This window comes from Ranitomeya imitator, chromosome 9, assembly GCF_032444005.1.
Source record: "Ranitomeya imitator isolate aRanImi1 chromosome 9, aRanImi1.pri, whole genome shotgun sequence".
Classification (NCBI taxonomy): domain Eukaryota; kingdom Metazoa; phylum Chordata; class Amphibia; order Anura; family Dendrobatidae; genus Ranitomeya; species Ranitomeya imitator.
The window spans coordinates 129499807-129788164 of NC_091290.1; the positions used below are offsets into that span (position 1 = coordinate 129499807).

The following is a 288358-nucleotide window of genomic DNA, read 5'->3' on the forward strand; positions in this document are numbered from 1 at the left end:
CATGTTTTCTCTGCCTGGTTTCTCAGGAATTGTTGTTTCAATACTTAGCATAGTAGGAATAGAGTAAAGAGGTCAAAGCATGATGTAGGAAGACACCAAGATTAGTGATGAGTGTGCATGCTCGGATACGGTGCTATCTGAGCACTCTCGTGTGCTGAGTGTCTACGGTGCGCCCAAAAAATATGTTCTAGTTCCCGCAGCTACTTGTCTCACGGCTGTTCGACACATGCATGGATTGTCTGTTAAGCAATCCTTTCATCTGTTGTGGCTGTCGAACAGAAGCGGGGACTCGAGCATATTTTTTCAGCATGCCGAAGACACTCAGCATGGTCGTATAAACGCCTTATCCGAGCACGTTTACTCATCACTGGACAAGATGCTTTCAAGGATGTCTGGGACTTTTTTTACTGATGAACTAACAATTTGGATATATCATCAATACCAGGTCGATAGGTGCGTGACATCCACCACCCCTGCGGATCAGCTGTTCCCAGTGTCGACAGGATGCGATCAGCTGGGGAACTTCACAGCATACCTCCATCAATTGTACAGTATTCACAGCTGGATATTGCACATTTGCCCCTATTAAAAGAAATATGTGGTGGATATGCAGTACCGGCTGTGGCCACTATGCACTTGATTAAGCTGCGCTTTTACGCTCTGCAACTGAGCACATCCAGTCACCGCCTGCAACAGGAACAGTTGATTGGTGGTTGTGCTGGGTATCACATCCTTACCGATATGTCTGAATTTATATGATTTACAGGAGGAGATACGGAGGCAGTGCTAATTACAACATCATTTATAGGAGGAGATAAGGAGGCAGTGCTAATTACGACATCATTTATAGGAGGAGATAAGGAGGTAGTGCTAATTACGACTTCATTTATAGGAGGAGATAAGGAGGCAGTGCTAATTACGACTTCATTTATAGGAGGAGATAAGGAGGTAGTGCTAATTACGACATCATTTATAGGAGGAGATAAGGAGGTAGTGCTAATTATGACATCAATTATTGGAGGAGATAGGGAGGCAGTGCTAATTATTACATCATTTATAGGAGGAGACAGGGAGGCAGTGCTAATTATTACATCATTTATAGGAGGAGACAGGGAGGCAGTGCTAATTATTACATCATTTATAGGAGGAGATAGGGAGGCAGTGCTAATTATTACATCATTTATAGGAGGAGATAGGGAGGCAGTGCTAATTATTACATCATTTATAGCAGGAGACAGGGAGGCAGTGCTAATTATTACATCATTTATAGGAGGAGACAGGGAGGCAGTGCTAATTATTACATCATTTATAGGAGGAGACAGGGAGGCAGTGCTAATTATTACATCATTTATAGGAGGAGACAGGGAGGCAGTGCTAATTATGACATCATTTATAGGAGGAGATAGGGAGGCAGTGCTAATTATTACATCATTTATAGCAGGAGACAGGGAGGCAGTGCTGATTATGACATCATTTATAGGAGGAGATAGGGAGGCAGTGCTAATTACGACATCATTTATAGGAGGAGACAGGGAGGCAGTGCTAATTATGACATCATTTATAGGAGGAGATAGGGAGGCAGTGCTAATTATGACATCATTTATAGGAGGAGATAGGGAGGCAGTGCTAATTACGACATCATTTATAGGAGGAGACAGGGAGGCAGTGCTAATTATGACATCATTTATAGGAGGAGATAGGGAGGCAGTGCTAATTATTACATCATTTATAGGAGGGGATAGGGAGGCAGTGCTAATTATTACATCATTTATAGGAGGAGACAGGGAGGCAGTGCTAATTATTACATCATTTATAGGAGGAGACAGGGAGGCAGTGCTAATTATTACATCATTTATAGGAGGAGACAGGGAGGCAGTGCTAATTATTACATCATTTATAGGAGGAGACAGGGAGGCAGTGCTAATTATGACATCATTTATAGGAGGAGATAGGGAGGCAGTGCTAATTATTACATCATTTATAGCAGGAGACAGGGAGGCAGTGCTAATTATGACATCATTTATAGGAGGAGATAGGGAGGCAGTGCTAATTACGACATCATTTATAGGAGGAGATAGGGAGGCAGTGCAAATTATGACATCATTTATAGGAGGAGATAGGGAGGCAGTGCTGATTATGACATCATTTATAGGAGGAGATAGGGAGGCAGTGCTAATTACGACATCATTTATAGGAGGAGATAGGGAGGTAGTGCTAATTATTACATCATTTATAGGAGGAGATAGGGAGGCAGTGCTAATTATGACATCATTTATAGGAGGAGATAGGGAGGCAGTGCTAATTATGACATCATTTATAGGAGGAGACAGGGAGGCAGTGCTAATTACGACATCATTTATAGGAGGAGATAGGGAGGCAGTGCTAATTATGACATCATTTATAGGAGGAGACAGGGAGGCAGTGCTAATTATTACATCATTTATAGGAGGAGATAGGGAGGCAGTGCTAATTATGACATCATTTATAGGAGGAGACAGGGAGGCAGTGCTAATTATTACATCATTTATAGGAGGAGATAGGGAGGCAGTGCTAATTATCACATCATTTATAGGAGGAGATAGGGAGGCAGTGCTAATTATCACATCATTTATAGGAGGAGATAGGGAGGCAGTGCTAATTATGACATCATTTATAGGAGGAGATAGGGAGGCAGTGCTAATTATTACATCATTTATAGGAGGAGATAAGGAGGTAGTGCTAATTACGACATCATTTATAGGAGGAGATAGGGAGGCAGTGCTAATTATGACATCATTTATAGGAGGAGATAGGGAGGCAGTGTTAATTACGACATCATTTATAGGAGGAGATAGGGAGGCAGTGCTAATTATGACATCATTTATAGGAGGAGATAGGGAGGCAGTGCTAATTACGACATCATTTATAGGAGGAGATAGGGAGGCAGTGCTAATTATGACATCATTTATAGGAGGAGACCGGGAGGCAGTGCTAATTATTACATCATTTATAGGAGGAGATACGGAGGCAGTGCTAATTACGACATCATTTTTAGGAGGAGATAGGGAGGTAGTGCTAATTATTACATCATTTATAGGAGGAGATAGGGAGGCAGTGCTAATTATTACATCATTTATAGCAGGAGACAGGGAGGCAGTGCTAATTATGACATCAATTATTGGAGGAGATAGGGAGGTAGTGCTAATTATTACATCATTTATAGGAGGAGATAGGGAGGCAGTGCTAATTATTACATCATTTATTGGAGGAGATAGGGAGGCAGTGCTAATTACGACATCATTTATAGGAGGGGATAGGGAGGCAGTGCTAATTAGGACATCATTTATAGGAGGAGACCGGGAGGCAGTGCTAATTATTACATCATTTATAGGAGGAGATACGGAGGCAATGCTAATTACGACATCATTTTTAGGAGGAGATAGGGAGGTAGTGCTAATTATTACATCATTTATAGGAGGAGATAGTGAGGCAGTGCTAATTATTACATCATTTATAGGAGGAGATAGGGAGGCAGTGCTAATTATTACATCATTTATAGCAGGAGACAGGGAGGCAGTGCTAATTATGACATCAATTATTGGAGGAGATAGGGAGGTAGTGCTAATTATTACATCATTTATAGGAGGAGATAGGGAGGCAGTGCTAATTATTACATCATTTATTGGAGGAGATAGGGAGGCAGTGCTAATTACGACATCATTAATAGGAGGAGATAAGGAGGCAGTGCTAATTAGGACATCATTTATAGGAGGAGATAGGGAGGCAGTGCTAATTAGGACATCATTTATAGGAGGAGATAGGGAGGCAGTACTAATTATGACATCATTTATAGGAGGAGATAGGGAGGCAGTGCTAATTACGGCATCATTTATAGGAGGAGATAGGGAGGCAGTGCTAATTAGGACATCATTTATAGGAGGAGATAGGGAGGCAGTGCTAATTAGGACATCATTTATAGGAGGAGATAGGGAGGCAGTACTAATTATGACATCATTTATAGGAGGAGATAGGGAGGCAGTGCTAATTACGGCATCATTTATAGGAGGAGATAGGGAGGCAGTGCTGATTATGACATCATTTATAGGAGGAGATAGGGAGGCAGTGCTAATTATGACATCATTTATAGAAGGAGATAGGGAGGCAGTGCTAATTACGACATAATTTATAGGAGGAGATAGGGAGGCAGTGCTAATTATGACATCATTTATAGAAGGAGATAGGGAGGCAGTGCTAATTATGACATCATTTATAGGAGGAGATAGGGAGGCAGTGCTAATTATTACATCATTTATAGGAGGAGATAGGGAGGCAGTGCTAATTAGGACATCATTCATAGGAGGAGATAGGGAGGCAGTGCTAATTAGGACATCATTTATAGGAGGAGATACGGAGGCAGTGCTAATTAGGACATCATTTATAGGAGGAGATGGGGAGGCAGTATTATTTAGGACATCATTTATAGGAGGAGATACGGAGGCAGTGCTAATTAGGACATCATTTATAGGAGGAGATGGGGAGGCAGTATTATTTAGGACATCATTTATAGGAGGAGATAGGGAGGCAGTGCTAATTAGGACATCATTTATAGGAGGAGATGGGGAGGCAGTATTATTTAGGACATCATTTATAGGAGGAGATAGGGAGGCGGTACTAATTATGACATCATTTATAGGAGGAGATAGGGAGGCAGTGCTAATTATGACATCATTTATAGGAGGAGATAGGGAGGCAGTGCTAATTATGACATCATTTATAGCAGGAGACAGGGAGGCAGTGCTAATTATTACATCATTTATAGGAGGAGATAGGGAGGCAGTGCTAATTACAACATCATTTATAGGAGGAGATAGGAAGGCAGTGCTAATTATGACATCATTTATAGCAGGAGACAGGGAGGCAGTGCTAATTATGACATCATTTATAGGAGGAGATATGGAGTCAGTGCTAATTACAACATCATTTATAGGAGGAGATAGGGAGGCATTGCTGTCTGCACATATATGATTTAAATGAGTAGATAAGGAAGCATTACCATCTGTACTTATATCATCTACAGGAGGAGATAGAGAGGCACTGCTATCTGTACTAGTATAATTTACAGGAGGACATATTGAGGCACTGCTATTTGAACTTTTATCTTTTACAGAGAGAAATAGTGAAGCAGTGCTATCTGTACTTATATCATTTACAGGAGGAGATAGGTAGGCAGTACAATCTGTACTTATATCATTTTTAGGAGATAAGGAGGCAGTACTATCTGTACTTATATCATACAGAGGAGTAGATAGGGAGGCAGTAATATCTGTGATTACATTATTTACAGGGGAGATAAGGAGGCAGTACTATCTGAATTTATATCATTTACAGGAGGAGAAAGGAAGCAGTACTATCTGTACTTATCATTTACAGGAGGAGATAGGGAGACAGTACTATCTGTGCTTACATCATTTACAGAAGGAGACAAGAAGGCAGTAGTATTTGTTTCATCATTTACAAGGAAACACTGGGAGGCAGTATTATGCGCATATACAAATTTTACAGGCAAGGACATGGAAGGCAGTACTAAGCGTTCCCACAATATTACAGGCAAAGACAGGGAAGCAGTACTATATGTTCCTACAAAATATACAGGAAAAGACAAGAAAGCAGTAATATCTGTTCCTATAGATTTACCAAAGTTTATCTTGAAAGATAAAGCACCATCATGATAGCTTGTCACAAAATGTTATCTTACTTAAGAGGATTGAGAAAACATTGCAAAAGCGATTGATCAATATTATATATGGTGTCAAATTGCAATTCGTTATGCAGTAATATCCCAGTGCTGTGTTAGCTGTGTTAAGGTAAACTTAGCGACATCTGCACAAAATGTACAAGAAAATACAGGAAAGCAGTACTATCTGTTCCTACAATATTTACAGTAAAAGACAGGGAACCAGTACTATCTGTACCTACAAAATTTGCTGGAAAAGACAATGAACCAATACAATCTGTAACTACTAGTGATGAGCGAGTATACTCGTTGCTCGGGTTTTCCTGAGCACGCTCGGGTGGTCTCCGAGTATTTGTTAGAGTTTGGAGATTTAGTTTTTGCCAACGCAGCTGCATGATTTACGGCTGCTAGACAGCTTGAATACATGTGGGAATTCCCTAGCAACCAGGCAACCCCCACATGTACTCAGGCTGGCTAGTAGCCGTAAATCATGCAGCTGTGTTGGCAAAAACTAAATCTCCGAGCACTAACAAATACTTGGAGACCACCCGAGCAACGAGTATTCTCGCTCTTCACTAGTACCTACAAAACTTACAGTAAAAGGCAGGGGACCAGTACTTTCTGTGCTTACAATATTTACAGGAAAGGTTGAGGCAGTAAAATCTGTACTTACAATTTTTACAGGAAAAGACTAGGAGGCAGTATTATCTGCACCTATAAAAATTAGAAAAAAAAGAAAAAGAGGCAGTGTTGTCTGTTGCTATATCATTTGCAAAGAGCGGGATCTAGTGCTTTCTGCGCCTACCTTATTTACAGGATGGAATGAGCAGTTAGTACTGTGCATTCCTTTATTATGTACAAGTAAAGACCAAGAGATAGTGCTATCTGCAAATATTTTATGGTTTAGGGAGAAACAAGGACCCAGTGCTGTATGTGCGTATACAATTATCTGATGTACAATGGTCTTTAGCCAATAAAGAGATTCTCAAATAATGTACTAAAATATCCCACCATCACAAAGTTCAAACGGCAGCCCATTCTAGTCATTTATCAGAACAGGCTGCAGTCTGAAGAAACACAGCTGCAGATACCTGTGTCTCAACTGACAGAGGATATGTATTATAAACACACATAAAAGAACTGCCACCGGAGAAATGTGTGACAAGAGACAATGTATATCTTCTCCTTAGCTAACTAAGCAAGGTGGATTGAGGCTGGGGAAAAAAATGTTTGTGCTATGTCTGCCTTGAGGAGAAAATATTTTACTTCTCCAGTCACAAACTTTTCCCAAAACTCCAGATATTTGTGCTAACAGCTTTTCTGTCATTTGAGACACAGGAGCTGTGTTTCTTCAAACTGCAATCCACCATGACAGCCTCGGACAGGCTGCCCTGTGAATTAAGTGATGGGGGTCATTTTATTACATTCTTGAAGAGCCCCTTTAAGAGTCTATTTTCAATAATCCAAAAATGACAAAATAGAAACTATAAAGATCAGGTTTAAATGATACAACAATACTTGTCAAAATACAGAACAAAAAGCACAAAAAGGACACAAACTTTTTAAAATAATAAAACATGATCTTTGTAGTTGAATTCAAATTCAAAAAGCATTGAATTTTTATAGGACTTTTTGAAGTTACTTGCAAATGTTAAAAATAAAAGCCAGAACATAAACCATCAGAATATGACTAAATCCAGCCATTTCTCATTATTATTACATTATTCTGACCACAAGACTTTATCTTTCATATTTTTTAACTGAAAGTTTCTTGAAGCAGTTATCGTTGTTGAATACTGATGTGGGTCACGCTGTACTTACTGACTTCCCGCGGTTTCTACTTCTTACAAGTCCAATTGACATTTGTAAGTTTTTTACTTTTGTTTAAAAAAAAATAACATTACTACCCACACTTCTCTTGTTTTTCTTACATAAATTGTAGGAACCGGACAACATTATTACATATTTCAGGCACATACTGTAAGGAATGAATACAGATTTTGCTACTGTGCTTGTTCAGTATTTTGCTAATCTGTTCAAGTTATCAAATATTTGAAAATTCATCTACTTTTGAAATTTATTTTGGCAATGTTAATTTGTCACTCCAAAGGGCCAGGGGCACCTCTGGTTGACCAAGACTTTCATCGTAACAGGTCCTGGCCAGCAGACAGTTTATGAGATGAAGAGAACACAATCTCAGATTGGCAATAGAAGGGATTTCTTTATAATGGAATCAGGACCGGACTGCCCATCCAGAAATTCTGGCAGATTCCATGTAGGCCAGTCAGGAAGTGAGATACTTAGGTCCACATCACTTGTAATTGAATTTGTGTCCTCAGGGTACACTAAGAGCAAACTAAAGGGCCAGGGGATCCTCTGGTCAACCAAGACTTTCATCGTAACAGATCCTGGGCAGCAGACAGTTTATGAGATGAAGACAACTCAATCTCAGACTGGCAATAGAAGGGATATCTTTATAATTGAATTAGGACCGGACTGCCCATCTGAAAATTCTTTCATATGCCACGTAGGCCAGTCAGGAAGTGAGACGATTGGGTCCACATCACTTGTAATTAAATTTATGTCCTTAGGGTACACTAAGGACTACCTAAAGGGCCAGGGGATCCTCTGGTCAACCAAGACTTTCATCGTAACAGGTCCTGGCCAGCAGACAGTTTATGAGATGGAAACAACTCAATCTCAGATTGGCAATAGAAGGGATTTCTTTATAATGGAATCAGGACCGGACTGCCCATCCAGAAATTCTGGCAGATTCCATGTAGGCCAGTCAGGAAGTGAGACACTTAGGTCCACATCACTTGTAATTGAATTTGTGTCCTCAGGGTACACTAAGGGCAAACTAAAGGGCCAGGGGATCCTCTGGTCAATCAAGACTTTCATTGCAACAGGTCCTGGCCAGCAGCCAGTTTATGAGATGAAGACAACTCAATCTCAGACTGGCTATAGAAAGGATTTCTTTATAATGGAATCAAGTCCGGACTGCCCATCTGGAAATTCTGGCAGATGCCACGTAGGCCAGTCACGAAGTGAGACGCTTAGGTCCACATCACTTGTAATTGAATTTGTCTCCTCAGTGTACACTAAGGACAACCTAAAGGTCCAGGGGATCCTCTGGTCGACCAAGACTTTCATCGTAACAGGTCCTGGCTAGCAGACAGTTTATGAGATGGAAACAACTCAATCTCAGATTGGCAATAGAAGTGATTTTTTGTAATGGAATCAGGTCCGGACTGACCATCTGGAAATTCTGGCAGATTCCATGCAGACCAGTCAGGAAGTGAGACGCTTGGGTCCACATCACTCGTAATTGAATTTGTGTACTTCAGGTATGTTATATACGATTAAAAATGAATGCAGACCAGAATGCCACCAGCTCACTACTCCTCCACTCTCTCTGGCAGGACATAGGCTCCTTCAAGCCTGTGGACGGCCTTAGGTCAGTTGTCACACTTGGGACATCAGGTAATGCAATGACATGACGTCATTTTGTTTTGCTAACTGGGCTGCAGAATGCAGAGGAGAAGGAGTAGGGTGAGGTGAGTTTTACTCTTTTTTATTGGGAGACACAGAGGAGGTGCTATTACTATATGGAGGCACAGAGAGAGGCATGCTACCGAGAAGAGCACTATTACACTATTACAATAAGGATGCACAGGATGGGTACTATTACTATATGGAGTCACAGTGGGGGTCACTATTAATACAGGAGGTACTAATACTATATGGAGGCACACAAGGAAACTACTACTTCATGGAGGGGGCTATTTTAATACATGGAGACAAAATAGGGGCACTATAGCTATATGGAGCCTCAGATGGGGCACTTAATACTATATGGAGGCACAGAAAAGGGCACTATGGGGTACTATTACTATATTGAGTCATTGAAGAACACTTATTATTATTATATAGAGACACAGAAGGGGCAATATTACTATATGGAGGCACATAAGGAAACACTACTACTTCATGGAGGAGGCTATTTTTAATATATGGAGATAATATAGGGGCACTGTTGCTATGAGCATCAGAGGAGGCACTTAATACTATATGGAGGCACAGAAGGGACAGTATTACTATATTGAGGCATAAAAGAGCACTATTATTATATAGAGACACAGACAGGGCAATATTACTATATGGAGGCACATAACGTGGGACTATTAGTAAATGGAGGTATAGAATGGGGCACTGTTTGATATGTACACCCACAGTAGGTGCATTTTCTCTCTATGAAGGGGGTACTATTACTATGTGCAGTCATAATGGGAGCTTATTACAATGTGAGAGCATAGAGGGATCACTATTACTATATGGGAAAAAGGGAGGGCACATTAACTATATGGAGGAATAGAAAGGGGCACGATTTCTGTGTGGAGCATAGCAGGGGGCACTATTCAACCCTAAGGTATCAAGAGGGGCATTTTTACTGTCAATTCTATAAATTTGATATGCACCACAATCAGATTTAGCAAACGAGGGCACACACATTATTCACATTCACAGCACTAAGGGACCTTTTCGTATTTTCATTTTCAGGCTGATTTTCATTCTCAGTGGTTGACATCGATCATATATCTAGTAATTTCACATTATGTATTATTACTGATCGGACATCTGGCCTTTATGTGTCATGATAAAAATATAAATCAGTATGTAATTAAAAACGGATATACATTGTGTTCCCATCCGGTCTTTGTAAAGGCTCTTGACGACAAAGTTGGCCAAACCTGGCAATATCGACAGGATCCAATGATAGTCAAACATGTTTTTGAGCTCTCCCAATTTTTGGCAGTGTCACTCTCAAGGGGAGCACAAGAACCCTCTGTCAAGCCAAGAATGTTTCTGCATGGGTGGGATTTTAGCCATTTCTAACCGATGTTACTCTCTGTTTTCCAATAGTGGCCACCGGTATCTGAGTCACCTGGAACAAAAAAATCGATCCAATTATGCTACCTGGTTGGTGGTACCACCGTGCCAAAATCAATATATTCAATTTGAAAAGTAGATTGAAACATCAAAGTTGGAATTTTTATCTTAAAAGTATGAAAAACTCGAAAAATGTATATTTCCGGGTAATGTTTTGGTTTTTGCTACAGTCGTCGCGCTCTACTAATCACTTGTAGTTCAAACAGTAAAAACTTTGTCCTTAAGGTAGATAACTCTATTATTTTCTTACACGGAGAAAGAAACTATATATCTTTGTTTTTTCTTCCAATTTCTTTTTCGTCTCTTGCTTTAAGACTCTAACCTCTCACTTAACTGGGATTTTAAACATCTCTTAAAGGATTTCAGAATATTTCACAACCAGTAATCCTTTGCCAAGTATCAAAATCATTTTTAATCCGCACTCAACAAAGGCTAGACGGGCTGACCTCTACTGATCCAAAACCACAGCGAGAGCATTTCTATTCCCCAGGATTTGGAAGTGTATGTGAGCGCCATGACATAAGCCAGTGGTGTTCTTTTTTTTCCATCCGATTTCCTTTATTCTTTGGGAAAAAAAATGTGAAAATCATTTATATTAACACGCTTATAAAAAATATCATAAACTATAGTTGAGTTGATATAATAAAAGTTAATTGTAAGTCTCTATATAAAATGTCCTATTACCTGCCGCATCCCCAAATGCATGGACGACCTCGCGGCGGGCTACCGGGGAGGCAGGAAGTAGTAGGAGGCTCGTAGGGTTCTGCTCCTGAGGCCACAGATGGCTGACATTTCTACTGGACCAGGGGTTTCAGTCTCAGTTCCCAATAACAGTTCCTTTAAGTTCCCAATAATGGAGCTGTCATTCAGATACTGTTCACATACACCGATGGCTGGGACTGGCAGATGTTGAGCTAAGGAAAGATTGGAGAGAAATTGGTATGAGATCTGTGTGTATATAGAGAGAAACAGTGAGAGAGAGATAGAGAGATAGTGATATAGGGAGATAAAGGGAGAGACAGTGATAGAGAGAGATAGAGAGATAGTGATAGAGAGAGATAGAGAGTGATATAAAGAGAGAGATAAAGAAAGTGATAGAGATATATATAGAGAGACAGTGATACAGATATATATAGAGAGACAGTGATAGAGAGCGATAAAGAGAGTGATATAAAGAGAGAAAGAGATAGTGATAGAGAGAGATAGAGAGCGATAGTGATAGAGAGAGAAAGAAAGTGATATAAAGATAGCGATAAAGAGAGTGATAGAGAGATATAGAGAGAGATAGTGATACAGATATATATATAGAGAGACAGTGATAGAGAGAGATAAAGAGAGTGATATAAAGAGAGAGATAGTGATAGATAGTGATAGAGAGAGATAGAGAGAGATAGAGATAGTGATAGAGAGAGAGAGATAGTGATAGAGATAATGATAGAGAGACATAGATAGAGAGAGATAGTGATAGAGATATAAAGAGAGAGATAGAGATAGTGATAGAGAGATATATAGAGAGATATTGATAGAGATATATATAGATAGTGATAGCGAGAGATAGAGAGCAATAGTGATAGAGTGATAGAGATATAGAGATAGTGATAGTGAGAGATATGGAGAGAAATACAGAGATAGAGAGACAGTGATAGATTATCTCCACCCACCATTCCCAGGAGTAAGCTGCATTTGACATGAGCTCCTGAAATTTAAGCAATTTATACCTTGTAATGGGCAACCTGTAAGACGAAACTTGGAAAATACGTGCTCCATGGAAGGCAAAAGCGAGCAGGACTAAAATACACCCAAGAAAGAAAAATATAAACCAGGATAAAAGAGGAATTTCGATGATAAGGAAGATCTACCCCCTGCACAGGATTCAAGCAGCAGAGCATATGAAAGCTGGAAGACCCCAGAGCTAAACACCAAGAGGTAAGGCCATCTCTCTGCATCTCAAACCCTTTAGCATTGAACTCTATAGAATCAAAACCTATAGAATCAAAACCTATAGAATCTCCCCAGAAAACAAGCACAATATAAAATAAGCAACATGGAAAGAAATAATATTTTGGATAATGAAAATCCCAGCACTATAGCTAAGCCCCCTATAGAGGTCAGTGCCTCAGCTCCAGCAGATGGCAGGGTCTCAGGCGTCAAGGAGATAACATATCCCAGAGATCACAGGAGCTTGAGAGAAAAAAAGGCCATAAAACATTCCATCATCAAAGAGGAACCAGAAACTCTCTTTGCAGACTTTACTAAGAAAGAGAATAGAAAAACAAATTATCTCTTCTATAGTGAGCAGCCTGAGGCATGGCACACAGCCTTGTGCAAATACTATAAAAACATTCTAAAAAATGGCATCAACAGGGGCCGACAAATCAGAGTAAAAGACCCACAAAACAAGGATATCTCACTCACCATCAATCTATACCACTCTGGCATAATAGTCATACAGGGCAATGAGGACAACCTCGAGGCATTTGAGGAAATCTTCCCTCATATCAAACTCAAGGCTCAAAAATATAAAATAGTAAAGCCAGCACGTAGAAAGAGTGATGGGCCCACACGTACAAAAAAGACCACCAGGGACCCCCCTGCAGCCCAAAGCCCTAATAATGCACTCCCCTCATTGGACACCCTCAGAGAATGCCTGTCCCAGCTGGAGAGGGACTTCACACTGCTTAAGGAACAGATCCAAAGACAGACAAATGACCCAACAGATGCAGAGATAACCAAACTGAGGTGTGTACTGGACTCAGCGGTGCAGGAAATCAAACATGAACTATATGAACTACGGCAAGAAAATGCTAAATTAAAAGGAGAAATAGAAAACCTAAAGAGCCAGACACCACCCCTACACAGGAGGGGGACCCAGGGAAGGAGACAGGTGAAGACACAATGAGAGCTAACAGCCAAACCACAACTAACTTAAATAACTGCCTAAATATTGAGGGCAAAAGAGAAAATAACCAAGAACCACAGGATGGGCCAGACCCAAGCACCAAACAAACCCCAAGTCTAGAACAAAAGCAGACCACAACAACAGGACAGAGCAACAAGAAGAACGTAAACAGAATCTCCCATAGGAGCAGCCAACCAACATGTCCTGATATAGTCCTGATTATAGACTCCAACGGAAAATACCTCAATACAAGGCGACTCTTCCCAGGAAAAAAGGTCTCCAAAATCCGCTGCTCAACTATAGAACAAGCAAAGGCCGTAATTGACAATCCATATTTCACCAACCCAAACCACATCGTCATACATACAGGCACCAACAATCTCCAGGACCAACACCAGCAGGTAGCAGGACAATTGTGTCAGCTGGCAGAGACCACACAACAGAAGTTCCCCAGCAGCAAGATCATCCTGTCATCTCTGCTGCCAAGAAAATATTCCTTCCAATACATCACCCAAGACGTCAACAGAGAACTAATAGCCAAGATCAATACGATGCTAGACATCACCCTGGCACAACATCCCATCATAAACCTCCACCACCTGTATGATGACAAACATCTTAACAACCAAGGAGTCAGCCTTCTTGCCAAAGAACTTAAAGACATTGTACTCAACAGAGTCCCTGGACCAAGAACCCATACAAACCGAAAACCTATAGGAAGAGCACCAACTAACAGACCTAATATGGAATATGCTCAACGAACTGAAAACTGCAACCTGTATGGAAAACCAGTCTATGAGAGACACAAACCATGGAAGACACCACCCTCCCCACACAGAGTGAAACAGAGCAGTGAGCTGGCAGAAATAAAGACCATGATCAGCTCCATATGCAAGAAACTCACGCGACTGGACCAATTGCCTACAACAAGTTCACCAGTCAGCAACCCAAGATGTCCTATGCAGGACAGCCCATTACAAGGTATACAGCTACACAATGTCAACTCTAATCATTAGTAGCTGGAACATCCAGGGCCTGAACACCTCAGCCTTTGGATACAAGACAAATGACCCAGACTTTAACCAAAGACTGAAAGACATTGATATACAGATCCTCCTTGAAACATGGACTAAGGCCAATAATGAATCCTATGTCCCCATCGGATACAGGGAATTCTCTGTCTCCGCCCTGAAAAACAAAAACATCAAACAGGGCCGGAGCTCAGGAGGAATATTAGTATGGTACAAAGAAGAGCTCCATGAACATATCAGAGCAGTGAAGAGAGGAGACAGCCATATCTGGATAAGAATAAGCCGCTCCATCCTCACATCCGTGGCCGACATCTACCTCTGTGCAGTGTACGTAGCTCCTCCAGAGTCTCCATACTTCAACCCAGACAGCTTTGAGACCCTAAAGACTGAAGCTGCCCATTTCCAGACTCTTGGGAACGTTCTCATCTACGGAGACCTCAACGCAAGAATGGGAAGAGAAAGAGACTACCTGACCACTGATGGAAACATCTATATACTTGGAGCAGATACCGACTGTGACAACCCAGTGCACACCGACAGGAACAGCTATGATTGCACAGTTAATAAAAGTGGCAGAAAGCTGTTGAACCTATGCCGAAGCCTTGGACTTCGTATCCTCAATGGCCGCACCAAGGGAGACTCACTGGGAAGACATACCCTAAACTCCCATGTGGGCAGCAGTGTGATATGCCATCACAGATATGGACCCTACAAATATTGGCGCCCTTATAGTCACCCCACAAACACATCTGTCAGACCATAACCAACTGCTCCTATACATCAAATCCACAAAGAAATCACCCTCACAAACCCCGCAAAAGACCGGCCTCTTTAGCCTGCCACCATCCTTCAAATGGTCCAAGATGTCGGCCCCAAAATACAAAGATGCCATCAACAGACCAGAGATCAAGGAGAAGCTCCAATGTTTCCATAATAACGTGTATGAACTCAACCCAGAAGGAGTACACCTAGCGGTAAGAGACCTTAACGACATTCTATATGCCATGGCAGAAATGTCTGACCTGAAAAGAATCATCAACAAGCGACCGAGTAAACAAAATCCCAACAACTGGTTTGACAAAGAATGCAAGACCATACGGAAGGCCCTAAGAATGGCCTCAAATAAAAAACACAGAGACCCCAATAACCCCACTCTGAGAGAAGCCTACCACACCGTACAACGAAATTACAAAGCCATCCTCAGAAAGAAAAAGCAAAACGACATCTCTACCAAACTCCTCCAACTCCAAGATGCCCTTGAAGACAACAAATTTTGGGAACTGTGGAATCACCTTGGATCCAACCAGAAAAGCAACAGCCTCCACATCCAGAGCGGCAACATCTGGCTCCAGTACTCCCAAGTGAAGACCTGAACCTGGCACAAAAAGAGCTTGTGAAAAAACTGAAAGATATGGAGGAAAAGTTCAAAGATTTCCAAAATCCTCTGGATACACCAATCACACTAACAGAAATAACAGAAAGGATCACACAGATAAAAGGTAAAAAAGCCAGTGGTCCAGATGGGATCCTCCCAGAAATGCTGAAATACAGCCCTCCAGACATCCAGGCTGCGATAACAAAACTATTTAATATTGTACTGCAGGCCGGCTGCTTCCCCAAAAACTGGAACCAAGGCCTCATAACCCCTATACACAAAAATGGGGACAAGTACGACCCAGCAAACTACCGAGGGATATGTGTCAGCAGCAACCTGGGTAAACTCTTCAACTGCATCCTGAACAAGAGGATCCTCACCTTCCTCACCGAGCACAACGTCCTCAGCAAGAGCCAAGCAGGGTTCATGCCAAACCACCGCACCACTGACCACATCTACACTCTGCACAGCCTCATCAAGAGCCACGTCCACAATACAAAGAACGGGAAGATATACGCTTGTTTTGTGGACTTCAAGAAGGCCTTCGACTCAGTGTGGCACCCACGACTATTCCTAAAATTGCTGGGGAGCGGAATAGGAGGCAAAACATATGATGTCATCCGAAGCTCCTACACAGAGAACAGTTGCAGTGTGAAGGTCAACGGAAGGAGGACAGCCTATTTCCAACAAAGTCGAGGAGTGAGACAGGGCTGCAGCCTCAGTCCAACGCTCTTTAACATCTACATCAACGAGCTGGCAGTGGCCCTAGAGTCCTCCTCAGCACCAGGACTCACCCTCCATGACACCCAGGTGAAATTTCTGCTGTATGCAGATGACCTCGTGCTGTTATCACCAACTGAGAAAGGCCTCCAAGATCATCTGAAAATCCTAGAGACCTTCAGCAGCACATGGGCACTGCCAATCAACGAGAAAAAAACTAATATCATGGTGTTCCAGAAAAGAAAGCAGAAACCCACTGGCAATCCTACCTTTATGATAGACAACCGTCCACTTACTGAAACCAACAGGTACACCTACCTGGGCCTAGAACTCAGCCAGTCAGGGAGCTTCAAGCTAGCCATAGAGTCACTAAAAGACAAGGCATCCAAAGCCTTCTATGCCATCAGAAGGCGTCTGTACCACCTCAAGGCACCAGTAACCGTATGGCTAAAAATTTTTGACTCCATCATTGCCCCAATTCTTCTATACGGTAGTGAGGTCTGGGGCCCAGTCTCATACCCAAACTGGTCAAAGTGGGACGCTGGGCCGACAGAAATATTCCACCTAGAGTTCTGCAAGCATCTTCTCCAAGTCCATCGGAGCACATCAAATAGCGCCTGCCGAGCAGAGCTGGGCAGATTCCCACTACACATCGCAATAAAGAAGAAGGCGCTGTCATTCAAGGCTCATCTACAAAGTAGCAGTCCCAGCTCCTACCAACACAAAGCCCTCCTACACCAGGAAGCCTCAGGAAGCCTCCCAAGGAAAAGTACCCAAAGCCAGTCTGACCAAGCCATCAACCTCCATGGCCTGACAAAAGGTGAAATCCAGAAAATGGTACACAAAGTCAAAGAGGAATATCTCAGCATCTGGAGGAACGACATAAACAAATCCCAGAAACTGACAATATACCGGAATCTACAGAGGGAGTACAAACTGGCCCCATATCTAGAGAAACTAGAAAACCCCAAAGATCGACAGATCCTGAGCCGGTACAGACTGAGCGCCCACAGCCTACTCATCGAATCCGGGCGGCACCGACAGAACTACAAGCCTCGAGAGAACAGACTCTGCCAGCAGTGCCCCCAGGAGGCCGTGGAGGATGAGGCCCACTTCCTGCTGAGGTGCCCCAAATACTCCGCAGTGAGGGACACTCACTTCAAGAGGCTGTCTGATCTCCTCCCAGATTTCACCTCCAAGGAGGAGGAAGAGAAACTGCTGATAATACTGGGGGAAGAGGAAAGTGCAGTGGCCGTAGCAGCGGAATATGTCAGTGCCTGCCACAGACTAAGAGGAGCCTGATATGTCATGGACTCCCGTACCCCAACACTGGACATATCCCTATCCCCCGACTAAAGAGCCCGATATGTCATGGACTCCTATACCCCACCCTGGAAACATCCCCTATCCTCTAAAAGGAATTTGATATTCCCTGGACCTCTATATGCCCCCCCTCCCCCACCCCCGTATTTTTACCATATGCTTTGGCAATGCTAACATGTACTTAGTCCTGCCAATAAAGCTCATTTGAATTTGAATTTGATAGAGAGATAGTGAGAGAGAGATAGAGAGAGCTAGTGATAGAGAGATAAAGAGTGATATAAAGAGAGAGATAAATAGATAGTGATTGAGAGATATAGAGAGAGATAATGATAGAGAGAGATAAAGAGTGATATAAAGAGAGAGATAAAGAGATAGTGATAGAGATATATATAGAGATATTGAGAGATATATAGAGAGATAGTGATAGCGAGAGATAGAGAGCAATAGTGATAGAGATATAGAGATAGAGAGTGATAGTGAGAGATATGGAGAGAAATACAGAGATAGAGAGATAGTGATAAAGATAGAGAGATAGTGATAGAGAGCGATAGTGAGAGATATAGAGAGAGATACAGAGTGATAGTGATAGATATAGAGAAATACAGAGAGATAGTGATAATGATAGACAGAGATATAGAGATAGAGAGCGATAATAGAGATCTAGAGAGATATAAAGAGAGATAGTGATAGAGATATAGAGAGACAGAGAGCGATAGTGATAGAGAGATAGAGAGAGATAGAGAGAGAAAGAAAAGAGAGGTAGTGATAGAGATACAGAGAGAGATGGAGAGAATTAATGATAGAGATATAGAGAGAGAACAATAGAGAGATAGAGAGAGCATGAAAAAGAGTGAGAGCGCACAAGAGAGCGGAGAGCGCATGAGGGAGGGATAGAGAATGAGAGAGATAGCGAGAGAGAGCACATGAGAGCGAGATATAGAGTGGGAAAGAATTAGAGATTGCGAGTGAGCTAATCTGAGAGATAGAGACTGAGAGAGTGCATTCGAGAGATAGCTAGAGAGCGCGAGAGAGCACGAGAGATAGAGAGTGAGAGAGATAGAGTGAGAGAGATAGAGAGTGAGAGAACGTGCGAGAGAGATACAGAGAGAGAGTGCACAAGATAGCTCAAGAGAGAGCTATAGAGTGCGAGAGAGAGGGATAGAGAGAGCAAGGGAGAAAAATAGAAAAATAGAGTGAGAGAGACAGAGAAAGCACACATGAGGAGAGAGCAAAAGAGTGTTACTATGATGTATGGTCCGGTAATATGACTTGGAGGTATATGGTAATTATGGTGAGGTTATAGGATACGGTACTATGTGTGTTTTATGGTAAGGTAGTGTGGCATTATATATTATGACTTGGAGGTATATGGTAATTATGGAGGGGTTATAGGATACGGTATTTTAGGATACGGTATTATATGGGATGTCTAGAGCTTGGTGTATAATGTAAATGTAGCAGTAGACCGGATTCATTTTCTGCTGACACATTACAAGCAGATTTGCCTTAAATGACTTTTTGGATATCATTCTTAGCACTGACATTTTGTCTCCTTTTTTTTTTTCTTATTATCGGCTTTATTTAGCTGCAATATTTTACACTTTATGACATGCTCTTCCTTAGTGTTATTTCAGGAACTGGACTGAAAATGACTCCCCGAGAGCTTGAATTTAATAGATCCCATGCCGATGAATGAAAAATCCCGTTGGAGGATGAGGAGGGAGGTTGCTTTTGTTATTTGCTTTTATTCTAATAAGTTTGCACAAATAATCCCTGCTAAAAGAAATTCTGTACAGAAATCTAAATATGCATTTCTACATTTTAATCCCTAAGGATAAATCTTCTTACAGGTGAAGATATTTCTAAATAAGATAATAAGCAAGTTTCAGTGCAGTCACCTATTAATTACCTCCAAATGAGATACGTCCCAGAGGGCTAATAATATAATTAGCGGCGGCCTTGACCATCAAGGCGTCTTTCATCTGTCCATAGCCTTTGTGTTTCAGGAATGAGTTCATTAAGAATCTATCAGCGAGCTCATTTTATTTATGTGATTGGGTTTCAAGAAAAAATTTGACACCTAATCCTGTTGTGATAATCTCCTGCTAATAAAACACTCATTTTATTAAAACAGCAACACACAGCCCAGTAAGTGACGCATCACAACTAGCTGCAGTGGTCACATGATGCAGATTATGATGCCGTGAGACTGTCAAGGATGCAGACTGTCAAGGATGTTTAGATTAGACTAAAGTCAGCTGAACCAACTGATATCCATAGGATTGGATGATGGTAAATGTGTATGACCATCTCCAAACTCTTCCCCAAAGATCATATGTCGGGAGACATAAGGATCAGGCAGACTGAACTTTAAAAAAAAAAAAATTGTTGGACTTTAAAGAAATAAGTCACTGACAAAGTTGTCTCTCCACAATTTCCTCCGATCTCCCCTTTTGAAATACACGAACACTCAGCTGAACCCAACAGTCATGTGTATGGGAGGGTCGGGAAAGATATCTTCTATCTAATGTATATCTAACCTATCTAATGTATAAAAACTTAATTCCAGCTCACCCAGTTGCTCCATGCTCATCCACCTGGGGCTCAGACACCGACCTTGCCCTCCCCTCACATCAAGGAAAATAGAAAAAATTGGGGTCCGGCTCAACAGGACTGGATTTTCCCTTTTCTTTTTCAAAAATATAGTGCATACAAAAGAAAAATTTACATGGTGGACATGACCCAGTCGCCACTTTTTGACTGCACTAGGCAGTTACTCGGTGCAGCCGAAACGCGTCGACTGGGTCAAGTAGACCATGTAAATTTTTCTTTTGTATGCACTATATTTTCTTTTAAAAAATAAAAAGAAAAGGAAAATCCAGTCCTGTTGAGCCAGATTCCAATGTTTTCTATTTTCCTATCTAATGTATATAGGGGCCTTACGGTTTTTGGTTGTTTTTTAATAACCCACCTTGGGCCTGTTAATGTTAACTTTTAAATAATGCAAACCCCTTTAACAAAAAAAAAATTTCTAAAAAATAAAGTAAAAAGAAACTCAAAATGAAACACGGAAAATGTAACTCAATACTACAAAACTGTGGAAAACACCTACAAATCACAAAGCAGAAATAAAAAAAAGTCAATTTTATTTCAAAGTTTGCTTCTTATATTGAAGCACATATTAAAGCAACAGTACGATGTTCATAAAATATAAGTGTGATGCCGTAACATGTCAGAATACTGATATTTTGTATGTATACTAAAATAAGAATTTTAAAATTGTACAAATAGATACATTAAAAATGACATAGAAATAGGGGTGCGATTCTGGCACGTATTAGTTCTTAAGACGGGATTATAAGCAAAAAAGATTTACAAGAATCAGCAGTAACAAGTCTGATGCTCAAGAGACATTATAATTGTACATTTTACTGTACATACATTATATGAGTTGAAGCTGGCTGAATATTATATTTTTTTTTGTATATTTTTTTTTTCTTTTCAAGTTTAAAAATGCACTACGTATAAAGTGTCCATAGTTTAAGGCGACGTTACAGCTCAAGACTGTTATCCTTTCTTATTGTGGAAGCTTTTTGTTGACGTAGGTCAGGATGGTTATGTTACATACTGTTAAAAATCTCCCCTTCGAATCAAGTGTTTCCTGCCTTTATACTTTCCCATATCGACTGCACTTTACAAGTGGTTTTGTCCCAGGTGACCGATAACTTGAACACAGGTTGTAGGGTTTTCACAGTATTCACCACCACTTCGAAGATCCTTGGAAGAATTTCCGTCTGTAAACCATGAGAGGTCGAAGAAGCCTTTTTTTTATATTTTTATTTATTCTTTCCTTTAAAAAAAATACCTGTTAATGTTTTCTCTGGATTTTTTGAGAACATTACGTAGTTCTTAAGGCCAAGTTTAGTATTTTATCGTTAAGAGTCGTCTTCGCAAGTGTCTTTGGAACCATATAAGTCTGCTAGTTTCTTAAATCGAGGTCCCCAGTTTTGTAGATAATCGTAGTCCAGATCTGAATCCGTAGAGACTGACTCTAAAGAGCTGAGAGACCCAGCTACGGAACCTCGCCCTTCGTACCCATAAATTTGAATGGAGTCATAAGGCGGGGCTGTCGGGTCATTGTCAGCTTCATGTATCCTTGTGTTTATGAAATCGTCCACATCGACACTGTTGGGAACTTGTCTTAAACCAAGATCTCGTGGAGAGTACTGGTACTCGGGTTTTATATCTTTACGTGGTATAAACCCATTAATCCCATCAGGATTTTGTAGAGTTGCGATGTCAAAGGCTTCAGTGTCCTCCTCTCCTCCACCTTCATCATCATAAGTGATTATGTTTTCGCGAATGTCTTCTTCTTCAAAGACGATGAGGGGCTCCTTCTTTTCTCTTCTCAAAGCTACGAACAGCACCACAATCACTGTAGGTAGAGAAGAAGGCATGTCATTTATATGATATATGTGTGCAATCTGAGTCAGTCTTAGTTTTCTCAAGGACTCACAGCAGAATCATGGGACGTAGGCTGTACTGGAGTGCCAACGCATGGTGGTATGTTGTATCATGGGGTTATTCTCTCCCTTTGCCCAGCATCCTAATTGCCCCTGCTGCTCTTTATGCCCTGCAATGTCGCGAGATAAGTTGTGATGCAAAGTGCAACTATGAAGACCGGCTGTAATGGAGGACAGAAGTAAACGCAAAGCACCGTAAATCAAATGGCTTGTCTCCAGTACTCCTAAGAAGCTTCACACCATCCCTGGACCTTCATGTGAGTGTTAGGTTTTCTTAGGGATGAAGTCCTTGAGGTCAAGTGGGGAAAGATGCATGTCATTAACATCAATGGAATATTTAGTCCATCACATGACCATGTAGATATCAGGGTCGAAGGACCCAAAGACCCTCATTGAGGACTGGGGACAATGAAGACCTGTAGTGATGGCATTGGTGGTGTATTGGCTGGTGAATGTAATGTGTTTTTATTTTTTTTTAACCTCTTTCTTCCCGTCAGTAATTATGATTTTGAGTTTGGAGAAGTCTCAGGGCATAATAAACAGCAATCGGAAAAGCTGATGTGGGAAGATGCTCCAAAAAAATTATGCGAGATTTGTTCATCTCTACAGTTGATCACGCTAACGCTCTACATTTGTATATGAAAAGAGAGACATATCAATAGGCAGTAGATCCCTCGTAGATGTTTATGCATACACTATTGCAGCCTTGTATATTTTCATGTACGTTCCCATCACCTTGTTCCCGTAAACTGACAGGTGTCTCAATATATGTAGTGTTTATAGGGAGAGACCTGTTAGTCTTGGGAAGCAGGTCCTGCCTTGCTTTCTGCAGCATTTCAGAATAAAATATACACAGCTGCAATAATTTGCAGGTGCCTGAATCATGCTGCTTGTAGTTCGGGCAACATAAATCTGCTGTTATGTTCCCTTTAAATGAGGTTGTGTTATCCTTTTCAAATATCGATTTCATGGGATTAAAGGGTTTTTCTAGCTTTATATAAAGTTTTGCTTAGAAACATTTTTACATACAGATATGCCTATTCTTACCTTTATTCTGAATTTCCTAAAGGACTTCAATTTTTCACCAAACTCAATATATTATTATGACAAGCTAGGAAAACTCTCAAGAGACGGCACTGTGCATTACAACCACCTCCAGGCAGAATATCGTAAAATCATGATTTTTTTTGTTGGTTTTTTTTCAACACTCAGGTAGAGTCAAGAAGAAAAGTAAGGCAGAGTGCATCTGTACATTCTGTCCAATTTATGTCCTACTGAATATTACCCCCGACAAATAGTGATGATTGGAAAAGGGATCTTGGAAATGGTGAAAAATTGTATAAAAGCAGAGGCAGGGAATGCAGCAGCTATTTTGTGGTAAAACTGGATAGTGAAAGCAGAACAGTTGGAGTACCTGGACTTCACAGAGCATCGATTTGCTATAAATTTCAGAATTAAATTTGGCAGATTTCAAAAGATTCTCTCATCTCTAAAAATGACCCAGCTTTTACTTACCTAATAATATGACGATGCAAGCAAGAATGGCAATCAGTGCCCCCGTGCTGAGCCCTGCATTGAGAGAGAGCGGTTCTTCATTGCAGGAGAGGATGGTTTCGTCACTACTACAGCTACATATGCGAACGGTGAGGGTATTAGTGCTGCTCATCTGAGGGACTCCACCATCCTTGATTACAATAGGTAGTAAGTGCATCTTTTGTTTCTGACGACTGAAGGATGCTGGTCCTGTGTAAATGTCCGCCGTGTTATCTGCACCAAGCAAAAAAACAGGAGACAATCACAATCACATATAGAAATCTCCTAATTCCAAAATTGGCATAAAGTGAAATATATCAAAGTGCATTGGCTGTATAATCACCAATACTAAAGATTGTGTCATGTACTTGTGGCGCCCGTGTCGGTAGTGCCACAAAATGTCTGCATGTGTCATATACCGTACTTATATATGTATTGCTATGGTGGGGTCTGGTTTCTCTGCTGGGAAAAACTGCATCCACACATTTTACCCAATCCTTAAATGGAAGATTGTGCACTTTTGCCTGAACCAGGAAGCGTGCACGATCCCTCAGGGGGGAGGAGGTGCTTCTGAGAGGTTGCAATGTGTTGAGCAGTGAAGATGTAGGAAGAGGTAGGAACATGTAGGTCCGCAGGCAGAGGAGAGGAGCATGCTCTCCTTGCCAGGACAAGCTGCACAAAGCAGGGTATCAGTCCCTAGAGCACAGAGACTTCCAGGGTCCGTGCTAAACTGAAAGACTCCTCGGGTTTTCACATAACTACCAGTAGTGTGCTTTTGCCAAGGAGCTCAGTAGCACATAGAATCCGGGACACTGCTGCAAGAGAGAGTGTTTGCCACAGGATTCGAGCTGCCTGCTCGCCGGAAGGGATCACGGATCCAGTAACCGTTTACCTTGGAACCCTGGGGGTCCAAGGAATCGTTTACCAGAGGTATAATTAGCAGTAGAGGAAGCCTACACTATGTCACAGCAGAGAAACTGAACTCTCACCTCTCAGGCCAGACCAAAATGCTGCATGGGAATTGTTATGGATATTTCTGGAACTTCAGTAAAAGGTATAATCTGATCATTACCCTGTCTAACGCTGATTATTCTCTGCTGCACCATTCCTGCTCAAACTTCCCTTGGAGTCAGCCCTAGTTGGGAAGGGGTTATTAATCATCTGACACTGTCCATCACCTCCTAACTCCCAGGGACCCTCATCGGTGCCCGGCCTTACCAGGTCGAACATCCCAACTGGCGTCACAAACCTTTTAATTCTTTTTATTATTAACCCCACAAGTGACAAAGACTGGCACACCCTAAGGTCGGACTCGACCAGCACTCGGAATCGCCGTGACCCAGTTCCGTTACAGCAGCGGCCCGGCCGGGGCGGCAAAGGCTCAACTAGACATTCATGCATAAGATTCATCCTGATGAACAGAGATATATATACATTTATCTATTATCTATCTGTTATCTATCTATCTATCATCTATCTGTTCTCTATCTATTATGTATCTATACATCTACCTATTATCTATCTTATCTATCTATACATCTACCTATCTACTGTATCTATCTATCTATTATCTATTATCAACAATCTATGTATCCTAATAGTATAAAGTTGTCTGTTTATCTTTTATATACAGTTTCAAATTGTATAACACAATATTAATAAAAACAATATATAGAAAACTTAGTGATACAGCTCCTGAGCGTCTGTCAAATCACTTCTGCTCTCTTTCTTTCAACTACAAAAGTACAATCTATCACGTACAACTTTTTCTTATTGCCATCAATTTAATTTATATAAGGCAGGAGCACCCGCGGCCCGGCTTTGTTTAATCTCATACATTTTGATAGCATGTTATTTTCTCCAATATGAATTCTGCCATCTATAAAAGGTCTATTGATGTACGTCTAAATAATGGAAAGTGCTGCACAAAAGAGACTTGGTGGAAAAAGGAAAAAAAAAAATCAATTTGAAAAGTAAAATATTTCTGAAGATGCGGTGTTTATTTACACGGCGATAGGTATGGCGGTAGAGAATGAAACACGGCACAATATTTCCAATTATCCCGTGTATTTTAGTATGCAAAATACGGTTTGTGATGTTAAACTTCCTACCGTAAGAGGCCACTAAACGAGGACGCGGGCTGTTATTGCCTCTTTTTTTGGTTACTGCATCATGTAATTACTTCTTAAACACAGTAAAAAGAACTCTATTAAAAGGGAAATTAGGGAAATATATTCACTTTAAAGGTCAATAATGGACTCACATATCATAGATTTTATACTTGTCTGCACTGTTTATGATGCCATTTTTCAAAACCGTGATTTGTCTGCAAAAAGCTTCCTAATCTCAAACTAAACCTGGCTGATACTTAAAGACAAGAATACGGAAAACCAACACATTTATTTACCCTTATTCACCTATCAATTGTCAACATTCATGTATATCAATAAAAATGTCCTACACTGTATAGTAGTTATGGCCATTATTGACAGAACTCGACGTCTTCCCCTACTTATACATGACTTTAATGCAGAGCTATTCCAAAAGCTCCCATCTGAGGGTGCCACAAAAAAGAGGGCAAGATGCCGAGTTCGGGAATATATAATTTTCTATGGATTTAATCAGTATTTTTATGTAAAAAGCTGTCTAAAGAGATAGACTAAGCATGAGTGTCCTGTTGCCACACCCACGCTGTCTGATTGGTGTTTACAGAGCAAGCTCACCAATCAACCTTTGTGGGTGGAGAGAGAATGACTCACAAGCTTATTCTTGTAATTCTGGATGGTCTTTTAGTACTTTTTATATAAAAATACTTAATTAAACCATAGAAAATTATATATTTCTAAGATCAGAATTCATTTCTCTATTACATGCTGTCCTGAGATGTAAGAAAAATGAATCCACTTTAATTTTCTTTCTACTTGTATCACCGAATCACTAGAAAAGAAAAATATATCATATGCCTATTTAGCATGATAAATGTATAGCTTTGTATAATCCAGTTTGATTAGAGAGAATTTCATAGTGAATCATACAGTAAAGTGTCAAGTCCTAAAGGGATGACTGTACGAGTTGTAAGTTGGTGTCAGCTGCAAAGGACAAATCGTTTCTTAAAGGTGACATTAGTAATAGTTGTAGTCATCTTTTAAAAGGGTTATATATTTTTTTTAATCAGATACATTTTTATTCAACATATCAAAATTGACAACCGCTCATATGACAATATTCATTTTGGTTTAACAAAAGAAATACCCCTTCCCGGAGACCAAATCCAGGGCATACAGTAATCTGTCTGTATTAACTAGTATTATATTCAAATAATCATTAATTATTCCCATCCAGCCATGGAAACATCCCAACCTGTTTCTCTTAGTGTATATACTTTTCTCAAGCTGGATTATATGGTTCGCTTGAGTGATGAAATCCCGTCTGGATGGAGGTTCCTCTCTGATCTAATACCTTGCAATCAGTTTCCTCGCAATAAACAGTCGTTCAATTGCAATTTTAGTCGGGTTGTCGGTTAGTATTTCCTCCACATACCCTAGTACGCATATCAACAAGTCTCTAGGAACTTTGCACCCATATATCACTTCAATTCGGTTCAGCACTTCAATCCAGTAGGAAGACAGTCTGGGGCAATGCCAGAGCATATGTAATATACCCGCCTGAGACTGTGAGTATCTAGGGCACTCAGAATTGGATCTCAACCCAGCTTTAAATAGCATGTCAGGTGTCCTATATACCCTATTTATTACATATAATTGTGACAATCTCCCGGGTTCACTCTTAGATATCTTGAGTACATACTCTAAAATAGACTCCCACCTATCATCCTCTATCTCACCCAAGTCAGCCTCCCACTTCCTTCTGGCCTTAATAGGGTGATCTACAAGAAAGGTGTGTAATAGATCTCCGTATACTTCAGATATTGTCCCCTTCGTTCCACTATTCTTAAGTATAAAATCCAATGTGAGATCTGTCTGTATCACTATAGACCCTCTTCTTCTTTGAAAAATATTTAGCCTTGGGAGCCTAAAAATTCTTCCTGCAACATTTCTTATGACTTGAGATCACCTCTGCAAATCAAATGGCCTATCAGCCCAATGCCCCTTTCCTTCCACTCGCCCATTCCCTCCATATTGTTAAACTCCTGAAAATATATATTATCCCAAATAGGTGAAAACTCTGTGAATCGAACTACCCCCCCTAATTTGTTTGATTGTCGGCCATAACTTGTGAATTAAATTTATGGTATGGTGTATAGACCCCAATTTCTTGAAAAGTCCCACTTCTAAACGCCTACTCAAAGGCCAAGTCTCAATTATGTACTCCAGACTATGAGCCTGTCCCTTCTCAGACATTTCCCCCCATCCCCGGAGATGTTGGCACTACGCAGACAAGAAATATATCCAGGGCTTAGGAAGGGCAAGCCCTCCCTCATCTTTAGGCCTCTGCAATATTTCTTGTTTAATTCTCGGACTCTTCCTACCCCACACTAACTCACTGAATAATGATTTTATCCTGCGGAATCTGCTCAATGGGAGCCAAACAGGAGAGTTATGCAAAACGTACAATGACTGCGGCATCGCATCCATCTTAAGGAGATTCACTCTACCCACCACCGATAAATGCAGCTTGTTCCAAGCTGAGTTTTAGTACGCAGTCTTTGTGTTAATGGCTCTAGATTAAGCTCCTCAAATCTTGTCAGTGGGAGAGCTATGTGAATTCCCAGATACTTAAATTTTTGAACCACCCTTAACTTGGTGCATTCCTCCACCTCCCCTGTACAATCATATTCTCTGTCTACCGGCAAAACACACAATTTATCCCAATTAATAATCAGCTCCGATATTCGCCCAAAACCTTCAATTAATGACACTGCAATTATTAAAGGCTCCCCAGGACCCTCCAGGAGAAGCAGGTTGTCGTCGGGTCGGCATATAGAGAAACATCTAGTATGGCAACTTGGCTTCCTTCATGTCACGATTCCGGCACTCACTTTCTTAAGAACGCAGTGAGTGACAGCTGAGTGGCCCTATAGATTTCAGGGGCGTGCTAGACTGTTAGTTTTGTGAATGGGATAGCTTGGCCGCTCAATCTAGGGCAGGGGAAAGCCGGGCTCTCAGGGGTAATCCAGTCTTAGGCTATGTGCACACGTCAGGATTTTCTGCAGAATTTTCCCGAACAAAACCGGACTTTTTCTGCAGGAAATCCACCTGCGTTTTTTTTCGCGATTTTTCTTGCGTTTTTTGCGTGCATTTTTTTTCCGGAGCTTCCCAATGCATTAAATAGCCGCAAAAAATCCGCAAAATTAATGAACATGCTGCGTTTTTTTACCGTGATGCATTTTTTTTCCGCAGGAAAAAAAATGCATCATGTGCACAAAAATTGCAGAATGCATTAAAAATGATGGGATGCTTATGTATGCGTTTTAAAGCGTTTTTTTTCCCCGAGAAAAACTGCAGAAAAAACGCGTAAAAAAACGCGAAAAATCCTGAACGTGTGCACATAGTCTTACCCTCATGCAAATTAAATATTGTCCAGCGGCTATATCAATCCGTGCCTGATGAGTTGTCTTTAGGTGTCACCCTTTCTGGGTGATGGTCTGGCTATTTGGCTTGTTGACAATGGTCAGACAATTGCCAGTCGTAGCCTTTGCTTGGTGCTGTGTGTTCCTTCTGTTCTGATCTTTATTGCCTGATCTTGGACTTTGCCATTTGACTATTCATTTGTCTTGCCTCCTTTGCCTTTGACATACTCTGATCTTTGTTGCCTGACCTTAGACTTTGTCATTTGACTATTCATTTGTCTTGCCTCCTTTGCTTTTGATGTCCTCTGGTCTTTGTTGCCTGCCTTTGGACTTTTCCATTTGACTATTTGTTTGCTTCCCCTTTGACGTACACTCCTTATATTTGACCCCGGACTTCTTGACTCCCCAGTCTCATGGCTGTGAAAAGTGACTAGCCAGCATCACAATTCACCTGAAAAGGGCTGAGATATAATACTGGGTACAGTACATTGACAAAAGTAGTGCTGTTCCTCAAAAAATGTACTTTTGTTTCAAATGCCCAATATCCCCTTTAAGGACCAATATAGTCCAGAGAGCAAAATTTGTTTTGAACATTTTTAGAAAGCGCTTTTTTGCCACAAAATATTTTTTGGGTGGGGGCAAAAGGGAGAGGTAAGCACTGCCCCTATCCACAAAGTCTGATAAGACAAGCACAGAGAGAATTTTATTGGACAAACCTTTCTGGTCTCTTATGGTAAAATTTGCATGCTGATGCATAATTTCTTTTGGAAAACTGAAAAAGAACCGGTGGCCGTTCGCGGTGTCATCTTTATCTACCGCTGTTACTGTGAAAAATTTCTGTGTGGGAAGAAAAATGAAAAATATTTTCAGTTCACTCAACAATACATAAAAGCTTTGCATCTCTTTACACATCGCATACCTTATTAATGGTATTATCCACCTATTCTTAAAGGGATTGTACGAGAGCCGATCCAGATATATAATATTTCACATATGACTTTGACGGGTGTTTTTACGACAACGTTTTTCTAATCTTTTACAATCCCTTCAAGCCAAACTCTGCTCTTTCTAATTACTCAGATTCTCGGAATACTCGAGCGTTTCCGTGTATACCCATGATCATTACTAACAAAGTCAGATGAGCAGACGGATCACAAAGTTCAACGCAATCATCGTCTGAAACAGTTTGGAGGTCACATAGCAAGATCGATAGAATAGTGCGCTGACCTTGTTAAAAATCAATACTATCTGACAACCTTTTAAAGCAGATATGCCACCAGATTTCACAATACAAAATGCATATATATTGAATACATCTTTCAAACCTGTTGGGACTGGTGTACTTCCAGTGAAAATCCATAATAGGATGTCCGTAAAATCTTCAAACTAAAAGGAGCATAGACATCACTCGCGAAAAATTCACAGGACCAATTTACTGGGTGGACAATAAATGGAAGCCCTGCAAATTGCCGCCTATCTTATGGTATCCTAGGTTCCTGTTTTGATTAGCCAGCCTGACATGACATTGAGAGTGTGTCATGCTGCAATAATGACCTTGTCATGGTCAGGCTAATCGATAGAGGACCTGGGGATGCAGGTAAACATGGCTCTCAAAGCTCCCATCCAATAACCATGGAATGCTGATGTGGCTGAATCATTTCACCCATCTCTAATTGCTTACTATGGATTCACTTGCCATTATTCAAGGACCTTCATTTATCCCTTTAGTCATTGAAGGTCTATTTAGGACCCTCCTCCATCATCCAAAGTGATCAGAGTTTCCAAAATTTGTCTCTCAATTTGGAGGACTTGGCCCATTAGTGCATCACCACAAGCTAGACTGAATTTAATGGGGCAAGGTGTAATTCTTTATTTTCCCTGCAGAGGCATTGCAGGATAACTGAACACTTGATGCCAAGTTCCTCTACAGATTACAGCTATTCACTAAGTTTCCTACCAGTGGACCTCCTATGATCCCAGTGGACCTACTACAATCCCAGTGGACCTCCTATGACCCCAGTGGATATCCTATGATCCCATTTGACCTCCTATGAACCCAGTGGACCTCCTATGATCCCAGTGGACTTCCTATGACCCCAGTGGATATGCTATGATCCCACTTGAACTCCTATAACCCCAGTGGACTTCCTATGACCCCATTGGATATCCTATGATCTCAGAGCACCTCCTATGATCTCAGAGCACCTTCTATGACCCCAGTGGATCTCCTATGACCCCAGTGGATCTCCTATGACCCCAGTGGACCTCCTATGACCCCAGTGGACCTTCTATGACCCCAGTGGACCTCCTATGATCTCAGAGCACCTCCTATGATCCCAGTGGACCTCCTATGACCCCAGTGGATATCATATGACCCCAGTGGACCTTCTATGACCCAATTGGATATCCTATGATCTCAGAGCACCTTCTATGACCCCAGTGGACCTCCTATGACCCCAGTGGACCTCCTATAATCCCAGTGGACCTCCTATGACCCCAGTGGGTATCCTATGATCCCAGTGGACCTCCTATGACCCCAGTGGATATCCTATGACCCCAGTGGACCTCCTATGACCCCAGTGGGTATCCTATGATCCCAGTGGACCTCCTATGACCCCAGTGGATATCCTATGACCCCAGTGGATATCCTATGATCCCAATGGATATCCTATGATCCCAGTGGACCTCCTATGATACCAATGAATCTCCTATGACCGCAGTGAATATCCTATGATCCCAGTGGATATCCAATGATCTCAGAGGAGCACCTCCTATGATCCCAGTGGACCTCCTATGTTTCCAGTGAATAATCTTTGATCCCAGTGGACCTCCTATGATTCCAGTGGATAAGCTTTGATACCAGTGGACCTCCTATGATTCCAGTGGACCTCCTATCATTCATTGATTTTCTGTAGAGATAACATTTTAACAAAAAATAGATTGTCAAGCCCTTTAAAGAAGCACTTCCATCCAAGTTTGTATCCTCTTAATATATTGCAGTCATAGTATACGGCACCATGTACTTACAATTGCTCATTTTTCCTTTCTACCCAGTTAATTCTTCTCTTTTCTGTGCTATATGTAGAAACAAGAATTCTCTTTTCTCTGCACGAGTCAACCCCCCTCTTCAACTCCTGACACAGCTGCTCCCCCTCCCCTTCTGCCAGGGACTTTGCATTGATGAAGAATTGTAGTTCCAACGATTACTCATGCAGGGAAAACAGACTTCCTGTGCCTACATAGAGCTTAGAAGGATTCAGCTAACCAGTTTTCATTCACGTGATGTCATAGACTTATTTAATAGAAAAGAGAATTCTTGCTTCTACATACAGCAGAGGAAATGAGAATTATCTGGGTAGAAAGGCAAAATGGGCAATTGTAAGTACACAGTGTTGTATAACATGAAGACACAAAAGAGAATAGTAAAACCAAAAACACTCAGTTTGAAAAAATGTTGCAGTAATCCGCAAGTGCTAGTAAAAGATGTAAAAAACAGGGTATTTGGTTGATACGTTTTTTGCAAAAAATGTATACTAAGCTGCTCTACCAATCTTCACGGTATACCCTTATCAGAGCAGTCCTAACTAATGTATGCAATCCCTATCTGATGTATTTAAAAACCTGATCATCTGTATATAACCTGTGTGAACAGGGTTCAGAGAGGAAAAATCCATGTGTTCCTGTTTCCATAATTGTTCTCTTGTGTCTACAAGACTGGGGAGTTCCACCACTCCTCTTGGGCTATCTGCACAAAAGCTGTTCTACCCTGTATGCACACATGGATTTTTCCTCTCTGAACCCTGTTCACACAGGTTATATACAGATGATCAGGTTTTTAAATACATCAGATAGGGATTGCATACATTAGTTAGGACTGCTCTGATAAGGGTATACCGTGAAGATTGGTAGAGCAGCTTAGTATACATTTTTTGCAAAAAACGTATCAACCAAATACCCTATTTTTTACATCTTTTACTAGCACTTGCGGATTACTGCAACATTTTTTCAAACTGAGTGTTTTTGGTTTTACTATTCTCTTTTGTGTCTTCAGGTTTCTTGGTGGTGTGTGAACATGATCATACAGACTTGTTCACTGTGCAAGTAGCCCATGTGTTCCTGTTCCCAGTGTTGTATAACATGATGATTGCAATATATTAGGATGATAAAAAATTTGATGGGGAGGAAGAGGAGGAGGAAGAGGAGAGAGAGGAGGAGGAGGAGGAGGAAGAGGAGGAGAGAGAAGAGGAGGAGTGGACCTCCTATGATCCCAGTGGACCTCCTATGACCCCAGTGGGTATCCTATGATCCCAGTGGACCTCCTATGACCCCAGTGGATATCCTATGATCCCAATGGATATCCTATGATCCCAGTGGACCTCCTATGACCCCAGTGGATATCCTATGATCCCAGAGGATATCCTATGATCCCAATGGATATCCTATGATCCCAGTGGACCTCCTATGATACCAATGAATCTCCTATGACCGCAGTGAATATCCTATGATCCCAGTGGATATCCAATGATCTCAGAGGAGCACCTCCTATGATCCCAGTGGACCTCCTATGTTTCCAGTGGATAATCTTTGATCCCAGTGGACCTCCTATGATTCCAGTGGATAATCTTTGATCCCAGTGGACCTCCTATGATTCCAGTGGATAAGCTTTGATCCCAGTGGACCTCCTATGATTCCAGTGGATAAGCTTTGATACCAGTGGACCTCCTATGATTCCAGTGGACCTCCTATCATTCATTGATTTTTTGTAGAGATAACATTTTAACAAAAAATAGATTGTCAAGCCCTTTAAAGAAGCACTTCCATCCAAGTTTGTATCCTCTTAATATATTGCAGTCATAGTATACGGCACCATGTACTTACAATTGCTCATTTTTCCTTTCTACCCAGTTAATTCTTCTCTTTTCTGTGCTCTATGTAGAAACAAGAATTCTCTTTTCTCTGCACGAGTCAACCCCCCTCTTCAACTCCTGACACAGCTGCTCCCCCTCCCCTTCTGCCAGGGACTTTGCATTGATGAAGAATTGTAGTTCCAACGATTACTCATGCAGGGAAAACAGACTTCCTGTGCCTACATAGAGCTTAGAAGGATTCAGCTAACCAGTTTTCATTCACGTGATGTCATAGACTTATTTAATAGAAAAGAGAATTCTTGCTTCTACATACAGCAGAGGAAATGAGAATTATCTGGGTAGAAAGGCAAAATGGGCAATTGTAAGTACACAGTGTTGTATAACATGATGATTGCAATATATTACGATGATAAAAATTTTGATGGGGAGGAAGAGGAGGAAGAGGAGAGAGAGGAGGAGGCGGAGGAGGAGGAAGAGGAGGAGGAGGAGAGAGAAGAGGAGGAGGGAGAGGAGGAGAGAGAGAGGAGGAGGGAGAGGAGGAGGGAGAGTAGGAGGAGGGGGAGAAGGAGGAGAAAGAGGAGGGAGAGGTGGAGGAGGGAGAGAAGGAGGAGTGCTTCTTAATGCTTATTTACCATTGAACCAATATTTTAAGGCTCCGGAGCCATCGGAAATTACCTTGTTTGCTTGTGCATTTTCACATACAGAGGCTTCATATGGCTTAGGAAATTCTGGAGCGTGGTCATTTATATCCAAAATTTTAATTGTCACGGGGACGCTTGTTGAATGACCAATATTTGCTGTGGATATAAAAAAAAATTAGTTTAAATGATGGAAAGTGAGTAATTAAAACATGTTTTTCCTGTAAAGACCAAAGGGGGTTAGTAATCAGAGTCTCGAAGGAAGCCTCATTAAGGAATAATTGCATTAGGTACAAACATTTCGTGTCCTGACGGGAATATTATTTTGCAAGAGGAGCCATACTCTTACACTTTTCAGCAAACTTTTATTGTTTACATAATATATAAAATGAGTTTACTGTATGAATACATTACATTATTTATCTCCTCTGACCTCGATCACTCTGGAGCTGCATTCACAATTCTGCTGATCGTTGCGTGAAGATCTTATGAAATTCATCACTTATTTTCTCCAGGAAATAATTACCGTATAAAGTCTGCATTTCAGCAAGCAATGCTGAGAGATTTCAGCTCTGAAGGCTCCAGAGCTGTAAATTCAGCTTCAGACTATTCTGGAAAAATGGTTGGTTTTGTATGAAACCTTTTGACTTGAGAACTAGACAAGAGGATGAACACTTGTCATATGTGCATGTTAATCTATTTGCTTGGCCATACATTGAGGGGTGAAACAGCTATCAAACAAGACTGTGCTACTCAGCAACAGTGAATATTAAAAGACGAAGAGACTATTTAAAGGGGTATTCCCATCTCCAAGATCTTATCCCAATATATAGTAGGTGTAATAATATTAGCAAATACCTCCAATTAGAAATGTAGTATAGTTCTTCTAATTAGCTATGTCGTTTACTCCATGTACAGGGCACTGCAGCAGCTTAGGTAACCATGGTTATGACCACTCATATAGTGACAGATAGTTGTTAGTGGTCGTAACTATGTGGATACCTAAGCTACTGCAATGCCCTGGGCATGGCGTAAGTGACATTATTTATTAATCCCTACCTAACTACCTGCCTGTTCTACCCAAAGAGGTCACTGGCTACTCCTGTCCACGATTTAGCTGTCCAAAGTCAACAGAGCACCTCTTCTTCTAGACCTCTCTATCAATGGGACAAGAATGGCAAAGTCATGCTGATTGAAAGTTGGCTCCCCGCAGTTAGACAGTGGGGAGCCAGCTGTCAATCAGCATGACATCAGCGGTCACACCCAGACAATAGAGCCGAGTGGAAGTGATCATGAAAAATAACTCAGAAAATACTTCCTTATTCCTTTCTATTGAAAAACTACTTTTTGTTCATATGTTCAGTTTGTTAATTTTTTTCAGCTTCAGATTTTGAAAAACACCCGGAGGGAGAAAAGAAAATGCATGTTCATTCTTTGAAGCAGATCCTAATTAAATCTGCTCCAAACAAGGCTGCAATAAAACAGAGTAAGATAAAATTCTAAAACGTGTAAAAAAAAAATTCAAAAATGCTCCAAGAAATTAAAAGTTCTTCCAAACACTCCCTAAAGATGGTGCATTTTCTGAAGTAGTTTCCATTACAAAATCTGTAATTTTTGACAGCCTCAAAACAAATGCACATACATTATATATGGATAAGGATATATATTTAGACTGTGGATTTTTTTTCAGACTTTTTTTAGTGGGTCCGCTCCAAAAAAAAACCTTCAAAAGCACTCCAAAAAAACTTGAAAAATTCTTTGTTAGGGTTGGTGGATCGCACTAAATATAAATAATGAGGAAGTGCGATCGCAATGCGGGGTCCACCGTGCAGAGATGGAAAACTGCAGCTAATGTGAATAATGGAGGAACACACGGCGAGCGATAGCTAGCTCGCAATGAAAAGTCACTCAGTGTATAGCACACAAGGCTGTGTCACTCGCACACAGTAACAGAAAAGATGCTCTGCAGTAGAGCTATGTCACTCGCACACAATAATGGAAAAGATGCTCTGCAGTACAGCTGTGTCACTTGCACACAGTAACAGAAAAGACGCTCTGTAGTAGAGCTCTGTCACTCGCACACAGTAACAGAAAAGATGCTCTGCAGTAGAGCTATGTCACTCCTACACAGTAACAGAAAATATGCTCTGCAGTACAGCTGTGTCACTCTCACACAGTAACAGAAAAGATGTTCTGCAGTACAGCTGTGTCACTCGCACACAGTAACAGAAAAGATGCTCTGCAGTAGAGCTCTGTCACTCGCACACAGTAACAGAAAAGATGCTCTGCAGTAGAGCTGTGTCACTCGCACACAGTAACAGAAAAGATGCTCTGCAGTAGAGCTGTGTCACTCCCACACAGTAACGGAAAAGATGCTCTACAGTAGAGCTATGTCACTCGCACAGTAACAGAAAATATGCTCTGCAGTACAGCTGTGTCACTCGCACACAGTAACAGAAAAGATGCTCTGCAGTAGAGCTGTGTCACTCGCACACAGTAACAGAAAAGATGCTCTGCAGTAGAGCTGTGTCACTCGCACACAGTAACAGAAAAGATGCTCTGCAGTAGAGATATGTCACTCGCACACAATAATGGAAAAGATGCTCTGCAGTAGAGCTGTGTCACTCGCACAAAGTAACAGAAAAGATGCTCTGCAGTAGAGCTATGTCACTCGCACACAATAATGGAACAGGTGCGGTGCAGTAGAGCTGTGTCACTTCCACATAGTAACGAAAAAGGTGCTCTTCAGTAGAGCTATGTCACTCGCACTTAGTAACGTAAAAGGTGCTCTTCAGTAGAGCTGAGTCACTCACACACAGTAACGGAAAAGGTGCTCTGCAGTAAAGCTGAGTCACTCACACGCAGTAACGGAAAAGATGCTCTGCAGTAGAGCTTTGTCAGTCGCACATAGTAACAGAAAAGGTGCTCCGTAGTAGAGCTGTGTCACTCGCACTTAGTAACGGAAAAGGTGCTCTGCAGTAGAGCTGTGTCAGTCGCACACAGTAATGGAAAAGATGCTCTGCAGTACAGCTCCGTCACGCGCACATAGTAACGGAAAAGATGCTCTGCAGTAGAGCTGTGTCAGTCGCACATAGTAACGGAAAAGGTGCTCTGCAGTAGAGCTGTGTCACTTCCACATAGTAACGGAAAAGATGCTCTGCAGTAGAGCTGTGTCACTCGCACTTAGTACCGAAAAAAGTGCTCTGCAGTAGAGCTGTGTCACTCGCACACAGTAACGGAAAAGATGCTCTGCAGTAAAGCTGTGTCACTCGCACACAGTAACGTAAAAGGTGTTCTGCAGTAGAGTAGTGTCACTCACACAGTAACGGAAAAGGTGCTCTGCAGTAGAGCTGTGTCACTCCCACACAGTAACGGAAAAGGTGCTCTGCAGTAGAGCTGTGTCAGTCGCACACAGTAATGGAAAAGGTGCTCTGCAGTAGAGCTGTGTCACTTCCACATAGTAATGGAAAAGATGCTCTGCAGTAGAGCTGTGTCAGTCGCACACAGTAATGGAAAAGGTGCTCTGCAGTACAGCTCCGTCACGCGCACATAGTAACGGAAAAGGTGCTCTGCAGTAGAGCTGTGTCACTCGCACATAGTAACAGAAAAGGTGCTCTGCATTACAGCTGTGTCACTCGCACATAGTAACGGAAAAGGTGCTCTGCAGAAGAGCTGTGTCACTCGCACATAGTAACGGAAAAGGTGCTCTACAGTAGAGCTGTGTCACTCCCACACAGTAACAGAAAAGGTGCTCTGCAGTAGAGTTGTGTCACTCGCACACAGTAACGGAAAAGGTGCTCTTCAGTAGAGCTGTGTCACTCGCACATAGTAACGGAAAAGGTGCTCTGCAGTAGAGCTGTGTCACTCGCACATAGTAACGGAAAAGGTGCTCTGCAGTAGAGTAGTGTCACTCACACAGTAACGGAAAAGGTGCTCTGCAGTAGAGCTGTGTCACTCCCACACAGTAACGGAAAAGGTGCTCTGCAGTAGAGCTGTGTCACTCCCACACAGTAACGGAAAAGGTGCTCTGCAGTAGAGCTGTGTCAGTCGCACACAGTAATGGAAAATGTGCTCTGCAGTACAGCTCCGTCACGCGCACATAGTAACGGATAAGATGCTCTGCAGTGGAGCTGTGTCACTTCCACATAGTAACGGAAAAGGTGCTCTGCAGCACAGCTGTGTCACTCGCACATAGTAACGGAAAAGGTGCTCAGCAGAAGAGCTGTGTCACTCGCACACAGTAACGGATAAGATGCTCTGTAGTAGAGCTGTGTCACTCGCACATAGTAATAGAAAAGGTGCTCTGCAGTAGAGCTGTGTCACTCGCACATAGTAACGGAAAAGGTGCTCTGCAGCACAGCTGTGTCACTCGCACATAGTAACAGAAAAGATGCTCTGTAGTAGAGCTGTGTCACTCGCACACAGTGACGGAAAAGATGCTCTGCAGTAGAGCTGTGTCACTCGCACATAGTAACGGAAAAGGTGCTCTGCAGCACAGCTGTGTCACTCGCACATAGTAACGGAAAAGATGCTCTGTAGTAGAGCTGAGTGACTCGCACACAGTAACGGAAAAGATGCTCTGCAGCACAGCTGTGTCACTCGCACATAGTAACGGAAAAGGTGCTCGGCAGAAGAGCTGTGTCACTCGCACACAGTAATGGAAAAGGTGCTCTGTAGTAGAGCTGTGTCACTCGCACATAGTAACGGAAAAGGTGCTCTGCAGCACAGCTGTGTCACTCGCACATAGTAACGGAAAAGATGCTCTGCAGTAGAGCTGTGTCACTCGCACATAGTAACGGAAAAGGTGCTCTGCAGCACAGCTGTGTCACTCGCACATAGTAACGGAAAAGGTGCTCGGCAGAAGAGCTGTGTCACTCGCACACAGTAATGGAAAAGATGTTCTACAGTAGAGCTGCGTCACTTGCACAGTAACAGAGCAGGTATGGCGCTAAACACGATCCCTGTTAACCTCACAGGAGAAGGCTATCCTCACCGGGGCAAGGGAACAGGTAGTGAACACACACGAACTCCTCTCCGGAGGTGCCGGGATTCTATAGGCTATACGCCTGCCCTGAGCACAAGCAGACAAGTCCACACTACTATTATGTTCACACACTCATAATGTAGAAATGATCTTAGCATTCTGGCGTGCACTCCAGAGAACCTTTTATATATTCCTGTTCAAGACTTGTCAGACAGGACCTTGCTCATGGACCAATCTAGAACTGCCACATCACCCGAGCAGCTGACGACCGACCACCAATGAGAGGTCACCACCTCATGAGCATGCTCAGTAGGCAGATTTTCTGGACTTAGCCTCTGGAAGGCCTGTTCGCTGCTGCCTATTCCTAGTTACTATAGCTTTGGCTGGAGAGCCAGCGGTAACCATGTGAACAGTATAAGTCTGGGCAAGATGCTGGGACCGACATCTTTGCTGAGCAGCCTCCGCTGCGGCCAAAGCAGAATGGAAGACCACATAGGCAGACAAGGCTTGGGATCTACCCCGTGCAGTGGGAGAATCCTGACACCTAACACTCTTCCTGTTCATTTCTATTGTAAAACGACGTGCTGTTCATATACTCGATGTTTTGAGTTTTTTTCAACCGCTTTAAAAAAAAAAAAAAAAGGCAAGTGATTGAAAGAAATGACCTGGCCATTTTTCAGGCATTTACCGCTATGAAAATTCTCCATAACTTACAAAACAATTCAATGCAAAGGCAAAAAATGCCCAGAAAACATCAAGGCGTTTTTGCCTGAAATAGATGTAAAAAAAAAAAAAAAAAGAAAACGCTGCAGAAAAAGTTAAGAAAACGTGATTTGGCCCCCCAAAAAACAACTTTTCCTAATGCTCCTGAGTCAGCTCAATACATGTAGTCTGCATTGCTGGACCCTCAAGTGGTCCCATTGGGTATAGATGGCCCCAGTACTTGCCCGATACTGGCACAGGCTCCACTAAAAATATCAATCCTGCTTCCTGGTGATATTTACATAACCCAATCTACATATAAAAAAAAATCATCCACACGTAGCGCCAGCACAGCGTAGTGCACCCACGCTATTTGCTCAGGGCTTTGCTCCTTCAAAGCGAACAAGAATGGCAGTGCTACACAAATGGAGAAGTGCGCAGATGGTCGTGATGGAAGCTGCTACATTTGTACTTCTTAAATAAGGCCTCCTTGGAGTTTCCTTCACTAAAAACTTTTATCATATTCCCCCAGTGGCTTCTATTCTCCCTCTATCATCCTTGGTCTCCCTTTCTTCCTTGCTCTTCTTTTCACCACTGTTGACCATGGAGGTCAACTTACTGAAGACTCCGCTACGTGCAGTGCTACACAAATGGAGAATAGCGCAGAGAGTCGTGATGGAAGCTGCTACATTTGTACTTCTTAAATAAGGCCTCCTTGGAGTTTCCTTTGCCATAATCTTATTTGCCCCCAGTGATGTCCTTAGGCCTCTATTGTCCCTCTATCATCCTTGGTCTCACTTTCTCCTTACTTTTCTTCCTCGCTCTTCTTTTCCCCACTAATGACTATGGAGCTCAACTTACTGGAGACCCCTACGTCTCCAGTAAGTGGCAGCAGCTGCCAAGGCAAACAGGATCATGGGGTGCATTAAAAGAGGTCTGGATACACATGATGAGAGTATTATACTGCCTCTGTACAAATCCCTAGTTAGACCGCACATGGAGTACTGTGTCCAGTTTTGGGCACCGGTGCTCAGGAAGGATATAATGGAACTAGAGAGAGTACAAAGGAGGGCAACAAAATTAATAAAGGGGATGGGAGAACTACAATACCCAGATAGATTTTCGAAATTATGATTATTTAGTCTAGAAAAAAGACGACTGAGGAGCGATCTAATAACCATGTATAAGTATATAAGGGGACAATACAAATATCTCGCTGAGGATCTGTTTATACCAAGGAAGGTGACGGGCACAAGGGGGCATTCTTTGCGTCTGGAGGAGAGAAGGTTTTTCCACCAACATAGAAGAGGATTCTTTACTGTTAGGGCAGTGAGAATCTGGAATTGCTTGCCTGAGGAGGTGGTGATGGCGAACTCAGTCGAGGGGTTCAAGAGAGGCCTGGATGTCTTCCTGGAGCAGAACAATATTGTATCATACAATTATTAGGTTCTGTAGAAGGACGTAGATCTGGGGATTTATTACGATGGAATATAGGCTGAACTGGATGGACAAATGTCTTTTTTCGGCCTTACTAACTATGTTACGTAAATACTATGTGCATCCAAACACCAATCACTAATTCACCTTCCCATCTTCATATCGAGTGCTTGACTAGACTAGGTGTCTTATGCTTCTTACTCTACTCTTGGCTCTTTTGAGATGCTTCTCGACTGAATTGTCCCCATTTCTATTTTTATTCCATAAAAAAAGTAATTTGAATTGGAAAATACAATTCCAATCAACCATTACGCAAGTAATCCATGATGTAATATTAGCACAACCCACATTGTAGATATCTCACATACACAACCAAGTAAGGTCAGGCCACTTAGCAGATCAATCCGATGCGTTCATCTCTTATATGAGTGATTTCTTCCCAGACTGAACGTGCAGGAAACATCTTGGATGCAGGAAACACTTTCAATCGCTTTCTACAAGCATCTTAGATAATAAATTCACCCCACTTGGGGAATACGTACTGCCTTCGGTTGCTATCACGGAGATGTTGTGCCAAGCGGTTTCCTCTCTATCCAAAGGCTTTGTGGTTTTGATGACACCATCATCTTGGATGTTGAAGTATCTGTCAAGGTCAGTGTGCCGATCGATTGAATACCTAAAGAAGATGATCGCAGAGTAATTAGACAAGAAAATTACTAAGCAGCCCGATGCTCAAGTGTTAGATATTAAAGATTCATTCGAGAGTAGTTTCCCAGCAGCACGCATGGCGAAATCAGAATATTAATGGAATCTATCAAACAACTTTTAAAAGGAAATTTAGCTTCATCATTTATTCATGTCTGCATGTAGGGAACATTTTGCTACATCAGGATCTGCTTTCCTTGCTATTAATGAAACAAAAAAAATGTAATGCCAAATATCATATAGTGCAGACTAGTCAATGAACTGATCTTGTACTTGATGTTCTTTCTCCCACGATGAGCAACAGTCGCATGAATGATCGACTCTCGTCATTTGCTTTAATGTATTCATACACTACATGGAGAAAGGTATTGGGACAGAAGCCTTACTTATTAAATTAAGATGGTTTTTTTGAGTCCCACTGGCTCAAGTATATAACATCTGGCCCCAGGGACCCGGTGAATAACATCTATCCTCATTGCCACCAGTATATAACATCTGGGTGGTCCCTTACCCCCCCAATATATATCATCCGACCTCTTGCCCATGGTCATTAACATCAGGCCAAGTTGCCCCAGTATATAATATCCTGCACCTCGAATACAGCTACTCTGCCATGCCATCTGTCAATACTAACATGTGACAGACCGGCCTGTGGGGCAGAGGTCACTGATACTAGCGCGATCCTGTAATAGCAGCCACCGGGGTAACAAGTCTGTTCATGACATTTCTTCCCTCCTAAATCTTCCCCCATCACTTGTGGGTGATATTAGCGAGAATTGGAAGGGACCACAGCAACTCAGCCACAAAGTGGAGACCCTGTAACGTTACAGAGTAGGGTCACCGAATGCTGAGGAGCAGAGGGCAAAAAAGTCACCACCGATTTTCTGACTCCATAACCGCATAGTCCAGATCTCCTCTGGTATTAACATTAGCACAAACACTGTACCCCCCGCTGGGAGTTGCGTGACCGAGCAGCTGCATGAAACCGTACATAACCAAGCTCAATACTGAGTGTTGGATGGAGTGGTGTAAAGCCGCCACCACTGGACTCTGGAGGAAATGTGTTCTACGCAGTGACGGATCACACTTCTTTATCTGGCATCTGATGGAGAAGTGTGGCTATGTAAATGCTAGGAGAATGTTGCCTACTCGGCAGATAAATGAGAGATAAACACAGTATCTGTATGGGGTTGGAGTGTTCCACCCCATTGACTATTAAAATCCAATCGCTGTCTGCGCAGATTACAGCAAACTGGTGGTGTCTCCAGGTATCAGGCTCCAACTGATCTCATGATGATGACCTACTCCAAAGATTGGTCATCAATTGTTCCACGTCAGACAACTTTTTTAAGGTTTCATCACACAGAGACATTTTGGACAACTGTAAGGTCCTTTCCTTTTTTTTTAGCATGATTGTGAACCAGTGCACAAAGTACGGTCAACGGTTGGGTAGGTTAGGTGTGAATGAACATGACCAGCAACACAAAGCCTGGACCTCAACTCCTTCCTCAGAACTGACCATAAATGGAACAATCTAAATAATTTTAAAACCATTACTGAAATTCTTTTTAACTTTGATGCTAAAAACTGTCGTTTATGGAAATCAATTGCTCTTGGTGGTAAATGTTACTTTTCTGTAGGACATCGAGTCTATCTAGCTTATCAAGATCAATGACTTTTTGTATAGATGCTTCCACCCGTAACTTTTCGTGAACTGTGTACAATTTGTCAGCATATCAATTCAACACAACCTCCCGCCATTCTGTAAAGCACACAAAACTTTTCTAAGCATGAAAGCCGATGGATGAAAAAGGCCTACAGATGGCATCCGTCAAACACATCCATCACATCCATCCAGTCAAAAACATTTATGTTTTATTTAACAATGGACAATATGGCTAACAGATGGCCGACAGATGGCATCCATCAAGGCATCCATTGGATGTATACATTTTTATTCATGCTTGTTTAACATCTCACGCCACACCATACATCTTGGGATATGTCAGGTTTAGACAAAAGTTAAAGAAGGACATATCTGTACATGAATAAGGTCTGGAAAATCAAGGGGTTTCACGTAACGGAAGGAGATTGGTGGCTAATTTTCTAATCATATATAGTATATATGGAAATATTCAGGTGATATCATAGAATTCTAGCATTTTCCAAAGAAATAAGATCAACTGGAAGCATGATGAATGAAGACCTAGAGAAATGAGTCTCCTACCAAGACTTTATGGCTTACGGTGATTAGGAGTCAATCATGAACAACAAAGTACTCTATTTTCCAAGAAATTCTGCCAGTTTTATGTGGTCCTGGTGCTAAGAAAAGTATGAGATTAACTGGAGTCCCGAGAAATGAACCCCTACCAAGACTTTAGGATTTGAGGTGATAGAGGATGACTCAATGGCAAACCAGCAAATTCTGTATTTCTTAAGTAATTAAGGTCGTTTTCATGTTCTACCTTTCCTTCGAGAAGCTATAAGACGTCAAACACAATTGTAAAGGTTCCAACATTAAAAAAAAAGTTAAACCTCCAAAAGCTTTAAGAAATAAGGTCATCTGAAGGTGAAATTGAATCCTTTGATAAGTAAAACAGAGTTGGGCACCACCATACATTTTAGACGTTGACTGAACTCATCGATGTGTATGAGGGTACCCAACTCTGAACTATCAAATTATATCAGAGAAGATGGCATCAGGCCTGTCCAATTTCAAACTTTCAATCCTTTTGTTCTTCCTGAGATAAGAGGGGGTCTGCAGAGGCTCTCCCGTAGAAAATATACGCGCACGGCAATGAAAAAGCCCCCAAGTATGGGAGAGTCAGGCAAGATAGGTGCTGGCCAAAACACAATTGAAAGTGTTTGGGGGGCTTAACACTGTCAGTTGCAAACAAAATTTAAAGAGGTTGTACCAAGTGTTCCAGTTTTTCCCTATCGATAGAATAGGGAAAAAATTACGAATTGTTGAAGGTCCAACCATTGGAACCACAAGTGATCCTGAACTTGGCTATCTCCGGCAGTGACAGAGCCTTAGCGAAAGCAAACATTTGGAGTGCGCTCCATTTTGACGAGGCTCTTCAGCCTCATTCTTGGGATCACTGATGGTCCCAATGGTTGGACCCTCAGCAATTTGTAAGCTATCCCCTATTTTGTCAAAAGGGATAACTAAAGATCTTCAAAATAAATGTCATTACTGTCCCCGAGTGTCTTATTCGAAATTTTACAGGCTTCAGAGAAGTGGTGGAGGGTAAAATTTTCCAAGCCTGCATTGTAGAACTTCCAATAATTTTAATGCGTTCAGCAATATTAAGCACAGAAAGATTATGATGGAGCTATAGGCAGAGGCAATAGTGTTCTGAATACTTAAACTAAAACTCAAGGGGAAAGAATATCTCCCAGGCATTGGGATGTCAGAAAAATATATAGAGGACCTTCTCGTGGAAATTCATTTTATGGCCATCGTATGGGGTTGTGTCATTTATTAGGCTGCAAACAAATGAAAACATTAATAAAGGGCTGTTTACACCCACAGAAGACACCGCCAACAGGCTGGAGAGATTTGTTACTGACAAACTCACAGTTCGGAGAGAGGGAGAACTGAAATTGCTCAAGCAAAAAAAGAAAATAAAGCAAAAAGACAAACAAAAAGTCTAAAACTGCATCCCGTAACTACAGCTGAGATATTTAATATGTAAATTTAATTAAATGGCTCTACTAAATCACGGAACGCTCTTTTCTTAAAAGGATTTGTCCCAGTTTAGAAATTATTTTAATTTTCTCCATTTTCATTTTTATCTCCTTTCTTTTATTTTACCCCACAGGATAAATCATTTTATCATTCTGTAGATCACACTTTATTATGATGAGTCAGTATGGAATATTCTTTTTTTTTTTATTTATTATTTCAAGGTCTTTATTTTTAACTGAGGAAAAGCAGAATGGTTTATATTTTATTGATTCTTGTAACTTTATTTTTTACATTGCTCTTTTTTTGTTAGTCCCCATAGGGGACATGAACGTGAGATCACAACCTATTGCCACTCCTTGACCACTTTGTAGGGGGACAGAGCCATGGGCTACGGAACGGACGGCACGGCTGAAAAGCAGTTCTTAATTATTAAGGGTGGTATTTAAAGGGCGTATTCAAAACTTAACAATTGATGATCTATATGATATGGGTGACTACCACCTCTCCCACTCAATCCCTATAATGGTGCCCTGTAGAGCCCCATCTGAATGAAGAGGAGGTCGAGCATGTCTAACTAAGATTTATTCATCCTCTATGGAACTACTTCAGATAGCCAAGTTAAGTTCTCTCAGACTTCCAAAGATAGCCAAATATACAGAGAAAGAAAGCTTAACGTCAAGTCTATTCAGAGCCTATTTTTGGAGTTGGGGCTGAAGACACTTGGCATAAACCCTCTTAAGGACTTTAATTTCTCACAATACAAATTATCATTATTATAATAATTATTATTATAATTATCACAGCACATAAGCAAAACCCTGAATTTGCTACAGTGACCCCCACAGGTACCAACAAACATAGCATGTACATCTCCTGCCGACAGTATTCCCAAATCAAAGGTAATGCTCTCGAAAGACTCAACTTGGGATATGTCAAGCCAAGGGGACAGATAAGTAGGAGCAGTAGTGTAGATACTAAGGAAGCAGAGGGGGCCATCGCCCCGGGCCCCGCCACATGCAGGGGCCCACCGAGAGTCACTGCCCCTTTTAGACGAAGCAGATCACCCGCACAGAAGGAGAGTAGTGAAATGCCGGCACAAGAGGAGAGAAGGGAAATGCCGACACAGGAGGAGAGCAGGGAAATGCCGGCACAGGAGGAGAGGAGGGAAATGCCGGCACAGGAGGAGAGGAGGGAAATGCCGGCACAGGAGGAGAGCAGGGAAATGCCGGCACAGGAGGAGAGGAGGGAAATGCCGGCATAGGAGGAGAGGAGGGAAATGCCGGCACAGGAGGAGAGGAGGGAAATGCCGGCACAGGAGGAGAGCAGGGAAATGCCGGCACAGGAGGAGAGCAGGGAAATGCTGGCACAGAAGAGAGCAGGGAAATGCCGACACAGGAAGAGAGCAGGGAAATGCCAGCACAGGAGAGCAGGGAGATGCTGGCACAGGAGGAGAGCAGGGAGATGCTGGCACAGGAGGAGAGCAAGGAAATGCCTGCACAGGAAGAGAGCAGGGAAATGCCGGCATAGGAAGAGAGCAGGGAAATGCCGACACAGTTAGAGAGCAGGGAAATGCCGACACAGGAAGAGAGCAGGGAAATGCCGGGAGAGGGAAATGCCGGCACAGGAGGAGAGCAGGGAAATGTCGGCACAGGAAGAGAGGAGGGAAATGCCGGCACAGGAAGAGAGCAGGGAAATGCTGGCACAGGAAGAGAGCAGGGAAATGCCGGCACAGGAAGAGAGCAGGGAAATGCCGGGAGAGGGAAATGCTGGCACAGGAGGAGAGGAGGGAAATGCCGGCACAGGAGGAGAGGAGGGAAATGTCGGTACAGGAGGAGAGGAGGGAAATGCTGGCACAGGAAGAGAGCAGGGAAATGCTGGCACAGGAGGAGAGGATGGAAATGCAGGCACAGGAGGAGAGCGGGCAAATGCCGGCACAGGAGGAGAAGATGGAAATGCCGGCACAGGAAGAGAGCAGGGAAATGCCGGCACAGGAAGAGAGAAGGGAAATGCCGGCACAGGAGAAGAGGAGGGAAATGCCGGCACGGGAAGAGAGCAAGGAAACGCCGGGACAGGAAGGGAGCAGGGAAATGCTGGCACAGGAGAGGAGGGAAATGCTGGCACAGGAAGAGAGCAGGGAAATGCTGGCACAGGAAGAGAGCAGGGAAATGCTGGCACAGGAGGAGAGGTGGGAAATGCCGGCACAGGAGGGGAACAGGGAAAAGCCGGTACAGGAGGAAAGCAGGGAAAAGCCAGCACAGGAGGAGAGCGGGGAAACGCCGGCACAGGAAGGGAGCGGGGAAATGCCGGCACAGGAAGGGAGCAGGGAAATGCCGGCACAGGAAGGGAGCAGGGAAATGCCGGCACAGGAGAGGAGGGAAATGCTGGCACAGGAAGAGAGCAGGGAAATGCTGGCACAGGAGGAGAGGTGGGAAATGTCGGCACAGGAGAGGAGCAGGGAAAAGCCGGCACAGGGGGAGAGTGGGGAAATGCCAGCACAGGAAGGGTGCAGGGAAATGCCGGCACAGGAAGGGAGCAGGGAAATGCCGGCACAGGAGAGGAGGGAAATGCTGGCACAGGAAGAGAGCAGGGAAATGCTGGCACAGGAGGAGAGGTGGGAAATGCCGGCACAGGAGAGGAGCAGGGAAAAGCCGGTACAGGGGGAGAGTGGGGAAATGCCAGCACAGAAGAGGAGGGAAATGCCGGTACAGGAAGAGAGCAGAGAAATGCTGGCACAGGAGGAGAGCAGGGAAATGCCGGCACAGGAAGAGAGCAGGGAAATGCTGGCACAGGAGGGGAGCGGGGAAATGCCGGCACAGGAAGAGAGCAGGGAAATGCCGGCACAGGAAGAGAGCAGGGAAATGCTGGCACAGGAGGAGAGCAGGGAAATGCCGGCACAGGAGGAGAGCGGGGAAATGCCGGCACAGGAGGGGAGCGGGGAAATGCCGGCACAGGAAGAGAGCAGGGAAATGCCGGCACAGGAAGAGAGCAGGGAAATGCCGGCACAGGAGGAGAGCAGGGAAATGCCGGCACAGGAGGAGAGCAGGGAAATGCTGGTTTCCTTCCTGAGGCAGCTGCTAGCACAGTCTCCTCATGCAGTGTACGGTGTGGTGCAGGTTGAGTGACCTGAGGAGATTCTGCAGCTGGTTACACAATGGTCATTTGCAGAATCTCCCCGTCCCTCCTGCAGTGCTGACTGACCTGAGGACTAAGGAGATTCTGCAGCACAGTCTCCCCCTGCAGTGTACGGTGCAGTGCTGACTGACCTGAGGACTGAGGAGATTCTGCAGCACAGTCTCCCCCTGCAGTGTGCAGTGCTGACTGACCTGAGGACTGAGGAGATTCTGCAGCACAGTCTCCCCCTGCAGTGTGCAGTGCTGACTGACCTGAGGACTGAGGAGATTCTGCAGCACAGTCTCCCCCTGCAGTGTGCAGTGCTGACTGACCTGAGGACTGAGGAGATTCTGCAGCACAGTCTCCTCCTGCAGTGTGCGGTGCAGTGCTGACTGACCTGAGGACTGAGGAGATTCTGCAGCACAGTCTCCCCCTGCAGTGTGCGGTGCAGTGCTGACTGACCTGAGGACTGAGGAGATTCTGCAGCACAGTCTCCCCCTGCAGTGTACGGTGCAGTGCTGACTGACCTGAGGACTGAGGAGATTCTGCAGCACAGTCTCCCCCTGCAGTGTGCAGTGCTGACTGACCTGAGGACTGAGGAGATTCTGCAGCACAGTCTCCCCCTGCAGTGTGCAGTGCTGACCCACCTGAGGACTGAGGAGATTCTGCAGCACAGTCTCCCCCTGCAGTGTGCAGTGCTGACTGACCTGAGGACTGAGGAGATTCTGCAGCACAGTCTCCCCCTGCAGTGTACGGTGCTGACTGACCTGAGGACTGAGGAGATTCTGCAGCACAGTCTCCCCCTGCAGTGTACGGTGCAGTGCTGACTGACCTGAGGACTGAGGAGATTCTGCAGCACAGTCTCCCCCTGCAGTGTACGGTGCTGACCCACCTGAGGACTGAGGAGATTCTGCAGCACAGTCTCCCCCTGCAGTGTGCAGTGCTGACTGACCTGAGGACTGAGGAGATTCTGCAGCACAGTCTCCCCCTGCAGTGTACGGTGCTGACCCACCTGAGGACTGAGGAGATTCTGCAGCACAGTCTCCCCCTGCAGTGTACGGTGCAGTGCTGACTGACCTGAGGACTGAGGAGATTCTGCAGCACAGTCTCCCCCTGCAGTGTACGGTGCTGACCCACCTGAGGACTGAGGAGATTCTGCAGCACAGTCTCCTCCTGCAGTGTACGGTGCAGTGCTGACTGACCTGAGGACTGAGGAGATTCTGCAGCACAGTCTCCTCCTGCAGTGTACGGTGCAGTGCTGACTGACCTGAGGACTGAGGAGATTCTGCAGCACAGTCTCCCCCTGCAGTGTACGGTGCAGTGCTGACTGACCTGAGCACTGAGGAGATTCTGCAGCACAGTCTCCCCCTGCAGTGTACGGTGCAGTGCTGACTGACCTGAGGACTGAGGAGATTCTGCAGCACAGTCTCCCCCTGCAGTGTACGGTGCTGACCCACCTGAGGACTGAGGAGATTCTGCAGCACAGTCTCCCCCTGCAGTGTATGGTGCAGTGCTGACTGACCTGAGGACTGAGGAGATTCTGCAGCACAGTCTCCCCCTGCAGTGTGCAGTGCTGACTGACCTGAGGACTGAGGAGATTCTGCAGCACAGTCTCCCCCTGCAGTGTACGGTGCAGTGCTGACTGACCTGAGGACTGAGGAGATTCTGCAGCACAGTCTCCCCCTGCAGTGTACGGTGCAGTGCTGACTGACCTGAGGACTGATGAGATTCTGCAGCACAGTCTCCCCCTGCAGTGTACGGTGCAGTGCTGACTGACCTGAGGACTGAGGAGATTCTGCAGCACAGTCTCCCCCTGCAGTGTACGGTGCTGACTGACCTGAGGACTGAGGAGATTCTGCAGCAGTCTCCCCCTGCAGTGTACGGTGCTGACCCACCTGAGGACTGAGGAGATTCTGCAGCACAGTCTCCCCCTGCAGTGTACGGTGCAGTGCTGACTGACCTGAGGACTGAGGAGATTCTGCAGCACAGTCTCCCCCTGCAGTGTACGGTGCAGTGCTGACTGACCTGAGGACTGAGGAGATTCTGCAGCACAGTCTCCCCCTGCAGTGTACGGTGCAGTGCTGACTGACCTGAGGACTGAGGAGATTCTGCAGCACAGTCTCCCCCTGCAGTGTGCAGTGCTGACTGACCTGAGGACTGAGGAGATTCTGCAGCACAGTCTCCCCCTGCAGTGTACGGTGCAGTGCTGACTGACCTGAGGACTGAGGAGATTCTGCAGCACAGTCTCCCCCTGCAGTGTACAGTGCAGTGCTGACTGACCTGAGGACTGAGGAGATTCTGCAGCACAGTCTCGTCCTGCAGTGTACGGTGCAGTGCTGACTGACCTGAGGACTGAGGAGATTCTGCAGCACAGTCTCCCCCTGCAGTGTACGGTGCAGTGCTGACTGACCTGAGGACTGAGGAGATTCTGCAGCACAGTCTCCCCCTGCAGTGTACGGTGCTGACTGACCTGAGGACTGAGGAGATTCTGCAGCAGTCTCCCCCTGCAGTGTACGGTGCTGACTGACCTGAGGACTGAGGAGATTCTGCAGCACAGTCTCCCCCTGCAGTGTACGGTGCAGTGCTGACTGACCTGAGGACTGAGGAGATTCTGCAGCACAGTCTCCCCCTGCAGTGTACGGTGCTGACTGACCTGAGGACTGAGGAGATTCTGCAGCACAGTCTCCCCCTGCAGTGTACGGTGCAGTGCTGACTGACCTGAGGACTGAGGAGATTCTGCAGCAGTCTCCCCCTGCAGTGTACGGTGCTGACTGACCTGAGGACTGAGGAGATTCTGCAGCACAGTCTCCCCCTGCAGTGTACGGTGCAGTGCTGACCCACCTGAGGACTGAGGAGATTCTGCAGCACAGTCTTCCCCTGCAGTGTACGGTGCAGTGCTGACTGACCTGAGGACTGAGGAGATTCTGCAGCACAGTCTCCCCCTGCAGTGTACGGTGCTGACCCACCTGAGGACTGAGGAGATTCTGCAGCACAGTCTCCCCCTGCAGTGTACGGTGCTGACTGACCTGAGGACTGAGGAGATTCTGCAGCACAGTCTCCCCCTGCAGTGTACGGTGCTGACTGACCTGAGGACTGAGGAGATTCTGCAGCACAGTCTCCCCCTGCAGTGTACGGTGCAGTGCTGACTGACCTGAGGACTGAGGAGATTCTGCAGCACAGTCTCCCCCTGCAGTGTACGGTGCAGTGCTGACTGACCTGAGGACTGAGGAGATTCTGCAGCACAGTCTCCCCCTGCAGTGTACGGTGCAGTGCTGACTGACTTGAGGACTGAGGAGATTCTGCAGCACAGTCTCCCCCTGCAGTGTGCAGTGCTGACTGACCTGAGGACTGAAGAGATTCTGCAGCACAGTCTCCCCCTGCAGTGTACGGTGCAGTGCTGACTGACCTGAGGACTGAGGAGATTCTGCAGCACAGTCTCCCCCTGCAGTGTACGGTGCAGTGCTGACTGACCTGAGGACTGAGGAGATTCTGCAGCACAGTCTCCCCCTGCAGTGCACGGTGCAGTGCTGACTGACCTGAGGACTGAGGAGATTCTGCAGCACAGTCTCCCCCTGCAGTGTACGGTGCTGACTGACCTGAGGACTGAGGAGATTCTGCAGCAGTCTCCCCCTGCAGTGTACGGTGCTGACCCACCTGAGGACTGAGGAGATTCTGCAGCACAGTCTCCCCCTGCAGTGTACGGTGCAGTGCTGACTGACCTGAGGACTGAGGAGATTCTGCAGCACAGTCTCCCCCTGCAGTGTACGGTGCAGTGCTGACTGACCTGAGGACTGAGGAGATTCTGCAGCACAGTCTCCCCCTGCAGTGTACGGTGCAGTGCTGACTGACCTGAGGACTGAGGAGATTCTGCAGCACAGTCTCCCCCTGCAGTGTGCAGTGCTGACTGACCTGAGGACTGAGGAGATTCTGCAGCACAGTCTCCCCCTGCAGTGTACGGTGCAGTGCTGACTGACCTGAGGACTGAGGAGATTCTGCAGCACAGTCTCCCCCTGCAGTGTACGGTGCAGTGCTGACTGACCTGAGGACTGAGGAGATTCTGCAGCACAGTCTCGTCCTGCAGTGTACGGTGCAGTGCTGACTGACCTGAGGACTGAGGAGATTCTGCAGCACAGTCTCCCCCTGCAGTGTACGGTGCAGTGCTGACTGACCTGAGGACTGAGGAGATTCTGCAGCACAGTCTCCCCCTGCAGTGTACGGTGCTGACTGACCTGAGGACTGAGGAGATTCTGCAGCAGTCTCCCCCTGCAGTGTACGGTGCTGACTGACCTGAGGACTGAGGAGATTCTGCAGCACAGTCTCCCCCTGCAGTGTATGGTGCAGTGCTGACTGACCTGAGGACTGAGGAGATTCTGCAGCACAGTCTCCCCCTGCAGTGTACGGTGCTGACTGACCTGAGGACTGAGGAGATTCTGCAGCACAGTCTCCCCCTGCAGTGTACGGTGCAGTGCTGACTGACCTGAGGACTGAGGAGATTCTGCAGCAGTCTCCCCCTGCAGTGTACGGTGCTGACTGACCTGAGGACTGAGGAGATTCTGCAGCACAGTCTCCCCCTGCAGTGTACGGTGCAGTGCTGACCCACCTGAGGACTGAGGAGATTCTGCAGCACAGTCTCCCCCTGCAGTGTACGGTGCAGTGCTGACTGACCTGAGGACTGAGGAGATTCTGCAGCACAGTCTCCCCCTGCAGTGTACGGTGCTGACCCACCTGAGGACTGAGGAGATTCTGCAGCACAGTCTCCCCCTGCAGTGTACGGTGCTGACTGACCTGAGGACTGAGGAGATTCTGCAGCACAGTCTCCCCCTGCAGTGTACGGTGCTGACTGACCTGAGGACTGAGGAGATTCTGCAGCACAGTCTCCCCCTGCAGTGTACGGTGCAGTGCTGACTGACCTGAGGACTGAGGAGATTCTGCAGCACAGTCTCCCCCTGCAGTGTACGGTGCAGTGGTGACTGACCTGAGGACTGAGGAGATTCTGCAGCACAGTCTCCCCCTGCAGTGTACGGTGCAGTGCTGACTGACCTGAGGACTGAGGAGATTCTGCAGCACAGTCTCCCCCTGCAGTGTACGGTGCAGTGCTGACTGACCTGAGGACTGAGGAGATTCTGCAGCACAGTCTCCCCCTGCAGTGTACGGTGCTGACTGACCTGAGGACTGAGGAGATTCTGCAGCAGTCTCCCCCTGCAGTGTACGGTGCTGACTGACCTGAGGACTGAGGAGATTCTGCAGCACAGTCTCCCCCTGCAGTGTATGGTGCAGTGCTGACTGACCTGAGGACTGAGGAGATTCTGCAGCACAGTCTCCCCCTGCAGTGTACGGTGCTGACTGACCTGAGGACTGAGGAGATTCTGCAGCACAGTCTCCCCCTGCAGTGTACGGTGCAGTGCTGACTGACCTGAGGACTGAGGAGATTCTGCAGCAGTCTCCCCCTGCAGTGTACGGTGCTGACTGACCTGAGGACTGAGAAGATTCTGCAGCACAGTCTCCCCCTGCAGTGTACGGTGCAGTGCTGACCCACCTGAGGACTGAGGAGATTCTGCAGCACAGTCTCCCCCTGCAGTGTACGGTGCAGTGCTGACTGACCTGAGGACTGAGGAGATTCTGCAGCACAGTCTCCCCCTGCAGTGTACGGTGCTGACCCACCTGAGGACTGAGGAGATTCTGCAGCACAGTCTCCCCCTGCAGTGTACGGTGCTGACTGACCTGAGGACTGAGGAGATTCTGCAGCACAGTCTCCCCCTGCAGTGTATGGTGCTGACTGACCTGAGGACTGAGGAGATTCTGCAGCACAGTCTCCCCCTGCAGTGTACGGTGCAGTGCTGACTGACCTGAGGACTGAGGAGATTCTGCAGCACAGTCTCCCCCTGCAGTGTACGGTGCAGTGCTGACTGACCTGAGGACTGAGGAGATTCTGCAGCACAGTCTCCCCCTGCAGTGTACGGTGCAGTGCTGACTGACCTGAGGACTGAGGAGATTCTGCAGCACAGTCTCCCCCTGCAGTGTACGGTGCAGTGCTGACTGACCTGAGGACTGAGGAGATTCTGCAGCACAGTCTCCCCCTGCAGTGTACGGTGCTGACTGACCTGAGGACTGAGGAGATTCTGCAGCACAGTCTCCCCCTGCAGTGTACGGTGCTGACCCACCTGAGGACTGAGGAGATTCTGCAGCACAGTCTCCCCCTGCAGTGTACGGTGCAGTGCTGACTGACCTGAGGACTGAGGAGATTCTGCAGCACAGTCTCCCCCTGCAGTGTACGGTGCAGTGCTGACTGACCTGAGGACTGAGGAGATTCTGCAGCACAGTCTCCCCCTGCAGTGTACGGTGCTGACCCACCTGAGGACTGAGGAGATTCTGCAGCACAGTCTCCCCCTGCAGTGTGCAGTGCTGACTGACCTGAGGACTGAGGAGATTCTGCAGCACAGTCTCCCCCTGCAGTGTGCAGTGCTGACTGACCTGAGGACTGAGGAGATTCTGCAGCACAGTCTCCCCCTGCAGTGTGCGGTGCTGACCCACCTGAGGACTGAGGAGATTCTGCAGCACAGTCTCCCCCTGCAGTGTGCAGTGCTGACTGACCTGAGGACTGAGGAGATTCTGCAGCACAGTTTCCCCCTGCAGTGTGCGGTGCTGACCCACCTGAGGACTGAGGAGATTCTGCAGCACAGTCTCCCCCTGCAGTGTGCAGTGCTGACTGACCTGAGGACTGAGGAGATTCTGCAGCACAGTCTCCCCCTGCAGTGTACGGTGCAGTGCTGACTGACCTGAGGACTGAGGAGATTCTGCAGCACAGTCTCCCCCTGCAGTGTACGGTGCAGTGCTGACTGACCTGAGGACTGAGGAGATTCTGCAGCACAGTCTCCCCCTGCAGTGTACGGTGCAGTGCTGACTGACCTGAGGACTGAGGAGATTCTGCAGCACAGTCTCCCCCTGCAGTGTACGGTGCAGTGCTGACTGACCTGAGGACTGAGGAGATTCTGCAGCACAGTCTCCCCCTGCAGTGTACAGTGCAGTGCTGACTGACCTGAGGACTGAGGAGATTCTGCAGCACAGTCTCGTCCTGCAGTGTACGGTGCAGTGCTGACTGACCTGAGGACTGAGGAGATTCTGCAGCACAGTCTCCCCCTGCAGTGTACGGTGCAGTGCTGACTGACCTGAGGACTGAGGAGATTCTGCAGCACAGTCTCCCCCTGCAGTGTACGGTGCTGACTGACCTGAGGACTGAGGAGATTCTGCAGCAGTCTCCCCCTGCAGTGTACGGTGCTGACTGACCTGAGGACTGAGGAGATTCTGCAGCACAGTCTCCCCCTGCAGTGTACGGTGCAGTGCTGACTGACCTGAGGACTGAGGAGATTCTGCAGCACAGTCTCCCCCTGCAGTGTACGGTGCTGACTGACCTGAGGACTGAGGAGATTCTGCAGCACAGTCTCCCCCTGCAGTGTACGGTGCAGTGCTGACTGACCTGAGGACTGAGGAGATTCTGCAGCACAGTCTCCCCCTGCAGTGTGCAGTGCTGACTGACCTGAGGACTGAGGAGATTCTGCAGCACAGTCTCCCCCTGCAGTGTACGGTGCAGTGCTGACTGACCTGAGGACTGAGGAGATTCTGCAGCACAGTCTCCCCCTGCAGTGTACGGTGCAGTGCTGACTGACCTGAGGACTGAGGAGATTCTGCAGCACAGTCTCCCCCTGCAGTGTACGGTGCTGACCCACCTGAGGACTGAGGAGATTCTGCAGCACAGTCTCCCCCTGCAGTGTACGGTGCTGACTGACCTGAGGACTGAGGAGATTCTGCAGCACAGTCTCCCCCTGCAGTGTACGGTGCTGACTGACCTGAGGACTGAGGAGATTCTGCAGCACAGTCTCCCCCTGCAGTGTACGGTGCAGTGCTGACTGACCTGAGGACTGAGGAGATTCTGCAGCACAGTCTCCCCCTGCAGTGTACGGTGCAGTGCTGACTGACCTGAGGACTGAGGAGATTCTGCAGCACAGTCTCCCCCTGCAGTGTACGGTGCAGTGCTGACTGACTTGAGGACTGAGGAGATTCTGCAGCACAGTCTCCCCCTGCAGTGTGCAGTGCTGACTGACCTGAGGACTGAAGAGATTCTGCAGCACAGTCTCCCCCTGCAGTGTACGGTGCAGTGCTGACTGACCTGAGGACTGAGGAGATTCTGCAGCACAGTCTCCCCCTGCAGTGTACGGTGCAGTGCTGACTGACCTGAGGACTGAGGAGATTCTGCAGCACAGTCTCCCCCTGCAGTGCACGGTGCAGTGCTGACTGACCTGAGGACTGAGGAGATTCTGCAGCACAGTCTCCCCCTGCAGTGTACGGTGCTGACTGACCTGAGGACTGAGGAGATTCTGCAGCAGTCTCCCCCTGCAGTGTACGGTGCTGACCCACCTGAGGACTGAGGAGATTCTGCAGCACAGTCTCCCCCTGCAGTGTACGGTGCAGTGCTGACTGACCTGAGGACTGAGGAGATTCTGCAGCACAGTCTCCCCCTGCAGTGTACGGTGCAGTGCTGACTGACCTGAGGACTGAGGAGATTCTGCAGCACAGTCTCCCCCTGCAGTGTACGGTGCAGTGCTGACTGACCTGAGGACTGAGGAGATTCTGCAGCACAGTCTCCCCCTGCAGTGTGCAGTGCTGACTGACCTGAGGACTGAGGAGATTCTGCAGCACAGTCTCCCCCTGCAGTGTACGGTGCAGTGCTGACTGACCTGAGGACTGAGGAGATTCTGCAGCACAGTCTCCCCCTGCAGTGTACGGTGCAGTGCTGACTGACCTGAGGACTGAGGAGATTCTGCAGCACAGTCTCGTCCTGCAGTGTACGGTGCAGTGCTGACTGACCTGAGGACTGAGGAGATTCTGCAGCACAGTCTCCCCCTGCAGTGTACGGTGCAGTGCTGACTGACCTGAGGACTGAGGAGATTCTGCAGCACAGTCTCCCCCTGCAGTGTACGGTGCTGACTGACCTGAGGACTGAGGAGATTCTGCAGCAGTCTCCCCCTGCAGTGTACGGTGCTGACTGACCTGAGGACTGAGGAGATTCTGCAGCACAGTCTCCCCCTGCAGTGTATGGTGCAGTGCTGACTGACCTGAGGACTGAGGAGATTCTGCAGCACAGTCTCCCCCTGCAGTGTACGGTGCTGACTGACCTGAGGACTGAGGAGATTCTGCAGCACAGTCTCCCCCTGCAGTGTACGGTGCAGTGCTGACTGACCTGAGGACTGAGGAGATTCTGCAGCAGTCTCCCCCTGCAGTGTACGGTGCTGACTGACCTGAGGACTGAGGAGATTCTGCAGCACAGTCTCCCCCTGCAGTGTACGGTGCAGTGCTGACCCACCTGAGGACTGAGGAGATTCTGCAGCACAGTCTCCCCCTGCAGCGTACGGTGCAGTGCTGACTGACCTGAGGACTGAGGAGATTCTGCAGCACAGTCTCCCCCTGCAGTGTACGGTGCTGACCCACCTGAGGACTGAGGAGATTCTGCAGCACAGTCTCCCCCTGCAGTGTACGGTGCTGACTGACCTGAGGACTGAGGAGATTCTGCAGCACAGTCTCCCCCTGCAGTGTACGGTGCTGACTGACCTGAGGACTGAGGAGATTCTGCAGCACAGTCTCCCCCTGCAGTGTACGGTGCAGTGCTGACTGACCTGAGGACTGAGGAGATTCTGCAGCACAGTCTCCCCCTGCAGTGTACGGTGCAGTGCTGACTGACCTGAGGACTGAGGAGATTCTGCAGCACAGTCTCCCCCTGCAGTGTACGGTGCAGTGCTGACTGACCTGAGGACTGAGGAGATTCTGCAGCACAGTCTCCCCCTGCAGTGTACGGTGCAGTGCTGACTGACCTGAGGACTGAGGAGATTCTGCAGCACAGTCTCCCCCTGCAGTGTACGGTGCTGACTGACCTGAGGACTGAGGAGATTCTGCAGCAGTCTCCCCCTGCAGTGTACGGTGCTGACTGACCTGAGGACTGAGGAGATTCTGCAGCACAGTCTCCCCCTGCAGTGTATGGTGCAGTGCTGACTGACCTGAGGACTGAGGAGATTCTGCAGCACAGTCTCCCCCTGCAGTGTACGGTGCTGACTGACCTGAGGACTGAGGAGATTCTGCAGCACAGTCTCCCCCTGCAGTGTACGGTGCAGTGCTGACTGACCTGAGGACTGAGGAGATTCTGCAGCAGTCTCCCCCTGCAGTGTACGGTGCTGACTGACCTGAGGACTGAGGAGATTCTGCAGCACAGTCTCCCCCTGCAGTGTACGGTGCAGTGCTGACCCACCTGAGGACTGAGGAGATTCTGCAGCACAGTCTCCCCCTGCAGTGTACGGTGCAGTGCTGACTGACCTGAGGACTGAGGAGATTCTGCAGCACAGTCTCCCCCTGCAGTGTACGGTGCTGACCCACCTGAGGACTGAGGAGATTCTGCAGCACAGTCTCCCCCTGCAGTGTACGGTGCTGACTGACCTGAGGACTGAGGAGATTCTGCAGCACAGTCTCCCCCTGCAGTGTATGGTGCTGACTGACCTGAGGACTGAGGAGATTCTGCAGCACAGTCTCCCCCTGCAGTGTACGGTGCAGTGCTGACTGACCTGAGGACTGAGGAGATTCTGCAGCACAGTCTCCCCCTGCAGTGTACGGTGCAGTGCTGACTGACCTGAGGACTGAGGAGATTCTGCAGCACAGTCTCCCCCTGCAGTGTACGGTGCAGTGCTGACTGACCTGAGGACTGAGGAGATTCTGCAGCACAGTCTCCCCCTGCAGTGTACGGTGCAGTGCTGACTGACCTGAGGACTGAGGAGATTCTGCAGCACAGTCTCCCCCTGCAGTGTACGGTGCTGACTGACCTGAGGACTGAGGAGATTCTGCAGCACAGTCTCCCCCTGCAGTGTACGGTGCTGACCCACCTGAGGACTGAGGAGATTCTGCAGCACAGTCTCCCCCTGCAGTGTACGGTGCAGTGCTGACTGACCTGAGGACTGAGGAGATTCTGCAGCACAGTCTCCCCCTGCAGTGTACGGTGCAGTGCTGACTGACCTGAGGACTGAGGAGATTCTGCAGCACAGTCTCCCCCTGCAGTGTACGGTGCTGACCCACCTGAGGACTGAGGAGATTCTGCAGCACAGTCTCCCCCTGCAGTGTGCAGTGCTGACTGACCTGAGGACTGAGGAGATTCTGCAGCACAGTCTCCCCCTGCAGTGTGCAGTGCTGACTGACCTGAGGACTGAGGAGATTCTGCAGCACAGTCTCCCCCTGCAGTGTGCGGTGCTGACCCACCTGAGGACTGAGGAGATTCTGCAGCACAGTCTCCCCCTGCAGTGTGCAGTGCTGACTGACCTGAGGACTGAGGAGATTCTGCAGCACAGTTTCCCCCTGCAGTGTGCGGTGCTGACCCACCTGAGGACTGAGGAGATTCTGCAGCACAGTCTCCCCCTGCAGTGTGCAGTGCTGACTGACCTGAGGACTGAGGAGATTCTGCAGCACAGTCTCCCCCTGCAGTGTACGGTGCAGTGCTGACTGACCTGAGGACTGAGGAGATTCTGCAGCACAGTCTCCCCCTGCAGTGTACGGTGCAGTGCTGACTGACCTGAGGACTGAGGAGATTCTGCAGCACAGTCTCCCCCTGCAGTGTACGGTGCAGTGCTGACTGACCTGAGGACTGAGGAGATTCTGCAGCACAGTCTCCCCCTGCAGTGTACGGTGCAGTGCTGACTGACCTGAGGACTGAGGAGATTCTGCAGCACAGTCTCCCCCTGCAGTGTACGGTGCTAACTGACCTGAGGACTGAGGAGATTCTGCAGCAGTCTCCCCCTGCAGTGTACGGTGCTGACCCACCTGAGGACTGAGGAGATTCTGCAGCACAGTCTCCCCCTGCAGTGTACGGTGCAGTGCTGACTGACCTGAGTACTGAGGAGATTCTGCAGCACAGTCTCCCCCTGCAGTGTACGGTGCAGTGCTGACTGACCTGAGGACTGAGGAGATTCTGCAGCACAGTCTCCCCCTGCAGTGTACGGTGCTGACCCACCTGAGGACTGAGGAGATTCTGCAGCACAGTCTCCCCCTGCAGTGTGCAGTGCTGACTGACCTGAGGACTGAGGAGATTCTGCAGCACAGTCTCCCCCTGCAGTGTGCAGTGCTGACTGACCTGAGGACTGAGGAGATTCTGCAGCACAGTCTCCCCCTGCAGTGTACGGTGCTGACTGACCTGAGGACTGAGGAGATTCTGCAGCACAGTCTCCCCCAGCAGTGTACGGTGCTGACTGACCTGAGGACTGAGGAGATTCTGCAGCACAGTCTCCCCCTGCAGTGTGCAGTGCTGACTGACCTGAGTACTGAGGAGATTCTGCAGCACAGTCTCCCCCTGCAGTGTGCAGTGCTGACTGACCTGAGTACTGAGGAGATTCTGCAGCACAGTCTCCCCCTGCAGTGTGCAGTGCTGACTGACCTGAGGACTGAGGAGATTCTGCAGCACAGTCTCCCCCTGCAGTGTGCAGTGCTGACTGACCTGAGGACTGAGGAGATTCTGCAGCACAGTCTCCCCCAGCAGTGTACGGTGCTGACTGACCTGAGGACTGAGGAGATTCTGCAGCACAGTCTCCCCCTGCAGTGTATGGTGCAGTGCTGACTGACCTGAGTACTGAGGAGATTCTGCAGCACAGTCTCCCCCTGCAGTGTACGGTGCAGTGCTGACTGACCTGAGGACTGAGGAGATTCTGCAGCACAGTCTCCCCCTGCAGTGTACGGTGCAGTGCTGACTGACCTGAGGACTGAGGAGATTCTGCAGCACAGTCTCCCCCTGCAGTGTGCAGTGCTGACTGACCTGAGGACTGAGGAGATTCTGCAGCACAGTCTCCCCCTGCAGTGTACGGTGCAGTGCTGACTGACCTGAGGACTGAGGAGATTCTGCAGCACAGTCTCCCCCTGCAGTGTACGGTGCAGTGCTGACTGACCTGAGGACTGAGGAGATTCTGCAGCACAGTCTCGTCCTGCAGTGTACGGTGCAGTGCTGACTGACCTGAGGACTGAGGAGATTCTGCAGCACAGTCTCCCCCTGCAGTGTACGGTGCAGTGCTGACTGACCTGAGGACTGAGGAGATTCTGCAGCACAGTCTCCCCCTGCAGTGTACGGTGCTGACTGACCTGAGGACTGAGGAGATTCTGCAGCAGTCTCCCCCTGCAGTGTACGGTGCTGACTGACCTGAGGACTGAGGAGATTCTGCAGCACAGTCTCCCCCTGCAGTGTATGGTGCAGTGCTGACTGACCTGAGGACTGAGGAGATTCTGCAGCACAGTCTCCCCCTGCAGTGTACGGTGCTGACTGACCTGAGGACTGAGGAGATTCTGCAGCACAGTCTCCCCCTGCAGTGTACGGTGCAGTGCTGACTGACCTGAGGACTGAGGAGATTCTGCAGCAGTCTCCCCCTGCAGTGTACGGTGCTGACTGACCTGAGGACTGAGGAGATTCTGCAGCACAGTCTCCCCCTGCAGTGTACGGTGCAGTGCTGACCCACCTGAGGACTGAGGAGATTCTGCAGCACAGTCTCCCCCTGCAGTGTACGGTGCAGTGCTGACTGACTTGAGGACTGAGGAGATTCTGCAGCACAGTCTCCCCCTGCAGTGTGCAGTGCTGACTGACCTGAGGACTGAAGAGATTCTGCAGCACAGTCTCCCCCTGCAGTGTACGGTGCAGTGCTGACTGACCTGAGGACTGAGGAGATTCTGCAGCACAGTCTCCCCCTGCAGTGTACGGTGCAGTGCTGACTGACCTGAGGACTGAGGAGATTCTGCAGCACAGTCTCCCCCTGCAGTGCACGGTGCAGTGCTGACTGACCTGAGGACTGAGGAGATTCTGCAGCACAGTCTCCCCCTGCAGTGTACGGTGCTGACTGACCTGAGGACTGAGGAGATTCTGCAGCAGTCTCCCCCTGCAGTGTACGGTGCTGACCCACCTGAGGACTGAGGAGATTCTGCAGCACAGTCTCCCCCTGCAGTGTACGGTGCAGTGCTGACTGACCTGAGGACTGAGGAGATTCTGCAGCACAGTCTCCCCCTGCAGTGTACGGTGCAGTGCTGACTGACCTGAGGACTGAGGAGATTCTGCAGCACAGTCTCCCCCTGCAGTGTACGGTGCAGTGCTGACTGACCTGAGGACTGAGGAGATTCTGCAGCACAGTCTCCCCCTGCAGTGTGCAGTGCTGACTGACCTGAGGACTGAGGAGATTCTGCAGCACAGTCTCCCCCTGCAGTGTACGGTGCAGTGCTGACTGACCTGAGGACTGAGGAGATTCTGCAGCACAGTCTCCCCCTGCAGTGTACGGTGCAGTGCTGACTGACCTGAGGACTGAGGAGATTCTGCAGCACAGTCTCGTCCTGCAGTGTACGGTGCAGTGCTGACTGACCTGAGGACTGAGGAGATTCTGCAGCACAGTCTCCCCCTGCAGTGTACGGTGCAGTGCTGACTGACCTGAGGACTGAGGAGATTCTGCAGCACAGTCTCCCCCTGCAGTGTACGGTGCTGACTGACCTGAGGACTGAGGAGATTCTGCAGCAGTCTCCCCCTGCAGTGTACGGTGCTGACTGACCTGAGGACTGAGGAGATTCTGCAGCACAGTCTCCCCCTGCAGTGTATGGTGCAGTGCTGACTGACCTGAGGACTGAGGAGATTCTGCAGCACAGTCTCCCCCTGCAGTGTACGGTGCTGACTGACCTGAGGACTGAGGAGATTCTGCAGCACAGTCTCCCCCTGCAGTGTACGGTGCAGTGCTGACTGACCTGAGGACTGAGGAGATTCTGCAGCAGTCTCCCCCTGCAGTGTACGGTGCTGACTGACCTGAGGACTGAGGAGATTCTGCAGCACAGTCTCCCCCTGCAGTGTACGGTGCAGTGCTGACCCACCTGAGGACTGAGGAGATTCTGCAGCACAGTCTCCCCCTGCAGCGTACGGTGCAGTGCTGACTGACCTGAGGACTGAGGAGATTCTGCAGCACAGTCTCCCCCTGCAGTGTACGGTGCTGACCCACCTGAGGACTGAGGAGATTCTGCAGCACAGTCTCCCCCTGCAGTGTACGGTGCTGACTGACCTGAGGACTGAGGAGATTCTGCAGCACAGTCTCCCCCTGCAGTGTACGGTGCTGACTGACCTGAGGACTGAGGAGATTCTGCAGCACAGTCTCCCCCTGCAGTGTACGGTGCAGTGCTGACTGACCTGAGGACTGAGGAGATTCTGCAGCACAGTCTCCCCCTGCAGTGTACGGTGCAGTGCTGACTGACCTGAGGACTGAGGAGATTCTGCAGCACAGTCTCCCCCTGCAGTGTACGGTGCAGTGCTGACTGACCTGAGGACTGAGGAGATTCTGCAGCACAGTCTCCCCCTGCAGTGTACGGTGCAGTGCTGACTGACCTGAGGACTGAGGAGATTCTGCAGCACAGTCTCCCCCTGCAGTGTACGGTGCTGACTGACCTGAGGACTGAGGAGATTCTGCAGCAGTCTCCCCCTGCAGTGTACGGTGCTGACTGACCTGAGGACTGAGGAGATTCTGCAGCACAGTCTCCCCCTGCAGTGTATGGTGCAGTGCTGACTGACCTGAGGACTGAGGAGATTCTGCAGCACAGTCTCCCCCTGCAGTGTACGGTGCTGACTGACCTGAGGACTGAGGAGATTCTGCAGCACAGTCTCCCCCTGCAGTGTACGGTGCAGTGCTGACTGACCTGAGGACTGAGGAGATTCTGCAGCAGTCTCCCCCTGCAGTGTACGGTGCTGACTGACCTGAGGACTGAGGAGATTCTGCAGCACAGTCTCCCCCTGCAGTGTACGGTGCAGTGCTGACCCACCTGAGGACTGAGGAGATTCTGCAGCACAGTCTCCCCCTGCAGTGTACGGTGCAGTGCTGACTGACCTGAGGACTGAGGAGATTCTGCAGCACAGTCTCCCCCTGCAGTGTACGGTGCTGACCCACCTGAGGACTGAGGAGATTCTGCAGCACAGTCTCCCCCTGCAGTGTACGGTGCTGACTGACCTGAGGACTGAGGAGATTCTGCAGCACAGTCTCCCCCTGCAGTGTATGGTGCTGACTGACCTGAGGACTGAGGAGATTCTGCAGCACAGTCTCCCCCTGCAGTGTACGGTGCAGTGCTGACTGACCTGAGGACTGAGGAGATTCTGCAGCACAGTCTCCCCCTGCAGTGTACGGTGCAGTGCTGACTGACCTGAGGACTGAGGAGATTCTGCAGCACAGTCTCCCCCTGCAGTGTACGGTGCAGTGCTGACTGACCTGAGGACTGAGGAGATTCTGCAGCACAGTCTCCCCCTGCAGTGTACGGTGCAGTGCTGACTGACCTGAGGACTGAGGAGATTCTGCAGCACAGTCTCCCCCTGCAGTGTACGGTGCTGACTGACCTGAGGACTGAGGAGATTCTGCAGCACAGTCTCCCCCTGCAGTGTACGGTGCTGACCCACCTGAGGACTGAGGAGATTCTGCAGCACAGTCTCCCCCTGCAGTGTACGGTGCAGTGCTGACTGACCTGAGGACTGAGGAGATTCTGCAGCACAGTCTCCCCCTGCAGTGTACGGTGCAGTGCTGACTGACCTGAGGACTGAGGAGATTCTGCAGCACAGTCTCCCCCTGCAGTGTACGGTGCTGACCCACCTGAGGACTGAGGAGATTCTGCAGCACAGTCTCCCCCTGCAGTGTGCAGTGCTGACTGACCTGAGGACTGAGGAGATTCTGCAGCACAGTCTCCCCCTGCAGTGTGCAGTGCTGACTGACCTGAGGACTGAGGAGATTCTGCAGCACAGTCTCCCCCTGCAGTGTGCGGTGCTGACCCACCTGAGGACTGAGGAGATTCTGCAGCACAGTCTCCCCCTGCAGTGTGCAGTGCTGACTGACCTGAGGACTGAGGAGATTCTGCAGCACAGTTTCCCCCTGCAGTGTGCGGTGCTGACCCACCTGAGGACTGAGGAGATTCTGCAGCACAGTCTCCCCCTGCAGTGTGCAGTGCTGACTGACCTGAGGACTGAGGAGATTCTGCAGCACAGTCTCCCCCTGCAGTGTACGGTGCAGTGCTGACTGACCTGAGGACTGAGGAGATTCTGCAGCACAGTCTCCCCCTGCAGTGTACGGTGCAGTGCTGACTGACCTGAGGACTGAGGAGATTCTGCAGCACAGTCTCCCCCTGCAGTGTACGGTGCAGTGCTGACTGACCTGAGGACTGAGGAGATTCTGCAGCACAGTCTCCCCCTGCAGTGTACGGTGCAGTGCTGACTGACCTGAGGACTGAGGAGATTCTGCAGCACAGTCTCCCCCTGCAGTGTACGGTGCTAACTGACCTGAGGACTGAGGAGATTCTGCAGCAGTCTCCCCCTGCAGTGTACGGTGCTGACCCACCTGAGGACTGAGGAGATTCTGCAGCACAGTCTCCCCCTGCAGTGTACGGTGCAGTGCTGACTGACCTGAGTACTGAGGAGATTCTGCAGCACAGTCTCCCCCTGCAGTGTACGGTGCAGTGCTGACTGACCTGAGGACTGAGGAGATTCTGCAGCACAGTCTCCCCCTGCAGTGTACGGTGCTGACCCACCTGAGGACTGAGGAGATTCTGCAGCACAGTCTCCCCCTGCAGTGTGCAGTGCTGACTGACCTGAGGACTGAGGAGATTCTGCAGCACAGTCTCCCCCTGCAGTGTGCAGTGCTGACTGACCTGAGGACTGAGGAGATTCTGCAGCACAGTCTCCCCCTGCAGTGTACGGTGCTGACTGACCTGAGGACTGAGGAGATTCTGCAGCACAGTCTCCCCCAGCAGTGTACGGTGCTGACTGACCTGAGGACTGAGGAGATTCTGCAGCACAGTCTCCCCCTGCAGTGTGCAGTGCTGACTGACCTGAGTACTGAGGAGATTCTGCAGCACAGTCTCCCCCTGCAGTGTGCAGTGCTGACTGACCTGAGTACTGAGGAGATTCTGCAGCACAGTCTCCCCCTGCAGTGTGCAGTGCTGACTGACCTGAGGACTGAGGAGATTCTGCAGCACAGTCTCCCCCTGCAGTGTGCAGTGCTGACTGACCTGAGGACTGAGGAGATTCTGCAGCACAGTCTCCCCCAGCAGTGTACGGTGCTGACTGACCTGAGGACTGAGGAGATTCTGCAGCACAGTCTCCCCCTGCAGTGTATGGTGCAGTGCTGACTGACCTGAGTACTGAGGAGATTCTGCAGCACAGTCTCCCCCTGCAGTGTACGGTGCAGTGCTGACTGACCTGAGGACTGAGGAGATTCTGCAGCACAGTCTCCCCCTGCAGTGTACGGTGCAGTGCTGACTGACCTGAGGACTGAGGAGATTCTGCAGCACAGTCTCCCCCTGCAGTGTGCAGTGCTGACTGACCTGAGGACTGAGGAGATTCTGCAGCACAGTCTCCCCCTGCAGTGTACGGTGCAGTGCTGACTGACCTGAGGACTGAGGAGATTCTGCAGCACAGTCTCCCCCTGCAGTGTACGGTGCAGTGCTGACTGACCTGAGGACTGAGGAGATTCTGCAGCACAGTCTCGTCCTGCAGTGTACGGTGCAGTGCTGACTGACCTGAGGACTGAGGAGATTCTGCAGCACAGTCTCCCCCTGCAGTGTACGGTGCAGTGCTGACTGACCTGAGGACTGAGGAGATTCTGCAGCACAGTCTCCCCCTGCAGTGTACGGTGCTGACTGACCTGAGGACTGAGGAGATTCTGCAGCAGTCTCCCCCTGCAGTGTACGGTGCTGACTGACCTGAGGACTGAGGAGATTCTGCAGCACAGTCTCCCCCTGCAGTGTATGGTGCAGTGCTGACTGACCTGAGGACTGAGGAGATTCTGCAGCACAGTCTCCCCCTGCAGTGTACGGTGCTGACTGACCTGAGGACTGAGGAGATTCTGCAGCACAGTCTCCCCCTGCAGTGTACGGTGCAGTGCTGACTGACCTGAGGACTGAGGAGATTCTGCAGCAGTCTCCCCCTGCAGTGTACGGTGCTGACTGACCTGAGGACTGAGGAGATTCTGCAGCACAGTCTCCCCCTGCAGTGTACGGTGCAGTGCTGACCCACCTGAGGACTGAGGAGATTCTGCAGCACAGTCTCCCCCTGCAGTGTACGGTGCAGTGCTGACTGACCTGAGGACTGAGGAGATTCTGCAGCACAGTCTCCCCCTGCAGTGTACGGTGCTGACCCACCTGAGGACTGAGGAGATTCTGCAGCACAGTCTCCCCCTGCAGTGTACGGTGCTGACTGACCTGAGGACTGAGGAGATTCTGCAGCACAGTCTCCCCCTGCAGTGTACGGTGCTGACTGACCTGAGGACTGAGGAGATTCTGCAGCACAGTCTCCCCCTGCAGTGTACGGTGCAGTGCTGACTGACCTGAGGACTGAGGAGATTCTGCAGCACAGTCTCCCCCTGCAGTGTACGGTGCAGTGCTGACTGACCTGAGGACTGAGGAGATTCTGCAGCACAGTCTCCCCCTGCAGTGTACGGTGCAGTGCTGACTGACCTGAGGACTGAGGAGATTCTGCAGCACAGTCTCCCCCTGCAGTGTACGGTGCAGTGCTGACTGACCTGAGGACTGAGGAGATTCTGCAGCACAGTCTCCCCCTGCAGTGTACGGTGCTGACTGACCTGAGGACTGAGGAGATTCTGCAGCAGTCTCCCCCTGCAGTGTACGGTGCTGACTGACCTGAGGACTGAGGAGATTCTGCAGCACAGTCTCCCCCTGCAGTGTATGGTGCAGTGCTGACTGACCTGAGGACTGAGGAGATTCTGCAGCACAGTCTCCCCCTGCAGTGTACGGTGCTGACTGACCTGAGGACTGAGGAGATTCTGCAGCACAGTCTCCCCCTGCAGTGTACGGTGCAGTGCTGACTGACCTGAGGACTGAGGAGATTCTGCAGCAGTCTCCCCCTGCAGTGTACGGTGCTGACTGACCTGAGGACTGAGGAGATTCTGCAGCACAGTCTCCCCCTGCAGTGTACGGTGCAGTGCTGACCCACCTGAGGACTGAGGAGATTCTGCAGCACAGTCTCCCCCTGCAGTGTACGGTGCAGTGCTGACTGACCTGAGGACTGAGGAGATTCTGCAGCACAGTCTCCCCCTGCAGTGTACGGTGCTGACCCACCTGAGGACTGAGGAGATTCTGCAGCACAGTCTCCCCCTGCAGTGTACGGTGCTGACTGACCTGAGGACTGAGGAGATTCTGCAGCACAGTCTCCCCCTGCAGTGTATGGTGCTGACTGACCTGAGGACTGAGGAGATTCTGCAGCACAGTCTCCCCCTGCAGTGTACGGTGCAGTGCTGACTGACCTGAGGACTGAGGAGATTCTGCAGCACAGTCTCCCCCTGCAGTGTACGGTGCAGTGCTGACTGACCTGAGGACTGAGGAGATTCTGCAGCACAGTCTCCCCCTGCAGTGTACGGTGCAGTGCTGACTGACCTGAGGACTGAGGAGATTCTGCAGCACAGTCTCCCCCTGCAGTGTACGGTGCAGTGCTGACTGACCTGAGGACTGAGGAGATTCTGCAGCACAGTCTCCCCCTGCAGTGTACGGTGCTGACTGACCTGAGGACTGAGGAGATTCTGCAGCACAGTCTCCCCCTGCAGTGTACGGTGCTGACCCACCTGAGGACTGAGGAGATTCTGCAGCACAGTCTCCCCCTGCAGTGTACGGTGCAGTGCTGACTGACCTGAGGACTGAGGAGATTCTGCAGCACAGTCTCCCCCTGCAGTGTACGGTGCAGTGCTGACTGACCTGAGGACTGAGGAGATTCTGCAGCACAGTCTCCCCCTGCAGTGTACGGTGCTGACCCACCTGAGGACTGAGGAGATTCTGCAGCACAGTCTCCCCCTGCAGTGTGCAGTGCTGACTGACCTGAGGACTGAGGAGATTCTGCAGCACAGTCTCCCCCTGCAGTGTGCAGTGCTGACTGACCTGAGGACTGAGGAGATTCTGCAGCACAGTCTCCCCCTGCAGTGTGCGGTGCTGACCCACCTGAGGACTGAGGAGATTCTGCAGCACAGTCTCCCCCTGCAGTGTGCAGTGCTGACTGACCTGAGGACTGAGGAGATTCTGCAGCACAGTTTCCCCCTGCAGTGTGCGGTGCTGACCCACCTGAGGACTGAGGAGATTCTGCAGCACAGTCTCCCCCTGCAGTGTGCAGTGCTGACTGACCTGAGGACTGAGGAGATTCTGCAGCACAGTCTCCCCCTGCAGTGTACGGTGCAGTGCTGACTGACCTGAGGACTGAGGAGATTCTGCAGCACAGTCTCCCCCTGCAGTGTACGGTGCAGTGCTGACTGACCTGAGGACTGAGGAGATTCTGCAGCACAGTCTCCCCCTGCAGTGTACGGTGCAGTGCTGACTGACCTGAGGACTGAGGAGATTCTGCAGCACAGTCTCCCCCTGCAGTGTACGGTGCAGTGCTGACTGACCTGAGGACTGAGGAGATTCTGCAGCACAGTCTCCCCCTGCAGTGTACGGTGCTAACTGACCTGAGGACTGAGGAGATTCTGCAGCAGTCTCCCCCTGCAGTGTACGGTGCTGACCCACCTGAGGACTGAGGAGATTCTGCAGCACAGTCTCCCCCTGCAGTGTACGGTGCAGTGCTGACTGACCTGAGTACTGAGGAGATTCTGCAGCACAGTCTCCCCCTGCAGTGTACGGTGCAGTGCTGACTGACCTGAGGACTGAGGAGATTCTGCAGCACAGTCTCCCCCTGCAGTGTACGGTGCTGACCCACCTGAGGACTGAGGAGATTCTGCAGCACAGTCTCCCCCTGCAGTGTGCAGTGCTGACTGACCTGAGGACTGAGGAGATTCTGCAGCACAGTCTCCCCCTGCAGTGTGCAGTGCTGACTGACCTGAGGACTGAGGAGATTCTGCAGCACAGTCTCCCCCTGCAGTGTACGGTGCTGACTGACCTGAGGACTGAGGAGATTCTGCAGCACAGTCTCCCCCAGCAGTGTACGGTGCTGACTGACCTGAGGACTGAGGAGATTCTGCAGCACAGTCTCCCCCTGCAGTGTGCAGTGCTGACTGACCTGAGTACTGAGGAGATTCTGCAGCACAGTCTCCCCCTGCAGTGTGCAGTGCTGACTGACCTGAGTACTGAGGAGATTCTGCAGCACAGTCTCCCCCTGCAGTGTGCAGTGCTGACTGACCTGAGGACTGAGGAGATTCTGCAGCACAGTCTCCCCCTGCAGTGTGCAGTGCTGACTGACCTGAGGACTGAGGAGATTCTGCAGCACAGTCTCCCCCAGCAGTGTACGGTGCTGACTGACCTGAGGACTGAGGAGATTCTGCAGCACAGTCTCCCCCTGCAGTGTATGGTGCAGTGCTGACTGACCTGAGTACTGAGGAGATTCTGCAGCACAGTCTCCCCCTGCAGTGTGCAGTGCTGACTGACCTGAGGACTGAGGAGATTCTGCAGCACAGTCTCCCCCAGCAGTGTACGGTGCAGTGCTGACTGACCTGAGGACTGAGGAGATTCTGCAGCACAGTCTCCCCCAGCAGTGTACGGTGCTGACTGACCTGAGGACTGAGGAGATTCTGCAGCACAGTCTCCCCCAGCAGTGTACGGTGCTGACTGACCTGAGGACTGAGGAGATTCTGCAGCACAGTCTCCCCCTGCAGTGTGCGGTGCTGACTGACCTGAGGACTGAGGAGATTCTGCAGCACAGTCTCCCCCTGCAGTGTGCGGTGCTGACTGACCTGAGGACTGAGGAGATTCTTCCTGTTGCAGTGTGGTCAGGTGCACGCTGGATACCTCAGGCTGCTGGGTCCTAGCGCCCCCCGTGCATTTCCCTCAGACACTTCCTGCTCCTCACTGACTGCAGACTCGGTAAGTGGCTGTGTATGGTGGCTGACTGAGGACGGGGCACTGTGAGGGCTGAGGTGGGTGAGGGGCGCAGGGCGCTGATTAATTATTATACTGTTTGTTAGGAGATTATATGCTATTACATGTAATAGTTGCTGTCTGGGGGCTGGAGATAAGTTGGGGGCTTTGATACTTCCCTTTGGAGTATTAGTATAACAAACCCCCTATAGTGAGTCTCCCCCCAGTATATATATATATATATGACCTATTAATCTGGCCATGGTGCATACTAAAACCCTATGTGTCATATTTGTCTATACCTATGGTAGATTTTGCCTATGGTAGATTTTTTTAGTCATATTTGTCTATACCTATGGTAGATTTTTTACAGTGTGCAAGAAATCAGCGATTCCGCAGAATTAATGAACATGTTGCTTTTTTTCCGTGATTCGTTTTTTTTCGCAGAAAAAAAAATCGCAACATTTGCACAAGTTTTGCGGATTACATTGAAATGATTGGGAACCATATGTAAGCATTCTTTTCACTTTTTTATTGCATTTTTATAGCAAAAAAAAAACCGCAAAAAAATACTGAAGGTGTGCACATAGCCTTACAACTCCCTTCTCTGTGTACCTGAACTGAGAGAGGGAGGGGGATGTTTTGAGTGAGATAATATTAAGGCTAGGTTCTCATTTCGTTTTCGGGTGAGCGCTAACAGACAGCGTTGCACGGTGAAATTAACGCCGTGCAACGCGTCCGTTAGCGCTCCCAGTGCCAGCAATGTTAAAGCACATTGCTAGTGCGTGCCATTTTCGGCACGCGCTAACGATGTGCCGTTCTTTTGTGGCGCGCCTCGGACGCTGCTTGCAGCGTCCGAGGTCCGTTCCCCGCTCTCGCAGATCGGGGATCTGCGCTAGCGGGGACGTTTAACGCGACCCCTAAAAAGACATTGTGTTAGCGCAATCCGCTACCGCTTAGCGCTAAACGGATTGCCCTAACGCAATGAGAACCTAGCCTAATATTGTCTACCTTGAGATAGTTTATAAACCCTCCTCTCACACATGCAGTACCCTAGTAACCACAGAATGCAGAGTAAGTGGACATGCTAGCTGGGGCATATCTTAAGGTACCGTCACACTCAGCAACTTTACAACGAGAACGACAACAATCTGTGACGTTGCGGCGTCCTGGATAGCGATCTCGTTGTGTTTGACACGCAGCAGCGATCAGGATCCCGCTGTGATATCGCTGGTCGGAGCTAGAAGTCCAGAACTTTATTTGGTCGCTAGATCGGCGCGATTCGTCATGTTTGACAGCAAAAGCAACGACGCCAGCAACGTTTTACATGGAGCGAGAACAATAAGCGAGTCGCCGTCACGTCACTGGATCGCTCCTGCATCGTTCTGTTTGACGTCTCTACAGCGACCTAAACAGCGACGCTCCAGCGATCGTCTCGTTGTGTATATCGCTGCAGCGTCGCTGAGTGTGACTGTACCTTACTGAAGTCAAGCTGCAACACCAGGCTCTCCCATCATCACTTTGGTAAGAATTACGAATAACGGTTTTAAGCTCCGTTTTTTTTTAATGGAAAGAGTTCATATTAGTGACAGAAAGTTACTTTCCCAGTTTCATTAAGATCTTTTTAGGGATTCAGTCTTTATGCGCCATATTCTTCCATACCTATGCCTAGTGTGTTATCACGGTTGGAAACGGAATAACGGTTTTGAGCTCCGTTTTTTTTATTGGAATATGTTCATATTAGTACAACAACGTTATCATCCAAGTTTCATTAGGATCTTTTTAGGGATTCAGTCGTTATGCGCCATATTCTGTCATACCTATGGTAGTTTTTTTTTCTAAAGTTGAATTTTTTGAATCTTTTTTTCCTTTCCACTTCACTCTATTTAAAAATAAATTAGCGGAGGTTAAACTTTAATTGCGTTTTCAACAAGGCAAACCCGTACATTTCTATAGAGTAACTTTACATTTGAAATACACTGAATCCCTAAGAAGATCTTGATGAAACTTTGAAAATAAGTTTGCCATTAATATGAACTTTTTCCAGCAAGAAAAACAAAGCTTAAAAATGTAATTCTGTTTTCAACAATGTTAATTCATACATTCCTATATAATAACTTTACATTTCAAATAAACAGTGAATCCCTAAGTAGATCTTTATCGAAAATGTTTGCCTTAAGGCACCTTCACACATAACGATATCGTTAACGATATCGTTGCAACGTCACGCTTTTTGTGACGTAGCAACGATCCCGCTACCGATCTCGTTATGTGTGACAGCGACCAACGATCAGGCCCCTGCTGGGAGATCGTTGGGGAATGATCAGGACCTTTTTTTGGTCGCTGATCACCCGCTGTCATCGCTGGATCGGCGTGTGTGACGCTGGTCCAGCGATGTGTTCACTGGTAACCAGGGTAAATATCGGGTTACTAAGCGCAGGGCCGCTATGGGGGCCAGAAAAATACGGATTACACACAGACCAGCAGTGTGACTTGTGAGAAATACGCAGCGGTGTTCTATAGAAAAGCCGGCAATTCAGTGCGGTGTACAGTAAAATCACACTGACAGGTTAGAATAGAGTAGGTAGAAATATACACACACACTAGATGGTGGCCCGATTCTAACGCATCGGGTATTCTAGAATATGCATGTCCACGGTGTATATTGCCCAGTCACGTAGTATATTGCCCAGCCACGTAGTATATTGCCCAGTCACGTAGTATATTGCCCAGCCACATAGTATATTGCCCAGTTACGTACTATATTTCCCAGTCACGTAGTATATTGCCCAGTCACGTAGTATATTGCCCAGCCACGTACTATATTTCCCAGCCACGTAGTATATTGCCCAGCCACGTAGTATATTGCCCAGTCACGTAGTATATTGCCCAGTCACGTAGTATATTGCCCAGCCACGTAGTATATTGCCCAGCCACATAGTATATTGCCCAGTCACGTAGTATATTGCACAGCGACGTAGTATACAGCACAGAGCCATGTAGTGTATTGTCCAGTCACGTAGTATATTGCCCAGCCACGTAGTATATTGCCCAGCCACATAGTATATTGCCCAGTTACGTACTATATTTCCCAGTCACGTAGTATATTGCCCAGCCACGTAGTATATTGCCCAGCCACATAGTATATTGCCCACCCACGTAGTATATTGCCCAGCCACGTAGTATATTGCCCAGTCACGTAGTATATTGCCCAGCCACGTACTATATTTCCCAGCCACGTAGTATATTGCCCAGCCACGTAGTATATTGCCCAGTCACGTAGTATATTGCCCAGCCACGTACTATATTTCCCAGCCACGTAGTATATTGCCCAGCCACGTAGTATATTGCCCAGTCACGTAGTATATTGCCCAGTCACGTAGTATATTGCCCAGCCACATAGTATATTGCCCAGTCACGTAGTATATTGCACAGCGACGTAGTATACAGCACAGAGCCATGTAGTGTATTGTCCAGTCACGTAGTATATTGCCCAGCCACGTAGTATATTGCCCAGCCACATAGTATATTGCCCAGTTACGTACTATATTTCCCAGTCACGTAGTATATTGCCCAGCCACGTACTATATTTCCCAGCCACGTAGTATATTGCCCAGCCACGTAGTATATTGCCCAGTCACGTAGTATATTGCCCAGTCACGTAGTATATTGCCCAGCCACGTAGTATATTGCCCAGTTACGTAGTATATTGCCCAGCCACGTAGTATATTGCCCAGTCACGTAGTATATTGCCCAGCCACGTACTATATTTCCCAGCCACGTAGTATATTGCCCAGCCACGTAGTATATTGCCCAGTCACGTAGTATATTGCCCAGTCACGTAGTATATTGCCCAGCCACATAGTATATTGCCCAGTCACGTAGTATATTGCACAGCGACGTAGTATACAGCACAGAGCCATGTAGTGTATTGTCCAGTCACGTAGTATATTGCCCAGCCACGTAGTATATTGCCCAGCCACATAGTATATTGCCCAGTTACGTACTATATTTCCCAGTCACGTAGTATATTGCCCAGCCACGTACTATATTTCCCAGCCACGTAGTATATTGCCCAGCCACGTAGTATATTGCCCAGTCACGTAGTATATTGCCCAGTCACGTAGTATATTGCCCAGCCACATAGTATATTGCCCAGTCACGTAGTATATTGCACAGCGACGTAGTATACAGCACAGAGCCATGTAGTGTATTGTCCAGTCACGTAGTATATTGCCCAGCCACGTAGTATATTGCCCAGCCACGTACTATATTGCCCAGTTACGTACTATATTTCCCAGCCACGTAGTATATTGCCCAGTCACGTAGTATATTGCCCAGCCACATAGTATATTGCCCAGTTACGTACTATATTTCCCAGTCACGTAGTATATTGCCCAGCCACGTACTATATTTCCCAGCCACGTAGTATATTGCCCAGCCACGTAGTATATTGCCCAGTCACGTAGTATATTGCCCAGTCACGTAGTATATTGCCCAGCCACGTAGTATATTGCCCAGCCACATAGTATATTGCCCAGTCACGTAGTATATTGCACAGCGACGTAGTATATTGCCCAGTCACGTAGTATATTGCCCAGTCACGTAGTATATTGCCCAGCCACATAGTATATTGCCCAGCCACGTACTATATTGCCCAGCCACGTACTATATTTCCCAGCCCCGTAGTATATTGCCCAGCCACGTAGTATATTGCCCAATCACGTAGTATATTGCCCAGTCACGTAGTATATTGCCCAGCCACGTAGTATATTGCCCAGCCACATAGTATATTGCCCAGTCACGTAGTATATTGCACAGCGACGTAGTATACAGCACAGAGCCATGTAGTGTATTGTCCAGCCACGTAGTATATTGCCCAGCCACGTAGTATATTGCCCAGACACGTAGTATATTGCCCAGTTACGTAGTATATTGCCCAGTTACGTAGTATATTGCCCAGCCAGGTTTGTCACATTTTAAAAAATAAAAAATAAATATATACTCACCTTTCTGAGGGCCCCTTGTAGTCCACGGCAGCTTCCGGTCCCAGGGTTGGTATGAGCGCAGGAACTGTGATGACGTTGCGGTCACAGGCAATATAGTACGTGGCTGGGCAATATACTACGTGGACTGGGCAATATAGTACGTGGCTGGGCAATATAGTACGTGGCTGGGCAATATAGTACGTGGCTGGGCAATATAGTACGTGGCTGGGCAATATACTACGTGGGCTGGGCAATATAGTACGTGGCTGGGCAATATAGTACGTGGCTGGGCAATATAGTACGTGGCTGGGCAATATACTACGTGGGCTGGGCAATATACTACGTGACTGGGCAATATAGTATGTGGCTGGGCAATATACTACGTGGGCTGGGCAATATACTACGTGGGCTGGGCAATATACTACGTGAGCTGGGCAATATACTACGTGACTGGGCAATATAGTACGTGGCTGGGCAATATACTACATGACTGGGCAATATACTACGTGGCTGGGCAATATACTACGTGACTGGGCAATATACTACGTGACTGGGCAATATAGTACGTGACTGGGCAATATACTACGTGACTGGGCAATATACTACGTGGCTGGGCAATATACTACATGACTGGGCAATATACTACGTGACTGGGCAATATACTACGTGACTGGGCAATATACTACGTGGCTGGGCAATATACTACGTCACTAGGCAATATACTACGTGACTGGGCAATATACTACGTGACTGGGCAATATACTACGTGACTGGGCAATATACTACGTGACTGGGCAATATACTACGTGGCTGGGCAATATACTACGTGGCTGGGCAATATACTACGTGACTGGGCAATATACTACGTGACTGGGCAATATACTACGTGACTGGGCAATATACTACGTGACTGGGCAATATACTACGTGACTGGGCAATATACTACGTGACTGGGCAATATACTACGTGGCTGGGCAATATACTACGTGGCTGGGCAATATACTACGAGGCTGGGCAATATACTACGTGGCTGGGCAATATACTACGTGACTGGGCAATATACTACGTGACTGGGCAATATACTACGTGACTGGGCAATATACTACGTGGCTGGGCAATATACTACGTGGCTGGGCAATATACTACGTGACTGGGCAATATACTACGTGACTGGGCAATATACTACGTGACTGGGCAATATACTACGTGACTGGGCAATATACTACGTGACTGGGCAATATACTACGTGGCTGGGCAATATACTACGTGGCTGGGCAATATACTACGTGGCTGGGCAATATACTACGTGACTGGGCAATATACTACGTGACTGGGCAATATACTACGTGGCTGGGCAATATACTACGTGACTGGGCAATATACTACGTGACTGGGCAATATACTACGTGGCTGGGCAATATACTACGAGGCTGGGCAATATACTACGAGGCTGGGCAATATACTACGTGGCTGGGCAATATACTACGTGACTGGGCAATATACTACGTGGCTGGGCAATATACTACGTGACTGGGCAATATACTACGTGACTGGGCAATATACTACGTGGCTGGGCAATATACTACGTGGCTGGGCAATATACTACGTGACTGGGCAATATACTACGTGACTGGGCAATATACTACGTGACTGGGCAATATACTACGTGGCTGGGCAATATACTACGTGGCTGGGCAATATACTATGTGGCTGGGCAATATACTACGTGGCTGGGCAATATACTACGTGGCTGGGCAATATACTACGTGGCTGGGCAATATACTACGTGGCTGGGCAATATACTACGTGGCTGGGCAATATACTACGTGGCTGGGCAATATACTACGTGGCTGGGCAATATACTACGTGGCTGGGCAATATACTACGTGACTGGGCAATATACTACGTGACTGGGCAATATACTACGTGACTGGGCAATATACTACGTGACTGGGCAATATACTACGTGACTGGGCAATATACTACGTGGCTGGGCAATATACTACGTGGCTGGGCAATATACTACGTGGCTGGGCAATATACTATGTGGCTGGGCAATATACTATGTGGCTGGGCAATATACTACGTGGACATGCATATTCTAGAATACCCGATGCGTTAGAATCGGGACACCATCTATATATCTACATCTATATCTACATCTATATACCCTTATTCTATGTGTACACATTTATTCTACCTATTCTACTGTAAGCTGTCAGTGTGATTTTACTGTACACCGCACTGAATTTCCGGCTTTTCGATAGAACACCGCTGCGTATTTCTCGCAAGTCACACTGTTGGTCCATGTGTGATCCGTATTTTTCTGGCCCCCATAGACTTTTATTGGCGTATTTTTGCGCAATACGGTGACACGCAGCATGCTGCGATTTTCTACGGTCGTAGAAAGCCGTATAATACTGATCAGTAAAATACGGCTGGTAGGAGCAGGGGCATAGAGAAGCATTGTACCATATGCAATCCATATTTTCTGCACCGCTCATACGTCGCTAGTGTGAGGCCGGCCTAAGGCAAACATTTTCGATAAAGATATACTTAGGGATTCACTGTTTATTTGAAATGTAAAGTTATTATATAGGAATGTATGAATTAACATTGTTGAAAACAGAATTACATTTTTAAGCTTTGTTTTTCTTGCTGGAAAAAGTTCATATTAATGACAAACTTATTTTCAAAGTTTCATCAAGATCTTCTTAGGGATTCAGTGTTTATTTCAAATGTAAAGTTACTATATAGAAATGTACGGGTTTGCCTTGTTGAAAACGCAATTAAAGTTTAACCTCCGCTAATTTATTTTTAAATAGAGTGAAGTGGAAAGGAAAAATAGATTCAAAAAATTCAACTTTAGAAAAAAAAAACTACCATAGGTATGACACAATATGGCGCATAAAGACTGAATCCCTAAAAAGATCTCAACGAAACTTGGAAGATAACGTTGTTGTACTAATATGAACATATTCCAATAAAAAAAACGGAGCTCAAAACCGTTTTTCCAACCGTGATAACACACTAGGCATAGGTATGGCAGAAAATGGCGCATAAAGACTGAATCCCTAAAAAGATCCTAATTAAACTTGGATGATAACGTTGTTGTACTAATATGAACATATTCCAATAAAAAAAACGGAGCTCAAAACCGTTATTCCGTTTCCAACCGTGATAACACACTAGGCATAGGTATGGAAGAATATGGCGCATAAAGACTGAATCCCTAAAAAGATATTAATGAAACTGGGAAAGTAACTTTCTGTCACTAATATGAACTCTTTCCATTAAAAAAAAAACGGAGCTTAAAACCGTTATTCGTAATTCTTACCAAAGTGATGATGGGAGAGCCTGGTGTTGCAGCTTGACTTCAGTAAGGTACAGTCACACTCAGCGACGCTGCAGCAATATACACAACGAGACGATCGCTGGAGCGTCGCTGTTTAGGTCGCTGTAGAGACGTCAAACAGAACGATGCAGGAGCGATCCAGTGACGTAACGGCGACTCGCTTATTGTTCTCGCTCCATGTAAAACGTTGCTGGCATCGTTGCTTTTGCTGTCAAACATGACGAATCACGCCGATCTAGCGACCAAATAAAGTTCTGGCCTTCTAGCTCCGACCAGCGATATCACAGCGGGATCCTGATCGCTGCTGCGTGTCAAACACAACGAGATCGCTATCCAGGACGCCGCAACGTCACAGATTGTTGTCGTTCTCGTTGTAAAGTTGCTGAGTGTGACGGTACCTTAAGATATGCCCCAGCCAGCATGTCCACTTACTCTGCATTCTGTGGTTACTAGGGTACTGCATGTGTGAGAGGAGGGTTTATAAACTATCTCAAGGTAGACAATATTAGGCTAGGTTCTCATTGCGTTAGGGCAATCCGTTTAGCGCTAAGCGCTAGCGGATTGCGCTAACACAATGTCTTTTTAGGGGTCGCGTTAAACGTCCCCGCTAGCGCAGATCCCCGATCTGCGAGAGCGGGGAACGGACCTCGGGCGCTGCAAGCAGCGTCCGAGGCGCACCACAAAAGAACGGCACATCGTTAGCGCGTGCCGAAAATGGCACGCACTAGCAATGTGCTTTAACATTGCTGGCACTGGGAGCGCTAACGGACGCGTTGCACGGCGTTAATTTCACCGTGCAACGCTGTCTGTTAGCGCTCACCCGAAAACGAAATGAGAACCTAGCCTTAATATTATCTCACTCAAAACATCCCCCTCCCTCTCTCAGTTCAGGTACACAGAGAAGGGAGTTGTAAGGCTATGTGCACACCTTCAGTATTTTTTGCGTTTTTTTTTGCTATAAAAATGCGATAAAAAAGTGAAAAGAATGCTTACATATGGTTCCCAATCATTTCAATGTAATCCGCAAAACTTGTGCAAATGTTGCGATTTTTTTTTCTGCGAAAAAAAAACGAATCACGGAAAAAAAGCAACATGTTCATTAATTCTGCGGAATCGCTGATTTCTTGCACACTGTAAAAAATCTACCATAGGTATAGACAAATATGACTAAAAAAATCTACCATAGGCAAAATCTACCATAGGTATAGACAAATATGACACATAGGGTTTTAGTATTTTCCTCTGGGCATACAGGTAATAGAAATGCCACACTGCTCCTACCTGTATGCCTCATATTAACGGTCTTCTTGCTGAGTAATGTTATATTATGTCTTTATGCTAATGATTTCTTCCAGGCTCCGGGGCGTGCGGTGCTGTAAGGAATCCCTGCCGCCTGTCCTCATTGTAATACCACCCCCTCCCATATGTGCCAGTACCTCCCGGAATCCCGCACTCCCTCAGAAATCAACACCGTCTGTGGGCGCAGCATTCAGGGATCTTCTGCACAGGCGCCAGCGACCTCCGCTCCGTGACCTCTGGTGTGCACACTCTCCCCACTTCCTAGTGATGACTGTGCAGGGAGGAAGTGGAGAGAGCATATTATCGGCGCGCAGAGGTCACAGTGACTCGCCGGTGTGGCAGATCCCTGAATGAAGTCCACAGAAGGGAGGGTGAGGTATGTATTTGTGAGGGAGCGCAGGCGCAGCATTTCGGCGCCATAACTGACATACATGGGAAGGGGGTAAGTATTACAATGAGGACAGGAGGCAGCACCGCACGCCCCGGAGCATGGAAGAAATCATTAACATAAAGACAGAATATAACATTTCTCAGCTTGAAGACCGTTAATATGGAGCAGACAGAATGCGTAGTTTGCACAGGTTGGGCACAGATATGGACGGTGCAGGAAATGTGAGAAGTCAGATGAGTTGTTGTTGTATTCTCTGCAGACGAGTCCTGGCTGGAGAAGTCGTCATGTCGGTCTGGGCCAGATGGAAAAATGGACGACTCCATAAGAAGGAACGTCAGCGGTAAGTCACCATCTATAAGTGTACTGTGATCACTTATATGGTCTGCAGGACTGGGGTCTGCCAATATATGGTCCTCATATAGTAATATCAGTGTTCGTTTTTGTATATATGTATTTTCAGTCACAGCACGGTCATCTGCTGATGTTCACAATTAGGGTGCACCACGTAGCTGTAGTCAGGATTACCCGATTAGGGGCCCACTCAGATTTTTCACCAACCCCTAAGCTGAAACCCTACCTACGCCTCTGAGTAGGAGATATACGTAGATGTGATACTACATTGTCCTCGAATGTATCTTTTTCAAGGCGCCATATTGAAGAACCTCCTAGTCTGGATGAACTTTCTTGCGAAATTCTTTGGACTTGGTGTGAAACTTCTTTCCGATGACCAAGCCAAACTTTTGAGAAAATGGTCTACTGAAGGCATGGTCTACTGAAGGCCCATTAACTAATAACATTTTCGAAAAAATGGTTGTAGGTGAGGTGTGCTCTACTCAAAAAGTCGTTCCTTGGTGCTTTTTTTCCTATACTTACATTTTCTTATTGTCCTTTTTTGCTGGTGGCTTTTCACAAACTATATTTTTCCAGAACCTTCGAGAGTCTAAATCCGGTTCCCGATCTCTTCTTTGATACTTTAGCGACTATTGAAGCCTGAAAATTTCAAAGTTTGTGACCAGAACACATTTCGCAATATTTCTTTGTGTCATCTAACCCCAAGATTACTTTTTTTTTTCCAGTTACATTTATGTTTTGTATTTTGGGAACAAAAAGGGATTTATTTTATGACCTATCGAATGATCACTTAAAGACGGAAATAGCATAAAAGCTATCCCGTTACATCGTGTTGTCTACGATACTGGAAAATGTCCTAGCCTGACACAAAGCCGGCATTCACAGAACAAGAAGAAGACTTGGGTATTCTGGTTACAAGTGAGCCAAGCAGCAGCGCTCAATGTCAGGCAGCAGCTGCAAAAGCAAAAGTAATTTTAGGGCGCCATAAAAATTTTGATAAAATCCTGTGATGTTGATATCATTTTATTGCTTTATAGACACCTGGCAATGACGCATGTTGAATATTGGATTCAACTATGGACATCATGTTTTAAAATTGTATGGAAACTCTAGACATGAATAATGAATAATTGACAGAGAAATGTTGAACATTATGGACCTATATTTTTTTTCAACCTAAGCTTTTGGATATCTTGAGAAAGTCAATAATGGCAGAGAAAATATACGGACATCCAGTGCACTACCAATGTATAAGCAAGAGCCTGTTCACTGCGTTAACACCGTATAGAGTAACTTTCATATATTAAAATTAATGATTACTTAAAGCTGAACTGTCGCCAGATTTCACAAAGCAAACTTAATGCGTTGCTAAATAGATCTCTTGGACCTGATGGAGCTAGTGTACTTATTTTTATATTCCCTGCAATGAATATAAAATGAGTATTTACAAGTCCAAAGAGAGAGAGAACTCATGAGTCCAACTGTATTCAGTCTATGCCCACCTAGCCTGACTGACAGCTGCAGCTTGTACTGAGCAGTGTGAGATCTCAACTGCAGGGAACAGAGGCACCGAGGAGCTGTCAACCAGGCTACGTAAGCAGAGATGCAGCAGCAGAGAGGGGGGACACTGAGAAACTGTCAATCAGGATAGGTGGTTGAAGATGCACCAGGGAGGAGGAAAACTGAGAAGCTATCAATGAAGAAAGGTGGTTGGAGAAGTAGCAGGAAGGAGTCAAACTGAGAAGCTGTTGATCAGGGTAGGGGGTTGGAGATGCTTCTGAGAGGAGAGACACTGAGAAACTGTCAAAGTAAGTGTTTGGAGATGCAGCAGGGAGGATGGACATTGAGAAGATGTCAAGCTAAGTGGTTGGAGATGCGGCGGGGAGGATGGACATTGAGAAGATGTCAAGCTAAGTGGTTGGAGATGCAGCAGGGATGATGGACATTGAGAAGATGTCAAGCTAAGTGGTTGGAGATGCAGCAGGGAGGATGGACATTGAGAAACTGTCAAGCTAAGTGGTTGGAGATGCAGCAGGGAGGATAGACATTGAGATTCTGTCAAACTAAATGGTTGGAGATGCAGCAGGGAGGATGGACATTGAGAAGACGTCAAACTAAGTGGTTGGAGATGCAGCAGGGAGGATGGACATTGAGAAGATGTCAAGCTAAATGGTTGGAGATGCAGCAGGGAGGATGGACATTGAGAAGATGTCAAGCTAAGTGGTTGGAGATGCAGCAGGGAGGATGGACATTGAGAAGATGTCAAGCTAAGTGGTTGGAGATGCAGCAGGGAGGATGGACATTGAGAAGATGTCAAGCTAAGAGGTTGGAGATGCAGCAGGGAGGATGGACATTGAGAAGATGTCAAGCTAAGTGGTTGGAGTTGTAGGAGGGAGGAGGGACATTAAGAATCTGTCAAACTAAATGGTTGGAGATGCAGCAGGGAGGGTGGACATTGAGAAGATGTCAATCAGGCTGGGTGATTGGAGATGCAGCAGCAGAGAGGAAGAATGCTGAGGAACAGTTAATCAGACTACATGGACTTAGATAAAGTTCTGATATGGATTTTTAAAGTGAAAACACCAGCTTCACCAGGTGTTAGTGTTTGCGGATTGCACTAAATAATATTAATAATAAAGTGCAATCGCAACCTGGGGTCCACTGTGCAGAGATGGAAAACTGCTGCTAGAAAGCAATGACGGAACACACAGTGAGGGATTGCTTGTACACACAGGGTTAACGCCACTCAGTGTGAACGGGAAGCTGAATTCCGAGCTGTGTTAGTCCGGAGAGGGGAACAGCACAAACCAGTACGGAGTGCTGTGTTCTATTAAACGTCACTGAACACGCACATGGATGGACTTCGCACTGCAACCGAGCTGTGTCACTCGCACACAGAAGCGAAACAGATGCTCTGCAACTGAGCTGTGTCACTCGCACACAGAAACGGAACAGATGCTCTGCATAATACCCTGACTAGGGTTGTGCTTGCTCTGGAACTCTACTGTGCTAACCGCACACATGTAGGAACCAGATGCTAAGCCAACGGGAGACCGTAGAGGCAGATAAAGCTTGGGATCTATCCCGTGCAACAGGAAGAGCCTAACACGAGGTCTAAGAGATCTATTAGGCAATCTATAAGCATATAATATGAAATCTGGGGACGCATCTACATTATTCAATGTCCAAGTTCATAAATAAATCTATACAAGCCAATACAGCCTGCCCCCCCTTAATGCTGTAGTACCAAATATCACCACTTGGGGCGCAAATGTCATCGTTCCCTATATTACTCCACGTGTTCTGTTTATATATTGTGTTTAACCCTTTCTATATCATAAACTTGTATTATCAGCAGTATTGGTGGTACGGGGTAGCTGCCAATGCATTCCAACAGATGTGTTTTTAATGATTTTTGTAAACACAACACATATGGCTTATTGGTCTGCACGTCAATAAATGTAATTGGATAATCAACCTCTGCTCCTGATTATCAATAACCAGGCGACCTTACAAGCCTCCAGATTCACCAAGGAATCCATTAATGAAACAAGAGTTGGGCTCACTAATCCATAACCCCGTCACTCTGTCTACTGCGTCAGAGCCGAGGTTAACGGCATCAATTTGAGAGATGGAATGTAATGTAGTTCATGTTGGCAGTCCTGTGTAATCTCAATGGGACATTAAGTACCTTTCATTTTCATTGTAAGCGCTAACTAAATGATACCGGCTTAACAATCTCGTGACTGAGTGTTTACATTAACTAAGCGGTTTAAGATTTAAGTACCGTGCAAAATACATTGGCTTCGGAGACAGAAGATCTCCAGGAGAAGCATCTTGCCGTCGTCTAGGCGTGCAGGTTATTTATTCATGGTGGCAACTGTGTTTTAATGATTCTGTTCTGCAATTACATTCAGTCCCCAGACTTTACAAAAAAAAAATTATTGCTAACGCAGCGCATCATATGTGTATCATCCTGGTCCCATAAAGGGAGAAATATGTAAATCACTTGACTACTTTACAGATTTAAGGGGATCTGTAATCAGATTTCAAAATGCAAACTGCCTGCATTATTAAATAGATCTCTTAGACTTGATGGGGCGGGTGTAATTACTTTGAAAATCAATGTCAGAAAGGCTTTATGGTTCTTTACGAAAGTTTAAAACTTCATTTCTGGCTACCTAGCCAGACTGATGGCTCCTCAGTGTTTCTACTCCTTTCTGCTGCTGAATCATTGCTCTTCTAGTCGGATAGATAGCTCCATAGTGTCATCGTCCCTGCTGCTGCTGAATCTCCCCCCCCAAGCCTGACTGACAGCTCCTCAGTGTCTCTCTTCCCTGCCACTCCTGAAACTCCACTCACCAAGAATGGCTGACAACGCCACAGTGACCCTCCTCCCTGCTTCCGCTAAATGTCCACCTACCAAGCCTGACTGACAGCTCCTCAGTGTTCCTTATCCCTGCTGCTCCTGAAACTCCACTCACCAAGAATGGCTGACAACGCCATAGTGTTCCTCCTCCCTTCTGCTAAATGTCCACCTACCAAGCCTGACTGACAGCTCCACAGTGTCCCTCCTCCCTGCTTCTGCTAAACGTCCACCTACAAAGCTTGATTGACAGCTCATCAGTGTACCTCCTCCCTGCTTCTGCTAAATGTTTACCTACCAAGCCTGACTGACAACTCTTCAGTGTCCCTCCTCCCTGCTTCTGCTAAACTTCCACCTACCAAGCCTGACTGATAGCTCCTCAGTGTCCCTCCTCCCTGCTGCTGCTAAATGTCCACGTACCAAGCCTGACTGACAGCTCCTCACTGTCCCTCCTCCCTGCTTCTGCTAAATGTCCACCTACAAAGCCTGACTGACAGCTCATCAGTGTACCTCCTCCCTGCTTCTGCTAAATGTTTACCTACCAAGCCTGACTGACAGCTCTTCAGTGTCCCTCCTCCCTGCTTCTGCTAAACTTCCACCTACCAAGCCTGACTGACAGCTCCTCAGTGTACCTCCTCCCTGCTGTTTCTGAATCTCCACTCATCAAGACTGACTAACAGCTCCTCGGTGTTCCTCCTCCCTGCTGCTGCTGCTGCTGCTGCTGAATCTCTTCCCACCTTACTTGACTGACAGCTACTTAGTGTCACTACTTGCGATTGAGAAGTTCAGCTGATCGAGAGGTGGATGCCAATGAAAAAGAGGATGTCCAGATGGACCAAGCTACCAAAGGCAAAACCAACTGTAACCATTACCAATAATAATCAACTTTGTCCAGTCAGTTTCTAAAGCTATAGAGGAATCTGGAAAATGTTCTCTAAACTTAGGTACAGATATTCTGAGAAAAAGATAACAATACCCTTACCTTATCTGGGTGTTTGCTGCATCAGGATCCTTGGCATGAACTCTCCCGACTAAGGTGTCAGGCGGTGCATTCTCGAGCACTTCCAAAGTGTAGCTTTTTTGCAAAAATAACGGTGGCTCATCTGCATCTTCTATGGAGATCTTCACAGTTGCCGTGTCTTTAAATGGTCCTCTACTGAGAAACCTTGGGTCTATGTGGACATTAGCTGCCTCCACCTTCATACTATAGAACTTCTTGGTTTCATAATCTACTGTCTGTAACAACCAGAAAGAAAGTTTTCAGATTGGCACTGAGATAACTCATGAAGTCAATATGTCCTCCGATAATCAAAAGTGTGACTAGTGTGAATAAGACATGATAATTGAAGGAAAAACATTAACCTTTACAGTGCTGGACTGATTTATTACCTAAAAAGGACCCATTATTAGGTCAAATATAGCTAAATTTTGCCTTTTGTTTTATTTCTGCTACTCCTCTAAGTGTTCCACTTTTTCCTTTTTTCATATCCGCTGTACACTTCCAGAGATATGGACCTTTTTATTCACAGGATCCTCTGGGGCGTGTCTTTAGGCTCTTCTGCATTTTTATTGGTGAAGATCATAAAAATAAGAACTGAGTAAAAAAGGCTCATATCTCTGGAATCGCGTGTCGGATTTAAAAAAAGAAAACAGTGGAATACTCAGGAGAGCTGCAGGAGTAAAATAAAAGACAAAAGCTGGCCAGTTATGTCTTTGTTAGTTACTTACTTTTTTCTGATACAGAGGTCCATATGCTCTGTGTAGACATAGAAATAAAGCTTAGCATTTTGGTTTCCTGAAGCCATCACTATGGGACGCTTACTAATTACCATATGTCTTATAATTCTAAGCAATTATAATACTGTAGACAGTAAGCTCCATACTGCCCCCTACTGGCAGATGAGGCCATCTTAAATATTTAAATAGGGATTTAGATTCTGTAACCGAAAAGTGATGTTCTGGCCACCATATAGACATATAGAACCAGTTTTAAACAGAACTTTAGGTCTGTGTGGAATAAACCATCAAAATAATGTGAACTTTTACTTTAAAGGAATTTTCTACAAATTTAATATTAACTATTTTAAGGACAGGTCATTAAAGGTGTTGTTCCTCTTCAAAGATTGTTGCTTTTAGGGTGCAGTGATGCATAAAAAATGAACCCTTGATTGGTCGTACTGGTGAAGTCACGTCGACAGAGCTGTAACCAATCACTGAGCTTAGACTCTCACGACGGCTATATCAGGAGGGTCGATGATCGCAGTGATGATGTCACTGCTGCAGCCAATCAAAAAAGACTGGAGTAGTGGCAAAAAACAGTGCTGGACCCCGAGAATGTCGGCTTGTTTCTTTATTCACCCTGATAATCTTTGAAAGAAGAGACAACCCCCTAAATATCAGATTGTTGGGGATCTGACTCCCAGCACCCCCATCGATCAGATGATTGAAGCGGAGGGGTGCACTGGAAGTGGCACAGCGCTGTACCCTTTGTAGTGGCCGTCAATGGTACTGCGGGCTCACTCAAATACAAGGTAATGGGAGAGTGCTTGTAATACCGTTACTGGCCACTACACAATGTTAGGAAGTGTGAAACTTTCATTGATGGTCAGGTAGTTGATCAGTGAGGGTGCCAGGAGTCGAACTTCCACAGATCTGACATTGATGACCCATCCTAAAGTTCACGACATGACGCTTTACCTTTTTTAGCTTCACGACTCCTTCTTGTGTCTGATAGTCCGTTGTGATTTCGAAAACTTCTGCCCCATCACCATCAAGGATACGATACTTTATCTGCCCATTTTCTTCCAAATCGGGATCTTTGGCTTTTAATCGTCCAACCTCATCCCCTGGAACAGATGCTTCGGACACGGACATGGGGTACGCACCTGTACGGACAAATCGTGTAAATGAAGTCCAAGAGAGAACCTTGGCATGAAAGAGTGTGGCATAGGTCTTCTGCTAATGGTCTAAAAATGAAACACTCACTTTGAGGAAACTTTGGCGGGTTGTCATTGACGTCGGTCAGTGTTATCGTCACTTTGGTCGTCCCTGAGAGTCCTCCCATGTGTCCCCCCATGTCCTTTGCTTGGATCACGACGTGGTATTGCTCCTTGGCTTCTCGGTCCATGTTTGGAAGCGCCGTCCTTATGATTCCTGGAGAAAGTGCAAAAAGATGAATCAGAACTATGGAGGACAACACTGCTTTTTGGAACAGCTGCTACATTAAGCCACCGACATGTTTATGTGCAATACGTGGATAAAAAGTAATGCAAAGCATAGTATGAACTCACAACATAAAATACTAAAAAGAAAAGAAGTACATTATTTTATTTTTGTTTCTTAATTTTTTTGTGTTGTTTGTATTCAGAAAATTGAACATTAAAAATAAATTAAAAGGAAAAAAAGAAAAAGCACACATCATAAAAAAGAACATACATAATATAGTACATATTTTTTAAATAATAATAAAATAATAATAATACTATAATAATAATAATAAAATAATGCACTTCAATTACGCCACATTCTGTACGGGGATATAACCCAGCCACATAGACTCTACATTATTGCTAAACCATTTAACTCTGCTATATACAGTCATGGCCGAAAGTGTTGGTACCCTTAAAAATGTTCCAGGAAATGAAGTATTTCTCCCAGAAAATTATTGCAGTTACACATGTTTTGTTATAAATATGTTTATTTCCTTTGTGTGCATTCGAACAGCACAAAAAAATCTGAGGGAATAAAAAATTGGACATAATTTCACACAGAACCCCCAAAATAGGCCCGACAAGGTCGCAAAGCCAGCTTTTTGACACTTGGCACTACATTGTGGCCAAAAAACCTTTGGTAATCTTCAGATTTTATGATGCCTTACACACAGTCACAACACCCAGTGCCAGAGGCAACAAGTCAACCTCAAAACATCTTTGAACCTCCACCATATTTGACTGCAGGTACTGTGTTCTTTTCTTTGTAGGCCTCATACCGCTTTCAGTAAACGGTAGAATGATGTGCTTTACCACATAGCTCTATTTTTGTTTCATCTGTCCTCAAGATACTTTCCCAGAAGGATTTTGTTTTACTCATGAACATTTTGGCAAACTGTAGTCTAACTTTTTATTGTCTCTGCATCAGCAGTGGGGTCTTCCTTGGTTCTCCTGGCATAGCGTTTCATTTAATTCAAATGTCGACGTATAGTTCACGCTGACACAAATGCACCCTGAGCCTGCAGGTCAGATTGAATTTCTTTGGAAATTTATTGGGGCTGCTTATCCACCATCCAGACTATTCTGCCTTGCAGCCTTTCATCAATATTTCTTTCCACTTCCAGGGAGATTAGCTACCTGGCCATGGGTTGTAAACTTCTTGATTATGTTGCGTACTGTTAACAAAGGAACATCAAAATATCTGGGGAAGGACTTGTAACCTTGAGATTGCTGATATATTTCAACAATTTTGGTTCTCAAGTCCTCCATACCGTTCTCTACTTTTCTTTCTGTTCTTCGTGCTTAGTGTGGCACATACAATGCAAAGACTGAGTCAACTTCTCCCATTTTTATCTGGTTTCAGGTATGATTTTTATATTGCCCACACCTGTTCCTTGCCACAGGTGATTTTTAACAAGCATCACATGTTGAAACAGTCTTGCTGACCCAAAATTTTGGAAAAGTGCCAATAATTTTTACTGCCCCATTATTGGTGTTTTGTGTGAAATGATGCCCAATTTGCCTTTTCTTCTGTTTTTTTCTGTCTTGTTCCAATACACAGAAACAAAATAGATGTGTAATTGCGATAATTTTCTGGGAGAATTACTTCCTTTTCTGCAACAATATCAAGGGTACCAATACTTTGAGCCATGTACTCAAGTCTGCTATGGTACAGGATAATCTGCAACACCAGTTCTGTGACATTGTACTCATCTGCATTGCTGTGTAATGCTGCTATGTTGCAAAGCTGTCTAAATACAGTATATTGAACTATCTAGCAAACACAGCTCTGATTAACCTTTGAATGAAGTCTGCTATACCACTTCTGCATTGGAATATTTGATTAACTCATTGCTGCCACATCGCTGAGTCTATGTTGCATGCACACCACTCAGGATATGAGGAGGATACAAAGGAAACATGAGTCTTTTTGGAATCCTTGGGAAATCTTACTCAGGGCGACCAAAAATTAAAATTCTTCGCATTAGAGGGGAAACAACGGTTTACAGGCACACAGCTATGCTACAGTTCTGAGCTGAAGTTGATCACGTGGGTTTTATTCAAGCCTCTTTTCATTACAGAGAATCACTTCTCTTGGTGCAATGCTTCATCAACATATATGAAAGTCTCCTCACTGATAATTTCTCTTTACACACAGTGTCTTAACCCAAGCAGAACTGTACCTTTCTCATGCAGTGAGGTGGGGAAGAGGGGAATGAGTCTGGTGCTGTAGCTCTCTTACTTCTAACTTAAGGTAATAAAGATGCTTCTGGCTTTCCTAAATGCTTCTATAATTGCAGCAGTCACTTTGCTAGAAGAGCTAGTCTATACAGCTTGTCTGAGTTCAGTTACATAAGACTGTAGCACACCTTACCCTTGGATGTCCAGGACACAATGTCAACTTTCCCAGTATCCCCTGTGGCTGAACTAATCACTTTCTGTCTTGCATAACCATTTTATCCCCTGTAGTTGCTGGATGATTCTAAATCAACAGTGCAACTTCTACCTGTCACTTCTACTCCGCTAGAGTGCTGGCCCAGCTCTGTAATGCATTCTGCTGTAAGATCTACTTCATCGCTTAATTAGTTCTGCCACTTTGTTGTTCCTTTTCTGCCTCTGAACCTCCTGAGCTATTCAGCTCTGCTATTTTGGTTCCTCATTGCTTAGTCTAATCTATTGATTTGTGGATTGCAACTCTGCTATGCTGATTAATACCCACTGGACCGCCCTGTGGATATTAAGTGATCTGTCTGTGTTGCAGAACAACCATTCATCAAGGGCTTTGAGGATCCACCTCACTAAGTGAGACATACTTCTGAAACAATGGCCCTTATAGTAGCTTACTCACTAGATCTAATGTTTAATCTACATTCAATGTCTATGGGACTAACGGAGAAATCACAGTACAGAGTTAAACTATTCCTAGCTTCTTAGCAGTCCCAAAGACAATGACTGGAGCAAAAGCGGACCATGTGCAACTCTGATCCATTCAGGATGGGGCTTTGAAGAGCACCGTTCAAGGGGTTCCAGAGTCCCAATCTTGAGATCATAGAAAGTCTTAACAGAAGACATCACTCCTCTATTAGATACCCAGACAAAGGTCCTAAATGAAGTCATTACGCATGTATTAGATACACAGACCTAGTCCAAACAGAAATCAGCACTCGCATATTAGAGACTTGGACCAAGGTGCAAACCATAGTCATCATTCCATTCATATATGAGATACCCAGACCAAGGACCTAACAGAAGTCATCGCTCATGTGTTAGATACCAGGATGAAGGTCCAAAAAGAAGTCATCACTCATGTATTAGATACCCAGAACAAGGTCCAAAAAGAAGTCATCACTCATGTATTAGATACCAGGAACAAGGTGCAAAAATAAGTAATCACTCGTGTATTAGATACCCAGGCCAAGGTCCTAACAGAAGTCATCACTCATGTATTAGATACCCGGGCCAAGGTCCTAACAAGTTATCACTAATGTATTAGATAACTGAACCAAGGACCAAATAGAAGTCATCACTCATGTATTAGATAACCGGACCAAGGTCCTAACAGAAGTCATCACTCGTGTATTACATAGCTGAACCAAAGACTAAATAGAAGTCATCTCATGTATTAGATAACCGGACCAAGGAACTAACAGAAGTAATCACTCTTGTATTAAATAACCGAACCAAGGACCAAACAGAAGTCATCACTCGTGTTAGATACCAGGACCAAGGGCCAAAAAGAAGTCATCACTCATGTATTAGATACCCGCACCAAGGACCTAACAGAAGTCATCACTCATGTATTAGATAACCGGACCAAGGTCCTAACAGAAGTCATCACTCATGCATTACATAGCGGAACCAAAGACTAAATAGAAGTCATCTCTCATGTATTAGATAACCGGACCAAGGAACTAACAGAAGTAATCACTCTTGTATTAAATAACCGAACCAAGGACCAAACAGGAGTCGTCGCTCATGTATTAGATACCCGAACCAAGGTCCAAACAGAAGTCATCGCTCATGTATTAGATACCCGAACCAAGGTCCAAACAGAAGTCATTGCTCATGTATTAGATACCAGGACCAAGGACCAAACAGAAGTCATCACTCATGTATTAGATACCTGGACCAAGGTCCAAACAGAAGTCATCGCTCATGTATTAGATACCTGGACCAAGGTCCAAACAGAAGTCATCACTCATGTATTAGATACCCGGACCAAGGGCCAAAAAGAAGTCATTGCTCATGTATTAGATACCAGGACCAAGGACCAAACAGAAGTCATCACTCATGTATTAGATACCCGGACCAAGGGCCAAAAAGAAGTCATTGCTCATGTATTAGATACCAGGACCAAGGACCAAACAGACATCATCACTCATGTATTAGATACCCAGACCAAGGACCAAACAGATGTCATCACTCATGTATTAGATACCCGGACCAAGGACCAAACAGAAGTCATCACTCATGTATTAGATACCCAGACCAAGGGCCAAAAAGAAGTCATCGCTCATGTATTAGATACCCGGACCAAGGACCAAACAGACGTCATCACTCATGTATTAGATACCCAGACCAAGGACCAAACAGAAGTCATTGCTCATGTATTAGATACCCGGACCAAGGACCAAACAGACGTCATCACTCATGTATTAGATAACAGGACCAAGGACCTAACAGAAGTCATTGCTCATGTATTAGAAACCTGGACCAAGGACCAAGCAGACGTCATCACTCATGTATTAGATACCCGGACCAAGGACCAAACAGACGTCATCACTCATGTATTAGATACCCGGACCAAGGACCAAACAGACATCATCACTCATGTATTAGATACCCGGACCAAGGACCAAACAGACGTCATCACTCATGTATTAGATTACAGGACCAAGGTCCTAACAAGTAATTATTCCTGTATTCAATATTTTGATATATTTTGTTAAATAGAATTACAGTTGTTAATGTAAAAAAAAATGTCACTATGTCACTATTTAGTAAAACAAATTCCCCAAAATAATAGAAAACGCAAATCTCGATTTTTGGCGTGACTTCACTCACAGATCAGATAAAGAAGGCTTTGTGAGTGATGGAATAGAAGGTGACCTTTAGAATTTTACCCTGACTCTCGCTATTATTCTGAGGTCACATTGTCATGGTAACAAGCAATAAACTTTTAGACAGGACTAATCCTCCAATACATTTTGTTCAACCTCTACAATAGCCTCCCCGTGTGGCCTCCATTGTGGGTAGTACTTAATGCAATAGGAATAAAACGACCTAGAGTAAGCGTGTGGCTTCTGTTAGTGTACGGGCAGGGACAATCAGCAAATATCGCCGACAGGTAACGTCTATATGTTATAACCTTCACTACCGAAGAGAAGAATAAGTATGAAAAATACATCCTGGTTCTCCAAAATTGAGTTAATTTTATTTGTGGGCTTATAGCACAAATTATTTATCTATCTATTATATATCTATAGCTATCTAGCTACAGGGTGGGCAATTTATAGGGATACACCTAAATAAAATGGGAATGGTTGGTGATATCAACTTTCTGTTTGTGACACATTAGTATATGGAAGGGGGAAAACTTTTCAAGATGAGTGGTGACCAAGGCGGCCATTTTGAAGTCGGCCATTTTGGATCAAACTTTATTTTTTCCAATGGGAAGAAGGTCATGAGACACATCAAACTTATTGAGAATTTCACAAGAAAAACAATGGTGTGCTTGGTTTTAACGCAACTTTATTCTTTCATGAATTATTTACAAGTTTATGACCACTTATAAAATGTGTTCAACGTGCTGCCCATTGTGTTGGATTGTCAATGCAATCCTCTTCTCCCACTCTTGACACACGCATCTCGTGTCATAACTAAGGCAATTGTCTATGCTGTGAAGATACGAGATGTGCAGCATCTGAAACAACGGATACTGGAAGCCTGTGCTAGCATTTCTTCTGCGGCGTTGCTATCAGTGTGTCAAGAGTGGGAGAAGAGGGTTGCATTGACAATCCAACACAATGGCAGCACATATTTTATAAGTGGTCATAAAGTTGTAAATAACTCATGAAAGAATAGAGTTACTTTAAAACCAAGCACACCATTGTTTTTCTTGTGAAATTCTCAATAAGTTTCATGTGTCACATGACCCTCTTCCCATTGGAAAAAATAAACTTGGAATCAAAATGGTCGCAATGGTCACCACCCATCTTGAAAAGATTTCCCCCTCCCATATACTAATGTGCCACAAACAGGAGGTTGATATCACCAACCATTCCCATTTTATTGAGGTGTATCCATATAATTGGACCACCCTGTATTATCTATCTATTATCTATTTATTATCTATCGTCTATCTATTATTTATCTATATCTACAGTGGTTATAAAAAGTATTCAAACCCTGTTAGGGTTGACAGATCGCACTTAATATAAATAATGATGAAGTGTGATCGCAACCCGGGGTCCACCATGCAGAGATGGAAAACTGCAGCTAATGTGAATAATGGAGGAGCACACAGGGAGCGATAGCTGGCTCGCACAGAGTTAAATGTCACACAGTGTATAGCACACGAAGCTGTGTCATTCGCACACAGTAACAGAGCAGGTATGGTGGTAAACACGATCCCTGTTAATCTAAAAAAAGAACACATCCCTCACAGGGGCAAGGGAACAGGTAGTGGACACAAACTCAGCGTGTGTATGCACAAGAACTCCTCTCCGGAGGTGCCGGAATTCTAAAGGCTATACGCCTGCCCTGAGCACACACTGACAAGTCCACACTACCGTTATGTTCCACACACTCATAAAGTATAAATTATCTTAGTGCGCTCCAGGAAATTTTTTATATTCCTGTTCAAGTCCAGTCAGACAGGACCTTGCTCGTGGACCAATCAGGAACTGCCACATCACCCAAGCAGCTGACGACCGACCACCAATGAGAGGTCGCCACTTCATGAGCATGCTCAGTAAGGAGATTTCTTGACTTGGTCTTTGGAACGCCTGTTTGCCGCTGCCTATTGCTAGTTACTATAGCTTTGGCTGGAGAACACGTAGTAACCAAGCGAACAGCTTAAGTCTGGGCAAGACACTGAGAATGATGTCTTTGCTAAGCAGCCTCCACTGTAGCTGGAGCAGAGTTGGAGACCGCAGAAGCAGACAAGGCTTGGCATCTACCCTGTGCAGTGGGAGAATCCTGGTGCCTAACAGAACCCTTTAAATTTTTCACTGTTTGTTTCATTGCAGCCATTTGGTAAATTTAAAAGAGTACATTTTTGTTCTCATTACTGTATACTTTGCACTCCATCTTGACTGAAAAAAAACAGAAATGTAGTAATTTTTGCAAATGTATTAAAAGAGAACTGAAAGATCACATGATCATAAGTATTCAGACCCTTTGCTCAGTATTGAGTAGAAGCACCTTTTGAGCTAGTACAGCCATGAGTATTCTTGGGAATGATGCAACAAGTTTTTCACACCTGGATTTGGGGATCCTCGGCCATTCTTCCATGCAGACCCTCTCCAGTTCCGTCAGGTTGGATGGTGAACGTTGGTGGACAGCCATTTTCAGGTCTCTCCAGAGATGCTCAATTGGGTTTAGATCAGGGCTCTGGCTGGGCCAGTCAAGAATGGTCACAGAGTTGTTCTGAAGCCACTCATTTGCTATTTTAGCTGTGTGCTTAGGGTCATTGTCTTGTTGGAAGGTGAACCTTCGGCCGAGTCTGAGGTCCAGAGCACTCTGGAAGAGGTTTTTTATCCAGGCTATCTCTTGGCCGCATTCATGTTTCCTTCAATGGCAACCAGTCGACCTGTCCCTGCACTGAAAAACACCCCCATAGCATGATGCTGCCACCACCATGTTTCACTGTTGGGATTGTATTTGGGCAGGTGATGAGCAGTGCCTGGTTTTCTCCACACATACCGCTTAGAATTATTCGCCAAAAAGGTCTATTTTTGTCCCATCCGACCAGAGAATCATATTTCTCGTAGTCTGGGAGTCCTTCATGTGTTTTTTTAGCAAACTCTTCATATGTCTTGCACCGCTATACGGCACAAAAAGGAGACACAAATCGCAAAATAGGGTCTTATCCTATAGATAACCAAGAGAGCTTTCTTAGAATTGGATGAAGAGCATGTAGCGATTTTGGCTGCTGCAGATCCACAAGCCGATCAACGGCCGTATGACAATATAAACTGTGCAGGAGGTGTGGGTTAAATCCGCGCTGCCTTAATGATTAAGTTCCAAAGATAATAAGTTTAGACCGTGGTTTATTCAACGCGTTTCAAGGTCAGTGCAAAGAAGAGGTCGCGCTGACCTTGAAACACGTTGAATAACGCACAGTTTATATATGTCTTGCACTGAGGAGAGGCTTCAGTCGGGCTACTCTGCCATAAAGGCCCGACTGGTGGAGGGCTGCAGTGATAGTTGACTTTGTGGAACTTTCTCCCATCTCCCTACTGCATCTCTGGAGCTCAGCCACAGTGATCTTGGGGTTCTTCTTTACCTCTCTCACCAAGGCTCTTCTCCCACGATTGCTCAGTTTGGCCAGACGGCCAGGTCTAGGAAGACTTCTGGTGGTGCCAAACTTCTTCCATTTAAGGATTATGGAGGCCACTGTGCTCTTAGGAACTTTGAGTACTGCAGAAATTCGGTTGTAACCTTGGCCAGATCTGTGCCTTGCAACAATTCTGTCTCTGAGCTCCTTGGCCGGTTCCTTTGGACTCATGATTCTCATTGGGTCTGACATGCACTGTGAGCTTTGAGGTCTTATATAGACAGGTGTGCGCCTTTCCAAATCAAGTCCTATCAGATTAATTAACACAGCTGGCCTCCAATGAAGGAGTAGAACCATCTCAAGGAGGATCACAAGGAAATGGACAGCATGTGACTTAAATATGAGTGTCTGAGCAAAGGGTTTAAATACTTATGACCATGTGATATTTCAGTTTTCCTTTTTTATTAAATTTGCTAAAATTTCTACATTTCTGGGTTTTTTCAGTCAAGATGGGGTGCAGAGTGTACATTAATGAGAAAAAAATGAACTTTTTTGAATTTACCAAATGGCTGCAATGAAACAAAGAGTGAAACATTTCAAGGGGTCTGAATACTTTCCGTACCCACTGTTACAGAAAATTATGTATTTCTACCAGAAAATTATTACAATTACATATGTTTTGTTATACACATGTTTATTTCCTTTTGTGTGTATTGTAACAACACAAAAAAAGAGGAAAAAAGGCCAAATATACATAATATCACACAAAACCGGGCAAAATTGTTGACACCCTCAGCCTGCTATTTTGTTATAAACCCTTTGGAATAAATAACCACAATCAGTCACTCCCTATAACTATAAACAAGCTCCTTACTCCTCTCAGCTGGAGTTTTGGCCCACTCTTCTTTTGGCCCACTCTTCTTTTGTAAACTACTTGAAGTTTTTTTTAAAAGCTATCAAAAAGTTGTGAAAAGCTAAAATTATTTTCACAAAGTCCTTATTTATTTACCTGTTTGTGCTTCCACTGAAAAATACGGTTGCCCTTCAAGAATACTGTAGACGAGCTTCGCACTGTTACCATAGGTGGGATCATCTGCGTCTGATGCCGTTACCTGTATCACTGATGTACCTGTAGGATGTAGGAGACAATACGGGTTACACAACGCATTACTTTACATCTGTAAGCAGAGAGGAATATTAGGAAAGCGTAATTTTGCTATTCTGGAGGCCCCACTCAAACATGATACCGGCAGATATCAGCCATTCACCTGCTGTAAGCACCAGACATCCATCTTTCACACCTAGACATCTAGAATAAACCTGCATAAATTGCACTTACGTAAGAACATTCATTACATATCACCTGCTGATTATAAGGTACAAAGTATGTTTTAGCTCAATGCTCAATTCACAGTTCTTTAGGCTTTAAGCAACAATCCTTCACCATTTATTCCACAGAAAATTGCTCTGATAATACAAATCTTGGAAAATATAGTCTACCACCGAGGCTCTGATCAGCTATTAAATCTATGAAATCAGGTGCCACTGACTAAAGATTACTGACAGCAGGCAGAATTTTAAATGCAGCTTTGGGGTATAATACAGGATGTAACTCAAGATCAGTATAGGATCAGTAATGTTATATATGTACACAGTGACTGCACCAGCAGAATAGTGAGTGCAGCTCTGGAGTATAATACAGGATGTAACTCAGAATCAATAATGTAATGTATGTACACAGTGACTGCACCAGCAGAATAGTGAGTGCAGCTCTGGGGTATAATACAGGATGTAACTCAGGATCAGTAATGTAATGTATGTACACAGTGACTGCACCAGCAGAATAGTGAGTGCAGCTCTGGAGTGTAATACAGGATGTAACTCAGGATCAGTAATGTAATGAATGTATACAGGGACTGCACCAGCAGAATAGTGAGTGCAGCTCTGGAGTATAATACAGGATGTAACTCAGGATCAGTAATGTAATGTATGTACACAGTGACTGCACCAGCAGAATAGTGAGTGCAGCTCTGGAGTGTAATACAGGATGTAACTCAGGATCAGTAATGTAATGTATGTATACAGGGACTGCACCAGCAGAATAGTGAGTGCAGCTCTGGAGTATAATACAGGATGTAACTCAGGATCAGTAATGTAATGTATGTACACAGTGACTGCACCAGCAGAATAGTAAGTGCAGCTCTGGGGTATAATACAGGATGCAACTCAGAATCAGTAATGTAATGTATGTACACAGTGACCGCACCAGCAGAATAGTGAGTGCAGCTCTGGAGTGTAATACAGGATGTAACTCTGGATCAGTAATGTAATGTATGTACACAGTGACTGCACCAGCAGAATAGTGAGTGCAGCTCTGGATTATAATACAGGATGTAACTCAGGATCAGTAATGTAATGTATGTACACAGTGACTGCACCAGCAGAATAGTGAGTGCAGCTCTGGAGTATAATACAGGATGTAACTCAGAATCAGTAATGTAATGTATGTACACAGTGACTGCACCAGCAGAATAGTGAGTGCAGCTCTGGAGTATAATACAGGATGTAACTCAGGATCAGTAATGTAATGTATGTACACAGTGACTGCACCAGCAGAATAGTGAGTGCAGCTCTGGAGTATAATACAGGATGTAACTCAGGATCAGTAATGTAATGTATGTACACAGTGACTGCACCAGCAGAATAGTGAGTGCAGCTCTGGGGTATAATACAGGATATAACTCAGGATCAGTAATGTAATGTATGTACACAGTAACTGCACCAGCAGAATAGTGAGTGCAGCTCTGGAGTATAATACAGGATGTAACTCAGGATCAGTAATGTAATGTATGTACACAGTGACTGCACCAGCAGAATAGTGAGTGCAGCTCTGGGGTATAATACAGGATGTAACTCAGGATCAGTAATGTAATATATATACACAGTGACTGCACGAGCAGAATAGTGAGTGCAGCTCTGGGGTATAATACAGGATGTAACTCAGGATCAGTAATGTAATGTATGTACACAGTGACTGCACCAGCAGAATAGTGAGTGCAGCTCTGGAGTATAATACAGGATGTAACTCAGGATCAGTAATGTAAAGTATGTACACAGTGACTGCACCAGCAGAATAGTGAGTGCAGCTCTGGAGTATAATACAGGATGTAACTCAGGATCTGTAGTGTAATGTATGTACACAGTGACTGCACCAGCAGAATAGTGAGTGCAGCTCTGGAGTATAATACAGGATGTAACTCAGGATCAGTGATTAATGTATGTACACAGTGTGACTGCACCAGCAGAACAGTGAGTGCAGCTCTGGAGTATAATACAGGATGTAACTCAGGATCAGTAATGTAATGTATGTACACAGTGACTGCACCAGCAGAATAGTGAGTGCAGTTCTGGAGTATAATACAGGATGTAACTCAGGATCAGTAATGCAATGTATGTTCACAGTGACTGCACCAGCAGAATAGTGAGTGCAGCTCTGGGGTATAATACAGGATGTAACTCAGGATCAGTAATGTATGTACACAGTGACTGCACCAGCAGAATAGTGAGTGCAGCTCTGGGGTATAATACAGGATATAACTCAGGATCAGTAATGTAATGTATGTACACAGTGACTGCACCAGCAGAATGGTGAGTGCAGCTCTGGAGTATAATACAGGATGTAACTCAGGATCATTAATGTAATGTATGTACACAGTGACTGCACCAGCAGAATAGTGAGTGCAGCTCTGGTGTATAATACAGGATGTACCCTCAGGATGAGTAATGTAAAGTATGTACACAGTGACTGCACCAGCAGAATAGTGAGTACAGCTCTGGAGTATAATACAGGATGTAACTCAGGATTAGTGATTAATGTATGTACACAGTGTGACTGCACCAGCAGAACAGTGAGTGCAGCTCTGGAGTATAATACAGGATGTAACTCAGGATCAGTAATGTAATATGTGTGCACAGTGACTGCTCCAGCAGAATAGTGAGTGCAGCTCTGAGGTATAATGTATGTACACAGTGACTGCACCAGTAGAATAGTGAGTGCAGCTCGGGGGTATAATACAGGATGTAACTCAGGATCAGTAATGTAATGTATGTACACAGTGACTGCCCCAGCAGAATAGTGAGTGCAGCTCTGGAGTATAATACAGGATGTACCCTCAGGATGAGTAATGTAAAGTATGTACACAGTGACTGCACCAGCAGAATAGTGAGTGCAGCTCTGGAGTATAATACAGGATGTAACTCAGGATCTGTAGTGCAATGTATGTACACAGTGACTGCACCAGCAGAATAGTGAGTGCAGCTCTGGAGTATAATACAGGATGTAACTTAGGACCAGTAATGTAATATATATACACAGTGACTGCACCAGCAGAATAGTGAGTGCAGCTCTGAGGTATAATACAGGATGTAACTCAGGATCAGTAATATAATGTATGTACACAGTGACTGCACCAGCAGAATAGTGAGTGCAGCTCTGGAGTATAATACAGGATGTAACTCAGGATCAGTGATTAATGTATGTACACAGTGTGACTGCACCAGCAGAATAGTGAGTGCAGCTCTGAGGTATAATACAGGATGTAACTCAGGATCAGTAATGTAATGTATGTACACAGTGACTGCACCAGCAGAATAGTGAGTGCAGCTCTGGAGTATAATACAGGATGTAACTCAGGATCAGTAATGTAATGTATGTACACAGTGACTGCACCAGCAGAATAGTGAGTGCAGCTCTGGAGTATAATACAGGATGTAACTCAGGATCAGTAATGTAATGTACAGGTCCTTCTCAAAAAATTAGCATATAGTGTTACATTTCATTATTTACCATAATGTAATGATTACAATTAAACTTTCATATATTATAGATTCATTATCCACCAACTGAAATTTGTCAGGTCTTTTATTGTTTTAATACTGATGATTTTGGCATACAACTCCTAATAACCCAAAAAACCTGTCTCAATAAATTAGCATATCAAGAAAAGGTTCTCTAAACGACCTATTACCCTAATCTTCTGAATCAACTAATTAACTCTAAACACATGTAAAAGATACCTGAGGCTTTTATAAACTCCCTGCCTGGTTCATTACTCAAAACCCCCATCATGGGTAAGACTAGCGACCTGACAGGTGTCAAGAAGGCCATCATTGACACCCTCAAGCAAGAGGGTAAGACCCAGAAAGAAATTTCTCAACAAATAGGCTGTTCCCAGAGTGCTGTATCAAGGCACCTCAATGGTAAGTCTGTTGGAAGGAAACAATGTGGCAGAAAACGCTGTACAACGAGAAGAGGAGACCGGACCCTGAGGAAGATTGTGGAGAAGGACCGATTCCAGACCTTGGGGAACCTGAGGAAGCAGTGGACTGAGTCTGGTGTGGAAACATCCAGAGCCACCGTGCACAGGCGTGTGCAGGAAATGGGCTACAGGTGCCGCATTCCCCAGGTAAAGCCACTTTTGAACCATAAACAGCGGCAGAGGCGCCTGACCTGGGCTACAGAGAAGCAGCACTGGACTGTTGCTAAGTGGTCCCAAGTACTTTTTTCTGATGAAAGCAAATTTTGCATGTCATTCGGAAATCAAGGTGCCAGAGTCTGGAGGAAGACTGGGGAGAAGGAAATGCCAAAATGCCTGAAGTCCAGTGTCAAGTACCCACAGTCAGTGATGGTGTGGGGTGCCATGTCAGCTGCTGGTGTTGGTCCACTGTGTTTCATCAAGGGCAGGGTCAATGCAGCTAGCTATCAGGAGATTTTGGAGCACTTCATGCTTCCATCGGCTGAAATGCTTTATGGAGATGAAGATTTCATTTTTCAGCACGACCTGGCACCTGCTCACAGTGCCAAAACCACTGGTAAATGGTTTACTGACCATGGTATTACTGTGCTCAATTGGCCTGCCAACTCTCCTGACCTGAACCCCATAGAGAATCTGTGGGATATTGTGAAGAGAAAGTTGAGAGACGCAAGACCCAACACTCTGGATGAGCTTAAGGCCGCTATTGAAGCATCCTGGGCCTCCATAACATCTCAGCAGTGTCACAGGCTGATTGCCTCCATGCCACGCCGCATTGAAGCAGTCATTTCTGCCAAAGGATTCCCGACCAAGTATTGAGTGCATAACTGAACATTATTATTTGTTGGTTTTTTTGTTTGTTATTAAAAAACACTTTTATTTGATTGGATGGGTGAAATATGCTAATTTATTGAGACAGGTTTTTTGGGTTATCAGGAGTTGTATGCCAAAATCATCAGTATTAAAACAATAAAAGACCTGACAAATTTCAGTTGGTGGATAATGAATCTATAATATATGAAAGTTTAATTGTAATCATTACATTATGGTAAATAATGAAATTTAACACTATATGCTAATTTTTTGAGAAGGACCTGTATGTACACAGTGACTGCACCAGCAGAATAGTGAGTGCAGCTTTGGGGTATAATACAGGAGGTAACTCCGGATCAGTAATGTAATGTATGTACACAGTGACTGCACCAGCAGAATAGTGAGCACAGCTCTGGGGTATAATACAGGATGTAACTCAGGATCAGTAATGTAATGTATGTACACAGTGACTGCACCAGCAGAATAGTGAGTGCAGCTCTGGAGTATAATACAGGATGTAACTCAGGATCAGTAATGTAATGTATGTACACAGTAACTGCACCAGCAGAATAGTGAGTGCAGCTCTGGAGTATAATACAGGATGTAACTCAGGATCAGTAATGTAATATATGTACACAGTGACTGCACCAGCAGAATAGTGAGTGCAGCTCTGGAGCATAAAACAGGATGTAATTCAGGATCAGTAATGTAATGTATGTACACAGTGACTGTACCAGCAGAATAGTGAGCACAGCTCTGGGGTATAATACAGGATGTAACTCAGGATCAGTAATGTAATGTATGTACACAGTGACTGCACCAGCAGAATAGTGAGCACAGCTCTGGGGTATAATACAGGATGTAACTCAGGATCAGTAATGTAATGTATGTACACAGTGACTGCACCAGCAGAATAGTGAGTGCAGCTCTGGAGTATAATACAGGATGTAACTCAGGATCAGTAATGTAATATATGTACACAGTGACTGCACCAGCAGAATAGTGAGTGCAGCTCTGGAGCATAAAACAGGATGTAATTCAGGATCAGTAATGTAATGTATGTACACAGTGACTGTACCAGCAGAATAGTGAGTGCAGCTCTGGAGTATAATACAGGATGTAACTCTGGATCAGTAATGTAATGTATGTACACAGTGACTGCACCAGCAGAATAGTGAGTGCAGCTCTGTGGTATAATACAGGATGTAACTCAGGATCAGTAATGTAATGTATGTACACAGTGACTGCACCAGCAGAATAGTGAGTGCAGCTCTGTGGTATAATACAGGATGTAACTCAGGATCAGTAATGTAATGTATGTACACAGTGACTGCACCAGCAGAATAGTGAGTGCAGCTCTGGAGTATAATACAGGATGTAACTCAGGATCAGTAATGTAATGTATGTACACAGTGACTGCACCAGCAGAATAGTGAGTGCAGCTCTGGAGTATAATACAGGATGTAACTCAGGATCAGTAATGTAATATATGTACACAGTGACTGCACCAGCAGAATAGTGAGTGCAGCTCTGGAGCATAAAACAGGATGTAATTCAGGATCAGTAATGTAATGTATGTACACAGTGACTGTACCAGCAGAATAGTGAGTGCAGCTCTGGAGTATAATACAGGATGTAACTCTGGATCAGTAATGTAATGTATGTACACAGTGACTGCACCAGCAGAATAGTGAGTGCAGCTCTGTGGTATAATACAGGATGTAACTCAGGATCAGTAATGTAATGTATGTACACAGTGACTGCACCAGCAGAATAGTGAGTGCAGCTCTGTGGTATAATACAGGATGTAACTCAGGATCAGTAATGTAATGTATGTACACAGTGACTGCACCAGCAGAATAGTGAGTGCAGCTCTGGAGTATAATACAGGATGTAACTCAGGATCAGTAATGTAATGTATGTACACAGTGACTGCACCAGCAGAATAGTGAGTGCAGCTCTGGGGTATAATACAGGATGTAACTCAGGATCAGTAATGTAATGTATGTACACAGTGACTGCACCAGCAGAATAGTGAGTGCAGCTCTGTGGTATAATACAGGATGTAACTCAGGATCAGTAATGTAATGTATGCACACAGTGACTCTATCAGTAGATAGAGTTATGAACGTACCCACACTGGACATCTCTGGCACATTCGCATGATAGTTTTCTTGTAAGAATTCCGGAGGATTATCATTGATGTCCTGGACTTTCACAATAAATTCTGAAGGTGGTTCCAGGGGCTTATTCGTTTCTCGGTCTACTGCTTGCGCCATTAATGTGTACTGAGCTCTTTCTTCTCGGTCTAAAGTCTTTGTTGCGTGAATGTTCCCTGATTTGTCATCGATAACGAAAATGGTCCCAGCGCCTTCCCCTGAGAGTATGTACTTAATCTTCCCATCCCCAGAATCGACATCTGAATGAAGCTGTGCAAAATCAGAAAAAAATCATTAGAATCCCTAATTTCATACATTTGCATAAAGTAGATAAATTATGAATTAACATGATACATACACAATATTGCATTACAGCTGCTTTTTCTATTTCAATGGCAGAGTTTTTCTACCTAAAATAGTCTAGATGCTAAGGATATAGTGGCAAACAACCACAAACTTTTCAATGTAGTTGTCGAACAACACGACTTTAACAAGCAGTTAATCTCATTTTATTCAGGTCTTGATCTCAAGGCAGAACGGGTACTAAACCTATGGAGCAAAAAATGGGCAAGGAGGCTAATAAACTTCCTTTTCTAAAAACTAAATACATTAAAGAAGTCCTGCCCCTTTCTAAAAAAAATATGATTTTTTACAATCTGGTCTAAAACCCACTGTTCTCCTGAATCCGGCGTGGTTTTTCTTTTTTTTCTACGACTCTCCGTTCCTGAGATACGACCCTTTTTTCCTGTGTGCAATTTTGTTAGCCAACTGGGTGGAGTTCTCAAGTAGAAGTCTACAGAAATGAGTTGATGACCACGCCCATTAAAGAAAGAGTAGATTTATATAGGCCATATCTCAGGAACAGAAAGGCGTAGAAACAAAAGGAAAACATCGCCGGATTCGGGAAAACATCGGCATTTACACCATGTTAAAAAAATACATATTTATGGCAAGGGACAGGTCCTCTTTTGGTTGGAGAAACACCATACTGGTCCCTCTTCAACGTTATCATTGCGAAGGGATAGCCTGAATTTATAAAGTGGAGATCCTGAAACCTTGTCTTCAGATTCAATCTCATCTAAGGAGCTTCATGATCTTCTAACAAGGTATAATATATGTCATACTGTTACAGCCTATATAAAGGATTCCATTGTATGGAATTCATCACAGGCATTTATGCCCCGTTGACTAATATGGCTTTCATCTAAGGAATTCACTATAAAAACTTCGATTAGTATACATCACCCATAGGCCACCATAAAAAATAAAAATTGTGTCTCTAATATAATTTCTAACCTTAACCAGTCAGGATAAAGCTGATGCTTTTATGCCTAGTGCAGGTCCTAATGAAGGGTAGAGCATGATACAGAGAGGTAAAAAAAGAAGTAGAATCTTCCAAAATTGGCACAATTTTCATTTAGTACAAATAAAATTTGTTCTCCTGTTATGATTTACCCCTTAGGCCCTAAATTTGATGTATAAAAAAGTTTATCAGATTTACTTAGATGAAAAAAAGAATAAAAAAAAAGTTAAAAAGGCAAAAAGAAAGGTAAAGTGTCATACAGCAAAAATAAATTGTGTAAAAAATGTCTATATCAATAATACACAAATAAATATAGTCTTATTTCTCTGACCATTTTTGGACAGAACTATTGTCGATTCATGCAGTAATGGTGGACCCCTAGAAATGAACTATTAAGGGATTTTAACATTGATGAACTATCCTTAGATCAATGTCTGATCGGTGGAGGTGCGACACCCGGCACTCCTGTCGATCAGCGGCTCACGTTTTCGGCTGGACAGCACAGCTCCGTCTACTGTATAGTGGCCGCGGCTGGATATTGCATATCTACCCCCTATTCAAATCAATAAGGGGGCGGATGTGCAGTACCGGCTGCGGCCACTATTCCGGTGATGGAGCTGTGCTGTGCAGCCTCGTAACTGAGCAGTTCCTGTCGAGTGTCACACCTCCACCAATCAGACATTGATGACCTATCCTAAGGGAGGCCATCAATGTTAAAATCCACGACAATCCCTTTAAAGGGAATGTGGAAGTAAATGCTATAACAAAAAGCTTTATCACTTGATGGAGTTGGAATAAAATTCCTTTAATCTGGCATTAAAGGGAATCTGTCACCACGTTTTGCTATGATATTTAAGAACTGCATAATATGGGAGTAAACACCCTGTTTCCAGCGATGTATGGCTTACTGGGCTGCTTGCCTCAGTTTTGATAAAATCACTATTTTATTTGTTGCAGATCTACCAGTTCTCTGAACGCTGAGCTCTGTATAACCCCGCCCCCACCACTGATTGGCAGCTTTCTGTGTACACTGTTCATAAATCTGCCAATCAGTGGTGGGGGCGTGGTTGGACTACACAGCAGCAGGCTTACTAGTCCTCTAGTGATAATCTCCTGCTCATAAATCAGTGATTTTATAAAAATTACAGCAAGTATCACAGGAATCAAGGTCTCTGCTCCTACATTAGATTAGGTAGTAAAAACCTGGTGACAGATTTCCTTTAAAGGGATCGGACAGGTAAGGGATTTATAAATGTTCTGGATGAGTGAAGAGTCATAGAAAAATGTTAAAAATGTACTTACAAGCCTCCAGGAAGACAGCAAAAAGTAAAATAAGAGATAAATTCAATAGGAGAAGCTACTATTTTACTATGAATCCATGGGATCGGGGATTACTTGCTGGTTCGTTGGGGATCTGACTACTGGGAACGCCAACGATTCTGCGATCAGGTCCCTGGAATGGGTCTCCGCAGCCCCGTCTTCAATGGAGCGGATGTGTGCATGCTCTCTCATTCATTGACCATAGGACTGATGGAAAAAAGTTGAGATCTGTACTGTGCTTTTTTGTAAAGTCTCACTGACTAGGAATGGAGGAGAGGTCGACCATGCACTGCGCACATCTACTCCATGCCAAGAAGGGCTGAAGAGATACCGTCAGTGATCAGCAAGATATCCTCTATCTCATGGGGATACATTTTAGTTCTGGTTTTCTAAGATTCCAGATTATCATTCAGTCATGTACCTAAAACAAGCTCTGGACTATCAAACGTTCTAGATTTTTCGAAGCCAGATTAAAGGAATTTCACAGTTCTTGGCAGCAAATGTTCGATTTCCCTGCAGTGCATTATCAGTGGCCATTTACATCAATGGGCAATAAGTACAATATAGGACTGGAAAGGTTCTCCTGAGAGACATCATCTATGTAGCCACTCTACACTCAAGACATAAGGATCCAGAGGTGAGATGTGGCTATGTGCCGCTCTGGAAGATCACTGGCATCCATACATTATATTAATACACTCAGCCAACAGATTTTACATAGGACAAGAAAATATAAAAAATATAAGAAAATTTGTAATATAACATAGTAAATAAATCTGCTTCTTTCTCCACCTATGAGCCACTTCATCAGACTTCTAGGAAATCTATTTTACTCTACTGCTAGATTCACAGCAACACAGCTCAGTCCTGCTTTATAACATCCTCCGTGCTGCTACTACTGATGCTTGTTTGTGTGCTATGGACCAAGAAGAGACAGCAGCCATCTTTTTGTGTGTGCCACCCATGGGAGACATCATAGCAGCTAGTCTCTACTCACCAGCTCAGATACAACGGAAGACTGGAGACAGAGACTACAAAGTGTAAAACTGGTGAAAAATGCACAATATAAGTAATATAATGGTTATTCCTCATGTACACACATCATAACTTAACCTGAAATGACAGGTATGCTTTGAATTCCCCAGGACATATCTACTGTAAGCTCGCTACTCACGGGACTATTCCTAGTAAAATCAGGACTTGTGGCTTTTCAGATGCTTCTTGATAATTTGACACTATTCCCTAAAGCAGTACTTCACAACCTTTCTTACCTTGAGAGACACAATCAACTCTGACAGAAGGTCATGAGGCACATCAGAGCCCCCTGAGTAGAGACCTTCAGCCCCCCAGTTAGTGACACCCAGAGCCCCCAATACCAGTATAATGATAGCCAACGCTTCCCCCATAATCCCACCCATGCACTACACTTACATCCAGGGGTTCCCACCGTAGCCCCATTTGGGCCAGTATTTGTGCATCCAGCCCTGCTCTGCCGGCATACGCGCCAACGAGTCCATTGACTATAATGGTACTGACAGAGTCGGCGCATGCTCTGTCTTGCATCATTTCCGGGCTGAGGTGGACATGCAGACCTGGTAGACTGCCCAAAATGGTGCACGACAGAGCACACGTTGACTCTCTCGGCACCTTTATAGTCAATGGCCCAGTTGGCACAGACACCTGAATCCCGTTATGCATGGGGGCTCAGATGAAAGGTCCGAAGGCACCACTGAATTTGAGCAAGAACCCAATGTGAAAGGGGCTTGGACCTGGTGCCAAGCTGGAAGACAGCAGCAAACCACATATTTTGGTCTCGTGAGGTCTCGAGTCACAGGTTGGGGACCCCCGGCCAAGAGAGTAGAATCTAGTACCCCTTTGTTATTTTTAGGACACCACATGCTCGTGTAGGTTCAGGACCAAGCTGCAATGGGTCCTCTCTTTCCTTACGAGACCATGGTGGCCACACGAACATGCATTTCGCTGATGAATCACCTCACTTAGAGAATAATTAAGTTTCAACAGGTCCATGGAGCCTCCTTCAGCTTGCAAAGCCAGCACCTCCTAGATAATAATCTAAGAATCACCCAATATAGGGATGATTTCGCTGTTAACAGTTTCTTGACGCCCAACTGAGAATAAGCATCAAAACTTAGAAATAAAGCGGTATGGGACGGCTGAGCATTGTATAAACGATCCAATCTATTTACCCCGGCCTGGTGGGAGGCCCCACGGGAGGCCCGTCGAGGTCTTGTATGGCAAATACACGCATTATCTGAGTAATCATCGTATGCACAAACTATTTTCAGAAATCCTAAAGTCTCTTGAATCCTTTAAAACTCTCAATCCGTAACAGCGTTATTAAAATGGAGCCTCGTTAATCTCGACGCTACTGAAATATACATGTCGGCGAGATTCATCTAAACTTTTTATCATTATGTTGCATTTAGGTCCTAAATTCTGCACTGATTAATTTCTTAATATGTCTTTATAGCAGTTTTGCGATGAGTAGATTGTCAGAATTCATTAACGATGGAGTGTTAGGATTCTTCCAGGAAAAACGGTGTGTTCCTAAGCTGTCAGCTCCTATTCAGCACTTTTATAGTCTGTAAAAACCACACCCATAACTGGGAACATCCAATTTTAAACTTAATCTTATGGGGAAGTCAACATTTTTTTTCCCATTCAATTACCTTCTTGTACAAAAACTTAACAAATACAACAATGCTTATGAATAAACGAGCCAATGACATTTGTTTTTTTAACCTTGAGAAAATGTGTCGAAACGCGTTGGTATCAATAAAAACCTTATTTGGATAGGCTATGTTCGCACGTTGCATTTTTTTTTGTGCATGCAAAATCTGCACTCTTGGCAGTAAAGGAGCTGCTTAGAAAAAAAGCAGGTTTTGCTGCATTTTTGGCTGCGTATTTGTCATCTTTTGCACATGCTGGTAAAGACAACATGAATAATGTGATTTTCTCCAATTGGCCAAAGTGCCAGTGTCTGCTCTCCACTGCTACCTCCAGTATACAAATATGATATGCCTGCATCGGGTGACTGCTGCAGACAATCACTGAGCTTAACAGTGATGCTGGTGTTAACAGGCGCTATGACATAGATACATCAGTAAACAGCTGGGACATTTATAGGTAAGTACAGACACATATGTTAATTTTATGTACAAGAAGCAAAAATTAAACCAGATAACCCCTTTTAAATATCCAGGAGGAACAACATCAATTACTTCATGACGTTGCGATTTTCCATTTTTGCTCTTTCGTTTTTTCCCCTTCTTCCAAATGTCATAACTTTCTTTAATATGGCCATTTGAGGGTTTGTTTTTTATGGTATGAGTTTCCTGTCCGTTCCTGACCCGGCTTGTCTGACATCTCTTGCCACCTAGTGGTGCCTGTGCTGCCGCACTGAAGTGATGCGCCGTGAGTGCTACTTATTCCCCCTCTCCAGCACCCCCTGTGGTAGGTTGCATGATACAGCGCTGTGGCAGCATTACACTGAATGACACTATTGATTTTCCCATATAGTATACTAGAAGCTGGGGGAAAAATATTAAGTACTAGCTGAAGAGCCCGGCGTTGCCTGCGCACAGTAAATATCTGTGGTTAGTTATAGCACCTCACGTCTCTTATTTTCCCATCATGCCTCTCATTTTATCCCTTACACCTCTCATTTTCCCCTCACTCCTCTCATTCCCCCCTAACACTTGTCATTTCGACCTCACATCTGTCATTTTCCGATCACTACACTATTTTCCCTCACTCCTCTCATTTTGCACTCACACCTCTCATTTTCACCTCAGTATATACATGTTTGTCATCTCCCTTATATATAGTATATACCTGTATGTCTTCTCTTGTATATAGTATATACCTGTATGTCATCTCCCCTGTAAATAGTATATACCTGCTGTATGTCATCTCCTGTATATTGTATATACCCATGTGTCATCTCCTCCTGTATATATTATATACCTGTATGTCATCTCTTCTGTATATACTATATACCTGTATGTCATCTCCTATATATAGTATATACCTGTATGTCATCTCCTGTATATAGTATATACCTGTATGTCATCTCCCCTGTATATAGTATATACCTGCTGTATGTCATCTCCTCTATATACCTATGTGTCATCTCCTCTTTTATATAGTATATACCTGTATGTCATCTCCTGTATATAGTATATACGTGTGTCATCTCCTGTATATAGTATGTACCTGTAAGTCATCTCCTCCTGTATATAGTATATACCTGTGTATCATCTGCTCCTGTATAGAGTATATACCTGTGTGTCGTCATCTCCTCCAGTATATAGTGCAGTGGTCCCCAACTCCAGGCCTCGAGGGCCACCAACGGTGAAGGATTTCCTTAGTATTGCACAGGGGTTGGAATCATCACCTGTGCAGATGATCACATTACCACCGATGCAATACTAAAGAAATCCTAAAAACCTGCACTGTTGGCGGCCCTCGAGGCCTGGAGTTGGGGACCCCTGATATAGTATATACCTGTATGCCATCTCCTCCTGTATATAGTATATACCTGTGTGTCATCTCCACTGTATATAGTATGTACCTGTGTGTCATCTCCTCCTGTATATAGTATATACCTGTATGTCATCTCCCCTGTATATAGTATATACCTGCTGTATGTCATCTCCTCTATATACCTATGTGTCATCTCTTTTATATAGTATATACCTGTATGTCATCTCCTGTATATAGTATATACGTGTGTCATCTCCTCCTGTATATAGTATGTACCTGTAAGTCATCTCCTCCTGTATATAGCATATACCTGTGTATCATCTGCTCCTGTATATAGTATATACCTGTGTGTCATCTCCAATATATAGTATATACCTGTGTGTCATCTCCTCCTGTATATAGTATATACCTGTGTGTCATCTCCTCCTGTATATAGTATATACCTGTATGTCATCTCCTCCTATATATAGTATATACCTGTATGTCATCTCCTATATATAGTATATACCTGTGTATCATCTGCTCCTGTATATAGTATATACCTGTGTGTCGTCATCTCCTCCAGTATATAGTGCAGTGGTCCCCAACTCCAGGCCTCGAGGGCCACCAACGGTGAAGGATTTCCTTAGTATTGCACAGGGGTTGGAATCATCACCTGTGCAGATGATCACATTACCACCGATGCAATACTAAAGAAATCCTAAAAACCTGCACTGTTGGCGGCCCTCGAGGCCTGGAGTTGGGGACCCCTGATATAGTATATACCTGTATGCCATCTCCTCCTGTATATAGTATATACCTGTTTGTCATCTCCACTGTATATAGTATGTACCTGTGTGTCATCTCCTCCTGTATATAGTATATACCTGTGTGTCATCTCCCCTGTATATAGTATATACCTGTATGTCATCTCCTCCTGTATATAGTATATACCTGTGTGTCATCTTCCCTGTATATAGTATATATGTGTGTCATCTCCTCCTGTATATAGTATATACCTGTGTCATCTCCTCCTGTATATAGTATATACCTGTGTCATCTCCTCCTGTATATAGTATATACCTGTATGTCATCTCCTATATATAGTATATACCTGTATGTCATCTCCTGTATATAGTATATACCTGTATGTCATCTCCCCTGTATATTATTATTATTATTATTTATTATTATAGCGCCATTTATTCCATGGCGCTTTACATGTGAGGAGGGGTATACATAATAAAACAAGTACAATAATCTTGAAAAATACAAGTCACAACTGGTACAGGAGGAGAGAGGACCCTGCCCGCGAGGGCTCACAATCTACAAGGGATGGGTGAGGATACAGTAGGTGAGGGTAGAGCTGGCCGTGCAGCGGTTTGGTCAATCGGTGGTTACTGCAGAGTATATAGTATATACCTGCTGTATGTCATCTCCTCCTCTATATACCTATGTGTCATCTCTTTTATATAGTATATACCTGTATGTCATCTCCTCCTGTATATAGTATATACGTGTGTCATCTCCTCCTGTATATAGTATGTACCTGTAAGTCATCTCCTCCTGTATATAGCATATACCTGTGTATCATCTGCTCCTGTATATAGTATATACCTGTGTGTCATCTCCAATATATAGTATATACCTGTATGCCATCTCCTCCTGTATATAGTATATACCTGTGTGTCATCTCCACTGTATATAGTATATACCTGTGTGTCATCTCCTCCTGTATATAGTATATACCTGTGTGTCATCTCCCCTGTATATAGTATATACCAGGTTGTCATCTCCTCCTGTATATAGTATATACCTGTATGTCATCTCCTCCTGTATATAGTATATACCTGTGTGTCATCTGCTCCTGTATATAGTATATACCTGCGTGTCATCTCCTCCTGTATATAGTATATACCTGTGTGTCATCTCCACTGTATATAGTATGTACCTGTGTGTCATCTCCTCCTGTATATAGTATATACCTGTGTGTCATCTCCCCTGTATATAGTATATGCCTGTATGTCATCTCCTCCTGTATATAGTATATACCTGTGTGTCATCTTCCCTGTATATAGTATATATGTGTGTCATCTCCTCCTGTATATAGTATATACCTGTGTCATCTCCTCCTGTATATAGTATATACCTGTATGTCATCTCCTATATATAGTATATACCTGTATGTCATCTCCTGTATATAGTATATACCTGTGTGTCATCTCCTCCTGTATATAGTATATACCTGTGTGTCATCTCCCCTGTATATAGTATATACCAGGTTGTCATCTCCTCCTGTATATAGTATATACCTGTATGTCATCTCCTCCTGTATATAGTATATACCTGTGTGTCATCTGCTCCTGTATATAGTATATACCTGCGTGTCATCTCCTCCTGTATATAGTATATACCTGTTTGTCATCTCCTCCTGTATATAGTATATACCTGTGTGTCATCTCCTCCTGTATATAGTACCGTGTTTCCCCGAAAGTAAGACCCTGTCTTACATTAATTTTACCCCAAAAAGTCCCACCCTGTCTTACTTTCGGGGGAGGTCTTACATTAGCCGGAAAAAAAAATGACAATTTTCAAATTCAGTACAGTACTTAACGTTACACCGTTCAACTGGAAAGCAGACAACAAATCAAAGTACGGTAACAGTAACACACTACGGTACGGTACTGTACGGTAATTGCCGTATACCCTCTGCCTGCATACCATAACAGTGCCGTATCCCACTGCACACAGCCCCATACCCCATAACAGTGCCGTATCCCACTGCACACAGCCCCATACCCCATAACAGTGCCGTATCCCACTGCACACAGCCCCATACCCTATACAGTACATGTTTCCCTACTTGGTTTTTAAATGCTGGACGTTTTCCTCTGCGGTGCGGCTGTGGGTGCGGAAGGCCTGTGCTGCAGGGAACGCTGTGCCAATCAGCAGGGAAACAGCGGTGACGTGGGGCTGGGGCGGCCAATTACAGCCCGAGCTGCTGGGCCAATCAGCACTCGAGCTGATTGGCCAATCAGCGCTCGAGCCGGGGGCCGGCGGTGACGTGGGGAGCAGGGGCGGCCAATGAGCTGTTGAGCTGGGCGGATTGCGGGGTTAACACGGCGAGTTAACCCCATGAGCGCTGGACCCGCCCAGCTGCACCTGAGGACACCTCTGGAGCCTGGGGACCCAATGGGGGACAGCGGCGGCCCAAAGGTAAGGGCCTTACATTTCACAGCGGCCCCCCCAACCCTGCCTTACATTCGGGGGAGGCCTTACATTGGAGGACCCCCCCGAAACCCCCACCCTGTCTTACTTTCGGGGGGGTCCTACTTTCGGGGAAACAGGGTATATACCTGTGTGTCCTCTCTCCTGTATATAGTATATACCTGTGTGTCATCTCTCCTGTATATAGTATATACCTGTGTGTCATCTCCTCCTGTATTAGACCTTGTTCACACGTTATTTGGTCAGTATTTTTACCTCAGTATTTGTAAGCTAAATTGGCAGCCTGATAAATCCCCAGCCAACAGGAAGCCCTCCCCCCTGGCAGTATATATTAGCTCACACATACACATAATAGACAGGTCATGTGACTGACAGCTGCCGTATTTCCTATATGGTACATTTGTTGCTCTTGTAGTTTGTCTGCTTATTAAACAGATTTTTATTTTTGAAGGATAATACCAGACTTGTGTGTTTTAGGGCGAGTTTCATGTGTCAAGTTGTGTGTGTTGAGTTGCGTGTGGCGACATGCATGTACCGACTTTTGTGAGATGAGTTTTGTGTGGCGACATGCATGTAGCAAGTTTTTGTGTGTCGAGTTGCATGTGACAGGTTAGTGTAGCACATTGTGTGCAGCAAGTTTTGCGCTTGGTGAGTTTTGCGCGTGGCGAGTTTTATGTGTGGTGCCTTTTGAGTATGTGCAAGTTTTGTGTGAGGCAACTTTTGCATGTGTTGCAACTTTTGTGCATGTGGCAATTTTTCCGCATGTGCAAGTTTTGCGTGTGGCGAGTTTTCCATGAGGTGAGTTTTGCACTTGTGGCGAGTTTTGCGGGAGCCTAGTTATTGCATGTGGCGAGTTTTGCGCGTGGCGAGTTTTGAGCGGCGACTTTTGTGTTTCGACTTTTATGTGGCGAGGTTGGTGTATGTGTGGTGAAATGTGTGCTGAGGGTGGTATATGTGTTCAAGCACGTGGTAGTGTGTGGCGCATTTTGTGTGTGTGTTCATATCCCCGTGTGTGGTGAGTATCCCATGTCATTAGCAACTGTACGGTATATACTCTTTCGCGCCATCGCACTCACTTTAAGTCCCCCTTGTTCACATCTGGCAGCTGTCAATTTGCCTCCAACACTTTTCCTTTTACTTTTTCCCCATTATGTAGATAGGGGCAAAATTGTTTGGTGAATTGGAACGCGCGGGGTTAAAATTTCGCCTCACAACATAGCCTATGACGCTCTCGGGGTCCAGACGTGTGACTGTGCAAAATTTTGTGGCTGTAGCTGCGACGGTGCAGATGCCAATCCCGGACATACACACATACATACACACACATTCAGCTTTATATATTAGATGGAGAAATTGTAAAAAAATTGAAATTCCACAATTGTTTTTAGGGTTTTTATTTACCATGTTCACTATATGGCAAAACTGACCTGCAATATGATTCCCGAGATCCATATGAGTGTGCAGATACCAAATATGTCTAGGTTCTTTTTTATTTACCGTATTTTTTGGACTGTAAGATGCACTTTTTTCACAAAATAATTCTGGGGAAAATGGGGGTATGTCTTATAGTCGGAATATACTTATAAGTAGTGTGACAGCAGGAGTCGGGCGATTCAAGCAGCGGTCCGATGCTGCAAGATGATGATTACACTGCCATCTCAGGCTGGTGCAGCAGGTTTGGCAGTGCTCAGTGGTGTGGGGGCTCCGTTGGCATTTTGTGAAAGCCTGGCGCCCCCGCATATCCATTACTGCAATGCGGTGAACTTCGGGAAAATGATCGCCGGGGCCGGCGCATGCTCAGATTAAGATCTCGGCAACCTGTGAACAGGTTTACGTGACCCCACTATTACAATAGAAATTTACGTCATTAAATGAGTTTTCCAAGATTAAGAAAACATGGTAGCCTTCTTCCGAAAACAGCGCCACCCCTAACTACAGGTTATGTGTGGTACTGCAGCTTTTCCTCATTTATATCAAAGGAGCAGATCTGCCATACCGGACATAACTTGTAGAAACATTTGGCATCATTTTAGGAAGACGGCTGCGGCTGTATGGACTGCATTGAGCAGACAGTAGATGGAGATGTGTTAATTGTTGACTTCTCCGTTTTGTTCTGTAATACTCTATAACAATAAAAATAATATGACTGCTATATAACCAGAGTAACATAGTTTATTCTCCCACTATATTTGAGTGCCGGCGATTCTGCTGAAAGCAGAAATTTGCAATAGGCGGCCATGTTTTTCTAATCCTGAACCTCTTTAAAGCACCACTCCAAAGTTTTTTTATTATTGCACTTCTGGAGTGGTGCTATAATAGTAATTCCCCTGCCCCCTGGCATATATTCACCTGCCACCTTCATCCTTTCCCAGCTTGGGGTTCTGGAAAAAAGTGGCCCGCCGGCAGCTTCAATGTATCGCGGTGCGCGTCGGAGATAGCTTTTCAATGCAAGTCTATGACAGCTTCATTCTGACTACCGGTCAGACAAGCTACTGTCACAAGATGGCTCTGTGGAAGTGGAACGGCACTGACGGGGGCTTACATTTAAACCGTCACCCCAGAGCTGAAAAAAAACGTGCTGCTTTAAGACAAAAACTAGTTTGGGAGCAGCTTTTTTGGCTCTCATAGACTAGAATTAATATTTTCTTCTCATTATATATCAATACTAGCTGAAGAGCCCGGCGTTGCCTGGGCATAGTAAATATCTGTGGTTAGTTATAGCACCTCACTTCTCTTATTTTCCCATCACGCCTCTCATTTTCCCAATCACATCTTTCATTTTCCCCCTCACATCTCTCATTTTCTCCCTCACACCTCTCATTTTCTCCCTCACTCCTCTCATTCCCGCCTAACACTTGTCATTTCGACCTCACATCTGTCATTTTCCGATCACTCCACTATTTTCCCTCACTCCTCTCATTTTGCACTCACACCTTTTCATTTTCACCTCACACCTCTCATTTTCACCTCAGTATATACATGTTTGTCATCTCCCTTATATATAGTATACACCTGTATGTCATCTCCTCCTATATATAGTATATACCTGTATGTCATCTCCTCCTATATATAGTATATACATGTATGTCATCTCCTCCTATATATAGTATATACCTGTATGTCATCTTCTATATATAGCATATACCTGTATGTCATCTCCTCCTGTATATAGTATATACCTGTAGGTAATCTGCTCCTGTATATAGTATATACCTGTGTGTCATCTCCTCCTGTATATAGTATATACCTGTATGTCATCTCCTCCTGTATATAGTATGTACCTGTGTGTCATCTCTCCTGTATATAGTATATACCTGTGTGATCTCCTGTATTAGACCTCGTTAACACGTTATTTGCTCAGTATTTTTACCTCAGTATTTGTAAGATAAATTGGCAGCCTGATAAATCCCCAGCCAACAGGAAGCCCTCCCCCTGGCAGTATATATTAGCTCACACATACACATAATAGGTCATGTGACTGACAGCTGCCGTATTTCCTATATGGTACATTTGTTGCTCTTGTAGTTTGTCTGCTTATTAAACAGATTATTGGCTAATACCAGACTTGTGTGTGTTTTAGGGCGAGTTTCGTTTGTCAAGTTGTGTGTGTTGAGTTGTGTGTGGCGACATGCATGTAGCGACTTTTGTGAGATGAGTTTTGTGTGGCGACATGCGTGTAGCAACTTTTTGTGTGTCGAGTTGCATGTGACAAGTTAGTGTAGCAAGTTGTGTGCAGCAAGTTTTGCGCATGGCGAGTTTTGCGCGTGGTGAGTTTTATGTCTGGTGCCTTTTGAGTATGTGCAAGTTTTGTGTGAGGCAACTTTTGCATGTGTTGCAAATTTTGTGCATATGGCAATTTTTCCGCATGTGCAAGTTTTGCGTGTGGCGAGTTTTCCATGAGGTGAGTTTTGCACTTGTGGCGAGTTTTGCGTGAGCCTATTTTTTGCATGTGGCGAGTTTTGAGCGTGGTGAGTTTTGAGCGGCGACTTTTGTGTTTTGACTTTTATGTGGCGAGGTTGGTGTATTTGTGGTGAAATGTGTGCTGAGGGTAATATGTGTTCAAGCACGTGGTAGTGTGTGGCGCATTTTGTGTGTGTGTTCATATCCCCGTGTGTGGTGAGTATCCCATGTCATTAGCAACTGTACAGTATATACTCTTTGGCGCCATCGCTCTCATTCTTTAAGTCCCCCTTGTTCACATCTGGCAGCTGTCAATTTGCCTCCAACACTTTTCCTTTCACTTTTTCCCCATTATGTAGATAGGGGCAAAATTGTTTGGTGAATTGGAAAGCGCGGGGTTAATATTTCGCCTCACAACATAGCCTATGACGCTCTCAGGGTCCAGACGTGTGACTGTGCAAAATTTTGTGGCTGTAGCTACGACGCCTCCAACACTTTTCCTTTCACTTTTTTCCCCATTATGTAGATAGGGGCAAAATTGTTTGGTGAATTGGAAAGCACGGGGTTAATATTTCGCCTCACAACATAGCCTATGACGCTCTCGGGGTCCAGACGTGTGACTGTGCAAAATTTTGTTGCTGTAGCTGCGACGGTGCAGATGCCAATCCCGGACATACACACACACATACACACACACATTCAGCTTTATATAGTAGATATAGCATAGATAGCGTCACTCTGTAAAGCGCCACAGGAAGTAATAAATGACTAAGCCACAACAACCGTTCACTTGCCTTGAATCCGTCACCTTGTAATGTCACTATAACAACAAACTCTACTACAGCACAAAAACAACAACAACATCGTCAGTGACAAAGTCGTTAACACCGGCAGATGAAAGCAACAATAAAACACTTGTGAATCCTATCGAAAAATGACCTCAACCCTTTTTATATTTATTGTTCTATGCAATTAACTTTTTATGTCATTTTAATAACAAGTACTGATATCATAAAACTATAGAATATGATGTACCAATTCATAAAAAATTAAAAATATTCATTAAAGGGAATCGGTCAGCAGGTTTTTGCTCTGTAATCTGAGACGGCATAATGTAGGGTCAAAGACTCTGATTCCAGGGATGTGTCACTTGCTCAACAGCTTACTGCAGTAAGTATTTTATCAGCAGGAGATTATCACTGTTCGACTAGGTGTCATGTGCCAGGCACTTCTGCTAATCTGTGTAATCCCGCCCCCACCACTGATTGGCGGCGAGCTGACAGTGCACTCAGGAGCTTCCAATCAGAGGTGTGTGGCGGGGTTATACACAGTTCAGCATTCTGAGCACTGCTGCAGCAGAGAAAGCATGGATTTTATCAAAACTGCACTAAGCAGCCTAGTAAGTGACACATCACTGGAATCAGGTAACCCCCTTAGGATAAGTCATCATTATCAGATCGGTAGGGTCATGGAAAACAGCTAATTGGTGGCATTGATGAGTGTTGGACCCTCACTAATCGGACTATAATGGTGTATCCAAAAGCTAGGTCTCAATATCATAAGACTGGACAACCCCTTTCACGCCTACCTGTAGCAATTGCAACAGTTATCATAAAAAATTTAACAGCACAAGGACAAAACTGCAATTTTTACACAAGTTCCTATAGCAGGGGGTCAAATTGCCCCAGTGAGACTCATGAGAAGACTTCATCCATGTCACTGAGGTAATAGGATCCCCCATTTTGGCCGATTTTGCATTGGAGTTTCAAATTACACCTCTATATCACCAGAGCTGTTTCCAACAAGACAAATATAACAGTGACCTCTGGAGGTTAAAGTGTGTAGTGCAAAGCAGTAAAAAAAAAACGTTACTTATAAGCTCATAAGTTTTAATTATTTTTTTCCATGATATTTTTGGGATAATATTACGTGACCTTAAGTTGTACGTGTATAATTACATCTACAATATACTGAAAAAGTAGAAATTATAACCTTATAATTTTCGTCCTTGGAATAGTAGTAATAAGGTAAATACGTCTTACCCTTCCAACGAGCACAGGATCCGGGCCGGTGTATTCCTCTATTACGAAAAACTGATTCCATACCCATCCCCTCTTGGATCTATGTAAGACTTGGCCTTCTTTGCCCTTTTCATGGTGACCATGATATGATTGCCTTAATTTACTGCTCCTTCTTGTGGATGTGACGTGACTACAATATGCGATGCCCAGGCATAAAAGGATACCATGTAAACAAAAGTCCTTCTTCATTTTTGGTAATATTGCCTCGACAATCCTTGTTCCCTCTTTTAAGCCACTCGGGGTAGTGCAAAACCACAGGCTAGTAGCAAATCCAACATGTAAATGTCATCCCAAAGGTTGTATCCATAATGCACTTCTTTCTTCCTTCCGGTTATCCTCTATTGACCCTGAAAACAAGAAAAAAATGTAAGTATGATATATGCATATAAATATGAAGACTACTTGGATTACATTTGGAAATAAGCAAATTTGGCAAAAATTTGAATTCGGCAAATGTTCTCAAATTTGGCCGGGAAATTTGTTTTGCTTCAAATTTTTTTTTATGTGATTTGAATGGACGCCAAAAAGCTGCTCATTAAGTTTTGAGGTCGACCTCCATGCATAACAAACATAAGGGTCAGGATGGGGGGTAAATAAAAATTCATAATCGACAGGCCCATCCCTGCTGCCACATCTCCCAGCCGGTCAGTACCAGACTGGAGTGCCAAAAGGAGCACCAATAACACTGATTTTGGAGGGCCCACTGCTCAGCTACACTCAAATATCATTTTACTCTCATTCACGAGTTAATAAATGGGGTAGTTTGTTAAATGAATGGTGAGATGCTGCCCTAGTCTGTACATTCTGAAAGAAATGTATTGTACCAAGTATTTCTCATATGGGTGGGGCCCACCGGGGAATTCTCCAGTTCTCCAGTGTGCCAGTCCGAGCCTGCAGCCAGTTCTTCACTTGATTCCAAAGGCACCTGTTCCACTCTAGCACCAGTTTCTTATCCATTCACTGCCTAGACCTTGATGCAAGTTCTGACATCACAATGTGTGTCACCCCACACAGTCACGTGGGGCAGCTTACGTCATGACAACATGTTGTCTTATCAGAAGTGTAGGTGAATAATGAAGAGAAGACCAAAGTGGGTGCCTTAAGAAGCCAGTGGAGGACTTTCAGGGGGCTTCCACAACAGGGAGAGGTGAGGGTCTAGGAGAGTAAGATATTTTACTGTTTTATCCAATTCCTGGTCAATATGAATCCAGCACAACGGCTCCCGACTGGTCACCATTTTGCTGGATTCGTATACTGTAAAGGTATGTGCACACGTTGCAGTTTTGCTGCGGATCCACAGCGGATTTGATGCTGCGGATTCACAGCAGTTTTCCTTGACTTTACAGTACCATGTAAACCTATGGAAAACAAAATCCGCAGTGCACATGCTGCAAAGAAAAAATGTGCAAAAACGTCGCAGGTGGAATTCACACAAAAACCGCAAAAAACGAGGTTTACCTGCGGATTTACAAAAATCAGTCTGGAAAAATCTGCACCACTTTCAGCAACGTCTGCACGTGGCCTAACTCGAATTCCCCCCAAAATTATACTCAATAGAATCCACAAATTTGGGGAAATTTAAACTTATTATGATTCATGTACAATTGATTTGCTCATCTTCAGGGTACTTTCACATGTCTATGCAATTTGATCTGATGTCAGATCACGATGCACTGATTGGCCATCACTCTCCCAACCTGAGCATGATGGATTCACATAATTCTAAGTTGTCATGCTCGGGTCGCGAGAGCCACGTCCAGTCCACACATTGCGATCCGACATTGAATGGCTACTACAACAACTCATATAGCCCAACAACAAGAGAGGCGCTGCAATATATGTGACCATACTACAACACCTCATATAGCCCAAAAACAAGAGAGGCGCTGCAATATATGTGACCATACTACAACACCTCATATAGCCCAACAACAATAGAGGCACTGCAATATATGTGACCATACTACAACACCTCATATAGCCCAACAAGAGTGGTGGTGCAATATATGTGACCATACTACAACACCTCATATAGCCCAACAACAATAGAGGCACTGCAATATATGTGACCATACTACAACACCTCATATAGCCCAACAACAAGAGTGATGCTGCAATAAATGTGACCATACTACAACACCTCATATAGCCCAACAACAAGAGTGATGCTGCAATAAATGTGACCATACTACAACACCTCATATAGCCCAACAACAATAGAGGCACTGCAATATATGTGACCATACTACAACACCTCATATAGCCCAACAACAAGAGTGATGCTGCAATAAATGTGACCATACTACAACACCTCATATAGCCCAACAACAAGAGTGATGCTGCAATAAATGTGACCATACTACAACACCTCATATAGCCCAACAACAAGAGAGGCACTGCAATATATGTGACCATACTACAACACCTCATATAGCCCAACAACAAGAGTGATGCTGCAATAAATGTGACCATACTACAACACCTCATATAGCCCAACAACAAGAGAGGCACTGCAATATATGTGACCATACTACAACACCTCATATAGCCCAACAACAAGAGTGGCGCTGCAATAAATGTGACCATACTACAACACCTCATATAGCCCAACAACAAGAGAGGCACTGCAATATATGTGACCATACTACAACACCTCATATAGCCCAACAACAAGAGTGATGCTGCAATAAATGTGACCATACTACAACACCTCATATAGCCCAACAACAAGAGAGGCACTGCAATATATGTGACCATACTACAACACCTCATATAGCCCAACAACAAGAGTGGCGCTGCAATAAATGTGACCATACTACAACACCTCATATAGCCCAACAACAAGAGTGATGCTGCAATAAATGTGACCATACTACAACAGCTCATATAGCCCAACAACAAGAGAGGCACTGCAATATATGTGACCATACTACAACACCTCATATAGCCCAACAAGAGTGGCGGTGCAATAAATGTGACCATACTACACCTCATATAGCCCAACAACATGAGTGGCACTCCAATAAATGTGACCATACTACAACACCTTATATAGCCCAACAACAAGAGTGGTGCTGCAATAAATGTGACCATACTACAACACCTTATATAGCCCAACAAGAGTGGCGGTGCAATAAATGTGACCATACTACACCTCATATAGCCCAACAACATGAGTGGCGCTGCAATAAATGTGACCATCCTACAACACCTCATATAGCCCAACAGCAAGAGTGGTGCTGCAATATATGTGACCATACTACAACACCTCATATAGCCCAACAAGAGTGGTGCTGCAATATATGTGACCATACTACAACACCTCATATAGCCCAACAAGAGTGGTGCTGCAATATATGTGACCATACTACAACACCTCATATAGCCCAACAAGAGTGGTGGTGCAATATATGTGACCATACTACAACACCTCATATAGCCCAACAACAAGAGAGGCACTGCAATATATGTGACCATACTACAACACCTCATATAGCCCAACAAGAGTGGCTCCTCCTGCTGCTCGGGGATTTCGGCGTGGGGTGCGCGCTCCTCTTCCCTCCCGTCCTGTACCTGCTCCACACATGCGCCTTAGGATGCGGGCGTGCACTTCTTCCTCCAGTTAACCATTTCGGACCCTCCCTGCTCCTGTCTCCTCCAATCAGGTACTTCTTTGGGCTATATCAGGCCTCGCCTCCATAATGGAGGTGTTTGATTGTTGTGTGCAGTTTGTACCTTCGTTTGGCCCTGTCTGGTTCAGATCCTTTTCTGCTCCAGTCTGGTCCGTTTTCTCAGGCTTATTCTCCTCCTGTCTTCCCTCCGTTTTCCCAGCCTGTCTCCCTTGGTTCGTCCGTTCCTCCCCTCTCACTTTTACTTTCATTCCCAGGATTTCTCCTCCACTTCCGTCCTTCCCTTCTGTCCTTTCCAGAGCCGTCCCTCTTAGTGCCAGCTGTTGCGGTATTGTTCCCCTCGGGCCTGCTCCCCAACTATCCCTGTATAGGGGTTGTCATCTCGGGTTCGCTCGCCCCTGGGTGTATCAGTACACACTCTCTGTCCGGTTCTTCTGTCCTCACGGTCACTATAGGACTGCGCTCAGATTTCACCAGAGTGCAGTCAGATTGTCAGTCTTCCGTCCTCATGGTCACTATAGGACTGCGCTCAGATTTCATCAGAGTGCAGTCAGATTGTCTCAGTCTTCCGTCCTCATGGTCACTATTGGATTGCGCTCAGATTACATCAGAGTGCAGTCAGATTGTCACACACTCCAATAAATGTGACCATACTATACAACACCTCATATAGCCCAACAACAAGAGTGGTGCTGCAATAAATGTGACCATACTACAACTTATATAGCCCAACAACATGAGTGGCGCTGCAATAAATGTGACCATACTACAACACCTCATATAGCCCAACAACATGAGTGGCACTCCAATAAATGTGACGATACTATACAACACCTCATATAGCCCAACAACATGAGTGGCGCTGCAATATTTGTGACCATACTACAACACCTCATATAGCCCAACAACATGAGTGGCACTCCAATAAATGTGACGATACTATACACCTCATATAGCACAACAACATGAGTGGCGCTGCAATAAATGTAACCATACTACAACACCTCATATAGCCCAACAACATGAGTGGCGCTGCAATATTTGTGACCATACTACAACACCTCATATAGCCCAACAACAAGAGTGGCGCTGCAATAAATGTGACCATACTACAACACCTCATATAGCCCAACAACAAGAGTGGCGCTGCAATAAATGTGACCATACTACAACACCTCGTATAGCCCAACAGCAAGTGTGGTGCTGCAATAAATGTGACCATGCTACAACACCTCATAAAGCCCAACAACATGAGTGGCACTCCAATAAATGTGACCATACTATACAACACCTCATATAGCACAACAACAAGAGTGGTGCTGCCTTAAATGTGACCATACTACAACACCTCATATAGCCCAACAACATGAGTGGCGCTGCAATATTTGTGACCATACTACAACACATCATATAGCCCAACAGCAAGAGTGGTGCTGCAATAAATGTGACCATACTACAACACCTCATATAGCCCAACAACAAAAGTGGCGCTGCATACAAAAAAACATATACTGCACTTTTTAACTGCTTCTCTTTGACTAATTTAAAATTAGAACTACCAAAATAGTTTTCAAAAATTTCTATTCCAGAACTACTGACCCGCATTAATCAAGCAGTTTAAAGGGAACCTGTCACCTGAATTTGGCAGGACAGGTTTGCAGTCATAGGGGCGGGGTTTTTGGGTGTTTGATTCACCCTTTCCTTACCCGCTGGCTGCATGCTGGCCCCAATATTGGGTTGAAGTTCATGCTGTGTCCTCCGAAGTACACACCTGTGCAAAGCGCAAGATTGCCTTGCGCAGGCGTGTACTTCGGAGGACACAGCATGAATTTCAACCCAATATTGCGGCCAGCATGCAGCCAGCGGGTAAGGAAAGGGTGAATCAAACACCCGAAAACCCCGACCATATGACCACAAACCTGTCCCGCCAAATTCAGGTGACAGGTTCCCTTTAACTCCAGTTTTTGGTGTAAACTAAGTACTAGAAAAGTTGCAAATTGTGGAAAAAAATGGCAAAAAGAGGTCTTAAATTGAGCAAAATTTGTGCAAAATTTTGCATCTTTGCATCATGATCAGCAAATAATTTTAGAAAATTGTGTTCCTATTAGGTCAAGAAATACTGGCCCATTTTCTAAGCAATTTATTCCAGCTTTTGACATAAACTAAGCACCAAAAAAGATGAAAATTGCACCGAAACTTGCAAAAAAAGGTGCAAATTGTGTACAATTTTCCATCTACGCTCTCATCATTAAAAAATGAAAAAGTAAGAGTGGAATACCAGGGAGGGGCAAAGCCAACAATTTTTAGACATATTTATTATGTTTCACAGCAGAAAATGTCAAGTTTAGCAGAAATCTGCACCTGAATAAAGGAGGCGTAGATTTAATTTTCAAGAGTCTGACATCTATCAAGAGGTATGCACCTTGTCACAATTTTCTTCAATTATCCATTTTTTTAGAGGAATAAAAACACCAATTATCCTAAAATGAAGAACAGAAAAAGAAAAAAAAACTTGGTTGCAGTACTACTTATGACCACTAGAGGCTCTCAAGTTCAATGTAATTTACCATGTAATTGGTTAGCTATTCTATTCCAGGATTTGTATAATTTTTTATAGCTTGTTTATATAGTGCCAATATATTCAGCAGCTCACAAATTATTATTGCTGCCTCCTTCTCTATATATACACATTAAAGAAAAAAACCTTTCTAACTGGTGATCTCAGGGACGCTTCATGTAATGAATAACCTCTGATCACAATGGATGCACTCTCATGCGTTATATTGTAGATGCACACGGCCAATCGAGCAGTAAACCTCACCATTGACAATCATCCAGGTTAATACACAATATTTAACTGACCGAAACGGTGCCAAGTCTTTCCTAGCACATCAACCATTAACTAATGGAGCAGAGCAGTTCGACTCCAGTTTTTGGTGTAAACTAAGTACCAGAAAAAGTTGCAAATTGTGCAAAAAGAGGTCATAAATTGAGCAAAATTTCTGCTAAATTTTGCATCTTTGCATCATGATCAACAAATAAAATAATTTAAAAAAAATTGTATTCCTGTTAAATCAAGAAATACTTGTTAGGCATCAGGATTCTCCCGCTGCACGGGAAAGATCCCATGCCTTGTCTGCCTCTGCGGTCTCCCATTCGGACTCAGCTGCTGCTGCTGAGCATAGACGTCGGTCCCAGCATCTTTCTTAGGGCTCTTTCTCACTTGCAAGAAATACGTCCGAGTCCTGGTCTGGCGTCGGCACTCCAGAGCGGAGCGTGCAGCTCCATGTATTGCTGTGCGGCTGCACGCTCCGCTCTGGAGTGCCGGCGCCAGAGCTGGGTTTTAACCTGTGAGACTCGGACGTATTTCTCGCAAGTGAGAAGGAGCCCTAAGGCTCACAGTGTTACTGCTGGCCTTCCAGCCAAGTCTATGGTAACCAGCGATAGGCAGCTGAATCCTGACACTCTAAGTCCAGAAATCACCTTACTGAGCATGTCCGTGATGTGGCATCTTCCTATTGGTGGTCAGACGCCTCCTGCTCTGGTGATGTGGCAGCTCCGGATTGGCCCACAGGCGTTGTCTTGGCCAACTGGGCGTGAGTGTTTGGGGTGGAGTCTTTTGTATAAAATATCCCCAATGGCACCCGCGGGCACACTAGTATCATTTATGTGTGGCTATGGGAGTGGAGACTCTGCCACTCTCTGCAAGTGTTGTATGTCTAGCTTCAGGATTGTACACGCAGGCAGCTATCGTCAGAGGGGGACAATTAGCTGTTTGGCTTAGCATCTGTTACCTACATGTGTGCGGTTAGCACAGTAGAGTTTCGGAGAAAGCTCAACCCTAATCGGGTATTATGCAGAGCATCTGTTCCGTTTCTGTGTGCGAATGACATAGCTCAGTTGCAGAGCATCTGTTTAATTTCTATGTGTGAATAACACAGCTGTGACACACACTATGTGTGAATAACACACATGTGAATAACAGCTCAGTTGCAGAGCATCTCTTTAGTTTTTGTGTGCGAGTGACACAGCTCAGTTGCAGAGCATCCGTTTTGTTTCTTTGTCCAAGTGACACAGCTCAGTCGCAGAGCATCCATTTTGTTTTTTGTGCGAGTGACACAGCTCAGTTGCAGAGCATCCGTTTTGTTTCTTTGTGCGAGTGACACAGCTCAGTTGCAGAGCATCCGTTTTGTTTCTTTGTGCGAGTGACACAGCTCAGTTGCAGAGCATCCGTTTTGTTTCTTTGTGCGAGTGACACAGCTCAGTTGCAGAGCATCCGTTTTGTTTCTTTGTGCGAGTTCAGTTCACGTGCTTGCTCTGTGACATTTAACAGGACAGACCACTTAGTACTCCTTTGTACTGTTTCTTCCTGTGGAGTAACAGAGTTTGGAACTCAGGGTCCTGTTCACACTGTGTGACTTTAACTCAGTGTGTACGGGTACTCGCTCGCCGTGTGTTCCGTCATTGTACACTAGCAGCAGTTGCGACTGCGCTTTATTTTCTTTAACGCAGTCTGCAAACCCTAACAATACTGTCCCATGTTTTTTTAAACATAATAGCATGTCAGTTTAGCATTTAGTGAATATGGTAAAAAAAAGTGTGGGATTGCAATTTTTTTGCAATTTCACCGTACTTAGAATTTTTTTTTCCATTTTCCAGTAGACGACATCGTAAAACCAATGATGTCGTTCAAAAGTACAACTCGTCGTGCAAAACACAAGCCCTCACATGGCCGTATTGACGGAAAAATAAAAAAAGTTATGGCTCTGGGAAAGAGGGGAACGATAAACGAAAACGCTAAAACGAAGGGGTTAATGAAATGTCTGGGAATGGATAAAACTATATTGGATAGGAAGAATACTTGAAAAGTTGGTGACAGGCAGTTCTTGGTTTGGAGTCACTGCTGGGATTAGGATCAGACGCTTCTCCGTTTACATTCACATAGGGGCATACATTTCCGATTTTTTTTTTCTTGTTTGTACATGGAATAAATGTGCAGCCTTGGTGCTTACCGAGCCTCACTACTGACACAATAAATGAGCGCCGCTCCCCAAACAAGATGGTTACATTTTATGCAGACGCTAATGGGCAGAGTATTAAAGCCGAGACTCGCCGAGTGTCACTAAGAGGGTCGGCAGCGAATATAGACCCCATTCCCTTTTATCTGGCTTCAATGTACTGAACAAACAACTTATCCTGAATACATTACTGGCATCATACAATACAATATAATGTATGCATGTGGGCCAGAAACAACATATGACAAAGCCCCCCGGAGCAAACTTTGGGTGGGAGGAGGAAAATGAATACATAGGATCATGAAAATAATATCATTACCATATAGTGCTGATACAATGTGCCATACTGTCTCTATATCATATTATCACTAAAACATTAATACCACAATATCAGAGCACAGACACAGCACCTAAATAACACCACCATACAAAGATATATAATAAATAATGCCACCATATAGTGTCTGCAGTAAGGGCTATATAAAGCCTGAATAATGCCACCATACAGTGTCTTCTAATAATAGGGCTATACAAGGCTGAAATAATACCACCATACAGTGTCTTTAGTAAGGGCTATACAAAGCCTAAATAATGCCACCATACAGTGTCTTCTAATAATAGGGCTATACAAGGCTGAAATAATACCACCATACAGTGTCTGTAGTAAGGGCTATACAAAGCCTAAATAATACCACCATACAGTGTGTTAGGTGTCGAGTTCCCGCTTCTGCACAGGGGGAATCTCAAACCATCTCCGCTGCGGTCTCCCATTCTTCTCCAGCTGCAGTGGAGTCTGCTTAGCGGAGACGTCGGTCCCAGCGTCTCGCTCAGGCTAATACCGGATGACTGGTTATTGCTGCCCTTCCAGGCTCTGTTCTTGTAGCCAGCAATGTTCAGCAGCGAACAGGTCTTTCTGGGACTAAGTCCAGATTTTCCCTTTCTGAGCATGTCCACGGGACGACCTCCCATTGGAGGTCGGGGGTCACATGCTCAGATGCAGCAGATCCCATTGGTCCTTTATTGGAAGGTCCTGAAGGTGCTAAACTTCTGTGGCAGCTTCCCATTGGTCCTTTATTGGAAGGTCCTGAACGTGCTGCAGCTATATAAGCTGCGCATGACCGCACGGCCATGCGCTAGTATACTATTGTTATCGTGTGTGTGTTGATGAGTGCAAGTCGTTCCTTAAAAAACCCATCCCTTGTGTATGACTGTTCGCGTAAGGTGTATGGCTGCAATCTAGCGCCCGGCTGAACTCACAGCTTTAACGCATGAAACAGCGTCTACTGCTGTGACCACCAGTGCAGTGCCGTGCGCTATTAGAGCGCTTACCTTACCCAAGTCTGGGTGGTTAGTGGCGTCCGCTAGTGTGGCACAGCATGCACTTCTGTGCATATTAGTTTCCTCTGATACCCCAATTGTGGTGTCGATCGCAAGAGGTCTACACTAACTCTAATCCTGTGTCCTGGGATAGAGTTCTGTGGTTCCTTGCTTGCGCTCTCTGTGCGGTACCGCGACCCCGTGACTTAACAGGGATCGCTTTCTTCACACAGGGTGAAGTTAACCCATGTGTGTATCCTCATTGTACCGCCATATAGTCCGTCATTATTTAGCAGCAGGTTCCATCTCTGCACGGTGGATCCCGGGCTGCGAACGCACCTTATAGTATCTATTTAATTACTTGGTGCGTTCCGCTAGCCCTAACACAGTGTCTGTAGGTAAGGGCTATACAAAGCCTAAATAATGCCACCATACAGTGTCTGCGGTAAGGGCTATACAAAGCCTAAATAATGCCACCATAAAGTGTCTGCTATAAGGGCTATGCAAGGCCTAAATAATGCCACCATACAGTGCCTTCTAATAAAAAAGCTATAAAAGGCCTAAATAATGCCACCATACAGTGTCTACTAATAATAGGGCTATACAAGGCTGAAATAATGCCACCATATAGTGTCTGCAGTAAGGGCTATACAAGGCCTAAATAATACCACCATACAGCTGTAGATTGCTAGCCCTCGTAGGCAGGCTCCTCTCTTATCCTAGTTGTGACTTGTATTGTTTAAGATTACTATACTTGTTTTTATTATGTATACCCCTCCTCACATGTAAAGCGCCATGGAATAAATGGTGCAATAAAAATAAATAATAATAATACAGTACCTAAATAATGCCACCACACAGTGTCTACTATAAGGGCTATACAAGGCCTAAATAATACCACAAAACAGTTCCTACTAAAAGAGCTATACAAGGCCTAAATAATGCCACCATATAGTGTCTGCAGTAAGGGCTATATAAAGCCTAAATAATGCCACCATATAGTGTCTGCAGTAAGGGCTATGCAAGGCCTAAATAATGCCACCATACAGTGTCTACTAATATTAGGGCTGCACAAGGCTGAAATAATGACACCATATAGTGTCTGCAGTAAGGGCTATACAAAGTCTAAATAATGCCACCATACAGTGTCTACTAATAAAAGGGCTATACAAGGCTGATATAATGCCACCATGCAGTGTCTGCGATGAGGGCTATACAAAGCCTAAATAATACCGCCATACAGTTGTAGATTGTGAGCTTCGCGGGCAGGCTCCTCTCTCAACCGGTACTAGTTGTGACTTGTATTGTTTAAGATTATTGTACTTGTTTTTATTATGTATACCCCTCCTCACATGTAAAGCGCCATGGAATAAATGGTGCAATAAAAATAAATAATAATAATAATACAGTGCCTAAATAATGCCACCACACAGTGTCTACTATAAGGGCTATACAAGGCCTAAATAATACCACAAAACAGTTCCTACTAAAAGAGCTTTACAAGGCCTAATTAATGCCACCATACATTGCCTACTAAAATTTACAATGTCTAAATAATATAATTATGCAATGCCGGCTAAATGTGCTATGCATACAGTGTCTAAGTGATACCACCATAAAATGCTCAAGTGCCATACAGTGCTCAATGATTAAATGATACCCCTATACTGTGCCTACTAAAAGGGCTATTCAATGTGTAAATAACACCACAATGTAGTGCCTTCTCTAAGTGCTATACATAATATCTAAATGATACCACGATAAAATGTTCAGGTCCATACAGTTTTCACATACGTGCTATACAATGATTTACCGTAATATTACCACCAAACAGTGCCCACTAAAAGGGCTATACAATGCCAAAAATAATATCACCTTGCATTGCCTATTGAAAGTGCTATACAGTGCCTAACCTATACCACCACGCAGTGACTACTAACAGTGCTATACTGTGCCTAACCTATACCACCATACAGTGCCCTAGTAATGCTCTAATACAGTGCCAAAATGAGCAACAATGAAATTAAATAATATCACTATACAGTGTCTAAATGATACCACTACAGAATGCTTAAACACCAATCAGTGCTCAGTAAAAGTTCTAAACAGTAACCCCAAAAAGTACCCCAATAACACTGCCATTGAGTGCTCAATAAACAAGCGATACACTACAGTACCTTAATAATACCACCATACAGTGTCTACATATTATCACAATAGGAACTTTATAGGCAGCTCATTAAAAGGGCTATAAAGTGCCTAAATTAAAATGATGCTTCCTTAAAAATTTCCAGAATTGCTCCATAGAAAGACCAATAAACATTGGATAAATTAAACCCCATTGTCCACACACAACAACACAGTGCCAAAACAATACGAACGCAAGGTAAATTAGTTTTCCTTGATTTAGTGGTTACCTTCAGTTAATAAATTCAGTCTGCTATCTTCATTTCACCCCCATTCTTCCTCCCTTTCATTTTCTCCCACCCCCAATATGCAGTTTGCAGGCTGCTCCAGGTTCCAGATTTTTCTGATATGGGAGTATCCTTTTCAGGAATACAGGCTGGATGTGAGCAATCTGTATCTCTCTCAGTAATACATGCTGGACGAGAGCTCTGTGTTATCCAGAGTGATGCTAAACTGGCTTTCATTTCTTAGCACAGATTCAGAACTGCACTTATATATTTTCCGCTTTCTTTCCTCTTTATCTTTAGCCTGTTTTTTTCACTCAACCTAAATCTTTAGACACTTTCCCCCTATAGATCTGTGTACCTACTTATCCCCTTCCCTTCTGGTATCTATAACACTGAGAGAAGGGAGGGGAAGCAGAGCGCCGTTAGGAGCAGGAGCTCTGATGGACATGTATCTGTTTTTGCAAAACGCTCAACTATAAAAAGGAATTATTGCGCATTTGTACTGCAAGATTATCATGAACAATCATTCCTAGGAATGCTGATTTGCCGATAAAGGTTAGGTGCACAATTATCGTTTGTTTGGTGAAGTGTTCTTTTGCGTTGTTTAAAGTATCATCTTCTTGGCCACGTATTGTCTTCTGTAAACAGGATACGTGCTGCCGAGAAAAATGGCGAAGAATGATCACACTTTGCACATCCGAAGCGAGGTCTGCCAGTTTAAACAGGTCGACCAACTAACATGTCGCTGATTTACAGTTGCTTGGTGTAAACCCAGCTTAACACGCACTGCATCAGCAAATGGCTGAAAATATGTCATGAAGAATAGTTAAAAAGTTACTTAGCATCGTATTTGCAGTATGTAGCCTGACCCTTTAGGGTAAACTTGGGGAATTGGGATGCCTCTCTTTGTATGGGTGTCACTAATCGGCTATGCGTTACATGTATCTGTGTCACCGGTGCCCCAAACAAGCCTTACTCTTGTGCATTTTTAATACTACAACCATCTCCTCCATGAATGGTCGATGTGCGTGGTCGTGTCTCCGGTATTTTGCACCAGTGCCGCCTCCACCTTGATCATGGGGTCTACAGTGCACTAATATTGGTAAATATGGCTGCCTTTTTTTGTGAATTTTGCATCCTTTCCGGCTACTTGCATCTTATGCAAGAGTAATCCTGGGCCTTTATTAACACAAACAGCAATGTACATAACCATGAATAAAAGGGCATCTCACTGCCGCACAACACGACTTGTTATAACATTAAAAACCTGGCAAACACAACTCATCATCGGCTGACAGCTTGATACAAATTCCCAGTTCACACAGTTACAATAACTTTTCTCCAGCTACCTAGAGCCAGTGATCGACACAATAAAGGGAATCCGTCAGAAGGTTTTCGCTCTGTAATTTGAGGACAGCAGCTAAAATTCAGAATTGAGTGATGTCACGTTATTAGGCTGTGTGCTGTGGTTTCCATATTGTATCAATACAAAAAAATTATTTAAAAAAACCCTCATAATAGATATAGACTGGGGATGAGTAATATATAATCCCCCCTAAATTAATAAACCAAGTAAATAGTGGAGAACTCCCATACAAATTGCAACCAAAAGAGCAAAGAACAAACGAGTTCACAAACACCACTATAGAAAGGATAGAATAAAATAACCTTTTTAATTATTAAAATAATTTAAAATTAATCACTTTGGTAAGATCAATCAAGGAGAAACAAAAACATCAAAGTTCAGTTCAATACATATAAACGTACACACTGGCAACCACCATTATAGTAAACTCTCCATACAAATGTATGAGAAAAAGTAAGATTAAGTAAGATTAAAGTGACAGTGCTTACAAAGGTACCAAATTGTTACTCAGTATAGAGTGCTTACCCGTAATAGGGAGCGACTCAATGCCCCGACGCGCGTTCTGCATGTGCTTTCTCAAAGGGAGGTACATATGTGTTTCCGTACAATGCTTGGACCACCGTGCACGTGAGCCCTGGTTTGACCACTCTCTTTCCTCTGATAAGCAGCTCACTGTCAATAGACATTGTACATAGAGACCCTGGTGTGGGCGGCGTTAGCTTTCTGAGCTATCCTACATCTAAGAACTCCGACTTCCTCTTTCTTGATTGACAGTTCTGGCTTTACCGGAGCCAAAAGAAGGCAGAAGTAGGTGGGAGGGTAAACTAAATGGGGTGCTCTTGAGCACTTCTGCCTGGTTTTAAAAGTTATTTAGAATCCTAGACTGTTAAGAGTTTAAAGGAACCTCAAGGGTCATCTGGTCCAACCCCCCTCAATGCAGGATTCACTAAACCATCTCAGACAGATGTCTGTCCGGCCTCTGTTTGAAGACTTCCATTGAAGGAGAACTCACCACCTCTCGTGGCCGCCTGTTCCACTCATTGATCACCCTCACTAAGAGCAGATAGAAATAGTTTGTTCTTATGAGAAGTTGAAAATAATAATAATAAAATGTAACAATTAACAACACACAACATGTACTAAGCACAGGATGTAGCACTTGACATCTCCTTTTTTACAGCCAGATTGCCACGTCTTTGCTCACAGTTCTGGGGTTTCTGCTCGCATCCTAATTACAAGCTGTTATTACAATATGCCAAAGTATCAAACACAATTAAAAGCGAACAGCGAGAAGCAGACAACACTCAACAAGGTTAATAGAATGCACAGAACGGTTCCGTGCAATATGTCAGCCGCGGCCAATCAGAAGACGCACGCTATTAAGATACAATTAACCCCCAAATGTCCTGCAATTCCAATAATTTTCCCAGTTGAATATGAGATATTATCGAGCTAATATGGTTTGTTATGGACAATGACGCATTATGGGAAAATGAAAAATCCTACTTAAAGGGAGCCTGTCAACAAGTTTTTTATTATGGAATCTGAGAGCAGCATAATGTAGGGACAGAGACCCTGATTCCAGGGATGTGTAAGGGTGTGAGGAGTCAAAGATACGGTTCATCAAAGTTCGGCGGCACTTGTGACTAAATATTGCCATCTATTGAGCAAGCTAAGTAAGATGGAACCAGAAGATGGAGGTAGCGTTTCTGGAGGGGATGAATTTGAAGAGAGCACCAGGTCAGGTGGTAGCTGTGGCGCAGTTATCAAAGATAAAAGGGTGGAGCGACAAGGCGGGAAGGCAGTTGGCTCCAGCCAGTGAGAGAGGAAGGACGTCCGAGCGGTGGAACGTAGAAACAGAGCAACTGAGGATCGGCTGGGGACCGAGACTAACATGAAATCGAGGGTCAAGCACCAAAGCCTAGCATATGCTGGTCAAATCAGGAGGCCCAGATAGCACCAGTCAACACCCGAAGCTTAGTCTTCTTCAGTTGAGACCCGATACCTGGATGCCACAGGTCAAGCACCGAAGGTCGAATGCTGATCATCGTGCAGGGCCGAATATTTGCAATGGTGACCAAGAGACGAACCGAATCGTTACTTCTTAGTATAGATGCACGGTTCAGGGTATGAAACACAGGTTGTTAGTAAATAGAGTATGAATTCTTGCTGAGCAGCAGTTCAAAGCAGGTTCTTAGGGAGTTAAAACAGCACAGTATGGTGTTTGGGGGGCAGAAGGAGTCAAGAAAAGCAAAGGCTCATCAATTAAAAAAAAAGTTTAGTTATACTTTAAAGCGGAAATATTCTATCCAACATTAATGTCCAACATTAAATTGACCTTTTGTTTAAATCAAGTTTTTGAGATAAATGTATATTTTACAAATGATGACAATTTTTTTTTTCTTCCATGTCAAAATCTTTATTAAAAATAAATATTAGAAATCTTGTAATTCTCAGACTGGCCACTTGAGTTTTTTAGACTCTAACTTCGTGTTGTTTCAGGAAATGCACATGCACATTAGTAGCATTAAACAGACTTCTACCCTATCTTTTTATTGAAGCATCTAATGAGCATGTTCAAAGGTCATTGTGAAGAGAGAGGGAGGGGGTGAGCTGTGATATAACATATTGTGAATGATGGATACTGTATTATGTACTGTATATAGAGGGGTTATCAGACATTGTACAGGGGGAGGTGAGCTGTGACATCATCTATTGTGGATGGTAGATCCTGTGTTACCTACTGTATATAAAGGTGTTATCACTCATTGTACAGGAGGAGGAGGTGAGCTGTGACATCACCTATTGTGAATGGTGGATCCTGTGTTACCTACTGTATATAGAGGTGTTATCAGTCATTGTACAGGAGGAGGTGAGCTGTGACATCACCTATTGTGAATGGTGGATTCTGTGTTATCTACTGTATATAGAGGTGTTATCAGTCATTGTACAGGAGGGGGAGGTGAGCTGTGACATCACCTATTGTTAATGGTGGATCCTGTGTTATCTACTGTATATAGAGGTGTTATCAGTCATTGCACAGGAGGAGGAGGAGGTGAGCTGTGACATCACCTATTCTGAATGGTGGATCCTGTGTTATCTACTGTATATAGAGGTGTTATCGGTCATAGTAGAGGAGGAGGTGAGCTGTGACATCACATATTGTATTGGAAGATCCTTTGCTATCATAGAGCTATTATCAGTTAATGTAACACTTTCTCATCCTAAAAGGATGAGTCTAAATTAAAAAAAATCCCTGGTGGTCAGTGTGAAAATTGCAAGATTCCTAATTTTTTTTAATATAGATCTTGATATGAAAAGAATCCAACTTCAAAACAAAATGCATGTAATACAAAGCACGATTTAAGTCATTTTCTGACTACACAATCCCTGAAAAATAGGATATTTTTGAATCCGTTCTTTAGATCTTGCTGGTAAGGGATCGGCTGTAAGTGGATTTGACTATAGCTGGACCATTGGGGCTCAGAGACCCTTAGAGCGCCCTGCGGTGGGCCAGTGCGACCTTGGTCCTCTACCGATCGCAGCCGCCGCGCATTAAGCGCTCATTAAAGCCATGCTTCTGTGCAGACACATATTAAGGGATCAGCGCCCTTGAAATGCACATTAAATTCGCAGTATTAGGAAAAGTCACAGAAGAGAACAGCACCCTCTAAATGCACATAAAATCGCCATATTTAGCAAAGACGCCTTTGAAATCGCCGGCCCATTGAAATGCCCGTGGCATGCATCCACCATTAACAATGCTGAATTAATTGCCTACGTGTGACTAACGCTAGTTTTAAACCTTTCATTCAAATTTTTTTCAGATTAATTCCAACAAAAAAAAACAGGCAAAAGAGAAGCACGTAATCACGGAAAAACGAAAAAAAAAAGAAAAATCAGCTTCGGAATGAATTATTTTGCAGGAAATGATCACTTTTTGCATGCGGTGAAATGAGTAGTTGCCCCTCCCCCACCCTCTAATCAGGCGTCCAACATGACGGGGCGAAACGAGGACTAATTGCCAATCGGTAGTTCCGGGTTACCGAACGTTTGCGCTCTGCGGGTGAGTATCTCCCATGCTGCCAGAAGAGGAATAACATTGACGCAGCGCTTTAACTAATGTGAAGCTGTTTGCCAGGTTGACACTTTACGGAGATGATTGCTTCAAAATCTCGCCAGGAAAAGTGACACAATGAGTGGCGCGCGGTCTCATTAGAGCAAAATGAAGCAACAATGTAAAAAAAATGCTAATTTTTTGAATCGTTATCTTCTAGTTTCTGGAATAAAAGCTTATATGGCAGCCAGTACGGCTCCTCAGGGGCGGGTCATCTCGCTTTTCCAGACACCTGATTGGCAGATCAGCTTCCTACTCATATCTCTGCCAGATTTGCTATTAAAGACACAAAGAAAAATGGAGAGAGAGGGGTAGGTGATAAGTGACAGGAGTGGAGCCGTCAAGCCACTTTGTCTTGCCCAGGGTATTTAAAGGGAATCTGTCAGCAAGTTTTTATGCTATGTAATCCAAGAGCAGCACAACATAGAACAGAGAGCCTTATTCCAGCCATGATTGGTGCAGCTTTGATAAAATCCCTGTTTTCTCTGCTGTACTTGTAGCAGTGGTTAAAATGCTGATCTGGGTATAACCCCGCCCACACCACAAATTTACAGCTTTCTATGTACACTGTACATTGTCAGCAAGCTGCCAATCAGTGGTGGGGGCGGGGTTACACAGATTAGCCTGACTGACCTGCACATGAAACCTAGTCCTTTACTGATGATCCCCTGCTGATAAAATGGTGATTGTATGGAAACGACTGCACAAAGCCTAGAAAGTGACCCATCACCGGAATCAGGCTCTATTGACCTATATCATGCTGCTCTCAGATTAAATATCAAAATTCTGCTGACAGATTCTTTTTAAATTCAGAGCTAGGGCTGCAAACGGATTCTTTGTTCTAGGTTATGGAATGCCTAGTCAGGTATCCACTCCAATATCAGATAAGGCAACTCCACTTCTCAAGAGACTTATGCTTATGTCAATATCTAAGCCAGCCCCCTTCTCATATGCAGACAACGCAAAATAAGGATGCTTGCCCAGCTATTGGAAAGAACAGTCAGACAGCCCCCTCCACTAGTCAGCCAGTCTACAAGCCATTCACATTCACTCTCACCCGAGACTGATATATCTCTCTAGTTAAGGCAACTCCACTTCTCAACATAGGAGAGAGTGTGTCCTGCAAGCTGGATTACTGCTCACTTCAACAGCTAAGCCAGCCCCCTTTTCTTTCACAGCCAATTCATAGACAAATAAGGGGGCTTGCTTTGCTAATGAAATGAAGACTCAGCCATCCCCATCGCCAGCCAGCTAAGCCATGACCTTTCTCTAACAATGCCAGTGAACAGAAAGAGAAGGAGGCTGGCTTAGCTTTTGCATGGAACATTTACTCAGCCATTTCATTACCCAACCAGCTCATTCACACACCGCTATCTCTTCTCGTTATGGTAAAGTCAGCTTCTGGCGAGATGCTCGACATGGGAGACAGTTTCTTTTGCCAGTAATAGATGGAGCAGGTTGACTGCTCATTTCAAAACCAAACCCCTTCTCTATAAGAAATGAAGGGGCTGGCTTGTATAAAGTATTACATTTCGATTCTAAAATTAAACTACCGTATATTAAAAATGAAGATTTGTAAACTCTTTGCACACGCAGCGCCTAAAATCCATAACAATAACCCCAAAACATCTTGGCACACAGCAAATTTCTTTTTTTTTTTTTCAGAGGAGCATCCTGACTCCTCTCCAGAAGATGGATGTCAGAATATATTATATATTGAGGCAAGGAGTTATTGAAATTGCGGAAGATTTTTCCTTTGCTATCTTCAGTATTGGCGCTCGGAGATATTGGACTCGGGGGATTTGCATAAAGCGCACCTGTGTTCAGTATTCCTCTGCACAGATCAATGCTCGGCAGCTCATCTTAATTCCAGTGCTATCCCCGCCGTGCACAAAGGTTATCATCAACGGATCGCCAATAACACAAATGCCACTTATGGAGGATGGCAACATTTCCAGGAATCTCTCCAGGATGGACAGTCCAATTAACACAAGCGTCCCCACTCCTAATGGTGGATCCTATGTTATCTACTGTATATAGAGGTGTTATCAGTCATTGTACAGGAGGAGGAGGAGGTGAGCTGTGACATCACCTATTGTGAATGGTGGATCCTGTGTTATCTACTGTATATAGAGGTGTTATCAGTCATTGTACAGGAGGAGGAGGTGAGCTGTGACATCACCTATTGTGAATGGTGGATCCTGTGTTATCTACTGTATATAGAGGTGTTATCAGTCATTGTACAGGAGGAGGAGGAGGTGAGCTGTGACATCACCTATTGTGAATGGTAGATCCTGTGTTATCTACTGTATATAGAGGTATTATCAGTCATTGTACAGGAGGAGGAGGTGAGCTGTGACCTCACCTATTGTGAATGGTGGATCCTGTGTTATCTACTGTATATAGAGGTGTTATCAGTCATTGTACAGGAGGAGGAGGTGAGCTGTGACATCACCTATTGTGAATGGTGGATCCTGTGTTATCTATTGTATATAGAGGTGTTATCAGTCATTGTGCAGGACGAGAAGGTGAGCTGTGATATCCCCTATTGTGAATGGTGGATCCTGCATTATCTACTGTATATAGAGTTGATATCAGTCATTGTACAGGAGGAGGAGGTGAGCTGTGACATCATCTATTGTGAATGGTGGATCCTGTGTTATCTACTGTATATAAAGGTGTTATCAGTCATTGTACAGGAGGAGGAGGAGGTGAGCTGTGACATCACCTATTGTGAATGGTAGATCCTGTGTTATCTACTGTATATAGAGTTGATATCAGTCATTGTACAGGAGGAGGAGGTGAGCTGTGACATCATCTATTGTGAATGGTGGATCCTGTGTTATCTACTGTATATAAAGGTGTTATCAGTCATTGTACAGGAGGAGGAGGAGGTGAGCTGTGACATCACCTATTGTGAATGGTGGATCCTGTGTTATCTACTGTATATAGAGGTGTTATCAGTCATTGTACAGGAGGAGGAGGTGAGCTGTGACATCACCTATTATGAATGGTGGATCCTGTGTTATCTACTGTATATAGAGGTATTATCAGTCATTGTACAGGAGGAGGAGGTGAGCTGTGACATCACCCATTGTGAATGGTGGATCCTGTATTATCTACGGTATATAGTGGTGTTATCAGTCGTAGTACAGGAGGAGGAGGTGAGCTGTGACCTCACCTATTGTGAATGGTGGATCCTGTGTTATCTACTGTATATAGAGGTGTTATCAGTCATTGTACAGGAGGAGGAGGTGAGCTGTGACATCATCTATTGTGAATGGTGGATCCTGTGTTATCTACTGTATATAAAGGTGTTATCAGTCATTGTACAGGAGGAGGAGGAGGTGAGCTGTGACATCACCTATTGTGAATGGTGGATCCTGTGTTATCTACTGTATATAGAGGTGTTATCAGTCATTGTACAGGAGGAGGAGGTGAGCTGTGACATCACCTATTGTGAATGGTGGATCCTGTGTTATCTACTGTATATAGAGGTATTATCAGTCATTGTACAGGAGGAGGAGGTGAGCTGTGACATCACCCATTGTGAATGGTGGATCCTGTATTATCTACGGTATATAGTGGTGTTATCAGTCGTAGTACAGGAGGAGGAGGTGAGCTGTGACCTCACCTATTGTGAATGGTGGATCCTGTGTTATCTACTGTATATAGAGGTGTTATCAGTCATTGTACAGGAGGATGAGGTGAGCTGTGACATCACCTATTGTGAATGGTGGATCCTGTGTTATCTACTGTATATAGAGGTGTTATCAGTCATTGTACAGGAGGAGGAGATGAGCTGTGATATCACCTATTGTGAATGGTGGATCCTGTGTTATCTACTGTATATAGAGGTGTTATCAGTCATTGTACAGGAGGAGGAGGTGAGCTGTGACATCATCTATTGTGAATGGTGGATCCTGTGTTATCTACTGTATATAAAGGTGTTATCAGTCATTGTACAGGAGGAGGAGGTGAGCTGTGACATCACCTATTGTGAATGGTGGATCCTGTGTTATCTACTGTATATAGAGGTCTTATCAGTCATTGTTCAGGAGGAGGAGGTGAGCTGTGACATCATCTATTGTGAATGGTGGATCCTGTGTTATCTACTGTATATAAAGGTGTTATCAGTCATTGTACAGGAGGAGGAGGTGAGCTGTGACATCACCTATTGTGAATGGTGGATCCTGTGTTATCTACTGTATATAAAGGTGTTATCAGTCATTGTACAGGAGGAGGAGGTGAGCTGTGACATCACCTATTGTGAATGGTGGATCCTGTGTTATTTACTGTATATAGAGGTGTTATCAGTCATTGTACAGGACGAGGAGGTGAGCTGTGATATCCCCTATTGTGAATGGGGGATCCTGTGTTATGTACTGTATATAGAGGTGTTATCACTCATTATACAGGAGGAGGAGGTGAGCTGTGACATCACCTATTGTGAATGGTGGATCCTGTGTTATCTACTGTATATAGAGGTGTTATCAGTCATTGTACAGGAGGAGGGGGTGAGCTGTGATATCACCTATTGTGAATGGTGAATCCTGGGTTATCTACTGTATATAGAGTTGATATCAGTCATTGTACAGGAGGAGGTGAGCTGTGACATCACCTATTGTGAATGGTGGATCCTGTGTTACCTACTGTATGTAAAGGTGTTATCAGTCATTGTACAGGAGGAGGAGGTGAGCTGTGACATCACCTATTGTGAATGGTGAATCCTGGGTTATCTACTGTATATAGAGTTGATATCAGTCATTGTACAGGAGGAGGAGTGTTATGGCAGGCAATCAGGCAACACAGCGTGCAGTAATCAGCGCACATACAGAGATCTGGCAATAACCAAAAACAATAGGACGAGCTCTGAGACGTGGAATCTCTGTAGACTGCAGTACCTGATCTATCCTCACACAACTATAAGCAGCAGTGGATTGCGCCTATCAACTACCTATGCAACTCGGCACTGCCTGAGGAGCTGACTAGCCTGAAGATAGAAATACAAGCCTGACTTACCTCAGAGAAATACCCCAAAGGAATAGGCAGCCCCCCACATATAATGACTGTTAGCAAGATGAAAAGACAAACGTAGGAATGAAATAGATTCAGCAAAGTGAGGCCCGATATTCTAGACAGAGCGAGGATAGCAAAGAGAACTATGCAGTCTACAAAAAACCCTAAAACGAAAACCACGCAAAGGGGCAAAAAGACCCACCGTGCCGAACTAACAGCACGGCGGTGCACCCCTTTGCTTCTCAGAGCTTCCAGCAAAAGTTAATAGCAAGCTGGACAGAAAAAACAGAAAACAAACTAGAAGCACTTATCTAGCAGAGCAGCAGGCCCAAGGAAAGATGCAGTAGCTCAGATCCAACACTGGAACATTGACAAGGAGCAAGGAAGACAGACTCAGGTGGAGCTAAATAGCAAGGCAGCCAACGAGCTCACCAAAACACCTGAGGGAGGAAGCCCAGAGACTGCAATACCACTTGTGACCACAGAAGTGAACTCAGCCACAGAATTCACAACAGTACCCCCCCCTTGAGGAGGGGTCACCGAACCCTCACCAGAACCCCCAGGCCGACCAGGATGAGCCACATGAAAGGCACGAACAAGATCTGGGGCATGGACATCAGAGGCAAAAACCCAGGAATTATCTTCCTGAGCATAACCCTTCCATTTGACCAGATACTGGAGTTTCCGTCTAGAGACACGAGAATCCAAAATCTTCTCCACAATATACTCCAATTCCCCCTCCACCAAAACAGGGGCAGGAGGCTCCACAGATGGAACCATAGGTGCCACGTATCTCCTCAACAACGACCTATGGAATACATTATGTATGGAAAAGGAGTCTGGGAGGGTCAGACGAAAAGACACCGGATTGAGAATCTCAGAAATCCTATACGGACCAATAAAACGAGGTTTAAATTTAGGAGAGGAAACCTTCATAGGAATATGACGAGAAGATAACCAAACCAGATCCCCAACACGAAGTCGGGGTCCCACACGGCGTCTGCGATTAGCGAAAAGCTGAGCCTTCTCCTGGGACAAGGTCAAATTGTCCACTACCTGAGTCCAGATCTGCTGCAACCTGTCCACCACATAATCCACACCAGGACAGTCCGAAGACTCAACCTGTCCTGAAGAGAAACGAGGATGGAACCCAGAATTGCAGAAAAATGGAGAGACCAAGGTAGCCGAGCTGGCCCGATTATTAAGGGCGAACTCAGCCAACGGCAAAAATGACACCCAATCATCCTGGTCAGCGGAAACAAAACATCTCAGATATGTTTCCAAGGTCTGATTGGTTCGTTCGGTCTGGCCATTAGTCTGAGGATGGAAGGCCGAGGAAAAAGATAGGTCAATGCCCATCCTACCACAAAAGGCTCGCCAGAACCTCGAGACAAACTGGGAACCTCTGTCAGAAACAATATTCTCAGGAATGCCATGTAAACGAACCACATGCTGGAAGAACAAAGGCACCAAATCAGAGGAGGAAGGCAATTTAACCAAGGGCACCAGATGGACCATTTTAGAAAAGCGATCACAGACCACCCAAATGACCGACATTTTTTGAGAAACGGGAAGGTCAGAAATGAAATCCATCGAAATATGTGTCCAAGGCCTCTTCGGGACCGGCAAGGGCAAAAGCAACCCACTGGCACGTGAACAGCAGGGCTTAGCCCTAGCACAAATTCCACAGGACTGCACAAAAGCACGCACATCCCGTGACAGAGATGGCCACCAGAAGGATCTAGCAACCAACTCCCTGGTACCAAAGATTCCTGGATGACCGGCCAGCACCGAACAATGAAGTTCAGAGATAACTTTACTAGTCCACCTATCAGGGACGAACAGTTTCTCGGCCGGACAACGATCAGGTTTATTAGCCTGAAATTTCTGCAACACTCTCCGCAAATCAGGGGAGATGGCAGACACAATGACTCCTTCCTTGAGGATACTCGCCGGCTCAGATAACCCCGGAGAGTCGGGCACAAAACTCCTAGACAGAGCATCCGCCTTCACATTTTTAGAGCCCGGAAGGTATGAAATCACAAAATCAAAACGAGCAAAAAATAACGACCAACGGGCCTGTCTAGGATTCAAGCGCTTGGCAGACTCAAGATAAGTAAGGTTCTTATGATCAGTCAAAACCACCACGCGATGCTTAGCACCCTCAAGCCAATGACGCCACTCCTCGAATGCCCACTTCATGGCCAGCAACTCTCGGTTGCCCACATCATAATTACGCTCAGCAGCAGAAAATTTCCTGGAAAAGAAAGCACATGGTTTGAACACTGAGCAACCAGAACCTCTCTGTGACAAAACCGCCCCTGCACCAATCTCAGAAGCATCAACCTCGACCTGGAACGAAAGAGAAACATCAGGTTGACACAACACAGGGGCACAGCAAAAACGACGCTTCAACTCCTGAAAAGCTTCCACGGCAGCAGAAGACCAATTAACCAAATCAGCACCCTTCTTGGTCAAATCGGTCAATGGTCTGGCAATGCTAGAAAAATTACAGATGAAGCGACGATAAAAATTAGCAAAGCCCAGGAATTTCTGCAGACTTTTTAGAGATGTCGGCTGAGTCCAATCCTGGATGGCCTGAACCTTAACCGGATCCATCTCGATAGTAGAAGGGGAAAAGATGAACCCCAAAAATGAAACTTTCTGCACACCGAAGAGACACTTTGATCCCTTCACGAACAAGGAATTAGCACGCAGTACCTGGAAAACCATTCTGACTTGCTTCACATGAGACTCCCAATCATCTGAGAAGATCAAAATGTCATCCAAGTAAACAATCAAGAATTTATCCAGATACTCACGGAAAATGTCATGCATAAAAGACTGAAAAACAGATGGAGCATTGGCAAGTCCGAACGGCATCACCAGATACTCAAAATGACCCTCGGGCGTATTAAATGCCGTTTTCCATTCATCTCCCTGCCTGATTCTCACCAGATTATACGCACGACGAAGATCAATCTTAGTAAACCAACTAGCCCCCTTAATCCGAGCAAACAAGTCAGAAATCAATGGCAAGGGATACTGAAACTTAACAGTGATCTTATTAAGAAGGCGGTAATCAATACACGGTCTTAGCGAACCATCCTTCTTGGCTACAAAAAAGAACCCTGCTCCCAATGGTGACGACGATGGGCGAATATGTCCCTTCTCCAGGGACTCCTTCACATAACTGCGCATAGCGGTGTGTTGAGGTACGGACAAATTAAATAAACGACCCTTAGGGAATTTACTACCAGGAATCAAATCGATAGCACAATCACAATTCCTATGCGGAGGTAGGGCATCAGACTTGGACTCTTCAAATACATCCTGAAAGTCCGACAAGAACTCTGGGATGTCAGAAGGAATGGATGACGAAATAGACAAAAATGGAACATCACCATGTACTCCCTGACAACCCCAGCTGGTTACTGACATAGAGTTCCAATCCAATACTGGATTATGGGTTTGTAGCCATGGCAACCCCAACACGACCACATCATGCAAATTATGCAGTACCAAAAAGCGAATAACTTCCTGATGTGCAGGAGCCATGCACATGGTCAGCTGGGCCCAGTACTGAGGCTTATTCTTGGCCAAAGGTGTAGCATCAATTCCTCTCAACGGAATAGGACACCGCAAAGGCTCCAAGAAAAATCCACAACGTTTAGCATAATCCAAATCCATCAGATTCAGGGCAGCGCCTGAATCCACAAACGCCATGACAGAATATGATGACAAAGAGCACATTAAGGTAATGGACAAAAGGAATTTGGACTGTACAGTACCAATAACGGCAGAGCTATCGAACCGCCTAGTGCGTTTAGGACAATTAGAAATAGCATGAGTAGAATCACCACAATAGAAACACAGTCTGTTCAGACGTCTGTGTTCGTGCCGTTCTACTTTAGTCATAGTCCTGTCGCACTGCATAGGCTCAGGCTTACTCTCAGACAATACCGCCAGATGGTGCACAGATTTACGCTCGCGCAAGCGACGACCGATCTGAATGGCCAAGGACATAGACTCATTCAAACCAGCAGGCATAGGAAATCCCACCATTACATCCTTAACCCCTTCCCGACCCATGACGCCACGTAGGCGTCATGAAAGTCGGTGCCATTCCGACCCATGACGCCTATGCGGCGTCATGGAAAGATCGCGTCCCTGCAGATCGGGTGAAAGGGTTAACTCCCATTTCACCCGATCTGCAGGGACAGGGGGAGTGGTAGTTTAGCCCAAGGGGGGTGGCTTCACCCCCTCGTGGCTACGATCGCTCTGATTGGCTGTTGAAAGTGAAACTGCCAATCAGAGCGATTTGTAATATTTCACCCATTATAACGGGTGAAATATTACAATCCAGCCATGGCCGATGCTGAAATATCATCGGCCATGGCTGGAAATACTAGTGTGCCCCCACCCCACCCCACCGATCGCCCCCCCACCCCCCTGATCTGGCCGGTACACTGCTCCGGCTCCCCTCCATCCAGTGCTCCGCTCCCCCCCGTGCTCGTGTCCGCTCCCCCCGTGCTCCAATCACCCCCCCGTGCTCCAATCACCCCCCCTGCACTCCGATCCACCCCCCCCTGTGCTCCGTTCCACCCCCCCGTGCTCCATTCCAGCCCCCCCGTGCTCCGTTCCACGCCCCCCGCGCTCCGTTCCACCCCTCCCGCGCTCCGATTCCCCCCCCCCCGTGCTCCGATCCCCCCCCCGTGGTCCCCCCCCCACCCTATCATACTTACCGATCCAGCCGTGGTCCCGTCCGTCTTCTCCAGGGCGCCGCCATCTTCCAAAATGGCGGGCGCATGTGCAGTGCGCCCGCCGAATCTGCCGGCCGGCAGATTCGTTCCAAAGTGCATTTTGATCACTGAGATATGATCTATCTCAGTGATCAAAATAAAAAAAATAATAAATGACCCCCCCCCTTTGTCACCCCCATAGGTAGGGACAATAAAAAAATAAAGAAATTTTTTTTTTCCACTAATGTTAGAATAGGGTTAGGGTTAGGGGTAGGGTTAGGGGTAGGGTTAGGGTTAGGGTTAGGGTTAGGGGTAGGGTTAGGGGTAGGGTTAGGGTTAGGGTTAGGGTTAGGGCTAGGGTTAGGGGTAGGGTTAGGGGTAGGGTTAGGGTTAGGGGTAGGGTTAGGGTTAGGAATGTGCACACGTATTCTGGTCCTCTGCGGATTTTTCCGCTGCGGATTTGATAAATCCGCAGTGCTAAACCGCTGCGGATTTATGGCGGATTTACCGCGTTTTTTTCTGCGCATTTCACTGCGGTTTTACAATTGCGATTTTCTATTGGAGCAGTTGTAAAACCGCTGCGGAATCCGCACAAAGAAGTGACATGCTGCGGAATGTAAACCGCTGCGTTTCCGTGCAGTTTTTCCGCAGCATGTGTACAGCGATTTTTGTTTCCCATAGGTTTACATTGAACTGTACACTCATGGGAAACTGCTGCGGATCCGCAGCGTGTGCACATACCTTTAGAATTAGGCTATGTGCACACGGTGCGGATTTGGCTGCGGATCCGCAGCAGTGTTCCATCAGGTTTACAGTACCATGTAAACATATGGAAAACCAAATCCGCTGTGCCCATGGTGCGGAAAATACCGCGCGGGAACGCTGCGTTGTATTTTCCGCAGCATGTCAATTCTTTGTGCGGATTCCGCAGCGTTTTACACCTGTTCCTCAATAGGAATCCGCAGGTGAAATCCGCACAAAAAACACTGGAAATCCGCAGAAAATCCGCCGCTAAAACGCAGTACCTTTTACCCGCCGATTTTTCAAAAATGGTGCGGAAATATCTCACACGAATCCGCAACGTGGGCACATAGCCTTAGGGTTAGGGTTGGAATTAGGGTTGTGGTTAGGGTTAGGGGTGTGTTGGGGTTAGTGTTGTGGTTAGGGGTGTGTTGGGGTTATGGCTACAGTTGGGATTAGGGTTAGGGGTGTGTTGGGGTTAGTGTTGTGATTAGGGTTATGGCTACAGTTGGGATTAGGGTTAGGGGTGTGTTGGGGTTAGTGTTGGAGTTAGAATTGAGGGGTTACCACTGTTTAGGCACATCAGGGGTCTCCAAACGCAACATGGCGCCACCATTGATTCCAGCCAATCTCGTATTCAAAAAGTCAAATGGTGCTCCCTCACTTCCGAGCCCTGACGTGTGCCCAAACAGTGGTTTACCCCCACATATGGGGTACCAGCATACTCAGGACAAACTGCGCAACAATTACTGGGGTCCAATTTCTCCTGTTACCCTTGTGAATCTAAAAAAATGCTTGCTAAAACATAATTTTTGAGGAAAGAAAAATGATTTTTTATTTTCACGGCTCTGCGTTGTAAACGTCTGTGAAGCACTTGGGGGTTCAAAGTGCTCACCACATATCTAGATAAGTTCCTTGGGGGGTCTAGTTTCTAAAATGGGGTCACTTGTGGGGGGTCTCTACTGTTTAGGCACACCAGGGGCTCTGCAAACGCAACGTGACACCCGCAGACCATTCCATCAAAGTCTGCATTTCAAAAGTCACTACTTCCCTTCTGAGCCCCGACGTGTGCCCAAACAGTGGTTTACCCCCACATATGGGGTATCAGCGTACTCAGGAGAAACTGGACAACAACTTTTGGGGTCCAATTTCTCCTGTAACCCTTGGGAAAATAAAAAATTCTGGGCTAAATAATTATTTTTGAGGAAAGAAAACGTATTTATTATTTTCACGGCTCTGCATTATAAACTTCTATGAAGCACTTGGGGGTTCAAAGTGCTCACCACACATCTAGATAAGTTCCTTTCAGGGTCTAGTTTCCAAAATGGGGTCACTTGTGGGGGGTTTCTACTGTTTAGGCACATCAGGGGCTCTGCAAACGCAACGTGACGCCCGCAGAGCATTCCATCAAAGTCTGCATTTCAAAACGTCACTACTTCAATTCCAAGCCACGGCATGTGCCCAAACAGTAGTTTACCCCCACATATGGGGTATTACCGTACTCAGGAGAAACTGGACAACAACTTTTGGGGTCAAATTTCTCCTGTTACCCTTGGGAAAATTAAAAAATTCTGGGCTAAATAATTATTTTTGAGGAAAGAAAACGTATTTATTATTTTCACGGCTCTGCATTATAAACTTCTATGAAGCACTTGGGGGTTCAAAGTGCTCACCACACATCTAGATAAGTTCCTTTGGGGGTCTAGTTTCCAAAATGGGGTCACTTGTGGGGGGTTTCTACTGTTAAGCCACATCAGGGGCTCTGCAAACGCAATGTGACGCCCACAGAGCATTCCATCAAAGTCTGCATTTCAAAACGTCACTACTTCACTTCCGAGCCCCGGCATGTGCCCAAACAGTGATTTACCCCCACATATGGGGTATCAGCGTACTCAGGAGAAACTGGACAACAACTTTTGGGGTCAAATTTCTCCTGTTACCCTTGGGAAAATAAAAAATTGCAGGCTAAAAGATCATTTTTGAGAAAATAATTTTTTTTTTATTTTCATGGCTCTGCGTTATAAACTTCTGTGAAGCACTTGGGGGTTCAAAGTCCTCACCACACATCTAGATTAGTTCCTTTGGGGGTCTAGTTTCCAAAATGGTGTCATTTCTGGGGGATCTCCAATGTTTAAGCACACAGGGGCTCTCCAAACGTGACATGGTGTCCGCTAATGATTGGAGCTAATTTTCCATTTAAAAAGCCAAATGGCGTGCCATCCCTTCCGAGCCCTGCCGTGCGCCCAAACAGTGGTTTACCCCCACATATGGGGTATCAGCGTACTCAGGACAAACTGGACAACAATATTTGGGGTCCAATTTCTCCCATTATCCTTGGCAAAATAGGAAATTCCAGGCTAAAAAATCATTTTTGAGGAAAGAAAAATTATTTTTTATTTTCATGGCTCTGCGTTATAAACTTCTGTGAAGCACCTGGGGGTTTAAAGTGCTCAATATGCATCTAGATAAGTTCCTTGGGGGGTCTAGTTTCCAAAATGGGGTCACTTGTGGGGGAGCTCCAATGTTTAGGCACACAGGGGGCTCTCCAAACGCGACATGGTGTCCGCTAACAATTGGAGCTAATTTTCCATTCAAAAAGTCAAATGGCGCGCCTTCCCTTCCGAGCCCTGCCGTGTGCCCAAACAGTGGTTTACCCCCACATATGAGGTATCGGCGTACTCGGGAGAAATTGCCCAACAAATTTTATGATCCATTTTATCCTACTGCCCATGTGAAAATGAAAAAATTGAGGCGAAAATAATTTTTTTGTGAAAAAAAAGTACTTTTTCATTTTTACAGATCAATTTGTGAAGCACCTGAGGGTTTAAAGTGCTCACTAGGCATCTAAATAAGTTCCTTGGGGGGTCTAGTTTCCAAAATGGGGTCACTTGTGGGGGAGCGCCAATGTTTAGGCACACAGGAGCTATCCAAACGCGACATGGTGTCCGCTAACGATGGAAATAATTTTTCATTCAAAAAGTCAAATGGCGCTCCTTCCCTTCCGAGCCTTACCATGTGCCCAAACAGTGGTTTACCCCCACATGTGAGGTATTGGTGTACTCAGGAGAAATTGCCCAACACATTTTAGGATCCATTTTATCCTGTTGCCCATGTGAAAATGAAAAAATTGAGGCTAAAAGAATTTTTTTGTGAAAAAAAAGTACTTTTTCATTTTTACGGATCAATTTGTGAAGCACCTGGGGGTTCAAAGTGCTCACTATGCATCTAGATAAGTTCCTTGGGGCGTCTAGTTTCCAAAATGGGGTCATTTGTGGGGGAGCTCCAATTTTTAGGCACACGGGGGCTCTCCAAACGTGACATGGTGTCCGCTAAAGAGTGGAGCCAATTTTTGATTCAAAAAGTCAAATGGCGCTCCTTCCCTTCCAAGCCCTGCCGTGCGCCCAAACAGTGGTTTACCCCCACATATGAGGTATCAGCGTACTCAGGACAAATTGGACAACAACTTTCGTGGTTCAGTTTCTCCTTTTACCATTGGGAAAATAAAAAAATTGTTGCTAAAAGATAATTTTTGTGACTAAAAAGTTAAATGTTCATTTTTTCCTTCCATGTTGCTTCTGCTGCTGTGAAGCACCTGAAGGGTTAATAAACTTCTTGAATGTGGTTTTGAGTACCTTGAGGGGTGCAGTTTTTAGAATGGTGTCACTTTTGGGTATTTTCAGCCATATAGACCCCTCAAACTGACTTCAAATGTGAGGTGGTCCCTAAAAAAAATGGTTTTGTAAATTTCGTTGTAAAAATGACAAATCGCTGGTCAAATTTTAACCCTTATAACTTCCTAACAAAAAAAAATTTTGTTTCCAAAATTGTGCTGATGTAAAGTAAACATGTGGGAAATGTTATTTATTAACTATTTTGTGTCACATATCTCTCTGGTTTAACAGAATAAAAATTCAAAATGTGAAAATTGCGAAATTTTCAAAATTTTCGCCAAATTTCCGTGTTTATCACAAATAAATGCAGAATTTATTGACCTAAATTTACCACTAACATGAAGCCCAATATGTCACGAAAAAACAATCTCAGAACCGCTAGGATCCGTTGAAGCGTTCCTGAGTTATTACCTCATAAAGGGACACTGGTCAGAATTGCAAAAAACGGCAAGGTCTTTAAGGTCAAAATAGGCTGGGTCTTGAAGGGGTTAAGAGCTTCAGAGAGACCCTTTCTGAACAAAGCCGCTAGTGCAGATTCATTCCACAGAGTGAGTACTGACCATTTCCTAAATTTCTGACAATATACTTCTACATCATCCTGACCCTGGCATAAAGCCAGCAGATTTTTCTCAGCTTGATCCACTGAATTAGGCTCATCGTAAAGCAATCCCAGCGCCTGGAAAAATGCATCAACATTACTCAATGCAGAATCTCCTGGTGCAAGAGAAAACGCCCAGTCCTGTGGGTCGCCGCGCAAAAAAGAAATAATAATCAAAACCTGTTGAATAGGATTACCAGAAGAATGAGGTTTCAAGGCCAAAAATAGCTTACAATTATTTCTGAAGCTCAGGAACTTAGTTCTGTCACCAAAAAACAAATCAGGAATCGGAATTCTTGGTTCTAGCATCGATTTCTGATCAATAGTATCTTGAATCTTTTGTACATTTACAACGAGATTATCCATTGAGGAGCACAGAGCCTGAATATCCATGTCCACAGCTGTGTCCTGAAGCACTCTAATGTCTAGGGGAAAAAAAAGACTGAAGACAGAGCTAAGAAAAAAAAATGATGTCAGGATTTCTTTTTTCCCTCTATTGGAAATCATTGGACGGCTCCTTGTACTGTTATGGCTGGCAATCAGGCAACACAGCGTGCAGTAATCAGCGCACATACAGAGATCTGGCAATAACCAAAAACAATAGGACGAGCTCTGAGACGTGGAATCTCTGTAGACTGCAGTACCTGATCTATCCTCACACAACTATAAGCAGCAGTGGATTGCGCCTATCACTACCTATGCAACTCGACACTGCCTGAGGAGCTGACTAGCCTGAAGATAGAAATACAAGCCTGACTTACCTCAGAGAAATACCCCAAAGGAATAGGCAGCCCCCCACATATAATGACTGTTAGCAAGATGAAAAGACAAACGTAGGAATGAAATAGATTCAGCAAAGTGAGGCCCGATATTCTAGACAGAGCGAGGATAGCAAAGAGAACTATGCAGTCTACAAAAAACCCTAAAACGAAAACCACGCAAAGGGGCAAAAAGACCCACCGTGCCGAACTAACAGCACGGCGGTGCACCCCTTTGCTTCTCAGAGCTTCCAGCAAAAGTTAATAGCAAGCTGGACAGAAAAAACAGAAAACAAACTAGAAGCACTTATCTAGCAGAGCAGCAGGCCCAAGGAAAGATGCAGTAGCTCAGATCCAACACTGGAACATTGACAAGGAGCAAGGAAGACAGACTCAGGTGGAGCTAAATAGCAAGGCAGCCAACGAGCTCACCAAAACACCTGAGGGAGGAAGCCCAGAGACTGCAATACCACTTGTGACCACAGAAGTGAACTCAGCCACAGAATTCACAACAGAGGAGATGAGCTGTGACATCACCTATTGTGAATGGTGGATCCTGTGTGATCTACTGTATATAGAGTTGTTATCAGTCATTGTACAGGAGGAGGGGGTGAGCTGTGATATCACCTATTGTGAATGGTGGATCCTGTGTTATCTACTGTATATAGAGGTGTTATCAGTCATTGTACAGGACGAGGAGGTGAGCTGTGATATCCCCTATTGTGAATGGGGGATCCTGTGTTATGTACTGTATATAGAGGTGTTATCACTCATTATACAGGAGGAGGAGGTGAGCTGTGACATCACCTATTGTGAATGGTGGATCCTGTGTTATCTACTGTATATAGAGGTGTTATCAGTCATTGTACAGGAGGAGGAGGTGAGCTGTGACATCACTTATTGTGAATGGTGGATCCTGTGTTATCTACTGTATATAGAGGTGTTATCAGTCATTGTACAGGAGGAGGAGGTGAGCTGTGACATCACCTTTTGTAAATGGTGGATCCTGTGTTCTCTACTGTATATAGAGGTGTTATCAGTCATTGTACAGGACGAGGAGGTGAGCTGTGATATCCCCTATTGTGAATGGGGGATCCTGTGTTATGTACTTTATATAGAGGTGTTATCACTCATTATACAGGAGGAGGAGGTGAGCTGTGACATCACCTATTGTGAATGGTGGATCCTGTGTTATCTACTGTATATAGAGGTGTTATCAGTCATTGTACAGGAGGAGGGGGTGAGCTGTGATATCACCTATTGTGAATGGTGAATCCTGGGTTATCTACTGTATATAGAGTTGATATCAGTCATTGTACAGGAGGAGGTGAGCTGTGACATCACCTATTGTGAATGGTGAATCCTGTGTTACCTACTGTATATAAAGGTGTTATCAGTCATTGTACAGGAGGAGGAGGTGAGCTGTGACATCACCTATTGTGAATGGTGAATCCTGGGTTATCTACTGTATATAGAGTTGATATCAGTCATTGTACAGGAGGAGGAGATGAGCTGTGACATCACCTATTGTGAATGGTGGATCCTGTGTGATCTACTGTATATAGAGTTGTTATCAGTCATTGTACAGGAGGAGGGGGTGAGCTGTGATATCCCCTATTGTGAATGGGGGATCCTGTGTTATCTACTGTATATAGAGGTGTTATCAGTCATTGTACAGGACGAGGAGGTGAGCTGTGATATCCCCTATTGTGAATGGGGGATCCTGTGTTATGTACTGTATATAGAGGTGTTATCACTCATTATACAGGAGGAGGAGGTGAGCTGTGACATCACCTATTGTGAATGGTGGATCCTGTGTTATCTACTGTATATAGAGGTGTTATCAGTCATTGTACAGGAGGAGGAGGTGAGCTGTGACATCACCTATTGTGAATGGTGGATCCTGTGTTATCTACTGTATATTGAGGTGTTATCAGTCATTGTACAGGAGGAGGAGGTGAGCTGTGACATCACCTTTTGTGAATGGTGGATCCTGTGTTCTCTACTGTATATAGAGGTGTTATCAGTCATTGTACAGGACGAGGAGGTGGGCTTTGACAACATCTATTGTGAATTCTGGTTCCTGTGTTCTCTATATATAGCGAATATGTAATTGTATGTTCGCTATGGGCAAATTCAGCAAAATGCATCCAGCTGAGGCCTCCATCTTGCTGAAAAATGGAGGGCTGGCTAAAGGTTACCTACCTTACCGCAAACCTCTCCGGGTGCCCCAGTTGCTTCCTGACCACTGTCCAGTCTTTGGCGCCACCGTTGTATCACATCTCCAGTTCACTTCTGACAGCGAGCAGGTCCTGCAGTTCACTGCACTTGCTTTGCGGACTACTTGGAATTCCTGGCCTGGTGTAAACAGTAGGCCGCGGCTTCTGGTTGTAGGCTTCGGAGGTCACTGTGCATTTGTAGTTATTACCGTAATTCCTGGGCATGCTCGGGGCCGGAAGCCTCGACTCTGAGTGAACACTAGGTTGAGAGATGCGACGTAATGAAGGTATGGATGATTGGACATCTATCATCGAGCAGTGGGGAAGTCCGGAGAGGTGAACCGTAAGGTATGATGACATTTTTTTTCATTTTTTACATCTCGTAATTATTAAGCTCTGGGGTCTGAATAGACCCCAAGCCACAATAAGGGACATTACATTTCAAGTTCAAATTTTGCCTGATCTACTAATCTCTAGATACGATCATTTACCCCAATGTCAATGAAGGTATAAAATATAGCTCATCTGCACTTTTCAATATTTCTCTGGTTCCAGGTCTGGTCAGTTTTTTTAGTTGAAGGTAATTATCGAAACTATAGATATTTCATGCATCTCGAAGACTTCAATGCACACAGTCTTCTCAACACTTGTACATGTACATCAAGGTGTCCCTACACTTTGTCTCTTCTCAACAAAAAGGTGTTACTTTTCAAGTCGAACTCCAATTTATATTTAGAAATTATATAGTGACATTAAGAAATGTACGGAAAAGCGAGATCTTCAGTAATGAGGCTTCAAGGACAGGTTTTAGGACAAAACAAAAAATTTTGTGTAAATTGACTTAAATCTTCGTTAAATTTTTCACTGGCAAATTTTTGTCAACAACTAAATTTGTAGAGGATGTTCCAGACACTTTCTAGAGCAAAGAAAATGTAAGGACAAACAAAATCCTCCAGAGTGGATTCTCATAGAAAATAATTTTATTAAAGTACATAATTTGAATTAAAAACCATTAAAAAAATTGGAAATGCAACTCAACCACAAAAATGATGAGAAAAAGCGCAAACACTGTACATGATAATGATACGGTACGTAAAGTGCAACAATACAAATTATGCAGAATAGCGAACGTGAAGTAATAATCCGACAGACAGTTTAAAGAGAGATGGAAAAATTTGACAATATAAATGGAGTAAAGGTGAGTATAATATCATCAATACTAGTCATAGAAATAATTTGGCCGTTCAAGAATATGGTGTGAAGATTAGGTAAAGTGCCGACAATATTCAATGAAATAGAGAGGGATAAATCAATCCAGTATCTAATTGCATATCAAATCTGTCCGTTTTTCATCTGAAGGCTAGGGGTTACACTGGTACGTGACTTCAGACAGGTTGTATCTTGATTACCTTTGATACTTTCAGTTGCTGCTACAACTTAAAAACAGGGTGGCACATGTTAAGGCGCTGAAACTCCTAAACCCTTCAACCAATTTTAATGTGGATACCCTCAAATGAAAGCTGAAAGTCTGAACTTCAACTGCATCTGAATTGTTTTGTTTAAAATTCATTGTGGTAATGTCTATAACCAAAATTAGAAAAATATTGTCTCTGTCCAAATATATAGATGGGCTTAACTGTAATAATAAGTCCCAAAAGACCAGTCGAAGACAACCTTATTTATATCTGACTCTGGAGCCAGTCACTTTCCTTTAGGGTCTATTTCTTACTGGTTAATTCAGAAATAACTTATATAATTTTTGGATTATCATCTGGTGAGTGAGCAGACATGATAAAAAAAAATGTTTGGCTCCATTCTAGATTGCTTCCTGGCAATCTTATTCTACTTTATCTCATGTGTGCGGCAGGTAGAATAATATTAACAGAATTACCGTATCAGATTCCCTTTGAAGTTTGCGTTTCAGTCATATTAAATTGCATCTCTTTCATCTCTTTAATAACCATGGTTCTGCAAAGAACACATTACCTTCACAAGTGATGTCAGGTCATTGCTGCCAATTTATAATATACCTTGATAATTCACCAAGGGATCAGCTTTGAAAAAGGAAACTCTGTTGGGGGGATATATAGGTTTCTATTGTAGTGGATAGACGATATGAACAGGATACAATGGAGATTAGAATGGACACCATGTAGACCTCAAAAGATTAGCATTAGTGTAGATGCCAATATGGTTTGGGAAGAAAACTAGGACTAAGGATGAGAAACTTATCATATTCAAAGGATAGGTGATAACATAGATTGGTGGGAGTCTGGTTCCTGAAACCTCAACCAGTCAGAAGAACTGGGCACTCATATCCACGTTGGATTTGAGCCCTGTTTTTCTGACTGGTTGAATTTCCGGTAGCTGGACTCCCACCAATATTTGTTATCACCTATCCTGTGGATAGGCGATAACTTCTCTTCATCGGACCACCCATTTAGAGCCCATTGAAAGTCATCTAAACAAGCCAATTTTGGTGGGACTGGCCAGACACTTGACCTACAGTGGGGCAAAAAAGTATTTAGTCAGTCAGCAATAGTGCAAGTTCCACCACTTAAAAAGATGAGAGGCGTCTGTAATTTACATCATAGGTAGACCTCAACTATGGGAGACAAACTGAGAAAAAAAAATCCAGAAAATCACATTGTCTGTTTTTTTAACATTTTATTTGCATATTATGGTGGAAAATAAGTATTTGGTCAGAAACAAACAATCAAGATTTCAGGCTCTCACAGACCTGTAACTTCTTCTTTAAGAGTCTCCTCTTTCCTCCACTCATTACCTGTAGTAATGGCACCTGTTTAAACTTGTTATCAGTATAAAAAGACACCTGTGCACACCCTCAAACAGTCTGACTCCAAACTCCACTATGGTGAAGACCAGAGAGCTGTCAAAGGACACCAGAAACAAAATTGTAGCCCTGCACCAGGCTGGGAAGACTGAATCTGCAATAGCCAACCAGCTTGGAGTGAAAAAATCAACAGTGGGAGCAATAATTAGAAAATGGAAGACATACAAGACCACTGATAATCTCCCTCGATCTGGGGCTCCACGCAAAATCCCACCCCGTGGGGTAAGAATGATCACAAGAACGGTGAGCAAAAATCCCAGAACCACGCGGGGGGACCTAGTGAATGAACTGCAGAGAGCTGGGACCAATGTAACAAGGCCTACCATAAGTAACACACTACGCCACCATGGACTCAGATCCTGCAGTGCCAGACGTGTCCCACTGCTTAAGCCAGTACATGTCCAGGCCCGTCTGAAGTTTGCTAGAGAGCATTTGGATGATCCAGAGGAGTTTTGGGAGAATGTCCTATGGTCTGATGAAACCAAACTGGAACTGTTTGGTAGAAACACAAATTGTCGTGTTTGGAGGAAAAAGAATACTGAGTTGCATCCATCAAACACCATACCTACTGTAAAGCATGGTGGTGGAAACATCATGCTTTGGGGCTGTTTCTCTGCAAAGGGGCCAGGACGACTGATCCGGGTACATGAAAGAATGAATGGGGCCATGTATCGTGAGATTTTGAGTGCAAACCTCCTTCCATCAGCAAGGGCATTGAAGATGAAACGTGGCTGGGTCTTTCAACATGACAATGATCCAAAGCACACCGCCAGGGCAACGAAGGAGTGGCTTCGTAAGAAGCATTTCAAGGTCCTGGAGTGGCCTAGCCAGTCTCCAGATTTCAACCCTATAGAAAACCTTTGAAGGGAGTTGAAAGTCCGTGTTGCCAAGCGAAAAGCCAAAACCATCACTGCTCTAGAGGAGATCTGCATGGAGGAATGGGCCAACATACCAACAACAGTGTGTGGCAACCTTGTGAAGACTTACAGAAAACGTTTGACCTCTGTCATTGCCAACAAAGGATATAGTACAAAGTATTGAGATGAAATTTTGTTTCTGACCAAATACTTATTTTCCACCATAATATGCAAATAAAATGTTAAAAAAACAGACAATGTGATTTTCTGGATTTTTTTTTTCTCAGTTTGTCTCCCATATTTGAGGTCTACCTATGATGTAAATTACAGACGCCTCTCATCTTTTTAAGTGGTGGAACTTGCACTATTGCTGACTGACTAAATACTTTTTTGCCCCACTGTATATGAGGGCCTTCAGCCTCTCCCTCTAGAGATGAGTTCTTGGGGAAGGGTTCTATTTCAAGCCAAGATCTTGTGTGTATGGGGCAGTTGGTAGCTGTCTGTCATACGAAAGTCCAGCCAACAGCCATCTCATGTCTATTACTTCTTCAGTGAACTCTGTTGGCAGAAATGGGACCAGCCAAAGCCACATTCAGGAACGTTCCCAAGCCCACCTGGAAATGTTCCAAACCGGGCAGGACTGCTCAACTTTCAGACCCTTCTGACAAAATTTAGAAACGTTAGCAACTATGCTAAAACTAATTCACCAACACACCAAGAGTGGCGACCGATCTTATTGTCATGGACCCCTGTCAACACAGTAAAAAGACCAACCAGACTTTGGAAGGGCACATGATTCTCATACATGGAAATGGAAACACATGTACATTAGTAAGTGTGCTCACTTAATGCCTAGATACTGGGATCCAATTTTCTGTAGCCGGAAAAACCATTGAGGAGAAAAGTTGTTACTAAATGCCCCCCTTAAGTTCTTATGGATCATTTTATTTGTAAAGCCGTCTTATTGGAATGGATCTAAATAGCAGTGACAGGGGGCACGTTACCCCTTTACTCATGAAAGGGTCTAGTGCTTGGTAAGTAAGTCGTATCTTCACAGCAGCCTAATCTCAAGTGACACTTTGAGCATTTTTCTCGATATTTCTCGCTGGTTTTTAAAGCACATGGTAATGGAGGGCATTAATTCAGAATAAGTAATGTTAAATGGACGGTCTTATGCCCCAAACAGCAACTGAATCCTGCATTGTACTTGCACGATAAAAAGATTACTGGGCCTGAAAAGCAGAGGAACGAAAATCTCACAGCTTCTTAGACTTGCAGCTGAAAGACCCATTGTAACGTCACAGCAAATCCGGCGCTCCGCACACACTTGACAACTAGAGGAACGGACAATAGAATTTTTGTGTCGAACAAAACTATCCTTGTCCATCAGAGAGCTTATCGGCTTCATCTACAAATGTCCGGCATTGTCCAAATATAATTCCCTAAGAAAAAGCCAGACTCTGTAGATATCTGCTGGTATTGGATCTATGGAAAGAATGGACAACTTGGGATAAGTCAGGTCCACATATGCCTGACCTCTGTCTGAGATCCCCAGTCCAACCTGCCCTATCCACTTGTATTGTACGAGAGCTTGCTTCCATAAGAACATTTCTATATCTTCTATATCTAATCTTCAGACTCATGTAAAGCAAGATCCAGGTAAAGCTGGGGGTTTGTGGTAACGAGCTGCCCCAAAGAAAATATACAACTGGCTCAACAACTCGCCCATAGCTTGTCTTCTCCTTTTTCTTTTTTTTTTGTTCTTTCTATCTTTTCAAACATCCATCCATTCTACCTTCTTCTCTTTGTCCTTCCCTCTTCACTTCTTTTTTTCCATACATTCTCCTATACTTCTCTCTCTACTTTCCTTTGCCCTTTAGTTCCTTCCTTTCTTTTCTTCCTTCCCTTCACCTATCTTTTCAAACCGTTCATCCTTCCTTCCTTTTTACCGTGGGTACGGAAAGTATTCAGATCCTTTTAAATGTTTCACTCTTTGTTTCATTGCAGCCATTTGGTAAACTCAAAAAAGTTCATTTTTTTCTCATTAATGTACACTCTGCACCCCATCTTGGCTGAAAAAAACAAATGTAGAAATCTTTGCAAATGTCTTAAGAAAGAAAAGCTGAACTATCACATGGTCATAAGTATTCAGACCCTTTGCTCAGTATTGAGTAGAAGCACCTCTTGATCTAGTACAGCCATGAGTCTTCTTGGGAATGATGCAAGAAGTTTTTCACCCCTGGAATTGGGGATCCTCGGCCATTCTTCCTTGCAGATCCTCTCCAGTTCCGTCAGGTTGGATGGTGAACGTTGGTGGACACCATTTTCTGGTCTCTCCAGAGATGATCAATTGGGTTTAGATCAGGGCTCTGGCTGGGCAAGTTAAGAATGGTCACAGAGTTGTTCTGAAGCCACTCCTTTGTTATTTTAGCTGTGTGCTTAGGGTCATTGTCTTGTTGGAAGGTGAATCTTCAGCCAAGTCTGAGGTCCAGAGCACTCTGGCAGAGGTTTTCAGCCACGATATCTCTGTACTTGGTCGCATTCATGTTTCCTTCAATGTCCCTGCAGCTACAAAACACCCCAATAGCATGATGCTGCCACCACGTTTCACTGTTGGGATTGTATTGGGCAGGTGATGAGCAGTGCCTGGTTTTCTCCACACATATGGCTTAGAATGATGACCAAAAAGGTCTATCTTTGCCTCAGCAGACCATAGAATCTTATTTCTCATAGTCTGGGAGTCCTTCATGTGTTTTGTAGCAAACTCTATGCGGGTTTTCATATGTCTTGCACTGAGGAGAGGCTTCCGTCAGGCAACTCTGCCATAAAGGCCTGACTGGTGGAGGGCTGCAGTGATAGTTGACTTTGTGGAACTTTCTCCCATCTTCCTACTGCATCTCTGGAGCTCAGCCACACTGATCTTGGGGTTCTTTACCTTTCTCAACAAGGCTCTTCTCCCACGATTGCTCAGTTTGGCTGGACAGCCAGGTCTAGGAAGACTTCTGGTGGTCCCAAAGTTCTTCCATTTAAGGATTATGGAGGCCACAGTGCTCTTAGGTACCTTAAGTACTGCAGAAATTCTGTTGTAACCTTGGCCAGATCTGAGCCTTGCCACAATTCTGTCTCTGAGCTCCTTGGCCAGTTCCTTTGACCTCATGATTCTCATTTGGTCTGACATGCATTGTGAGCTTTGAGGTCTTATATAGACAGGTGTGCGCCTTTCCAAATCAAGTCCTATCAGTTTAATTAAACTCGGCTAGACTGCAATGAAGGAGTAGAACCATCTCAAGGAGGATCACAAAGAAATGGACAGCATGTGACTTAAATCCGAGTGTCTGAGCAAAGCGTCTGAATACTTATAACCATGTGATATTTCAGTTTTTCTTTTTTAATAAATTTGCAAAAATGTCTGTTTTTTTCAGTCAAGATGGGGTGCAGAGTGTACATTAATGAGAAAAAAATGAACTTTTTTGAATTTACCAAATGGCTGCAATGAAGCAAAGATACCAAACATAATAACATTTATTATTATCTTTAGGTCCAGCTAATATCCTCTGTGCTGCTTTTAATATTCTATTGTTAAAGCGCCATGGAATAAATGGCGCTATAAAAATGTATAATAATAATAATAATAAATTGTTCATCTTTCCTCCTTATCTGTAATGTAGCACAACATCTAACCACCTCGGCAAGTTCATTGTATTCGTGAAGACACGTACAAATCTGCAGCCGGGTTCTGATAAAAAGTGATATATTATCGTGCGCTATAGATCTGCCGCCTGTAATCTTCAGTTGAACAACCAGACCCAAATCTGTCAAGAATCTCTAAATGTGAAAAGTCTGCTGTAAAGTAGTTATCTCAATGACTCCATTACAGGAGCTAAAGATTCATTACCTGTCATTTACTAAGTGATCATCCTGTAAGACAAATGTCTCCCTTACAGTAACAACAATAATAATTTGTATCTCGTGTTTCGCCTCGTTCTTCTATCCCCGGTCCGCGGCATTCTGCATCACACACGGTGCCAACCTGTAATTTCGGCTAACATAATACCCCCTCTGTGAATACCAGATGCGCCGCCACCGATTACTTGCCCTCTACTAATACCATCAACAGCGGCCATCAACCTAAAAATATCACCTGCGAGGAATTGTTTACTGGGAAGTGATATTCAGACACCATCGCTGCTCATTAGCAGGAAATATAAGTGCCCCCTATGATGAAGACATTAATTCTTAAAGCAATTTTAAGTTTTCTCAAGCTGAATTAAGCATCAATCCTCACCTGTTCAGATGGCAGGTGCGTAAAAAAATATTAACGGGATTTCTCATCAGATTTCGATTTACAAACTGAATACATAAGTAAATTGATTGCTTAGACCTGATGAGGCTTGTTTACTTTCTTTGATAATCCATACCAGAATAGCTATGTAACCTGTTTGAAAGTTTAAACTCAGACGTTTACCTAGTTTGTAACACAGCCCCTCAGTGTCCCTCCTCCTTGCTGATGCTGAATCTCTTCAAACTTTGCCTGATTGACAGATTCTCAGTGTCCCTCCTCTATGCTGCTGCTGAGTCTCCACCAATCTAGCCTGATTGACAGATTCTTAGTGTCCCTCCTCCCTGCTGCTGAATCTCCACCCATCCAGCCTGACAGATTCTCAGTGTCCCTCCTCCCTGCTGCTGATGAACCTCTACCCATCAAGCCTCACTCACAGATTCTCAGTGTCCCTCCTCCCTGGTGCTGAATCTCCACCATCCAGCCTGATTAACAGATTCTCAGTGTCCCTCCTCCCTGCTGCTGCTGAACCTCCACCCATCAAGCCTCACTCACAGATTCTCAGTGTCCCTCCTCCCTGGTGCTGAATCTCCACCATCCAGCTTGATTGACAGATTCTCAGTGTCCCTCCTCCCTGCTGCTGAATCTCCACCCACACATGCTGACTGACCGATTCTTAGTGTCCCTGCTCCCTGCTGCTTAATCTCCACCCATGACCATAATTAACACTGTCTCTTCCTGCTGCTGAATCTCTTCAAACCTTGCTTGATTGAAGGATTCCCAGAATCCCTCCTCCATGCTGCTGCAGAATCTCTACCCACCCAGCCCAATTGACAGATTCTCAGTGTCCCTCCTCCCTGCTGCTGCTTAATCTCCACCCATGATCTTAATTGACACTGTTCCTCCTGCCTGCTACTGAATCTCTTCAAACCTTGCCTGATTTAGAGATTCTCAGTGTCCCTCCTCCATGCTGCTGTTGAATCTCTACCCACCCAGCCCGACTGACAGTTTCTCAATGTCCCTCGTCCCTGCTGCTGCTGAATCTCTACCCACCCAGCCCGACTGACAGATTCTCAGTGTCCCTCCTCCCTGCTGCTTAATATCTACCCATAGGCTTGACAGCTCTTTCCATAATCCTTTTCCATGTTGCCGAATCTCTCCACAACTGTCCTGATTGACAACTCCTTGGTGACTTTTTTTTATTTGCAGCTACTGAATCTCCACCCACCTAGCCTGATTGACACTTCTTCAGTGTATGTTTTTTTTTCTGCTGCTGCTAAATCTCCATTCAACAGCCTGACTGACAGTTCCTCAGTGTGTCACCTCCCTGCTGCTCTTTCTCACCGCTCAGTACAAGCTGCAGCTGTAAGTCAAGCTGGGCGGGCAAAAACTGAATACCCTTGGACTCATGAGCTGGATTTGTGCAAATCGCATCCTGAAAATTCTGAATTTTGGCGGCTACAAACTTTTTATAAGAAGTTCATAACAAATATGCTTAGCTTATCTCTAACAATTACTTTTCAATTTCTACCGAATGTCTCCTGATCCCGCAACCATGAGGCTGTGTCTAACAATTTATTTAACTTTCTGCAGCAGATGTGAGTTTATCAAATAGCGTATCATTTGTAGTTTTTACATTCACTGCTGTTAAATCCCATGCCGCCTCAATGGCAAATTCAGCTCTGCTACATCTGTATGCAGGGCACATACTATATATACACTTTGTAAGGTGTGACATTGAATAATGAGTGCTATGTAGGGCATGTACATCTGCTTTTACTATGATAAATGCCCTTTTGTCCTTCCGGCAATTTCTCCTATCTCTTTCGGCAGCAGTCAGTGATCAGCGACATTTCTCATCTGCTTGGTGCACGGCGGGTGGAGGCAAGGTCAACTCTCCACCATAACAGCGATGCTAATCCCTGTGTGAATGGCGCTTAACATCTCATTCATAGAAGAGTTAATGTGATCGGTGGCGCAAAGAGGTCAGCCGCTGCAAATGGAGAAGTGACAATAACAGGTGTCCATGAAGCGAACCCCGCGCCAAAGACAAAGTTACGCTCCGTGTACAGGATGATGAGCTGTAGTCAGCGACCATTAGGAGATGTGGGGACGGCTGGCAAAATTGCGACTAATGCTACCTTATTAAAGCAAAGCTCCATTATCGCTCAACTGAAATATCCACAGTCTAAATGTTCCTAAAAGGGAATCGAAATGTGTCAAAATGGTGCCAGGAGTTGTTGTAGGGAATTATAGCGCCATTTCAATACATATACAGTGCAAATAATGGAAAGGATTAAAGGGGTAGTCAGTGAAATAAAGTTATTAGCTATCCGGGGGATAGGTGATCATTTACTGATTAGAGGGGGCCAATCACTAGGACTGATCGGCAAAATGTGGAATTTTTATCTCCGTCGGTGAATTTTTTCCGCTGCTACAAAATGGAGCAGCAGGTCGGATGCCCGACCGCAGCTGCATTCATTCTCGAAAAAGCCAAGCACAGACCCATAAGGAATGAAAGGAGAGATGGTCCATCATGTGCCCTGTCGCTCCGTTGTAATGGGGACACAAGTGCCAATAGGTGCTGGTCCTTAGACCTCCACCATAAATAAGTTCTCATGACCTATCCTGTCGAAATGTGAACTTGTTTCCACCAGACAATCCTTTTGTATAATAAGGATGTAGGGTATCTGTAAATGGTGGGAAGGAAAGAGAACTCAATGGCCATGAACAAACTCGCCCCCGAATTTTGATTCCGGATTTTGGCCCCCCAGACAAATTTATAAATGAATTTGTAAATGCGTTATTTCAGATCCTACAGAGAAACCTATGGAAAAAATGCAAGAAAAAAGTGTTATATCCAGTATCAGCCGGCCGCCATTTTGTTGGATTCTTTTGAGAGCTGGGAATAGGTTTACAAATAAAAAAAGGCCATATTCACCTTTCCTATGCCCACCCTTCAATTTTTTGGCCTCATAGGTAGTCATAAGCGAACGTGCTTGGATAAGGTCTTATCAAAACATGCTCGGGTGCTAATTGGGTGACTTCCGCGTGCTCGAAAAATATGTTGGAGTCCCCGCAGCTGCATGTCTCCCAGCTGTTAGGCTAGGTTCACATTGCGTTAATGGGTTAACGCTAGCGGACTCCGTTACATGGCGAAATTGTCCCAATTAACGCCATGCAACGGGTCCGTTAGCGCACCCATTGACGGCAATGTGCTGAGGATCTCTAGCGCATGCCATTTTCGTCACGCGCTAGCGATGTGCCGTTATTTTCGGACGGACCGCGGACGCTGCTTGCAGCGTCCAAGGTCCGTTCCTCACTAGCGCAGATCGGGCATCTGCGCTAGCGGGATCGGCAAATGCGATCCCTGTAGAGACATTGCGTTAGCACAATCCGCTAGCGCTATGCGCTAAACGGATTGCCCTAACGCAATGTGAACCTAGCCTTATAGGCAATCCATGCATGTGTTGGGGCTATCTAACAGGACCTTATCCGAGCACGTTCGCTTACTATTCCTCAGGTCTCTGCCACATCTTTCAGTCTTGCTCTTCCAGGGTAAACTAGGTCTCATAATCTCAGGACTCCAATGACATGCGTAACGCCCCATATCACCGTGTCACTGACGCGTTTCACGCCCTACTTCAACACTTGAGGTCCAGTCAAGCCAGAAAATCTGGACTAAAGACCGATCAGAAGACTGGTCTGAAACGAGCAGAGGGTCAGTCGGTAGAAGGACAGGTGAAAGGCAGGCCTAGGATAGAGGAGCATAAGCTTTTATTATTTTTCAACCCCTTCCCAGCCCTCCATTTATTATTTTTTGGGGTCTGGAGAGGCCTAACAGCATAATAAATGCCTTTTTAGGGCAGATTCAATGTTATTCATACCAATTCGAGAGAATCTGCCTGACATTCGCTCAACTCCAAATGGGACAGATTTATAAAACCTGTCTAAAAGTAAAAAATAGATTACCCACAGCAACCAATCACAGTGCAGCTTTTATTTTATCCGAGCAGTTCTAAAAATGAAAGTTGATGTCTGATTGGTTGCTATGAGCAACGAAGACAGTTTTTTTAATAGATAAATGTTTTTTGGGGGGGGGTTTTTATGGCAGAATCCTTTATGTACAATTTTTGCTTTTCTGGAAATTCTACTAGGGATTTAATAATGTATAAAAGGATATGCCTGAGAGCAAACGTGAGTGATTTTATGACTTTTTTTTTTATTACTGTACATCTGGAAATAAAGAAGACAATGTATATCTGTTCACCGAACAGACACGTCGGCTATATTTCTTTTAGGACTTTTAATAATGCAAAAAAACCCAACAAAACACCACCGTACCCATACTACCACAAAAGCACCACAAACCAAAACACACTAGGCCTCATTTATCAAAACAAACACTTGTTGCCCATAGCGACCAATCAGAACTCTGCTTTCGTTTCATAAATGACTCTGGCATGATGAAAGCTGTGCTGTGATTGGTTGCTATGGGCAACATCTGTATTATATCTGATGCCTACAGTTTGTGGCCTTGTTTTGGGATGAGCGTTTTTTAGCGGTGTTTTTCCATAGAGTTCCTATACAAAATATCTTTCCACAGCACCTGCATAATGCAGAGAATGCACAAACATGTCTCTAAAAGAGCTTTTACTGGGTTAACCGATCGGCAAACAAAACACAAAAGAGGAGGAAAAATACAAATGTCGCCGACCTCTTTAAAGAGTAGTACACAGCCCCGCCATATTAGAAGTCTACCAGTAATCATGACATTTTAATAATTACTAACGAGCGGTGGATTAATTATTACACGTTATTGTGGTGAGGTCATTTTGTGCATTCCCGGATATGTCTCGGGATACTTCTTGGCCGCATTACTCTCCTTTTTCCCGTAATGGAAGATATCTTGTTATCACATAGGATATATAATAATTCCATTAACCTTTATTACACGATGTAGGCCGGGGGGCACGCGCCATCCGAAGAGATAGGAAGCAAATTACGCGCAAATTAATCTAAACCCCATGGACGAGATCACTCTCGGCGGAGGATAGCCTCATAAAGACCTTAATACAAAATCCCAGTGTTGCGGCCTCACGGTGGAAAATAGATCCAAAGAGATGATACCTATCTATCCTTCAAGAGGGAGACGGAGAAGACATTTACTGTAAAAGGACCACTTATGCCCATATTAATACCAATTCAGGCAGCAAACTTCCAGTAAACTTCTATTAAATTATGCACCTCGGGCCGAAATCAATGAAATGGATTTCTCCTCCCGGGTTGCGCTATTTGATTACATAAAGCACCTACGAAAAACTTTGCTTCCGTCAATCACTTGTAAATCATTTTTCTGCGGAGGGAAACTTTTTTTTTTTTCGCAGGAAGCTTGAAACCATGTTTGGATCATGCCAATCAAGAGAGGACGGCGGAGCAATTAGTGATGTATTAACCGTCTACGCACCGGATGCGGCATGGATAGAAATGAAGCGCGGATGGAGCTGAGCTGAGATTGTCACTCAAAGGGGCTTGAACCAAAATTTGTTTTTGTTTTTGTTTTAGATCTGAAGGATTAGGGACATTTTGAGCCCATTGCTGGCATAACGTGTGCAGTCTTGGGTCTCAGAGCTCTAGTTACACTTTGGTCTCATTCTCAAGAATTTACTAAGAAAGCCTTCTTGCTCTTTTTTAAAAGTTTTTTTCCATTTTTCTGAAAACCCTTCTGCCACGTCTGTGGTTTGTTTTAACCTCTTTACGAAATATGGAGTACACATAGGTCATATGTTGTGTCCCTACCTTTGATAACCCCCTCCCCATCCTTCCTCGTTTCTAGCACAGTACGGAACATTACAGCTGATTTATTCCTTTTGCGACCCCATTCATCTGTAGCAGTGACATAGATTGATCTTTGTCAGCACGAGCTGTGTAGTGGCCTAAGTCAACACATAGCCTCAACCTTAAAATGTCAGCTTGCTCCACTACACAGTGCCAGGGAACAAGTAACCCCATAAGCAGCATCAACATGCCACCATATACTGTGTCACACAGGAAATAGCTCCATAAATAATGCTTGTGTCAAAAGGGTGTCATGTCCTCCCTGGAAGACATGGAGTTACAGGGTCATATCGGGTTATGAATTGCAGTCCTCTTTAGAGATGGTTTGATTTATGTCCTAATTTAAATGGATTTCCCTTTCCTTCAGTGCTGAGAGGGATAAGGACTCTTTCCATGCTGGCTGAGACCGTACAGCTGCAACGGCCTACCCTTTAGGGTATGTGTCCACGGGCCGTTTAACATCCGGACTAGCTGCGGATTGAATGCTGCGTGGAGCCGCAGCGTTCATTCCGCAGCGTCCAGATGTTACAGCATAGTGGAGGGGATTTTATGAAATCCCGTCTCCACTATGCGTGGTAACACGCACCCGGCGGCCCTGCGATTCCGGACATGCGGTGCGTCATTTTAGATCGCAGCATGTCCGTTTACCTTGCGGCGCCTCTGCGCCGCAGCAAGGTGAATCACAGGGCCCTATGTGTGGGGTGCGGAGATTCCGGATGAATGCAATGAACACATCCGGCATCATTGCGTCTCCAGAAGGGGGCGGGGCTTTGGGCGGAGCAAGTTTTCCACTCCGTCCAAAGCGCCGGCCATCCTGAAGGTGGACACATACCCTTACTCCCTCTGTATGTAAAGCTCTGGAAAAAAATTAAGAGACCACCACATCAAAACCCTGTCATGGGCAGCCCAATCTCCAGACCCGAACCTCATTGAAAACCTCTGGAATGTAATCAAGAGGATGATGGATAGTCACAAGCCATCAAACAAAGAAGAACTGCTTACATGTGTGTACCAGGAGTGGCATATGGTCAACCAAATGCAGTATGAAAGACTGGTGGAAAGCATGCCAAGACATATGAAAGCTGTGATCAATAATCATGGTTATTCCACAAAATATTGATTTTGGAACTCTTCCTGAGTTAAAACATTAGTGTTGTTGTTTCTAAATGATTCTAAACTTGTTATCTTTGCCTTATTTGAGATCTGAAAGCACTGGGGGTTTTTATTTTTTTACATTTTGACCATTTTTCCTTGTCAGAAGTTTATAGAATAAAAGAACAATTTACATTTTACTCAAAAATATACCTACAAAGACAAACATTTTGCAGTGGTCTCTTAATTTTTGCCAGAGCTGTATACATACAGGCTATGGGCACTTTATTCCTGCCGGTGAAAGATTTGACTTCCTGTGCTATGTGCTACAGCTTAGTTGTTGAAGTTTGGCGTTGTAGTAGTGATCTGTAGTTTGCTGTTGTACGTGTTTGTGTTTATCTCCTGGTCCCTTTTTCTCTTTCAGTTCATTCTTCCCTGTCCCTATCCTCCTCCATATTGTTGGTTAGTGCTTTTGCATGATAGAGATTTACTGCTATCCCTGGATTGTCTTTGTATCTGGTTTACCTTTCATTTCTGTCCCATGCCTCATGGGTGGGGGGAGTGGACAGATTAGGCTTTTTACAGGAACATAGTAAAGTCAGATACACACCTTTAAGAGTTCCCAGCTCCAGGGACAGTTTGAGGCCCCTTTTCCTTACTGAAGACAGCCAGTTTCAAAGTTCCAAAAACAGCCAAGCAAAGCCAGCCACGCAGTTTCTGAGTGCCCTATAATGAGTACCAGAGTGCCCAAAGTAAGCAGTGCCTTTAGTAGAAGGTGCTTTATGAAGATCATGCCCCACAATTAGTGCCAGCCAAGCTAAAAACAATTAGATTCGACTGATCTGTCCTTTCTCTCAGGAGACTGACAACTGACAAAGTTTTTGGCAATAGTTGTCAATCCATACTCGTAAGTTAACCGGTCTGAGACTGACAACTTACAAAGTTTTTGGCAATAGTTGTCAATCCATACTCGTAAGTTAACCGGTCCTAAATTGTGTAGATTGTGAACCCCACCAATATGTACTGCAACACTGCGGAATAAAAAGCAGCCTAGTATAACAATAGGAAATTGACTCAAGTGAATGGCAAAGAGCTTGCAGTACCACTCATGTCTTCTACCCAATGAACGGAGCTGTGCCACTTTCAGTACGCTGTGGGACTTTCAATCATTTGATCGATGCTGGTGTCAACAGCTGAATCCAAACAATCTGATGCTGATGACCTACTCATTGAATACGTCATTAACATTAGAGTCCCGAAAAAAAAAAACCTTTTAAGTCCTATGCCAAAGAAGGGAAAAATGGAAGCGAAAATGAATTTTCTATGTTTCAGTTAACATAGAGGTTCCCTGTGAGTCTTTTTCATTTTCACCTGCTAAACTGTGGAAAGCGAATGACATTTACCACATTTTTTATTCACGTTTTCAATTTCATAAACCTCATTCTGAGTAAAAAAAAAAAAATAGTAATTTAAAATTCAAAGATATATGGAAAGATTTAAAAAAAAAAAATCCTAGTTCCTGGTAATAAAAACTTTCAATTAAAAAATAAATAGGGTAAATGTTCCACTAGAGCAATTGAAGATAATAGATTGGGATTGGGGGTCTGAAGTTCAGCGTCCTCATCTTTAAAGTTGGCGCATTACCTTAAAAAGTAACTAAACTTTTTTTTATACATAATTTTGTAAATTATGAAAGTTTGCCAATTATTTTATTAGAGGACTTATTTTCCTGCCTTCAACTGCATCGATTTAAGAAAGCACTGATTTGAAGTACAGATGATGGCAGTGATGGGTAAGCTCTTGTCTCCTCCTGTGAATGTTCTGCTTATCACAACAATCTCCTGCGGATGCTTATCACAAGAAATAGTGAGACCCAGGAGCTGAGCTGACCCATCACTGCCATCATCTGTACTCCAAATGACTATGCTCAGATATCAATGCAGCTAAAGGCAGGCAAATAGACTGAGAAAAAAATTGGGTTTGCAAGTCACTTACATGCATTTTTTCGCAAGAATTATGATAAATCTTCTGATAAAATGATTCACAAAGTTGCATAAGTTTAAATGCTGGACAAAGTTATAAAAAAAAATGATTTATTAATTTGAAATGGAAAAAGGGTAAAACTTAATTTGTCCTATGGTGGCGCTGTAGGGACTACCTCTATAAACTACCTAACAAAATGACCATCAACACATGCAAATAACAAAATATACTATATCTGTCATGCCTGCAGGTGGCGCACATGGTTTGTGGTCCCACTGTGCCACAGGGCCGGACTTGCCAAGGAAGGGGCACGTAGCTAAGCCTGGTGTTCGCTGGAGACCCTGATGGTGGAGACAGAATGGGCTGCAGGTAGCCGCCAGGAACCACTCCTAGGCAAGCGCCGGTACTGCAGCTGTCCATCCCAGGGGAGATGTGGCCGAGGTAAAGCAGGTATAGGACACTGATGGACTGTACGGAGAACTTGGGTATTGAAGATATCTACGTGTGTGAGCAAGAGCCTATCTGGAAACAGTTATGGAGCTGGCCGCACTAGGACCAGAGACAATGGACACAGGAGTGGCTGTATTGGGAATAGGAGATCGTGAATAGGTAACACAGACATGGTATCAGGAACAGGATGCCACTGAAGCGGTTACAGGAACATGGACAAAATATATGAGGCTAAAGGGAACACAGGATACAGGAATAGCTATAACAGACTAGGATGGGGAACCTGGCAACATACAATTGCACACACCAACACCAATTAGACAAAGCTGTAGCGGTTGCTTAGGCACCTCCCTATTGGGGAGGGTGCCTTTTATACAAGATGCCTACGAGCAATTGGCTGGCAGATACCTCGCAGGGAATCACTTTAGCGAAATGCTTCCCAGCTGTTAGCTTGGGGTATTTTACATATGCACACTGCCCTTTTAAGAACAGAGGAGCGGGAACGCACGTGCACCGCCCGGAAGACAATACACAGTGCACACAGAAGGAGGAGGCAGCTCACCAGTACTTTGCTGTGGCCAGGGAAGCGAGTAAGCTGACGTCCCCACATGGTGGGAGTAGGAGAACCATGCGGTGGTGCCGGCAGACGCTGCAATATCCTAATTCCAAATTGATTGTTTTTGGAGCAGGAAATAAGGACAAAACTTCAGGGCAACTACTTTTAAAAGGAGGACATGTCCTGGAAAAAAGAGGACATAGGATAGCTCCAATAATAGAAGGAAAGCTACAAACATTTTCATCCTCACTTTTATAATAATATAACCATTCAGCAGGCAAGGGTTCCTTTGTTAATTTTTCTTCTTCCCATTTGTTAAAGCACACAGGATAAAGTATATGACAAGGTCAAATGTTGTATCCTCGGTTATCTGGCGCAAGAGACTATATCTCACAAATCACATTGGGACACAGACAGGGTGTCAATGGATATAAAAAATGTCCATAAAGTTCAATCTATAATCCTACGGAAATGGTCACTAGGCATTGCGAAACTGCAAAACTTGGGATGTTATAATATCTAAGAAGGAACGTAAAACAACCTTGATGTGATAGTTGCTAAATTAATTCAAATTAGGGGAAAGAAATACTCAATATATTCCAACCCACGTCAAGCATCTACTGGGAATAAGAAAAAAAAATGTACGGTGCATAAAAAGGTCCGAGACTCCCCAGAAATGTATACAAATAGAATGTATTGAGTATACAAAAAGACGGTAATTACAAAATATTAAAAACAGCTACGCAAACACGTGAAAAAGCTTATGGTGGGTGAATCCAACAAAGGGTAGGATAAGGTCAAATATTTGTTGTACACTAGCAAAGAATAATAAGAAGTATGTGAAACAAAAAGTACATCAGAGGATATTAGATCACAATATTGAAACATGCTAAAAAGCATCAGCTACAGAACCAATAAGAGGGAGGTGTACAAAAATCAATAGGTAATATGCAAAGTAAAGAATACCAAGTGGTAAAGAAGACAAATACACACAGCAAACTGCACTTGACACATGTTTCGCCAATAGCTTCATCTGGGTGGTCAGAAATATTTAGTGTTAGATATAAATAAGGAAACACTTGGCCTCCATTAACAAATCGCTAGAAATAAACGGACCCTGGAAGTTTGGGTTCTAGTACAGACCGTACTTTAGTCTGAAGTTCGGATCAACTACCAGAACTGGAATCTGAACCTGAACCCGATTGAACTAATGGGGACCTGAACTTTGTAGGTGGAAAATCTCTCTCTCTCCTCCCTGGATTCCCGAATTGTAAAACGGACTTCCAGGAGAATTCTGTATTTGGAGTTTAGCACCGGACACCTTGGTATGAACCTCGAACTTTCCAGTTCGAGTTTGCTCATCTTTATAAATCACCAAATACCATTAAATATGTAGATCAAGGTTAATAAGTAAATATGTTCAACACAAAGCTTTTTTCAAAATCTATGAGAGGTCCAATCACGGCAGCAAAATACACTCATTTCCATGTTTACTGAACTAGGGTTCTATAAAGAGAAAGTGGTTCAAAGAAAAAATGGAACTCCTGATCATCAACCAAGAATAAGAAAAATTACTAGTAATGTGGATGCTGAGTTGTGTGATGTGACCTCATGGACTTTAAAAGAGACAGAAAGAAGACATTCCACCAAGCTATCTCAAGCTTCAACATGATAAAGGGTGTACAGTGGAGAAGAGCATGACAGAAGATCTATCTTGCTAACTCTCCTGAAATGTTTGGAAGGGTGCTGGAGAAAGGAGAGATCTCCTACACAAATGTCATTAAATCCATACTAGTCAACTTCCCTGGAACATTTAGAAGACTCCCAAAGAAACCTCCTAGATACCTGGCATCAGATCTAACTCTTCTGAAATGTTCAGGAGGCTCCTGGTACCATAATTGAAGAGATCTCCTAGATATCATGAGAAGTTGGGAAATACCAAAGTCTCGCCAAACCGGCTGAGTATTATCACTTACAGAAGCTTTGCTGTGTTTAGTCCCTGGAACCTGTGTCTGAAGACCTGGCATCCAAGTAGTGGAAAAGGAATTAAGGGTGCATGGAAGAGGCAAGGCAAGTATAAAATCGGCACATATAAATGTAGAAAGGAAGTCCTATGGCATGTGCACCAATACTCACAGACATATAAATAGAGGTTCGGAATCTTGAAGACCTATAGTAATAGTAAGAGCAGGAGATGCACAATTCTATATATCAATTGTCAATTTGGGAGGGGAAACTAACCTATGATTTTGTCTAATCAAAAAAGAACATATGCTCCTTAGAGTATACATTGTATTTCAGTATAATGACTTTAGAAATACAAAAAAAAGTTTGATAATACTAAAAAAAACTAGATTCCTACAAGGCAAGAATGTGACCTTCCATGACCTATTTAATTCTGCTGCATATTAAGAACACTATGCACCCCCCACAGAACAAAGACCGTAAAAACTGGCAATCTTTGGGGATATATCTGCATTCAAACAAGAATCCTCTCGATCATTTTGGTTGCATTCCCCAATCCTCCCTTCTGGAGGGTCTTCAGGACTTTTCAAAGCCATTCATCTCCTTGCTGCCAGTCATGTAATCTTTGGAAAGTAAGGTATAAATAGCTGCATAATAATAATACACCCCCAATGGTATAAAATCAGCAGTCAAACTTAGAAAAAAGAAAAAAAATAAGAGTTTCCTGTAGTCACTCGGAGAACTTTTATATTCCCTTAGCTAGGCAGACTGCCTTGTAAATTTCGGGAAGTTGCTTAGCAACACCTCCCGTTACTGCTGCTATGATGCCTTTTAACAGGTGTTATCCCAGGTTCCTTGTTTAACTTCTTGTCTGCCACATTAGGTAGCAAACGTCTGCTAAAATTATACAACGCTGACCTCTCGTAGTCCATAATGCTCTAACTGGAGAGTATCACTAAGTATATATGAGATACAAGTGGTGGTGGAAAGCGAGAGGACAAGTCGAGTGACTCAATGAAGAGGGTTAGGGAGAATTTTAATAGACTTCTGTATTGAAGAGCCGAGGAGTTTTAATTCAGATGGCATCCTTCTGAATCAATGCTCTACCCACTCGGTATTCGGAGCATGACCCAAGCCAGTGTCAAGACTAGTTTCTAACCCAGTCTGTTTATTTCAATCAGACTGTCTGCACAGGGCAATAGTTTACTTGGCTTGAGACAAATCAACTGAGGAGAAGTCTTGTTTTCGAGCTTCTTTCCCTACTATTCAAATATATACGGTTATTGTAAGACATTTCTTTGGGTGCGTTCATATTATTTAGACAGTATTGGGAAAGTAAAAGTAGTTTAAAAGTGGTTATCTGACCTTCAAAAAAAAATCTACAAAAAGTAGGCGTAGTAAAAACATGATAAAAAATAAACACTCAACCACTCTAGCCTCCATGGCTCTATGAGGTCACCGGCAAGACAGGAAGTGGTGGTGTCGTCTCGTTCTGCAATAATGCAAGTGACTAGCACACTCCAAAAGTGTTGTGATGCAAAGTGGGGGTTTTATTTACATACAGTATTCACAAACGTTTCGGTCGTTACTGGACCTTCATCAGTGTGCTAATATACTAGTATGCTTAGAGAAGCCCCGAGTAGCAAGGTTAGATTGCATCAATAAAAAGCCTGAAGACATATAGGTCGCGGGGGTAGGCACAAGCCGCAGAGATACAATGGTGTGTCACTGCTGGATGGAGCAGGAGCCACTGCGGAATGTACTGCCAGTATGGGCTGCAAAGTAGTGCACATGAGGTAGAAACAAGCTACTGAGATAGGATAATGTGTCACGGACTGACACTATCTGCTGAATGAAGCAGGAGGCACGCGGTATGTACCGCCAGTCTGTTGCTGATGAGGCGGATAGTGCGCACTATTCTTGCAGCCCAGACTGGTGGTAGGCACAAACTGCTGAATGAAGCAGGGGCCACACGGTATACACCACCAGTCTGTTGCTGATGAGGCGGATAGTGCGCACTATTCTTGCAGCCCAGACTGGCGGTGTATACCGTGTGGCCCCTGCTTCATTCAGCAGTTTGTGCCTACCCCTTGAGCACTATTTTGCAGCCCATACTGGCGGTACATACTGCGTGCCTCTTGCTTCATTCAGCAGATAGTGTCAGTCCGTGACACATTACCCTATCTCAGTAGCTTGTTTCCACCTCATGCGCACTATTTTGCAGCCTATACTGGCGGTACATACTGCGTGCCTCCTGCTTCATTCAGCAGATAGTGTCACTTGTGACACACCATTGTATCTCTGCGGCTTGTGCCTACCCCCGCGACCTATATGTCTTCAGGCTTTTTATTGATGCAATCTAACCTTGCTACTCGGGGCTTTTCTAAGCATACTAGTATATTAGCACACTGATGAAGGTCCAGTAACGACCGAAACGTTTGTGAATACTGTATGTAAATAAAACCCCCCCTTTGCATCACAACACTTTTGGAGTGTGCTAGTCACTTGCATTTTACATAAAGGCTTGGGAACCTATGACCTTGCACCTCCTCCTTTTGGCTGTGCTGAACATTTTCTATATAAAGGCCCCTTCACATTAAGCGACGCTGCAGCGATACCGACAACGATCCGGATCGCTGCAGCGTCGCTGTTTAGTCGCTGGAGAGCTGTCACACAGACCGCTCTCCAGCGACCAACGATGCCGGTAACCAGGGTAAACATCGGGTAACTAAGCGCAGGGCCGCGCTTAGTAACCCGATGTTTACCCTGGTTACCATGCTAAAAGTAAAAAAAAACAAACACTAGATACTTACCTACAGCTGTCTGTCCTCCAGCGCTGCGCTCTGCTTCTCTGCTCTCCTCCTGTACTGTCTGGGAGCCGGAAAGCAGAGCGGTGACGTCACCGCTCTGCTTTCCGGCTCACAGCCAGTACAGGAGGAGTGCAGAGCACAGCGCTGGAGGACAGACAGCGGTAGGTAAGTATCTAGTGTTTGTTTTTTTTTACTTTTAGCATGGTAACCAGGGTAAACATCGGGTTACTAAGCGCGGCCCTGCGCTTAGTTACCCGATGTTTACCCTGGTTACCAGTGAAGACATCGCTGGATCGGTGTCACACACGCCGATCCAGCGATGTCAGCAGGAGTCCAGCGATGAAATAAAGTTCTGGACTTTATTCAGCGACCAACGATCTCCCAGCAGGGGCCTGATCGTTGGTCGCTGTCACACATAACGATTTCATTAACGATATCGTTGCTACGTCACAAATAGCAACGATATCGTTAACAATATCGTTATGTGTGAAGGTACCTTTAGTCTCGTTCTGCAATCACCTGACTCTTGAGGACTGCCTTGAATGAGGCAATTATCTGACTGCGTCAGCCAATCATTGGCTTAAGGACTCAGGTGACTGAAGAGTGGGATGTCTTGGCTTCCTTCCGAGATGATTGGAGTGTCCTGTGTTGGAGTCTCAGAGGTTAGAGTGGGAAAAGGTACATTCTTGTTTGTTTTTACTATCTCTTCCTTCCGAAAAAAAATTTTTAAGGTCAGACAACCCGTTTAAGGTTTGGATACAGAAAAAAATGTCTATATGAACTATTTTTGGAATGATAAGTGGATTCAGATAGCTGTAGGAGCATAGCTAATGTGGACAACTGGGGCATATGCTTTAGCTGCTGGATCCGTTAGGGAGCCTTGGCAAGTTACTTTTCCTGGGCCAGGGTATTTATTGCAGAAACACGTCGATGGTATCAAATTGGGCCGCTTCTGAAGGTGAAAGAAAGCCTAACTAAAGCTCTGACTAATAGAAAAAAAAGTCTGTCCAAGTCCACAGCCACTTGGGTCACACGGGGTACAACAACTTGACTTCTGGTTGGTCTTAATGAAGGTGCATAGCTTTCAAAAGAAAGCCAGCTGACTTGGATGTGGATTTAGGAGCTGGGACCTCATTGATTAATAGCTACAGGGTTATTGGGGGCATTTGATTGACAATAGAAAACTCTTCGTCTTTCTTAAAAAAAATAGTGTAAAAACAATATAGACAACAATGCTATAGCAATATAAAACCTTATTTAGTCACTGGCAAGAATTTCAAAGTGATATTTCCCAGTGGTGGTTATATAGATGTCTTCTGGTAATCAAGGCCACCTTGGATACATTAAAGAATACAATCTAATGGCCACTGAAGTTTCATTTACAAGGTTTTTGGTATGGACAACCAAGCATTGGGCCCACCATCTTCCGTCATGGCTAGCTTTACTTTTTTAAGTCTGTAATAAGTCAGCTAAGATACATTCGTTATATTAAATAAGAAAAGCTCAAATTTTTGTTATGTCTCATAACAAGAAAAAAAATCCAGAGTGTATATATATTTGTAACACCTTTGGGAAACCTTGCCTTGTTAACACAACCAAGTCATAATATTCAGCTTGTCTTTGCAGGCAACACAAGTGTCAATTTTGATATAGTTCACCTTATTCAAACATCAAAATTGTCCCCAGACACTTAAGAAAACTGCAGGCAAAAAAGCCGAGAACGTAGATAAAATACAATTGTGACTCTGCTAATTGTGAAGGGAAAATGTGAGTTTCAAGAGCTGACAGTTCTCTTTTCAGTATTAATCATTAAAGGTAGAAAAGCTTTGGACAAAGATGTCCTTAAGATATCAATGTCTACGATAGCCATGTTTTTTACAACTGTATTTTGGCTTTTGATGCTATGACCATGTAAATCGCCAAATGAATTATTGACCAAGACCAGCCTGACCATCCTCACGAAAAGAAGATATGGTACCAGTTTTTGAGAGGTTAGACATATATAGGTTAGTCTCAATAGGTATGTGTTTTCTTTCAACCATAAAACTGTAAAGTTGAAGTAGAAGTGACCATGTTTTGAAGGCACATAATGATCAAGTTGATGAGAGGAGTGTATATAATCTAGCCACTAGGGAGAAGTCTTCATCAGGACTACATCTAAAGAATGACTGACACTTTTAGTAGTTCTGGAGACCATTCATATTTTTTCCATGAAAAGTAAGACGCTCTCAGATTGCCATGGTGGTGTCCTAGCTATCCCGAGAAACCAGATATGTAATTGTGAAGGAATCATAGTAGTGGTTATAGAGCATACAAAATGGTTAAGATGACTATGTATGTCAAAAAGTTGTCAGCCAAATGCTCGTAAGAGCAAGAGCTATTTTTTCTGAACCCTTCAACACACGTGCAGTCTCCAGTTGAGAAAAGGGATCATGCATGTTAAAACGAAACATACATAATCCTTCTATACCCTAATATCTGCTAGTTACAAAGTCACTATACATAAAAGCTGAGGCCACCTTAACTTCTGGTTAAGAGTAAAGCTTCATTTATACTGCGAGATGGATTATACGACCACCGACCGGAAACTAAGGTCCCCATACACATTAGATGAAAGTCATCCGAACATGCTGATTTCGGCAGAACCACCTGGCCTTCTGAATAGTATGAGGGAAAGGCCTCTTGACTTTCCTCTGACATAATCTGGATGTCAAGGGAGGGAAGGAACAGAAATTGGAATTTTAACGCAATATTCACAATTTTATGGGAGATAAACCACTGTCAGATACTTTTTCCTTTCTCCCAATTGAAGAAACATGAATGTTCAGCCAAGCTTGGGGACTCATGTGTATGGGGAAATCTAGAAAGATGGCTGTCTGCTGGACTAAAGTTCAACTAACAGCTGTTTTGTGTATGTATGACCAGCTTTAGATGTTCTCTAGATAATAAAGAGGACCTTTCACTTGATAAAAAAAAAAATAGTTAAGCACTAAGCTACCCTGATTCTGTTGCTCTTTTCTATTTTGCAGTGCGTCGCTCCTTTGCAGAGATATTCATATTTGTTTCCTCTGGAGGACAGTTTGTGAAATCTCTGCTTACAGTCCGGCTGGGCATTTCCTCAGAGTCTTGTCTGGGGGAGTATGCTTTCACCCTTCACTCTCAGATACTATCAATCTGAGATTGATAAACTGCTGATCTTTGACTGGTTGTGTGGGAAGGAAGGGTGAAAGAGCACACCCACAGAGAAGACTCTGAAGAAACGCCCAGTTGAACTTCAAGCAGAGATCCCACATATTGCACTCCAAGAGAAACACATGTTCATATCTCTGCAATGGAGCGACGCAGTGCAAAATGGAAAAGAACGTCAGAATCATGGTGGCTCAGAAATTTTAACCATGCATTTAACTCAAATTTTTTAAGTCCTTTTTAATCTCATTTATTGGTGTACCTCAATCACTTCTATTCTGCTGGGGAACCTGTTAGTAGGTGTTCAAATCTCCTGCAGCTCCTCCACAGGATGAATGAAGAATTACAAGTTGTCCATTACACTTAATAACTTGCCTACGTAATTAATAAACATGTTGGGTCCCATGTTGGGTATCACTTCTTTAGGAACCCTTATGTTCTAGGTAATGATATAAGGGTCCTGGAGTCTCCTTTATAATGATAATTCTCCAATAAATATTTGAAAATGATTATTTTTTCAAATCAAACAATTCTTTAAATGCCACATTTTTTATATTCTTGATTTTGTTCCACCGCCCCTGGCAGTATACACTATTTATTTCCAGTTCTTACCCGGTTGGAGACACATTATGGGACTACATAAACAAATAGCTGCCGTACACCCGGCATAAGAGGCTTGGGGTGGTTTGTTGAAATATTGAACGCCACGTAAAAAGGGTCATATTAAAGTGGCATAATGGGCACAGAACAAAAAAATGGAAAACTGCGGCATATTATGATAATATCCCAAACACAAGCCAAAGCGAATGAATAAACTTCGTGCTCTTAACACATTGATTACAGATTATGCAGACAATGTAATTTAAAAGTATGCCGCCTGATAAATGCAATGAGGGGGAATTATGCAAATTTCAACGCATTAGATTGATTTGCTTGAAATAAAACCAGTTACACTCGATGTTTTCAGAAAGAGGCACAATTATTATGATTGAGAAACAGCAATGTTAATGAAGTGTGGTACTGTTAATCAATTCCACCCTCCGTGGTAATAGCGCAGGCTTGTGCCTTATCTCAAAAACACTAACAGCTGAGTTTCCTTTCACTCCGACATCATAACCATGGAAATGGGTTTTCTTCCCATGAAGTCACTTTCGCACTGGAAGATTCTTACAGTACATAACCTCATGGTTCAGTTTAATTAAAGGGCTTGTCTGGGACTAAGTCTCTAAACGAGTTTTTATTCTAATCTTATATAGATTGTTTTAATAAATTGGCAGGTTAAAACATTCTTTCTCACCGATGGCACCACTCATGCGTCTGCGCCAACTATGCTTCCGAGTGGCCAAGTAGGTACTTGACGTCACTTATGGTGACAAGTACAATGAGAAAAGAATAACAAAGATGTAGAGGAGGCTTACAAATATTATACATTGATCAGAAAAGTTTACAAATCTGAACACGAGGCTCTTGGTTAACAATTTGATTTAAGCCCACTGACACACCACAGTGGATCTGTAAGCATCATGAGGCTACTACTGCTGCGTCCACCTTGCATCTGGTCACACCACCCTGCAGAAATGGCACCAAAGCAACATTGTCCACCACAGAGCGCCAACGCCAAGTATAGAGATCTCGATGTGCCTGTTGGATGATGTGACCTTGAGTTGTGGGGGTTTTGATTTACAACATGGGTGCTGTGGGGCATGATGGCAAGATGCTGCTGTCGTGGTGTCGCTACATGAGACAGTTTAGGGACACACTGAGAGGTTTGTGATGACATATCAGTGGACTTATACATTCTGATTAGTGATGAGCGAATGTGCTCAGATACGGTGTTATCCAAGCATGCTCGTTTGGTAACCTAGTGTCCTCAGCGTGCTCGAAAAATATGTTAGAGTCCCACGGCTGTAAGTCTCGCGGCTGTTTGACTTCCATGTTTTTTTTTTTTCAAAGAAACTGGTGACCTTGCTCTATTTATCTTGGGATATGTAGTGCGAAAAAAGGAAGGTAAGGACACCTCTGTACTAAGAAATTATTCAATATAGAATTTTGGATCCATTTAGTTAAAAAAAAAAAGAAGCAAAATGGCTTTCAGGGATGTGGGACTGACTTTAAAGTACAGAGCGTTTTCAACGTACCCATTCTCAGAGACCATGACCTTCTGCTTGGAGAGGACAACTTACTGAATGTAGGTTTATCCTTGTTTACTTCACTGTTTTGTTACTTTTCTATATTCAGGATGTTCCGGTACATTGTTATGTTGCTAAAATATCAAATGTAACAAAACGACCCACATTCTTTAGAAATGGCCAGCAATTCAATGATGAATTTACGTCCACAGCCTCGTCAGCTGACCAAGTACATAAGTACTTAGTAATATTGATGAAAAAATCAACCATGAACTTATTATAACTAAAGTAACTCAACAAGTTCTAAACTTTTGAGTCAGAGGATTCGCTGTAGAATCCCTCGCATTTGACAAAATAATAGTGCAGCTTATAGATATATATTTTTTTTAGAAAAATGATGGACACCTGGGCTCTTCTAGAGAAACCCCCATTAACCCCTGGAGAACGTCATACAACAGATCTTGCGAAAGGAGCATTAATTCAGTTTTTCTTCTACAACAAAGCATTAAAACAAAATTTTTCAAATCAAAGGTGAACTCAGCCTTGGAGAAGAAGAAGATAAAGCCAGCAAAGTTATCCCCAAAGACCCATGTACAGTTTTTTGGTTGCCCCTTTGGCAGACGTCAAAGAAGGTCCCTTGTCATCTCTACCACCAGCTTGACCAGTGTGTCTCTTTTGATAAGATATGGCATCTTATATGTCTTCTGTATGTAAATCTAGTCTTTTTTATCCAAGTGGGTGTAGTCCATTAAAAGGTATTAAAGTTTGGAAATTATCCCCTACCAATAGAATAAGGGATAATTTCCCGATTACTAAGAGTATGACCACTGGGACAGCCACTGATACCAAGATCTGAGGCTCTGAAGAGCATGTTGTGGTGGTCAATCATGCTCATTGCCTATCTAATTCATTCTTTTCTTAACGGGACCACCACAGACACCTGAGCGCTGCACTCGGCCTGTCTTCAACATTCCCACAAGAATGGACGGAGCGGCAGTTCTCATGACTGTCCACCGCTCCATGCACATGGCGTTTCTCGTAATCAGTAGTGTTCACAGTGTTCAGGCCCCCAGCAATTGGGAAGCTATACCCTATCTAATTAAATTAAATTCCAATATTATCTTCTCTAGCTATTCTATGTGTGTTTTTTTTGATGACCACAAAAAAAGGCTCGAAAAAGGGAGAGGAGGCCCATATCTCAGGAGCAGAGAGGCACAGGAACAAAACAAAAACAGTACTAGATTCTGGGGAACAATGGCAAAACGTATTTATGGTCTTCTATTAAAGAGGGTCTCCACTTTGGCAAGTGATAGGTCCTCTTTAAGTGTATGATAACTATGGTGTTTAGTAAGAGACCCATACAAATTACTGCCCTAGTATTGACACCACTTTCAGTCAAGACCTGGTTTACAAAGCTTTAACCCCATTGCAGAAGCTTTTCTACACTCAGCTACACACAAACCATGCTACTGACAAATTAATACTTTAGGGTTTCTGTGGGTTTTCGAGAAAAAAAAATCCTCATTATATTTAATACATAGGAACTGGATCAATATGCGGATGCTCGTCATTCAGATCTCTGTGGTCGGGGTGGGTTTCCATTACTTGCTATACATTTTTGTATTATTATTAACCCTCTTCCCTATGGATATACCGTTGCACAGGCATCCGACGCTAAAGTGGTTTCAAGACAGAAATGGAAACATATTGGTAACATGTCCATAAGGTACTAATGGATGACTCAAATTTAATATTGTTCATTAATCCATTATCCCAAGGCTCTCAAAATTACTGGCAGGGATCAAGGCTAAAGTAGTCGAAAAATATTAAAGGCATATTACTTTATGCAGTTTTGAAATGGAGACTAAAGACAGAATGATATATTCAGGGCATTTCATAGCTAGTACATCTTTTCCGTGGTCTAGAGATAGATGGATAGATAGATAGATAGATAGATAGATAGATAGATAGATAGATAACTTAAACCATACAAGACTTCACTTCTAGGATTGTAATAATACATCTCTTGCAGAATCATAAATCGTTCATTCTGTTCTACGAGGAAACGAGGGCAGTCGATATTTAGTGATCTTTTACCTCCACGCAATAAACATGATGGTGAAAATAAACGTCGTAGTGATTCTCAAGTTGAACGCTTTTGCCTGTTCCACATCCTTTCTATGTGTCAAACTCTTGAGATTTGAGTCCTTTACGCTCAGTTTAGTACAATGTAAATCCGAGGGGAGCACGATAGGAAACGAGAAGCTGACACACGAGCCTTTTACCAGCGCTGTTCGCATCTCAAACTTTTGCAGAATAAAATGGCACTTTCTATGTTTCCGTGTCACTTTCAAGCTGCGATGAACTCCGCAGAAAGGCCAAACCAATTATAGAAAGTGAGGAGAAAAAAAAAAAGAGCAGAATAAAACAAACCTAAACGTATCACTCACCTCTGATATTTTGATAGGGCCAACATGGTCTTTCAGCACTTCACAGAAACTTGCTCACTACGGAGCCAATGGACAGAAGAGTTCTAATTGGCCCTAGACCCATTCTCTTTGGAAAGTGTGAACCCGTGCAGGGGTCTTTTTAGCCCTCCGAAAAAGGGAGAAAAATGGTGTACACCAAGACCTAGAAAAGGGATTCATTCTTATTCTTCCATTTTATATACCCATGTATTAGTCCATATGCCCACATATCGAATTTCATTAGTGCATAAGTCTCTCTAACATGCATTATTAGTTACTCTAAGGACAGTTTAATAAAAAAGACAGTTTAAGCAGGGGCGTACCACTGTTAGGTCCTCCTTTTCTCCTTATAGAAAATATTAAGCAATTAGATCCAAACTATTTAGTTGATTCCACACATTGACCTTCTTTTATCGCTTCCGCCACCATAGACTACTTTCCCTGCATCTAGCATGCACCAATAATCTATGGCCAGTTTTATTAGAAGACGGTTGATATAAGCAGGGGTGTGACCTGATGAAAAAGGTCATGGACTATACTTTCTCCAGCACATAAAAAATTTAAACAGATCAAATTTACTAAAAGTACATTGCCCTGTATTATTTCTCATCTCGAAAAGGTGCTAATGTGATTTTCTTCTGAATGCATATGCACTCTAAAAAAAATGTTTCAACCATTAGAAACATTTGGTATAAGCAGGAGTGGAAGGAAGATCAAACGGTACAAATGTTTAATGTATTTATATCTGCATACCCCTTGAGTATAAGGAAAATGTTCTCCTGCTCACTACACAATCCGCTGCCCAGCATGAGTAACACGGTCCATCCAGAGACAGAGAGAAAGAGAGGAAGTCATATGCAGTGCTGCAGAGTCAGAGTCGTGGAGCCGGTGTCCATTTTGGTAGAGTCGGTATAAAATGGACCGACTCCGACTCCTAAGATATATAATAACTTGGTTACAGTAGTGCAATGCAGTATGTGCTGAATATTTTTTCATAACAATTTGGGAGAGTTATGGAATGTTCTATAAAAGTCTGTTATAGTCCTGATCTAAGGGTCTCGGCTTTTAGTTAAGATGAATTTGTGCTGCACTTTATGAAGATAAAGCAAAACATATTAGTCAATGCTATAGTTTGCCTTGAAGTTGATATACTTAACTTGTACTTCAAGAGAAAGAGTTTTACAGTAAGCATGGACGGGCCTTGAGAACTAAGGACAACCCCATTGTATAAATAAATCTATTCAGTCAATATGGCCTCGCAAAGGTCTCTGTCTCTGCGCCGCTAATATGCTTATCCCTAGCTTGCACTTTTACTCTTAAGGTACCGTCACACTTAGCGATGCTGCAGCGATACCGACAACGATCCGGATCGCTGCAGCGTCGCTGTTTGGTCGCTGGAGAGCTGTCACACAGACCGCTCTCCAGCGACCAACGATGCCGGTAACCAGGGTAGACATCGGGTAACTAAGCGCAGGGCCGCGCTTAGTAACCCGATGTTTACCCTGGTTACCATCCTAAAAGTAAAAAAAACAAACACTACATACTTACCTAAGTAATGTAATAGATAAACCATTATTTCTTATTTTTAGTGACTCTATAGTGACAGGGTCTGTTCCGCAGGACTGGCGCATAGCAAATGTGGTGCCAATATTCAAAAAGGGCTCTAAAAGTGAACCTGGAAATTATAAGCCAGTAAGTCTAACCTCTATTGTTGGTAAAATATTTGAAGGGTTTCTGAGGGATGTTATTCTGGATTATCTCAATGAGAATAACTGTTTAACTCCATATCAGCATGGGTTTATGAGAAATCGCTCCTGTCAAACCAATCTAATCAGTTTTTATGAAGAGGTAAGCTATAGACTGGACCACGGTGAGTCATTGGACGTGGTATATCTCGATTTTTCCAAAGCGTTTGATACCGTGCCGCACAAGAGGTTGGTACACAAAATGAGAATGCTTGGTCTGGGGGAAAATGTGTGTAAATGGGTTAGTAACTGGCTTAGTGATAGAAAGCAGAGGGTGGTTATAAATGGTATAGTCTCTAACTGGGTCGCTGTGACCAGTGGGGTACCGCAGGGGTCAGTATTGGGACCTGTTCTCTTCAACATATTCATTAATGATCTGGTAGAAGGTTTACACAGTAAAATATCGATATTTGCAGATGATACAAAACTATGTAAAGCAGTTAATACAAGAGAAGATAGTATTCTGCTACAGATGGATCTGGATAAGTTGGAAACTTGGGCTGAAAGGTGGCAGATGAGGTTTAACAATGATAAATGTAAGGTTATACACATGGGAAGAGGGAATCAATATCACCATTACACACTGAACGGGAAACCACTGGGTAAATCTGACAGGGAGAAGGACTTGGGGATCCTAGTTAATGATAAACTTACCTGGAGCAGCCAGTGCCAGGCAGCAGCTGCCAAGGCAAACAGGATCATGGGGTGCATTAAAAGAGGTCTGGATACACATGATGAGAGCATTATACTGCCTCTGTACAAATCCCTAGTTAGACCGCACATGGAGTACTGTGTCCAGTTTTGGGCACCGGTGCTCAGGAAGGATATAATGGAACTAGAGAGAGTACAAAGGAGGGCAACAAAATTAATAAAGGGGATGGGAGAACTACAATACCCAGATAGATTAGAGAAATTAGGATTATTTAGTCTAGAAAAAAGACGACTGAGGGGCGATCTAATAACCATGTATAAGTATATAAGGGGACAATACAAATATCTCGCTGAGGATCTGTTTATACCAAGGAAGGTGACGGGCACAAGGGGGCATTCTTTGCGTCTGGAGGAGAGAAGGTTTTTCCACCAACATAGAAGAGGATTCTTTACTGTTAGGGCAGTGAGAATCTGGAATTGCTTGCCTGAGGAGGTGGTGATGGCGAACTCAGTCGAGGGGTTCAAGAGAGGCCTGGATGTCTTCCTGGAGCAGAACAATATTGTATCATACAATTATTAGGTTCTGTAGAAGGACGTAGATCTGGGGATTTATTATGATGGAATATAGGCTGAACTGGATGGACAAATGTCTTTTTTCGGCCTTACTAACTATGTTACTATGTTACTATGTTACCTACAGCCGTCTGTCCTCCAGCGCTGTGCTCTGCACTCCTCCTGTACTGTCTGTGTGAGCACAGCGGCCGGAAAGCAGAGCAGTGACGTCACCGCTCTGCTTTCCGGCTGACCGACGCTCACAGCCAGTACAGGAGGAGTGCAGAGCACAGCGCTGGAGGACAGACGGCTGTAGGTAAGTATGTAGTGTTTGGTTTTTTTACTTTTAGGATGGTAACCAGGGTAAACATCGGGTTACTAAGCGCGGCCCTGCGCTTAGTTACCCGATGTTTACCCTGGTTACCAGTGAAGACATCGCTGAATCGGTGTCACACACGCCGATCCAGCGATGTCTGCGGGGAGTCCAGCGACGAAATAAAGTTCTGGACTTTCTTCCCCGACCAGCGACAGCACAGCAGGGGCCTGATCGCTGCTGCCTGTCACACTGGACGATATCGCTAGCGAGGACGCTGGAACGTTACGGATCGCTAGCGATATCGTCTAGTGTGCCGGTACCTTTAGGCCTGCTTTATAGCTTGACTTGTCACTTAAGCAAGGGTGTGCCACAGGGAAGGAGCTCAAAGTTTGCCCTTTACGTAACAAGTAAAGCAATTTCCTAAAATATATTAAACAGTTAACTTTAGATTCAACCTGGAAACCTGAAATTGAAATTGCCTTGGATGCCAGCAGGAGCCACAATGACTTCTACATGGAGTCACCTAAGGCCTCGGGACTGATGGGACCACACGCAGTATCCGGCCTTCCTGTCTGAATTTATATCTATGCACATTTTTCTCCTGAAGCTGAGAGTGCAATCAAGTGGCCGCAAAGTAAAAGGAAGATTCTCACTCGGCAGCTTTTAAATTCAATTTGAAAAGGGTTTCTATAAAAAGCTGCGAAACGCGGCAGATAGAAGATTCTCTCAAAGAAAAGTGTCACAGAGAATCGAGAGCCACCATTTGACGAGGTGCAGGATGAGGACTGTGTCTCTGGATGAGATAACAGTATCAGCCCTGCCTTTCATTCAATGGCTCTTAGTAATTTAGAGAGAAAGGAGTTGACAGCGGAATTAGACTCCCAGGCTCATCTCCGTGTAGACCACCTACTGGAGCACAGGCTTCATGCTCACCCAACCATGACCTTTCCTAAAACTGTTTAGTCTAAGAAAACCAGCTGTAAACTCGCACAGCTTATAGAAGACAGAAAATTTACAGCACAGATAGTATAAACTTCATTCTTTACATAAAGTAATGCAATCTCCAAACCCATGTTGAAAAAAATTGAGAAAGGTTTTATCTTTATTTACCCAGAAGAATGCAAAATCTGTAACGAACCCCCACCGCCAGTGTATAAAATTGCCATCTAGTAATATGCCATTGGGTTACTCTTCAATCCATTCCTTTTATATCGCACATACTATGTACAGCATAGGACTTACATTTATTCTTTTGGGGGTTCCCAAAAAGTCACAGGGAGGATGAACAAAATGTATGCAGTTGTTGTTACTGGTTGGATTTAAATCCAGGACCTCCAGAGCTCCAAAGCAACAGTGTTAACCACTAGAGATGAGCACATTTTTCAATATTTGGTTAGGAATATGATCGCTGTATTTACAATATTCACCGAACATAGCCGAACGCGATTGGAGTACATAGAAGTAGAGTTAAGCAAATATGTTTGGAAATGATCGTCAAACATAAATTTGGCACGAATATGGCAAATTTGGATTTTCCGAACATATTCGCTCATCTCTACTAACCACTGAGGCAACTTTGGAAAATGGACTTGAGGCATTTAAATAGTAGACCACTTAGATAAATACAAACCCTAACATAAACATAGACCGCCCCAAAAAATGATATGCAAACCTTAGACTATGCCTTCAAAATAAATATAGACCACATATCAGACATCAAAATAAATGCATTTCAAAAAACCTGATCTGCACATCCAAACATAGACTGAGTGTGAACAGGTGCTGAACCCAGAGTCGCCAACTCGTATATAATCAAACAAATAGGGCAGCACACTGCAGCGCCAAAACATGCAAACTTGAAAACACGAAATTTTTTTAAACTGCATTACTGCACTAGAAATATGAAAAATGAGAGCTTTTAGCGCATAAAAATGGCCAATTTTATGTGTACCTCGTAGCCACGTTACGGCATCTCTCTTATACGAGGTCCTACTCTAAACCTACCTCTCTGAGAATAAACGTCTCCATCTGAATGGGTACATGTGAAACCTCTCCTTGGACTCAAATTCTCTCTCACTGTGGAGGGGTATTGGACCTACTATAATTAAAACACCTGAAGCTGGGAGGCAGGGAGTGCACGATCAGAAGGCTAGAGAATACATTTCAAAAAACCTGATCTGCACATCCAAACATAGACACAGTGTAATAAGAGAGATGCCGTAACGTGGCTACGAGGTACACATAAAATTGACCATTTTTATGCGCTAAAAGCTCTCATTTTTCATATTTCTAGTGCAGTAATGCAGTTTAAAAAAATTTCGTGTTTTCAAGTTTGCATGTTTTGGCGCTGCAGTGTGCTGCCCTATTTGTTTGATTATATACGAGTTGGCGACTCTGGGTTCAGCACCTGTTCACACTGTGTCTATGTTTGGATGTGCAGATCAGGTTTTTTGAAATGTATTCTCTAGCCTTCTGATCGTGCACTCCCCGCCTCCTAGCTTCAGGTGTTTTAATTATAGTAGGTCCAATACCCCTCCACAGTGAGAGAGAATTTGAGTCCAAGGAGAGGTTTCACATGTACCCATTCAGATGGAGACGTTTATTCTCAGAGAGGTAGGTTTAGAGTAGGACCTCCTATAAGAGAGATGCCGTAACGTAGCTACGAGGTACACATAAAATTGACCATTTTTATGCGCTAAAAGCTCTCATTTTTCATATTTCTAGTGCAGTAATGCAGTTTAAAAAAATTTCGTGTTTTCAAGTTTGCATGTTTTGGCGCTGCAGTGTGCTGCCCTATTTGTTTGATCAAAATAAATGCAGACTGGATCAGACTCCTAAACAAATACAGGACCCTAGAACATACAGTATGTCACCATAATAACACCCGGGCAGCAGGCGCGCTGTCTGGGTGTTATGTTTGACTCCGATCTCTCCTTCACATCTCATATACCATCTCTTGCCCGCTCATGCCGCTTACACCTAAAGAACATCTCTAGAATCCGCCCTTTTCTCACCATGGTAACAACAAAAACCCTCACTGTCGCCCTGATCCACTCCGGCCTGGACAACTGCAACGCTCTATTAATTGGCCTCCCCCTCACTCGACTTTCCCCTCTCCAGTCCATCCTTAATGCAGCAGCCAGGGTCGTCCATCTGGTTACTCAGACGCGTCCGCTCTTTGCCAGTCGTTACACTGGCTGCCCATTCATTACAGGATACAATTCAAAGTACTTGTTCTCACCCACAAAGCTCTCCACAGTGCGGCCCCCACTTATATCTCTTCCCTCATTTCTGTCTATCGGCCTAACCGACCGCTGCGCTCTGCAAATGACTTTCGACTAACCTCTGCACTAATCCGTACCTCCCACTCCCGACTCCAAGACTTCTCCCGTGCTGCGCCAATCCTCTGGAATGCTCTACCCCAAGAAATTAGGACCATCCACAATTTGCATAGTTTTAGGCGCTTGCTCAAAACACATTTGTTCAGAGCGGCCTACGACGTTCCCTAATCAAAGACATTTTATGTTTGTGTGTGTGTAGCCCATTCACTATCTCCATCTACCCCCCACCCCCTGAAGATGGCTGGACCATCACTGTAAATACATCATTGTAAATACACACCTGTGCTTTGTATCTCCCCCACCTCATTGTAGATTGTAAGCTCTCACGAGCAGGGGCGTTTTATTTCGCTTTAATTATTGTATTGTTAACGTTGTTACTTATGACTGTTGTGTTTGAAACTGTTAAACTGTAAAGCGCTGCAGAATATGTTGGTGCTATATAAATAAAGATTATTATTATTAGTATCACCAAAACTAATACAGGCAGTAATATGGGTCCCTTAAATAAATCCAGAACCCTGGATAGAGATGTCACTCAAGCACCCGCGATGACTGGGGCTTACCCGAGCAGCCTGGGCAAACTCGAGTAAGGAGCACTCATCACTGGTCATGATGGCTATACAAAACAGATCCCGCTCCCTACCTACAGTGTTCTCATCCACTATACATGTAAAGCTAATGCTGCCAAGCGATCAGATTGGGAACTTGTTCGGGCTCACCGGTCACTGGCATCTTATGCTTGAAACCAACGAAAGATGATGGTTTGATGTTCTACCTGTGTTTGCTTGAGTTCTGCTGGATCTAAATAGAGAAGCTGAAGAGCGTAAATTATCAAATACGTCACTTTATTTTCATTCCTATAGAAAATACATTGCCAACCAACTCGTATCTGCTACTTCACCGTAGGGATGAAGAAGCATTTTGTTCGATTCCTGTGTAAAACATATCTTGTGCTGGAGCTGCACAAACTGATAGGAGTGCGGCTAGTAATGTGATGGATGTGACAATCTGCTCCACATCTTTAGCACAGAGTACGGCCTTACAGACCCCTGGATAATGGGTAATTACTGCACCCGACACCTTGGATGACCTTCATCTACACCTCAAAAGAGAGGTGGCAATGCCTGCTCCATGTCACATCTCCACTCGGCAGCTGTGTTAGGACAGCCATTATTACTGCAAACTCTTTTTTGTTCTCATTTTGATTCCGAAATTATCTGATCTTCCAGTCATTTCTCGCAGATCGATGACTGTGACAAATATGTAAAACGCAGGCAGCGGCAAGTGACGGGAGAACACCAACTGGAATCCGGAAGAAGAACTGGATGCCGCCATTCAAAAAGAAAAATTAAAATACCCAATCGATACGAGCCCTAGCGTAGTTCCAAAGTCATTTCTATTCGGCAAAAACTTCCTTACATCTATTATAGGAATTGTCACCCATCTCTCCGAGAGCACCGAATGGCGTGTTAGTCTACAGCGATATGGAAGTGGTGGTGATTCTATGTAGCAATAGACAATATTATTGTGAAGACAAGACCTAAAAAATGGTGGCAGCCTAAGCACACTGGAGGAGGTCTATGAAAATCTAAAAGCAAAATAGTCGTTGTTGCTCATAACGACCAATCATAGCACGGCTTTCTTTTTGCATTCTACGCTGGAAAAATGAAAGCTGCGCAGTAGTTTGTTGTTATGGGCAACAAAGGCGGTTTTGTGGCCTCCTACCAAGTTATCTAAAAGTTAACAGCTCTGTTGCCCATGGCAACCAATCCTAATTCAGCTCTCATTTTCCCTCATCGGGTTAAGAAATGAAAGTTGAGCTTTGATTGGTTGCTATGGGCAACAATAAAAATGACCTTACCATTAGATAGTGTTAAAAATTGAGACCTGTAACCATATTTATTGCTAAACAGCTTCGAGATGTGTAAAAAATGCAACAAAAAACTAAAAACATAGTGAAAAATGTTATAGAAAAAGTGGTGTTGCCACTGTTTTTACACATTCATTTCAAAGTGAATCCTAAATCTCTAGGTTAATCCACTAACTTGGCTGACCTAGCATTATTTGTGGGTTTTTTTTCTTATTTTGAAGAGATTTTTCAATGAAAAATGCACATAAAACATATGAATATATATGAATTTTAGGTGTTGAAAACTGTGGATTTCAGTGTAGAAAAGTGTACATAAAATCTGCACCAATATGTTAATCCAACGTTAGACATTAAAACAATGACTTGGTACAATTGTTTCTTAGGGTTCACTGACACTGGCGCATAAAAAAAATCTCTCCTGGAGAGTTCTCATCCGGGAGAGTGGAAGGATGAGTTGTTCTCACTTGTCATCCGTGTGCAATCCGTTTTTTAAGGGATTGCATTTTGTGTTCCCATCGGGGCATACGTCCAAAATTCCCCCGAAAAACGGGGTGTGGACGCATGCGCCAATGGGGCCTATAGTCTATAATGGTGACGGCAGAGCAAGTGTGCGCTCTGCCGTGCATCATTTTCGGAAGTGTACGCCTACAGGAGGCGGACACTCAGACACGGTCTACTACGTCTCAGTGTCCTGGAGACTTGTGTCTTCAAGTTTCTTGGTGGTGTGAACATGTTCCTACAGACTTGTTCAATGTGCAAGTAGCCCATGTGTTTCTGGTTCTATCTGAGTGTCCGCCTACACATGGCACATAGATCGTATGTACTGTAGACATACAGCCAGCCTCGGACTGGCACAAGGGAGGACAGGAGAATTCCCCGGTGGGCCCAACAACTATTTAGATGAGCAGTTCTTGACACACCATACTTGATTCACAATGTACAGACAAAGCCAACGTCTCATCATTCACTTATCGATCTACCTAGTAGATTATTTTACAGAAGCATAGGCCAACGTTACTGGTGGGCCCTTAGAACCCCAGCTGAATTTGGAATTTGCCCATCACATCACAATACAGTAATGTATACTCTTTGGTTTTATATAACAGTGCACGTAAACCAGATAAAATGCAAACAATGCAAAGTTAACTCTGCTGTTGTCTTCGGTCTGGGGAGACCGATTTTGAACTTTGGTATTTTTTGGGGTGTTCAAGATGCGGTTCTGAAACTTGTGGTTGAATGACTTAAATGAGGATGGGTCAGTCGGCCATGGGTTTCAGAGCCACATCTTGAATTTTAAAGAATATTGAAGTTCAAGGTCGGTCGTTTTTGACCGAAGACAACAGCAGGGTTTTAAAGAGTTAAAATAAGAAGAAAAAAACTCCGCTTTGCTATATCTAGTTTGTGTCCGATCCTTTCTGTCAATCATCAACATTTCCAGAAATCAAAGGCAACTAATGTCTATACAAAGCTTGTGTTATAAAATAATGATTCCCAGAATAAGATCAAATACTCCTACACTTCATATCCCCAGCAGTTAAGATTTCATTGTGCGTCAAAGCAGGGAGAAGAGTTTTTGATTACATTATGCCCTCTAGGTGTCGGGGCAATGAAATTGGCGAGGTTAACAGACAGTTTACAGCCGTATAAGTTACAGTGAGACTGTCACTATATTTAAGGAGCACACGCCTGGAGGATTCTTATAATGGAAGATCTGACACAACCAATGAAACGCTTGCCTTCATTAGCGCAAGGAAGTGCCTCCGAGTTCTCATTAAAAAGTTCTGTGCTCTGGAAATTTTAAGCTTTCAAAGAGAATTGGTGACAATTTTTCGACACTCCAGGCCTCGGCCCGAAAAGAACATCACGGTACAGTGACTGTATCTAACATCAATGGGCTGCAGGATGTAGAGAGTGACGAGATTACCCCCGTCTGACCCTCAAATAGACATTTATGTAGCAGAGATGATTTTGTATTGAATCTTAACTCAGTAGTACAATTAGAATATCTTGGGATTTCTACTAGGGATGAGCGAACTGTAAATTTCAGGGTTCGTACCGACCGAACTCCGAACACAGACTTTACTTAGCTGGTTGTTAAAAATAGGAGGGACTCCACATAATTTATTTTCTTGATCACCCCATTTTTAATAACCAGCAAAGGCAAAGCAGCTGGGGGCTGATATTAATAGACTGGGAAGCTACGTGGGTATTGATCTTTTCCCAGCAAAATAAGACCAGCTCACAGCTGTCTGCTTTCCCTTTGCTGGTTATTAACCCCTTACCGGCATCGGACGTACTATACCGTCCGATGCCGGCTCCCCTGCTTTGATGCAGGGCTCCACGGTGAGCCCGCACCAAAGCCGGGACATCAGCTGTTTTGAACAGCTGACATGTGCCCGTAATAGGCGCGGGCAGAATCGCGATCTGCCTGCACCTATTAACTAGTTAAATGCCGCTGTCAAACGCAGACAGCGGCATTTAACTACCACTTCCTGCCTGGCGGCCGGAAATGACGTCATCGCCGACCCTCGTCACATGATCGGGGGTCGGCGATGCGTCTCCATTGTAACCATAGAGGTCCTTGAGACCTCTATGGTTACTGATCGCTCGTCGCTGTGAGCGCCACCCTGTGGTCGGCGCTCACAGCACACGTGCAATTCTGCTACATAGCAGCGATCAGCAGATCGCTGCTATGTAGCAGAGGCGATCGAGTTGTGCCTGCTTCTAGCCTCCCATGGAGGCTATTGAAGCATGGCAAAAGTTAAAAAAAAAGTTTAAAAAAATGTGAAAAAAATAAAAAAAACATAAAAGTTTAAATCACCCCCCTTTCGCCCCAATCAAAATAAATCAATAAAAAAAAATCAAATCTACGCATATTTGGTATCGCCGCGCTCATAATCGCCCGATCTATCAATTAAAAAAAAGTATTAACCTGATCGCTAAACAGCGTAGCGGGAAAAAAAATTCGAAACGCCAGAAGTACGTTTTTTTGGTCGCCGCGACATTGCATTAAAATGCAATAACGGGCGATCAAAAGAACGTATCTGCACCGAAATGCTATCATTAAAAACATCATCTCGGCACGCAAAAAATAAGCCCTCAACCGACCCCAGATGATGAAAAATGGAGACGCTTCGAGTATCGGAAAATGGCACAATTTTTTTTTTTTTTTTTTTTAGCAAAGTTTGGAATTTTTTTTCACCACTTAGATAAAAAATAACCTAGTCATGTTTGGTGTCTATGAACTCGTATTGACCTGGAGAATCATAATGGCAGGTCCCCTTCTTCCCAGAGCCATAAATTTTTAATTTTCCTGTAAATATGGCCTTGTGAGGGTTTGTTTTTTGAAGGACAAGTTGTACTTTTGAATGACACCATTGGTTTTAGCATGTCATGTACTAGAAAACGGGAAAAAAATTCCAAGTGCAGTTAAATTGCAAAAAAAGTGAGTGCAATCCCACACTAGTTTTTTTTTTGTTTTTTTTACTAGGTTCACTTAATGCTAAAACTGACCTGCCATTATGATTCTCCAGGTCATTATGAGTTAATAGACCCCAAACATGACTAGGTTATTTTTTACCTAAGTGGTGAAAAAAAATTCCAAACTTTGTAAAAAAAAATTGCGCCATTTTCCGATAACCGTAGCGTCTCCATTTTTCTTGATCTGGGGTCAGGTGAGGGCTTATTTTTTGTGCGCCAAGCTATGATTTTTAATGATACCATTTTGGTGCAGATGCGATCTTTGGATCGCCTGCTATTGTATTTTAATGCAATGTCGCAGCGACCAAAAAAAATGTAATTTTGGCATTTTTACTTTTTTTCTCATTACGTCATTTAGCGATCAGATTAATCCTTGTTATTATTGACAGATCGGGCGATTCTGAAAGCGGTGATACCAAATATGTTTGATTTTATTTTTCTTGTTTTTTTTTAATGGGGAAAAAGGGGGTGATTTGAACTTTTATATTTTTATTTTTTAAATATTTTTCAAAACATTTTTTTATTACTTTTGGCATGCTTCAATAGCTGCCATGGGGTGATAGAAGCTGTCATAGCCCGATCAGCTCTGCTACATAGAGACTATGTTTAGATTGCTTCTATATAGCAGATTTACTGACTTGCTGTGAGTGCCAACCACTGGGTGGCGCTCACAGCAATCCAGCACTGACATCCATAGAGGTCTCAAGGAGACCTCAGGTTGTCATGCCAACACACCGAAGACTCACGATCACGTGATGTGGGTCACAGGTGGGCGTATTTCCGGTCCGATGGCCGGAAGCGCGATTTAAATGCCGCTGTCAGAGTTTGACAGCGGAATTTAACTGGTTAATAGCAGTGCGTGGATCGTGATTCCACCCGCGGCTATTGTGGGCACATGTCAGCTGTTCAAAACAGCTGACATATCCCCAGAAAAATGTGAGCTCACCGCCAGAGCCCACATCAAAGGAAGTGATAATGACATCGGTGTACTATTATGCCCGATGTCAGTAAGGGGTTAACTAGCACAGTAAACTACAAATGAAAGGCAATGCTCCACTCCTCCACTTGGACCGTCACCTCCTGTTTCAAGATTATTATTTTTTATATTTTTCTATTCTAAGGTATTTTAAGCAATTTCACTACACAAATTTGTTTGCAGGGCACTTTTCTTGCTCTTACCCCCATTTTCCTTCCTTTTGTAGTCACCTAGCCTTTACTATGACCATTTTAGAGCCATATTACAGCACCAAAGTTCTGGTAACCATTGAGTTTTATGTGGTTCAGGTTCAGATCAAGTTTTGATTCCCAAGTTGAACTTTGGACTAAAGTTTGGCCGAACCCGCTGAACCTGAACTTTTATGGGTCCATTCATCTCTAATTTCCATGGAACTCCGCATGACCTAAACTCAGGGAGTCAAAACTGAGCAGGGCCAGAGAGTTAGGTTGGGTTCATGTGCTGTATACTTGGCATGAAATTCCAGCACTTAAAATCTGTAACATTTTAGATTGTAAGTTTTAACTGAGAAAGACTTTTATAATATGTAGAAAAAGCCAGAAAAAATCCAATCCAACATCATATAAAACAAGCAGACGCATTTCAGACACAGCACGTATTCATTAAGAGCTTTGTCTGAAACCCGTCTGCTTGTTTCCATCGTGTTGGATTGGATTTTTTCTGACTTTTTGAACATCTAATAAATGTTTTTCTAAGTTAAAATTTGGTTGCCAGGAAAATAGGGTAAATGGAATGATGAATTCCCCTCTTTATGTCTCCCTTATTCGCCCTCCTTTTCTGATAGAAGCTTGCAAATCCATCAGTTGATTTCACCAGAACGCTCCTAAGCTGCTCCATCCCATCTTTACGAGACAACCTCATTTCAGATAATGCACTAAAATTTACTTAAGAGTTCAATGGAAAAACGCTAATAACACATATTACCACGAGCTGTTCCAATTTGCTCTGCTGTACCTGTAGCAAAACATCACTGACATAACGTGTAACAGCATCTGTAGTAAACATCTGATTCCGCGGCTCACGTTTTTTACCATAAACATCGATTTCAGTTGCTAATTTTCTTAAAGTCCCAACCTAAATAAACATCTATTAATAACAACTTGCTAATCAGGGTGTTTTGTAAAAAAATGCAAACAAAGGATCCAGCGCTAAAAGTGTGTGACAGCTAATTGTATGTATTTATAATCGGGGGGGGTGGGGTGGCATCATATATATATATATTTTTTGCTGTCGCTAGCCTCTGAATACATTATTGCATTTGCAAGATGCTTTATTATTGGATTATTCACAGCCCAGGAATTGCTGACATGTTATATATTCCGAGGTGAATGCTCCCAGTGAGCATTTTCTAAAAGTGATAAATACCATAGGCATCCAATATGACCCTCCTTCCCGTTACAAACCTTACCGGGAAATAATAAGCCCCCCCAAAAAAAACACAAATGCATCTTAGATAAGCTAGGTACAATAAATGCATTAGGTATCATGTTTAATTCATATACTCCACCTTCTGAGCATGGACATTAGGGAAATTCCAGTGCACCATGCAAAATCTTTGGTCTCTGTGTCTTGCATACCCTTATACAGTGTTCCCCAACTCCAGTCCTCAAGGCCCACCAACAGGTCATGTTTTCAGGATTTCCTTTGTATTGCACAGGTGATGGAATTATTGCCTGTGCAGGTGATGCAATTATCACCTGGGCAATGCTAAGGAAATCCTGAAAACATGACCTGTTGGTGGGCCTTGAGGACTGCAGTTGGGGAACACTGCCCTAATAAATGCCACTTGGATCACAAATAGTACATATGACCCCATTCACACAATGCATAAATTGCATCAGCATCAAGGTATCCATAAATACTGGGAGAAGGTGGGCCCACCAGAGGATTCACCTGTCTCCCTTTGGGCCAGTCCGTGCCTAATGATATCTGAACATTCTGGGACTGGAGGTCTCATGTTTACAGCACTTCTCTCATTCCTTATAGGAGGTAAGGTCATGACAAGTACAGGTAGATAACCTTCACTGGTTGATGAATGGAATTATTAGTTTTTCACAAATAAAAATTTTATGCCGATCTGAGCAAACGTTCTCCTTCTCTACAGGCCCGGTGAAGCTGCAAAAGCTGCCTCAATGGCATCTTCACCTACATCCACACGAATAGCAAAGTTTCATTGTCTAGTTGACGTTTTTAGAACACTTTGGCATCCAGCACAAAGTAAACAAAGTGTAATTAAAACCATAAAAAGATAGTATATCAGGAGATACTGGATGGCAATGTGAGCCCTCTCCCGCCCTCGCTTCTCCCTCACTTCCAATTCGGTAGAAAAAAAAAGCTTCGATTTGTCCTTTAACAAGCACTTTTCACATCCCAACAATCTCCAATGAAGGCCGTATGTTCTGCTTGTGCTAAGTGCGTGCATCACAGGAACGCACATTCTCAGTCATACTCCAACAGACACCTTTTAAAGCTCACATCCACATACTTCCTCTGCATTGATTTCTTCCGCTTCATCTCCGAATTCATTACAATACTATTAACAGCTTTGATAAAATCTTCTGCTGATTCAGTTGATCGACTGCTTTCATTCGCACAAAAAAGGAGCAATGAAGCTTCAAGATAGAAACTAAATAATCTTCTCTATGCTCTGCCACCAGCAGCTCACCTCATATCCATGTGGCCCTCACAGCTCTCCCCAGAAATGGAAAGAGAGCAACGGTTTTGCCTTTGTTCATGCTGCCTAACAAACCTACAGTTAGTTTCCGAGAGGAAAAGCAATCTTGATGACCACTCTTCTGAGATAGAAGGTCCATTGTTTGCCCCCCACATCAATTCCTTGTGGCACAACCCTGAAGAACATTTTTGCTAACATCGAGAGAAAGAAGACCATCGTAGATTCTCACCACCCATGGAGATGAGAAATAGGACAACCAAAGCTCTGGTGTTCTACTTCTTTATCCCAGGGGTAGCGTAGGAACCCATTTCTATATGGTTTTCATGGATAAAATGGATCCAAAAACTGGTTTTATCAACGGTTCAAGTCTCAAACACAAATCTTATCACGAGATAACTTTTTCATATACGTTTACAAACCTGCAATCCTTTTCCAATAGAAAGAGCAATCTTGATGACAACTCTTCTGAGATATTTTCTATCTTATTATCCCCTACTCCCATTCCTTGTGGCACAACCCTCAAGTATATTCTTTCCACTATTAACAAAAGGAACAGCAATGTAGAATATTACCATATATGGAGAAGAGAAATAGGTCAACCTAATCCCTGCTCCCCTTCACCATGGGCTCCAGAGTAGGTTAAGAATTTATAGATCTATATGGAAATTATATAAAAAATGGATCCAAAAACTGGCTGAAGGTTTCCAACACCAAACTTATCAAGAGATAACTTGCTCGTATTGGCTTACAATTCTACAGTGGGTTTCCCACAGAAAGACCAAACTTGATGGCCACTCTTCTGAGATAGATGGTTGCTTGTTTGTCTCTATATCCATTAGTTGTGGCACAACCCTGAAGCATGTCGTTGCTTACACGAAGAGAAGGAAGACCGTCATAGGTTCTTACAATCGATGGAGAAGAGAAATAGGTCAACCTCCTTGCTTATATAGGCTTACAAACCTACAGTAAGAAGCACTTTAGCGAAACGGCGCTCGTCGGGCGCAGGGATTGGCACACAGTACCTTCTCCTCTCTGCACTAATATGGATGCACACAACAATGCTCCCTACAGGTAAAATCCATATATACCGGTATTCTCTTCCTTGTTGTGCATTTTCACAAATTGTCAAAATTGGTTAGGGTCTGGCCGCCATTTATCTTTCTCAGCTCTTATATTAGGTGAAATATCACCTTTGTGAACATGTATTTTTACAATGCACAATCTTTATTGTTAAATTGCAGGCTATATTGATCCTAAACTTGCTTTTGACTAGTAGTGCCTAAGTTGATTTACATTTTATCATTCTGATGTGAAGGTCTGCTATGCCCCCTTTCCCTGTAATTTCCTTGGAGGTCCTTTTTTCATTTTTCTGCCTTTTATATTCAATATCTTTGAATTTTATCGATAGTATTTGATAAAGAATTCTTTTAATTTTTATCATTCTACTCTTTTGGTCACTTTTTACTGTCATGAGTACCTCATGCAGTTTTTGTGTTATTACAAACCTACAGTAAGTTTCCCCAGAAAGATCAAACTTGATGGCCGCTCTTCAGGGATCGATGGTCCCTTGTTTGCCCCTATATCCATTCCTTGTGGCACAACCCTGAAGAATGATGTTGCTAGCACAAAGAGAAGGAAGACCATCGTAGGTTCTTACAATCCATGGAGAAGAAACATAGGTGAACCTATTTGCTCATATACTGTAGGCTTGCAATCCTACAGTGAGTTTCCCACAGAAAGATCAAACTTGATGGCCACTCTTCTGGGATCGATGGTCCCTTGTTTGCCCCTATATCCATTCCTTGTAGCACAATCCTGAAGCATGTTGTTGCTAACACAAAGAGAAGGGAGACCATCGTAGCTTCTTACAATCCATGGAGAAGAGAAATAGGTCAATCTAAGCCCCAAAGTAATGTAAGAAGCTATCGCTATGTGGTATTGATAAAATAAAATGGGCCCAAAAACTGGTTACATCTATGGTCGAAGGTCTCCAACAACGAACTTAACATGAAAAATATATAAGTAACTTTTTCTTAGACTCTAACTGTCCCACAGTGAGTTTCCAACAGGAAGATCAAACTTAATGACCACTCTTCTGAAACAGAAGGTCCGTAGTTTGTGCCTACACCAGGATGAACGTCATAGGTTCATATCACCCATGGAGAAGAATTGTAAGTTCGGCGCTCTTCTCCCTTGGCCCTGAAACAATTGAAGAAGTTATCTCTGTGGAATGTTACGGTATTGATAAAGTAATACGCCACTAGCAAATTAATTCACAGGCTCCTTGTCTCATAACCATGTTAGTATTCCAGTAGACTAGAGACCTGTGAACCACTCCTTACCTCCCAGAATCCACGGCACCTCTTCTGCTTAGTAAACTAGGCCCAATGTTATTCTGCATTATGTTCACTCTGGCGCTATAAACAGAGGAGGTTCACAAAATGACAGCATATGGAAGACAATTCGCAGGAATCTGGATTGATGGCCATGGAATACTGAAGCGGCCGCTGGACCAAGGTACTGCAAGTCTAATTCGTAGATCTCTGTTCCCAACAGATTTCCTTCAAATTACAACTGGTTGCTCGGAATCACTTTGGCAAATCTATTCATAGATCTCTGTTCCCAACAGATTTCCTTCAAATTACAACTGGTTGCTCGGAATCACTTTTGTGATGAGCTTGTTTTTAAGAAATAGGAGCTATCCAAAGTGGAGATCCCTTTTAAAAGAGGACCATAAATATGTCTTTTCCTTTACCTGGTGTAAATGCCCCTTTTCTCCTGAATCCGGCCTTGCTTTTCTTTTGTTCCTGTGCCGCTCTGTTCCTGAGATATGGCCTGAACAAATATCGATCTTTTTTTTTTAGCCAAGTGGACTTGGTCATCAACTCTTCTCTACGGGAGTGTTTCCGAGGACCATGCCCACTTAGTTAAAGGACTAAAACTAGATGCAAAGAAGAAGGGGCCATATCTCAGGAATGAAGAGCAGGAAGAAAACAAAAACAGCGTCGGATTCAGGAGAACAGCGGGATTTACACCGTATAAAGAAAAATGAAATATTTATACCAAGTTAAAGGTGCCTTTTAGGCATCACTTCATACGTGAGAGTTCATCTAAGGTGAGCCTACGCTATCGGGTGAGTTTTGTATCAGTTGTATGAAGTTTTCTGGCTGCTCCATTATATCTTCTCACCATTTTTCCCTTGGTTCACCTCTAGTCTCCATTTCTTTCCTATGAATGGAAACAGACTGTAAATCTCTAGGAATCACTGCCGCTGGTAGCATTATCTCCTAACCTTCACTCCAGCTGACAAACTCCACAGACAATCTAAAGTTGTATAATTCTCCCAAACTTTGTATCATACTGCGAGGCGCTAATATAGGTGAGAAGAACCACCGACCAGAAAGATGTTAATCCTGACAAACTGCTTGAGCATTAGGCCAGAGCACAGCTAGATTGAATTCTGTCTCCCCAGAGACTTTGTACATCGCTGGAGGTAACAAACCATCTTTTCATACTGCCCTGAGACGGCGGCAGCGCAGAGGCCACTAGCCCAGATTTATGGAAGAACATTACTGCCCTCTAGTGATTACTCTTATGTTCAAAAAGAATAATCGAAGGCTATTAAGTTACTCCATGTTCATTGAAGTATCCATGTTCAGCCTGGCGCATTTAACTCTTTCACCTCCAAAGAACCGCTCTGCCCGCACGGGATGCTCTGCAGACTCGGGGCAAGCACCGTAGACGACGGTTTGGGGGCAAAACGTGATTATTAATGCTTTGGACAATGGTGGAGAACAATTCTAAAAGTATAACCAGCGCACAGGGTTAAGGGTTAATAAAAAAACGAGACTATTAATAAATGATGGGTGTAATCAAGGGAAGCAGAGTGTGACGGCTCTGTACAAGGCGATGGGAAAATGATCAGATATTTACAGATGAAGCCTAAGGAAACAGATTAATGTATCATAACTATACAGTATCTATAGATCTATCATCTATAATCTGCTGATCTATCTGTCTGTGCATAAATCTATCAATCTTCATTATCTATTGATATTTAAAGATAAAGTCTAAGACACAAGTCTTATCTATCTATCTATTATCTATCTATTATCTATCTATCATCTATCTATTATCTATCATCTATCTATTATCTATCTATTATCTATCTATCTATTATCTATCATCTATCTATTATCTATCTATTATCTATCTATCATCTATCTATTATCTATCTATTATCTATCATCTATCTATCTATTATCTATCATCTATCTATTATCTATCTATCATCTATCTATGTATATATCATCTATCTATTATCTATCATCTATCTATTATCTATCTATTATTTATTATCTATCTATCTTTATCTATCTATCTGTTATCTATCTATTTATTATCTATCATCTATTGTCTATCCAGCTATTATCTATCTATCTATCTATCTATCTATCTATCTATCTATCTATCTATCTATCTATCATCTATCTATCATCTATCTATCTTTCTATCATCTATCTATTCTATTTATCTATTCTATCTATCTATTCTATCTATCTATCATCTATCTATCTATTCTATCTATCTATCTATCTTCTATCTATTCTATCTATCATCTATCTATTCTATCTATCTATCTATCATCTATCTATCTTTCTATCATCTATCTATTCTATCTATCTATCTATCTATCTATCTATCATCTATCTATTCTATCTATCTATCTATCATCTATCTATCTTTCTATCATCTATCTATTCTATCTATCTATCTATCTATCTATCTATCATCTATCTATCTATCTATCTATCATCTATCTATTCTATCTATCTATTATATCTATCTATCATCTATCTATCTATCATCTATCTATCTTTCTATCATCTATCTATTCTATCTATCTATCTATCATCTATCTATTCTATCTATCTATTATATCTATCTATCTATCATCTATGTATTCTATCATCTATCTATTCTATCTATCTATTTATCATCTATTATGTATCCAGCTATTATCTATCTATCTATCTATCTATCTACAGTATATATCTATTTCTATCTATTCGTTATCTATCATCTATCTATCTATCTATCTTTTATTTATGTTATGTCATAGTACCCATTGAATATGTCAAAATGCTAAGTACCCGGGTTGCAGGGTATCCTTTGCCAACCAAAAAAGTCAGCATGTATGTAGGATATATGGCCACGTGTATGATATGATGTTACATTGGAACTACACGCTCCTCGCCTCTGCTAGGCAGGCTTGGACTGACCCACAGGAGAACAGGAGAATCCTCCGGTGGGCCCCTGTGCAGGAACGGCCATCACCCATGTTTGCGTGGGTTTCCTCCGGGTTCTCCGGTTTCCTCTCACATTCGAAAGACGTACTGATAGGGAATTTAGATTGTGAGCCCCATCAGGGACAGCGATGATAAAGTGTGCAAACTGTAAAGCGCTGCGGAATATGTTAGCGCTATATAAAGATTATTATTATTATTATCACCCTCTTATATGAGCAGTGCTGAGCACAGTATAGTGGAATCACTATGTACAGATAAAAGGAAACTCTTATTTGCTTCCCAGTCTACTCAGTTCATTGTTATTTACAGTTAGGGCCAGAAATATTTGGACAGTGACACAATTTTCGCGAGTTGGGCTCTGCATGCCACCACATTGGATTTGAAATGAAACCTCTACAACAGAATTCAAGTGCAGATTGTAACGTTTAATTTGAAGGGTTGAACAAAAATATCTGATAGAAAATGTAGGAATTGTACACATTTCTTTACAAACACTCCACATTTTAGGAGGTCAAAAGTAATTGGACAAATAAACATAACCCAAACAAAATATTTTTATTTTCAATATTTTGTTGCAAATCCTTTGGAGGCAATCACTGCCTTAAGTCTGGAACCCATGGACATCACCAAACGCTGGGTTTCCTCCTTCTTAATGCTTTGCCAGGCCTTTACAGCCGCAGCCTTCAGGTCTTGCTTGTTTGTGGGTCTTTCCGTCTTAAGTCTGTATTTGAGCAAGTGAAATGCATGCTCAATTGGGTTTAGCTCTGGAGATTGACTTGGCCATTGCAGAATGTTCCACTTTTTGGCACTCACGAACTCCTGGGTAGCTTTGGATGTATGCTTGGGGTCATTGTCCATCTGTACTATGAAGCGCCGTCCAATCAACTTTGCAGCATTTGGCTGAATCTGGGCTGAAAGTATATCCCGGTACACTTCAGAATTCATCCGGCTACTCTTGTCTGCTCTTATGTCATCAATAAACACAAGTGACCCAGTGCCATTGAAAGCCATGCATGCCCATGCCATCACGTTGCCTCCACCATGTTTTACAGAGGATGTGGTGTGCCTTGGATCATGTGCCGTTCCCTTTCTTCTCCAAACTTTTTTCTTCCCATCATTCTGGTACAGGTTGATCTTTGTCTCATCTGTCCATAGAATACTTTTCCAGAACTGAGCTGGCTTCTTGAGGTGTTTTTCTGCAAATTTAACTCTGTCTATTTTTGGTATTGATGAATGGTTTGCATCTAGATGTGAACCCTTTGTATTTACTGTCATGGAGTCTTCTCTTTACTGTTGACTTAGAGACAGATACACCTACTTCACTGAGAGTGTTCTGGACTTCAGTTGATGTTGTGAACGGGTTCTTCTTCACCAAATTAAGTATGCGGCGATCATCCACCACTGTTGTCATCCGTGGACGCCCAGGCCTTTTTGAGTTCCCAAGCTCACCAGTCAATTCCTTTTTTCTCAGAATGTACCCAACTGTTGATTTTGCTACTCCAAGCATGTCTGCTATCTCTCTGATGGATTTTTTCTTTTTTTTCAGCCTCAGGATGTTCTGCTTCACCTCAATTGAGAGTTCCTTTGACCGCATGTTGTCTGCTCACAGCAACAGCTTCCAAATGCAAAACCACACACCTGGAATCCACCCCTGACCTTTTAACTACTTCATTGATTACAGGTTAACGAAGGAGACGCCTTCAGAGTTAATTGCAGCCCTTAGAGTCCATTGTCCAATTACTTTTGGTCCCTTGAAAAAGAGGACGCTATGCATTACAGAGCTATGATTCCTAAACCCTTTCTCCGATTTGGATGTGGAAACTATCATGTTGCAGCTGGGAGTGTGCACTTTCAGCCCATATTATATATATAATTGTAAACAGCTAAAATAACAAAACTTGTGTCACTGTCCAAATATTTCTGGCCCTAACTGTACATTTGTGATTGAGGCTAATGTCACATTTACACGTGGCTGAAAAGTGGGGCCTCGGAATGATTACCGGTGGGCCCTTGGCAGCCCAGTCCGACACTGCCACTAGATGATCCATAGATGACACCATTATCACCCAGTACTTTCACCCACTAGATGGTCATTTAGAAAGTCGTGGGAACAATGTTACTATGCTGGGATACATCTCTGCCGTCTTTTCTGCACCCAGCACAACCAGGACAAACACATTCTCCATCTAACCGTTCCCATAAATTTTAGGAAAAATAATTCAAGGGTCACAAAGTCATAAGGGCTTCATCATCACCATCTAAAATTAGAAAATCCCTCCAAAAATAAAGCTTTTGTCTCATAAACCTAAAATAATGGCTTCTGACGTGGAAATTTTGGGAATTCTGCTGAAGCCGAACCTCTTATTATACTGCGGCTCAGTCAGCTGCTACTAAAGACAATATAATGGAGGACTAATAGGCTTTCATGAAGGCATCATCAATTCCTAGGTGGTTTATAGGGTCGTTCACATAGAGAAGAGCAATAGTTGGAGAATCATGCCCATGTAGCTGAGCAGAGTTTCCAGAAAGTGGTCCCCAAACAGTCAGATAGTACTCATCCTCCTCCGGTCCAGTGCAAGTTCCTTGCCGATGCTTCTGGTGATATTGCGATGCCGCTGCAAGCCAAAACACAGACTAGAGCAGGCGCTGAATTGGGAGAGGATGAGTTCTGTCTGTCTTTTTTTTTTTACAAGTATCCAACCATTTGGGAGCCACTGTCTTGAAAGTGGAAATATCCTTTAATTAACAGTCAAGTATTAAGATGACAAACAACAAATTTAGCTTTACTGCACTGAAAAACGCATGTCTGCTGTATTATCAAAGAAAATTCAGCAGCATGCTCTATTTTAAGGGCACTTGTCTCTTGCCATAAATGTATAATTTTTGTATGCGGGGTAAATGGCGCTGTTCTCCTGAATCCGGTAACGTTTTTCTTTTGTTCCTGCGCCTCTCGGTTCCTGAGATATGGCCTCCTCTTCCCTGGGTGTAAATTTGCTCTTGTAAGCAAAGTGGGCGTGGTCATCAACTCTTCTCTGTGGGCGTGGTCTTCTTCAGTGCTACACACGGACTGAAAAGACTAGATTTATATACAGAGAAGAGAGGTCGTATCTCAGGAATGGAGAGGCGCAGGAACAAAAGAAAAATAGTGCCGGATACAGGAGAACAGCGGCATTTATATCAAGTTTAAAAAAATTCATATTTATGGTAAGCGATATATCCCCTTTAAGTTAAGAAATGCAATAGTTTACCTGAGTAGAAAAAAAATCACTTTATAATGAGTTAGGCCACATAAACTCAGCTCTGCTCTCTTTGTAAACCCAATTCTGCTGTCTGTTGTATCATTTTCTCCACTCCTTTAGGAATTTCTCCTGCATTACTCAGAGTAGCTGTGTGAAGCATTCATACGATGAAGGTAGGGATCAATAACCCAATTGTAAAGACTAGTTTGAAGAGCTCTCTGCTCTGATCAATGTGTTTTGAATGCAGCTTAGGTAGGTGGGTAAATATCCCTATATACCCAGCAGAGTAATCCAGAAAGCCACAGCTGTATCAAAGCTACAACTCCCACCACAGCCTGATCGGAAAAGCCATAAAGGCCTGATCTCATAAACTGGAACAATAGGACCCTGTTTTCGGCACGTGTATAATCATGTATATTAGTGCTGGTTCGAGATATAGTAGAGCCAAGCATTTCAGATGCACTTCCATTCTCTGGATTAGAGGGAAACCTCTTCAGGCAAAAAAACATGGGCTGCACAGTGCGCAACTTGCAGCCACCCTTCCATTGCTTTGGGTTACCCTACACACGATTACCCACAGGTGACTGATAGAGACTAATAGATATTTTTTTATGTAATTATCTCAAAAAGTAGCATCCAATCAGAGCGCTTTGGAGCAAATAACACACTTCTAATATGGACCTACATATCATAGTTTCAGGTCAAAATCTGGGCCACCAATAGTTCCATAACTTGAACCTTGTGGGCCCCAAATGAAAACTCTTCAGCAGGACCCCCAACTATAGTATTGTTCTTCACATATGGGCCAATGGGACCACTTGGGCCTCCCATTCTCCAAGACTTGGGTGAAACTGTAAGTCCTGAACGGCACCCATTTTATTTACATCCCTGAGTCCCCAGCTGTAGTATTGGTGTTTTCGTATGGGCCAATGGGACCTCATGTGCCCCCTTTGCTCCAGGACTTGGGTGCAACTGGAACCCCTGCACCCATTATATTTACATGCATGGGCACCCAACTATAGCAATGGTCTTCACATATAGGTGAATGGGACCTCTTATGTCCCCTATTCTTCAGGACTTGGGCACAATTGCAACCCCTGCAGCCATTATATTTACACCCCTGGGTCTCCAGCTATAGTAATGGTATTCTCATATGGGATAATGGGACCTCATGTGCCCCCTATTCTTCAGGACTTGGGCACAATTGCAACCTCTGCAGCCATTATATTTACACACCTGGGTCTCCAGCTATAGTATTGGTGTTCTCATATGGGCCAATGGGACCTCTTGTGCCCCTATTCTCCAGGACTTGGGCACAATTGCAACCCCTGCAGCCATTATATTTACACCCCTGGGTCTCCAGCTATAGCATTGGTGTTCTCATATGGGCCAATGGGACCTCTTGTGCCCCCTATTCTTCAGGACTTGGGTGCAACTGCAACCCCTGCACCCATTATACTTACACCCCTGGGTCTCCAGCTATAGCATTGGTGTTCTCATATGGGCCAATGGGACATCTTGTGCCCCCTATTCTTCAGGACTTGGGTGCAACTGCAACCCCTGCAGCCATTATATTTACACCCCTGGGTCTCCAGCTATAGCATTGGTGTTCTCATATGGGACCTCTTGTGCCCCCTATTCTTCAGGACTTGGGTGTAACTGCAACCCCTTCACCTATTATACTTACACCCCTGGGCACCCAACTATAGTAATGGTCTTCAAATATGGATGAATGGGACCTGTTGTGTCCCCTATTCTTCAGGACTTGGGTGCAACTGCAACCCCTGCACCCATTATACTTACACCCCTGGGCACCCAACTATAGTAATGGTCTTCAAATATGGATGAATGGGACCTGTTGTGTCCCCTATTCTTCAGGGTTCTGGTGGAACTGCATCCCCTGCACCCATTATGCTTACACCCCTGGGCACCCAACTATAGTAATGGTCTTCAAATATAGGTGAATGGGACCTGTTGTGTCCCCTATTCTTCAGGGTTCTGGTGGAACTGCATCCCCTGCACCCATTATGCTTACACCCCTGGGCACCCAACTATAGTAATGGTCTTCAAATATAGGTGAATGGGACCTCTTGTGTCCTCTATTCTTCAGGGTTCTGGTGGAACTGCATCCCCTGCACCCATTATACTTACACCCCTGGGCACCCAACTTTAGTAATGGTCTTCAAATATGCGTGAATGGGACCTCTTGTGTCCCCTATTCTACTTGGGTGCAATTCCAACCACTGCACCCATTATATTCACACCCCTTAGCCCACAACTATAGTATTTGTCTTCACATATGGGTGAATGGGAAGTCATGTGCCCCCTATTCTCCAGGATTTGGGTGCAACTGCGTCCCCTGTACCCATTATACTTACACCCCCTGGGCACCCAACTATAGTAATGGTCTTCAAATATGGATGAATGGGACCTCTTGTGTCCCCTATTCTCCAGGACTTGGGTGTAACCGCAACCCGTGCACCCATTAGATTCATACCCTTGGCCGTTTTATGGGTGTATTAGAAAAGTTGACATTCCCAACCTTTGACTGCAGAAATAAAAACTACAACCCCCACTATGCTCTCCTTTCGTCCTACCGGCACAGAAGGGGTTATTTCCACAACATGTGAAGAGCCACAGATTGCCAATCCCTAATCTACTTTTCCTTGTAATCCAATTGTGCGCTCAACACCTCACCCGCTCCTGCAGCTCTAATTACCATCACCACGGCGTACAGCACAGATATATAAAGGCCACAAAGGCATCGAAGCAACGCAGATCGAGCGGACACCATAAAGAACCGCCGAAATCCAGCAAATGAAGAATACAAGCGGCGATCAGCTGGGGTCACAACTACAAGTTCCAGCATATCAACTAGTAGCCGTCAAGGCCCGTTGGGAGACACTTCCAACGCCTTAAAGTTCCGATAATCCCTCAGCCAAGAAAAAACCCTGAAATCCCACAATGATCAGGATAATAACACCGGGTCCCTTTTTTGGGGATAGGAATGTCTTGGTGGTGACGCCAATTTTCCGCTATAGTCCATGGGAACAATAGCAACGGCCGGATTGCCCATGTTGTGTATGATATCATGGATTTTACTGGCAATCTTCTGAAAACAGCGCCACCCCGGTCCTCAGGCTGTTTGTGGTATTGCAGCTCGGCTCCATTTATTTTAGGTGAGCTGGGCCACAATACTAGTTACACACTGTAAACAGGAGTGGCGCTGTTTTGGGGGAAAAAAAAACAGCATTATGCCACTGAGCAGTGACGGAAATCTCCACGTAGAAGGAAAATGGTTGAGGTCCTAATTTAAAGTCGTATTTCCATCTCCAAGACCCTATCTCAATATGTATTGCATGTAATAATAATATTAGAAAATGCCTCCAGTTAGGTGTGTAGTATAGTTCTTCTGATTAGCTAAGTCGCTTACTACAAGTGCAGGGCAATGGTTTTGAGCACTCGTATAGTGACAGTTAGTTGCTAGTGGTCGTAACCATGGATACCTAAGCGTCTGCAATGCCTGCGCATGAGTAAGTGACATAGCTAATCGGAAGAACTATGCTACATTTCTAATTGGAGGTATTTATTCATATTATTATTATTACATATCGGGATAGGATCTTGGATTCTGTAGATTTTCTGCAAGGAACCACACGAGGCCTTCATTAAGCCTCGGAATGAGGGGGATCATATGAAGATTGTGAAAAGATGTGCGTATGGAAAAGGAATGAAAACACCAGACGACCCGAGGGGGGGAAACACTTCCAGATGTGGAAATACTGTAGCTGCAACCCCCCCAACCCCTGACTGCTCCCCCTCCCCCACCACCTTCCCCCAATCTGGGGGGACCTCTGCATTTTCCAGGGTCTCTGACAGCCATGAATACAATACGCCTTGCAGGAATTTTGTCTTTACTGCTCAGTCTGAAGTATTTCCAGATGAAAAAGCCATTGTATCTGGAGGTACCAGTGCGAAGGAACCAGTCAGGAAATGGAGCCGGAGCGCAGATTTTTGGAGAATAGGATTAAGGAAAAATGTCTGTGCAAATACTTATATACACAGGCTCGGACTGGCCCATAGGGGAACAGGGGAATCCCCCGGTGGGCCCCTGTGCAGACACGGGACCCCAACCCCAATATATGGGCAGTACTTGGCATAACTCACATGATTTACTCTGTATAGGAAAGAGCAGAATCTCATCATCTATTAACCAAACTGCCTGGTTTATTATTATAGAGATATAGGTCAAATTGTGAACGAGGGGACGGTAATATTTGTATGCAAGTGCCCCCCAAAGTCATTGTGACTGGTGGACCCTTGGCACCCCACTCCGACACTGTATATACAAGTCATATGTATGATTGTGTGTGAATATATATATATACACAAATACACTCGTACATATAATATACACACACATACACACACGTATATATAATATATATATATATATATATATATATACTGTATACACACACACACAATGTATACAAAATATACACACACACACACATACAGAACACAGATATACTTACACACACAGGTGATAGTAGAAGGAGCATTTCATGTGAAAGAAAAAAAGTCAAAGAGAAAAGTAAGAAATGAAAAAAAGAAATAAGTGCCATATATAATGCAAAGCAATGAATTACTTATATTTATCTGGAAGGAAAAAGGGCACAAGAATATGTTAGACCTGTTGTGGTTTTTAATACATTTTGGCCTGTAGTCAAAACTGGCAAAAAGCAACATATGAGCGGAAATTCTGAAAAAAAAGTCTGAAAAATTGAGTGAGACAGAGAGATAGATAATAGATAGGTGATAGATAATAGATAGATAGATAATAGATAGATAGATAATAGATAGATAGATAATAGATAGATAATAGATAGATAGATAGGTAATAGATAGATAAATAATAGATTGATAGATAGATAGATAGATAATAGATAGATAGAGAGATAATAGATAGATAGATAATAGATAGATAACAGATAGATAGATGATAGATAGATAATAGATAGATAGATAGATAATAGATAGATAATAGATAGATAGATAGATAGATAGATAATAGATAGATAATAGATAGATAGATAATAGATCTATAATAGATCTATAATAGATATATAATAGATAGATAGATAGATAGATAGGTAATAGATAGATAGATACAGTAGATCGGTAATAGATAAATGGCCACAGAATCTTTGCAGTGGCGTTTGGGGTGGTGGAGAGCTGTGAGCTGGGTATTTTGTGGAGTATAGACGTCCTGTGGTGTCAGACCAATAACTTTAGACATTTTGCTGATCTGGGACATAAAGTAGATCTGAGTTTACATCTGTAATAAACTAACATTCCAACTAAAGATCAGGCCTGAAATCTGACAATGATAGTGATGCCTTTCTACAATAGAGGGTGGACCTTTCCCCATGATTTGGGCACGCTTCTCGCACGTTCACCAATACACAATGTTTTTGTTTCCACACAGACTTATTAAATAACGCTGGAGAAATCTTCCCTGTGGCCGCCGGCCTTTCACCTTCCCCATATCCCTGTGGCTGCCGGCCTTTCACCTTCCCCATATCCCTGTGGCCGCCGGCCTTTCACCTTCCCCATATCCCTGTGGCTGCCGGCCTTTCACCTTCCCCATATCCCTGTGGCCGCCGGCCTTTCACCTTCCCCATATCCCTGTGGCTGCCGGCCTTTCACCTTCCCCATATCCCTGTGGCCGCCGGCCTTTCACCTTCCCCATATCCCTGTGGCCACCGGCCTTTCACCTTCCCCATATCCCTGTGGCCGCCGGCCTTTCACCTTCCCCATATCCCTGTGGCTGCCGGCCTTTCACCTTCCCCATATCCCTGTGGCTGCCGGCCTTTCACCTTCCCCATATTCCTGTGGTCGCCGGCCTTTCACCTTCCCCATATCCCTGTGGCCACCAGCCTTTCACCTTCCCCATATCCCTGTGGCCGCCGGCCTTTCACCTTCCCCATATCCCTGTGGCCACCAGCCTTTCACCTTCCCCATATTCCTGTGGCCGCCGGCCTTTCACCTTCCCCATATCCCTGTGGCCACCAGCCTTTCACCTTCCCCATATTCCTGTGGCTGCCGGCCTTTCACCTTCCCCATATTCCTGTGGTCGCCGGCCTTTCACCTTCCCCATATTCCTGTGGTCGCCGGCCTTTCACCTTCCCCATATCCCTGTGGCTGCCGGCCTTTCACCTTCCCCATATTCCTGTGGTCGCCGGCCTTTCACCTTCCCCATATCCCTGTGGCCGCCGGCCTTTCACCTTCCCCATATCCCTGTGGCTGCCGGCCTTTCACCTTCCCCATATCCCTGTGGCCGCCGGCCTTTCACCTTCCCCATATCCCTGTGGCCGCCGGCCTTTCACCTTCCCCATATCCCTGTGGCCGCCGGCATTTCACCTTCCCCATATCCCTGTGGCCGCCGGCCTTTCACCTTCCCCATATCCCTGTGGCTGCCGGCCTTTCACCTTCCCCATATTCCTGTGGTCGCCGGCCTTTCACCTTCCCCATATCCCTGTGGCCGCCGGCCTTTCACCTTCCCCATATCCCTGTGGCTGCCGGCCTTTCACCTTCCCCATATCCCTGTGGCTGCCGGCCTTTCACCTTCCCCATATTCCTGTGGCCGCCGGCCTTTCACCTTCCCCATATCCCTGTGGCTGCCGGCCTTTCACCTTCCCCATATCCCTGTGGCCGCCGGCCTTTCACCTTCCCCATATCCCTGTGGCTGCCGGCCTTTCACCTTCCCCATATTCCTGTGGTCGCCGGCCTTTCACCTTCCCCATATCCCTGTGGCCGCCGGCCTTTCACCTTCCCCATATCCCTGTGGCCGCCGGCCTTTCACCTTCCCCATATCCCTGTGGCTGCCGGCCTTTCACCTTCCCCATATTCCTGTGGTCGCCGGCCTTTCACCTTCCCCATATCCCTGTGGCCGCCGGCCTTTCACCTTCCCCATATCCCTGTGGCTGCCGGCCTTTCACCTTCCCCATATTCCTGTGGTCGCCGGCCTTTCACCTTCCCCATATCCCTGTGGCCGCCGGCCTTTCACCTTCCCCATATTCCTGTGGTCGCCGGCCTTTCACCTTCCCCATATCCCTGTGGCTGCTGGCATTTCAACTTCCCCATATCCCTGTGGCTGCCGGCCTTTCACCTTCCCCATATTCCTGTGGTAGCCGGCCTTTCACCTTCCCCATATCCCTGTGGCCGCCGGCCTTTCACCTTCCCCATATCCCTGTGGCCCCGGCCTTTCACCTTCCCCACACGTCTGGTCCCAGATAAACACAGGCGACATTGTGTATTCGGCCCATGGAGCTGAGTAGGGGCCTAATTGTAGTGTAGGGGGACCCCATACTGCGCCCTCATTGGCTGAGCCGATAATTAACTACAGATGCCTTCTTCAGCCAGAGACAAAGAACTTTGAGGTTTGTTTTCAAAGTTTTTTTTGCAACTTTTCAAGTTACGCCATCCCTTAAAGAACCCAGACGAAAATACTTTTTTTTTTTTTAACAACAAAATACTTTTCAAAAGCGATGACAAATTTTTAGAGCTAAACGACAACCTATATATCCAGCTCCTACTTTTTGCCCCAATGGGGCAGAAGAAAAATTGGTGCAAATTTGGGGAAAATAGAGCGGCAGCCATTGGCCACGGCTTCTTAAAGACACCCCAATCTACTACATAGGGCGTGTCTGCTGTTCCTCGGGGGCAGGGAATCTAGATGGTGCCACCCCAGTGGGGCTCTACGGATTTAAATCACATTTTTCTACATTTTTTAATGACGATTTGAGACCTATTACTTATAGGGATTATTTTTTTATTGTTTTTTTTTTTTTTTAAAGTTTAAGAAAAATAATCAAACTTTAGACCCATCTTAAGTGGATTTCTGCTAAATTCTTCTGTGTAAAAAAAATGATCAAAAACGAGTACGGCGAGTGATTCATATTTAATGTGCCGGGAAGTTGGAAATATATTCATCTTATTAAAAAAAGAAGAAGATTCCGAGTCTGCCACTCACAGCGGGGGTCCCACTTAAGCTGCTGCCTTTCTGTCCTTTCCTCTCCAGACTATTTCACAAGTACAGAGGCTGGGCGAGATAAGGTCTCATAAGGGCAGATCATTGATGATAATCCCATGGCTCTATTTTTAAAGAGACACTAAACTCTTACAGCTCATTCATCCATTGCCATTTTATAATGAGGTCCTCCCGCCCCCCCAAAAAATGTAAAAAAAAAAAAGTCTTTCTGATCCCTAATCCCAAATACCTCCTGTTCACAAAAAAAAAGTTTAACAAGTTGCAAACTTTTGTTACTGTCCCTTTAAGGGCTTTAGAATGTTTTCCTTGAAGTTGTAAACAAATGGATACATTGTATCACCGCATCTTTGCAGCATTACATCTCTTTGGCTAATAACAAATTCTTGCTGCATAATCAGGAATGTTTGGGGTCTACGCTTAAGCCTGATCCTTCTGAGCAGCCATTGTGCAAGAATTTTACATGGGTCGTACAACGCCACGGCCTATGTCGCCTTCTACGAATACTAGATCCCGGAATGCAAAACATCTAAAAAAAAAAAAAAAAAAATGGAACATGATGACTCCAATCCGAATGGGAAAAAAAAACAAAAAATTGATTTAGACACTTTATAATAGAGGCGGAAAAAAATAAAAATAAAAAAATTGATATAATAGAGGCTGAAGGTTGGCTGGCTTTAATTAAGTACATAGGTAGGAACGAGGTATAGGAAGAGGTTGGGATCCTATGGATCATCTGGCTATGGAATATAGGGGGGCCGGATGGACCCTTCTTCTATTTCATCAGTCTTTCTCGCTGAACTGTTCCATGATTAAATAATTCAGAAGACATTTCTATTCTCCATAGAAGATGTAGTTTCCACAACAGTTTCTGCCTTGATCCTATGAAAGGCAATGGCCACAATGCAGGTCCGCCAATCTCCTGCCAATGTAATCATATGTGCTAGACTGTATGTAATGCAATCAGGAGGGGGGGGGACAGACACAGAATCCCCATAAGGGGGTCTTCACATGTAGACGGAACCTTGTTTTATTTAATCCCTGCATCCCTGTGGTACATAAGCATTGCATTCTGTTCTTATTAAATGGTCATGCTCCCCTTACTGCAAAGAGTTAATTAATAAGGACCCCCCCCAAAAAAAAAAGGATGTATGTCACCAAAAAGATGTCTTATTGACTAAATATGCAAAAAAAAAATATATTTATTTATATATTATTATATATTTATAGTATATTTATTATATATATATTATATATTTACATATATATAAATGTATCTTAGGGAATATATATATATATATATATATATATATATATATATATATATTGATCTTAGGGAAGTGAATTGATTTGCATATTGTCATAATTTTTTTTTTAATTTTCTGAATGGTTAACACTTAAGATGCCAAGGCCTGCATCACCAGGGTTAACTAAGGGCCCTAAGTACGAAGCAGATGCCTATCCCCCCCTGCTTAAGTAAAATCCCATACACAGTCTCAAAAAAAATATACCAGGAGCTAAGCATGTTCCTCATACAGAACTCTGATTAACCATTTCATAGGGTCGACTCGGAGCAGTTGGCAGAGTTTATTTTCCAAGAAATATCCCAGAGGGGAGCAATGTTAATCCTTTTTTGAAGCAGAGGGGAAAAAGCAAATTTTTTTTTTTTAATTTTTTATTTTTTTGCGCTATTGCTGTTCACCCTGTGCCAGAAGAAAGGATGGATCATTGGGGAACCAGGTATCTGAAGGATGTACTGGAATGCCTCCTGGCACACGGCTGGTTAAAACTGAGCCAAATATATCGTAAAGGGATTTTTTTTTCCCTTGCACTCCAGAATATCCCCCGTTATGTCTTCTTCTGCAAAATACCACACCACTCAGTCATCTCCTTAGAAGATCCAAATAAGCCCACCATGTGCTCCAAAAAAACAAAAAAAACAACAACAAATAAAATAAACCAGAAGCCATAATTTGTGATCAGAAGAACCAAAATGCCCAACGGCAGCCATAAGATCTCTTCTCTCTGAGAAGTAGGTACCAAAGGCTTCCAAGGTAGGTCTAAGGAGATGGCTTTGCTGGACAAACAGTTGCTCCTCCTAGCCCAACCTGGCTCATAAGTTCCTCCAAGGAGTGGACACATCTTCTAGCTGCCAAGCTTCAGCAGATCCCAGGTGGCCTCCTGAAGAAACCCTCAACTCTCAAGAGGAAAAAGAGATGCAAATAGACAAGGGGACAGACAAGAGATGCCTTCTGGGTTGGAAGGTTCCTTACCTTGGTGGTTTCTTCTGATGACACCCTTAGAGAAGAATTTTGTAAGGTCCCAGTCACATGCAAAGGTTGTGGAGACCCAACAGCATCCTAAAGTCCTATACACTCCAGCCCCAGCGAGGAGATCCTAGTGAAGCTTGGAGCTTCTGGCAAGGAATGCAACAGAGAGAAAGAGAGAGAGAGACAGAGAAGGAGGGGGAAGGCTAGGGCTGAGAGCAAGCTGCTGACGGAGGGAAGGAGAGGGGGCCAGAGAGAACAGAATCACATGAATAATTGCAAGAGGCAGGGGTCTCACAGCCTCTCTCCTGACTTGTGAAGATGAGGAGCGGTGTCCATCAGAGGTGACCCTCAGCCCCTTCTCTGCATCTCCCTCACTGGTGATGACACATCTGAGAGATGCTTTTCATGGATAAAGATGGAATTGATGCAAAACAGATTGTGCAGCAAAAAAAAAAAAGGGCAACATATGGAGGAGGAATACCAAAAAAAAAGGGGGAGCACCACAGGGGGTGAAGGAGGGAGCAAGTTATGGAATTCTGAGGAGTCAATTCTTTCTCCAAGAGGGATAACACAGTGTGTGTGGGATGTGTGTTTTGCTTTCATTACATCCACGCTAGGGGGGGATTTAGATTTGCATGTATTGAGCATTCATCTGGATGTAGCGTGGGTGGAGGGAGAAGAGGTCTTATTTTTTATTGGAGGTGGGAAGGGGGGACTTTGTGCCTAAAAAAGTGTTGAGTTCAAGAACCGCTGGCAGGTCAGCACCACAGAGAGGATGCGGCCAAGAGAAGGTGCAGAGTTGAGACTGTTCTGTGCACAGATCAATAGACAAGCAGACTATTTGGGCTAGTGGATTTACACTGGCTGTCTTAAGATATGCTAATCGTGGCTTCTTCTCATTCATAAAAATGGGACCGGTCTGTTGCTGAGCATTAGAAAAAGCCTGTTTGTTTTCACTCTGGCTTGTGGTGCTTCTCGTAACATTCAATAATGACACTAATAATAAAGACAAAGAGTAACAATACAGAAAACTGAAATAATAAACAAGGAGAACACATAATAAACAAATAAAACATAAACTAGGAAAACACATAATAAACAAATAAAACAATCAGAAAAGGAAAGCATTTGAATGGTATTTTATTGCATTTGTATTATGCACATTTGTGCCAGGGGAAAAATCATGTCTTGATGATGTGCAGAAGAGGGGTGCAATTTTTTTTTTAACTTAAAGTTTTTATCCTCTTAATATATCACAGTCATCATATTATATAGCACTGTGTACTTACAATTGCTCATTTTTTTCCCTTTATACCCAACTTATTCTTCTCTTTTCCAGTAGATCTATGGCATCACCTGATTAAAAACTGATTGGCTGACTCCTTGTAAACTCTATGTAGAAACAGGAGGTCAATTTTCACTTCATGAGTCATGACTGTAAAAATCAGGGAAAAGAGAAGAATTAATTGAATAGAAAGGCAAAATGAGCTATTGCAAGTACACAGTGCTGTATAATACGATGACTGCAATATATTAAGAGGAGAAAAACTTTGATGGGAGTTGTTCTTCTTTAAATGCATGTATTTGGCTTTAAAATTATTTGTGCAATTACAATTTTTGCACCATTTGCCTTTATTAATAATAATAATAATAATATAATCTTTATTTATATAGCACCGACATATTCTGCAGAGCTTTACAGTTTCAAACACAACAGTCATAAGTAACAACATTAACAATACAATAATTAAAGCGAAATAAGACAACCCTGCTCGTGAGAGCTTACAATCTGCAATGAGGTGGGGAGATACAAAGTACAGGTGTGTATGTGCAATGATGGTCCAGCCATCTTCAGGGGGTGGGGGATAGATGGAGATAGTGAATGGGCTACACACAATGTGGGTGGGCAATATACTACGTGGCTGGGCAATATACTACGTGGCTGGGCAATATACTACGTCGCTGGACAATATACTACGTGACTGGGCAATATACTACGTGGCTAGGCAATATACTACGTCACTGGGCAATAAACTATGTGGCTGGGCAATATACTACATCACTGGGCAATATACTAGGTGGCTGGGCAATATACTACGTGGCTGGGCAATATACTACGTGGCTGGGCAATATACTACGTGGCTGGGCAATATACTACGTGGCTGGGCAATATACTATGTGACTGGGCAATATACTACGTCACTGGGCAATATACTAGGTGGCTGATCAATATACTACGTGGCTGGGCAATATACTACGTGACTGGGCAATATACTACGTGGCTGGGCAATATACTACGTCGCTGGGCAATATACTACGTGGCTGGGCAATATACTACGTGACTGGGCAATATACTACGTGGATGGGCAATATACTACGTGACTGGGCAATATACTACGTGGCTGGGCAATATACTACGTGGCTGGGCAATATACTACGTGACTGGGCAATATACTACGTGGATGGGCAATATACTAGGTGGCTGATCAATATACTACGTGACTGGGCAATATACTACGTGACTGGGCAATATACTACGTGGCTGGGCAATATACTACGTGACTGGGCAATATACTACGTGACTGGGCAATATACTACGTGGCTGGGCAATATACTATGTCGCTGGGCAATATACTACGTGGCTGGGCAATATACTACGTGACTGGGCAATATACTACGTGGCTGGGCAATATACTACGTCGCTGGGCAATATACTACGTGGCTGGGTAATATACTACGTGACTGGGCAATATACTACGTGGCTGGGCAATATACTACGTGACTGGGCAATATACTATGGCTGGGCAATATACTACGTCGCTGAGCAATATACTACGTGGCTGGGCAATATACTACGTGACTGGGCAATATACTACGTGGTTGGGCAATATACTACGTGGCTGGGCAATATACTACGTGACTGGGCAATATACTATGTCGCTGGGCAATATACTACGTGGCTGGGCAATATACTACGTGACTGGGCAATATACTACGTGGTTGGGCAATATACTACGTGGCTGGGCAATATACTACGTCACTGGGCAATATACTATGTGACTGGGCAATATACTACGTGGCTGGGCAATATACTACGTGACTGGGCAATATACTACGTGGCTGGGCAATATACTACGTCGCTGGGCAATATACTACGTGGCTGGGCAATATACTACGTGACTGGGCAATATACTACGTGGATGGGCAATATACTACGTGACTGGGCAATATACTACGTGACTGGGCAATATACTACGTGACTGGGCAATATACTACGTCGCTGGACAATACACTACGTGACTGGGCAATATACTACGTGGCTGGGCAATATACTACGTGGCTGGGCAATATACTACGTGACTGGGCAATATACTACGTCACTGGGCAATAAACTATGTGGCTGGGCAATATACTACATCACTGGGCAATATACTGGGTGGCTGGTCAATATACTACGTGGCTGGGCAATATACTACGTGACTGGGCAATATACTACGTGGCTGGACAATATACTACGTGGCTGGGCAATATACTATGTGACTGGGCAATATACTATGTCACTGGGCAATATACTAGGTGGCTGGTCAATATACTATGTGGCTGGGCAATATACTACATCACTGGGCAATATACTACGTGACTGGGCAATATACTACGTGACTGGGCAATATACTACGTGGCTGGGCAATATACTACGTGGCTGGGCAATATACTACGTGGCTGGGCAATATACTATGTGACTGGGCAATATACTATGTCACTGGGCAATATACTAGGTGGCTGGTCAATATACTACATGGCTGGGCAATATACTACGTGACTGGGCAATATACTACGTGGCTGGGCAATATACTACGTCGCTGGGCAATATACTACGTGACTGGGCAATATACTACGTGGTTGGGCAATATACTACGTGACTGGGCAATATACTACGTGACTGGGCAATATACTACGTGACTGGGCAATATACTACGTGGTTGGGCAATATACTACGTGACTGGGCAATATACTACGTGACTGGGCAATATACTACGTGGCTGGGCAATATACTACGTCGCTGAGCAATATACTACGTGACTGGGCAATATACTACGTGACTGGGAAATATACTACGTGACTGGGCAATATACTACGTGACTGGGCAATATACTACGTGACTGGTAAATATACTACGTGAGTGGGCAATATACTACGTGGCTGGGCAATATACTACGTGGTTGGGCAATATACTACGTGACTGGGCAATATACTACGTGACTGGGCAATATACTACGTGACTGGGCAATATACTACGTGGCTGGGCAATATACTACGTCGCTGAGCAATATACTACGTGACTGGGCAATATACTACGTGACTGGGCAATATACTACGTGACTGGTAAATATACTACGTGAGTGGGCAATATACTACGTGGCTAGGCAATATACTACGTGGCTGGGCAATATACTACGTGGCTGGGCAATATACTACGTGGCTGGGCAATATATAACGTGGCTGGGCAATATACTACGTGGCTGGGCATTATACTACGTGGCTGGGCAATATACTATGTGGCTGGGCAATATACTACGTGGCTGGGCATTATACTACGTGGCTGGGCAATATACTACGTGGCTGGACAATATACTACATAGCTGGGCAATATACTACGTCACTGGGCAATATACTACGTGGCTGGGCAATATACTACATAGCTGGGCAATATACTACGTGGGCTGTGCAATATACTATGTGGTTGGGCAATATACTACGTGGCTGGGCAATATACTACGTGGGCTGTGCAATATACTACATGGTTGGGCAATATACTACGTGGCTGGGCAATATACTACGTGGACATGCATATTCTAGAGTACCCGATGCGTTAGAATCGGGCCACCATCTAGTACTGTACATGAAGCTTAAATTTAAACATGCCTATGCAGTGTATATATATATATATATATATATATATATATATACTGTATATATATGTATATATACATATAAATATATACATACATATATATATTTTCTTTCTGCATATTGTTTATTAGGTTATTAGATGTTAATGAATATGAGCCTCTCCAGCATAAGGAAGCATTCGCTGAGATTTTATTCTGTATCTGCACATTAGATTGCTAGCTCTTGGGTTCGGAGCAGCGCTGTCTGCAGGGCACAATGGCCCAGGCTTGAATCGCTGGCATAGCGTATACTCTATTGGGTTTCCTGATGCGGAGCAATCATTCCCAGATTAATCTTTGGTGCAGGCACTGGCATGAATGGAGATATTTACCAATGCGTCCCAGCTGCATGAGTGATGCAATGCACAGAGAACTCAGCGCTACGGGGTGTTTTCCTGGATAAATCCTCTGCTTTTGTTTACAGCCCTTCTGCGGATCCCTGGCCTGGATGGTTTGCCCCAATTAATGGCTGCACAGGATGGCAGATTACGGGCCTCACTTACTTACAGTACAGCGGGCATGAATGGCTGCTTACTGTACCTCCTTTCTAAGAAGCACAGCGCCTTTCATGACTTTTTTTTTCTTAACAAAAGGATATTTCTTTCCTCGGGTAAAAATCACATTTCGACTTTTCTGCCCTCCCAAGTAAAGATGTTTTTCCTGGGAGAGCAGATGAACTTTGAGTTCGTAGGTATCTCCAAGGACCACATATGTCACCTTTTGGGGTCACTTAGTTTTGCTCCATTTCTACCAGACAGGAAGCACGGCAATTGTCTTTTTCTTCTTTTTTCGAGGATTTATGGAATTCCTCGCTAGTTATTTATTGTCCTGCGGGAGAAAAAATAACAACATAAATGACATCGTCTGTAATAAAGGGTATGAGAGTCATAGAACGATGGGGTGAAGATGACGACGATTGGCCACACTTATTACATGCTGCTTCTTTAATGCTTAGATAGAGTTTCACTGATTAATTTTATTGATTTTTTTTTATTGCAATCAAATCTGTCTGGTGTTCATTGGTTTATTGTTTTTAATAAGAATGCGATCAGACGGCCGGATAAATCGGAGCGAGATCGGGGAACGGGCACGGACTGGCCGGCGGCTCTGCCCACCTGAGCGTGACAGCTTCTTGTATTTTGACGTAGCTGTCATGCTCGTGTAGGTGGAGCCGCCGGCCAGTCAATGCATTGCTTTCCAACCTCGCTCCGGTTTATACCGTCATCTGACTGAATTATTATTGCACCGTATATCAATGCACTATGCTTTCCTCATCTATATTTGTTAATAACTTATATTCAGTGGCGTAACTTGATGATCATGAAACCCAATGCAAAAGCTCCAACGGGGCCCCCAAATATTGCAAGTCTTTAATGGAGGGTATCCGGGACTTTACCAAAAAATGTACCTAAGCACTAACAGGCAGTTCATTGAAGCTTACCTTCCTGTTGGGAATGGTGTCGTTCTTCCCCGGTACAGAGCGGTCACATACCACTCCTGCCGGGGATTTAGAAGCCTCGGATGACGTCACATCTACAGAGCGGAGACTTCTTTTCTTCTCCACTCAGTCGACGGGGCGGGACGTATGTTATCATTCTGATTGACAGCCGGATCCCCGCTGTCTAACTGGAGTAGCCGGCTGTCAGTCAGAATGACGTCAAAAGTCTCACCTGGTTGTGTCAGCAGAGGCAGCTGAATCCCTGGCAGGAGTGGTCTGCCACTGCTCTGTTCCAGGGGAGAACGGCGCTCTGCACAACAGGCAGGTAAGCTGCAATTATCTGCTTCTAATTGCTTAGGTACAGTTTTTGCTTTTTTGTAAAGTCCCTTTAATAGTCTTTGTCTTTTCATATGGGCTAAAGGGACTTTTTGGGCCCCTTAAGCTACAGGGGCCGGGTTCGATTTCAGTCCCTACGCCTATTGTAGTTATGCTCCTGTCTTCTTTATGCACTATGAATGTTCAGGGATGAGCAGACCTGCAGAGGTTCAGGTTGGTCGGGTTCTCTCTCTTTCTTTCTCCCTCTCTCATTGTCACTCTCTCTCCTCCAGAACACCAAACCCTAACATGGTCTTACGGCAGAAGACCATGTTCGGAGTTCAGCACTGGACACTAGGTGTCTGATTCAAACCCCGAACACTACAGTTCGGGTACGCTCATCTCTTATGGCTGGGGAAAGGCTCACCGTATGAAGAGATGAAACGGCACACATACATGGCTGAAGAAAGACCAGCTTTTTCTCATGATATCGTAGTCTGGAGTTCGATCATTTTTGGGCCGTATTTCTCTGGAATAAGACATCGGACTGTAGATATCAAGATATCATTTTATTCCGCTTTCTATAACCTAAATGCCCATATAGATAGCTTAGGACGTTTGATCCTAGTGACAGATTCCCTGTAAGCTGTGCCCACCATACAAGCCAGCTATAGCTTACTATGCCTGGTCAGAGCTGTCTAACGCTATAGAGATTGGTCGATGGGGTTTTTTGGCCATATTTCTCTGGAATAAGACATCAGACTGTAGATATCAAGGTGTCGTTTTATTCCTCTTTCTGTGACATACATGTCCATATAGATGGCTTAGGACGGTTGATCCTAGTGACAGATTCCCTCTGAGCTGTGTCCGCCATTCAAGCCAGCTATAGCTTACTAAGCCCGGTCAGAGCTGTCTAACGCTATAGAGATTGGTCGATGGGATGTGATCTCTCTATATGTCGTTGGACAGGAATCTAACAGAAAAAAAAATTACATGCCATATGGGATAAGGTATATATTGTTGGTTATATCCCTAAGAAGCAATGCTCGTAGGACATCGGAGCTCACACCAGAGGCTGTAAGGCAGCACGCAGAGGTTGTGCAGCTCGGTCCTGGAGAACCATACAACTGCAGTACATTCTCCGAGCACACGGTTTTACATTATTCATATTGCACATTGTTTCAGCTGTGATGCTCCAAAAAAAAAATCTCTGGCTTCTTCACATTTTTTTATTGCGGTAATATGAAAAATGTGAAAAACTTTGTAAGTTCTGTCTAGGTCAAAATTACACAACCTACTTTGTTGCAAGGTCGAATAACACTGATTTGTAATAGGACTAATGGGCGATGCGAGCTGTTGCTCCGGTGGGTGTTTCCCCTCGCATTACCCACATAATAGGTTTCAGTTAGGATATTGAGTGAATGGCATTTCTTTCATTCCACACATGCTGTCTCCATGCTCAGGAGCCTTGAAATAAGCAGTCGATGTATTCATCTTTTTTTTTTTTTCTCAGAAGTGAAAAGGTTGATGCATTATCCGGCATTCCCCCGGCTGCCCCTTCGCTTCCATCATCTCATCTCTCTGTGCTATAATAAAAATACACGCACGTAAACAAGGCTCTCTGTTCTCATCTTGGCTCATCAAGGACTGGGTTTCTCGAGCAGATTGGTTAATAAGGAGAGGATATGGCTGTCACAGCGTAGGGCAGGCAGGAATCATGGCCTGCTGTCTCTGTCTGATTGATATGTATTGATGTTACACTGAGGTCAGTACTTGATGAGCTGAAGGGTGAGAGATACCTCCATCCAGCCGCAATCAGGAAGCAGCCATCCTCTGTGGTCCCTCAGAAACCTCACCTATGTGCCAGCAATGCAGGAGGGGGGACTCTGTGCTAAAAGGGAACCTTGTCAGCTCAGGATATTGATTTATGAGAAAGCATATGCATATACAGGTCAATCCTAATTTTAATATGATCTGTAGAACTTCTCAGCTGCTGCATCACCTCGTTTTCAATAGAAGGGTGACGTGAATTGTCCATTATTGATAAAATATATGCATATTGTGAGGTTCTGCAGCAGCAGTAGCAGGGTACTGAAAAAAAAGTATACAGTGTCGACTAGAGATGAGGGAACCCGAGCTGGAAACTTTGGGGTTCGTACCGGACACCTAGTGCCTGGTGCTGAATACCGAACACGGACTTCTCCCTGAAGTCCATTTTAGTGTTCAGAAGTTGAAAGAGAGACTTTTGTAGCTCCCTTGTCCTTACTATGTCCACTTTTCAAGCACCAAAGTTTGGGTCACCATTGACATCTTTCGGGTTCGGGTAGAGTTCTGGTATCCAAACTAAAATTTAGTCTGAAGTCATCTCAAACACTACACCACTCCATTCTGACGCCACCACTCGATTGTGATGGCACCGCTTGATTCTTACAGCATCGCTCCATTCTTACTGCACCACTCTATTCTGACAGCACCACTCTATTCTGACAGCATCACTCCATTCTGAGGGCACCACTCGATTCTGACGTCACCACTTGATTATGACCGTATCGCTCCATTCTGACTGCACCACTCCATTTTGACAACACTTTCCATTTTGACTGCACTGCTCCATTCTGACGGCACCAATCTATTCTGATGGCATCACTTGATTCTGACGGCATTGCTCCATTCTGATAGCACCACTCTATTCTGACGGCACCACCCTATTCTGACGTCACTGCTTGATTTTGATGTCACCACTCCATTCTGACAGCACCACTCCATTCTGACGGCACCACTCCAATCTAACTACATCACTCCATTATGATGACACCGCTCCATTTTGACTGCATCGTTGCATTCTGACAGCACTACTCCATTCTGATGACATCACTTCATTCTGACGGCACCACTCCATTCTGACTGTTCCGCTCCATTCTGATGCCACCACTCGATTCTGATGGCACTACTTGATTCTTACGGCTTCACTCCATTCTGACGTCACCACTACATTCTGAAGGTACCACTCTATTCTGATGTCACCACTACATCCTGATGTTACCACTCTATTTTGATGGCACCACTCCATTCTGACAGCACCACTCCAATCTAATGGCACCATTCTATTCTGATGGCACTGCTCGATTCTGACGGCACTGCTCCATTCTGATGGCACCACTCCATTCTGATGGCACCACCCCATTCTGAAGGCACCACTTCATTCTGACGGCACTGCTGCGTTCTGACCTGGCATTTCAGAGCTCTATCTTCGAAACAGTGGGGTTGCAAGAATTTGGACCCGCATCACCTGCAAGTAATTTTCTTTGGATAGGAGATAACTTTTAATGATGGGAATAATTCTTTTATCGCTTATTAATTTGTTATTAGTAATGTCATTAAGCTCCCCCCATATGTTGCCTGTCTTATTCGCGGCAGGTAATTTATATTTCTCGCCTTTATGTCACATTAAAGCTGTTACATACAGGTGTGATAGTTACCGATTGTCTTCCATCCTCCAATGGTGGCGGAGCTGACCCTGCAGCTAATTACAGCCGCGTGAATATCGATCAATGAATTAATAGACAATTAGTTATCACTTTCTGGAAGAAGTGATACACTGCAGGTTCCCTTCATTAACCAGCTGCCAGCAGATATCCAGGATATACCAGATCTGATGTCATTTTCTGATGCCTCGGGGATGAAAAATACATAATAAATATAACACTGAATAATAATGACGTGTACACTGCTCGCGGTAAAGCAGAGTGTAAGTAGATATTAGGCTAATGAGTTTATTAAATGGCACCAGCAGTAGCAGCTAAGCCCGGATCAGTTTAAAGGAACATAGCTCCAAGGTGCAGAAACTGTTGATTATTTTTTAACACCTGTGCCTTTAAAGAGGGTCTCTATTTATGTCTGTGGCTAAAAGGAAAACTCCGAGCAAAGCTGATATACAGAGTTGGGCTTAGATCGAGCCATAAAGGGATAGGACTTGGTCCATCCTCTTCAACCCCACAACTTTTCCTTTTCTCTCTACTTGTCCCTTTTAGTTCTGCCCAGCAACAGTTGTTACCTCTTTTAAAAGGATGACACATAAACAATATATATCATCTATTTATTAGAGTCTGACTGAAGGGAACTCAATTGGTCACAAGATCGGAGTTTTTTTACTGCAACATACTAGCAAAATCATCGACAGGCTGTAACTCCCATCAAGACCACCGGGTGGCCACAAGGAGACACTTATAGTGTAAACGTCTCCAAACAGAGTATCACAAACTCTTTTTTTTGTCCAAAGCTGGTCATGATGATGATATGATGAGCAATGATCAACGGTAAAGGATATGTGTATTTGGGATATAAACAATACTTCAATTCTTGTTGGACACCTTTTAGAGGAAGAATTGGTTGACTCATGATTCATGATATTTGGTGTCTAGTTTTAGGGATTTCTTATTTTTTCCTATACCTAAAACCCAAGCTAGCTCAGGGGAAACAGATGGAAGTGGATCATTAGGATGGCGTTATAGTCAATTTTGGAATAGTATGTCTTAATATGGATACATAGGAGCAAAACTGTATCTTGGGTGAAGGCATCTAAGCATAGGATTCCCTTTCAAACATCTCCAATCCTAGTTGTGTTCCTGAGTTTGGGTGCCCATAGATAATGTAACCTGATTAGGGGACTATGGGTGATATATTTGACCATCCAATTACCCATCTATGTACAAGGTGGAGGTGGGTTGCAACCAACGGGGTACACCTGAAGAGTGTCCCAAAATATTTTGCTCTGGGTGTAGATTTTAAAAGTCAAGTTTGGTATTTGAGTCACTCAGGGGCAGACACCCCTTTGGTGCAATATGTGCAGCCGCAGAGGAGGTAAGTAGCAAGCTGCTTTTGTCAAAGACCCAAAGAGAAGCCCAGTTATGGATCTTGAGCAGTGGTCCTCTTCTTTCTGTGTTCTTCATTGGGGTGAGCAAGGTGTCCTCCTATGGCTTTCAGGGTCTACAACACTGTAGAGAGCTTAGAAGCATTACAGAACCTCAAAGGTGTTGCTGAAATAGGGTGGTGGACCATACATGATATGGGATTCTTTGAAGGAACACTTGGTATTTTGAGGCTGAATTTCAAGCTTTCGATGGAGGAGTGCATCTCATTACTTTTTACTATGGGGTCCTCATTTGTCCACTGACTCCTCTTATTAATTATGATGATGATCCTAGTTGTGTTCCTGAGTTTGGGTGCCCATAGATAATGTAACCCAATTAAGGGACTTTGGGTGATATATTTGACCATCCAAGCTCCCGTCTATGTACAAGGTGGAGTTGAGTTGCAACTAATGGGGTACATCTGAAGAGTGTCTCAAAATATTTTTCTCTGGGTGTCAATTTTAAAAGTCAAGTTTGGTATTTGGGTAACTCAGGGGCGGAAACACCTTTGGTGCAATGTGTGCAACCACAGAGGGGGTAAGTAGCAAGCAGCTTTGACAAAGACCCTAAGAGGGGCCCAGTTATAGATCTTGAGCAGTGGTCCTCTTCTTTCTGTGTTCTTCAGTGGGGTGAGCAAGGTGTCTTCCTATGGCTTCCAGGGTCTACAACACTGTAGAGAGCTTAGAAGCATTACAGAACCTCAAAGGTGTTGCTGAAATAGGGTGGTGGACCATACATGATATGGGATTCTTTGAAGGAACACTTGGTATTTTGAGGCTGAATTTCAAGCTTTCGATGGAGGAGTGCATCTCATTACTTTTTACTATGGGGTCCTCATTTGTCCACTGACTCCTCTTATTAATTATGATGATGATCCTAGTTGTGTTCCTGAGTTTGGGTGCCCATAGATAATGTAACCCAATTAAGGGACTATGGGTGATATATTTGACCATCCAAGCTCCCGTCTATGTACAAGGTGGAGTTAAGTTGCAACTAATGGGGTACACCTGAAGAGTGTCTCAAAATATTTTTCTCTGGGTGTCCATTTTAAAAGTCAAGTTTGGTATTTGGGTAACTCAGGGGCGGAAACACCTTTGGTGCAATGTGTGCAACCACAGAGGGGTAAGTAGCAAGCAGCTTTGACAAAGACCCTAAGAGGGGCCCAGTTATGGATCTTGAGCAGTGGTCCTCTTCTTTCTGTGTTCTCCAGTGGAGTAAGCAAGGGGTTCTCCTATGGCTTTCAGGGTCTACAACACTGTTGTGAGCTTAGAAGCATTACAGAACCTCAAGGGTGTTGCTAAATTGGGTGGTGGACCATACATGATATGGGAATCTTTGAATTAGCACTTGGTATTTCGAGACTGATTTTCAAGCTTTCGATGGAGGAATACATCTCATTAATTTTTGCTATGGGGTCCTCTTTCGTCTCATGACTCCTCTTGTTAATTATGATGATGATATCAGAACAGCTCACAATTTCCTTCTGCCATTCTTGATTGGACACGGATTACGATAAAAATAATAAAAATTGATGCTTTCTTCACGTTATTTGACAATATCTAATTTCCCAAGAGGCTTGATTGAAATCTACAGAAATATTCCGCGTTCTAACGACGGTAGGAAAATAGGATGTCGCTCACAGTTTCTTTTTTTTCCTTCCCCGTTCTCCGCGTGGATCTCACCACTTTCGTCTTAATAGAGCCGTTTATTGTGAGATGCTTCTAATGTACATATAATACAATGTGCCGCTTAAACCATTCAATTATACGCGCAGGGGCTGTGCGGCAGTCATCAGCTTTTCTTTCAGAAAGCAAGCAAGTTAAATGGCGGTGGCAAATATGAGAGAGCGGAAAAAAAGAAAAAAAGACAAATAAATAAAACCTTCCATTTACTGAGAATTTGTCTTCATAATACGCCTGTGTTAATGATGTTTACGTAAAGATTTTCTCAGTTTCTTCTTGTGATGCGGCGTCGTAACTGACTGTTGTGCTGGAATTGTAAAGATCTTTAACGTTTCTTCCGGAAAATCAAACTTGTTATTTTTTTATTTTATTTTTTTTTATGAAAGAGATTTCTCGGTGTAATTTGGATGAATGTTGAGACTTGGTTCATTAGTATGATATAATGGATTATATAAAACATGCTACGGAATAGGCATTAGGTGATAATGAGAAGAAAAAGAGCATTCGTGGGTGTGCGATAAGATGTCAAAAGTGGTGCCGGTCTATAACAGCAAACTTTCCATTTTTGAAGTGGAGGACTTAAAAGTTGCCCATCTGTCCATTTTTCCATTACTGAGAATAAGACTGGAGAGCTATGGTAGATCTGAAGCCTCTGTCACTCCAGCTCTATTCTCCACCCAGCGCCGCCTCCTCCTGCTTGACTGACTACTCCTCTGCCTAAAGTCTCACAGCATAGAGTCTGTCAGTCAAGCAGGAGGAGGCTGTACTGTGGAAGGAATAGAGCTGGAGTGACAGAGGCTTCAGATCTATCTCAGCTCTACAGATTCATTTTCATATCAATTTAACGCTAGTTTCTCAGTAACGGAGGATCAGACTCTCCATATAAAGATATTGTTGGACTGGTCTTTGAAAGAGCTACATATGTGTATTGATGATTTGGGTGTTGTAATCCTACTGACAGGTTCCCTTTAGCAATATTTCAGAAAGGTAATGATGGAATTGCTGGCCTTATTACCATAGAGACACCAGTGGGCAGAAGTGAGTATATGAGAAAGCTCCTTTTTTTAGAATATATAAAAAGAAATATATATTTTATCCAGAGAGTAAAATTTTTGTAAAAATTATCTGAAAACATAGAGTAAATCTGTTAGGTTTATTGAATGCGTGCTGGTAATCCTATGGTTTTATTAGCTTAGTATAATTCGACAAATCTTTTCTGGTACATTACTGATCCTGACATTATTATTTTTCGTGTCCTCGGCAATCAACCATCTACAATGGACACATATAACCTAAAATGACTCATATGAGACTTGTGTCCCGGCAAAGTGCACCACCGCCTGATAAATGGACTTTTCTCAACACGTCTAAAACTTTTCAATTGTGTTCAGTAGCGATATCGACCTTTGTCCTGCAACTTCAGCTGACACCAATAACGTGTGAAAACCGGCCTGGTCAATTCTTACAGAAGTGGAAAAAAACAGACTAAGATATTGACCACTTCCTGACCAGATGACTAACGATGCCTGGAACACAGAAGACTAAGATTAAAGGGACCTCATCGTATTTCTGCATTTAAGGTGCAATTCTGAAATCTTGAACGTTTGCAGCTCAAATAAATAATGTCTTGCTTTGTACAACTGTAAATGTGCAGAAGAGTTTATGAAGAAGTGGTGGACCCAAAATAAAAATAAAAATGGTTTTCCCTCCTGATATTATTTACCGGTGCCCTATGCTATTGAACTATTTCTCCATCTGGTCAATATTGACTTGTAGGATCGCTACTTCCAATAGGTAGCACTAGAGTTCAAGTCCTCTTCCTCTCTGACGAGACCCTTTGCATATTTAATGTCACAGAGGAACATGCAAGACATTTAAAGGTACTGTCACACTAGACGATATCGCTAGCGATCCGTGACGTTGCAGCGTCCTCGCTAGCGATATCGTCCAGTGTGACAGGCAGCAGCGATCAGGCCCCTGCTGGGAGATCGCTGGTCGGGGAAGAAAGTCCAGAACTTTATTTGGTCGCTGGACTCCCCGCAGACATCGCTGAATCGGCGTGTGTGACACCGATTCAGCGATGTCTTCACTGGTAACCAGGGTAAACATCGGGTAACTAAGCGCAGGGCCGCGCTTAGTAACCCGATGTTTACCCTGGTTACCAGCGTAAAAAAACAAACAGTACATACTTACATTCAGCTGTCTGTCCCTTGCCGTCTGTTTGCTGCACTGACTGCTGGCCGTAAAGTGAAAGCAGAGCACAGCCACAGCGGTGACTCACCGCTGTGTGACTCACCGCTGTGCTGTGCTTTCACTTTCACTTTGCGGCCAGCAGTCAGTGCAGCAAACAGACGGCAAGGGACAGACAGCTGAATGTAAGTATGTACTGTTTGTTTTTTTACGCTGGTAACCAGGGTAAACATCGGGTTACTAAGCGCGGCCCTGCGCTTAGTTACCCGATGTTTACCCTGGTTACCGGGGACCTCGGGATCGTTGGTCGCTGGAGAGCGGTCTGTGTGACAGCTCTCCAGCGACCAAACAGCGACGCTGCAGCGATCCGGATCGTTGTCGGTATCGCTGCAGCGTCGCTTAGTGTGACGGTACCTTAAGTCTCCTCATACTGGCACGCCAGACCTGTCTCCACAAGGAAAAACCTTACCCCTGAGATCCAAGCCTTTGCCTCTCACTTACCAAATCAGATCTCATACTTTACACTGACGAGGGGCAATGTCCCGAAACACCTTGTCTGCAAATTGAGATTCTGATTTTACTTTAATTCTAAGTCATATTGCAAGGCTCGTTAAAGGGTTGACATTGACTTTTAGGATTGCTACTTCCAATAGGTATCACTAGAGTTCAAGTCCTCTTCCTCTCTGAAGAGACAGTTTGTATATTATTTTTACAGAGGAGCATGCAAGGCATTTAAGTCTCCTCATACTTGCATGTCACTTTCCACAAGGAGAAACCTTACCCCTTAGATTACACCCAACCCTCGTAAGATAATTCCCTTCTATCTCTTGGACTCTCAATGGGATAACAAAGGTTTCCAATGCCCACTTAAAATGCAGTAAAGTCGAGGGCTTGAAGCCAACCAACCAGGTCAAACACCAGCTTGGAATTTATATGTTCTCACCATGTTTGGATGTCTTTCTTGCAAATACTAAAGTTGCCTTTGACACTCCAGTAACAGAAACAGCTAAGGGAACCAAATAAAGTGCAATAGGGTGTTATCCAGACTATAGTAACGACAATGAGTGGTTTTCTTACCTGATATGGTTGCATGAGACACAACACTAAAAGGGTATCAAACAAGGTTCCAGCTGCTGTAGCCCCACAGGTTGACAAATACAACATAGTAATATGGGTGCTTTGGAGATAGCAGGTGACCTGCGCTGATGGTTTACATCCAATCAAGCAAGGGTATTAACAATATGGTTTATTCTCTACGGATTTCGAAATATTCCAACTTCTTCAGAAGAACCACAGAGATCTCTAGATCATGATCTCTATGGTTCTCCTGAAGTTGTTGTAATACTTCGAAAAGCATAGAGATTAGGGAGTATTGGGTACCAAGAAGGAAAAAAGTTATGAACAGCTTCATCAGAGACCACCCTCTCCTTGGACCCTACACCAGCTGTCTGTAGAAAGACCCATGATTGATGACTGATGTTCTAGTTGCTGTCATTGTAGAACCCCAATGACAGCTGTCAGTAGGATCAAGGAATTGTTTTTGTGCCTCAAAGAAAAATAGTAGGATCAAAGTCTGTCTGGACAGATGAATTGTTTTTGAGCCCCAAAGAAAAATAGTAGGATCAAGGACTGTCTTGACAGACTAATTGTTTTTGAGCCCCAAAGAAAAACACAACTGTGAAAACATTGCTTGCCCACCCTACTGGTCAGAACTTCACCTTAGGCTGAAATCTTTTTCTAGATATAAGAGAAATGTCAAATCAAATGGTGAATTTCCACCATTTACACAATTGTTTCCAAAATTTTCAATTATTAGTCAACTGTAACGAGAAGACAATCATATCCTTCTAACGGGAAGTTCGTCTCTTGTGACACATCGAAAATTGATTTGAGGCACTAATTGTCTAGAAAACAGCGCCACCTTTTTCACGAACTGTCTGGTATTAGCCACATTCAGGTGAACCGGACTGAACTAGAATATCGGTTCCATCCAAAACACACGAGTGGGGCTGTTTAATAAATATAACAATCAGACCCTTTGCTTCTAATACAGTTTGACCCCTTAGTTTTGAGCATTTCTTGATTAATAAATATTTTAGCTATAATATTTAATTAGATTTTTAGAGAATTTAATATTTTTCACATCAACTTCAGCTCATGAGCTAATGGCTCCATAAGACTCAAAGCTGATATTAAGTCCAAAACAAACAACCTATTAAGTTCTGTTATCTCTCTTCTTCCAAAACAACACTCCTCACACAACATTCAAAGACTCTAATAATGTGCAATCTGGTGGAAATGTCCACATTTGCTGTGGATTAAGGCCATATGTACATCTGAAAAATGATGTAATATCCATCTTTTATTAGCAAAAGGAAGGAATCGAGGTGATGTGGGGCATATTCAATTAAAGGGAACCTGTCACCTGAATTTGGCAGGTCCTTTTTTGGGTCATATGGGCGGTGTTTTGGGGTCTTTTATTAACCCCTTTTTTCCCGCTGGTCGCACGCTGGTCGCGAAATTGACTTGCCATTGATTTGCTTTCCTCCCTAGTTAACGCATGCGCAAAGCAACGCCTTGCGCACGCACAGTATGCTTTGCCCAACTGCGGGCAAAGCCGAAAACCATTAGTGCACATGCGCCGGCGCACTATGTCCTGGAAGTATTTTGCTGTGTTCCGGGACATAGTGCGCCGGCGCATGCACACTAATAGTTTTCGGCATTGCCCTCGATTGGGCAAAGCATACTGCACGTGCGCAAGGCAAGATTGCTTTGTGCATGCGTTAACTAGGGAGGAAAGTGAATCAACGGCAAGTCAATTTCGCGACCAGCGGGAAAAAAGGGGTTAATAAAAGACCCGAAAACACCGCCCATATAACCCAAAAAAAGACCCGCCAAATTCAGGTGACAGGTTCCCTTTAAAGAAAGTTTGTCACCAGAAAATAACTGTGCAAACCAAGCATACAAACTCAGTGCGTCCTTGGCATGGCCGAGCAGTTCAGTGCACCTTCCCACCTGCTTGTGTTCCATTTCTTTCCTCCCTCCTCTGATTTGTGTAAATCCAGTTACCTAGATGTCTCCCGCTTGCCTGCTGTTTACAGCATTCCACATGCTTGCCTGTGGTCTCCAGGACGTTTCCCACCTGCCAGTGGTTTCCAGCATTCCACCTTTCTACCTGAGGTTTCCAGTCCTTCAGCTGTTCATGTTCCGTGTGCCCCAACTAACTGCTCCACCGACATCCATGGCCCATGTGCCGACCTGGACCTTGGGTTGAAGGATCCATCTCACCAGATGAGGCTAACAGTTACGGTAAATACATGTAAATATATTATATCTGGTTTCCTGTGCATGTGTTTTCTCTGGGGAGGCAAAATATGCTGCTGCCACACATCTCTATAGTCAGCATATTTCCATTGATAACAAAGGATTAGGCATGTTGAAATTTAACATGCCCGGTCCTCTATTTATTATACATAATACACATTGACATACACATTAGATATTTGACTGGTCCCAATGAAATCATTAGGTTTGGCCAATGTATGTTTTTAATGAATGGTCACGTTTACTGCATTCATAGATCCGCATAGCTCTGAGCATTCCCTGCTGGTACAGAGTTCTCTATAGGGATTTGAGTGCTGGGAAATGTCCCCATACACATTTTAGGAGTATTCAGCCAATGTACCTGCTACAAAAGTATAAGCTGCTGCCATGCACCTCTAGATTTGACACATCTCCTATGAAAACGTAGGGATCAGACATGCTGACGTCCAACAGCCCTATTTTTTTCACATGTTGGGACAGAGTTGAGTCACCACCATACACATATTATGCTTGGTCAGTCTTGCCAAAATGAGTTGATTGGAAACATGTTAATCCAATTTCTTACCGGACTCATAGAATTACAAAAGAAGTAGGCATTAATATTCGCTTATAAAGAAGATCATATGGTGTCCTCCACTCTCTTTGGTACTTCTTACGAAGTAGATAGTTTTCGAACAAATTGCTCGCTATTAGCATATGCATTAGTATAGGTGGTATGGGGTAATGTTAGTTCCGGGACCCTCAATAGTCTACTGGATTCATTAGAAGACACCAACATCATAAATACCACTTGACTAGTAGGTGGACTTGTTTCAGATTTTGCTTTAGTCTAAGAACTTCAAGTTACATCCGAGACCATTGCCGTCTATTTCTTATCCCCCAAGAAAAATGTTGCCAATTACAGAATTTTTAGACCCGCCACTTGCTTGCCTGGGACCACCCAAACTCCACTTGGTACTACTGGTTTGTTGGTGGATTTTATGTGATTCTCACCTCCAATTCTATCTAGAAATTTGTCTGGACTGATTCCAAAATATTAGGACAGTCTCGAAAAATATTTAGAATTGAGAGTCCTCAGTGGTTGATACCTTTTAATGGCTAACTGAAAAGATGGTAACAAATTGCAAGCAAACACGGTACCAAGATATATATCTTTCCTGTATCAAAATAGAGGATACCAGAATGTACCGCATCTAAAACGGTACCAAGATATACATATTTCCTAGGACAGTCTCGGAAATCAATCCCACCTCCAAGTATATCTCAAAATGTTCAAAAACATTAGGACAGTCCTGGAAAATCAGTGTATACTTGTAAATTAAGGGTAGAATGAAGGATACATGACGCTCCATGGAGCAATATGGCTCCTTCCCATTTTTGCCTCTTCCAAGTATTGTTCCGGAATTGCACATCAGCCTCATTCTCTTGTGTAGAGATCATTTGCAAATTATTTGTGGACAAACCACCACCAAACTGCATTGTATGGCATATCTTGCCAAGATGGCAATTTTCCTTCAAAGAAAAGACTTTGTAGCAGCAAAAAGTCCAAGAAATAGATGCCCAAGTCACTGTAGGGTTCAGGCCGTTCTTATGAAACCTAATAAAGGAAACCGTGACCTTCAGCTCAGAAAGCTAATGTAATGACAAGAGGAAAATGAAATCATGGCCATAAGTGGAGCCATAATATAAATGATGTCAGTAACATAAACATGGCGTCCCTGTCTTTCGAGTGTATGTAACGTGAGCTGGTGTCAGATCTGTATAAGCCGGTGGCACCTGCATAGTTTGGCTTCGCGAATGTGGGGGCTGTAGTTATAGAAGCCCGCGCCAGATTATAAACATAACTACTTTCTCATCTGCACGTCCCCCCATTGATTTTGGCTAAACTGTAACCGGCAACATCCCATGGTGTAAAATAAAAACATGTTCTGCATTTACTGTCCTGCTGCGGAAATAGGAACATCGCAAAAAAACAACAAAGACCTAAAAGAGCCAGAAGAATCTGGTTCATGGTTTGCAATAATTTTCAGGTTTTGTAAAAAAAAAATAGTTTAATTCTTGTAACATGGAAAGTTCTAATATTCTTTGTGCTTCAATTTTTTTTTTCACCATTTCTAAGATCTTTGACAATAAATTCTTGGTCACCTCCAGAAACTGTAAAGACCTAATACTACTTTTTTTTTCCGATGAGCACAATCCATTGTGATCGAAACAGTCGGACCTACAGTTTGGTACATTTCATCTGCACTGATAGGGATACAGAAAATATATTGCGACCTTGAGAATACCGTGGCTGAGACATGCAAGTCACAAAAAAATCCAACGAGGTTGGGCTTCTTGTGATTTGCTTGTCATAGTCTCAAGGTGACCCTATTCCCTTGTATTGCGTTACGATAGCAGCGACACTTAGCAAACGTTCGTTGTGACCAATGTTGCCTTGTAGACCCAGCCTAAAGGGGTATTCCTTTCTCAGTAATTAATGGCATATTGCTGGGAGGTGTAATCACTTAAAAATCCGACCTCTGGGACCCACCACTGATCCTGAAAATAGAGGTGCCGAATCGCTGCCATGACATGCACAATAAAGCTCTTCGATTACCAATTCTTCTTTGTAAAATTTAGGAAAAAAGTATTCCGATCACCACTACACTGGAAGAAACGCAGAGGATCTCCTATGTGAGCATGGGATGGTGCACAGAAATCTCAAGGCCTGTAGCCTCGGTCAAGCAGTCCAGAGCAAAAAAAAAAGGAAACGATATGATCCAGCACCATAGATAAATAGATAAAAATTACATTTTATTCAGGCTCACTTCATTAAAATACAGGATTGGCCATTTATATGGATACACCTAAATAAAATAGGAATGGTTGGTGATATCAACTTCCTGTTTGTGGCACATTAGTATAAGGGGAAAACTTTTCAAGATGGGTGATGACCATGGCGGCCATTTTGAAGTCGTCCATTTTGGATCCAACTTTATTTTTTTCAATGGGAAGAGGGTCATGTGACACATCAAAATTATTGAGAATTTCACAAGAAAACCAATGGTGTGCTTGGTTTTAACATAACTTTATTCTTTCATGAGTTATTTACAAGTTTATGACCACTTATAAAATGTGTTCAAAGTGCTGCCCATTGTGTTGGATTGTCAATGCACACTGATAGCAACACCGCAGAAGAAATGCTAGCACAGGCTTCCAGTATCCGTTGTTTCAGATGCTGCACATCTCGTATCTTCACAGCATAGACAATTGCCTTCAGATGACCCCAAAGATAAAAGTCTAAGGGGTTCAGATCGAGAGACCTTGGTGGCCATTCAACTGGCCCACGACGACCAATCAACTTTCCAGGAAACTATTCATATAGGAATGCTCGGACCTGACACCCAAGATGGTGCACCACCACATTATGGGTGTCAGGTCTGCACTTTGAACACATTTTATAAGTGGTCACAAACTTGTAAATAACTCATGAAAGAGCAAAGTTACGTTAAAACCAAGCACACCATTGTTTTTCTTGTAAAATTCTCAATAAGTTTGATGTTTCACATGACACTCTTCCCATTGAAAAAAATAAAGTTGGATACAAAATGGCCAACTTCAAAATGGCCACCATGGTCACCACCTGTTAGGACTAGCGGAACGCACCAAGAAAGGTGATATAGATGCGTTCGCAGTCCGGGGTCCACCGTGCAGGTGAAAACCTGCTGCTAGTAAATACAGACTATGTGGCGGTACACTAAAGTATATACACGTGGGTTCAACCTCACCCAGCGTGAAGGGAGCAATCCTGTTGTGTCACAGGATCGCGGTACCGCACCTAAAGCGCGAGCGAGTAGTCAGCGTACTTAACCCCAACTGGGATTGAAGTCCGATTAGACCCTCGCTGGCGCTACACTGCAACAGGGTGTGAAAGGAAACTAAATATAAATATATAAATGCACAGGAGTGCGAGCAATGCCGCACTGACGGACGCCACCAACCACACAGGCTTGGGTATGGAAAGCGCTAGGCAAGCGCACGGCGCCGTACAGGCGGACACAGCAAGAGGACGCTGTAATGTTTGTATCGTGCAGATGATTAGTCGGGCGCTAGATAGCTACCAACATCCGTGAGCAGGCAACAACTCGGGAGGGATATTTAGGAGCTTTCATCCATCGACATACATTCATCTACACACACACATATATCATTATGAGACAATACTAGCGCATGGCCGTGCGGTCATGCGCAGTTTATATAGTTGCAGCACAGGAAGTGGCTACAGAACTTTTGCCCTTCCAAGACCTGCCACGAGGACCAATGGAATGTGCCGCAGAGCCTGAGCACATGACCCTCGATCTCCAACGGGAGATCCTGCCCTGGGCATGCTCAGTGTGTGCAGACAAGGACTTAGTCCCAGAGAAGTCCGCTCGCTGCTGACCAGTATTGGCTTTAAAGGCAGAAGCTGGAGAAGCAGCAGTAACTCTTCTCACAGAGTCAGACTGAGCGAGACGCTGGGATCGACGTCCCTGCTGAGCAGACTCCACTGCGGCTGGAGGAGAATGGGAGACCGCAGCGGAGACGGATCGAGATTCCCCCTGTGCAGCAGAGGAAACTCGACTCCTAACATTACCCCCCCTCCTAGGGCCCCCCCTCCTTGGGCCTCGCTACGTCCGAAGGCAGCAATGAGCTGCGGAGCCCGAATGTGCTCAACAGGCTCCCAGGACCTGTCCTCGGGGCCATAACCCTTCCAGTCCACCAAATAAAATTTTTTACCACGCACCACCTTGCACCCCAAAATAGCGTTCACCTCATAATCGTCCGAAGACGAACCCGATGTTCCAGCAGATGACTCGGAGAACCGGGACATATACACGGGTTTCAAGAGGAACACATGAAAGGTGTCTGTGATACCCAGGCGTGGCGGAAGGGCCAAACGATAGACCACAGGATTAACCTGCTCGAGGACTTTGAAAGGGCCCAAGTAGCGAGGAGCAAATTTAGTGGACTCAACTCGCAGCCTGATGTTACGGGCGGAGAGCCACACCAAGTCGCCAGGAGCAAAGGTCGGAGCGGGGCGCCGATGAGCATCGGAGGAGGACCTCATTCTCTCCTTAGAGGCCCGAATGGCATCCTGAGTGCGGTCCCAAATATCCCGTACCTCCACAGCCCAATCTGCCACCCTGGAGTCGGCAGAAGACACGGGCATAGGCACAGGTACCCGTGGATGCTGACCATAGTTGAGGAGGAATGGGGTTTGTCCAGTGGAATCGGCTACGGCGTTGTTCAGTGCAGACTCTGCCCATGATAGCAAGGATGCCCAGTCATCCTGCCTGGCTGAAACAAAATGTCGCAGGTATGTGACCAAGGTCTGGTTGGCCCTCTCTACCAACCCATTCGTCTCGGGATGATAAGCGGAAGAGAGATTCAACTCAATACTGAGAAGACGACAGAGCTCTCACCAGAACCGAGACGCAAACTGGGGACCCCGGTCACTGACAATTTTGTCTGGCATACCATGCAGGCGGAAGATATGTTTAATGAACAACGCTGCCAAAGCCCGTGCAGAAGGTAACCGTGGTAGCGGCACCAAATGCACCATTTTTGAGAAATGATCGGTGATGACCCAAATGATGGTACAGCCGCGAGACTTGGGCAAACCCACAACAAAGTCCATCCCGACCATCTCCCAGGGCCTATCTGCCACCGGCAAGGGATAGAGCAAACCAGCTGGCCTTTGACACTGAGATTTATTTTTGGCGCAGGAGTCACACGCCAGAACATAATCCCTGACATCCCGGACCATATGCGGCCACCAGTACGTCCTCGCCAGTAGCTCAGATGTCCTCTTTGTCCCAAAGTGTCCACCCACCCTGGACGAATGAGCCCAAGAGAGAACCTCCGGTCGCAAATTAATGGGCACAAAAGTCTTGCCCGGAGGCACAGACTCTAGCGAAACCGGCGCCATGGTTCTCAGGCTCTCGGAAGGGACAATAAGCCGAGGCTCCTCTTCCTCCTCCTCAGTTGATATAAGGGAGCGAGAGAGAGCGTCAGCACGGATATTCTTCTCCCCGGCGAGATAATGAAGAGAAAAGTGGAACCGGGAGAAGAACAGGGACCATCTGGCCTGGTGAGAATTTAGCCGCTGGGCTGTCTGCAAATAGACCAAATTTTTGTGGTCCGTGTAAACTTGGAAGGGAAACCGCGCACCTTCCAGAAGGTGTCTCCACTCCGAAAAGGCCAACTTCATTGCTAGCAACTCCCTGTCCCCGATGGAGTAGTTCCTCTCCGCTGGCGTGAAGGTCTTGGAGAAGAAGAAGCATGGATGCTTCCGACCTTGAGCATCCTTTTGGTAGAGGACTGCTCCAGCACCAACGGACGAGGCATCCACCTCCATTAGGAATGGCTTATCCACATCGGGACGATGTAAGATGGGAGCGCTAGCAAAGTGGGACTTAATAGAAGTGAAGGCCTTGGTGACCTCTTCCGACCACAATTTGGGATTCGCTCCCTTCTTGGTGAGGGCTACCAAGGGAGCTACCAGAGTTGAGAAGCGGGGAATGAACTGGCGGTAATAGTTTATGAACCCCATAAAGCGCTGCACCGCTTTAAGAGAATGGGGCTCTTGCCAGTCCATCACAGCCTGTAGCTTGGCAGGATCCATAGCCAATCCCTGGGCGGAGATGATATAGCCCAGGAAAGGTAAGGACTCTTGCTCAAACACACACTTCTCCAACATTGCATAAAGAGAGTTTGCCCGTAGGAGATCGAAGACTCTGCCAACATCTCTCCGGTGGGAGTCAATATCTGGAGAAAAGATGAGAATATCATCCAGATAGACTACAACCGAGGTGGAAAGCATATCCCGGAAGATATCGTTGACAAAGTCTTGGAACACGGCAGGTGCATTACAGAGCCCGAAGGGCATCACCAGATACTCATAGTGCCCATCTCTGGTGTTAAATGCCGTTTTCCACTCGTCCTCCTCACGGATGCGAATCAGGTTATAAGCACCCCGCAGATCTAGTTTAGTAAACACTCTAGCTCCCCGAAGCCTATTGAAAAGTTCAGATATCAACGGCAAAGGGTACTTGTTCTTAATTGTGATAGCATTAAGACCCCTGTAGTCTATGCATGGACGTAGTTCTCCATTCTTCTTCTGCACGAAAAAGAACCCTGCACCAGCAGGTGACACTGACTTCCTGATGAACCCTCTTGCCAAATTCTCGTGTATGTACTGAGACATTGCCTCCGTTTCCGGGAGAGATAATGGATAGACTCGACCCCGGGGAGGCTCAGCACCAGGCAAGAGATCAATAGGACAGTCATAGGGGCGATGGGGCGGAAGAGTCTCTGCTGCCTTTTTGGAGAACACGTCTGCATAAGACCAATATTGCTTGGGGAGAGAGGAGAGATCTGCGGGTACCTCTGTAGTAGTAACCTGAACGCACTCTCGATGACACCTGTTCCCACAAGATTCACCCCATCCCAGAATTCTGCCTGAGGACCACTCGATGTGAGGAGAGTGGTACCGTAACCAAGGTATCCCCAAGAGAACCTCATCAGTTCCCTCAGGAATGACGAGTAGAGATATAATCTCTTGATGAGATGGTGACATGGACAGAGTAAAAGGGATAGTTTGATGTGTAATCTGTGTGGGCAGTGTCGACCCATTCACCACTCGTACCGTTACTAGTTGAGATAGCATGACCAGAGGAATTGCGTGACGTTGGGCGAAGGCTGAAGACATAAAATTGCCCTCCACCCCAGAATCCACGCAGAGCTCTACCGAGTGGGAGGATGAGCCTAATGTTATTGTCCCCTTAAAGGACAATTTGGAGGCAAACGTCGCCGTGTCTAGTGCACCTCCACCAACTACCACTAGACGCTGACGTTTCCTCGACCGCTGGAGACATCTGGAGGCAAGATGTCCAGACTGTTGGCAAAGATGACAAATCTGGAGTGCACGAGCGGGCCGGGACTTAGATCCTGCTCGAGACTCTACCACAGGCTCATGGGGCTCAGGAGCCTGGTCTGGAGATTCCAAAGGTTTGGCGAAGGTGGGAGCCAGCCGAAACCTCTGCCTACACTGGGCTCGCTCTAACCTCCGCTCGTGAAAACGGAGATCAATACGAGTGGATAGAGTTATTAATTCCTCCAGTGTGGCGGGAATCTCCCTAGTGGCCAGGGCGTCCTTAACGTGGTCAGCCAGCCCCCTCCAAAATATTGGAATGAGGGCTTTATCCGACCACTCCAACTCAGATGCTAAGGTGCGGAAGTGGACAGCAAAATGACTGACAAAGGACGAGCCCTGAGTCAATGCCAAAAATTGGAGCGCCGTATCATGGGTGACACGAGGTCCCAAAAAGACCTGTTTCAGAGTGCTCAGAAACAACGGAGCACTGTGCACCACATGATCGCTACGCTCCCATAGCGGCGTAGCCCACTGCAATGCTCTGTCCGACAGAAGAGACACTATAAATCCCACCTTAGCCCGCTCTGTTGGGAAACGAGAGGCTAGAAGCTCGAGATGGATAGAGCACTGACTCACGAAACCCCTACAAGACTTACAGTCACCAGAGAATTTCTCTGGAAGCGGGAGGCGAGTTAGAGTCGGGACAGGAGCGGCAGTGGACAAGGTGGCTGCAGCAACACTAGCAGCCTGAACAGTGACAGCAGTGACATCCACAGCTGAGGTTGAACGCTCAAGAGCCGCCAACCTTCCCTCCAGCTGCTGGATATACCGCTGTGAACGCTGATCGTCCATCATTTACTAGCCAGACCCTGGCGCTAGTATTCTGTTAGGACTGGCGGAACGCACCAAGAAAGGTGATATAGATGCGTTCGCAGTCCGGGGTCCACCGTACAGGTGAAAACCTGCTGCTAGTAAATACAGACTATGTGGCAGTACACTAAAGTATATACACGTGGGTTCAACCTCACCCAGCGTGAAGGGAGCAATCCTGTTGTGTCACAGGATCGTGGTACCGCACCTAAAGCGCGAGCGAGTAGTCAGCGTACTTAACCCCAACTGGGATTGAAGTCCGATTAGACCCTCGCTGGCACTACACCGCAACAGGGTGTGAAAGGAAACTAAATATAAATATATAAATGCACAGGAGTGCGAGCAATGCCGCACTGACGGACGCCACCAACCACACAGGCTTGGGTATGGAAAGCGCTAGGCAAGTGCTAGACAAGCGCACGGCGCCGTACAGGCGGACACAGCAAGAGGACGCTGTAATGTGTGCATCGTGCAGATGATTAATCGGGCGCTAGATAGCTACCAACATCCGCGAGCAGGCAACAACTCTAGGGAGGGATACTTAGGAGCTTTCATCCATCGACATACATTCATCTACACACACACATATATCATTATGAGACAATACTAGCGCATGGCCGTGCGGTCATGCGCAGTTTATATAGTTGCAGCACAGGAAGTGGCTACAGAACTTTTGCCCTTCCAAGACCTGCCAAGAGGACCAATGGAATGTGCCACAGAGCCTGAGCACATGACCCTCGATCTCCAACGGGAGATCCTGCCCTGGGCATGCTCAGTGTGTGCAGACAAGGACTTAGTCCCAGAGAAGTCCGCTCGCTGCTGACCAATATTGGCTTTAAAGGCAGAAGCTGGAGAAGCAGCAGTAACTCTTCTCACAGAGTCAGACTGAGCGAGACGCTGGGATCGACGTCCCTGCTGAGCAGGCTCCACTGCGGCTGGAGGAGAATGGGAGACTGCAGTGGAGACGGATCGAGATTCCCCCTGTGCAGCAGAGGAAACTCGACTCCTAACACCACCCATCTTGAAAAGTTTTCCCCGTCCCATATACTAATGTGCCACAAACAGGAAGTTGATATCACCAACCATCCCCATTTTATTTAGGTGTATCCATATAAATGGCCCACCCTGTAGATGTAAGTCATAAAATGAGAGAAAGAATAAAATCATATATGAACTTTATACCTTTTGGACTAAGAGTAGCCCATCGTAGGTATGGTATATTTGCTCTTTTCTAATAAATATATACCTGATCACTACACCCAATAAAATAAAAAATGTTATCTATTTTTCTATGGTGTTGGATCATCGTTTTCCTTTTCTTCTCCACTGCAAATCTTGTGTTTGGCCTTATCCATTGGCATAATGCCAACATGGATGGACGGAGCGGTGAGGTCCATCCACAATGACCTCAACATTTATGAAGTTATTGCTCCATCTTCTTATAGTCCTTCTCAATTGTGGATATTAGGCCCCCAGGACCGTATTTGCTAAGTTTCTATAGCTCCCTCACTGTATTCATGCTTCTATAATGTCCTGTGTGTTCCTAATGTGCTCACAGGGTGGAACTGGAGATGACGGCATTTTTGGCAGAATTTGGAATAAGCCCCTGTGCACTTTCCTGAAAGCACTGGATGAAATCTCCCTTGGCCTCACTCCACATTTTTGCTGCATGACTCCCCCCATTAGTTCTTCGACATTCATGGCAAAGCACTTTTCATTGGAGCACAGAGCACATATGTAGTCTCTAATGCTCTGCAATATCCAGCATGTCTCCTACTCCTCATATTTTTTAGTATTCAGCAATAAGAGAGACCGGGATTACTTTAACAGATCTCATTTATTCACATCTTGATGACTAAGAAGTTCTTATAACAATGAAACAAGAACTAAGTCCATGTAGTCGCCCGACACCTCCAGGAATTCAGTGCTGGCACTGACTTATTTTAAAGAGACCTTGTACTAAAATACAACATCATGTAGAGTGTGGCTGGCCATTCACATTAGACAGCTGCCAGCCAAACGCTCATTCAACCCCCTAATCTCCGAGCGCCCATGTGTTCTTATTCGGAAGCGGAGGAAGCCATGCCAAACTTATCTGGTGGCAGCTGATCTGCTTGTTCTGTAAGCAAAAGAATTATGCATGTGAAATCCAACCATCCTATCCTTATCTTCCTCGAAGTGCTCCACCATGAAAGAGTGGGGAGACTCCCAAATACGTGACATGGTCGGCAGTCCCACAGAAATCTGTCAATACCAATCTTGCCTATAGCCTGCTTGAAGGCCCTACCACGCAATAGAAAAAAGTTGGGCAATCCTATAGATTTAGGTGGGGTCAGCCAACTCTGACCTGATAGATGATGTCAGGGGAGATGAGGATTGGACAGTGTGAATTTAATCACCTGATCCTTTGGTTCTGCAGGCAGAAAAGTTTCCAGATGAGAGGAGTCCTGAAAAGAGAGCAAGAGGATGATCAGCCAAGCCAAGCGTTGATGTATATGGAGGTGTCGGATAATTGAGTTATCTAAGGTGTAAGGAGCAGAGTTATTGTCGGTTGCCCCATTGAAGATAACTGTAGTCATCTCTCCGTAGCCTGAGTACTCTTACCTGTCCTAACCTAAATTATGTAGAAAACATATCCATGAGAATATATGCTGTGTGATACTTTGTCCCCTGTGGAGGCGCTGCAGGAAAATCAAATGTTTACTGTAAGGTTAATTCACAGATTATAAATAATCACTGAGGAACCCAGATGCTCCAGAGTGGTTGAAAAAGATCAAACTCTGGGCCTTTTCCCCCCATTTTTTGGCAACAAAAACCATGTTGGCGAAGAACATTTTTCCCACACTCCCTTTTTGAAACTTTTTTGAAAGGGAAATCCTATGCCAGTTCTTTTGCTGCCCATGAAAAGGGCAAATATAGCGAAGTCTCAACTGGTTCAACCCCTTGAAAAGGGAAATAGAGCTAAGCCAACGGATCCATTCCTCCTGTGGCCCCTTGCATGACATCGTGTTATACAAGGCAGAGCAAAAGAAGCTATTAAACCCCATGCTAATGCTGCTTAGTGCCACATCACCATGCCACGTTGGCACAGCATGACCTCGACCCATTCTTTTAACCCCCTTTTGTAGGAAAAAACAACATTACCCTGTTGCCATCGAACCTCGTGTTGGGTCTTGAGCAAAAGAAATGAAAAGGAAGAAGGGCGAGCAAAAACGGGGCCAACTTTCTTTTGAGACCCATTGTACTGCTTCAAAGCAAAAATCAAAATGGCACCCCTTGTTGGCACTGGCTCATGACTTAGTTCCCTACTCATTTGCCATCATTGTAGGAAAATGGGGCAAAACTACTCTTTTGCCATAGCTTGGAAGGCCATATGCAAGGTTTAACGTAGTTCATGGGAAAAGGTTCAAGGGTCGAGTCCACCCTTCTTATGGGTCTCCCCTGAAATGTATGGTTTTATGTATCTTATTACCTTATATGACCCCTGATATCAGCCCCCGACTCTTCCTTGGTGCCAAGCGTCCATGTTTACATTGCACTTGTGAATTTCAGACCTTTTGTCGTTCTTGCATGGTCCACTCAGAAATAACGTCAGGTCATGAGGCTTAGGTGAGACATTATAGCTCCCGTAATCACTGGTTCCTAATGTTTCATTTTCTCATTACTTTTAATTTAAAAAAATGTTTTCCTTTTGTATTTTTTTATTTACATTTTTGACATACAACCCTCCTGAATTCCCATGTCTTTGCCAGCTCCATACTTGCCCTTTTCTGATTGCCGCCTGGCAGCTCCTCCACCATCTCCATTAAGGACGCCGAGTTGGCAGAGGCATTGTCATGCGGAGCAGACCGTGGAAATGGCGTGGCTAGGAGCACTTAGTGACATTATTTAGATAATGAAAATAATGCCGTGTGCCATGTTGCCCGATACGACAGGAATATACTGGCTCTTAATTAGAGAAACCAAATGAGTGTCGGGAATGTGACACCTCTTAATGGATCAATTAGGGCAAATTAGAATTCAAGATTCTCCAGGCGTTAGTCAGGTAAGACCACGGTCGCACATCACTATTTAGCACTCTTGCCTTTCACCACACCTGATTCCTTACTTATTTTTAATTAAAGTTACGCTTTAAATTGAAACGAAAGAGTCAGAATTCTGTTAACTGTTGAGTTTTAAAGGGAATCAACCACCAGGTATTTTACGCCTAGTCTGAGAGCATCACAATGTAAAAGGTTGACACCATGATTCCTGTGATTTGTCACTTGTTGTACGGTAAGCAAAACTCACAGTTTTATCAGCAGGAGATTATCACTAGGGACTAGTAACCCTGCTGCCATGGAGTCTTCCATATTCATGAGCTCTGTATTTGGGGTTATCAACTCCGATTGACAGTTTTAGACCTGCAGCTGATAAAACAGCAAAGAGCCCAGTAAGAGAAACATCAATTGAATCCGGTTCTCTGCCCCTACAATGTGCTTCTCTCAGATGGGATAGCAAAAACATGTTGACAGATTCCCTTTAAATTAGCAACAGATGGAGATATGGATGGATGCATGGATGGCGTTATGGATGGACGGATGGAAATACGGATGGAGATATGGATTGATTGAGATATGAATGGATGAAGATATGGATGGATGGAGATATACAGAGCCTTGCGAAAGTATTCGGCTCCCTGGAACTTTTCAACCTTTTCCCACATATCATACTTCAAACATAAAATTTACCAAATGTAAATTTTTGGTGAAGAAACAACAACAAGAGGAGCACAAATGTGAAGTTGAACGATATTTATTGGTTATTTTACATTTTTGTGAAAATACAAAAACTGAAAAGTGGGGCGTGCAATATTATTCGGCCCCTTTAACTTAATACTTTGTTGTGCCACCTTTTGCTGCGATTACAGCTGCAAGTCCCTTGAGGTCTGTCTCTATCAGTTTTGTACAACGAGAGACTGACATTCTTGCCCATTCTTCCTTGGCAAACAGCTCGAGCTCAGTGAGGTTTGATGGAGATCGTTTGTGAACAGCAGTTTTCAGCTCTTTCCACAGATTCTCGATTGGATTGATGTCTGGACTTTGACTTGGCCATTCTAACACCTGGATACGTTTAATTGTGAACCATTCCATTGTACATTTTGCTTTGTTTGGGATCATTGTCTTGTTGGAAGACAAATCTCCGTCCCAGTCTCAGGTCTTTTGCAGACTCCAACAGGTTTTCTTCAAGAATGGTCCTGTATTTGGCTCCATCTACCTTCTCATCAACTGTAACCATCTTCCCTGTCCCTGCTGAAGAAAAGCAGGCCCAAACCAAGATGCTGCCACCACCATGTGTGACAGTGGGGATGGTGTGTTCAGGGTGATGAGCTGTGTTGCCTTTACGCCAAACATATCGTTTGGCATTGTTGCCAAAATGTTTGATTTTGGTGTCATCTGACCAGAGCACCTTCTTCCACATGTTTGGTGTGTCTCCCAAGTGGCTTGTTGCAAACGTTAAACAACACTTTTTATGGATATCTTTGAGAAATGGCTTTCTTCTTGCCACTCTTCCATAAAGGCCAGATTTGTGCAGTGTACGACTGACTGTTGTCCTATGGACAGACTGTCCCACCTCAGCTGTAGATCTCTGCAGTTCATCCAGAGTGATCATGGACCTCTTGGCTACATCTCTGATCAGTCTTCTCCTTGTTTGAGATGAAAGTTTAGAGGGACGGCCGGGTCTTGGTAGATTTGCAGAGGTATGATACACCTCCCATTTCAATATGATTGCTTGCACTGTGCTCCTTGGGATGTTTAAAGTTTTGGAAATCATTTTGTATCTAAATCCGGCTTTAAACTTCTCCACAACAGTATCACGGACCTGCCTGTTGTGTTCCTTGGTCTTCACCATGCTCTCTGTGCTTCAAACAGAACCCTGAGACTATCACAGAGCAGGTGCATTTATATGGAGACGTGATTACACACCGGTGGATTATATTTATCATTATTAGACATTTAGGACAACATTGGATCATTCAGAGATCCACAATGAACTTCTGGAGTTTGTTTGCTGCACTGAAAGTAAAGAGGCCGAATAATATTGCACGCCCCACTTTTCAGTTTTTGATTTTTCACAAAAATTTAAAATAACCAAAAAATTTCGTTCAACTTCACAATTGTGTTCCACTTGTTGTTGATTCTTCACCAAACCAAAAATTTACTTTTGGTATCTTTATGTATGAAGCATGATATGTGGGAAAAGGTTCAAAAGTTCCAGTTCAACTTTCGCAAGGCACTGTAGATGGGTGGATGGAGATATAGATAGGTGGTTAGAGATATGGATGGATGGATGGATGGATGGAGATATGGATGGGTGGAGATATAGATGGATGGGTGGAGATATGGATGGATGGAGATATAGATGGGTGGAGATATAGATGGGTGGATGGAGATATAGATAGGTGGTTAGAGATATGGATGGATGGATGGATGGATGGATGGATGGATGGATGGATGGATGGAGATATGGATGGGTGGAGATATAGATGGATGGGTGGAGATATGGATGGATGGAGATATAGATGGGTGGAGATATAGATGGGTGGATGGAGATATAGATCGATGGAGAAATGAATGGATGGGCGAATGGAAATGGATGGAGATATAGAAGGATGGAAAGATGGATGGAGATATACATGAATAGATAACAGATAGAAATTGTGCAAAAACAAGGATTTTTTTTTATTAGGTCCCTTCGGCAATGTTACAGTTCCATCACAGAACCTCTCTAATGCCAGTAAAAAGGTTCTGTGATGGAATCAAAATGTCCCAATTGGGCGAAAAAAAAAACATACTTTTTGCACAATCTATTGGGGTGCTACCTAGTTTTTTTTTTTTTATCATATTTTTTTCTGTACCAATACGGTATGTGTCGAAAAGGCTAAGCACCCATTATGTAATATATACATGATCTAATTAATCAATCAATCAATCTAGATAGAGATAAATAGATTATGAGATAGCTACTGTAGATAGATAATACCAATAGATTGAAGATGTCCAGTAGATCATGCGATGGCGAATAGATAATAGACAGATAATGTGATATATGTTGGATAGATGGAGATATAGATGATACATATAGATTGAAGAGAGATAAATGATATATAGTAAATAGATAATAGATGATAATTACAGAGATAAGAGATGGCTGTAATTAACCTTTGCAGAGTTCAGTTTTGGAATCAGAACATTACTGCATTTTTTATTGAATCATAAATATATTGTAGATAGATACGTAGATGGGAAACCATCATACTGATAGAGTTTAAGTAGATAATAGGAAAATAGATGGATTGTTAGCAGAATCGTGAATGCAGCTCTGGGATATAATCAGTATATAATAATTATACCATAATTCTAACATAAAACCTAAAGAGATGAACTGAAATGTAAGTTGGTTTGCATGTAGTGTGTAGGCACCTGTTCATCCTACTACTATTATATTTTCTGAAAACAATAAATACTGATTAAACTTAAAAAAAGAAGAAAAAGGGGAGAAAAAATAAATCAATATCTTACGAAATATTTTTACACTTTTAGGAAGAATCCAAATCAGAAGTATTGACCGAGAGCGTGACGTGACCTTCTAGAAGTTTGCCGTGAAGTGCGTTGATTGCTTGTTTGGATTGTAAAGTTTCCTTGTGGGTTAAAATTACATCAGAGAAATGTCTTTCAAGCTTCACAGAGACCGACTCGCTCAGTTCACGCTATGAATTTCAGCTCTTTTAGGTTGTGATCTCTTTTTTACTCTCCGTCAACAAAAGATGTCCTTTTGTTCCTTTTGATACAAACTGGTTTATCAGGCTCCGGAGATAGAACTATAGCTAAGAAAGTCCAAGAACACTGTGACATTACCCGGCTGTATACTGTGCCGCCTTTCATGGATTGATGGTCCAGCTGGAAACGAAGGACATTGTGATGCATTACCTTTTAAAAGACAGAGATTCCTCTTCAGATCATTTCACGGAGACACACCTGAAGTCAATCTAAATGATGACCCTGGGATAGAGTGGAATCATATTTCATGGGTCTTGAAAGAGTTGTCCATTGTCCATCCATGGTCCAAGGATGGACCATGAAGTCAGATTGAAGATTGACGTCAATCTAAATGATGACCCTGGGATAGAAAGCATAAGGATCCGCCTGTTTTGGACTGCTAGAGTAGAGACCATTGTGTTTTCTTCACTACAACATATAGAAAACTATATATAATGGAAACACCTGACAGGAGAGTCTAAGTTTCCATCATATAAGGGTTTTGAAAGAGTTGTCCAATGCACATCCATGGTCCAAGGATAGACCATGAAGTCAGATTGAAGATTGAAGTCAATCTTAGTGATGACTCTTGGATAGAAAGCATAAGGAACCATGTATGTTGGACTGTTAGAGACCATTGTGTTTTCTTCACACTACAACATATAGAAAACTAAGTAAAATGGAAACATCTGGCAGGAGATTTTAACTTTCCATCATATTTGAAGAGGTTTGAAAGAGCTGTCCAATGCACATCCATGGTCCAAGGATGGACCATGAAGTCAGATTGAAGATTCAACTCAATCTTAGTGATGACCCTGGGATAGAAAACATAAGAAGCCATATATTTTGGACTGTTAGAGACCATTGTGTTTGCTTTACTACAACATCTGGCAGAAGATTCTAAGTTTCCATCATATTTGAAGAGTTTTGAAAGAGTTGTCCAATGTCCATCCATGGCCCAAGGCATGTAGGAAGGAGTTATTAGAGGAGTTGTCTCGTGGAATGAAATCATCAAGATCCACTGCTGGCAGTCCCCTTTGTAATTGCCGACCAATGACTTCCCAGATGTGCACAATGGCAGAATAGTCCGGAGACGTTGTAAGCCATGGGGGCATCTTTAGGCCACACGGGATTCCCACAGTAGCGCAAACAACATGCGGCCTACACATCTAAATAATATTGCTATATCCTATATGGAATTACTAATATTACTGATCATTTCTCCTATAATGTAAAAGTAAATCACTTCGTTTCTAAAACCAAAAGTGCTCTGATCATTTAGAGAGGAGCAATCACTTGATCCTGTACTTTTAGTAGTTTTCAAGGATCTGCCTCCCCTTTCCATATACAATGGGGCTTGAAAGTTTGTGAACCTTTCAGAATTTGCCATAAATCTGTATAAATGTGACCTAAAATACAAAAGATTTTCACACAAGTACTAAAAATAGATAAAATAAACCAAATAAAAAAAGTTAAAAATATTAGACTTTGTCATTTTTGTTTATTAAAGTTAATTATCCAATATCCCATGACTGTGATTGGCAAAAGGATTCCAAGCCTAAGTTTTCGTTCCCATAGTAAAACACTTCATACTAGAATCGAACTTTCAACTATTGAACTAAAATTCCTTTAGGATTGGAATATTAATAGTCTTGTAGGTAAAAGGGGTTAAATGTAGGTAGGGTTGGGGTAAACAGAGCTGAAGTGTAAAGAAGATGTTCCAACGCTGGAGGAAAAAATCAGCTCACTGTGACGACTTGTTAAGCTTTCCAAAAAGTGAATAAACCTCTAGTCTTTACTCCAGGTGTATGAACAGCTCAGAATTAAATTAGTTTGGTGGTGGAACCAGTGGTACAAAGATTTCTCCAAAGTGTCCCATTAGCCACTTTCAACACGACAATACCAGGTCTCATGTTGCCGGTGCTACTGTGAAAAGACTGTGTGGCCTAAACGTGCCACTATGGCCTCCAGCGTCTCCGGACTTGTCTCCCATTGGGCTCATTTGGGACATCATTGGTTGCCAATCGCACAAAGGAGCTGCCAGCAGCGGATCTTGATGATTTTCATGAGAAGAACATTTAGCAGCAGAACATTCCTCAGACGACCATTAATAACCTTATTGCTAGCATATCTGCATGAGGTGCTGCTCAAACTCGATGCCAGAGAAATCAAGATATTATAAATTTTTATTTTTCTTTGTTTTATCTCTTGCAGATCATTAACACGTCAATCCTGTGATTTCCAAAATGTAATTCTTCCTTCTTGGTTTTGCAATTTCAATGTTGAGTGGTGTATAAAGGCATTGGTCACCTTTTTGCACCGATGTAGCATGCTGCACACGGCTATGTCTGCTGAAGCATCAACACAAAACGTTCATCGCGGAATGTGGGACAGTCACAGAGGAGCAAGTTAATGCAGAGCGGCTGGCCACAGAGGTCCCTCGTATCTCCATGTGTGAGCATATGTATGTGGAATTCTATGTATATGTATTTTGAAGATGTATGTCTGTATGGAATAGAGTGTAGGTAGAAGTATTTATGGTTATGAAAAGATATTTGGATGCTTGGGGCAATATTTTGTAAATTTGGGTCCCTTTCACATTTTTGTACGAGAATTCCAATTGTCTTTTCCATTTTTGGAAAAAATACTTCGAAGCAATGTGCAAAACAGATTTGCTAAACAACAGATACCCCCTTGTTCATTATGGGGTCCATCTGGCTTCCGTTATTTGTCTACATTTGTTGTTTTCCTCTGTTCTAAAAACAGACCCATAACGGAACCCAGATGGACCCCATAATGATCTAGGAGGCCCTTCTGATTCCATTAGTTTCTGCCATGCAGTAAATCCATTTTGCACATTAAGGGTTATCCTGGCAGAAGATATTAATGACCTATTTCAGGATCGATCATCAATATGAGATCAGAAGGGGTCTGACATCTGACACCACAATGTAGTAGCTAGACAGAGCAAACCTTGACGTGTAACCTCAGCCTAAATTTCAGACTGTAGCCCACGCCCTAATGGGATTTTTCGAAATAGCTTCAGACCCCATTTTAGTTTGAGACCCCTGGTGAAAAAATAATGCTTTATGGTATTTCTAATATCACCAACATACATTTCCTACATAACAGTGCTCATGCTCATACTCAACCTTATTTCGCCCAACATTTTATGATGGAGGAGAGTTGGGATCCATCAGACTCATCGGAAAATGTTGGAGATGTTGGGATTTTTCGAAATAGCTTCAGACCCCATTTTAGTTTGAGACCCCTGGTGAAAAAATAATGCTTTATGGTATTTCTAATATCACCAACATACATTTCCTACATAACAGTGCTCATGCTCATACTCAACCTTATTTCGCCCAACATTTTATGATGGAGGAGAGTTGGGATCCATCAGACTCATCGGAAAATGTTGGAGTCCCACTGATATCAGCAGGTTCAGCTGACTTTTCTTCTTTGTTTGTGGGCAGCTTTAGAATAAAGTCTTTAGATGAACTATTAATGATGGAGACCGCAGCTGATTTGCCACCTCCTCTCTCCGTGTCTACATTTTCTCTACCGGTTTTTAGAGTAGGATAAACACGAGGCCTTGGAGGAACATACATATAAAGTCATATTTGTATTTTTCACTATAGCTGAAAAACATATTGATTCCCGATGAAGACTTCCATTAATCCTTTTCTTGAGACATGTTAACAAATTGGTGTGGTAACATTTGACCTAGCCATTGACTTGCATCAACCTTTGGCTCAGTGCGCAAGCCGCCTACAGATCTATAGAAGTGGTGGAACAGAATTTGCCTTCATATTTTATGAGACCCATGCTTGTCAAAGTAAGAAGAAAAGAAAATCAAGATATCGACCTTCAGGAAATCATTTAGATTGAAGGAAATATATATCCTCAGATTTTAGAAATGCAAATGTGGGTGTTAAATAAAGATATGGTGGCAACACGGAGATTAAACGTTTCTATGGATTAACTTCTTCATGGGATTCTGAGTCAAAAGCGAAGGTTTTGTTGTTCTGGACCTTCATCCATTATTCAGAGAGCATTACATGGACAGCCCATTGTTTTTAATAGGAACTGTGTAATTCCGTATCTCTCCTGCAAAGGCTCTGCAGTTAAACTGGACACTTCCTGGCAGGTTTTACAAATGTCAATTTTGGAGGTTCTTATCAATAGCAGTATAAACTTAAACTTATTCTTGGTCATATGTATACTTGGAAGCTCCTGGGTCCCAGTGCAAAATCTAGATTCCCCATCTTTATGTGTTATTTATAATATTGGTCTTGGTATGTGACCTTTGGATCCTTTGAGGCACCAGAACTTGAGTGCAAGTGAGGGACCCTTCTGGCAAAAATAATTTTTTTTAAAAGGTGAAAGCCTAAAAATATTATCTTCAAATTCTCAGGAGATCTGAAAAAGATGTACCACTGAGGTGTATTTGTGCCTCCAAAAATTCAAGGTTTTTGATCTACTCTGGATTAAATTTATTTTGTTGGTCAAAGATCATCCAGTGTATTGGAATACTCAATGCCAGAGCAACACTTAGGGTATTGCAAAAAGGTTGTCATCTCAGAACCCACCTTATTATACACCTGTCCCACGTATCCCGGGCTTTGCTCCCTTCCTCTGGGTCCGTTGACCTCTGTTGTGCTCCACAACGGGTTTTTGCCAGTCGCCCAGTGTGAATCAATTACGTCATCTCGCTAGACCTAATTAGGACTCATTGGCACACCCATGTTCCTTGGGATTAAGACTCTAGTATTCCTTATTTGGTATGCTCATTATCTGTAGATTTATGTGTCAACTCATATATCCATCGTGACCTCTACGTCCAAGATCGTTATGCACCTGGATGGAGGGCTGGTCCAACTTGAATGAGTAAGTTCATCTGACCTTAATATATATGAGGGCCTTAAGAGTCACTCTTTTTTATGGCTCCCTGTCCTAGTTAATAGATGGAGATCCCAGCTTGTTATCTTTATATGGACTTACCGGGCACATTCAAAAGGGGCAAACAATTTAAAATATCCCAATCTTAGAGCAAATTACTCTAGGTAATTGACCATTGGTCTGTAGGGATTTTGTGTCATACAAGTTCCATTATGAACACAAATTCTTATATACTGCAATTGTGATGTGTAGAACAGATACCCATGGATCTGAGTTGAACACACTAATTCCCACCACCTAGCCCTGATGACACGTGGGACCTAGCCTTCCTCTCTGAGTCAGAATCAGATTGGAGATTTTGTGGAATAAGTCATCTAGTAGCATTATTTCCAGAGAACAGGAGCCCCTTCAATGTAGATCTCTTAATGAAAGACTAGGGAGATATCTGTCCCCTCAAAGACAAATTCTGGACATAGTACACAGCTGTTAAATATCTTCAGAAATTCCTGGTTAGTAGACAATAAATCCTAGACTAAATTTAGCCACAAGTTTTTTTCTATGAATGGTCATGTTATTTTTTACCAGTACATTAGTATCCAAACTTGACCACTTTGGTTGCATGACAGCAGTCCATGTGTAAGATCACAGCAAGTAATCTTACCCTACCCTTTTTGGTCTTTTATCAGTCGGCTGCTGGTCCATTGTTGAAAGTTTCCTTTAATGTCAAATATAATTTCTAATAGAGTGATTGGTCTATCTGGACCCATAAAATGACCTCCAAAATTCCAAACTAGAAGTGCCAAGATAGCATCACTAATAATAACCTTTTCTTACACCATTCAATTCCAGAACATCAACCCTTTTCGACCAACTGCCTACAAAAGGCATTAGCCACAAAATGATTTGCATAGTGTCAACCCCGAAGCTTCAAGATGTCTTCACTTAGTCAACATGCCAACTTTCTCAATACTTCCATTTCAGCAATAGAGCACCATCATGGGCTTTTAAGGAAGCTTAAGGAGTTGTCCATGACTTAAACATTGAATACCTATAAATTATTTGGAGTCCAACACCCACCCCTCTTACTGATCAATTTGATAGCCATCTGAGGTATACAGTGTACAGAGCAGCAACACTACAGTTTTGTACACTATGCAGTGGCCTTTCTCATGTACTACAGCAGGGCTCTCATTGGAGGGATACCATTGACCAAACAGTAGATTGGTGAGGGTGACCGGTGGCAGATCCCTACCGATCAGTTATTGATGGCCTCAAAATCTCCCAAGCAGTGTATCTGAACTTTCTAAATGATCTGGACTGTGTAATGCCTACAGTAGTAAGGTTCTTCTATTTGACCATGAGAGCAAATTGATAGGTAACTATCAATATATAGATTCCACAAGTAGCGATGGGTGGACCCATTGATGTTCGGGTCCGTTGGGTTCAGCCAAACATTTTTTAAAAAGTATGGTTTGGTTACCAAAATGGTACCTGAACTCGAACCAGAACCTGGACCTCATTCAAATGAATGGTGTGCCTGAAAATCCAGTGTTTCTCATGCTGTCATCTGTGTGACAGCACGAGAAACACTGTCTTCAATTGACGGTAAGTTTGTTACCGCCAGACAGAGCACTGCGGTTCCCACACTGTCACACAGATGACAGCATATGAGCCAGCAGCTGTGACAAGAGGTAAAAAGGTTACCGCCGGTCACAGGCATCAGCTGATAAGAGTACTACTTTCATCATTGTACATCTGGTCTCGCTGATATCAGCGAGGGCAGGCGTATGATGATTAAAATATTCACTAGCTAGTGCCTGTCCAATAAACAAATAAAATAAAAAAAATGGCATGGTAATCCCTCTATTATTGCTAACCAAAGTAGGTAAAGCTGACAACTGCGGTCTGCGACCCACAGCTGTCAGCTTTATATTGGCTGTTTATTCAAAATGTAGGGGACCCCACGCCTTTTGTTAAACTATTATTTTAAATAATGTAAGAAAACAGTGTGGGATCTCTCTATTTTTGACAACCAGCCAATATAAATCTGACAGCTGTCAGTTTTACTCGCGCTGGTTGCTACAAATGGAGCCACCTAAACAGTAGCATGGATTTCCTGGAGAAGTCCACGTTCGGGGTCTGTGCACAGACTCTAATTGCTTGTTATAGATCCCGAACTTTAACGTTTAGGTTTGCCCATCCCTAGTCACAAGACTTTCTTTGTCTATGAACCGTTTCATTAGATCCATGAGCTGGGATAGTGGAATAGGATCGCCTAAAAGTCTACATAAAACCATGGAAAAAAATGTAATGCCAAGAAAAAGACATTATTTACTTTTGAAGTTCTTGAGATGTATTAGATTCAACCGAGCCTCTTTAAGGATATCTTCCAGTTAATTAAACTGAAAGGGAGAGCAAGGAGGAACAGACTCAGATTTCAGAAGCATGATTCACATTGTCTGGACTATGAAGGGAAACAGGGGAGGAGAAGTGGTGAAAACCTTATATGTGTTCCTAGTGTGGATATCTCCTGGTTGTGTTTACTCTACTCTCTCTCACTAGTCACCTTCAATAAATCACTGTCTTTATCTTGTTTTGTAAAATAACAGTGAACTGTGATATCATTAATGAGCTCCTACCTTGGAGTCATGGAATGATTCAGACCTCCTTGAAGTCCATCACTTAGGATTGTGCAATAGAGCAAATCACTCATGGGAACCTTTAATCACCCTGGATGAATTTTGCTGAAAACTGCTTTGTACCCCCATGAGGTTTACCGGATGGATGCATTTCATGAATTACAACTTTGAAGATATTTTAGATACATTGTGTCACCTCAAGACAATCCTGGAAGATCAGTGAAAGTCACTTGTATTGTTTTCATGTTATTATAGGGAATGAAAAAGAAAATCTCAACAAGAACTAAAAAAGTTATTTTAGGCTCTTACATGGCTAACACAATAAAGATGTTGGGTTCCCAAGTAATACCACCTAGCTCTCTTCAATCCCTGAAAGATATTTATGCTGATCAGCCTATATATATTAGGTAGCACGTGAGTACAGTTCTTGAACATGATGTACTGAAAAAAGAAGGAGAAAAATTAGGCAAGTGTGAGGATCTAAGCAAATTTCGCAAAGGTTCAAATAGTCATGGTAAGATGACTGGGTCACTGCATCTCCAAATTACAAATCTTGGGGCAGCATGAGGGCTTAGTGGTTAGAACTGAGGCCCTGGGTTCAAATCCCACCAAGAACAACATTTGTAACAAGTTTGTATGTTGCCCCCGTGTTTGCGTGGGTTTCCTCGGAGTTCTCCAGTTTCTTCCTACACTCCAGATGGAAGACGATCATTCCCACTGCCTATACATTTATTTCAGTAGGAGCATTCTCATAAAGAATGAATCGAGCGGTCATGCTCATGATGGACCCCTGCTCCATTCAGCTATGTAAACAGGCTGTCGATCACCCAATGAATGTGTACAAAGATAATTTTTCTTTGATACCGACCGAGAAGAGACTGGAGGGACATAACAAAGTGACCACCTGGTTCTTCACTAGAGCCCTTGATGGTGTGATTAGACTTGAGCCCAAGTAGACCCCTGGTGCTACTCAAGGACAGAGCCCAGCAACTGACCCCTAATGGGCATGGAAGCAGGGCTGGACTTGGTGAGCTGGTTAACAGGAGGGCATACGTCTGGTTAGACAGAGCGGTTCAGTATAAGGCTGCACGGCTGATAGACAGGATGGTTACTGGATCAGGCACGGACAGGATAGTTCAGGAACACAGGGCAGACTTGGGTGCAGGTTCACAGGTGTAGGCTCACACTGGACAGGTGAGGGTAGTGGCAATGGTATGTTCTAGGTGGATCAGACTTCAGGACAAGAGTTGAGCAAATTCTTCAAAATCCAATTCCGATCACAATTGGCGAAGAATATTGTTTTTACAACACTCGCCCAACACAGCCGAATGTCATTGGAGTCAATGGGAGTAGAAATGGACGAATATATTCGGATCCGACCATCAAACATGAATTCGGCACGAATAGGGTACCAATATCTCACGACTATGGCAAATTGAGATTCTAAGACGGATTCCGAACATATTCACTCAACTCTGTTTAGTACTAGGTAAAAGCTGGAAGGATCCAGGAACAGGTACAGCAGGACAGCCAGGATCAAGTTCAGATAGGATGGACAGGATCAAAATCAGTGAACACAGGTATTGGGACCGTACAACTAAGTAATAGGAAAACACAATAATCAACAATGTTGCTAAGGAAATGTTCCTTGAATATCAGAGGTCCCTCAGCTATTGGCTTGGGGCATTTCAGAAGCGTGTGCGCTGTCCCTTTAAGAAATGGGGAGCATGTGCATGCCATATGCACAGTCCCAGGAGATCTATTCACCGTCCGCAAGTCCTGGGAGTCAGCAGATTCAGACAATAGCAGAGAGGGTGAGTGAGCAAACACGTTGGCGTCCCTGGCGGAAGGAAGACGGGGCACTGTGCAGGGATCCATGTGCTGTCATTGCATTCTTGGTGATATATTGTCCTGTGTAAACAGGACTCATACTGCCAAGAACTATGGCAGCCAGTGTGTGCTGAGTGATCTACTATATATCGCTCACTGCACATTTTTTACTTTGTTTTGCCTGTGTAAACAGGCATTCAAACAACCGCTGGTTGGTAACACTTAAAAATTGGAGGTGCAAAAATTGTGGTTGCACTTAGACCATGAAGTCTGTGGTCAAACATGTAGATTCAACTTTCTTGGCGCCAATGAAACTTATCTGTAACAAGCCCTGATTAACCGTGTTCTGCTTAAATCAGTAAAGTCTTTTATTTTCCTTACACAATCATGTTCCAGTCTTGACTTCAGTTTCTACAACCCCAAAGCCAGGCCCTCAGGAGGCCCAAAATGTCCAGTATTGAAATTTTGAATGATAGTTGGTGAACCCTTTTACATATTTTGCACTTAGGCCAAGAAAAATGAATCTGTGGGTAATACAGATGGTCCTTCACAGCCTAGTGCATATAGCACCCACAGGAGCCATGTGTGATGATCGGGGAACCAGGAATAGATTTTGTGTTGGGTTTCAAGATGTTTAAGTTGTGGTTTTGGGTGGTCTTTTTCACCGTGAAGCTCCAGTTCTTTTCTATATTGTGTGTTTAGAACTAAGAACTTTGAGTTACACATTTAGGTACAAGGCATGTGGTCTGCCCGAGATGTGTCCCTCACAACATGAAGCCCATAGCTCCTACAGACCACGTTCTTGGCTATATATAGACTTTGTCAACAAATTTATCTCTATGAAATAGGGGCGTTTTGGGCAACAGATAGACAAGGAGATGTGGGTCATCAAATGGAATAGTTGAGAGTCATTGAATTTATCATGAAACCTTTCGGAGATAGACCGATTTAGGTCAGAAATACCATGAGCTTCATTCCTCGTTCTCTCTTTTAAGACGACCGAAGCATCAACTGAGCAGTTAAACAAAACACCGAAAAATGAAATAATATGTGAACTTATTGAATCTTAAGCAGCGTTTTTTTATTCACAGATTTCCCTCTGAATAGATTTTTGAAGGCTGAATACGTGGAGGGACATGGCGCCTGCACAAAGGAAAGTTCATCTCTGAACACCACAATGGTTCTGTGTATGCAGACACACTGTGCGGGAACCTGTGAACCAACTCTTTATTTTTCCTTCTTCTCTGCATTTCTTTTCATCCGGAGAATTCACACCGGTATAATAAAATGTGTTTTTCAATATCAAACGTTCGTCCGACTTTAGGATTCGACAGTCATCTCATCCCCTGCTATCAAGCCTAAATGGTTCACAGTTAACCCTTGGATCTGTGGAAGGCCGACATGAAATGGAGGTTCTCCGAAACGAGGTTTGATGATTCTGCCACAGCTTATCGAGCACGGACGGCACCTCCGTGACTCTCGAATGACCCTTTGTACAGTTATGAGTCAAACCCCACAGTGCTTAACTGGAGACAGCAGTATTAATGGTGTCTCATTTTATGGTTTTTGCACTTCAGTAAATCTGGAGAAACAAAATACTGCATCGTATCTAACCTGTTTACGGGCGAACAGCGGGAAAAATACAACATGTTCATGTCTTTGTGTCGCACATAGAAATTGTTTTATGTTCCGCACAGTTGGTTTTGTGGAATGACAAAATAATGTATCACAAAAATTACACCTAGTATCTGATGGAAATGTGAAAATAAGGGATCGGCCATGTGTGCCATGAGCAGAGGTTGCTTTAATTCCGTAATGAGCAGTACTTATCTGATTAGTTGGGACAGGAGGAGGAGGAGGTGAGCTGTGACATCACCTATTGTGAATGGTGGATCCTGTGTTATCTACTGTATATAGAGGTGTTATCAGTCATTGTACAGGAGGAGGAGGTGAGCTGTGACATCACCTATTGTGAATGGTGGATCCTGTGTTATCTACTGTATATAGAGGTGATATCAGTCATTGTACAGGAGGAGGAGGAGGTGAGCTGCGACATCACCTATTGTGAATGGTGGATCCTGTGTTATCTACTGTATATAGAGGTGTTATCAGTCATTGTACAGGAGGAGGAGGAGGTGAGCTGTGACATCACCTATTGCGGATGGTGGATCCTGTGTTATCTACTGTATATAGAGGTGTTATCAGTCATTGTACAGGAGGAGGAGGTGAGCTGTGACATCACCTATTGTGAATGGTGGATCCTGTGTTATCTACTGTATATAGAGGTGATATCAGTCATTGTACAGGAGGAGGAGGAGGTGAGCTGTGACATCACCTATTGTGAATGGTGGATCCTGTGTTATCTACTGTATATAGAGGTGTTATCAGTCATTGTACAGGAGGAGGAGGTGAGCTGTGACTTCATCTATTGTAAAAGGTGGATCGTGTGTCATCTACAGTACATAGAGGCGGTATCAGTCATTGAACCACTTCTTGACTGCTATAGTTCCCATGCAAAATAATGAACCAGTGCCACTCCAGCAACATTGGTGCTGGGACTATTATGTCACGTGAGTGCTGCAGCCTATCAGGAGCCACTGATCGACCAGAGCGTTATGTGTGAAGACTAAAGCCCATCAGCATCCGTTGAAAGGCTGCAACCCTCGTATGACAAATGGCACATGAACGTTTGCAGCCACAGCGTCAAAATCACTGGACCTGCGTCTGTCAGGGAGGTAAGTACACTTTATATGTTTTATATTTTACACGGGGAGCTATAGCATTTAAGAAGGGTCTGTCCACTACTTGGTGGATCATAGATCCTATGTTTTCTACTGTATGTAGAAAAGTTTATCCTATCTGTGATGATAATGAGACTACTGAAAAGTCATCTGTACACATCAAGGAGTGGGAATGTAATATTAGGCTTAGTGCTCATTGTGCAAAATTGCTAGATTTTAGTTTTTTGGGGGGTTATGGATATCGATATGGAAAATTGAAGAGAAACGATCATGCGTTTTTATAAATACATTCAACATAATTGTTTTTCAATCAATAGATCATTTTCACATTCCCTTTCAGTACATCACCGATCCCAATAACACGGGTCTCGTACGCTAACATATTGGTTATATGACTAATATCGGGTGAAATTCTAATTAGTAGATTATATTATATCTTCAGACGTTCTTACTTGTAAAGTGGTAGAAAGCACAATCCGCAAATGTATTTTGTAAAGGAGAGAAGGCAAAAAGCCGAACAAACACAATACTATTGATATGTTGAGCGAGCATTTATTTCAGAGTGGTCTAATTTTATCCCTGCAGTATTAAAACCCGAATTTCCCAGACTCTTCCTTAGAAAGACAATAGGGCAATACGTCTAGAAAACCAGAAGTTAATTTTCAGCCACTTTACAAATCCGGAGAGACATTTCTAAGTGTCTGGGAGACTGGTATTAATTTTGTTCCTGCCCAAGATAAATAGTGTATGACATAATTTAATGTGGATAGTGAGTTTCGCTGCCATCAACCTACACGGCATAAGATTTCAGAAATTTCAAAGGGACCAATAAACCGGAGAGATTTTCCAATGACTTAAAACAGAGAGAACTGATTGAAAAAAAAGAAAATACACTTAACAGCGAGAGCTGCAAAAATATAACCTATGTATTAGTACTAGTAGAACAAAGATGGAGGTAACTATGTGCATCACATGTTCTCTACCGACATTGCTCAAAAATAAAGAACAATTGGAAAAAAAAAAGGTCTACAATTTCTCCACCGTTGCGAAGAGGTTGTGGTCTACAATTTTTCCAGAGACAGCGCCACCGGCGAAGAGGTTGCGTCTGGTATTGTAGCGTAGGCTATTCATTCCAATGGAACCAAGTTGCAATTTCAGAATCGGACTGTAGACAAGAGTGGTGCTGCTTCTGGAAAAAATAAAAAAAATTCTTGCAAATAAAATAGAGATTGGTTGCAATGTCCATCTTGAAAAAGTCTGATTGGTATGTGAGGAAGATTTAAAGAGGGCACAAATATTAAATTCAAGTAAGCTAAACCTGCCAATGTCAACGGGACTGGCCAATTTTAGCTCTGCCATTCCTCCACCGGCTGTCCGTCCTCTAAAGCCACCATTCCTCCTGTTACCATCCCGCCTCTAGGACTGTGTTCCCCAACTCCTGTCCTCGAGAGCCACCAACAGATCATGTTTTTGGGATTTCCATTGTGATGAATTTATCACCTGGACAAAATTAAGGAGATCCCACAAACATCCACTGTTGGTGGCTCTTGAGGACTGGAGTTGGGGAACACTGGTCTACAGACTGTTGCTCGGGCTGGTTGACCTGGTTACATCCATATCACCTGCTAATATGGACCAAAGGCTTTGAGGATCTCCTTCACCAGGCGAGACATAACACCTATGACATTGGTTTACCTTCCCTGAGAACAAAATGATTGGGCATATTGTAATCCAAGTACCCAATCCATCTAGCTCCGATATCTACCATGGAGGGAAGAAGCAAAAAGTTCCCATATGATGATTTCAGTGACTTCTTTAATCATATGGGAATCTCTCAATTTTTCTTGATGACAGATATTTGAGAAAGATGGATTAGTTACCTGGATTTCAATATGCCAACTTCTTTCGTTCTCAGGGAAATTACTGTAAGCCATAGTCATAGGTTTTATGTATCACCTATTGAAGTAAATCCTCAAAGCCTTTGATCTGGATGAGAAGGTGACAAGTAGACTTGTATGAGCAATAGAGTCTGAGACAGGACAGCAGGTGGAGGAATGGCAGAGGTGAATATGCTGGATGGCCCCTTGATCATGGTACAGCAGAGCCAAGTAGGCAGAAAGGCATTTTATTACAAAGCGTAGAAGAAATGTAGCTAAGGCCAGTGATGTAACAGAGCTAGGACAGTAAGGACACACAGTAGTTGAATCAAACTACATGGCAGGAAACAAGACGCAATGTCACCTGAATACTCAGCATCATGCTACCGCCTGAGCCAGCCTTAAAGAATCTAGAAATGTAATATCACAGGTATATCCTGAGTTATCATGATAATCCGACATGTAAGTGTTAGGAGTCGAGTTTCTCTGCTGCACAGGGGGAATCTCGATCCGTCTCTGCTGCGGTCTCCCATTCTCCTCCAGCCGCAGTGGAGTCTGCTCAGCAGGGACGTCGATCCCAGCGTCTCGCTCAGTCTCACTCTGTGCGAAGAGTTACTGCTGCTTTTCCTGCTTCTGCCATTGAAGCCAGTGCTGGGCAGCGGCGAGTGGACGTTTCTGGATCTAAGTCCTTATTTGCACACACTGAGCATGCCCAGGGCAAGATCTCCCGTTGGAGATCGAGGGTCACATGCTCAGGTACTGCAGCACATCCCATTGGTCCTTTTGGCAGGTCCTGAAAGGGCAAAACTTCTGTAGCTGTTTCCTGTGCTGCAGCTATATAAACTGCGCATGACCGCACGGCCATGCGCTAGTATTGTCTTGTAAATATGTGTGTGTGTTGTGAGTGAAAGTCGCTCTTTAAATAACCCTCCCTATTGAATGTCTGTTCGCGGAAGGTGTATGTTTGCTATCTAGCGCCCGACTTATCCAACTGCACGTAACACACATTACAGCTGCCACTTGCTGTGTCCGCCTGTACGGCGCCGTGCGCTTGCTCTGCGCTTTCCTGACCCAAGCCTGGGTGGTTAGTGGCGTCCGTCTGTGCGGCACCGCACGCACTCTTGTGCCTTTCATATTATTATTTAGTTTCCTTACACACCCAGTTGCGGTGTTGTGCCAGCAAGGGTCTAATCGGACTTCAATCCTAGTTGGGCTTGAGTTCGCTGACTCCTTGCTCGCGCTCTATGTGCGGTACCGCGGTCCTGTGATGCAACAGGATCGCTTCCTTCACGCAGGGTGTAGTTAACCCGTGCGTGTATACTTGTAGTACCGCCATATAGTCCATCTTACTAGCAGCAGGGTTTTTTACCTGCACGGTGGACCTCGGACTGCGAACGCACCTAGTTCCATTTCATCTAGTACTTGGTGCGTTCCGCCAGTCCTAACAGTAAGGGTGTGGATGAGGTTCCTCTGCCAAGGATGGGGGATGCAGAACCCAGGTCCTGAACTATGACAGATGAGGAACAACTGTGTATCAGAGGCTTAATATTCACTCCGCATTTAGCACACATTCATGCTCGGATTGGTAGAGCATGCTAGTGTTCTGAAAAAAGAGAGGAGGAATAAACAGACAAACACCTCTAACAATGGCTTGCCCCCTCTCCCCTACCCAAAAAAAAAGAAAACAAACAAAAGGATGGGATATATTGAAATTGATAGTGTTTTTATGGAACAAGCGACACATACTTGGATCTATGACAAGTTAGTAGAGAAAAAATAATTCAGGATTGTTGTTAATTAGTTAAAGATATTGAGAACTTTTTTGGTGTTTATTACAAATAGATAATTTGTTAGGGGTTTGGGAGACAAAATTGAGCTGAATTCTTGGATTGATATGAACTTTCTTTGCCAGATTTGTGTTGTTCACCTCTCCGTGTGCCAAATTTCAGCAGTGTATATTTTATCTATGATGAGCCTACCAATACAGCCTTCCCAATGGTCATTCTTTATGTAGCACGGTGTCTCTACCTGCAGTCCATCTATTCCTGCAGAGATGCAAGCATACTCATCACCATGGCCCCTGTCTAGGTCCTTCTGGGTCTGCTGCTACACGGGGTGCATGCACTGCACACAAGTCCCCGGGCACTGTGCTTAAAGGGTCACGGACGTTTCTCAAGAGTGTCCCCATTCAATAGCCTGTGCAGTATAGTTGTCTTGTTATCATGGGGTTACCGCAAAAGAGAGGAGCCAGAAGACTGCAGCATCTGATTGCTCCTGCGCTGAAGAGAAGCACTTCACCTTCTTTTTAAACTGTGTTTATTTCAGGGGTTAATCAGCCATGTTGGGAGCTCTGGTAGTCTGGGCTCTCAGCTGATCACGGTTAGCCACTCCTATCACCTATATAATCTGGGTCCTGACTGTAACACATCATCAGAGATAGCTTATGCTGCATGGCTTGGAGGAGAGGTGTTTTGGTGTTTATGTGAGAAGGAGGCATTATCTCAAACTGTTGCATGGGTTTGTAAGTGTGATAATTCTCTTCCCTCCTCTTACTTTGGTTTTTCCCCATCCTCCACTCCCCGGCAGATTCCTCTGTTATATGTGAGTGAATATTTGAATGCCTGGTATTTTCAGCTACCCTTCTTCGTCACGTTGTGTACTGCGGTGCACCGCAGCTTCCGTCTTCCCTAGGTGGGGGAAGGGAACAGACTGAAGGCTGATTCGGGAGATAAGGCAAAGGTGGAGGTCTGGGCATTTTCACCTTCAGAAGTATCCAGGGGAATAGGGCAAGCTAGGGTGCCCCCTAGTGTTAGGGACAGGGAAGGAGGCTCTGGTCCTGGATCACTCGACAGCTAAGTCATGACAATTGTGAGTTTGTTTCCTAACACTCTCGTGAGTTCTCAGGTCTCAGTGCTCACAGTACGCTGCACCTGCCAGAGCTTATCTCTACGTCAGCCGGTCCCACTTCACTTGCCCTTCTGTTCTTGAGGTCAACAGGTCCAGTTGCACCTGCCAGTGCTAATTTCAACATCAGCTGGTCTAGTTGCACTTGTCAGGGCTCATCTCAACATCAGTCAGTCCCGCTGCACCTGCCAGCACTCATCTCAATGTCAGCCTGTACTGTTATATCTGCCAGGGCTCATCTCAACATCAAACTGTCCAACTGCACCTGACAGTGCTCATCTATCTGTCAGCTAGTCCCGTCTGCATCTGTTGTACATGTCATCTTACTCTGCCTGCCTGCATCTATTGGACATTCCGTCGAGCTGCCCCAGCCACCCGTTCCTAGCGTGCCAGCTGCCATCTACCCAAGGTCAGTCCTGGAGTAGCGCCTGGACCACCTTCCTTGTCTCTCCTCAGACCTCATTGTTGCACGTTGCTGCATATCCGTGGTCAGATTGGGTGAGGCTCCTAGTCACACCCCATAAGGTCTTCCTTGGGCTTTGGCACAGTAGTTCCACCACCCGGCTCGTTACCCTTTGTTATCCAGAGTTTTTCATTTTGTTCATCCTCTTGTCCCATTCAATAAAAAATGTCAAATTGAGGCATCGGCTTCATAAAACCACTGACTACAAGCTCTAATAAAAGATACTTGTCTATATGGCCAGCAGTGGTAAAATTAGCTCTTTGCTCTCCATTGCTCTTCATTTTGGCTAGCGAAAAAGTTCATTGTATATTTATTGAAAGGGCTTGTCCTCAGATAACATTCTATTTTATTAAAAGAAAATTTATTTTAAATTGCCTTAAAGAATTTGTCTCATCTCCTTTATAGGGTATTTGTTTGTCGTGTAGGGTTATCTTTTGCTTACTAGCCTCCTCCATTTGCCAAACTAGAGAGACGTTTGTGAGAGTGGTTCTCTCTTGCTGTAATTCAACAAAAGGGTTGGCATGTAATACAGCTTTTCCAAGCACCAGCTGCTGATTTCCAGTTTTTTTGAGACTGGAACTCAGTTGATTAGTCCAAAAGTGATTATCATGCACCACTGGTGACTCCGTGCTGACTCGGCTAGACCCCAACAAAGTCCAAATTCTCATGCACCACTGGTGGCTCTGTGCTGACTCGGTTAGACCCCAACAGGTCCAAATTTTCATGCACCACTGGTTGCTCTGTGCGGACTCGGATAAACCCCCTACAAGGTCCAAATTCTCATGCACTACTGGTGGCTCCTTGCTGACTTTGTTAGACACTAGTGATGAGCGAGTGTATTCCTTGCTCGGGTTTGTTAGTGTTCGTAGATTTAGTTTTCATCGTGGCAGCTAAATGATTTACAGCTATTAGCCAGGCTGAGTACATGTGGGGGTTGCCTGGTTGCTAAGGAACTCCCACATCTAATCAAGCTGGCTAATAGCTGTAAATCATGCTGCTGAGGCGATGAAAACTTAATCTCCAAGCAGTCATAAATACTCTGAGACCACCCAAACGTGCTCAGGAAAACTCGAGCAATAAGTACACTCGCTCATCACTATTAGGCTGGGTTCACACTGCGTTGTGTGAACCCGTTTAACGGACTACGTTACACCGCGGCATAACGCGGTGTAACGTAGTCCGTTAACGCCACCATTGCAAGCAATGGCGAGCGCATCGCTAGCGCATGCCCACAATGGGCGTGTGCTAGCGATGTGCCGTCATTGAGTGACAGACCCGAGACGCCGCCTGCAGCGAGCCGCTAGCACAGATGGAGCTAGCAGAAGCTCCATTTGCGCTAGCGCTGTGCAAGCGCCGACGCTAGCGCTGTGCAAGCGCCGGCACTTGCGTTAGTGCAGTCTGTGTAACGGATATGTTGAACGGACTGCACTAACGTAGTGTGAACCTAGCCTTAGACACCCTACAAAGTCCAAACTCTCATGCATCACTGGTGGCTCCATGCTGACTCGGTTAGACCCCCCACAAGGTACAAAGTCATAGAAAATCCAAGATTTTGAGGCACCAGACAAAATAGGTATAAAGCATAGCCATGTGGCTGTAATTTCTAATGTACTTCTGGCTTGAAAAAGGCCTTCTAGGGTCAAAATGTTGCTTCACTTGTCCACCTCAATTGTATTTCACCTTGTGATTTTTAAATGATGGAATAAAGGTTATGTTTTATCCCTATTTTCTTTGGTGCCTCGGAATGTTGGATTTTCTAGGACCTCAGTTGATCACTGACTTGGGTTTCTTCCAAAACGCGGTTGTCTTGATAAAACCCTTTTAATTTACACGTGGCAAACACAGGCCTTCAATAATTGTAGTCTACAGCTTGCATTATAAGATAATATCACCATCATACAAAATCTAAATAGACCAGTTAATGGTCCGACAGCGTCATGTCAATGTAACCCGTAAGTGCGAAAACAATTAGGAAACAAATATCCCACAAAAACAAAAATAGGGACCTGATCTTACGTAATTTACGGAACAAGGGTGTGATGTACATTAATCATCTTCTCCTCTAATGAGATTACACCATGTGGGAAATCTGACACTTGATGTAATGCATTCCTTTAAATGAGCACTCAGACGGCCCCAGAAGAGGAAATTATTTATTTACTTGATTTTTTTTCTTCTTCTTCTTTACTCTACAGCCAATGTCCAAACATGAAAATTCATTCTATTTTAAAGTTCAGCGTTTGCTTTTTTTTCTCCCTAATTCTTTGTTTTTAATAACGGTAATTTTTGCGATCATGTTTGCTCCTTTGTCTTGATTGACTCTTGAAATCAAAGTTGTCTTGCACCCTTAAATTTCCTTTTCAGATTATTTTTTTTTAAAAAAAAGTTTACACTTGAGAATTCATGTTTTAGCTAGCTAAGGATTAGAGCCAACAATTTACACTACATTGGCCTACCAGCCAAGGAAAAAATTGGCAGAAAAAAAATAATTTACATTTTCACTTGCAACTGTGTTCTCCGGTGCCAATTTTTTTTCAGTCTTAAAATTAAGGTAGCGGTAGATGGTGTTTGTGGTGGAATCAGGTGGAATACCAAAAGCAAGAAAGACTATATATGCTTTTTAATTTTAAATAAAATATTTAAAATCATTTTAACAGTAGTAATAATTAAAAAAAATATATATTTATCAGAACATTTGAAAATATCTAATAAATGTATAAAGGATATAAAACATTATAACACAAATAATATAAATGTAAAAGTAAAGTAATGTAGAATAATTAGAGAGTTGAATCAATGCAAATTAAATTCTTTTTAAATATCTTGGAATTCACTGAATCTGGCTATTTTTATCAAAATGCGTCCAACATTTTACACATTGGCAAAGATTGGATCATGCCAAAAGGCTCCCATGACCTTGGGTGCAGTCCTGCAGTTATAATATCACACGAGGAACTATTGTAGCCTGTAGAAAAGCAGAGGCAAGGAATGCAGCAGCTACTTTATGGTAAATCTGGATATTGTGACAGTAAAACAGTGAAGAACATTTACCATTCGTTCACCTTTAACTAGAGATCAGCGAACCCAAACTGTAGGTCATGGTTTGCACCCGGTGTTGAACTCCAAACACAGACTTTTCCTGGAAGTTCCTTGTACAGTTCGAGAGAAAGAGATTTTCCAGCTCCAGAGTTCTGGTCCCTAATGGGGTTCGGGTATAGGTCTGGTACCAGAAACAAGCTTTGGACTAAAGTTCGGCCGGGTATCAGAACCCAAACTTCCACAGATCCACTCACACCTTCCCATAACCAGACCAGATATGTGGCGATCACGTTGACATTACTAACCCCCAGCTGTCATGACAACCCATCGGCATCCCGTCATCATGTTACGGGTGCGGTGATGGGAGCGTGAAATGATTCACTCCCCACTGGTGCATGTTAAAAATGCCACTGTCAAAAATTGACCAAGGCATTTATATGGTTTACAGCCACGGGCGGACCTCCACTGCACCTGCGACTGTTAGAGGCACATGATGGCTGAGTAAATCAGCCATCAAGTGTCTGGAAAAAAGCATGTACAAGTTTGTCAAAGGTAGTGAAGGGGTTAAAATGCATAAACTGTTCTAGGAGATGGAAATTAAATTTTTGAATACTTTTTAGCTATTTTTATTTTAAATCATTGCTTTACGACATTTTTTTTTTCAGTTTAGATACCTGGAATAAGTTATGTGTTTCAAGCACTTTGGCAAGAGAAACGGAATGACTTCATTTTGGACCGCTCATGCTTTTGTCTTTAAGCATAGTAGTCTAATTAACTGGAAAATGTGTTATAAAGAGATCCAACTGTTTCCAAAGAACCGAGAAACCTTGTGAACACATATATAATGGTGGAGATCAGTCATATTTTAAGTGAGAAAAGAAAAGAAAACTAAGCGATCTGGTAAATTGCCTTCTCTCCTGCTGTTTAGGGAAGGTATTGAACATGAAGAAAAAAAATGTTGTCTCTCATCGAAGTGTTAGAAATGCTTATTTTTGAAAAGTCTGCGACATGGACACCTAAAGAGAAATTGGTTATGATGGTTGCAGTGCCAGGATTCCCTGCCAAGACCAACACTGGAGTCCAATGTATTCTTTGTAGACCAACGACGTCTTGAAGATGTATTAGATGTTGTATGAGACCTTTGCATACTGTGACTAAATCTTTGATTAAACAATAAAAGAAATTTATGTTTCTTAATTTAATTGGAAATCAACCAGCACCAAAGAGAGTGTTGTCTGATTTTCTAGTCTATCTCCATGGATGTTGCCTTCAAACAGAAGGTCTTCTTGAGCCATGATCTTCTAAGTTAAGCAGAATTGTTTCAAGTGGAAAACCTTTTTCTTTGATAATGTTGCAGAAAATTGGTGCAGATATGACACCTGCAATTCTACATCATCAGATCATAACGGCAAGGAACATGGGTTACCAACAAATTTCTGTAATGTTCGATGGCTCCCAATCGAAGGAACGGGCGACCGTCCAATGTTGACCAAATCTCTTTGCATGGGTTCTTCATTTTGAGAGCAGCTAAAAGGAGAACCACACATATATGTTATTGTTAGGCAAGTAGACAAAGATTTTCCAGTTGGGTCAACCCCGTTAAGGTTGTCTTTAGATGGACAAAGATTTAGGGTTTCCCATCTTAAACTAAATCCACTTCATACAATTTGTATATTTTGATATATTTCACATTTAAACCACTTTGCATAAAATACCAGCTCTGGTCTTATTCAGAAACCCAACCAGAAGACCTTTTTAGGTAGAAGACTAACATTGGCCAAGCTCGTCTATATCAAAGGATTTGGCCAACAGTCTTATGTGTAGAGTGCCACCAACTCTCCCCCGATAGATGAGATAATAAACCAGCATACTGATTTTGGACTGCCAATCTTTTAGTTTTTCAAGTTAAGTATCTGGGAGAGATAGAAGAAGAGAATAGGAGGATCACATCAGTTAACCAGTATGGTCAATTTAATAATCCTCAGAAGGTATGGTGCATGGAAAAGTCCTTGGGTCGAAGGCCAGGTAAACCAATTAGTATGAACTAAAAGGTAACCAGCTACTACCAAAAAAATATATGGTAAATCCTCTTTTATGGACATGTTTTAAAAATTGCAGAACATTAACATTTGTGATTCGAGTATTAAACGCTTTTACTCATACACAAGGACCTTTAAATGCTCGAAGCGCGTGGGCCAAATGTTTCTATTTTTATATATATTTATACAATTTATTGAGCATATCGATGAAAGATGTTTTGCACCATAGAATTTTTTGAATACCTTTTTGTGACACAAGAGAGCTTGGCAGAGCGAGCGTTCCTGTGTATGGGTCGGTTGAGCAAGATAGCCGATCGACCGATCCATCATTTGGATGATGGCTATCTAAAGTGAATGGTGGGCTCTAGCCGTAAACGAAGGCAAGCAATTTTCTTCCTTTCTGTACGTAAGTTTCGAAAACATAAATTAGCTTAAAAAATTGCCTACAAATTCCCAGGTTTGGTGTTATTTGCATTCACTGGATCAGCTCATCTATCTAATTAATTCGATATAATTATCTCATATTTAATGCTCGTTTGATTAAGTGCTTTGGCTAGAGTAAATCTTAAGGTCTTATTTTTCATAGTGTGACGGGTAATGCGTAAAAGTTCTGCCGTACGGGCTTTAAACATCTGTTGAAATATACATGTTGGGTTCAAATAAAAATTAATGATAATATGCTAATAAAAGAGGTAAAAATTCATGTTTTAGCTTTAGAATGTAGAATGCTTTCTCATCAATCATCGGTAGGGGCATCTAAATGATTAAATAAAGTCACCTTAGCATATAAAGCACATGAAACATCGCAAACAGTTTCCACACACTGTGGTCGTGATGGAAATAAGATGAGCAAAAATAGTGTAATAGAAAAAAATAATAAAAGTAGTGTAAAAAAATATATCTAGTATGTTCTGAATAAGTGGCCTATGACTTGACGGGGCAATCAGCAGGGCAGACATCCAAGCCCTTGGTTTCATTATTCATTTTAGACTCTTTTGTGATTTTTAATGTTTGGGTAAATTGGCAACGACCCCCAAGCAGCACTGGTGCCCTCTTTGATAAAGTGAGAAAAGAGTCTACAGATCGAAAATATACACATCTAATAAGTGAACTCGATTTTCCAGTCCCACAAAAAAAATTGACGTGTCCTCCGGGGCACCCAAATGGGTCAAATATTAGCTCCAGCTAAAGCAGTTCTGGCTCTTTCAAGCCTAGTAGTACACAGATGAAGGAAAAATTCTACAAAAGGTCAATCTTTTCCAGCCCGTAGAATCATGGCCACTCATAGTCATAGATGTGATGGTTCCTTGAGCTGTTGGTTGACTGGATGTTCATCTGTCAACTTCTCAAAATGTACCAAATACGCCCTTTTCGAAAAGAAATGCTGGTTTTGTGAAGCCCAAGAGAACATGCATAGGGGTACATTTAGGGCTTATTCAGATGGACAGATAATTGGGAAATGAGCGTTTGAAGGAACACTTGTTCCTCTCAGTCTATCTAAACAAGCCACCAAGCACCCAATGGACAAGCAAAACACTCATTCTTCTGGTGGTATAATTTTTTAAAAATGTATGTTATCGGCAGCACATTGTCCTGTGTAAACGGAAAATGTGCTGCCGATAATATGCTGTTCTGTTGGTTTGGAATGATTGTTCTATGAGCATACCGGCTTGGTCGGCCAATCTGTACAGGCCATTAGGTGAATGCCTATCGGCATGCATGTAGCTGTAACTGTGCAGTGTAAAACTGGCCTAATTATGTAGATTTTCAAGGAATTATCCATGAGGGTTGTTAACGTGATTGTCCATTACTAGACTCCCAATTCACAATTCAGGGCCCCGTAGAGAAAAATAAAACAATGTATACTCACTTCTCGAAGAGATGACTTTCCAGTGGATGACATGTCTTCCTGGCAGGTGACGTAACATTGATGCGTTACGTGACCGCTGCAGACAATCAGCAGCTGCTTATCGTTTGTATCTCATTAATATTCCATTGCAGCATTTGCTGACTGTGACTAAATGTCCATCATTTTTTATGTTCCTAAACCCAAAGAAGCCATGAAAAGTTTACAAATAGTTCTTGCGTTTCCTCTTTTAATTTCCATAGTTTCATTGACCCTGCCTTTACGTGTCACAATTAAAAATGAAAAATCTATGTAAAAAAAAAAAATTTTTTCGGTGTGTCTTAAAAGTTCAGCCATCACCCGTTCCTCTAGCGCACTGCCCTGTATGTGTCTGTAATACAACTATCTGCAGCAGGAGCCTCTCCCCTCTGCCTGGATTAAAGTAGAAGTAAAGAAGGTTAAAGGGGAAGCTCTGTGTTTTTTGCTGAATTTTCTACAAGACTGTTTCAGAAATATGTAAAAAAAATTCCTGCAGACTTAGAAGAAATGAGGATGACTGTATTTCCGGCTCAATTTACACTTACATTTCTGCATTTAGTGGCCATTTTTTGCATTTAGGATTTTTTTTGCATCTACGGACGTTTTTACTATTCCCCCACTTGTTTCATTTATGATTCTCTGTATTTGGTCTCCCTCCCTTACGCTGCTAAATATTTAAGCCGAGCTTCTATTAAGTTTTAATCCGATAATATGGATATCTTGGCAGATTTTTTCAGCTTCTGAAAAGACCGTTCATGGACTGGTAAGAGATTGCGCTGCTTAAAATATAAGAAACTGCATTCGGAGATTAGCGGAAGTAGATTATTACGACTAAATGGTGGGACGTTAAAGCGACTCTAGAAGCATCAACACGGTGTTTAGTTATTGGGAAGAGGAGAATGGCAGCAAATCAGCCATGGTACCGGGAGAAATCAGTCTGCAGGGTGAAGATTGCTCCCAGTATAGGATCTGTCCTGGGAAGAGCACGACAGTGACTTGCGGTTAGGATGGGGAGCTAGGTATAACGTTTGCTCCAGGATGTTGCTCGTCCAGGAGACATCTCTACTGGAACGCACAAGAGAGATGAGCGGATCGATACATAGAGAATCGAGTTTGTGTTGAAGTTTCTGAAATTCACAGTTTGACGCAAATTGAAACATTTTCCGATTCGATTCACGGACTGCAAAAAACTCTCTTCCTTTCTCTCTTTATTTCACTCCTTTTTTTGTTTATTTCTCTTTTGTTCTTACTTTTTCTTTCTTCCTTTCTTTAATCTTTTACCTCTTCCTTTCTTTCTCTTTCGCTCTTTATTTCATTCTCTTGCTCAATTTCTCTCTCGCTCTTTCTTTTGCTCATTCTCTCTCTTTCTCTCGCTCTTTCTTTCTTTGTTCTTTTACCTCTTCCTTTCTTTCTTTGTTTCCTTCTTTTGCTCTTTGTCTCTCTTGCTCTTTCTTTCTCTTTTGCGCTTTCTTTCTCTCCTGCTCTCTTTCACTCTCACTTTTTCTTTCACTCTTTCTCTCGCTTTCTTTCTTCTTTTCTTTATTCTTTTACCTCTTCCTTTCTCTTTCTTTCACTCTTTCTCTCTCTTGCTCTTTATTTCTCTTTTGCTCTTTCTTTCTCTCCTGCTCTCTTTCTCTCTCACTTTTTCTTTCTCTCTTTCTCTCGCTTTCTTTCTTCCTTTCTTTATTCTTTTTCCTCTTCCTTTCTTTCTTTCACTCTCTTTCTCTCTCACTCTTTTGCTCTTTCTTTCGCTCTTTCTTTCTCTCTTACTCTTTCTCTTTCGCCCTTTCTTTCTCTCTTGCTCTTTCTCTCTCACTCTTTCTTTGTGTCGTCTGTAAACAAACTGTTTCTTTGCATTGCCAATAAGCTCTATTTTTATTTCATCTGTCCACAGACTGATTGTGGTTTTTCAAGGTACTCTTTGGCAAAGACGAGTTGTTCCTCTTTATGTAATTTCTTCATCAATGGTTTCTACCTAGGCCTTTGCCCATAAAGTTCTGCTTGGTTTAGGGTGCGTTGTATGGTGATTGTTGAAACCATGACCCCAGACAGGTTCCAGGTTAAGGTCTTTGGATGTTTGACGTGGTGTTTTTTCTACCATTCGCACCAACCTTCGAAGACATCTCTTGATGTTTTTCCTCTTTCCCTCACATCCATGGAGGTTCTTGACGGTTCCATGCTTGGCAAACTTCTTAATAAAATTACGTACTGTCAAAACTTAGATACCAAGGTCTTTGGAGATGGCCTTAAACCTTTGGAAGTCTTGTGTTTGATAATAATAGCAGTTCTGATGTCCTCAAACAGCTCCTTTGTCTTTACCATTGTGACAAATGAACAGGGCCTACCATGTGGCTTTTTAAAACACCGAAGTCATAATTCATTAGCTAATTCATGTCACATGAGCACTGACAATTAATCACAAGTGATTCTCATTTGTGATTTACCACATGCAAGTCAAAATGTGTTTCCATACTTAATGTATAGGGTGCCAATACCAGTGTCACGGCAAGCTTTAGATTTTTCAATTTTTCCCTCCCATTGTTTTTTGTTCTAAATGATTGTTTGTCATTTGCTCTTTTGTATTTAACACAAGTGCTCTATAGAAAAAAAAACTTTCACTCGATTCATTTTTTTTCAGGAGATATTCCACATTATGTACTTCATGTGAACCAATAACGATGAGCAGGACTGTAGCTGGCACCGAAACAATCATTCGGCCGACAGCTATCTGCTCTATATCGGGGGTGCTTTCCTCTCTTAGCCATGAACGGCCAAGATTTAAATGGCCATTTGATTTTATAGAGCCTCTGTTTATAATATAGATTAATTGCAGTAATCAAGTATAGCTAAGGCATATAATGGAATAGGCCCTGTCTATATCCTTAGGATCGAATATAATAATAGCTGTGGAGGATATCCATTATATAAAACATAACTTTTAATTCATGCAGTTAAAATATGGATCCTAACAAACACAAACAAAAAAGAAAAACGTGCTCAAGTGAAACAGTGCTCAAGGTAAAAAATTGGAGCAGTCTTACCAATTGGACGGACAAATAAGGGAAATCCCTCAGATTGTAGGAGGAAGGTGGTACCGATTGTACTAGCCAGGTAAGAGGGTAGGGAAATAATATGTAAACCCCTGCCTTCCCTGTGAACCCTCCACGAGCTCCTGTCCTGACAAGGACAGGCCCCAAGTAAATCCTGCTATGGATACCCACCAACCAAAGAGAAAAAACAACAGAAAAAAAGAAAAGAAAATAATGTCTTTAATCTCCCAACGCGTTTCAACTCCGATGGGGGAGAATCATCAGGGGAGTTGTATGATTCACGACCAATGGGTCTGCAATAGTCCGTAAAAAATAATCAGATCTCATTCATGAGGGTCCGTGTAAAGCCTGGGTCCCGCAGTGGCAGGGAATACCCATATGAGGTTAACAGATGTCCGTTGTATCCGTAACTTGTAAGGAGTCCCTGTATACTGATCCAAGTACCTCCCCTATATAGCCCCCCTAATACGTCAGCTGTTAAAGATGATTACCCCAATGAGTGGGTTGGTAATACATACCTGGTTCAGAGCCATGTGTGCTCTTTCGCCACATGGTGGGCAGTTCCGGTCGCTAGAACGCTTGTTACCGGAAGTATAGACGCCATATTGTGCGCGTCATTTCCGCCCACCATGTTATTGAAGCCCGATGGTCTCCCTATAATCCCTCGTGCCGCCGAGCGGCATCAACACTAGATACCGGAAGTTTGGACGCCATATTACAAGCGTCACTTCCGCCCACCGTATTATTGGAGCACAGTGCTCCCTATAGTTCGTGATGACACTGGGGAGTATCGGCCGCCACAGCACACACATGACCGGTGGCTACGACACCGTGTACAGGGCATCAGTTTCGTCCCTCATTTTACGGAGCACGTCACCCCCATAAATACATTGTGAATACCCAACGATGGTATGGTTACGGCCATATGAATTAATACATTAAAAAAAATGCATTTACACCCTCAAAGCAGTCACATATTTTTTTTCATTGTAGTTTATTTAAGCCTTTTACGGGAATTGTATAGCAAATTCTTTGCATAGTTTACGTTACATGTGCGCGATCCCTGAAACCTTATATAATCTCCAGTTCAGACTTAATAAATGCCAGTCTACAAGTACCCCAAATACATGAAACATCTGTCGCCCTGACTGGGAGAAAGTGGCACGGTGGGCGGATGCTCCGCTATTCATGTAGACTCATGGACTGGTAGCGCAGACAGAGGTGACACATAATCTTGGAATGCACTGATAATCTGACGGCTTTCTCTATAATTCTCTTGCTACGTTTGTACAGTGTATCATAGCATTTGTCATTATGAATACTTGTACAGAATGCGCTGGATGATTTCGGCATGCTGGGCTCAGACTATCAGTAATCCTCTCATTT

The 288358-nt window shown here is 43.8% G+C and overlaps 1 protein-coding gene across 1 annotated transcript; it reads right to left on the reverse strand.

Annotated features, from left to right (window-relative positions):
* Nucleotides 1-21140: 21140 nt before the first annotated feature.
* Nucleotides 21141-224611, reverse strand: CDH11 (cadherin 11). Its single transcript, XM_069738896.1, has 12 exons — nucleotides 224233-224611; nucleotides 123600-123985; nucleotides 107297-107591; nucleotides 100047-100166; nucleotides 90314-90481; nucleotides 90026-90213; nucleotides 88311-88564; nucleotides 42769-42902; nucleotides 35141-35262; nucleotides 30314-30434; nucleotides 24050-24301; nucleotides 21141-22446 (listed from the first exon to the last, which is right to left on the reverse strand). Exons 2-12 carry the CDS (start codon nucleotides 123825-123827, stop codon nucleotides 21947-21949), a joined length of 2382 nt encoding a protein of 793 aa, XP_069594997.1. The 5' UTR covers nucleotides 123828-123985; nucleotides 224233-224611; the 3' UTR covers nucleotides 21141-21946.
* Between the last annotated feature and the right edge of the window lie 63747 nt (nucleotides 224612-288358).

What these genes read in the sequence shown, in the direction of transcription:
- CDH11 (XM_069738896.1), bottom strand. Translation starts at nt 123,827, where the DNA reads ATGAAGAAGGACTTTTGTTTACATGGTATCCTTTTATGCCTGGGCATC. An exon ending in ATCCTGTGCTCGTTGGAAGG is followed by an intron (nt 107,592 to 123,599) that starts GTAAGACGTATT and finishes GATTTTGCACAG; the next exon opens with CTTCATTCAGATGTCGATTC. An exon ending in GCCAGAGATGTCCAGTGTGG is followed by an intron (nt 100,167 to 107,296) that starts GTACGTTCATAA and finishes TACATCCTACAG; the next exon opens with GTACATCAGTGATACAGGTA.